The sequence below is a fragment of the Syngnathus leptorhynchus genome, chromosome 6 (assembly GCF_054491065.1).
Source record: "Syngnathus leptorhynchus isolate UIUO chromosome 6, UIUO_Slep, whole genome shotgun sequence".
Taxonomy (NCBI): domain Eukaryota; kingdom Metazoa; phylum Chordata; class Actinopteri; order Syngnathiformes; family Syngnathidae; genus Syngnathus; species Syngnathus leptorhynchus.
The window spans coordinates 14298953-14587310 of NC_141200.1; the positions used below are offsets into that span (position 1 = coordinate 14298953).

Below are 288358 nucleotides of genomic sequence, written 5' to 3' on the forward strand. Positions count from 1 at the left end.
TTTCCAAATAATTTTGCACATAGCGTATTGTTAATAATGGTTGTAAAGATTCAGTATTTTGTAACTGTAAACCAGTTGAAGTAATTCATTTCAGTTTAATAAAGTCGCTCAAACAACTTTAGGTTATTTGGAATTAGTTTCACAGTTGTTAAGTTTTTATATGAAGATACTGCTATATATGGTTTCTCCCTGATGGTCCAATGGTTAGGAGCGGGGCTTTCGCCACCACGGCCTGGGTTCAATTCCAGGTCGGAACCATATGCAGTCAGAGGAGGCGCATGTCAGTGTACTTGCCCCAAGCCCGGGTAAATGCAGCGGGTTGCGTCAGAAAGGGCATCCAAAGTAAAAACTGAGCCAAAATCTTCTAATGCGAATCATCTGGACAAAAATGGGTGTTCGCTTTGGCGACCCCTTCGAGAAAAAGCTGAAAGCCATCACTGTTTAAGGTTTCACCTGCGCTTAAAAAATACCCAAGCGCTACCCTAACAACAACAAAAAATTTCAACATACAACATTTTGCGCCAAAAGTTTGCAAAGCATCATGCTAGGGCATCCACGCAGACAGTTTCAGTCAACAACAACAAAAAAACAGTTAAACGGTATTCAAACTATTCATGATCATTAGTATCCTCTATTGGAAGGTAGTGGCTACTGCAGCCAAGTAGTGCATTCAGCTTTTTGCTGTCTACGATGATGTTTGCAGTTAACACGTTCATCATTCTTCATGTTTTCATTGAAAACAAGCTGGTATTGTCGCCGTACGGCATCGGTTTTCGCTTTCCACTATAAACGTGCGCAATCCTGCGGCAGGGGATACAGATTTTCACGAGTGTAACTACGGCACACAAGATAGGCGAATGCACCCCTACACCACCAGCGATCCACATGATTTGATAGCTATATCCGTATATTCTATTCTATTAATGACGTCTTCCAGCCACTCCCAGATAATGAATATGACTGTATATGTGACTATGACTGTCTTTTGCATAAAAACCAATGATGTATGATGATCACTCACTCTTTCAATTTCCATATGCACAGGACGTTCCCGGAAATGTTGTAATTTCCGAACATTTCCTGTAAACCGTGGGTTGATAACTGGAAATCACTTAATAATCTTTGACCTCGGTCAACCCAGGCAGGAATGTGATCATTAATACGGAATATATCACTATCAAAATAATTTGCATTACATTTGAAACACTGTTATGATGTTTTCTAATAGACGACCTTTTTCATCTCGCAAGTATCATTTGCGCATGCTCACAACACGTTGTGTTTTCGACTGGCCACGTAGGTACGCGAGCAAAAGTTAACCAATCAGAGGCAGCCACACTGTTTGGCAACAACATTCCATCTGGTCGCATTTCGACAGCATATTATGTACAGACGCCTGTTTAACAGTCCAGCGTTTGTATGCACAAGTTTGAATTTTGACAAAAAGCAAGAACCGTAATCTTTGGTGACCGTAAGACTGTTTTGTTCCGCACACACTGTGCTGCAAATTAACGCCGAAACGTGACACCAAACGTGAGAAGTGGAAAAATGGACGTGGAGGACTCTCAACCGAAGACGCGAAGTCTTATCGTAAAAACGCCCAGTCAGGCTGTGGAGGATCAAACAGTTGAAGGGGTCCATGTGAACTGGACTGTGAAAGACTTAAAGACACATCTGTCTGCAGTTTATCCAATAAAATTGGTGAGTGTTTTGAGGCGTTGGCTAACGTTAGCGGAACCAGCTAGCCTAGTGTTGGAATGTCAAGACGAGTTGGCTCGATCAGGCTGACTGACGCCTCTGCTCAGTTGTTGCTTTCATCGCTGTTGGCACTTGCCAAACCTTATGTAATCCAATTGTTTAATCTGTTATATTATAACGAGTTAATGTATATATAGTATAGACCGTTGTTTTCGTCCTACAAAATAAATGCGATTGTATGTGTTTGTCTATAAACACAAATATGTTTGGATATAGACTCAAAATCGAGCTTTTCTAAGGCAAAGCTTGTCATGGATCTCATTAAATAGAGCAAGTGGAACCTCTACCTGCATTAGGTCATAATTGGTACTTAAAAACCTAAAACCGACTTTGTCATTATTTTCTTCTCGTTTGTTCCCATCAGGCGGTTAGTGACCAGAGGCTCATCTATGCTGGCAAACTTCTACCCGACCATCTTTACATTCGAGATCTCTTCACACAGGTATGTTTGTGTTTGTCTGTTTGCTCATGTAAAATTCAATTAATAATATCATACAGAATGTATATAAAAGTGGATCATTTATTTAACTGACACTTATAAGAAATTACTTTATAATTGCATGTAAGCAAGTAATTGGTTCTCTGGAATACCTACCTATCAAGTGTAAATTTAAACAACGAAGTAAATCTTGGCAAAGCTGCAATTTTCGGAGAATCTGTCCATATTCCAGTGTTTCTGAGTTTTCAAGAGTTGAGGCATCAAAATTCAGTTAATTAATCTAATGCCACCTCCATGTTTGGTTTCTCTGTGCTTGCCTGCTCGACGTAATTCATAAAGTCCTGCCTCCGTAAGTGAGAAAAAAAAAGGCTATGTTCATCTGCAGGTTTGCTTTTCATTATCTTTGCTTTACATGAAGCCACCGATGATGAGATGTGATGCAGTTACCCCCCCCCTCCCATAAAAGTTACCCCCCTCCCAAAAAAATAAGAAAAACAGCAGCAAAGTGCCACGCTCTCCGGTTTGGTTTGGTTCAGGTACCACATTGTTGTGTGAAAACTTTGGTTCAAGTATCACATTGTTGTGTGTTACTGGATAAACATCTGACACAAACCAATATGTAACTCGGAAATTATTTCATCAGTTTGATACTTTTGCCTTCTCAGACGGATACCATTCCCACACTGCATCTAGTCTTCGCTGTAAAGATGCAACCCAAAGCACATCTGGGGGCAAGACCAAAGGTGAGCAGTGTTAAATAACTAAGCAAATGACTGCTGCAGTGCTGTGAAAATATATTAGCCCTCTTCTTAATGCAGCATACACTTTCATTAAGACAACCTTGAGACTACTCAGATAAATATAAAAAGCAGTTTCTAGATGGGGAAAAGAAATCTGAACTATTCTGACCACATGTGGAAAAAGTACCCTAATTTTTGGACTATAAATCGCGTTTTTTGTCATACTTTGGGTGGGGGGGTGGGGGGCGACTTATATGTGATTTTTTTTTCACAAATTTTCAAAATTCAAAAATCCGCGATGTAGTGAAACCGCAATAAACGAACCGCGATGTAGCAAGGGATTACTGTCATTTGAACTGCAAGTGACGTCACCCGTGCCGCACGGCGGTTGTTTACATAAAGGACAAAGGATTCGATCACGGGATGACGAAGGGCCCCACGTACTACCGGCATCATTAGCGGCTTTGTTTGTAATTGACACGGAGGACGAAGACATTCACCTCCGTGGATAGAAGTCGGGGGCCGGCGCTCGGCCGGGTGGCTGTCTGGGGACGGTGGATGGGGCTCGGACATGGCTATTACGCACGCCCGCTCCTATTCTATGGAGCTCTCTTCCACCTCCGTGGCTGGAAGTTCAGTAGTTGTTGGCTCGTTGAACTCTTGTTTTGTTAAATAAAGAGCCGTTTACCAAACCCACGTCTTTCCTGGTACTTTGTTAACGCAACAATATAATTATATACTAGATCTCTGCAGCGCACGCGCGGCGTTGTTGACATAAAGAACGAGGAATTTGAGCGATGGATTTAATGATTTGGAGTGACACAGATTCTGATTCTGATTCATATCTTTATTTCGAACATCCAAAACAAAAAGAAAATTAAGCAAAACAGATAGCACTTGAAGTGCCATATATAAGTCCATACAACAAACAAAAAATAAACCAACAAACAGAAAGAATAATTATTTTAAATAAAATAAATAATAATAATAATACATAAATAAATAGACCAATAAAGAATGCTCGAAAAGGAGTAGGAGGAAGCATAGCTTTTTAGATTCCTACCCCTTTTTCACTTTATCCATTAAACCAGTGATTCAACATATACTGTAATTCTACCACAGAACGCAAGTAGACACACTTGCCTACCCCTTTTTCACTTTATCCATTAAACCAGTGATTCAACATATACTGTAATTCTACCACAGAACGCAAGTAGACACACTTTCACACTTATTTTCTGTTTCATTTTTACTTGCATGTAGCCCTTTGGCACTTTTAGCCTTTGTACTCGCTAAACAACATATTTTTGTACATTCTTTTAAACTGGTGGATATTTGGACTTTGCTTGAGTTCCTCACTTAGATTGTTCCATAGTTCGACCCCGGTTATAGTGATACAAAAACGTTTTAAGGTTGTTCTTATGTTTAAGATTTTGAAATTGTGATGCCCCCTTAACTTATAACCTCCGTCCCGATTCCAAAATAAGTTTTGGATATTTTCTGGTAGTTGTTTTGCTTTTGCCCTATACATGATGATTGCTGTTTGATAAGATACTATGTCGGTGAATTTTAATAGTTTGGATTGTATGAAAAGTGGATTTGTGTGTTCTAAGTAGTTGACTTTATGAATAGTCCTTATTGCTCTTTTCTGCAGAATGATAAGTGGCTGTAGTGAAGTTTTATAAGTATTCCCCCAAACCTCAACACAGTAATGCAAATAGGGCAAGACAAGAGAACAGTAAAGTGTACGAAGTGAATGATAATCCAGTAATTCTTTTGCTTTGTATATAACTGCCATGCTTCTTGAAATTTTAGACTTTACGTGTTCGATGTGTGGCTTCCAACTCAGCCTGTCATCTATTATAACCCCAAGAAATTTGTTTTCCTGCACTCTTTCAATTTCAGTCCCATCTATTTGTCCCATCAGATGGTTTGATAATATTGTTGTAATATGATAGTTATTTGAAATATACTTTATATATCGTTATATGGAATAATAATTCTATGGAATAATTAGAAATGCAATTTACGAGTCCGACGTCAGCATATGCGGCGCATACGCGGCATTGTTTACATAAAGCAAGATCGATGTTTTTAATTAATTGGAGTGACACAGATAGTTTGATAAACGTGTTATTTATGTAATACTTACTTGAATAACTCTGAATGTTACGTAAGGCCCGTTCTCAGCTCCTCGTTTGTGTATATGTCATGTTAGCATACCGTATCGTTTAGCCTGTTGTTGCTGGTTCATGTCTGTTTTTGGTGTTGGATTTTGACAAATAAATTTGCCCCAAAAGTGCAACTTATACTTCGGTGCGACTTATATATGTTTTTTTTTCACTTTATTGTGCATTTTATGGCTGGTGCGACTTATACTCCGGAGCAACTTATAGTCCGAAAATTACGGTAATTGCCCTCTTACCTAAACTTAAGTTATAGGCCACATTTCCTCCAGAATTGATTAAAAAAAATCAACCATTGTAGCACCCCTGAAAAGGATGAAGTGAAAAAGAAATGTGATTTGAAAGTTGTCATTCAGGAAGTGGGTAAATATTTTGTCACTGCACTGCATGTTACAAAACCTCTCCAGTTTGATATCGGATGAATGTAGCTTTTTAAGAAAAGTAAGGGCTCTTGTTTGATTTGCTTAGGTTAAGGAAGCAGGTCAGCCCTATCTCTGTAGTCCAAGGCTCACACCATCCTCAGCTTCCTCCAGTAACACAGCAGAGCTGAGACAGAGGAGGCAGACATCTTCAACTTCAGATGCCACGCTGGCATCAGCCCCAGGCATTCCCGCGTGGCCTGGCGCCAACACGTAAGACAAAGTGCAAACACTCTTGTTAGTGTTATCTGAACACCATCAGGCGTTTGAATTGTTTCATATCGTTGAATTGGATTTAAAATTGTACCTTCATCAATTTAATTTTGTGTTGTTCAACTGCTCAATAGACTTGGATTGCACACAATAAGTACACAATTTGACAATAATGTGACTTGGAGTCTTTCTTCAGTCTTTTTGAAAGCAAGGGGCCGTATTTAGAAGCCACAAAGACAAACAGGTGTTGACATGCACGGCTGACCTGATTTGCATCCTGAAAAATGTTCCATTTTTATCTAATCACTCGAGCCTTATGTAACAGACATAAAGTGACTTGTTTTTAGACTTAACTATGCTCTCTTTTTGATGATGTGGTAAAAGCTTGCTGAAGTTAAAAACGTATATGGCAGTGTTGAGCATATAACAATGACTTAACAAGACAATTGACCTAATTTCTTCCTGCAGGACTGGAACGCCACAAATGGCTCAACCAGCATTTCCAGCTTACTCGCTGTATAGTCCCCAACAACTTCTGTGGCTCCAGCATGTTTATGCTCGACAGTATTACATGCAATTGTGAGTTTTTTTTCCCTCCCCAGCAAGTTATACATTCCCAACACTATAAGGCTATATCTGTAGGCTCAGTGGAGGAACTCTTATTAGGTGTGATGGGTAACTTTGGCTGATGTGTTCTACCAACAGTCAAGCAGCTATGGCAGCAGCTGCCACCGGCCCCTCCATAGCACCCGCAACTGTTGTCCATCACCCACCTGTACCCGCTCACCAGGTACCTGTGCCAGCGCCAATGGCTAATCAGAACCCCATCAACAATCTGCAACCAGCAAACCAGAACCAAGTGCAGGACGGTGCATTCATTGACCCTGGCGTGGCCAATCAGAATATGAGAATGAACGCCCAAGGGGGACCTGTCATGGAGGACGAGGACGACATAGAGCGCGACTGGTTGGACTGGTTGTACTCGGCGGCAAGGCTCGGTGTTCTGCTCATGATTGTGTACTTCAACTCCAACCTGAGTCGCTTCCTTCTGGTGATGGGCACCCTCTTCCTCATGTACCTGTGAGTCCACTCGGTTAACCTGACCTCTGTAGGAACACCCACATTCTGTTCTTATAATCCCAAATTGTATCAAGCAATAACATCTGGTAAATTTCAGAATTTCAGCAGTGACCAAACTTTGATCTCAAGCACATAGTTTGAGATCTATGTAAAATAAGCGTGCTATGCTGAACAACACCTTTTCAACCGTGCTTGAAAATGTATAGTGAGCCTGAGTGGGGGGCACGATGTCTTTAAACTAGTCAAACAATCCACACTTAACCTGTCAGGCATGTCCAAGCTTGGTATTGTAGTGCCTCGTGTGAGTGCATCTTAAAACTTGATCTCAATTCCTTTATTTTCAATAATTGTATAGATATTTACATTCCCAGATTGTCGCTGCCATGGTAAATGGCATTTCTGAAGCAGGGAAAAAGTCAATGTGGCCAGGTGTCTTTATCTTCCTGTGCCCGAGTTATCACTTTTGAGCAGCTTGATCACGTCCTGCAAATATTTGTTTTGTCTTATATAACCCAAGCCCACTCCTGTCTCTCTACTCACAGAAATTCTGAAGGCGGAATTATAATGAGGCATTTGGCTCTTACATATGTGGGGTTTTTGTTCTTCACATATACTGTTCTCAACAGGTCTTCATGTTAAGTAATTTCTCATGGTTTTTTTTTATTATATGTGCAGTCACACCACGGGCTGGTTCTCACTTCGAAGACGACAGCAGATCCAAGGACCCAACCGCCTGCAGCCCCCCGAAGTCCTGCACAACCAGGAGAATGAGGACAGAATCCCAAATCCTGTACATAAACAACAATTCATGATGACTTGAAGTTACATTTGCCTTTATTTTTATTGAAACCCTTTCATGACTTGTGTTCTTAGGGTGCAGAGCTTGCTGAAGAACAGAGAGAACTTTCTGCTGAAGGTGAAGAATCAGATGAACGTGAGCCCATGGCAGCTGTTTTGGTGCCTCCGCACCGGGTGTCAGTCATTTGGACAGCCTGGGTCTTTTTCAAAACCTTCTTCTCCTCACTCATACCTGAGGTTCCTCAAGGTGTGGCCAACTGACCTGCTCCGACAGACCATCCATCCCCAAGTTGCTTGAGGCATGGAAGTTTTTGTTATTCACAGTGGATGAAAAACTTCAACTTGACCAAAAACAGCAGCATTAAGTGCACAAGTGTGAGAGAGTGAGGCAGGATCAGGGACAGAAGCAGCCCAATAGCTCTTAAGAATGAACTCAGAAAAATTTAAAATTGAACTAATACCCTGCAGTACAAAATCCCATTTATTTACTTCGCCATATGAAAATGAGGTTGTGAACTGATTGTCCAACTTCACAAGTGCTTGTGATACTCCTGATAAAAGTGAGAGATCAAGCCTGTTTGGCCTCTTCATCCTGAAAAAAATAATTCTCAATCACAAATGTGCCAAAATTAGATGCTGTGGAAAACCAGGCTAAACCTTTTGATTTTCGTGTATTTTTGCTGCAAGTTAAAATAATCACATTATGCCATGTCATATGTGTAAAGCAAAAACAAAATATTTTTAGTGTGGTGAATTTAGTTTGTTATAACCCTGTTCAGCCGTATTACAAGCAATTTAAAGTGATAATTAAATTGACTGACTCGTTAATATACATAGTATACATAAATGTATTCTTCACGACAAGAAAAAAATACTGTAATGCAAATCATCAGTCCAGCATGATTCGCAGAAGACTGCTTCGTTTTGCCCACTATAAAATTTGTCGGCAAAATAAAAATATTGTATATACCTTTTAACGCACTTTAATACTGTATGCAAGCATCTTTACTTTATTAGGTGTTATCTGAACAATTATTTCTAATTTAAATAGTATGGATTGAGATTCGGCGTGAAGCAGTTCTATTGCAATCTATTTGAATGATAATGAATATGAGAAAAAAGGCAAATTATTTACTTTTCAAATGACTTGAACGCCCAATGTATCAAGTTTCAACTCTTTACAGCATTTTCTTTGTCATATCTGGTTGCTAGTCACTTGTGATCCTTGCTGACCGTGTTAGTGTGCTTTCGATGCTCCAAGTATTGAAGGTTCGCTTTTACCAGATGTTGATTTCAGTAGTCCTTGGATGAAATGTTTTTCACCCCCTGTAACTAAATAATTTGTATGTGGGACATACAATTATCCCCATTTGTTGGATTTATACCCTGGTGATGGAAATGTTGTGACATTAGTCACTATGTACAGTATAAATGAACATTTGGAAGTTTGCTCATTGAAGTTATATTGACTTGTATGTTGGGAATATTTGAATAAAAAAGCAATAAATATTCTTAACTTGAACATGTTTGCGTTTGTTGCAGTTGGGCCTCAGTGTGATAAGAGTATTGATTTCCCTGAAAGAGGACGCATTTATTTGACCCCAGGCTAAAATAAAAGAACTTCGCATGTCAACAAACCACGGAATGATAAATATTTAGGCCATGTGTGTACTCTCTAGTTTGACTTTCCAGAGACAACAGTGGATCGTTAACAAAAGTGTCGCAATGGCACCTGAAACAGTTACTAAAAATCACGGTCACTTCAAAAGTCACTAAGAAGTTTTGAATATTTTGAAAAATCAATGGGCTGTTACAGATATGAGGGCATTTTGTCTTTCCTATGAAATTTCAAATAAGCTATGCACGGAGTACAGAAACATGCACTTTTTGTCATAAATTATTTATAAATGATATTTTTAATACCAGCTAGCGCTTAAGCACCCTCAAAATGAAAGGTCGCCGTACAGACATAAAATTGCATAAAAAATGACTCTTGACTCTGGATGATCCACTACGTTTCAAAACAGGCTTGTTATGATTTATTTGCCATCTTTGCCATTATCAAAACTTTTATCACGACATTTATATTTCAAAGGTTGCAGGTTCCACCTCCGGCCCTCTCTGTGTGGAGTTTACATGTTCTCCCGAAGCCTGCATGGTTTTCCTCCCGGAATTCTGGGTTATTTTCCACATCCCAAAAACATGCTTGGTAGGTTGTTAATCCGAATGGTTGTTCGTTTCTGTGTGCCCTGCGATTGGCCGTCAACCGGTTCAGGGTCCACTCGCCCACTGCCCAATGACTGCTGGTATCGGCGAATTCTTAAGGACTAATTAATGACTACCCGTGAGATACACACTTTTGAAATGACACATTTGCTCAAATTACTTCTAATAATGTTATATTGTCATAAATAGCAGACAAAAGTCAAAATTATAGTTTGCATGGTTATATCCCTGCCTGGGGTAACCTCACCGTATGATGACTGTGATACACATACTCCCACTAGATGGTGCTATATTATAGGTTCCATAAATAGTACTTGGCTGTCAATCAGTTACCTCCAACAAGTACAAATGTCAGTAACTGGGTTCAAAGAGACATTGATGAATAGCTTTCTCATATTGGAATGGTCTCCTATATGTAGTCACACTCTTAATTGAATTATCCTTATTTTTGACTGGATACACGGTTTAACCTCTTAATAGGAAACGCAAGGACAGAAGACGTTTGACAGGGGAAGGTTTGTTCTCTTCATATTGATACGCAAATCTCCACACGGCATACTGTATTAACGTACTATGTGAGTGATGTTGGCTCATTTTAAACATTTTCTTATGGTTTTGGTATACCGGGTCATTTTAGTCTGCCACAATGTGTGCGTGTGTGTGCTTGCGTGCGTGCGTGCGTGTGTGCGCGCGTGCGTACTTGTGTGCGTGTGTGTGTGTGTGTGTGTGTGTGTGTGTGTGTGTGTGTGTGTGTGTGTGTGTGTGTGTGTGTGTGTGTGTGGGTGTGTGGGTGTGTGTGTGTGTGTGTGTGCGCGCGCGCGTGAATGCACGCGTGTGTGTGTGCGGGGGGTAGGGATGCAGTGAGAGATCGACAGGCAGCGTCTGCTGTGATGCGGACTCTGTACTCTGTCGTGGTTAAGGGGGGAGCTGAACCGAAAGGCAACGCTCTCGATTTGCCGTTGATTTACCTTCCTCCCCTGTCCTATGGTCGCAAGCTGAGCCCGGAACCTTAGAGATAGCGTGAGAAGCTCTGTCATCCAGAAGGGGCTCGGAGTCGAGCCGCTACTCCTCCATGTTGTGAGGAGCCAGATGAGGTGGCTCGGGCATCTCAAGAAGATTCAAGAAGAATTTATTCGCCATGTTTGAGCGTGCCAAACAAGGAATTTCACTTCGTTACATCACAGTCTCTGTTCAACATTTAGGTGACTAACAACACTCACACTGATTAGGATGCCTCCTGGATGTCTCCTTGGTGAGGTGTTCCGGGCATGTTCTGCCAGAAATAGGCCCCGGGTACGACCAGGACATGCGAGAGAGACTATGTCTCCAGGCTGACCTGGGAATGAGATCCCTCCGGTAGAGCTGGAAGAAGTTGCTGGGGCGGTACTTTAGGCTTCCCTGCTGAAACTGCTGCCTGCGTGACTAGATAAGCGGTAGAAGATGGATGGACGGATGGATTTGTGTAAACCTGCTATGTCCTATTACTAATTCATGTTTTACAAGTCACAATGACTGTTTCAAATGCTTCTGTAAAAGGACAAACTTAGCGATGGCCAAAAACCTTTGCAGAGTACCACTATCTATACATTTTGCATTTTCTGTCTTCCTTTCAGGGGAGAGTTCAATATCTGTAGGATTTTTTGAGTGATAACAAAGACAAGAAGACAAGAAACGTTGGAAACTGTAGCAGCTTCAGCACAAGTCACGAGCTACAGTGGCAAAAGAGACTAGCTGTGAAAGTGAGCCTGAACCTAAACTGTCCAACCAAAACTGACCCATTACAGAGTTCAAGAGTGTGTTGCAGTGTTGGCTTGCAAAATGACTCGTGGCATTTCTCCACTGTTACTCGTTCTACTCCTGTCATCAGCGAATGGATTATCTCATGGATGCTTGCAGGATACTGCCTCAGCTCACAGATTCACTGGAGCTGTGTGCCGTCTCACATACCCTGCCGCTGTTGTGTGTGAGTACCTAACTGCCTGTACAAGCGTTGCATGCTTTTTAATGTGAACACTTGTTTTCCTTGACTTAGTATGGATGACACGAGGAATTCTGCCTCACAAACATCATAATATTTTGGTTTGTCATTGTCAGAGGGAAGGTCAGCACCTCCACGTATTCGACCTTGGCTCTAGCCTTTCTGTGTGCAGTTTACATGCTCTTGTGTCACACGAGAAGCTAATGTTTTGTTAGATAGTTATTCATTGACTCCAATGATCAATTCATTTTTGAAGCAAAAATGAAATGGAAAGTGGAATTGAACCTAAATCCACCAATGCCTCAGTAATCGGAGAGTTGGCGATTCGATCCCAGCTCTGTCACAGTCACAAGTTGTTGTGTCCTTGGGCAAGACACTTCCCACACTTTGCCTCTAGGTCCATTGTAAATGAGAAAAGGTTCTCAATTGTCTTACCTGGTAAAACATTGAATTAAAAAAAAAATCAGATGGAACAATGTGGTCTCGTGTGATGTGATTCTGTTTGTGACGACACTTATCTAATTTTTAACAGTGAATGAGAAAACCACTAAAGTGATAGAGGCAGCATTCCAGCATGCAAGATATCCAGGTGTTAAAGGAGAAAAGATCTTGCCCCTCATGGGAAACGTCTCATACGGCCTTGAAAAGTGAGTAAATGCATTACAACTGTTGGAAAACAAAATGCCGTCAAATCGTGTAACGTTTCCACTTCTTCCTCCAGTATGGAGATTCACAACCTGACGATTGGTCAGAGCTCCTTTGAGCTTCTTCCAGGTGAAGGTATCACCATGAAGATCAGCAACGTATCTGCAGTCTTCATAGGGACCATCCATTACAGATATGACAGTTGGCTGTGAGTGCATCTGGGCAATTAAATTCCTCGTGTCTTAGACAGTCGGACTCAGGAGCAAGAGTGCTACAATTCGAGAGTTAGTATACTCCATTTAGTTTGAGGTATAGTGTAGTGTGTGTGTGTTGATTACTGTGCCTGGGTGTGAGTTTGAAGTCAACTCCAAAATTTTCTTGACAATAACCTGTTCTAAACATAGTATTCCAATATTGTGTTTGTTGAATATGAATCAAACAGTAAAATCCTCCCATTTTTATCCATCTCACGGGGCAGCAATTTTGCCACTTGCTGTCGACTGAAAATGACATCACAGTTGCCCAGGGCTCAGGTAATGACAAATCACAGCTCACTCTTTCTGAATTTGTCATATGACGTTCGTGAGCAGGGCCGTGATCAGGAGTTACCGAAGCCCTGAGCAACTGTGGTGTCATTTTCAGTCAAAAACAAGTGGCAAAATGTCCGCCCCCGGAAATGGATAAAAATGGGTGGACTCTGTTGTTTCATTCATATTCCACAAACACAATGCAAAAGAGAATGCTGTATTCAGACTAGTGGGGATACAAAGAACATATTATTGTAAAGAAAATTTTTAGGTTGACTTTCCCTTTAAGCCATTTCTGATTAAAACTTGCTGTAAACAAGGACTCAGCCTATAGTGCAACAACCCATTTTTAAAGTTTGTTTTGAACTTCGAAGCAATATAATGGTCTTGATTCACCATACAAACCATCTTTCTGATTTCTCAAAAAGGAATGAACAGACTACTTGCCATGATACTTTTATTTCTAAAAACAGATAAAATCTCTGCTTAACCTGCCTAGATTAGTGTCACCAGTGTGGCGTGTTTGATGTTTATTTTCGGTCTTGGAAGATTCTGTGAGCTCTTATAGTTTTTCTGTGGCAATAGTACATGAAAAGAGTAGAAATGTTATTAGGCCAAAATAAGCCTTAATGGCGCGATTAAAAAAATGAATAGCATTAAAAGGGGGTTGGATTAATCGTGTTAATAATGCGTTGAACTGACGCCACTATTTAAAATCTTGGGAAAATATTGAGAGCAAACATTCACAAATTGATGAGGCACTTACTTCCCGACTAAAATGATGAGTGGAAATGTAATAACATTGTTAAAAGAACAAAAAGAAATCCATTTGTTTTTCATTTCATCCAGAGTCAAGGTTGCTCAATCAATTAATTTTGAGATTGAGTCACAGATTGACCTCGGAATCAACCCCAAACTTTGTAAGTATTCATCTATTATAATTTATCTGTGTGAGTCAACTTTAATTCAAAAACAGTTGGATATGAGTGACTAAGCGCGATACAAATAAAGGTGTATTGCATTGCATTATACTGTATTATGTTATTTATTTCTATTCATATTATTTGACACCTCTCAGACTGTTTTAATGGGAAGGTAGCAGCAGACACATCATCTTGTTACTTGAACTTTGACAAGCTGCGTTTGCACCTTCAGGGAGAGAGAGAGTGGGTTACTCTTACTTTTTAAATAAACTAAATGCTGTCAGCTGAAGACACTTTTTCACATTGTGTGTGTGTGTGTGTGTGTGTGTGTGTGTGTGTGTGTGGGTGTGTGTGTGTGTGTGTGTGTGTGTGTGTGTGTGTGTGTGTGTGTGGGTGCGTGCGTGCGCGCACGTGCGTGCATGCGGGCATGCGCGCGTTGTCAGACCAAACTGGCTTAAGAAGCTCTTCACTGACTTTGTCACATTTACAGTCAAACTAGTCATCAAGGGACAGGTAAGTCATCTTTTATTGCTGCTATGATCATCAAAAACATGGCTGGATTATTGTTTTTATTTTTTTTAATGTAGATTTGTAAGGAGATCAACAAGGTAGCAAACATATTAGCCGACTTCATCCAGGAGAGGGCAGGTGGGTTCACTTATACAGTACCCCTTAAAGTAAATCCCATTGTACTATATACATCCATCCATTTTCTGAACCGCTTAGTCCCCACGGGGATCGCGGCTGTGCTGGAGCCTATCCCACCTGTCATCGGGCAATAGGCAGGGGACACCCTGAACCGGTTGCCGGCCAATCGCAGGGCACACAGAGACAAACAACCATTCGCACTCGCACCTAGGGACAATTTGAAGTGCTCAATCGGCCTACCAAGCACATTTTTTGGGTTGTGGGAGGAAACCAGAGTGCCCAGAATAACCCACGCGGGCCAGGGGAGAACATGCAAACTCCACACAGGGAGGGCAAGAGGTGGAATCGAACCTACACCCTCCTAACTGTGAGGCGGGCATGCTACCCAGTGCGCCACCAAGCCACCCAGTACTAGTATATACAATTTTCCCAAAATATTCTAAACTGCAATACAAATTTTCATGTCATGAAAGAGAGTGATATCCAATAAGGAATCTTGCTGTCTTATGTTGGTACCCAGCTAAAACTGTACATTTTATACACCACACATTTCCCAGCCTTAATTTAGCCTGATCATGCATCATTGTACTTTAGTTGCTTTGTTAACTTGTAACCACTAGATCAGTGTAGTGTCTTAATGTGTTTTCAGAGAAGGTCCTCAGTGACGGAGATATCACTGTAGATATTGGTGTGACCACTGCTCCCACCATTACTGCAAACTACATAGAATCATACCACAAGGTAAACACATATATATACATATATATATATATATATATATATATATATATATATATATATATATATATATATATATATATATATATATATATATATATAAAAACGTGTCCGAAAATTACGATATATATATCGTAATGCTCCGGAGTACAAGTCGCACCAGCCATAAAATGCACAATAAAGTGAAAAAAACATATATAAGTCGCACCGGAGTATAAGTCGCACTTTTGGGGCAAATTTATTTGTCAAAATCCAACACCAAAAACAGACATGAACCAGCAAACACAAACGATACGGTATGCTAACGTGACATATAGACAAACGAGGAGCTGAGAACGGGCCTGACGTAACATTCAGTTATTCAAGTAAGTATTACATAAATACTTGAATAACTCTGAATGTTACGTCAGGCCCGTTCTCAGCTCCTCGTTGATGAACCATCGATGGATTTAATGAATTGGAGTGACACAGATGGTTTGATAAACGTGTTAAGTATTACATAAATAACACGTTTATCAAACCATCTGTGTCACTCCAATTCATTAAATCCATCGATCGTGCTTTATGTAAACAATGCCATGTATGCGCCGCATATGCTGACGTCGTACCCGTTGTAAGTTGCATTTCTAATTATTCCACAGACCCATATAACGATATATAAAGTATATTTCAAATCACTATCATATTAAAACAATATTATCAAACCATCTGTGTCACCCCAAATCATTAAATCCTCGTTCTTTATGTCAACAACGGTGCGTGTGCGCTGCAGAGATCTAGTATATACGTAAATATATTGGAGCGTTAACAAAGTACCAGGAAAGATGTGGGTTTATATAACAATATTATCAAACCATCTGTGTCACTCCAAATCATTAAATCCATCGATCAAATTCCTCGTTCTTTATGTCAACAACGCCGCGCGTGCGCTGCAGAGATCTAGTATATAACTATATTGTAGCGTTAACAAAGTACCAGGAAACACGTGAGTTTGGTAAACGGCTCTTTATTTAACAAAACAAGAGTTCAACGAGCCAACAACTACTGAACCTCCAGCCACGGAGGTGGAAGAGAGCTCCATAGAATAGGAGCGGGCGTGCATAAAAGCCATGTCCGAGCATCATCCACCGTCCCCGGACAGCTACCCGGCCGAGCGCCGGCCCCCCGACTTCCATCCACGGAGGTGAAAGAGAGCTCTCGTTGAGAAGGACCGGGCGTGCGTAAAAGCCATAATAGTTTTTCAAACCTTCTGTGTCACTCCAAATCATTAAATCCTTCAAACTTTTCCTTCATCCGTGTCACTTACAAACAAAGCCGCTAATGATGCCGGTAGTACGTGGGGCCCTTCGTCATCTTCGTCATCTTCGTCATCCCGTGATCGAATCCTTTGCCCTTTATGTAAACAACCGCCGCGCGGCATGGGTGACGTCACTTGCAGTTCAAATGACAGTAATCCCTTGCTACATAGCGGTTCGTTTATCGCAATTTCACTACATCGCGGATTTTTTAATTTTGAAAATTTGTGAAAAAAGCTCTTGAGTATAAGTCACCCCCCCACCCAAACTATGACAAAAACCGCGACTTATAGTCCAAAAATTACGGTATATATATACACACACACGCACACACTCACACATTCATCGTTCAATAACTGATTTACTGTAAGAATGTTTTTGTTTGTTTTTTTATTTATTTTCAAGGGATTCACAAACTACAATACTTCTGCTGTCATTAGCAATTCAGCTTTCAAGCCCAGTCAGTTGACTGAAAATCGGATGCTCTACTTTTGGATCTCAGGTCAGCATTTTTACAATACTACAATGATACAATAAAATACTCTGTGCATATGGTTAAGAAATATGACAAAATATTTCACGACATATTTTAGCTGGTATTGCTGGATTATGTAAATGGCTATGTACTGTAAATCATCATCAACAGACTGTATCACTCAACATGTTATACACTCACTGCACTTCTTCCTTAATATTGTGTTTGATATTGTTTCGGCAAGTTTACTGCTAAAATGTCCTGTTACTCCTAGACCAGGTCTTGAACCCCATGTTAACTGCTGGCCACCAAGATGATCGCTTCCGGCTTAACATCACTGGAGCAGAGTTGATTGTAACACTTCAGAATAATACTCACATCCACCATGATGTTACTAAAACAATTCTTACCAGAAATATGGTGCGTCAAATAACGTTCAGAACTCGTATGATTTCAGGAACTTTTCAAGACAAGTCAAGTCTCTACAACCATGCCTGATTTTTTTAGAAAGGTAATATGGACAATACATTGTTGCATTGCGCATTGCTCATTCATATGAACATTTGTCTGTTTGTTTTTTATCTGGAGATATTTTCATATTGCATTGCCACGTGTTTGTGTGTTAAGTGTCTTGTAGAAACAAGTTACACAGAATTACGAGTGTGGAGTGCATCTGCACCCTTCGTAAACACCTCCACCTTCTTTGGAACATCTGTCTGGGCTGAGGCCTATGGTCAACTCTGGTGTGAAAGTCAAGAAATTCTCTCCTTTAAGACAGTAAGACTTTGCCAAAATTGGATTGAAACAATCCAAAGTAATGAGTACGCTAGAATCAGAATCACAAAGATGAGTGATTACACGTTTTTTCACCTACAGTATGCGCATAAACAATACTATAAAAGCATTTACCACATTTCTGATTATTTTTCGGATATACATCTTTAACTTTTCAGTGTCTCGACAGCTGCTTTGTATAGAGTTTGCTAGGGAGTTTACCCGATCATGTGGTACACTTTTAAAGAGAAGGTGAGATTTAAATAATGCCCAATATTTTAAGATACATTCGTATCTGCAGGCTGAGGGAGCACTTAATTCAGACAGGCGCAATCACAAAAAAAGGGTTTGTCTTTTTCCGTGACTCAGTGGCATTTCCAAACCAAGAGAGAAAACACAAAAAACTCATGAAAAATTAAACACTTTTATTAAAAGCAGTATAAATGGTTATTGACATTAAAAATAAACGAAAAAAGTTTATTCTCTGTTGTGGCTAGAGTGCAAAAGATCAGGCCATAAGTCCCATCTGAGGTATGTGTAGTTTCAACCTGACTAGTCTCCTCTGTCGTGAAAATTAGGGTGACGTAACTGTAACAATCAGAAAAGTCCCAAAATGGCCCATGATCTAACTCATCTGCAAAGTGAATGAAGTACATACCTGTTTTGCAAAGTGTGAATGCATGAAGTTGTGCTTTAAATAAAGGACATAAAACAGCTCAGAAAAATGGAATTCACTGGCAGCAGGAATTTTGGGATGCAAGGCGTTAAAAGAAGATAAAAACTCCACAGTGGCATAACTCTTTGTTTTCTCAAGGTGAGATTGCACAAGGTGCTTGCATGTCAAACTTGTATTGTGCACCCATCAAATGGTGGGTTTGGAATACAATTAACAAATGCTCTAGGCACTTAATGATCAGGCATTGGTTGTCACCCACCACATCAGTGACATGGCCATGGAGAGTGTCATGTGATTTTATTTTATTTTTATTCCCATGTTTGTCATGTTTCTGTTGTTTGGTTTTTGTGCAGTTCATCACCACTGATGTCACAACTTCTTACGTCAACAAACACGTCGTACTGCACAGCAAATCTTCACAGTAAGACCTTTCTCATCCATTTTAATTATTACCAGACTACTGTTTCATGCATTCTAATTGTATCACACTTGGATGCACTGGATTTCTAGTAATTTATTGGGTGTGACTACATATTCACTCTGTAATCCTAAAGAAGCTAACGGCAAACATTCTATTAGTCACTGTCTTGTTGCTGTGCATAAAAACAATTAGAAATTGTGTATTGTGTTTGGAATTGATCATGCATTTCTATTGTTTAAAGATGAACTCAGGTTGGCTTACTAAGTCTCTTAAGAACTTGACTTCGGAACCAAAGTTTTCATTTTTGGTGCCATTGACAATCGATTTCATCTTCCAGGGTTGAAGTACAACATGCTGATTTATACCAATATCCTCTGGTAAGTGTTTGCAGGAGTCTTATAAAAGGTCTCTGGCATTCTCGAGTCAAAGTAAACAAATAATAAAGCAAACTTACACCACATTCACTCCTAACAGTCTGGTTGAAACCAGCTGGTATTGGGGGCCAGTACTGGCTTGTGCAAATGATAATGGAAAATACGTTGATGTGGCCCTGCGATGAGGCAAACGTGCTTTTTCTCAAGCAGCCTAAAGAATGCAGAGAAAATGAAGTCCGCGAAAGCATTTTGTATTATCGGATTGTCATTCGTGGTGGAGGCATCACTTCATCATCAAGATGACAAAGTATACTCATAAATTAGTTAATCTGTCTATCTATGCTTGCAGTAGACACTTGGAGCACAAATGCACTCACCACTCATCGACTACTCGGTTGAACAACCATCCGCACTCACACTCACACCTAGGGGCAATTTGGAGTGCGTATTTAGGATAATTTATTTTTTGGGGCCATTTTTTATTACAGTATTCATTATATTCCATATTTCTGTGGTGTTATTTTATTATAATTTATATAATTTTTATTATAGTATTCTTTCCTAGCACCTCTTTTAATATTAGTCAGTTTGTTCTTATATTGTTTGTATTTATTCCATCTGTCCATCCATCCATCCATCCATCCATCCATCCATCTTCTTCCGCTTATCCGGGGTCGGGTCACGGGGGCAGCTGCTTTAGGAGGGACTCCCAAACTTCACTCTCCTCAGCCACTTCATCCAGCTCATCCCGGGGGATCCCAAGACGTTCCCAGGCCAGCTGAGAGACGTAGTCTCTCCAGCGCGGCCTGGGTCGTCCCCGGGGTTTCCTACCGGTGGGACATGCCCGGAAGACCTCCCCAGGGAGCCGTCCAGGAGGCCTCCTGATGAGATGCCCGAGCCACCTCATCTGGCTCCTCTCAACGTGGAGGAGCAGCGGCTCTACTCCGAGTCTCTCCCGGATGACCGAGCTTCTCACTCTATCTCTAAGGGAGAGCCCGGACACCCTGCGGAGGAGACTCATTTTGATCGCTTGTATCCCGGATCTCGTTCTTTCGGTCACGACCCATAGCTCGTGACCATAGGTGAGGGTAGGAGCATAGATCGACCGATAAATCAAGAGCTTTGCCTTTTGGCTCAGCTCTCTCTTCACCACGATGGACCGGTACAGAGTCCGGATTACTGCCGACGCTGCACCGATCCGCCTGTCGATCTCGCGCTCCCTCCTGCCCTCACTCATGAACAAGACACCAAGATACTTGAACTCCTCCGCTTGGGGAACTCTCTCATCCCTGATCCGGAGAGGGCATTCCACCCTATTGCGACCGAGGACCATGGACTCAGATTTGGAGGTCCCGACCGCTTCACACTTAGCTGCGAACCACTTCAGTGAGAGCTGGAGATCACGGCCTGAAGAAGCAAACAGCACCACGTCATCCGCAAAAAGCAGAGACGCGATGCTGAGGTCCTCAAACCGGACCCCCTCAACGCCTCGGCTGCGCTTAGAAAATCTGTCCATAAAAATTATGAACAGAATCGGTGACAAAGGACAGCCTTGGCAGAGTCCAACCCTCACTGGGAACATATCCGACTTACTGCCGGAAATGCAGACCAAACTCTGGCATTGGTGATACAGGGACCGAATCGTCCTTATCAGTTGGCTCGGCACCCCGTACTCATGAAGCGATCTCCAAGGGACACGGTCGAACGCCTTCTCCAAGTCCACAAAACACGTGTGGACTTGTTGGGCGAACTCCCATGCACCCTCGGGGATCCTGCCGAGGGTGTAGAGATGGTTCACTGTTCCACGGCCAGGACGAAGGCCACACTGCTCCTCCTGAAACCGAGGTTCGACCTCCCGACAGACCCTCCTCTCCAGCACCCCTGAATAGACCTTACCAAGGAGGCTGAGGAGTGTGATTCCCCTGTAATTGGAACACAACCTCCGGTCCCCCTTCTTAAAGAGGGGAACCACCACCCCAGTCTGCCAATCCAGAGGCACCGTCCCCGATGTCCATGCGATGCTGTAGAGGCGTGTCAGCCATGACAGCCCCACAACATCCAGAGCCTTGAGGATCTCCAGGCGGATCTCATCCACCCCCGGGGCCCTGCCACCGAGGAGTCTTTTAACTACCTCAGTGACTTCGACCCCAGAGATTGGAGAGTCCACCTCCGAGTCTCCAGGTCCTGCTTCCACAATGGAATTCGTGTCTGTGGAATTGAGGAGGTCCGAAGTATTCTCCCCACCGACTCACGACATCCCGAGTCGAGGTCAGCAGCACGCCATATCCACTGTAAACAGTGTTGACTGTGCACTGCTTCCCCCTCCTGTGACGCCGGATGGTGGACCAGAATTTCCTCAAAGCCGTCCGGAAGTCATTCTCCATGGCTTCGCCAAACTCCTCCCACGCCCGGGTTTTTGCCTCAGCAACCGCCGAAGCCGCGTTCCACTTGGCCATCCGGTACCTGTCAGCGGCCTCCGGAGTCCCGCAGGCCAAAACGGCCCGATAGGACTCATTCTTCAGTTTGTGTTTATTATCTGTCTTATAAATTCTCTGTAAAGTGTATTTTTCTTTTTACAGGCATTTTGTAAGCCCAGGGATGATCTACATAATTTAGTTTCCTATTACTTACTTTTACAGGACAGTATTTGTCATATCACCTTTTGAACATTTTTAAGAATTCCTCATATGCACAGTTAATATTATTTTCATTGTATATACCGTAGTTTTCGGAATATAAGTTCTGGTTTTTGTCATAGTTTGGGTGGGTGGGGCAATTTATACTCAGGAGCGACTTATGTGATTTTTTTCACAAATTTTCCAAATTAAAAATTCCGCGATGTAGTGAAACCGCGATAAACGAGCCACGATGTAGCAAGGGATTACTGTCATTTGAACTGGAAGTGACGTCACCCGTTCCGCGCGGCGGTTGTTTACATAAAGGGCAAAGGATTCGATCACGGGATGACGAAGATGACGAAGGGCCCCACGTGCTACCGGCATCATTAGCGGCTTTGTTTGTAAGTGACACGAAGGACGAAGAGTTTGAAGGATTTAATGATTTGGAGTGACACAGAAGGTTTGAAAAACTATTATGGCTTTTACGCACGGCCGGTCCTTCTCGACGGGAGCTCTCTTTCACCTCCGTGGGTGGAAGTCGGGGGCCGGCGCTCAGGGACGGTGGATGGGGCTCGGACATGGCTTTTACGCACGCCCGGTCCTATTTCATGGAGCTCTTTTCCACCTCCGTGGCTGGAAGTTCAGTAGTTGTTGGCTCGTTGAATTCTTATTTCGTTAAATAAAGAGCCGTTTACCAAACCCACGTCTTTCCTGGTACTTTGTTAACGCTACAATATAGTTATATACTAGATCTCTGCAGCGCACGCGGAGTGTTGTTGACATAAAGAATGAGGAATTTGATCGATGGATTTAATGATTTGGAGTGACACAGATGGTTTGATAATATTGTTGTAATATGATAGTTATTTGAAATATACTTTAAGTCAAAGTCAGCTTTATTGTCAATTTCTTCACATGATAAGACACACAAAGAGATTGAAATTACGTTTCCCACCGTCCCACGGTGACTAGACACACTACACATACAAGCAAATAGCACAAAGAGTAAAAACGATGAAGAGCGATGAATAAGTAATAAGCAAATAACCCAAATAAATAAATAATAAATAAATAGATAAATAAGAGGAGCAAAATGGAGCAAGCGTGCATACAGCAGACAGCCAGAATACAGTGCAAAAGAACAGGTCGTTGTGCAGCCGAGGGTGGAGGGGGGAGAGAATTCAGGATCCTGACAGCTTGGAGTATGAAGCTGTTGGCAAGTCTGGTGGTGCGGGAGCGCAGGCATCTGTACCTCTTACCAGAGGGCAGAAGATCAAACAAAGAGTGAGCGGGGTGACTCACATCACACACAATTGCGGTCGCCTTGCGGGTGAGACGGGAGGTGTAAATGTCCTTCAGGGAGGGGAGCGGAGCCACAATGATCTTACTAGCAGTGTTCAGAGCCTTCATGTTGTATTCAGTGCAGCCACCACCCCACACAGTGATGCAACTGGAGAGGACGCTCTCAATGGTGCCGCGGTAGAATGTGGTCATGATGGCAGGAGGAGCACTTGCTCGCCTGAGTTTCCGCAGAAAGAACAGGCGGCGCTGGTGATCCAGGAGAGGTCCTCACTGATGTGCACCCCCAGGAATCTGGTGCTGCTCACTCTCTCCACCACAGCACCGTCGATGGTCAGCGGCAGGTGTTGGGCATGACCCTTCCGGAAGTCAACAACAATCTCCTTGGTCTTGCCGACGTTCAGCAGGAGGTTGTTGTCCCTGCACCACGTGGCCAGAAGGTCGACCTCCGACCTGTATTGGGTCTCGTCGCCCCCGGTGATGAGACCCACCAGAGTCGTGACGTCGGCATATTTCAGCACGCGGTTGCTGCTGTAGGTTGCGGTGCAGTCATGCGTCAGCAGGGTGAAGAGCAGCGGACTGAGCACGCAGCCTTGAGGGGCCCCCGTGCTCAGCGTGATGCAGCCGGAGACATTGTCGTATGGGTCTGTGGAATAATTAGAAATGCAACTTACAACGGGTCCGACGTCAGCATATGCGGCATTGTTTACATAAAGCAAGATCGATGGATTTAATGAATTGGAGTGACACAGATGGTTTGATACACGTGTTATTTATGTAATACTTACTTGAATAACTCTTAATGTTACGTCAGGCCCGTTCTCAGCTCCTCGTTTGTGTATATGTCACATTAGCATACCGTATTGCTGGTTCGTGTCTGTTTTTGGTGTTGGATTTTGACAAATAAATTTGCCCCAAAAGTGTGATTTATACTCCGGTGCGACTTGTATGTTTTTTTCCACTTTATTGTGCATTTTATGGCTGGTGCGACTTATACGCCGGAGCGACTTATAGTCCGAAAATTACGGTAGTATCTCAGTTTTGTGACATTAAACCATTTTTAAATGTGTTTATTGTTTCTTCTATTTTAATTTTTATGTATTCCTGTTTTTTGGCCGGTTGAGTAATTATATAGTTCTCATCAAAAATCATGAAAACTGGCAAATGGTCACTGATGTCGCTGACTAATAACCCACTTATTGTGCTGTTTATAATGTCATTTGTGAATATATTATCAATAAGAGTGGTGCAGTGAGAAGTTATTCTGGTTCGTCTATTGATTTTTGGATACAAGTTCATGCTATATATTGTGTTAACAAACTCTTCAGTCCGTTTGTGCTTGTTTAGATTGAGTAAATCAATGTTGAAACTCTTCAGTCAGTTTGTGCTTGTTTGGATTGAGTAAATCAATGTTGAAACTCTTCAGTCAGTTTGTGCTTGTTTGGATTGAGTAAATCAATGTTGAAGTCTGCACAGATGAAAATTGTTTTGTAACTGATTTTTGAAAACACCTCCATCCATTCTGTGAACAGTTCAATACTAGAACCTGGTGTCCGATATATGCAGCTAATGATTCAATTTTTCTTTTTTTAATTGTTATGCATTCCAATATGTTGTTAACTACCATTGACATGGCCTTTACCACCCTGACGTTGAATGTGAAGTTGGCATACAGACTCCTCCTGTTAATATGTACAATGGACAGTTTCCTATCTTTAATGATTCTATTAAATTCTTCATCAGTATAGTAACTGCAGTTATTGTTGATTGAGTTGAAAAAGTTGTTATCCGGGTCTATATCATGTTCCATATCCAGTGAACTGTGGTCAGTATATTGAAATGAATGGAGTTCAAGTTTGTCGTGTTCACTAATTCTCTGAGTTATGTTACTATTGTCTTTAAGTGTAGATGTTTGACTTCTTTCGGTGTGTGTCATGGTTGTGAGTTGAGTTTAGCTTACAGTCCTGCATGATGATCATTGGTATCTGTCCAGCTCCTCTGTACTTCTTACCATCAGCACTTTTGCTTCCTCCGGTGTTCCATTGAGCTTGTTCAGGTGTGTTGAATTTTTTTCTGCTTCTTCAGGTAGTGTGCTTTATCAGCGTGATATCAGCTTGGTCAGGTGCTCATTGATGTAGACGTCAGTTCCTCTCAACTTTCTTTCTTGTTTTAATTGTGCAATCTTTTGTTTTCGGTTGACAAACCGCATGACGACAACGGATTTGTCCCCGGGGCTCCTCTTGGGGAAAGGGTGGCAAGCTTCGATGTTGTCACAGTCCAGCTGTATACACTTGGAGTGCAGGAAAGTAGCCACACCTGTTACTCCGTGGAGTTAACATCCAGTTCATCGGGCTCACATCCCTCGCCAGCGGCCAAAGCCCGGGTTTATGACCGGGCTTTGATGTTGACTCCGGAGATGATCACGTCGTTAATTCTGGTGTACTGCTCCAGGTTGGTAACCCTGCTTTCCAGGAAGGTGATTCTCTTATCCTTTTCCTCATTCTGGATGTGGAGAGCTTTAAACCTCGACCAGCTTAAGGATGCCTTTCTGCTCCAGCCTGACAGCACAGACTTCTTCACTGAGGAACTCCAACGCCGTTTTAATATCATCAACCTCCTTCACCGAAGAGAGGGGAGCTGCTGGTGCCTTCTTAGGACCCATGTTTAGGACGTGCTAGTTGTTTTTAGCAGTGTAGCAGTGTGTTGTAGCTTCGCGGCTAGCTCTTACTTGTGAATGTTGTAACTTGTCCTTTTCTCTTTACTTTGACCTCCACTTATTTCCAGGAGCATTGCCTGACTCTGGTCCATACAGGAGATGGAAGATGTGGTTCAGCAGCTCCTCCTGGTGAAAAGCCAGTGAGGCTACTTGAAAATGCAGTTCCTCTTCGAATCTTGTACTGTCAAAACATCATTTTCGGGCAATTTGTGTTCTTTTCTGTCTGTAAGTCACGTACACATTTGGTTTGACCAGGCATTAGCTTGAAAAAGAAATGGAAGAAAAGATAGTGGTCTAGTTTTATATGAACTCTGTAGTGCTTTGTGTAGTCAGGCAGTTGATGAACAAACACTTGATTTACTGATTCGTCTGTTCAGGTCAATAAAGAACAACTGGATTTCCTACAAGAAGCTGTGATGAAGATAGGCATCCCCAAAGTGGTATCCGGTAAGATCATAACTATAGAATAATATTGTCTTTTAGTATTGATAATATCAAGACAACATCAATTGTATCCTGCCACACATTCACTGAATCCATGTGTGATATACAGCATTACTTAGCTTTAGCAGTAGTACCGCAGCAACACGGAAGTGTGCACAAAAGTTATTTACAAAGAAAGATGGTTTCACAGAAAGCCTTTTTAAAGTTTTAATAACGTACCTTAACATTTCTTTCCAAACACTGCCTGTGACGCGGCAGTAATACCGCAGCAACACGGAAGTAACACAGCACAAATAGGGCTGGATTAAAAAAAATATACTGGTAAAAGTCACTGAGACACGACGGTAACACAGCAGCAACACGGTCGAACAGCACTAATTGGGCTGGTTAAAAAAACATACCAGTAAAAGTAAATAAAGAGCCGTCTTCATCTTCCTCCTGTGCACTGAAACCATCGAAGTCTTCCTCCTCAGTGTCCGATTGGAATAGCCTGAGATATCCTTCGCAGCAACACAAAAGTGTGCACGCGAGTTATTTACAAAGAAAGACGGTACACATCCATCCATCCATCCATCCATCCATCCATCCATCCATCCATCCATCCATCCATCCATCCATCCATCCATCCATCCATCCGCTTATCCAGGGTCGGGTCGCGGGGGCAGCAGCTTTAGGAGGGACTCCCAGACTTCCCTCTCCCCAGCCACTTCATCCAGCTCATCCCGGGGGATTCCAAAGCGTTCCCAGGCCAGCCGAGAGACATAGTCTCTCCAGCGCATCCTGGGTCGTCCCCGGGGTCTCCTACCCCTCCTAAAAAAAGAGCCATCTTCATCTTCCTCCTGTGCACTGAAACCATTGAAGTCTACTTCCTCAGTGTCCGATTGGAATAGCGTTAGATATCCTTCGCCACACACTTTCTCAATCTCTCTTTCGTCGTCACTTTTATGCATTTCTTCTAGTATTTTCCATGATGAGGGTCTGTTCATGCTAATTTTATTCATTCACAAAGCGCTAAGTTACATTAAACTAGCAAGCTACACGCATAGCTCCAGAGTAGACGTGACTGGGAAATAAAGAAAGAAAAGGGTGACGCAACGCAACGTCATCAACAATGGGCCAAATCAACTGCCTTTAACTTAAAAGCGGTATAATATGCATTTCTTATGTCCCCCATAATGACAGTTTGTGTTTTAACGCTTATTTTCAGTAATGTCCGTCTTGATCTCGTTCTGTCTCTTCTTTGTGTTTAATTAGAATTAAACTATTTTTTTCTTTTTAGAACAGATTTGTATGGCACTATTTGCTTGGCGGATGGACATGCGATCAACACACCACTTTTCTCCCCAGTGACTGTCACATATCACTCCGCCCAGCAAAGCGGTGCCGCACAACAGCGGTCCACAGCCTTTTTACGAGTGTATAAAAATGATCAAGTCATAACAAAAATCACGGAAAAAAATCATATATAAGCCGCATAGTTCAAAATTTGAGAAAAGAATTGCGGCTTATAGTCCGAAATTTACGGTACTTTTCTGTGGATGCGCTGCACCATCATTGTGTGAAAAAAGAAAATATTTCAAAATGACAGGATTAGAAAACGTAAATCCAAAACGTAAAGCGTATAAAAGAAATATGTTGTTCTTTAGGATTGATCTTTATTTCTGTTTGCTGTTCTAGTACTTGAAATGGAAATAACCAGACTGTTGGACAAACAGGGAGTATACTTGTTTGACATCTACAACCCGGAAGTGCTTCCTCGGGATGTAAGTGTGACTAACACATATTGTCATCTGCCCATTTCTTAAACTAAGTCGTATTCCCTTTTGCTCAGGGATTTGTGATTATACAGATGGACTTTGGTTTTCCTCATCATCTCCTCGTTGACTTCCTCAGCAGGACACTGCAGCAAACAGGCAGTCTTCAACAATAAAGGCTCCATTATGATGACAAAGGTCTCAATTTTCTGAAGTGATTATCCTCTTGGACTATATGTTTGGTGACTAGATTTGTCTCATTTGAATTAATAAATGAATAATCTGTAATAATATTAAATTAATTAAACATGCATGGAAGGAAGCCCACAAAACATGTATGTGGAGAACATAAAAAACGCCACATAGGACAGCCTGAGCTAGAATTAAAATCAAGAACATCTTGACCGTGAGGCTTGGCTTCTATTCACTATTACACTGTGATGCCTGTTCTATTAAAATATGATTAAGATATTCTTACAGTATAAATAATATATTTTACACATGATACTGTCCGATATGTTAATTTACACACACACAAAAAAAAACTAACGTTTTAGTCTTTCCATCAGATGTTCTTGTTGAGGGACATCAAAAGTTGATCAACTCCTAGGTGGCATAGTTGTGTTACTATTTCGGTACTGTTGCCCATGTCCGGGAACGTAACAGCAGTCTTACCTCAAATTGCCATCAGACAGTTACCCACCAGGTAGCGCTACTTTCTCACTTATAATACTCTGGAATTGTATTCGTAAACTGAACAATTATTAGGAGCGTGTTGTTTCATGGAATCATGTAGGTTCGCACTTAGCATGTCATCTACAATGACATTAACAACATCTGTCTGGAGCTGCCAATGTGGAGTAACAATATACGTATTATTTACAAACAAACTCGCAAATACGTTCGAACGTAGCAAATGTAGCATTTTGTTCATAGTGCCAACTTGCGTGTGTGTGAGTGAAAAAAAATCTACTTTGTTTTAAGCATTTGGCCTACTAGGTTTAAAAATTAAGTAAGTCAAGTTTTTTTTTAATAGTAATTTAATGCCCACTCCGGATCGGGGATGAGATCCTGCCCCAAGTGGAGGAGTTCAAGTATCTTGGGGTCTTGTTGACAAGTGAGGGCAGGATGGAGCGTGCGATAGATAGGCGGATTGGTGCAGCGTCGGCAGTAATATGGACTCTGTACCGGTGAAGAGAGCTGAGCCAAAAGGCAAAGCTCTCAATTTACCGATCAATCTACGCTCCTACCCTCGCCTATGGTCACAAGCTATGGGTCGTGACCGAAAGAACGAGATCCCGGATGCACTCGGCCGAAATGAGTTTCCTCCGCAGGGTGACCGGGCTGTCCCTTAGAGATTGGGTGAGAAACTCGGTCATCCGGGAGAGACTCGGAGTAGAGACGCTGCTCCTCCACGTTGAGAGGAGCCAGATGAGGTGGCTCGGGCATCTCATCAGGATGCCTCCTCGAAGCCTCCCTGGGGAGGTGTTCCGGGCATGTCCCACCGATAGAAGACCGCGTGGACGACCCAGGACGCGCTGGAGAGACTATGTCTCTCAGCTGGACTGGGAATGCCTTGGGATCCCCCGGGATAAGCTGGATGAAGTGGCTGGGGAGAGGGAAGTCTGGGAGTCCCTCCTAAAGCTGCTGCCCCCGCGACCCGAAACCAAATAAGCGGAAGAAGATGGATGGATGGATGGATGGATGGTTTTATTAGGGCTGCAGTGCACGATTTATGTTTAGCATTTTTTATCCAGTTCCATCATTTACATTTATTTGTATTAGTTTTTATTTCTGCTGTGTTTTTTTTTCCTGTCTGCAGCCAAGTTGGCAATGAAAATAAAAATTCTCAATTTCCTGACCTGGATTAATAACAATTTGGGTCATAAATAAAAACAGTAAATGTCAGCCTCACTGTTCTGGGGCTTGAATCTCTGCTCCGTGCTTTCCTGTGTTAGTTTGCATGGTCCACCTATATTCCAAAAATGTTCAAGTTAGATTTATTGACGACAACATTGTGCAACGTTTTAAAGGTTGATTATTGATATGTGTCCTGCAATTGACTTGCAACCAAAGTAAGCGAAAGGTTCCAGCTCACCCATGACTCAAACGGCGACAAGTGTTAAAGAAATACAGAGATGGAAGTTATTGCAAAAACTTTGAAGTGCTGTTATTTCCAATGAGTGCGTCTCTGTGACATCCTGTTCATCCAAGATCGCTGTCAGGGAGCGCAAATAGTAGTTCCAAGCAGTCTACTATTTAGCCTCGCAATCCTCTTTGTGATAACATTCCTCCATACTGCACTGTTGACACTGCGTGACACAAGGCAAACAATTCCTTGCTTCAAGGTCAAGCTGGCCAAGAGGCTGTGATATTTCAGATCAGTTATTCTGCTCCCTGTTTTCAAACAGCTGAGTGTGTGTGAAGAGCAAAAGGATTAGCTTGCCCCTATTTGGGCTTTTGAGAAGTTGTAATTAAACTTATGAAGTCTCTTGATTGATGTGTACATGACCCATTCACAAATTAAAGGTGAATATTAATGATGGACATTTTACGCCGAGCAAGTTATGTGTAAAAGACTGGACTAAGGTAGGTTGATGTCCAGGTGACTTCATATCCATCCATTTTCCGTACCGCTTGTCACAACGGGGGTTGCGGCTGTGCTGGAGCCTACGGCAGCAGTCATCGGGCAGTAGGCGAGGGACATCTTGAAGTGGTTGCCAGCCAATCACAGGGCACACAGACAAAAAACCGTCCTCTCTGGCACTCACACCTATGGGCAATTTGGAGTGCTCAATCGGCCTACCAAGCATGTTTTTGGGATGCGGGAGGAAATGGAGTGCCTGGAGAAAACCCACTCAGGCCCGGGGAGAACATACACACTCCAGACATGAAGGGCCGCAGGTGGAATTGAAACCACACCTTCTGAACAGTGAGGTGGACATTCCGCCTAACAGTAGCGATATATAAAATGAACGTCTGTCACTTTAAAAATACAGTATATTCCTTTAGCCACTACAGAGCAAATTTGGTGTCCATTTCTGCCACTGATGTCAAACCGAGACATGGTGTCTAATGTTTGTAATGTAAACGGGGCATCCCAGAGGTAATGCGTTATATATCAATTGCTCCAAAATGGATTGATATTAAAAATTCATTTTTTGTTGTTGTTGCAAAAACTACATAAAGTGAACATGTTTATTAAAAATTGACTATCTGGATGCTTAAAAATGGTCCATCTGGATGCAGCAAATCTTGATCCTTCCAAACAGACAATTATCACATCATTTGTACTAAGCAGACTTGAAATGCTGGTCTTTCACTTGACTGAACTTGTTTTATAGTAGCTCACAGTCAGCATTTTACATTTTAAAATGATCCTACTGGTCTATAATTGGTCGAATTAGGTCTTGAATACATTACAACAGTGCTAAGTATAAGTATGAACCGACTTGGGTTCTGAGGTCAGCAGACTTGGATCAATTAGTGGAGCCCCGAGTTCAAAGCAAAAATGGTGAATCAACATTTTTAGAGGTTGTACACAAATTGAATAGGCTGCCAACAGAACTAAAGTCAGCCTCAAGTATAAAAACTTTTCAATCCAGGTTACAAAGTTTTACATAATTTCAGAAAAGTACTTTTAATTTTGTTATTTTGTAAATGCCTTTTAATGTTGACTTTTCAGTTGTGTGAAGCAAATTGAGTTACTTTGGTAATGAAATGTGATTTAAATGGACTTGCTTTGCCTTTAAAAGCTTAATCAATTGCTACACTGATTTGGAATTGTTTTTTGGTAGGGGTGGGGCAAGAATGCACTTTTTGGGGGGTCAAGAACAGGCTATAATGGGGTATTATAAGCTACTACATATACTAATACCAAATATATTTTTCACCACACTGTGTCTCATTTTGTTCATACACAAAATACAGGCTCGCAAATAGATGAACTCTCCATCACATGAGGGTGAGCTGGCAAATTATGTGTCGCCATAGCAACAGGACAGCACATAACTCACTTTAATGCAGCGATCAATAATTGCTGTCATCATCTTAGATCCTTGTGTGGTGGTCAGTTCTACTATTGGCCTGGCGACATCTTGCCAAATGTACAGCTTTAGATAGACAGGGCAGAGGACTCACGGATGTAAACAAGCAATGTGTCTGGACAAATGCCCCAGCTGATCATTTCAACTATTTAACCTCACAGACCTCTTTGTCCGTGATAACATTCCTCTACGCTGCATTCTTGCCCCCTGTTTGTCTGTGTGTCAGCAGATGTTACATGCCAAACCATTCCTTGCTTAAGCTACATGTCAAGAAGGCCAAAAATGCCAATTCATATTTTGGGGTCACAGTTTGGCAGTAAACTCTGCTCGCCATACATGCAGATTGCCATATTTGTTGCGAATAATATAACCACAAAGATTTCTTTGTTTGCTTTGGCTGCACTTCAAGATGGTTAAAAGAATTGGGCCCTCTAAGTGCTGGTCGGTGGCCTTCATCCCTTCCCCCATCTTTAGTTTTCTCTGGCTTTTGCATTACTTTCAAGTTAAAACACAGTACTACTCAGTGGTGGAAGGTCGGGGCCAGTTAGGCCTTTTCTGCTGGCCTAAACAGCTTCAGCTACATTTAGAATCGAAATGCAATTTAATTTGCCAACATTCAAATTGTACCAATTTAATCCCAAGTTGTTTTTTTTTTTTGTGTTTCTCCTCCAGTATATGTGGTTGTTAGGATTTTTTGGGGGGGGCATATTAAATTTCTGCCTATGTCAATATAATCTGCCCAGGGTGTTCAGAATGATTGTTTCTTTAGCCAATCGGATTTCTTTCAAATTCGTTGTCAAAAAGCCAAAGTAGGCCCTCAATGACTTCATTTTTGTCCTCTGTTGGGTTGTGAGTTCAAAACATGTTGTAATAAACTTTGACCATGACACATATCTGTAGCAATCTGCACACAATAAGTTAATCAGTGGCACAATTGTTCTATTTTTGTTTTTTTTTGTTACTGACACACTTACATAGAGTGAATTAACCTAAGGTCCATGTACCCAACCCTTGACATGTGTCCACAATTAGGTAAACATGACCTTCACACTGTAACATGATCTCATACTTGCAAGTGAATGCTTTTACCAGGGCAAGCACATTGTTTGAAATGGATTATTTAGCTCACCCAAAGGACAACAACCAAAACAAATACTGCAACCACCATCATAGTTTTCGCATTTATTTTTATTTGTGCAAAGCAGGAATACAAGTGAGGTTCATGCTTGCCATAATGCAGTAGCTGAACTTCGTTTTTCAATTTTGTATTAAGGATTAATTACCGATAGTCTTGTACTGGATTTCATCAAATCCATAATGTGTATTAGAAGTTCAGTATATACACCAGAATAATAATCAGTTATTGAACATTGTAAGTGAACGTGTTACTTCGATTCTGTTTCTATTGGAGCAAGTTAGCCCAGAATGAACATGTATATGCAGCAATAACAGACTATTATTATCATTATTATTTTTTATATAACATAGAAATGTTTAGCATGATTGAAAAAAAAAAAGAGAGTCAAAGCTATATACGGTCTAAAATTAAAAACACACTGACAGGAACCAGTGAAGCAATTAAGACGTTTGCCTAGGGATGAACTTGTAAATTGTTTGGTGGGGTAGGCAACGATCTACCCTCAACTTAAGGTTTGGTCCAAACCAAAATTTTCAAATGGGAGTTACCTGGGACAAGGGTAAGAAATTTGGTCTCATTGTACTATGTCCAACTGAAGACTAATTGCATATTGTATTAGTTTGACTTAATAATGTTCAAGGTTTGTGGCACTTGTTAGTTTGCAGGACCTTGGGCAGATAAACTACCTGTCCAAAGTGAAGTGAAGGCACAGAGCTCTTTCTTACTATATATGAGGATGTATAAAGAAATGTGAAACAAACCAAAAACTAGCAGACATTCTGTTGAATGTAACAAAATAATAATACTTGACTCATACTTTCATGTGAAAACACCTAAAATGTTTTTTTAATCTTATGGACAATATTTTGATGCATCCCATTGCATCTCCAAATCACTGAACTACAAATATAATACATAAGTTAAACAAAATGAAGGATAATAGTCAAGTAAAATGAAAAAACAAACAACGCAAAACAAAACAACTCAAATGAGTCCCAGTTCAGCACTGAAGTACTTAAATTTTTTTTATCTCCAGGCCTTTAAGATCAAAAGTGCTACACTGGACATTCAAACACATTTCCATAGTTCCAGCATCGGACAACTGGCAGAACACAGTAGATGATGACGATGGGAATCATTTCCCTATGGTCTGTGTAACCCACATATACGTACATACTAAGAACCATGACTCTTAACATAAACAATATGAGGTAATACCAATGGTACACTTCACAGGGTCACATTTTTTTGGGTTTTCCAAAATCAAACTGAGTGGCCCACAAGACTGACACAACTGTGTCTAAATTTATTAGACCACCACCCAATGTAAGCTTAATTAATGCAGGGTTGCCAACTAAAACAGTCTGTCACTATACATACTTTGCGAGTCAAATGTTGCGAGAGTAGCTGCTCACGATTAAAGTAGTTTAAAATGATAGTTTTAATCCTATATATAAATACTACTTTCTTGAACTCCTGAACTGAAAATTGGTCTTAATGGTCGATTGCTATTCGACTTCTCTAAAGCGTTCAGTTTCCCATCTTAAAAGCACTTCATAATGTTGGATGGTGATCTAATGCATTTGCGAAGCGATTCTAAGTCCATCAACTTTTCAAAGTAATTGCACAGCTTTCAGTACAAATCTACATCAAATACAAAGCATTTTGACAGTGAATATAAAATATTAAGCCAGATGCCTACTGATGATGATGTAGTATGATGACCTTCAAAGATGTATTCTCCAAGATAAGCAGTACTTTTGTTTTGATTTCTTTGACGGCTCTCATGGGCATTGACAATTTTGCAATAAGTTGTTTTTTCATATCCAAAAACAAAACAAAAATGCACAGATATAAGGGCATAACATACAATTTGTCTTTTCTTCTTCACTCAACACTATACTGGCCTAGTATTGAAGATGAGAAAAAACATTTACAGGCATACATAATTCATTTATATCGCAACTGTAAATAGTGTGCAGTGTATCAAAACTATTTTTTTCTGAATTATATTGACATGCAACTGTCCACTGACCAGTTGAGAAGAAAGCAACGAGTTATCAGGGTCATAACGCATAAGATGGAATGTTGTTGTTTTGGTGAGCTGTCACTACTGGCTGGCACTGCTTATTTACTTATTAATTATTCACATTTAGACAAAGTGTGCCTCGTTGTGTGAGGAGCCGTGTCAGATTTTGTGTGCTGTTAGATACAATGTCGGATAATATAATACTGTACTGTATGAGATAAGACAGGGTTCACATTGATGATTTGAATCGGATCGTGTTCAAGTCAGAATAATTCATACATGTGAAAATTCAACACAATCCCCTTCCCTGGCCAAAAAAACTTGTCAAATACGTCAAGACAAGCTAAAATTGCATGTTTACCAACAGTATAATGTCAAGTCATTATCTCACTAGTAAGACAGTCCATTAGTAACAGAGAAGGCCAGGTTACTGGTACTTTTAAGTTTATATATAATATACATAGTTGGATGCTTAAGTAAGCAGAAATCTACCACAAGAAGTTCACATTTTGGCTCTTTCCCACAGAATGATCAATACATATACATTGATGCAATGTTAATATGTCCAGTCTAGCTTCAACTGAAATCCATTTTCAACCTGCTTCAGTCATAGCATACTGGATATTAGTTTATTCACTCAGCAATGCAGAAGCGGAGATAGGCCTGACAAGATTATTTGTCAGCAAGCAGATGAACTTTTGAGCTGCAGCAGAATTTGGGGTGCGAAGGAGCACCTAGACTTGTGATTCAATCGGGCACCGCCGGTACCAACAGCAGCCAGCATATACTCATGAGGCAGTCTAAGTAAAGCATGGAATCTGTATCACCTAGTATGACCTCCCTCAGCTCAGAAGGTTGTCCAACTTTCTTGCTCTATTAGACAGCCCACATTTTCTTCTGCTGGAAGTAGGCATCAAATCTCTCCTGGGCATACTCCTACAAGGAAGAACATTTTCAGGAAAATACAGATTAGACATTTTGGTATATAATTCACTTGGCATTTTCAATGTCAGTGTAGTAAATTCACATATTAAACAATTTGCATTATTTCAGTAAAGGCCTGGGTGATTCTGTGATGATTGCGATACATTTCAGGTCAGTTACAATGATCAGGTGTGTGTGTGTTTCTCAATCAAAAATGTGCCTCGTTTCGCACCCATAATCCAGTAATCGTCGCTAATGCAATGCTACAGACGCAAACAGCTATTATATTCAGAGAAGAAGAACCTGGTCACATGTGTGACAACAGCCAATCAGAGACGACCTTTTTACTTCCTTGCTTCTGTTGCAGCAGAAATTTGGGATATCGACTTGGGTCCAGGGCGGGTCGGTGGAACACCGGGTAGCACGTCCGCCTCACAGTTAGGAGGGTGTGGGTTCGATTCCACCTCCGGCCCTCCCTGTGTGGAGTTTGCATGTTATCCCCGAGCCCGCGTGGGTTTTCTCCGGGCACTCTGGTTTCCTCCCACATCCCAAAAACATGCTTGGTAGGCCGATTGAGCACCCCAAATTGCCCCTAGGTGTGAGTGCGAGTGCGGATGGTTGTTCGTCTCTTTGTGCCCTGCGATTGGCTGGCAACCAGTTCAGGGTGTCCCCCGCCTGCTGTCCGATGACGGCTGGGATAGGCTCCAGCACGCCCGCGACCCCCGTGGGGACAAAGCGGTTCAGAAAATGGATGGATGGATGGATGGATGGATGGATGGATGGATGGATGGATGAATGGATGGATGGATGAATGGATCGATCGATGGACTTGGGTCCACCGCCTTTCGGCCATTGTGACCAGAGACTGCAGCTGTTCACTCAGTGATTTGACAACTGAAAAATGTTAGACCTTGGGCAGAGGTCTATTGCGTTCATGAGTGCATGACACACAAATTAGAGAGCAATGCGCAGAAGTGCAAACACGCAGACATTTTGACATGATAGTTGACATGGCAGTCTGACCTGACCTAAACCAACCAGTTCTTAACAAAAATATTAACGGCCCCACTCATCTCGTCAATTGAGCTGACTGTTTTTTTTCTCTCATTAATTCATGTTTAATTACCTTTCTTAACCTAATAAAAATGTAAAAGTTAGGGTTAGATAGGGTTAAATTGCAACACTCACCAAATATCCAAACTTGATGGTGGATAGACGGGCCTGGATGATAGACCACAAACCCCAAAAGAAGTGCGATGCAAGGGAGAACCTGCGGTCCAAAGCAAAACACGCAGACCCTTGTTTTACATATTGCCTATCCAATGAGTCTCGGATGCGGTCACTTCACTAACCTGTTAACCTCCATGTAAAGGTCCTCCTTCATTTTCATTTGATCCTCTTGACTTAAGTTGTCAAATCCTTGGTCAGACGCACGCAGGTAATTTTCAATGAAATGGAGCTAAGCAGAGACGTCACAAGTTAAATCAGTATTTGATGCATAAACCACCCACGTGTTCAAGACAAAATATTCATGACAACATCCCACTCACCTGCTGAGCTTTGGAAGGATAAGCCTGAGCGTTCACTTTGAAGAAAGGAAACTCGTCGCAGTTGTAGTCATACATCCACTCACAGAAATGGTTGCCAATATCAAAGCCCCTGCAACAAATGAAAATAATAATAAGGCGACCGCTTTATATGATCCGCTCAAAGGGCTCACAGTGGATATATTACACTGCTCAAAATAATTAAAGGAACAGTTTTTTATCAGGGTATTGCATGAATTCAATTACACTTTTCTGATAAGGTTTTGGTCAGGCACGTAGCAGAGGGGGTTGTTAATCACTTTCAGCTGCATTGGTGTTCATGGAATTTACAACAGGTACACTAGAGGGGCAACAATGAGATGGTCCCCAAAACAGGACTGGTTTTGCAGGTGGAGGCAATTTCAAGCTCCTCCCTCTAGATCTTTTTTAACAGTTTTTCCACAAGTGTTGGCTTTAGCAAGTCATTATCACGACTGGAAGCATGAGGCGATTTCTTAACCCTCTTGAAGTTGCGCAGATTGTCCAACTCCTCCAGGATGACACATCCATGCGTGCTGTTGCAAGAAGATTTGATGTGTCTCCCAGTACAATCTCCAGAGCATGGAGGAGATTCCAGGAGACAGGCAGTTACTCTAGGAGAGCTGCACAGGGCCGTAGACGGTCCTCATCCCATCAGCAGGACCTATATCGGCTGCTTTGTGCAAGGAGGAACAGGTTGAGAACTGCCCGAGCCCTACAGAATGACCTTCAGCAGGCTACAGGTGTGAATGTTTTTGCCCAAACAGTCAGAAACAGACTTCACGAGGGTGGCCTCAGGGCACGACGTCCTGTAGTGTGCCCTATGCTCACTACTCTGCACCGTGGAGCTCGATTGGCATTTGCCATAGAACACCAGAATTGGCAAGTCCGCCACTGGCGCCCTGTGCTTTTCACAGATGAGAGCAGGTTTACCCTGAGCACCTGTGATAGACGTGAAAGGGTCTGGAGAAGCCAAGGAAAGCGCAATGCTGCCTGCAACATCATTCAGCATGACCGGTTCGGTGGTGGGTCAGTGATGGTCTGGGGAGGCATTTCCATGGAGGGACGAACAGACCTCTACAGGCTAGAGAACGGCAGTCTGACTGCCATTAAGTATCGGGATGAAATCCTTGCACCCATGGTCAGACCCTACGCTGGTGCAGAAGCTCCTGGGTTCCTCCTGATCCACGACATTCCCGGCCTCATGTGGCAAGAGTATGCAGACAGTATCTGGAGGATGAAGGACTCGACACAATTGAATGGCCCTCACGATCACCTGATCTAAACCCGATAGAACACATTTGGGACATAATGTTTCGGTCCATCAGATGCCGCCAGGTTGCTCGTTAGACTTTGCAGGCGCTCACTGATCCCCTTAGACAGATCTGGGATGACATCCCACAAGACACCATCCGTCGTCTCATTAGGAGCATGCCACGACGTTGTCAAGCATGCATATAAGCATGTGGGGGCTACACAAGATATTGAAGAGAGTTTTGAATTGCAGAAATTGAATTTAGGCAAAATGGACGAGCCTGCCACATCATTTTTTTACTTTGATTTTTGGGGTGCCTATATAGTGAGCCCTCTGTAGATTGAAAACTTTTATTTCCATCAAAAGAGCAAATGTCTCTTTTGTTCCTGAGACATTGAACTGTCCATATCAGAATAGATATCCAACTTTTTTTTTCACCATTGAAATCTGATGTGTTTTTCTGAGAATTTGTGACAGCAATATCCTGATAAATGCCCCATGATAATTTGCCAAATTTTCCACATAGAGTAGGGGGACCAGACATTACTTTGATTTTTATTTGTGTTTTTCCAGCAGTAATCTCTTGTAGCAAGGGTATTGACCCCTTCTAAAGATTAGCATGTTAGTGACCCCCACATACATAAGACTCCCCTGTCCAACTCGTGTGTGTTTTCCTGCACTTTCCTCCACTTGAGGAGAGCAGAAGATCATGTTTGTCCATCGAGGTTCACTTCTTTGTTGTTAGGCTCCCTGCACTGAAGCTCTGTGGCTTGGCGCTCTTCACATCAACAGAATCACAGCAGATGTAACACAGTTGGCTAATTTCAGAGAAGGTTCAACCAAACGGAAACAAGAAACTACCAAGTTGCCAACTAATTATGGACAGTCTGGATTGGAAATGTTATCATAATAATAATAATAATCATCATAATAATGAAATGCTTTTCCTTACATCGTGCAAAGCAAAAGCTGCTGCTGTATGCACCAGGGAATGTACCATTTGTACAAAGATTAGTTTTTTGGAGGCGTTTTACATTTTTGATTGTAATCCAAAGAAGTGTCCTGCACCTGTGACAGCAACCAAAGCTCCGAGAACATCAGCTACACTACGTGACTAAGGCAGACACGTTATTCTATTCACACAATTTGGTATAGTTTGCTATATTTAAACTGTGTTTACAGCTCAATTTTATGATATAAAATGACAAATCTTAATGAATGTGTTTCATCATCATTTCCTTCAATTGATGGGTCATGTTGTCGTGGTATTCAGTTTGTGTGCAGTACGTCACATGACCACAGCATATGAGGAGCCTCAAAGGGCATGTGCAAGAGTGGAGTGGGGGCAGCTGGGGAATGGGACAAAAGGACTGTGGGAGAAAATGCAAGCTTTGTCTGCTTTTCAGTCCGAGTCGAGACTAGTGTAAGCAATTTGGTTTAACCTTGGAATCCGTAAACAATGATACACAAGCGCTCAAGGACAAGGCTGCTGACTCTTCAAACACAGGACGGCAAGCATAATGCACCGTCATTGCATCAGGCTCTGGATACTGTCGCTCTATGCAGTCAAACTGCTCGCTCTCGCGAGCCTGTCAAGTTATGGTTACATAACAACTGCAGACACTATTTCAACATCGCAAGCACTTAGTGGCCATGAATTATGACTGCTGGGAGGATGTATTGATTCCATCCAGGCTTTGTGCCCGGTGGTGTTCTTTTTCCTCTTCTTTTCCCCATCAATTTAGACATTTCTGCTGAGTAGTTTTTTTTCTTCAACATTCTGTTTCTCTATCAGCACGCATATATACTTGTAGCTGCACAGCAAGTTAAATAAGAGTACAAACTTTAGAGAATGAGGGAAGTTAACAGTTGTCTTTCAATTCTGCAGACAGAATGAGTATCAGTATAATTTTATGCTAAAATGTACATAAATATTCAGGTTTTCAAACAATATTTGGAAAGGTGTTGACTTTTTTTTTAAAGGAACTGAGAGAATCAGCTATTTTAGAAATTGAGACTCCTGACTATACAGACTGATATGTACTTTCTGATACAGATTTTTGGCAGAAAAAATAAATACTGATGACTGATTAATTTGCAACTTAAATTAAAAAAAATTATTATGTATATTTTAGCATACAAGGTTATGAATTTGAATGGCTTCTATTTATTATTAGTGTGGAGAGTGAAAAGATACCTGTAATTATAGCTGCTGTACTCAAAGTCAATGAGCATCAGCTTCTGCTTGTCCGACTGATGGTGGCCTTTCAGTAGCAAGATGTTTCCTAAATCAAAAATGTTTTGTCACTGCAATGTAGATTTTACCTTATTTTGCACAAACGAGATCTATCTGCATATTTGTTACCTTCTTGACAATCATTGTGGCAAAACACCACAGGGGAGTGAGTGGACTCCAGCAGAGACCTGGAACAAAGAAAAAAATATGTCATGTAGTGCACTTAGCAAAACCTGTGTTATGCTTTAGCCACATTTTGTAAATTATATTATAGATTAGATATTTTTTTTTCTCATTTTGCTGACTGACAGCCAACAATCTGTGTTAGAAAGGTCATCTGTGAAGAGGAAAATATAACACCATCAAATGATGTCATCAAATTGATCGCCCATTCATGGACATAATCAACATAAATATTGCAAGCTCTCCAGTGGCTAATGTGCTGTTTTGTCATATTACACAGTGGATCATCCAGTATATCATCGCTTTCTTGATGTTTCTTTCCATTTTGCTAGCAGCAAGAGCACTACCTTTTCATACCTACTTAACACCAAACAACTTACTTGAGCGAATCCATCTCCTGTAGTAGGTTGTAGCCAAGCAAGCGGTTGAAGCGCCGCAAGTGAGATTCTCGAGTAAAGTTGAGCCTCATGACTTGGCTTAAATACCTGGTGACAAACGCAGACAAACACAAAGAAATATTCACTTCACGTGAATTATGTAAGTCAGCACACAGCATACTATAAAAGAGGGACCAGGAATCTCTCAATTCTTGCATGTTGATACACTGCAAGTGGATGTCACACACAAAGAGGTCAAAAAGTTACTAGGACATATTTTGAACTTTTGAGAATTAATGTACATGTCAGTGGTGACCTAATGAAAACAAAGCTTTTATGAAGGTAGTGCTGCAAAGTAAACCAACAAAATTATTCTTTATGTTGCAATTAAATCTATATGTTAATATTTAGTCATAACAAATAAAATTGAAATTTATTCATCTTTTAGTAATAAGACATAATATTTGCACTAATTGATCTAAAATGAAACAGAAATCATGCCGCAAGACGAGTAATATGGGTACTTCTCGCATGTCGTAAACCACTATTTTGGAATCTTCCATGCAGAAAAGTGGAACAGGACACTGGACTTTGTCACTACACAGTGACAAGCGTAATCTTTGTAAACACCTACTAGACATACTTTGAGTCAGTTTGAACGGAAGTAGAGCACGATATCAATGGAGTTATCGGAATCTAGGCATGTTATCTTTAAAAGTGGGGAATGTTGACTTTGGTTAGACATAAAAGTGGTGTAATCTTGTGAATTGTATCAACTGAGTTCGCAAAAACTGGTTTTACAAATAAAAAGGAGACAGGCGGTGTAATTAGAGGTTGAACTATTTTGACCAGCCTACTTGCTGAGTACTATTTCCATAACCACGCCATGTACGAAAAGTACAGGACAGCTAATATGTTATCGCCATGGCCTATGTTAAAGACGATATAAAGTATACATTCAGAATAGTTATAACTGTCATACTGGTACTAATCCTTTAATATATTGAAAAGCAAATTGTAGCAGCAGTAAGAGTGTAATTCTAAAGTTCATCACAAGTACTGTATAGCGTTAAAAAAAGTACCGTAATTTTCGGACTATAACTCGCGGTTTTTGTCATAGTTTGGGTGGGGTGGCGACTTATACTCAGGAGCGACGTATATGTGATTTTTTTCACAAATTTTCAAAATTCGAAAATCTGCGATGTAGTAAAACCGCGATAAACGAACCGCGATGTAGCTGGGATTACTGTCATTTGAACTGCAAGTGACGTCACCCGTGCCGCGCAGCGGTTGTTTACATAAAAGACAAAGGATTCGATCACAGGATGACGAAGATGACGAAGGGCCCCACGTACTACCGGCATCATTAGCGGCTTTGTTTGTAAGTGACACGGAGGACGAAGAGTTTGAAGGATTTAATGATTTGGAGTGACACAGAAAGTTTGAAAAGCTATTATGGCTTTTACGCACGCCCGGTCCTTCTCGACGGGAGCTCTCTTTCACCTCCGTGGATGGAAGTCGGGGGCCGGCGCTTGGCCGGGTGGCTGTCCGGGGACGATGGATGGGGCTCGGACATGGCTTTTACGCACGCCCGGACATACTCGATAGCGCTTTCTTTCACCTCCGTGGATGAAAGTCGGGGGCCGGCGCTCGGCCGGGTGGCTGTCCGGGGACGATGAATGGGGCTCGGACATGGCTTTTATGCACGCCCGGTCCTATTTATGGAGCGCTCTTCCACCTCCGTGGCTGGAAGTTCAGTAGTTGTTGGCTCGTTGAACTCTTGTTTTGTTAAATAAAGAGCCGTTTACCAAACCCACGTCTTTCCTGGTACTTTGTTAACGCTACAATATAGTTACATACTAGATATCTGCAGCGCACGCGCGGCCTTGTTGACATAAAGAACGGGGAATTTGATTGATGGATTTCATGATTTGGAGTGACACAGATGGTTTGATAATATTGTTGTTATATAAACCCATGTCTTTCCTGGTACTTTGTTAACGCAACAACATAGTTATATACTAGATCTCTGCAGCGGATGCGCGGCGTTGTTGACATAAAGAACGAGGAATTTAATCGATGGATTTTATGATTTAGAGTGACACAGATGGTTTGATAATATTGTTGTAATATGATAGTTATTTGAAATATACTTTATATATCGTTATATGGGCCTGTGGAATAATAAGAAATGCAACTTACAACGGGTCCGACGTCAGCATATGCGGCGCATACGCGGCATTGTTTACATAAAGCACGATCGATGGATTTAATGAATTGGAGTGACACAGGTGGTTTGATAAATGTGTTATTTATGTAATACTTACTTGAATAACTCTGAATGTTACGTCAGGCCCGTTCTCAGCTCCTTGTTTGTGTATATGTCACGTTAGCATACCGTATCATTTAGCCTGTTGTTGCTGGTTCATGTCTGTTTTTGGTGTTGGATTTTGATAAATAAATTTGCCCCAAAAGTGCGACTTATACTCCAGTGTGACATATATATATATATATATATATATATATATATATATATATATATATGTTTTTTTTCACTTTATTGTGCATTTTATGGCTGGTGCGACTTATACTCCGGAGCGACTTATAGTCCGAAAATTACGGTATGTTCTATGCACTCCCACTAATTTAAATATAGCATTGTGATTACTATCACGTTTGTGAAATATATATTGAGCGGCAAAATCTACTTGTTTTTTTTTCAGAAGGCAGCCATTTTGCAGCTTGCTGTTGACTGAAAATGACATGCTGCTTATTTCAAATTCCACAAACACAATAAAACCAAAAGCCCTGGATTTCGAATTAAAATATGACAATACTGAATAAATTTGAGTACCGTATTTTCCGGACTATAAGGCGCACCTAAAAACCTAAAATGTTCTCAAAAGCCGACAGTGCGCCTTATAGTCCGGTGCGCCTTATATATGGATCAATTTATGAATTTCTTGATCCATACTGGTTGTACACAGTGCTCTGCCAAAATTTTCAGTACATTTTAGTACGACTCGTAAATTACATGGTTGCATCGCTTGCCAGCATTACGGCAACCGTGGTCAGGGGGCGTCACTGAATAGCTGTTGTACCCGTGAGGCTATTTCATTTCAAAATAGGCTGCTTCGTTAATGTTTCGAGTAAATTTACGAATCGATATGAAAGGGAAACATAGGTAAGCAGTACCAAGGTGTTAGTTCGAACTTTAGTCAGTTCAGATCATTTTATAAGCCGTCGTTTGAGAAACACAATTGTTTACACTTTGCTGAGGCTCATGGGAGTTTGCGGGTGGCTAATGCTATAGTGATAGCTGCCGTACGCACGAGGCTATTTCATGTCAAAATAGGCTGCTCTGTTAATGTTTCGAGTAAATTTACGGATCGATATGGAAGGGAAACATAGGTAAGCAGTACCAAGGTGTTAGATCAAACTTTAGTCCGTTCCGATCATTTTATAAGCCGTCGTTTGAGAAACGCGATTGTTTACACTTTGCTGAGGCTCATGGGAGTCTGCGGGTGGCTAATGCTATAGTGATAGCTGCCGTACGCACGAGGCTATTTCATGTCAAAATAGGCTGCTATGTTAATGTTTTGAGTAAATATACGGATCGATATGGAAAGGAAACATAGGTAAGCAGTACCAAGGTGTTAGATCAAACTTTAGTCTGTTCCGATCATTTTATAAGCTGTCGTTTGAGAAACTTTGCTGAGGCTCATGGGAGTCTGCGGGTGGCTAATGCTATAGTGATAGCTGCCGTACGCACGAGGCTATTTCATGTCAAAATAGGCTGCTCTGTTAAATGTTTCGAGTAAATTTACGGATCGATATGGAAGGGAAACATAGGTAAGCAGTACCAAGGTGTTAGATCGGACTTTAATCAGTTCTGATCATTTTATAGGATAGTTTGAGTAACGCGATTGTTTACAGAGGGCTCATTGGTTATTGGCTAGTGGATGCATACCGCAACCCTAGTCAACCGCAGTTTGTTGCAGTATAGCTTCTATTTTATGTGCCTTATAATCCGGTGCGGCTTATATATGGACAAAGTTTTAAAATGTGCCGTTCATTGAAGGTGCGCATTATAATCCGGTGCGCCTTTTGGTCCGGGAAATATGGTACTTCAGAGAAAAAGTGATCGAGCCAGTGGTGACAGCATCAGGACAATGAATGACATCAGCTCTGTCTCAATTAGGGCCAGTAAAATCCACGAGTCAGTTTAGTAACTTACTTGTCCATGGTTCCAAACAACCATTTGGGCTCCTTGTTGAAAGGCATCCTCATTCCATGAAACTTGGCCATTTTCTCTGCAACCTCAGCCGAAATGCTTGGGTCACTCAACTCGCATGTTTCCAGCTTACGGCTCTGTCAATACATACAGTCATACGTTTTAATTAAAAGCAGGGGGTTATGTTCTGTAATATGCACAGACTGGCTACAAAACTAAAAGCAAATCGAATACAAGAGTAGCCTTTCTAAATGTGCTAACCAAATTTGAATTCTAGACAAAGTTCTCCACAAGATGAAGTGAGGTTGTAAAATGCTGCAAACTACAACCACTACAAAACCAAAATTATAAACACCACATATACTTCTCTGAAAGTGTGAATATAAATATTTTGCAAGACAAGATATTTGATTTAGTCCTGGGATCTCAGAGTGTGCAAGTGGTGATCAAGTTCTGGTTTCCATACAACCAAATTATTGAGTGAAATTCACATTTATTTCAGCTAATGAGAACAAAATATTACATGACTCATAAATACTTAGAATCCATGAGCTACAATGCTAGGTTTGACCTCAGAGTGCAAGGATAAAACATTTCCAAACTTTCCATTCAAATTAACGTAACGCGTTAGCAATAAGTGGTAACCTACAGGCATATATTGCTCCAGTCGTCCCTGAGGGAAAATACCATAGAGTTTCGGTCCCAATTCCCTCTCTGCCAGGATTGCAAACATCACACTCTCCAGGACCATGGCCTCTGCGCCCTGAAACAGACATGCAATAAACGTAAGTAACAGCTGCAGAAGTCTGACACTGCCTTGACAGACAGGCCAAACAACGTCCGCTGACAAAATTATCCATCACGAAGGAAAACAAAAACAGGACATTTAGAAAACTGGGAGGGTAAATAAAAAAAGATGTACTCTTTTGGCAAAACAAATCACACCAGTGATTAAAAGTGCCGATGGGACGAGCCGAAAGTCACGACTGTTGTTTCAACATTTAACTCACCATGTTTGAGTATACTCTTCACAAGTTCACGTAAATGCCATTAAGCAGATTTTACGAAACATTCTCATCTTAATACCTTAATTGTCTAATGTGCGTGTATCTTATTCAGTATAAATAATATTCTCTAGCAGAATTTAACTTCTTCCATCTCATGCAAGTTTCAGTTTACTTAATAATGTGACATTTATTTTGTCGTCTTCATTTTCTACAGCTATCTTTGTAGGGCATATCAAAACAAATTTGACATCATTACCCTGGCAGGTTCCACCCAATACCAAATGCTCAAGTAGTGTTCAAGAATATCATCAAAGTCAAAGTCCGCTTTATTGTCAATTTCTTCACGTTAAGACACACAAAGAGATCAAAATTATGTTTCCCACCGTCCCACGGTGACTAGACACAGTACACAACACTTAAAATCAAATAGCACAGAGTAAAAACGAACAGACAAGAGCAATGAATAAGTAATGAGCAAATAACCCAAATATAATAAATAAATAAATAAATAAATAAATAAATAAATAAATAAGAGCAGCAAAATGGAGCAAGCGTGCTAATAGCAGACAGCCAGACCGTAGCGCAAAAGAACAGGACGTTATGCAGGTGAGGGGGGAGGGAATTCAGGATCCTGACAGCTTGGAGTATGAAGCTGTTTTTGAGTCTGGTGGTGCGGGAGCGCAGGCTCCTGTACCTCTTCCCAGAGGGCAGAAGTTTAAACAAAGAGTGAGCGGGGTGACTCATATCACACACAATCGCGGTCGCCTTGCGGGTGAGACGGGAGGCATAAATGTCCTTCAGGGAGGGGAGTGGAGCCCCGATAATCTTACTAGCAGTGTTCACTATGCGCTGCAGGGCCTTCATGTTGTACTCAGAGCAGCCACCACCCCACGCAGCGATACAACTGGAGAGGACGCTCTCAACGGTGCCACGGTAGAATGTGGTCATGATGGCAGGAGGAGCACTTGGTCGCCTGAGCTTCCGCAGAAATTACAGGCGCCGCTGAGCTTTCTTCGCCAGCGACGCAGCGTTGGTGGTCCAGGAGAGGTCCTCACTGATGTGCACCCCCAGGAATCTGGTGCTGCTCACTCTCTCCACCACAGCACCGTCGACGGTCAGCGGTAGGTGGTGGGTGTGACCCTTCCGGAAGTCAATGACAATCTCCTTGGTCTTGTTGACGTTCAGCAGAAGGTTATTGTCCCTGCACCACGCGGCCAAAATGTCGACGTCCGATCTGTATTGAGTCTCGTCGCCACCGGTGATCAGACCCACCACAGTCGTGTCGTCGGCATATTTCAGCACGCGGTTGCTGCTGTAGGTCGCAGTGCAGTCATGCGTCAGCAGGGTGAAGAGCAGCGGACTGAGCACGCAGCCTTGAGGGGCCCCCGTGCTCAGCGTGATGCTGCCAGAGACATTGTCGCCCACACGTACTACTTGAGGCCTCTGACAGAGGAAGTCCAGTAGCCAGTTGCAAAGGGAGGTACTGAGGCCCAGCTTGTCGAGTTTGCAAATGAGACGCTGTGGAACAATGGTGTTGAATGCAGAACTGAAGTCCACAAACAGCAATCTCACATACGAGTCCCTGGTCTCCAGGTGGGTGAGGGCAGAGTGGAGGGCAGAGCAGATGGCATCCTCAGAGGACCGATTGGGTCGAAAGGCAAACTGGAAGGGGTCTACGGTGGGGGGGAAGAACAGATCTGACGTGCGCCAAGACAAGCCGCTCTAAGCACTTCATGACGATGGGGGTCATTGCCACAGGGCAGTATTCATTGAAGCAGGAAGGAGCAGGATTTTTCGGCACAGGTATGATGGTGGCAGCCTTGAAGCATGACGGGACGAAGGCCTGCTGCAGGGAAATGTTAAAGATGTCCGTGAAGACATCCATCAGCTCCTCAGCCCAGTCCTTCAGCGCCCGTCCCGGGATGTTGTCCGGGCCCGCCGCCTTAGGGGTGTTGATAGCAGCAAGCGTCCTCCTCACGCTAACGGCAGAGAGGCACAGGGGCTGCTCGTCCGGAGGGGGGGGGGTCTTCAGTGGGCAAGTGTCGTTCTGAGCATCGAAGCGAGCAAAGAAGCGGTTCAGTTTGTATACATGTTTTGTTATGTATTAGATATGCATATATGATCTATTAAGGTATATTCTGATACAGGCTGAAACAAAATGGAGGAGAAAGCTGGAGAATGAAGTCAAAGACAAATATTCTGTGCTTGCTGGCGAGTTGGATTTGCTCGTCAGAGTAGTGCGGGATGGAGATGGATTAAAACTTCCAAAAAGCCTTGGCCCACTGACAGCACCAATCACCATTGAAGCTTCTGAAGCAAAGTAGACAGCCTCGTCTTTCTTCCTTTATCTTGGTAACACACAAATCTCACACACCAACGTACTCAATGAACTCCACCAGAGACCACGGTTAACGGCAAAAAAAAGAAAAAAATGCATCTCTGTTCTCCTTGACAACTCTATTTCACATCTAATTTATATTTATTGATGAACTGCAATGTCTTGAGAGCTTTAGTTGTCGACAGAGCACACGTGAAAATAAACCCATTGCTCACTGAAAAGTTAATTGTAGCAATGTTAGTTTACTAATTAGTTAATGTGCAAAATGCTACCACTTTTAACTTTGACTTCAGAGAATACCCTTGAGATGAATGGCTGCAGAACATTAGGATGACTTGTACTGGGTTCTTTGGCCACCAGCCAGGGAATGTAGTAAACTGCCCAACAGGAAGATGTCCTGTCTGACAGGAAACAGCTCTGCCTTGTGAGCCCTTAAACCGGCACACCAAATCCTTTTACACTGGATCACTTGCAGCACCTGAACAATAATTGATAGATCTTGACATTTTGATTTTCTCACAAAAATACTCAACGTGGTTCACGTTTTTTTTTTTTTCCCCTCAACATATATATATGTATATATATATATATATATATATATATATATATATATATATATATATATATATATATATATATATATATATATATATAACAAAGACAATCGGAAAACTAGTGGACAATATCGCTTAACCAAACACGAACGATTCCACAAAGATATACTGGATTAAAAAGAAAATGTGCAGTTGCTAACATTTGTATGAATTGGCATTTGAACTGGAATACAATGGCAAGAAAATAGCCATAGATTAAAAAAAACAAAAATATATACCGTAATTTTCGGACTATAAATCGCTCCAGAGTATAAATCGCATCAGCCATAAAATGCACAATAAAGTGAAAAAAAACATGTATACCGTAATTTTCGGACTATAAGTCTCAACCGGCCAAAAAACAGGAATACAGGAAAAATTAAAATAGAAGAAACAATAAACACATTTAAAAATGGTTTAATGTCACAAAACTGGGATACTACCGTAATTTTCGGACTATAAGTCGCTCCGGAGTATAAATCGCACCAGCCATAAAATGCACAACCGAGTGAAAAAAACATATATAAGTCGCACCGGAGTATAGTCGCACTTTTGGGGCAAATTTATTTGTCAAAATCCAACAACAAAAACAGACATGAACCAGCAACAACAGGCTAAACGATACGGTATGCTAACGTGACATATACACAAACAAGGAGCTGAGAACGGGTCTGACGTAACATTCAGTTATTCAAGTATTACATAAATAACACGTTTATAAAACCATCTGTGTCACTCCAATTCATTAAATCCATCAATCTTGCTTTGTGTAAACAATGTCGCGTATGCGCCGCATATGCTGACGTCGGACCCGTTGTAAGTTGCATTTCTTATTATTCCACAGGCCCATATAACGATACATAAAGTATATTTCAAATAACTATCATATTACAAAAATATTATCAAACCATCTGTGTCACTCCAAATCATTAAATCCATCGATTAAATTCCTTGTTCTTTATATCAACAACGCCGCGCGTGCGCTGCAGAGATCTAGTAAATAACTATATTGTAGCGTTTACAGAGTACCAGGAAAGACGTGGGTTTGGTAAACGGCTCTTAACAAAACAAGAGTTCAACGAGCCAACAACTACTGAACTTCCAGCCACGGAGGTGGAAGAAAGCTCCATGGAATAAGAGCGGGCGTGCGTAAAAGCCATGTCCGAGCCCCATCCACCGTCCTCGGACAGCCACCCGGCCGAGCGCCGGCCCCCGACTTCCATCCACGGAGGTGAAAGAAAGCTCCGTAGAGTATGACCGGGCATGCGTAAAAGCCATGTCCGAGCCCCATCCACCGTCCCCGGACAGCCACCCGGCCGAGTGCCGGCCCAAGACTTCCATCCACAAAGGTGAAAGAGAGCTCCCGTCGAGAAGGACCAGGCGTGCGTAAAAGCCATAATAGTTTTCCAAACCTTCTGTGTCACTCCAAATCATTAAATCCTTCAAACTCTTCGTCCTCAGTGTCACTTACAAACAAAGCCGCTAATGATGCCGGTAGTACGTGGGGCCCTTCGTCATCTTCGTCATCCCGTGATCAAATCCTTTGTCCTTTATGTAAACAACCGCCGCGCGGCACGGGTGACATCACTTGCAGTTCAAATGACAGTAATCTCTTGCTACATCGCGGTTCGTTTCTTGTGGTTTCACTACATTGCGAATTTTTGAATTTTGAAAATTTGTGAAAAAAAATCACATATGTCGCTCCTGAGTATAAGTCGCCCCCCCCCCACACACCCAAACTATGACAAAAAACGCGACTTATAGTCTGAAAATTACGGTATATCCATTCCACAAATTGCTCGCAAATGACTAAACCAATGAAAATAAAAGTAATTGGGTCAAATGTAGAGTAATTTGTTCTGTTGCATGGGCTGCATTTATTGAATAAACATCATACACACCGCTTATTTCAGGACACTCATTGAAACAGCAGTAACAGTCATACAATTGAAACAGCATGAGTAAATATGCCTGGAGAGTAGGCTCCCCATTCTTATGTAATACTCTTAGGCAGAGCTGATCACGTGCGCTTTCAAATCTCCAGTGTACATGATCTAATATCTTATAATCATCTTACCATTATTTACGTAATTATATCACCTAACAGTTAGCCTGAGGATATGAAAATTTAAGTTGAGTTGTATGTTTATGCTGTTCTCTTTTCTAAGCTCTTACGTACGTGTTGCCCATTAAGCATAGTTGGTTAGCTCGTTTCTTCATCCATCATATATTAGTCTAGTTTCCTTGTTCTGATTAAATGGGCAAACAAACTTCCACCAAAGTAATAAAGCTTCACAAAAATATTTTCTGTTGTGTTTTTTTTTTTTTTTAAGACAGAACTATGCCAGTCAATTACCCACACGTCATACATACTAATTTTGACGCTTGAAGTTTTCTGAGGGATCAGAGCTGGTGTCGTATATCAATACTATGATATAACATGGCTAGCCTTGGAGTGTCCCAGCAGGTCCACTGTAAGCTAGTGTAAGCTGCTCCAGCAACCTCAATACTTATCTGTGTGTCAATAAGCCAGTAAAGGTAAAGATGATAACATTTTACCTTCCGCAGAAACCTGATCTGAAATAGACCCCAGGGACCTAAAAGTCAATGTGGGTCGGATCTGACAAGGCCTCAAATACGACCTCTGAGTTGGTGTTCTGAAACACTGGCCATGGTCTACATGTGTGCAAGTCTAGAGACAACCTAGCCAACAAAGTGGAAGCAGATACTGCACCAAACTGCACGGCAGTCGGCTATAACCCCATAACGATTAGTGCAATGTCATTCTGTCCAAGACAAATAGGATTTACTTGGACCAGACACTGCAGACGATCAAGGTTAATTTATCTCTAGAATGGAAAGGCCTCTGCAGCTCAGTCTTTGAAAGACTTTGCTTCAGAGACATAAGGGCTACAGCCCGCAATCTCACTGTGGGCCAACACAAGGATATTGACAGATGTTAGTTTGCTTCAAACTATTCAGGTGCCCTTGAACAAGGTAGTGAAACTGCCAAAAACTGGAGCGTGCTACAAAAATGACCTACCAACATGCTCTCTGGATCAATTTATACTGTATGTGTTTGTAATGCATGCTACCAGTGTGTGTTTGGCTAATGAATGGTAAACAAAAGAAAAAGGTTGATGCTGTTAGCATTCTATCCCAGAATCGAATGACTTCATTTCAATCACATGATGGAGCGGGTTGTGAGTCACCCTCACAATTGAGAGGTCAGAGTGACTAAGAGGTCATTGTGAGGCTTGCGGGTGCCTCAAGCTGCTATCTTTAACTGAACTCATTCATGGGCCTTCTTTGTAAAACAACTTGATTCGTCATCCACTGCCTATTGTGCCAAACACATCTAATTTCCTGAAAAGTATTGCAAATTATTCACTGCCTATTGTTCCAAACAGAATTCATTTCTTGAGAAGTATTACAAATCATTCCCTGAGGCTGGAGAGGTGTTGATTTAGAACATAAGCGCAACCACCACCAGGGTGACGAAGAAGGACATTGATTATTGAATGGGTTGTCAATAAACATAGGAACATGCTGTACATTGGGACCATTATCTGTTACTTACTTGAAAGTGATTCTCTTTGTTTGACAGTTGGGATTCCCCTTTATTACAGGACATCTATCAACAAAAGAAAGAGGAAGAACTATCCATGAATACATGAGAAACCATCCATGAGCATCCAAACTGAGCTATGCGTATGGCGCAGATAATACAATATGAATTCACACGCACAAACACATGCATACCTCCCCCACGCACATACACACACTCTCCCTTGGCTGTTCCGTACATAACTCAAGGGAACGATAAAGTACTATCACGGTGTGCTTTCCGACACAACCTTTCTGAAAGTATTTACTGAAGCTGAGCTAAAACTATCAACATCTATTTTATGAATTTACTCCTGGTACAATATTCCATTCACATACCTCCATTGCTGAGAAACGCCATCACCGGCGTAAGTAAAGTTTGTTTAATCATTAGTAGCTGCGCACGGTGGCAGTGAAATCAAACGCCTTTAATCGTGTTTGCTTATGATTAAACATCACTAAGTCCTAAAATGAGACACTGTTTTGCAGAAGATGGCTGCTGTTACCTTGGTGAAGGACACAGTCTCTACATCTCCAGCAATAAAAGCCAAGTTTAGATTAGAGTCATTATCACATCCATAGCCAGCGGTTATTGACTAGTTTGGGTCTCATTGATGCTGAATCTATTAGGCACAACCACAAAGAATGGCTTAATCACGCAACATGTTTAACTTAAATACTATGTCAAATGGGATGCCTTATTGTTTTCAGTCATTGTGGCAGTGCTTCTTCATAAAAGTATCAACACATTTTTGAACAAAGCAACACGTTGAAACCTTATGACTCAAGTGTAGGTAAGTATTACCATTTGAAATCTTAATTATTGCTAACCGCCTATTTCTCAAAATATGCTTTACTGTGGGTATGGCTTTCTTTGGAGCAGAAAGAGAAAAAAAGAAACAGAGAGAGAGAGAAAGGGGGGGGTCCTGTTAAAATGCAGCTCTGTGTGTGTGTGTGTGTGTGTGTGTGTGTGTGTGTGTGTGTGTGTGTGTGTGTGTGTGTGTGTGTTCGCGCGCGTGACAATTTGCACATAAACAATGGGAAAACAACAACCAGAGGCTGTGTCCAACTGTCCAAGCATTCCTCTTGTAGAGGTAACACAGGAATTAGCCCTGAAGTGCAAGTATCCCTGACTTCGGCCTTCAAGTAGTAACCCCCATACTTTTTTTGTATTCAAGGGAAGAAATATTCCAATGAGCATTGTGTATGTGGGATATTATGTATGTTTGTTTGTTTGTTTGTTTGTTTATTTGAACTTGTTCATTTATATATTGACAGTTTCATCTGCTGTCGTTTATTTATTTAATCACGGGTATCTATTGCATCTGTCCGATGTTTATATTGTTTATCTGTTTATGTATTTAATTATTCATTTATATTGCTGTCATCTGTCTGTCTGTCTGTCTGTCTGTCTGTCTTCATGGATGTTGTTGAAGGCCCCCCCCAAATAAAATTGTGTTCTGTTGAGTTTTTTTTTATTTTTATTCATCCTATGCCCCCGAGCTTTGAACATGTTTCAAATGTTGTTCCAGGTGACTTGCCAGAGTATAATCACTTGGATGTTTAGAAGAACATGGAAATTGACAGGAGAGGTGTTTAACACTTTGTTTTCTCACTGCACTGTAACTTATTAGTGTTGGCAGTCAGGGTTGTGCTGCACGAGTGTGTAATACGACTTTGTATTAGTCTGAGATTTTCAGAGATCTCATACTGTACCGTGATTTTTGGTGGGTTCAACAGGGAACAAGAGTGCCCAAGGAAGGCTCCTTTTGGAAGCCTACGGCAAAGAACACATGCATGTACAGCCATGGGGGTACATCACTATGTACGACAATGGCTAACACGTGCGTAAACACACAGACACAACAGGAGTGAAGGCATCACTGCTCATGCATGCATACACTATCATCAGCTTATGACCTTCAGACAAACACCCACGTGTGCACGCGCACACACAAACACACACACACAGTACCACAAAACCCTTCCACCTTTTCTCTCTGTCCCCCTAAACATTGCTACAGTGATCGTCTTTTGTTTGTTTGTTGTCTGGCAACCAAATACTGTTTGAGCAGATACAAGAGTAGTATCCCATCCTTGTGAAATGCTTATTTCATCTTAACTGTGTGTAGGAAAGAGAAAGCCGTGAGCTGTTAAACAAATTACATAATAAAGACACCCACCTGCAGGATGGCCCCATAAAGGCGCAGCAGAATGCTCCTTGGCTCATCCCCAATAGTGTCCACACTCTCTGGGAGGCTGCACAGGAAGAGCTTGTTACTCAGCCCACCCCTGAAAGACACATAAATGATACACAAATTACAAAGAACCAATAGCAATGCTGCATTATGGGGCTGGGAGCACATTGACAAACCAGATCCAGGACTCTGTGCTCTTTTTCTTTCTTTCTAGTTTGACTGAGTAAAAGTGATTAAATTGTTTTCTAGTTTAGGTCAGGTGACGATCGCAAGCTGAGCCGTGATTCATCATTACCTGAACCGTGAGCGTCTGATATCATTTTCAGTCGAGGGCAAGAGGATTTTAAAGTATTCATGGTACATGTAAAATAGTTAATTCATCAGATTAACTACAGAAAAAAAATATTTACCGTAATTTTTGGACTATAAATCGCTTCGGAGTATAAGTCGCACCAGCCATAAAATGCACAATAAAGTGAAAACAAACAAACACATATAAGTCGCACCGGAGTATAAGTCGCCCTTTTGGGGCAAATTTATTTGTCAAAATCCAACACCAAAAACAGACATGAACCAGCAACAACAGGCTAAACGATACGGTATGCTAACGTGACATATACACAAACGAGGAGCTGAGAACGGGCCTGACGTAACATTCAGAGTTATTCAAGTATGTATTACATAAATGACACGTTTATCAATCCACCTGTGTCACTCCAATTCATTAAATCCATCGATCGTCCGTTATCTAAACAATGCCGCGTATGCGCTGCATATGCTGACGTCGGACCTGTTGTAAGTTGCATTTCTAATTATTCCACAGACCCATAAAATGATATATAAAGTATATTTCAAATAACTATCATAAAACAACAATATTATCAAACAGTCTGTGTCATTCCAATTCATTAAATCCATTGATCAAATTCCTCATCCTTTTATGTCAACAATGCCGCGCGCGCCGCACAGATCTTGTATATAACTATATTGAAGCGTTGACAAAGTACCAGGAAGGACGTGGGTTTGGTAAACGGCTCTTTATTTAACAAAACAAGAGTTCAACGAGCCAACAACTACTGAACTGTAATGATAAAAACATAAAGGTTGCTACATGAAATAAAATATATCAAATAACTATAAGATAAATAAGTTTTTCAAACCTTGTGTCACTCCAAATCAATTAATCCTTCAAACGTGGGGCCATTCGGCATCTTCGTCATCCCGTGATCGAATCCTTTGTAAAAAACCACCGCGCGGTGCCGGTGACGTCACTTGCAGTTTAAATGACAGTAATCCCTTGCTACATCGCGGTTCGTTTATCGCGGATTTTCGAATTTTGAAAATTTGTGAAAAAAATCACATATAACACATATGTGTTACACATACTCAGGGTCGCTCTTGAATATAAGTCGCCCCCCCCCCACCCAAACTATGAAAAAAACCGCGACTTATAGTCAGAAAATTACGGTACTTGGTAATTGGTTTCCATATGATGTATTTTATGTGCCCTCTTTGCATCCATTGCAGCCTGGTGATCCTGAAAGGGGGATCCTTCCATCTGTGGTCCCTTCTCAAGGTTTCTCATTTTTCCCCTTGTAGGGGTTTTTTGAGTTTTTCCTTGCCCTTTTGGGAGCCTAAGATCAGGGGATGCTTTGAGAATTATTGTCAATTGATTGTCTATGTGAAGCCCTTTGAGACTGCTTGTGATTTAGGGCTATACAAATAAACTTGACTTGACTTGACTTGTACTTTTTACTGCTGAAAATGGCTAAATAAGTAAAATATCATTTTGACAGTCTATGCAAGAATTTGACCTACCAAATCATATAACATAAAATGAATAACAATTACATGACTATTACTACATTACTATCTGATTTCAAACTGAAATTATTGTTAAAGACAACACAAAATAATGATCAAATTCAGGGGCAATGACCAACTTAGACATCAAACAAAATAGATAAAACACGTTTTAAACCAGCTTTTTTTTCTGGCACAATTTTGTTGGTATGTTTTTCTTGTGAATGTATGTAGGTAAAATGTATCGTTTTATCCCAGATACATTTTAAATAGTAGAAAATATCCTTTGAATCTGTCTCAACATATACACAACACTATTACCAAAATGGTTTTCACAGACGGTTAAGTGTCTGCCCAAAGTCAAGTCAGCTGGGATATGCTCCATCATGCCTGCGACCCTCGTGAGGATAAGTGGTTCAGAAAATGGATGGAGAGAGGAAGAAGTAATTAGGGCATTTCTCTGACCATGTGTCGACCTGATGTTTGTCCTCACTTTATTTTTTGTAATGTTTTCAGCCAAAATAGTCTGTCATTTAATCCAACGGAACCATGTTACTCATTTTAAAATTATATGAGCGATGTTTGTTCGTGACCAGTCAGCGTTGCAGTCTAGCAAAAACAATTCTATTAGTATTTTCAACGCTGTTACCGCAAAGCAATGCACTGATTCAAATCACTGTGGAATTTAATACAATGAATAGTCATTTATTCTGCAATATTTTTGTGACTTTTTTTAGTTGACTAATATAGCCCTGGGCGGCTCGGTGGCGCACTGGGTAGCACAGTTAGGAGGGTGCAGGTTCGATTCCACCTCCGGCCCTCCCTGTGTGGAGTTTGCATGTTCTCCCCGTGTCCCCGTGGGTTTTCTCCGGGCACTCCGGTTTCCTCCCACATCCCAAAAACATGCTTGGTAGGCCAATTGAGCACTCCAAATTGTCCCTAGGTGTGAGTGCGAGTGCGAATGGTTGTTCGTCTCTGTGTGCCCTGCGATTGGCTGGCAACCAGTTCAAGGTGTCCCCCGCCTACTGCCCGATGACGGCTGGGATAGGCTCCAGCAAGCCCGCGACCCCCGTGGGGACAAAGCGGTTCAGAAAATGGATGGATGGATAATATAGCCCTGTTTAAAAAAAATAAAAGGCACTGATTGCTGAGCCAGAGGAATAGATTGCTGTTTTTCTTGAAAACAAAGAAAATGTAAAATAAATGGTCCATCTACTAAATGTGCCAAGATTGTCCCAATTCTGGAATGGCCTCTACCTCTGTACATTTATAGGATTATCAAAGTCATTAAGACCCCCCCGTGGGGAAATTGCAAATAAATATAGTACATGAGCTTGACGTCCCCGATAGTATAGCTTAATCGATAGGACATCACTGTTTCAATCAGATTACAATTTATGTGCACGGCACAGGAATTTCAATTTCATTTTAAATGCAGATTTGCTCCCACTGTGTCAGGGTGCACAATTCCAAAGATGCGCCTTTGTAATCGACAGAAAAAACAACGAGACGTACCTTATAATGGTGATCTCAAAGTCGTCCTCCGCAAGTGTTTTCCAGGGCCCATTGAGGAATTCCTTGCACCAGAGGTAAGCATTTAACCGTGTGTCCTGGTCTGGAGTCTCGGGTCGGACCAGCTCCTTGCAGTCCTCCTGAGCATCGGGCTGAACCTGCAGGGCATTCTCTGTTACCAGCAAACCCAGCGACATGGAGGGGGAAGAGGAAACCCCGTTGATAAATTTTGTCTTCATTTTAGCTTTTTAAATAAAATACTCAAAAATAAAAATAAAATAAGAGCCTACGTCGAATTATATCCCTTCACTAAGTATTCACTCTCAAAAGGGAAGGATTCGTTGACTCGTTATCGAATTTATTTTCAACCAGTAGACTATCGTTTTTCTCAATTGTAACTTGAAAAATTGCGACAAAGAGCAATGTGACGTTCAGGCTTTGTAAACGAGAAAGCAGCCGCAGACGTAGAAATCCTGTTTGGGAATGAGTGAGACGCAATCGTCCGGTGGATTTACACCGAAGATGGAAGGGCAGGGTTGTGTAGGGTGTGGTCACATGACTCACGTACGCCAATTTCCTCTCTTGATTGGTTGGCCAAGATGCGGGATGGTCATTGTGGGCTGGACCAAAACAAACCGGACTTCCGTCGTGACCGTCCACTTCAACATGCGTCACGTAACGCACGCAACATGCTCGTCGACATGACAACGTTGTTTCTGTGAATCCAATATTATCAAGAAAAAAATATTGCTTGTCTGCTGACATACACATTACACACGTTTGTGTGTCAAATACGTCCTATACGTGAAATGTATGAAGGTATAAAAACGAATGTTGAGGGTAGCTGACTAAAACGAGTAAATATATTCATCAAATGTCAAAATAGATGACAATTAGGAGTTAACACTATTAAATCACTGACACACTAATAAACTAATAAATGGTTGAATCTATTCTTATCTGCCGAAATTGTGGTTAGATTAGTAGAATACAGGAGTGTGGTGACCCCAAGACGAGACATTCACCAGTTCCCTGCAGCTTTTAAATAACTGAGTTGTCATGTCTCTGGGTTTGAAGGAATTCTAGTAGAGTAGCTTGCTACTTGCTCAGTAAACAGTGAAGCTAGCTCTTAATGCTCAATTGATTTTTTGGGTAAAATCCAGTTTTTGTGTATGTGCGCGCGCGCGTGTAATCGTTCACATTACATATTAAATGGGATCTCGGTCTACCTGGTGTGTGGGCCGAATGAGTCCCAATAGTGTTCCCACGTGAGCAGAAAAAGCAACGTCACACAACATGTTTACAAAATCAAATATGTTCCAGTGTTAGGGTAGTGTCATCATTTTAGAATTTCATATCTACAGTGGAGTGATGCGGAAGGAGGTACAAATATTTGGGGGGAATGAAGCCAAGGCTTTTTCATGTCCTTTCATGGAGAAACCTACTAAAGATAATGTCACATCATGGGCACACGTACTTAAGTGTACCTGCGGAGCACAGAAGGAAACATACTACCGTAATTTTAGGACTATAAATCGCTCCGGAGTATAAGTCGCACCAGCCATAAAATGCACAATAAAGTGAAAAAAGACATATATAAGTCACACTGGAGTATAAGTCGCACTTTGGGGGCAAATTTATTTATCAAAATCCAACACCAAAAACAGACATGAACCAGCAACAACAGGCTAAAGGATACGGTATGCTAACGTGACATATACACAAACGAGGAGCTGAGAACGGGCCTGACGTAACATTCAGAGTTATTCAAGTATTACATAAATAACACGTTTATCAAACCATCTGTGTCACTCCAATTCATCAAATCCATCAATCGTGCTTTATGTAAACAATGCCGCGTATGCGCTGCATATGCTCACGTTGGACCCGTTGTAAGTTGCATTTCCAATTATTCCACAGACCCATGTAACGATATTATAAAGTACATTTCAAATAACTATCATATTAAAACAATATTATCAAACCATCTGTGTCACTTCAAATCATTAAATCCATTGATCAAATTCCTCGTTCTTTATGTCAACAACGCCGCGTGCGCTGCAGAGATCTAGTATATGACTATATTGTAGCGTTAACAAAGTACCAGGAAAGACGTGGCTTTATATAACAACAATATTATCAAACAGTCTGTCACTCCAAATCATTAAATCCATTTCTAATTATTCCACAGACCCATATAACGATATATAAAGTATATTTCAAATAACTATCATATAACAACAGTATTGTCAAACCATCTGTGTCCCTCCTAATCCTTAAATTCATAGATCAAATTCCTCGTCCTTTATGTCAACAATGCCGCGCGCGCCACACAGATATAGTATATAACTATATTGTAGCCTTAAAAAAGTACCAGGAAAGACGTGGGTTTGGTAAACAGCTCTTTATTTAACAAAACAAGAGTTCAACGAGCTAACAACTACTGAACTGTAACAATAAAAACATAAAAGTTGCAACACGAAATAAAATATATCAAATATCTATAACATAAATAAGTTTTTCAAACTTTGTGTCACTCCAAATCAATAAATCCTTCAAACGTGGGGCCTTTCGGCATCTTCGTCATCCCGTGATCGAATCCTTTATGTAAAGAACCGCCGCGCAACACGGGTGACGCCACTTGCAGTTCAAATGACAGTAATCCCTTGCTACATCGCGGTTCGTTTATCGCGGTTTCACTTCATCGCGGATTTTTGAATTTTTAAAATTTGTGAAAAAAAACATATATAAATCGCTCCTGAGTATAAGTCGCCCCCCCCCCACCCAAACTATGACAAAAAACGCGATTTATAGTCTGAAAATTACGGTACATATATGTGGTTATTCTATATCTAAACGTGTTTTTTTTACACTGGTTATTTTAAAGCAAGGTTTTAGTAGCTTGCCTGACCTGTTTGCTGAGACACCCTGGATTCAGAAAAAATAGCCTGCAAAAATAGGAACTGAATGGGAGCCATGATGCAGGGGTATTGACAGGCTTGACTCAGCTGCCTCCTTAATCCTTGTTGGTCAGATTCTGACAAATCTGAGTCCGTCTTGGACAGCCGTCTTGGTGCAGCTACCTCCTCAAAGCAGAATTTTGTTGGTCGGATTCTGACAAATCGGAGTCATTTTTGGACAGCCGTCTTGGCTCAGCTGCCTGCTTAAAGCAGAATTTTGTTCAACAGACTCCGACAAAGCCATGATGCAGGGGCATTGACAGTCTTGGCTCAGCTGTCTCCTTAATGCAGAATTTTGTTGGTCAGATTCTGACAAATCTGAGTCAGTCTTGGACAGCCGTCTTGGTGCAGTTTCCTCCTCAAAGCAGAATTTTGTTGGTCGGATTCTCTCAAATCAGAGTCATTTTTGGACCTCCATCTGCTTAAAGCAGAATTTTGTTGATCAGACTCTGACAAAGTCATTCATGAAATTTTCCATCGCCAATACGTACTGATGGAAGGTAAATAAATAAATATAACCGACATCTTAACGTTGAATAAGGAACCAGGCTTGGTGATGTGCTCGCGCTGGGCTTGCACCCTTTTTTTCACCTCCGCTGTGGTGGTTAGTTAGGGTCACCTTGTGATTAGACACCCCCCCCAAACAAAAGACAGAATTCCATCCATAGGCAAGCGATGTGGTGTATTACGCAAAAGCAAGTCGTGGGTGCAAGGCATGACCCAGTCAAGGTCTTGACCTCACATCCATTCCCAACATGGCGCTGTGCACAACTAAAACCAGAGGAATTAATTTGTCAAATACAAGACGAGACACAAAAATGGGAACACCAGATAGTTATCAAACTTTACAATATTGCTCCCGTTTACTCATCAAGAACTCAAAGTTAGAGCTCCGGAGGTACACTTTGAATGAATCGTCTGCATGGCTGAATTACTCCTATCGCCACAAAAGTCAATACAATTCAAACAACTTCCCAGATTCTCAGACAATTGTTAATTTTCTTCCTAAGCACTGACCCTTGCCCACATGGAGTGCATATTGGGCTTTTGATCATGTGTAGCTCAGATATATGCGACATTGTCTTTCAAACTGAGATCAAATCAGAATCAGAATCAGCTTTATTGGCCAAGTTTGTGCATGCCAAACAAGGAATTTGACGCCGGTTGATCTCAGTCTCTGTACAACATTTAAGTGACTAACAACATTCTGGTTACTAACAACATTTAATTGGCAAGAACAGGATATTATTGCCCAGTGATGCCTCTGAGACTCTATGAGTGGTGTGGGTTTATCAGAGCGACAGCTTGGGGAAGGAAGCTGTGTCTGCTGGTTTTGGCGTACAGCGCTCTGTAACGCCGTCCGGAGGGGAATAGTTCGAACAAACTGTGACCTGGGTGAGAAGGGTCTATAGAGATGTTACTTGCACGTTTCCTGGTCCTAGACAGGTACAAGTCGTGGATAGATGGGATGTTGGTCCCGATTGTCTTTTCCGCAGTCCTGATTGTCCGTTGCAGTCTGTGCTTGTCTTGTTTGGTGGCCGATCCAAATTAGACAGTGATGGAGGTTTAGAGGATAGACTGGATTATGGCAGTGTAGAAGGTCCTCAGCAGCTCCTGTGGCAGGTTGAACTTCCTGAGCTGTCTCAGAAAGTACAGCCTCTGCTGGGCCTTCTTCCGGACAGAGTCTACGTGTCCGGTCCATATCAGGTCTCGAGAGATTGTGGATCCCAGGAACTGAGGGGTGGAAATGTTGAAGGGTCTCTCCTGAAGTCCACTGTCATCTCCACGGTCTTGAGCGGGTTCAGCTCCAGGTGGTTTTGGCTCCACAAGTGGACCAGCCGCTCTACCTCCTGTCTGTACACAGTCTCGTCACCGTCCTGGATCAGTCCGATGAGATGGCAAAAAAACCCTAAAAAAACCCAGATGCTATCCACTCTGGGACCACATATGAAAGTGACCCAGGTTTGATTTGATTTTTTTTTAAATATTAACATAATTAAACAATATTTGCGGCGGCTCGGTGACGCACTGGGTAGCACGTCCGCCTCACAGTTAGGAAGGTGCGGGTTCGATTCCACTTCACGCCCTCCCTGTGCGGAGTTTGCATGTTCTCTCCATGTCTGCGTGGGTTTTCTCAGGGCACTCTGTTTTCTCCCACATCCCAAAAACATGCTTGGTAGGCCGATTGAAGACTCAAAATTATCCCTAGGTATGAGTGCGAGTGCGGATAGTTGTTTGTCTCTGTGTGCCCTGCGATTGGCTGGCAACCAGTTCAGGGTGTCCCCCGCCTACTGCCTGATGACGGCTGGGATAGGCTCCAGCACGCCCGCGACCCCCGTGGGGACAAAGTGGTTCAGAAAATGGATGGAAAAAATATTTGCCTGCATTTTGCCTGCAGTTTGAAATTTTGAATACATATAGCCTTAGTTTTGTTGAGGAGACTAAAGACACAACTTGGATTCATCCTCCACGTCTCATCATTTCCCACATCCTTATGTGGCAGATGTAAAGCTGAGTGCTGAGACTATCTTTTTGTACATTTCTTCCATAACTTTGTTTGCCTTGCTGCCTGTCCCCTTTGGCATGTTTAGAAAGATTCTCTTCAAATATGTGAGGAAATACACTTGCTTTCGGGTGCTTTCTTGTTTTATAAGCTTTTCCAATATATTTTAGGTGAGAGGCAATGAATAATGTATGAATAATACTAAGAGTATCTATTAATGCAGGTATCCTCATGAGTCACCTGAACATAACTTAGGCCTATGTCATTTTCAAAGGTACCAGTAACGAATGGCACGTTTGTTTGGTAGTTGGTCTTCTACATTTCATTTGATTGGTTTTCTTTTTCTGTCTGTATTTGATTTGACATGTCTTTGTTTCAAACATATTTATGCTCATGAGTCACCTGGACATAACTTAGGCCTATGTCATTTTCAAAGGTACTAGTAACGAATGGCACGTTTGCTAAACAAACATAATACGCTGCTCTTGTGTTTGCTTGTTTGTTTGGTTGTATGAAAAGGCAGCTGTTTTTTGAAAACAATATAAATTTTGTAGATGTTTTCAAAAAGTCCCACCTTTAATGGTTTTGATCATTTTAGCATGACTTGACGTTAAAAAAACTTATTTGCTCTATTTATTTGTTTGGTAGTTGGTCTTCTACATTTCACTTGATTGGTTTTCTTTTTCTGTCTGTATTTGATTTGACATGTATCTGTTTCAAACATATTTAAAACATAAAAGGAGGAAAAAAAAAATACAATAGAATAAATAACACTTTATAGTGCCACATTTAAGTCACAAAAAAAGAATGCTCAAAAAGGAGTAGGAAGAAGCAGAGCTTTTTAGATTCCTTTCTCACTGAATCCATTAAACTAATAAATCAACATATATTTCAATAAAACAGAATACAAGTGGTAGCAATTCCAAACTTATTTTCTGTTTCCTTTTTACCTGTGTGTAGTCAGTTTGGCTATTTTTCTTTTTTCTCACACATGTTAAGAAACCAGTTTTTATACACTTGTTTAAACAGTTTTATGTTTGTGCTATTTTTGTGCTCATTTTCTAGACCATGAAGGTTATATCTTGCTCTGTACATAATTTCAGCTGTCCAAGTTTGTGTTTTTATAAATAATGTGTTCGTATGCTCCCGATATCCTTTGTTATTGATTATTCTTATTGCTCTTTTTTGTAACATGCACAATGGCTTTAGGTTGGACTTGTAGGTGTTACCTCATAATTCCCCACATTAACTCAGATATGGCAATATGAGTGCATTATCGAGAATATTTTGAGATTTGGAATCCAGAAGGTTTCTTACTTTCCTCAAAATTGCAAGTCTTTGGCATTTTTGTTTTTACATGATTAATGTGTGGTTTTCAGCAGATTTTATTGACAACAATCACACCCAGGAATTTTATTTCAGAAACTCTTTCTATAATAACGTTGACAGTTTTCACTTCGAAATGAGGGTTTGACTTATATTTTCCAAATACTATGAGTTTTGTTTAACTCAAATTCTGTGACAACTTTCAATTGTATTGGCCATGATATAGCCATAGGTGCTGAACTGGCAAAAAAAATGAAATGAAAATTTGGTTGGTTGTCAGATAATTATGCATAATTCATCACAAGGGAGTCGATTTTAAGCATGTAATATACTGTGGATGAAACACGTGGCAGACGAGCAGCGCTGTGTTAAATACTTTCTCGTGAAGAATTGTATTTCTTGCACTACGACATATTTTCCCATCTCGGATGCTTTAACAAAGCAGTAGTTTTAACCCACTCAAGACCGTGGAGATGGCAGTGGACTTCAGGAGAGGCCCTTCATCATTTTCACCCCTCACTATCCTCAGTAATGCTATTCCCTCCACAGACAACTTCAAGTTCCTGGGATCCACAATCTCTCGGGACCTGAAATGGACCAGCCACATAGACTCTGTTCGGAAGAAGGCCCACCAGAGGCTGTAGTTTCTGAGAAAGCTCAGGAGGTTTGACCTACCATAGAAGCTGCTGAGGACCTTCTACACTGCCATCATCCAGTCGATCCTCTGCACCTCCATCACTGTCTGGTTTGGATCGGCCACCAAACAAGACAAGTACAGACTGCAACGGACAATCGGGACTGCGGAAAATATAATCGGGACCAACCTCCCATCTATCCAAGACCAGGAAAGGTGCAAATAACATCTCGACAAACCCTTCTCACCCAGGTCACAGTCTGTTCGAACTACTCCCCGACGGACGGCGTTCCAGAGCGCTGTACGCCCAAACCAGCAGACACAGACGCAGCTTCTTTCCCTTGGCTGTCGCTCTGATGAACTCACACCACTCATAGAGTCTCAGAGACATCACTGGGCAATAATATCCTGTTCTTGCCACTTAAATGTTGTTAGTCACCTAAATGTTGTTAGTCATGACTAAGTCCACTTAAATGCAGAGGCTGAGATCAACCGGAGTCAAATTCCTTGTTTGGCATGGACAAAATCGGCCAATAAAGCTGATTCAGATGGAATATTGAGCGGAGCGCGCCCTCTAGGCCTCGACTTTACATAGTACAAATACAACCGGCGGCTAGTGATGGGAATTCCAGTTCTTTTAGGTGAACGGAATCTTGAGAATCAGTTCATTCAAAGATTGCTTCAAACGAATCGTTCAACAAATTGTCCCCCTCCCCCCCCCACTGATCCAATTTCTCTCTTTTTTTTTTTATACATCCCGTGGTAACAACCCATACACATCAAACACTACAACTACACAACCGCCCCCCCCACACACACACACACACACACACCAAATTATTATATATAATAATAATTGGCTCGGGTAATTAACACATTTCTTTCTATAATACAACACCTACACACTGATCCGTTCTCGCGATGAACCGGAAATGCAAATCACTCACTGATTCGTTCGTTGGTGAACGGGAAATGCAATCCACGACACGGTCGTGAACGGGAAGTGAAGAGGGAGCAACAGCAATATGGACATGTTCTATCAGGGTGGACAATCTCTGTACAATATGATGCTCATGTATGTACAATTCTTTTATCATTTTATGCAAACATAACTCCTCAATCAGAACACGAATACAACACACATAGGCAAACACACACGCACACACTGGGGGGTGCCGCCCCCCACACTCAGGTACGAAATGGTCATGTGACAAGTTCCCGCCTCAGGGACGAAATGGTCATGTGACAAGTTCCCGCCTGTCCGGACAGTATAAAACAAGCTGACCTGGAGACAGAAGTTGTTGTTTCATCTGCTGCCGTGCCTTGTGTATTGACCGCCATTAAACAACCCAAGATCTTGCCAATAAAGAACCAGCTCCAAACTCCACACCTTTGCTTTCCTGGCTCAACAACGGACATCCCGCACAACACGCAACAGAAGTTACGTCATTTTCTTCTCCGTTTTGTTTTGTTTTACGGCGAGGTGGCACCAGCTTCAATGCGCATTACTGTCACCTACTGGTTGAAGTCATATGAACTGAAAAAAGAACGAATCACTTTCGGAAGTGATTTGTTCACTCTCGTTCACTGAAAGATTCGTTCTTTTGAACGAATCGTTCACTCAGGAGCCAACACTCATAGGGAGTGATCACTATCCAATTATGTGTAAAATGGACGTTGGTGTGGCGTTGAACGTAGAAGATAGGAGTGGAAGGTGGGTGTTCAGTAAGGCCGACTGGGAAACCTTTGGGGTACTGAGTGATGCATTTCTCAGTGCAGGGCGAGAACCTAGTGATGTGGAGGAATATGAATTAGAGGTGCGGCAGTTTATTCTTCTCGCGGCGGGGACTACAATACCCAAAAGTACAGGCAGGAATAAGAGGAAAGCAGTCCCATGGTGGAATGATAAGTGTGGAGAGGTAGTTAAGAACAGAAATAGAGCTTTAAGAGTGCTGAAGAGGACTCATAATTGCCAACATCTGATTGAGTATAAGAGGATGCAGGCAGTGGTCAGGAGGACTATCAGAGAAACAAAAAGGGCCTATTGGAAGGAGTACTGTAGTTCTATTGGGAGGACGTCTACAATAGGTGAAGTGTGGGGGATGATTAGGAAAATGGGAGGTAATAGGAGGGAGTGGGGTTATCCAATCCTCTTGGATGAGGGGCAGTTAGCTATAACAAATGTGGAAAAGGCAGAAATGATGGTGTACACTCTGAGCAAAGTACGTAGTCCCAATAACCTGGCAGAGGAAGAGAGTAGGAGCAGAGAGGAAACTAAAGGTGTGTATGCAGAGGCTATTCACAAGAAAGGTTTATTGGAAGATAAGTATAATGTCCCATTTACAGTAGGGGAATTGAGGAGGGCGCTGGCTAAATGTAAGAACCCGGCTCCAGGTAAAGATGGGGTTTGTTATATCATGTTAAGACATTTAAGGGATGTGGGATTGCGGAAGTTGTTGAACTTGTATAATAAAGTCTGGGAGGAGGGGAAGATCCCATCAGGGTGGAAAGAAGCGGTTATTATACCCATTAGAAAGCCAGGGAAAGATGCAAGCAATCCGGCAAATTATAGGCCTATAGCCTTAACATCGCATATGGGTAAATTAATGGAGAGACTGGTGAACGGGAGACTGATGCATTTTATGGAGGAAAGAGGACTGATGGCCAGCTGTCAGAGTGGATTTAGAAAAGGGAGAAATACTACTGATTCACTGGTATGCTTGGAGCATGAAATCAGGACAGCTCAGGTAAGGAAAGAGACGGTTGCGGCAGTGTTTTTAGATGTTGGGTTGGAATTGGGGGGTTAGATCACCAAAATGATTCCCGAGCGCGGCGCCGCTGCTGCTCACTGCTCCCCTCTCCCCCAGGGGATGGATCAAAATCACATGGGGATGGGTTAAATGCAGAGGACAGAGCCCTTTGAGACTGCTTGTGATTTAGGGCTATATAAACTTGACTTGATTGATTGATTGATGTAGAGAAAGCGTATGATATGCTGTGGGTGGACGGACTTTTGATAAAGTTGCACTTACTGGGGGTAGGTGGAAGTATGTTTAATTGGGTAATTGAGTTTTTAAGTAACAGAAGTATTCAGGTTAAGATAGGCCTAGAAATCTCCAGGAGGTGCTTTGTTAAAAATGGGATCCCGCAAGGAAGTGTGATAAGCCCGTTATTGTTTAATGTAATGATTAATGATGTTTTTACAGACCTGCACCCAGGAGTAGGCAAGTCATTGTTTGCAGATGATGTGGGTTTGTGGAAGAGGGGGAAAAATATGAAACATATTGTGAAGAAGGTGCAGGAAGCTGTAACGCAGGTAGAGAATTGGGGAAGGAAATGGGGTTTTAGTTTCTCTGTAGATAAGACTAAGTGTATGTTTTTTACTAGAAAGGTTGAGGAGAGTATGCAGGTGCAGCTGTATGGAAAGAGCTTGGAGAAAGTAAAGTGTTTTAAGTTTCTGGGAGTATTTTTTGATGTAAGGATCACGTGGAGGGACCACATTACATACGTGATTTCTAAGTCTAAGAAGGTTTTAAATGTTATGAGATGTCTGGCTGGAACAGAGTGGGGAGCAAGTAAGTCGTCTTTGAGGCAGATATATGTGTCCTTGATAAGATCCAGAATGGAGTATGGAAGCGCGGTTTATGGGTCTGCGTCAAAGTCCCAGTTAGCTAGGCTGGATGTAGTTCAAGCGGCAGCATTGAGGGTGTGCACAGGGGCTGTGAGGTCTTCTCCAGTGTGCTCATTGCAAGTGGAGGTAGGAGAAATGCCACTCAGTTTTAGAAGGAAGCAGCTCCAGGCTAATTACTGGGTTAGCCTGAGGTGCCAAGGGGATGACCACCCAGTTAAATCGGCAATTCAGGCGAGCTGGGAGAGAGGGGCAGGGAGGGGGGAAAGCTTTGGGTGGACTGGGGAGACAGTGGCGCAAGAGGTTTACGGCATGAATTTCTGCCCAGTGGTATTGTGGCCAGTGACTCCTCTGTGCCAGCTGAGAGCCCCAGAGGTTGATCTAAAGCTGCTTGACGTCAAATTAAGGGACAAAGAGTCAAATCCGGTGCGTGAGCTTCAATGCAGGGTGGTGGAGAACTACTCTGACCATATACTAGCCTTTACGGATGGTTCAAAGGACCAGGAAACTGGGGCTACAGGGGCAGCATTTTACATAAGTAAATTGAATGTACAGTCATGTAGGAGAACATCAGACAATCTAAGTGTGTTTACTGTGGAATTGGCTGCTATCCTGATGGCAGTGCAATGGGCGGAGCAACTTGTAAATTGTAATTTCTTGGTGTGTAGTGACTCTGTGTCTGCGGTTAAAAGTATTGGGAGGGGCAGTTCTCAGAGCCGACAGGATCTTATTCAGGAAATTCTTTTGGCTGTTAGGGATGTCGCAGCGAGGGGGGTTAATAGCACTGATGTGGGTTCCAGCACATGTGGGTATCCTGGCAAATGAGAGGGCTGACAACCTGGCAAAAGAGGCAGTGAAAAAAGAGCGTGTGGAGACCAACATAGCACTGTCTAAGTCTGAGGGTAAAAGTATTGTTAGAGGGAAGTGATGCTGCAGTGGCAACAGCAGTGGGAGCAGGAGAGCAAAGGGAGGCACCTGTTTTCAGTGTGTAGTAGAGTGGCTGAGTCAGTTCATGAGTGTGGGAGGGGAGGGTGGAAAAGGAAGGATGAAGTGATTATTGCCAGACTGAGGATGGGACACACCTTTCTTAACAGCACTCTCCACCTTCTGGGGAAACATCAGGATGGGCTGTGCTCTGTCAGGAGGAGGAGACGGTGCGACATGCTCTGCTTTCCTGTAGAAAATATTTCGGGCAAAGGGTTGAGTTGGTGGAGAAGCTGCAGACAGAAGGGCTTGAGGGAATATCTGTGAAAACCATTCTGGAAGTAGGGTCAAGTGGGAGGGGAAAGCGCTGGTTTTTTGAGTTTTTAAAAAGCACAGGTCTGGTGAAGAGAATTTAGTGTTGTGATGTGAAAAAAAAAAAGTAGGGGCGGCAGTGCAACTAATAGGATGCAAGCTGCCGTTAAACCTCAACGAAGAAGAAGAAGAAGAAGAAGGAGCCAACACTACCGGCGGCTTTTGATGACATCATGGGCAGTGTACCCCTCTACATTAGCGCACAAACGCAACAGAATTTGCCAATTACCGCTTCATTTAAAATAGTTTTGTCCCCTCCGTGCTACCAATACCAACACCCGAGGGGTCTCTATTCAATTTACGGTACAACGAGGAAATAAATAGTTTTGATCGGAAACGCCTTTGTTTTCTTTTGCATTAGCTAGCAGCTAGCAGGCTAGCTTCCAAACTGCATTGAGGGTGCCGAACCTGTTCTACCAAAAGGTAAATACACGGAGTAAACATATTAGTAATGAAAGTATGTAAACTGCTAGGGAAGCTACATATTGACTTAAGTTATTAGCAGTAAATGTGTCAACTTAAATTCGTGTAGACCAGACATGCAGTATTTAAAATGTTGATCAATACATTGTCTTGGTAAACTATAGCCCGTGTATGTGGTTGATGTTTGTACCAATTTGAGGAGAAAGGTCTCTCAATTCGAAGGACACATGCTTTATTGAATGCATTTGTGTGGTTAACTAGTATATACAGTACGTATCCTATATTTGAGAACAAATCGAGTTGATTATCCCGTAGAATTGCACAGATGTGTGTATGTGCAATACATTATCACTAAAGAATAGCACAGAAAACTACTAAAACATTTGATTCATCATAGTCTGTGTGATCAATATTGATTTGACTGCAAACGCATATAGAGAAGCTTCCTATAAGATTATTCTTTTCATCCCTTTGTAAAACATACATAGGCCTTTCAAAAGAATAGTGATTTTGTTTTTTCCCAATAACCAAACAAATGAAATTCCTATCTGACATGATTTGCTTTTCACCTAATTAAGCTGATGAGACAGATTTATGGCAAAGCCACACCACAAGACTTTCCGGTGGAGATTCTGACTTCCACCATTGGCTACTGTTCTGTGCTATCAACATGTCCCCGCGGAAAAGACCCTTGGCTCCTGTAAACAACCGCCGCAAAGCGGGGGATGACTACTTCCCTTTCAACTTCCTGCCAGTGGAGTGCCAGCTACATGTGTTGTCTTTCCTGAATGAGGTGGATAAATGTAGCTGTGCTCTGGTTTGCTTGAGCTGGAGTTGCCTTGTTCGTTCATGGAAGCTATGGCGGGTTGCTGACTATTCCCGTCGAGGCGTCTTCCACCTGGGGCAAGAAGGGGTTCTCGTGTCCAATCGAGAGTTTGAGAGGTGGAAATCCTGGGTTCACCTCTACACGCACCATCTCATCTCGCGCCGGGCCAGTCTTCTCACACTGAAGGCCAGCTTTGATTTGGGGGATTGTGGTAATAAGTGGGGTGACCTGCTAAGCCACTTGTTGGATAATGTCCACTGCAGGGACCTTGGTCAGCTAGACCTCAACTGGACATTTACACTTCTTCAACCTCTGGATCTCAGGATGCACTCCAGCTCCAGTTCTCACCAGGACAGCATCACTAAGATGGACCAGGTAACACTTCATATAGAATGTATTTATTGGTTCCACATGAAACAGACAGGTAGTCAGCCATTTACAGACAGTCAGGGGCTGCTTAAATGTTGATATTTGATGATCATATTGATGAAAGATAAAACTAAAAAGTACATTTTTAGAAACATTAAACTACCAGTTAACAAATTATGTTTTAGTGAATTTTCCAGTTATGGAGGTGGAGTTATGGAGCTGTTTTGGATTTATTTTTGTTGCAAATTTAGGGGTGTGCTTCAAGGAAGGTACATATCTCAAGAAATGGGGTTCCACAAGGACAGTTCGATTTTACAGGTGAATAATTAGATATAGTTCGATTTATGGGATTATAGTTTGATTCAGTATGGTCCTGCTCAATTCAAGAGAGCATGCATAATGCAACGAGTTTCATATATAATTTTACAAACATCTGAATCAATTTGTCAGTACTGTGAATGGATTCATTTAAAGACCCAAATGCGAGGTCATTTACGATAATGCGAAATGCAATCTAGTTATGTCACAAGTAAAGTAACTAAACGTTATACAGCAAATAAAGCATAAAAAATAATTTCAATTTTAGTTATTTGACTAAATAGTCATTTTTGTGCAAGTGTACCACCTTTTCAGTGGTAAACTTATGTTCACCCTCCGCGCGTCGCATGACAGACAACCATTTGTGAAATTTAGTTTTCTCCACATTCCTATTAATACGCAAAGCCGATCAATATAACACTGCTGCTTGAGTGCTTGGACTCATTCCTTATGTGTCTAGAAAGTTGATCATGTCATTAATGCATGATGCCCTGCTGCGAGGTTGGCGTGAAGCTTTGAAACGCGACCATGTCAAGTTGGTTCCGAGGAGCCAGTTAACATGGGAGGGTATACACAAGGACTCAGGTCAACCAGGTCAACGTGTACCCTCGCCGGGTAATTTAGTTTGGCCATATGGAAAGTTATCTACTTTGTTTGCTATGTGTCACGATAGCACAGCGGTTAAGGCGGTGCTCAGTACGCTATACGCTATTTATTTGTGTCACGGGTTTTAATCCCGTTTATGACTTTTATTTTATATATTTTTTTAGTGTTTGCTGTATGTTGCAGCCAGTAGGAAATGCCCACGAGACGTCTCGTTCAGCGTTTTTATTGAGAATTTGAACAGTTTTGCAGTCAGGCAAGTTCCAAGTCGCTTGGAAAGTCAAATAAACAACAATTTGTTCGGAATAATTTGCCTCTTGTATATTTGGTTGTCAAGTGCCCTGCCATAACAGATAACCTTGGGTGTAGCGATAAGAGCGTGAAGTTTATTTGTCGCCACGTAGTAGTAACACAACACAAATTCCAGAAGTGCTGGTCATCACACCTACCTTTTTATAGTATAGACTGGACATTAAGTTATACATTTTAGGTGTCATTGTTCCCCATTTTACCAAGATGAAACTGGCTTTTTGAGAAGAAGCATACAGTGCTCCCTCCCAGCTACAACAACTACATATGGCATCAACATTCTGTTTTGCAACACCTGCTGTAGATGTTTTAAATAATAGGAAAAAGTGTTGAATTGCGGCTGTTTTTCAATTTTCAACAACCTCTTGGTTGTGTAAACATTTCAGATCTACCATTTTACCTTAAAGTCAGGCCATTGCTCGACCCCCCCCCCCCCACAGTTGTTTTGTTTGTTTGCTAATTCCTTCTTATTTTCCTGAACCAATGTCATTTGTTTTGACAGGTGACCAATTTCCAGGAGCTGCTGACCAAACTCACTCAGAGCTGTCCCCGTATCAGCAAGATGAGGTTACACTTTGACTGGTCAGATTTGTCAGTGTCTCTCCTCACCCAATTCCAGCAGCTCAAAGTGCTTGAGCTGAAGTTCTTCTGGGTCTTCAAAGGAGTGACTCCATCAACACTGCAGACTCTAACGACATCCCTTCCTAACCTCAAATCTCTGACCTTACACATCCTGGTGCCGCTTTGGAATCTTGGTATTTCCTACACTCTAGAGTCGCTGTCTTTGGAGTTCTTGGACGTGTCGCCCAGCAGAGGCCTGGTCTTCTCTTGTCTAAAGCTGCCTGCTCTGCGTGAGCTCAGAGCCAAGAAGATTGTTCGAGGCATTACATTGGACAGACGTACGAGGCTGAGGATCCAGAGTCGATGGCCCTGCTTGTACCATGTCCTTCGGGAAGGGACGCCAAGACTGCAGGCCCTCAACAACGAGAGACTTCTTCCGACTTGGAGAGAGAGGAGCTACGAGGAACTGTCGGCCATCCTGGAAGGCTCCTGTTACTGTGTCCAGCATCTCGACAGCTGGCTTTGGTAGCCAACCAACTCTGTAAATGTTATTTTATTCCTCAATTATTGTTTTACATTACTCAGTTTACCAAGTGGGACACAAATAAGTCACATCAGCGACTGTTAACTTTAGAGCATCACCAGCCACAATGGCTCTTGTTCAGAAAAGTTAATTGAGAGCACTGGCTAACCACGTAACAAAAACGCAAGGTGCAAGACTTCCATGGCAACAGTCACAAATGTACACAAGTTTGCTTTCAAATATGTCAGTGTTGTCTGGCCTATGAAGATTGAAACAGAAAATGTATTACTAAACTAGGTCATATATGAAAAAAATTAACTCAGAGCAGTACCGATAATGCAAATATGTAAAGGTGTGCATTTTTTATTTTGTATATTATTTATTTGTATCTCTGTATTCATTAATAAAGACCACAAAAACGCCTTTTCCAGGACTACCACCTTCTATAAAATCTTCAAATTGCAACTGGCTTCTGAATATTTTTTTGAAGAAATGCATTAAGATCTTGTGATTCTGATTCAATCTTGTTAAGAATGTAGATCAGCTCAGTCTGGGTTTAAGACCAACCTTTAATCAAAAGATGTGTTTATGTACTGGATGTGTTTATTCTGATTTTCCATTGCTCTCGTAGATGTGTATTCCTATACTTCAGTGAGTGAGCAATAATGTTTGCAAATTTTCAGATGAGGTTTAGATTATGCACTGTGGATGTAAATTATTTTATCCTCAACTGGATTTTATTTTGTCCTGAACAGGACCTTCAACTGTTTGACTCCTCCAGCTGAGAAACCCAAGCAATGCTCGCTTACACATGCTGTTCACTAAAGACCCTCATTGTCAATGATTTGCCTGTGAACACTTTTGGAGCGCTTTTTGCACAATTCTAGACTAACATTGTTGTCAGAACTAGTGGATTGTGATGATATCATAGGTTGATGTCAATATATTTAAAATATTCTCTACTGACCAATTATACTTTGATTGCTTTCTTTCATTTCCCCTTAAAACTGGTTTAAGTTAATTTTTCTGAGTTTACAGTTCAGCATATGTGATTAAACCAAGTCATTGCAAAATAACTTTGCAAACACTTATGGACTCCATGTACAATTTACTAAACAATGATGTGTTTTGTGTTGAGTTGGAGGCCCCAAGATTAAGACTAATGTCATAACAGTAGTTTAGGGAATATAAATGGGTTCAATTGTACTTGATTTTGTAAGCAATAAACATTTTTCTCTTGCGGCCTTTAAATCATTCAGTCCATGTTGTTGTGCCACCAACCTGAGAGTGAAACTGTTTCGGCCAGAATCAGGCAATTTAAATGATGGAGGGGCCCACCATTTTTTCAAAATCGCAACTGGGCAGCCCCAAACGACAGCACACTTCCTAACTAGATGTTTGACAAAAATTACATTTTAAATAAACCCACACTATGTGCATATGTATCTTTTTTTTTACTTGAACCAATGTACAGAAGACTATTGTAATGTTTCAAAGCTGAAATGCGTTTATAAAAGATCCACCTCTCACCAAAAAAATAACCACATACTGTGTGTGATTTGTTTACACTCTGTACAAAGGGCTCTCTTGCATAGAAGTACCAAGTCTGGCACAAAACTGCCAACACCAAACTAACAGGAAGTGCAAGATCTCATTTTGTGCATGTTTTAACATAAATCTACCTCCTAGAATAGTTTAATTTTATTTCGGATTCAGAGGAATTATAAATACATGACATGTTTCTGATGACTCGCATTTCACATAAGTGAACATGATGTGATTAATTAATTCTGAACACAGCCCCACTGCACTCTTGTGCTACCATATTATCTCAGTTGTTTGCTTTCACTTCACCACAAAAATATGTACTTTTTAAAAATATTTTGGGGGGGTGGTACCCAGGTTGTAGGCAACATTAATGGTTGAAAAGTTTGGAAATTAACTTTTGAATTAACTCACATTTTTTACATCGCAAACTCCTGGCATTTGAACAGGTGTGTGTAGACTTTTCATAGCCATCGTAAGTTATAATGATCCAGCTGAGAAATGGGCGGTGGGTGATGAAGTGAGGCAAAGAAATGGGCTGCGCTAAGCTTCTTGAGAGTTTGTGTCTGGACCACAGTAACCACCTTCAGATGTTTGAGCACGATCTATGACGGCTCATTTACAACCTGCCAGACTGAATCACTTACTCTTTGCTCCCTATGCAATGTCCAGGTTAATGCTTAATCCAAACACAGACTTGGGATAGTGGGGCCAAGCCCTATTTATGGGACGGTGGTTACTTGGATGCAGATAAGGTTTTGCAGATCAGAGCTAAACAAGTACACAGATCTGTCAGAATAAGCTCAACAAAGCAAGGGAACAGAACCTCCGATCAAGCAGCCACCATGTCGAAGCCCTCAACGTCCAAGGCCTACGCCGCTGCTTTTGGGATCCTGACTGTGTCTATCATTGGCAGCATTGTCGCTATGGTTGTTTTATACACAGAGCAGATCAGACGAATGAACCCGACACCACGGCCGAGCATCCCAACCACCACTATGGAACCACCACCTGTCATGCGGTTGCCGACAAATCTTGTGCCTGACAACTACAAAATATTTCTTCATCTTCAGCTCTACTCCAGAATCATCGAGAAAGTTAATGTCACCACTCCCAACCAGACGATGCAGTTCACCGGTGACTCAACTGTATATTTTCATTGTGTGAATTCTACATGGAGCATTTACCTCCATAGCCGAGACCTGAGGGTTTATGATCCATTTGTGAAGAATGAAAAGACAAAAAAGAAGATCGAGATAGTTCGTATGAAGCATCATACAAATGAAAGTGATTTCTTGGAGATCCAGTTAAAGGAGTCACTGATGGCTGGAATGAACTACAGCTTATCTCTGTCATTCCAGGGAGAGATATCACAAAATCTTCAAGCTTTATATCTAAGCACATACAATGAAGATGTTCCACATTCTGAAAATAACACAAATAGAAAGAGGTAAGTGTGAAAAAGATTTTGATTTATACATCTGTTTAAATATAGTTCTTTAAATGTTTTTTTTCCTTTTAACTGATATAAATGGTCAAGGATAATTTACACGTTGTTGACATAACGCAGTCTAAATGTGTCCGCTCTACCGTATAACTCAGAGAAAACCAGTCATGGCTGGAAATACAATAAATGTGACTGATGTCATTATAATCTGAATCTATTTGGAAGGCAAATTAATTTGTTCTAGTTCAGGAGTCAGCCATCTTTTTGAAAGTGAGTGTTGGTTCTTGGCAACTGCCAATTGGCGAATAAAGTTTGATGCACACTTCTGAAATGTATTTTTGCTCAAATTACCTTTATTCGTATGATTTTTATTTATGTAAATAAACAAATCTTTGATTTCTCACGAGCATTACGAAACATCAGTAACAAAATTCAACATTTCCTACAAAGTCAAAATGTCCGATCACTAGTGACATCATTTATATAACAGGCTAGCAGGCTACTCATGTGGTGCTAAGTAACTGTTAACTAGCTGCAGCAAAATTTCATGTGAATGTTAGTAAAAATCAGATGTGGGCACTGTTGTCTGTCCTCTGTCCTTCTTCTGGGCACCCTTCCATCATCGTTCGTCCGTCCTTATTCATGATATAATCGTCCGTCCCTGTCCATCCTCGTCATTGAAAAGGAAGTCACAGTCCAACAGATGAGAGACCCAATTTGATTAAAAAGGTGGAGTGCATACATCAGAGTAGCTACAACATATGGTGGCTGCCAAAGAGTTTCACAAAGCCTCACATTCACTCATTTTAAAATGCCAAAACGTTTGACATTTAAAATGGCTTACTTTAACCAGGATCCAGTTGTGCATTGTAGACAAATGTAGAATCAAATCCAAGTCGGTTATTGCAGTGTTGTATACAAAATATTATCTGGTGGTCATCCTAAAGCTGAGCAGACCTTCTCTCTGGGGCAAAAGGCTTCTAATTTTTGCCATGTGTGATGGCGTGAATGAGAGGTTAATGGCAGAGGTTTCATAATACACAACAATAAACATTTAAAGCTCATTAGCTGGCTAATTTACTACGTGACATCCACTGAATTAACGGACACTCACTTCCGAGTTCACGTTTACATTTGTTTTTCGGTTTTCTTTTGTTTTGTTTTTTTCTGAATGAAAATTTGGCTGAGGTGACACAAAAAGATCACCAGATGATAATAGATGACAAGATTTGGCTGACGTATAATTTAAAATTAATCTATTGTATTTCTGTCAATATTATCTCTCATACATAGGCTGATAGAAAAATCACTTCATTTCACTTAAGTCTTCCTTTGCCCCCAAACTTTTTTGTTCTTTTTGACATTCACATTCGTGAATGAACTTATAGACTACACACGTGAGACAAGGAGGAAACAAAAAATCGTATCTTTGACAGACTTCCATGTTCGTGTGCCGAAACGGTACGTTGGACGGAGCGATCGGCTGTGTCCAAACTTAAACACTTCACACTCCGAAGGTTGCATTGTCTGCTTCATTTATCGGACGCGTTTCTTTTTGGGTTTTTTTGCTATATGATGTCAGTTCCAACGCATTCGCCCACATGTGGTTTCCATTTTTGGAAAGACGTTTTGGAAAGAAGTCTTCAAAGACTCGTCCTCATGTAGCTTCCGTGGACAGTGGCTAATTTGGACACGCTTAATATCTATGAACACAAGTGAAGCGCCAGAACTGACACCACGCGGACGAAAATGCGGCCTTCAGAGAACCCAGTCTGTCAATTTGCTCAAAGAGTGATAGTTTAGTCGGCACAATAGCGATGATTACATGGACGGGAGGAAATCCACTTCCGTCCGTATCCAGTCTGTCCTTGTTTGAACTTTCTCATCCCTCGTTTTTCATATGGAAAATGAGCGTCCACCTTTGGTAATAAATAATATGCATTCTGAAATTTTTTGGGGTACTCAATCATTTTTAGACTGATAAATGTATCGTACGTTTTGTGTCATGATCAGGGAAGAATCCATTATCTCAACAATATATGTTGTGACTGAGCAAAATATTATGACTTGACTTAGAACATACTCGAAACCAGAAACGATGACTCAACTTGCTTGAAATTTGGTAGTGACTACTAGAGTTGCCTGATTTATTTCCACACTAGCTTGGGACTTGCTTCAACATTGAAGGTTACGATTTGAGACTTGCTTGTGTACACATGTGACTTGTTGGTGAATATTAACCTTTTTTATGCATAGATTTCTTGCCAGTACACTTCTGCAGCCAACAGATGCCAGAAAAGTGTTTCCTTGTTTTGATGAGCCGGAAATGAAGGCTGTGTTTGATGTGACAATCAAACATAGAAAAGAAATGACGGCACTAGGGAATGAAGCTATGAAAGGTGAATAAATAAGATTTACAACCAGGTAAATGTAAACAAAGCAAAATATCTACTTTTACACAATATACTTTGCCCCCTCCAACCCTTTTCTTTTAGGCTCTGAACTTGCAGAAGACTGGGAAGTCACACAATTTTATCCGACACCGAAAATGTCCACCTACTTGTTGGCATTCACAGTTTCAGAGTTCACACCCATCAGATCAGCGCACGAACGCGTGACAATCCAGGTAAGTTTGCTTTGACTTGAAGACACATTGAGTTGTTTTGCTGTGTTGACTGGCAGTATGTTTTATTTCCTTTTACTCAACCATTAGTTTAGCGATTCATGTGGTCAAAATTTTTACGACCTTTCTGTTATGGAAATAAAAACACAGGTGCCATTTTGGCACAACACTCAATGAGCAGCTACAGAAAATCCGTTAATCAATTATAAATCAAAATTACTCTGTTGGACCACAAAAATAAAAGTCTGCTTTTAATTTTTTAATTCTCAACAAATTAAGATAATTATTTGTTATTGATGAATTTGCTGTCTTTAATAGAAAGGCACCAACAATTTTGTGCATGTGTGTAAATGTTTCAGTTGAGGATAAAAACGAAACAAGACCTCATGTGCCCTTTATGATTCTTTTCATGCAGATATATGCTCGGCAAGAGGCTACTGATGCTGGGCACACTCGATATGCAGCAAATGTTACCGGAAAGATTCTCAAGTTCTATGAAAACCACTTTGGAATCAATTACATTCTGAAAAAGCTTGGTAAGAATTCACGTGATGTCTCGATGGATCAAATTCAGTGTGTGTCTACGGTTAATTGTAGGCATATATACATTAATATATATAACGTTTGGCACAATGCCAATCAAATGTTTTTATGAAATATGACTTATTTTATTTTGGTGGCTGTTTTTCTAATTTTGAAGTAAGACTAAAAGTTCAGTCCCCACTTCTACTGTACTTACACATCCATCCCTAGACTTGAAGTGCGTTCATTGGCCAATCACAAAGTAGGACATTTCTGAATTACATGGAAAAGACTCTTTTAATGCACCAAACAGCGATGACTAATACTTGAGCACATTGCCGCGTGTTTGTCAAAACATGTTATAATTTATTTAATGCACCAAAATCATAACAGCTGTATGTAAACTCAACTGCTCTGAGATACTCGCTGTGTTTAGTCTGCTTGGGGCGGTGTGCGGGTGACTCCTCATTTTGTGACATCACAAAGTGAGTACCTGGTCGTTCTATTGGCTCGGGTGGGGCTGGTGATTAAAGAGGCGGAATGAGCAGGAATGCCCCAAGGGGAGTAAATGGAGGGGAAAAAAGCACCAGTTGGGGGATGTTTTGAGCAAGGAATTAGCGTTTTAACATGGCTAAAAGGTCAAAAAGTTAATGTAGCATGATATTGCTCTTTTAATGAGGTATGAAACAGCAAAAATATCTACATGTAACACTTTCATTTTAATAATCTCTGCAAGTGTTTACATTTTCAAATGGCAATGAACAACAGTTCTGGGATATCACGATGTTTGATCATTGGTAAACATTTTAAAACAGGCTTGCGGGCTTACTCATGTAGTCCTTGCAGACGAACTGAGGTTTTGTAGCTAATTTGTCCAGTTGTGTAGAATGCAGTTGAAACATGGGTCTCATGTTCGCAGCTTCACCATTGTTTTCCCCCAACGAATGTGCCTTGACGACAAGATTTCTGGAAACAAAACACTTTGCAGATATTTATTATGACTAATCATTCCCTCAGATCAAATTGCACTGCCAGATTTATCTGCTGGAGGAGTGGAAAACTGGGGACTGATCACATATCAAGAAGGAGTCTTGCTGTATGAAGAAGGTGTGGCATCCCAGTTGCACAAAGAAAAAATCTCTCATCTCATTGCACGTGAACTGGCACACCAAGTGAGTAAAAAAAACGAGTTAATGAAATATTTTAGCTTCCCTTCCCTACCCCACTAACCAAAACTGGTTTCCACACCAAATCTAACAAATTTACATGGTTCATGCTGGACAGCCCTACCTCATAGCAGAATATTTTGGCTTTGAACCTCACCTTGAGTCTTTCTATGATTTGCCTTCTTAATTTGTGTGGGTGGGTTCATAAAAGACATTTTTACTATGTTGTACTGCTTGTTTATACTATTGACACTTTGGCAGTAGATCCTATGAAGTATTGGGTCATCTGGGTTTTAAGCAGATACATTGACTCAAACGAACTACTGCTTGTTCTTCATGACGTGTCATGAGTCGTATTTGCTTCATAGAAGACATACATTTATGAAGCCTCAGAACACAATGAATCAAACTCTTCAATATTTTACAAATTGATACAGTGTTCTACTGTATGCTCTACTCTCACCAGTCTCCCCTGAATTAAAATGTAAAGAGTAATTTTACCGTGGTCACATGCCACACCACAAGTAAATAAGAAATGCCTCATTCACTTTTATGTCAGTGTCCCATTTTGATGTATGTGTTCAATGCTGCAGTACTCTAAATTGCACCTGTTATGATTCTGTCCCCTTTTGCTTGCAGTGGTTTGGAAATCTTGTCACAATGAAATGGTGGAGTGAAGTTTGGCTAAATGAAGGCTTTGCCACCTACATGTCAATCTTGGCATTGGACAATGTTGAACCTACTTTTCAAGTTGTAAGTTCAGATTTCTATACATTCATTCATTCAATTTCTGAACTGCTTAGTCCCCACGGGGGTCGCGGGCGTGCTGGAGCATATCCCAGCCGTCATCGGGCAGTAGGCGGGGGACACCCTGAACTGGTTGCCAACCAATCGCAGGGCACACAGAGACGAACAACCATTCGCACTCGCACTCACACCTAAGGACAATTTGGAGTGGTCAATCGGCCTATCAAGCATGTTTTTGGGATGTGGGAGGAAACCGGAGTGCCCGGAGAATAAATAAAAATAAAATAAAATAAAAGATTTGTTTGAGAATGGTTAGGTGAAAGAATAAAGATGAACTTGGGTGCGTCTGTATGGGGTTTTATAGATATGTTGCCAATTTTATTGTCTGTTTTGATCACTTTCAACACTGTATCGCATTTCTGATTTACAAAACGTGCCATCGAAATAAAATTTGGTTTGAGTCTTTCATTGAGGCAGTATTATTTGATGTGTTGTCTGTCTCCACCAGAGAGAAATATACATCATGAGTGAACTTCATGCAGCACTTGAGCAGGATGCATTGACTTCTTCACATCCTCTTAGTGTCCCACCTAACAACGTCCAGTCCACTTCGCAGATCATTCAGATGTTTGATGATATATCCTACTACAAGGTATGCTCAAATGAGTAGAAAACAAATACAGAGAGATGTCATCTATTTTAAGGATGAAAACAAACTGTAGTACTTTTGATATTATCATTCATATAACTTTTTATTCTTGCTGTAGGGAGCAATTGTGCTGAGAATGCTGGCAGACGCCGTGGAGCCAAGAGTTTTCAACAAGGGGATTAAAGTAAGTGTTGACATACCCTCGTTTGATTCAGGAGTAGTTGTATCCTAATTGTTGTATGTCTGTGGCATGACCCATTTGGCTGTCAAAAATACATTTCTATTCTCTCACACTTGAAAGAAAAGATGACCTGCTGGGACTCAAACACTTTTTTTTATGTGTAGCAGTAGTCGACTATTCAGTTCTGATTTCAAAACAAATTTGAAAAATTGGTCCAGTTCACTTGATGTAACCTGAGCACACCGGCACCTTTGCAAAGAATTCAACCTTCATTTCACACCTTCATCTTCAACTAAAGACCATTCATACCATAAATAAAACATTATTTCTGTAAATAATGTCTGAGAGGAAAGCAAAACAAACCTCATGGTAGAGCATGACAAAAAACACTTCTGCTCTTGCTCGCATAATTTTTATGTATGTATGTATGTATGTATGTATGTATGTATGTATGTATGTATGTATGTATGTATGTATGTATGTATGTATGTATGTATGTATGTATGTATGTATGTATGTATGTATGTATGTATGTATGGATGGATGGATGGATGGATGGATGGATGGATGGAAACAAAACACCCTGGATGAGAACACTGGTGGAAACCTAACCCATTTTTTTTCTCTCCCTTTCATCGTTCCAGATGTACCTCAGTAGCTTTAAATATGGAAATACTGACCAAGATGCCCTTTGGAAATGTATACAAAAGGCAAGTTAACAAAATCACCGCCCTCCCCTCTCAAAAGGTTTTTAAACTATCACGTTACAAAACCTACCCTAAGAAAAAGCATCTTTTAGAATGTCGTTTTACATGCGTTCAGGCTGTTGTTGAGGACGGGGGTCACATTGATGTTGCCAAGACGATGGGCACATGGACCAATCAAAATGGATATCCTGTTATTACCATCAACACTACAAATGGCGAAATCAACCAGAAGCACTTCTTCTTCAGCAGTTCTTTGAACTCCAGGTATGTCATGTTTTACGTTTCCTAGCAAAACAGATAATTACTTCACAAGTACCGTATTTTCTGCACTATTAGGCGCACTTAAAAACTTAAAATTTACTCGAAAAACCCCAGTGCGCCTTATAATGCAGAGCGTCACAAAACAACATTTACTCAGAGAATTAAAGAGACGTCTGTGGTTAGCAACAGTAGAAGAAAGGCATGAGTACTACTAAACATGAACAGAGGAAAATTTACCTAAAGCTTGCTTGAGATTCTCACCTTAGCCACATTTTACTTTCTCTTTCATCTCTGACATTTCTCATGTGCTTCTAAATTTCTGAAATACTGTAAGAAGGACTCAAACTTGAATAAATGCATTTAATGGCACCTTTATTTATTTTTCTGATCAAACACCATAAACCTGATAATAATGAGCACTGCTCTGACTAATGCACAGTCAACGCACTCTGAATGGAAATGACGAAATGAAGTGGCGCATCGAGACAGCGATAGTTTCAGTTACCACCAGACCTCTGATCATGTGGTCCACATTTGAAGTAAACATAAAGAAAATTTCACCATCTGTCTGTAGGTAGTTTGAGTAATGTGATTACTGTGCCCATCTGTTTCAACCCCCCTGACAAATTCCTGACTGGAAGTGTGAGATATTTGACGCAAGTCATGATATTAAGCCTCCCTGCTTCTTTATTATTTCATTACTTGTGCGAGTGAGTGCATCTGGCATGATATGTTATGGTTAATTTGACTACCCACAATATGGTTGGTGAGAACCAATGTAAGCTATGCTCACTTTGCATTGATTGAGTCTGCGATTACTGCAAGAGTGATCTCTTAATGATCCACATTATTCATTTTGTAACATGTTAGTAGTGTGGATCACCCTGAGTAATTTTGGTAAAGACCTTAACTGTAACTATTACCTAATATTGCTTTGCTTGATCTGCAAATTATGTCAGGACTGCCTCCAGTTTAGCTGGCTCATTTTACTAACCAGGAGTGACTTCTCATTACTATCTGTTATTTTGACTGTTCAGTCATTTGTGGCATATTCCAATCCGAGTGATGTCAAATACATCAGGAAGTACTTTCATCTGGCTGAACACCAGAAGCGCAGGTAAGAGAACAGCAAATATTTCTTTTCTTTTTTTCCCCCCCACCTCAAATCAAACTCAATAATCAGAATGGAACAATTACAAATTTGGACTTGAGTGTACCTTATTTATCAGTCTGTTGTAGAACTTGAAGAATCTTATCTTCTCCCCTCCCAGTTAAAGACCCATTCCTTTCTAAGCATGGAGAGTGGATCCTTGTAAATGTCAACTGTACAGGATATTATCGGGTTAATTACAACCAAGAGAATTGGGAAAAACTCCTCAATCAGCTGGAATCAAACCCAAATGTGAGTACTAAGCCAACGTGGCAAATAATAATAGAACTACATCGTAAGCATTGTAGCCTGTCTGTTTTATATTTGGATTTGAAAATTACAAGTGAGAATGAGTATGTAATAGTACCATTAGTACGTATTTAGCTTCAGATATTTGTTAAACAGAAAATGATGACTGGGTGGACTGTCAGTTGAAATACTCTTGAACAAGGCACCAGACCAACGTAGGTATAGCTTTTGTAGCCCCCAATGCAGGGTTGCAGGTTCAATAGCTGTTCCTCGTGGCTCCCTTTGAATTGTTCAATTGTTCCAAAAATCTTTTACGCAGCGATAATACACACTGTACATCATACACAGTTGTTTTCAACATGCGTTTCATCTTGTTTTTTGCTTTCTAGCACATTCCAGTGATGAACAGAGGGCAGCTCATTGATGATGCATTTCATTTGGCAAGGTACTATTGCTGGTATTTTTTTTTTTTTTAATCTGACTATTGACGCATTTGGTCAACGCAATCACATTGTTCCTTCACTTTGCTAAACTTCTCTTCTAGGGCCAAAATTGTCGATGTGACTCTGGCTCTAAATACAACGTGGTTCCTTCGCAATGAGAAAGCTTACATACCCTGGGAGTCCGCAGTTCGCAATCTTGAGTACTTTGTCCTCATGTTTGACCGCTCCGAGGTGTATGGACCCATGCAGGCATGTTTCATTATGTTCCATTATGAGCAGTTAAATTACTTATAAAGCATACATAACATCACTATTTGCCACATTTTTGAGGGTCTGTTGTCTTCATAACTGATATGTTTACCAGTGACATAAAAATGTTTGTTGGCTATAAAATCAAACTACGGGTAAATGTAGAAAATTGTGCTTGAGAAACATGCCAAGGTTGGAAACATGCACTCTGTTTCAGGCCTATCTTCGGGCGCAAGTTAAAAACTTGTACAGTTACTACAGAAACTTCACAGACAACTCTGAAATTCCAATGAGCCACTCCTTACAGTAAGGAAATGTTTCCCTTCCACTAATGTTCTGTTTGTATTTTTATCAGTTTGATGTTCTGTATGTAGTTTAGCAAGCATATTAGTTTTCATCATATACATATTAAATGTCATGCACATTTTCATATCTTATTGAAAAAAAAACAAGAATAATAATAAAATTTGAATTATTGGTAATTGATGTATATATTGCCGTTAGATCATTTTTCTGTCGTAGCCCATGGTATTGTTATTTAGCCTATCCCAGATGATTTAGGGCAAAAGGTGGGGTACAGACTGGTTGGTTGTCAATGTACACTGTACGCAATAATTAACTGAAAATACATAACTACAATCATATAAATAAATGCACTAGTCAGCACTTCAAACAAAGCATAATCAAAGCAAATCAGTGCTTGTAGCACCTGTAGTGGACACGTACGTCACCAAATGCAAACGCCTAGCGCCCCCAATATCTTGGCAACCACTCCGAGCAGTCACTTATGGGCTGGTTATTCATCAGTTCCATAAATTGTCCTCTTTAATATTTAGTTGTAAGGCACCACAATATGACGAGTGGTTAGCATGTCTGCCTAGTCAGCATCTTCTTTTTCCACTGGCACCCACAGTCCCAAAACGTGATCCTAAATTGTCCATAGGTGTTGATGTGATTGTGAATGGTTGTTGTCTACACTGTGATTGACTGCTAACCAGTACAGGGCAGGGTGAAGCCCACCTCTTGCGTCAGCTGGGATAGGCTCCAGTTAATCTGTGATCTTAATGAGCATCAATGGTATTGGAAAAGGATGGAGGCTTTTGTTGCAAATTCTTTGTCTACTGGCCTGCTGAGTGAGAAGCCAGGTCCTGAGGTCCGCCACACAATTACCTCTGCTGAGTATCGTAAAAAGATCCCTCTCATCTGAAAGTTTTAACCTTGCCATCATTTTGTTAAAGGTTCATTACCCATAAAAGTCGGTAGGTCGGCAGGGAGGGAGGTTGTGAAGGTGCCTGGAAGACATGCTGTCCTTCTGATGGTTTGAGAAATAAAGTATAATAGGACAACAATGGGAAAAAAACCACCCGTTATGCTGTTGATATTTGCCAAGCAAGCTAACAGAGAATGTCCCCCGCCTGCTGCCCGATGACGGCTGGGATAGGCTCCAGCACGCCCGCGACCCCCGTGGGGACAAACCGGTTCAGAAAATGGATGGATGGATGAAGCTAACAGAGAATGTTAACTGATCACTTTCCCAAAGAAATAATTCCGGGTTTCATTTCAAGGCACAACCAGATCACAGCCATTCACATGGCTTGTTCCAATGGACTCCAAGAATGCATTGAAATGGCCACGTTGATGTTTGACAACTGGATGAATAGCAATGATACCAACACCAACAGGTATGAACACACCTGGCTAATAAATAATTGAATATGGTGGTGATCTTAATTGTGTAGATTGTTATTGTGTGATTTTAGTCTCCAGCGATCGTTTAACAAAGAAAATTATAAATTTTAGGCCGGTGACTAATTGTCAAAAAGATCTTTTGTTTTTGACATATCCGCACCTATCGGAGGCAGAGCAAAACCTAACGTTTTTCCTCATCTATAAAACCTGTCATATACAAAATGGTTTAAAATGCTGAGAATAATTTATTGGAAACTTCTCAAACCTACAAAAAAAACCATGAATACATATTGGTCATATGAATGTGTGTCCTGATCAAGGCAGGGTGACCAAATGCAGTGTCCTAGAACCAAAGTTGCATGCGTGTGTCATTTTATTGAAAGGATTATCAAATCCAAAGTTCAATAATACTGTCAACTTGTCTTCTGTGTGTGCTATTACCAAGCCATAAACCTCAGTTAGACACATGATTATATTTTCGTTTTAATCTTTGTTTCCATGGTAACTGTATAATATCATGTGTCAGATGAAAGTCTAATCTATTAACTGTATTTAACCAAAAACCACTTGCTGAGGTTGATCTTACACTAAATTGGTCAAGAATATGTATGTGTACTAAATGGATGTACAGTATGTGTACAAATGTACCATGTTCTGAAAGGCGTTAGTAATTATTATTTTGTGTAATATACATCCCAGACTTTTAGGAACATAAAATTAAGTTGGTAACAACAGACTTCTAAACTTTGAATTGTATGAGAACTCAGTTTAGAATGACTGGAACAATTTGTGTCTTAATGCAAATAAGTTCCTTTTTCAGCTTTATCTTACAGATTTATCGAAGGTCCATAGAAATATATCAGAAAACAAGGCATCCCAAAAATTGCAATAATGTTTCATGTGTGTTTGTGTGACTCAGCATTCACCCCAACTTGCGGTCAGTCATCTACTGCCAAGCTCTGGCCGGTGGGGGGGGAAAAGAGTGGGAGTTTGCTTGGAATATGTTCCTGACCACGAGTAAAACCTCAGAGAAAGACCAGCTTCGTAAAGCGCTGTCGTGCACCAAGAAGATCTGGCTTCTAAACAGGTGACGCCAACAGTGCCATTCAAACTTGATGATGTTTCACATTAAATATGATAAAAGCTTTAATAACATAATCTTATTTTATTACAGCCGCACCTTTTGATAAGTTAAATTCCACACTAAAGGGAGTCTTGGTTATCTTGCAGATACCTGAACTACACTTTGGACCCTAAGAAGATACGACTGATGGATGTTGCGTCTACTATTAATTACATTGCCTCAAATGTGGCTGGACATGGATTGGCCTGGAATTTCATTCGAGCAAAATGGGACTACGTTAGTCAGGGGTTGGTTCTTCTTTTACTCTTCAATAATCTGTGTTGTCATGATGTGTCACAACATAAAATGGAAGCTGACCACTTGCTTGTTGCCCATTTACATCGGCCACTGAAGTGAGCAGTTCCTTGAACAAACAGGTGCCATAAAGTTTACAATCCACAGTGGCTTGTTGTCATCTCGCGCAAAGGTCATCAATTGTAATCAGTCCTTATCTTGACTTCTTTCTCATGAACCCCACAAGAAACATTTCATTTCAAACGCTGTGATATTAATGACATTATCCAGCGTTCCAATTTTCAGTACACATATTTTCAGCATTGCAATTACATTTTGTTATTGTATGTCACCAGTGATGGAGCCAAGCTGATTGAGGGAGTGACCAGGAGGTTCTCGACAGAGTTCGAACTGGAGGAGGTAATTTACTATGACACCTAAACAAACATCTCATAACACACAACTCTTCAGATGAGTCTCTCGACTGGCTGTCATTACTATCGGGTTTTATTGATGTGCGCTTGCGCTATGACGTAAAATGCAATTTTCTTTTTCATCAACAAAGCTGGTTGGTGTGACATAGTATTGAACAAACATGCTAATTTCCTTTGTCTCACCAACAAGGCATGTACAATAGGAGCTTAAGGGTTGCCCTGGGTTTCTTTTTTAATTGTTCCTGGTTACTATATGCCCATTGCTTGGTTTGAGCCTTAGGACAAATTTTAGCTGATGACTTCAAAGATATCACATTTTTACATTTTAAAAAAATGTCCATCCCTCTGAACCTCTGCAGTTGGAGCGTTTTGCCACAAAGAATGATCTTTCTGCTGTTTCTGGAGCTGTGGAGCTGGCAATTGAGCAGGTCAAAGTCAACATTCAGTGGGTCAGCGAGAACAAGGATACCGTACTAGAATGGTTTCGAAGCAGAACCGATTACGACATTTAGCATTTGTTCGGACCGTTAGATGGTGGGGGCATCTTAGAAAGGCCTTCCTCTGCTACTAAATTCAGAATGTAAAAACCCTGAAGACAGGTCCAACAAAATGGATCAATGATCTGACTGATGCATTTTTCTAAAACCCAATTCCAGAGATGATTACAGAAATTACTGTGAAAAATTAAATATACTCCTTTATGCTAAACACAGCAATCAATATTTTTTATTAATCTAAAATACATCATTCAAATGCAAGTGGAAGAAATGAATACTGCTAATGTCCAAGTCCATCAGAGCCAAAGAACACTGGGTTATAGAACACAGATAACTTGTTTTAGATAACAAAGATTTTTGTTATAATAATGTGACCAAATAATTTGTGTACAAAGCAGAAATTGAGTCCTTCTGTTCAATAGAGTGCCATTAGAACTTATTGGAATATTGTAGTTAGTGGTATCTCCTACTGTACAAGTTCAAGCTACGTATTCATCAATTCCATATAGCATGTGGTGAGCAAAAACATCCCATTGAGTTGAAAAGTACAAAGGAATGTAAAGAATGATGACAGTATGTGCTATTTGTTTATTGTTTACATTATTACATTGTTTTAGTAAAAAAAAAAGCTACAGATATTTTGTACATTTAAAGGCAAGAATTGGATACATTTGTGTTTAGTGTTTACATTACCTGTATGTATGTTTGTAGTCATAGATGACAAGAAAAGTGGGGACTACTCACCGACAAGTGATGTATACTAAATAAAGAGTTGAAGAAAGATAAAATGACAGTAAATGAAAAGAATGAGCACCGCATGTCCATCCGTCCGTCCGTCCATCCATGCATCCATTTTCTGTATCGCTTTGTCCCTATGGGGGTCGCGGGCGTGCTGGAGCCTATCCCAGCCGTCATCGGGCAGTAGGCGGGGGGACACCTCAAACTGGTTGCCAGCCAATCGCATGAGTACCGCATGTCAATTTATTTTACATTTTGCCCCTTTACAACAATGAATCACGAACTAAGCTGACAAAGTCATATTCAAGTTAGTGTTCTGAAAATGAGTTAGTTCATAAGTACATACCAAACACATCATCTGCAATTACGTTGTTTGTTTTTCCCCATTTTCACTGTGGGAAGCGCTTTGCAGCTGTTGTAAAATGTGCTATATTTATAAAGTTGTATTTTATTGTACAGTGGAGCCTCGGTTTTTGAACGTCCTGGTTCTCGAACAAATCGGTATTCGAACAAAACATTCAAGATTTTTTTGCTTCGGATGTCGGACGAAACCGGTTGTGGAACCTCGCGAGATGAGCCGAGAGGACCCGTATGCCAACTGACTCTGTTCGTTATTACATTCTCGTTACTCTGAGAATTGCATCAACTCTAATCATGCCTCCAAAGGAAGCAAATGGGAGCAGTAAAGCCATTCTAAAACACAAAGACACTCCTAAAGCAATGCGACAGTGAGCATCCGGCGCGCTGCGGTTGCGGGATCGGACCAAATTAAGCTCCCTGCGCACTGAGGTCCAATTAAATTTTGGAAAGTACATCAAGACTTTAAAAATATTTTCTAAATTTTAGCGACCGCTCTGTAACAATAATGCGACCAGCGCAGTGTAGTTGCGCGGTCGGCGACGCGCTATGGTTGCCCGTTCGGCGGTGTGCTGCAGTTGTGCGATCGGACAAAATTAAGCTCCCTGCGGAATGAAGTCCACTTAAATTTTGGAAAGTACATCAGGACTTTAAAAATATTTTCTAGATTTCAGCGACAGCGGTGTCACAATAATGCGACCAGCGTGGTGCAGTTGCGCGGTCGGCGGAGCGCCACGATTGCGCGTTCGGCGGTGCTCTGCAGTTGCGCGATAGGACAAAAATGCGCAAATGAAAAAATGCTTAAAAAAAGTTTTTTTTTTTTTTTTTTGCTTGGAACGGATTATTTTTTTGCCATTATTTGTAATGAGAAAACATGATTAAGAATTCGAATTATTAACTTCTCGAACAGCCTTCTGGAACGGATTGTGGTCGAAAACCGAGGCTTCACTGTATTTGTAAGGGATTTAAAGAGTGTAGTTTCACATATGCAACTGAGGAGACAAAGCTGACGTGAGAATATTTTGCTCTTAATGTTTACCCTCACTGCTTATCACTTATAACTTTCTGTTATACAGTAAATCAGGCACATGTGGTCAATGGAGCCATGGGGTAAAAATATGAATAATTAATGATAAACAAATAACATTCTTTTCTATTTCAGTTATCGGTCATATGAAGAGCAAGGCCAGAATTTAAACATCTGCCTTAAACATTAGGAAAATAAACATATAAACTACTTTCCTGAATGGATTGCGCGCACTGATGGCGGATAAGATGATGGGCACTATCTTATTTAACACTTTTGTGCCATTGATGCTGCCAACGGTTTTGGCCGTGGAAGATTTGAAGTCATGTATGTATTTGGAAGTGTTAATAGAAGAGGAAAACGATGCACAATTCAATCTTAGGTAGTATGGTGGAATTTAAGCTTACTTTCTTACGCAACATGACCAAATATGCACAAAAGAAGCAGAGCAAGTCAAATAACAAGAGCTTGTGTAGGTGACCAAATCAAAACCAGAACAGAACTCTTGTCGGTTTTACTCAAAGAGAGAGAAAAATTCAGTCTCACTTTGTAAGGTCAAAGGAACGATTCAAGCCAAGGCCACAAGTGCAACAAGTTTGGTTTCTGGTGGGGGAACCGAAGCAATCTGATCCAAGACATCGAGCTGAAGTTCAATCTGGAAATGGGCCAACAGCTCGAGGCTACTGATATCTTCTCTTTAGTCTTCCTAAGGATCAAAATGGTGAGCTTTTTAAAACCTTTGATACCATTTGCATTCTATCTGATTTTCACTGTTCCAAAACCATGACTCATGCTATAAAAACGATTTTGCTCTTTCCACTGTTCTTGCAGTAAATAATGTACGTACGTCTGAATTAGGTTTAGTTTCAAATTGTGCCCTCACCCATTCATCTTCCTGCGAGCCCTCTCCTTCACCTCCAGGGCTCTGGGCGTAATCTGCTACGGCCTTGTTGGCCATAATCTTGTCTGTCCACGATGCTCCGGTCTTCTCATCTCCAGCAAAGTTACATTTGGACACTGTGCCACCCTCTACTTTAGCTAGGGAGACTAAAAATAGCAAGAAAAGGTGTGAAGTGAAGAAAAGAGAATTGGTTTTAATTGGTAGTAACTCGTCCACATTAAAGTTCTAAAAATAAATAATTATATTTACTTAGACCATGACTAAACAAAGACAAAATCAATTTCAGAGGGTTAAATGATTCTACTAATGAACCCGTTTTACACTGATCTGTATACATTTGCAAAGGGTATATAATACTTAATTGGTCTAATAAATTCTTATTAACTGGTTGAATCCTAAACTTAAAAGTGTTTCTCAAAATATGGCAAAATATGAAAGCTGTAAATCAGAGCTCGTCTCACCCAACCCTCATACCTCCCCTTTTCATTTTTGTTTAGATTCTTGTCACTCAAAATTTCCATGAGCAGTTTAGGTAAAACTCTGAGTTGTTTGACTTTGGAACATATTGGATACAGCTCCAAACATCGACATAAAGGCTTATTTATTTGTTAAATAATTTAACATTTCAATTTCAGTAAAGAAATCAGATCATTCATAGCCAACCTGTGAACAAACATGCTTTAACCTCACCTTTCAACCTTCTCTCAACTGATAACCCCCCCCCCCCAAATATATTTACACTTCAATCAAAGACAATTAATGTTCATTTCTTTCTTTTTTTACACTATTACAGTGAAGCATAAAATGGTTTAAAGAGTCAGGTGAAGGTCATGAAGTTTGCTGAGTGGGGCTGAGAAGTTAACATTCCTTCTATGGTAACATTTTATGATGTCATCATTAATCAACCATGTGAATGGTATTGTTTCAGTACAATCCTTCAAGGAAAATAAACACAAAATCATGCACCCTGTTTTACATCAGTGAATGCGTCATCATGCTAAAAAAAAAAGTCTGAACTGTCCATGTTATGATCCCGTCCTGGTTTTTTTTTTTTTTTTTTTTTTTTTTTTTTTTTTTGCAATGTAAGTGTTTTTTTTCATGCATCTCTGAATGCCAAAGTGAATGTATAGCATGCAGGCCATGAAATATGACAAAATATAAATTTGTTTTGTTTGCTTTTTACCGAGTTTTGGCACCAGTATAACATGCATGTTACATAATTGTCACCATTTTCCTCATCAATGACTTGAATATTGTAGGTACTCACATATAAAGGGGCTGTTTCCTCTCGTCTTCAGTCGAATCTCTGTTTCAGTCTCCAGCTCTGTTTTGTCCATTTCACATTCAGGGTACCAGAAGGCCCATGTGCCGTCAGGTCTGTACTTGTCAGTTATTTTCACCAGCTCGGCTTTATGTACCAGTGCTGACAGCTGCTCCTCTGACAGTATGTCTGACTCCCCTTTAGCTTCCACTTCTACATACAAATAAATGGAGACACAGAAACACACATGGACACATGGGTGAAAGTCTTTTTTTAATTTTATTTAACGAGTTCGAGTCTTAGGCTCCAGCACACCTGCGACCACCGTGGGGACTAAGCGGTTCAGAAAATGGATGGATGGATGGATGGATGGATGGATGGATGGATGGATGGATGGATGGATAGTTCGAGTCTCGGGAGTTTACTCCATTTCCATTCTTGTTACCATCCATCCATCTAATTTCTGAGCCACTTTATGTTCATGAGGGTTGTGGGCGTGCAGGAGCCTATCCCAGCAGACTTCGGGCAGTAGGCGGGGGACACCCTGAAGTGGTTTCCAGCAGATCGCAGGACACGTATAGATGAACCTCCAGTCACACTCACAATCACACCTATACATGTACAATCTACCTACCCAGTGTCTCTGCAGATTGAAGGAAGCCTTTAAAATCTCTGTTTGAGGTGCACTGAAATAATTTATTTAAGGCGTCACAAATGAGATGCCCACTACAGTCGCCCGATTTTTTGTTATTGTTCTAAAAAGTAGATCCATTTACCAGTGAGCTGTGTCTAATCTTTTTTTGACGATATTCCTTTTAAATCACACCTGCACGGGTGTAATAATAATAATAATAATATTCAAAAACAGTGCAGGTCAAAGGTCAGCACTATAGCAAATGACCACTTCATAGCCTTCATAGAGATAAGCAAGCGAGAGAAACGACGAGGGGATGATTTACCTCCAAATAATTCTGGGCAACTTTGTTACATCAGTGCCTATTAAACTGAGAGTGCGTCACAATAATCAGTACCAAAGAAGTTTCAAAAAACTTGGTTACTGCTGACTTGCATCATTTTAAGACCTCACATTTACTAAATATGTTGTCATATTCTGCTTATTTGTCATGGAGGCAACAGTGGGCGCAACAGTTTAAGCAGAGAAGCCCTGACGTCAATTTTTCCAACCACTGTGTCAGCGGGATCCCCACACGTTCCCAGGCCAACAGACATTTTTAAATGCAGAGTATAATTTTAAGGATAAGGTCTTAAAATGTTTCTTTGTTGCTTTTGGTGTTGTTGTTGTGCCATTTATATAATTGTCAATATTTAGCTTTCATAATAGTACTAATAAACTACGACTACTTCTATTGTTAATCAATAATAACAACAATAATATTAAAAATAAGAGTGATCACACTAAAACGAGTCCGATTCTATGGTGTTTTGAGAGTTGCTGCAACCCAATTCTGCCTCATGAAAGTGCCTGGGAAGCCCCGCCCTAAGTTTTCCAAGTTGGCAGATTGATTAAACATTCCATTTGGGGAAATACTGAATGATGAACGTGACAAAATTAATGAAAATGGAAATATTAATCATGTTAGTATCTTTTGGTCTTTACTTACTGTAGGAGGACATGAGGAAGCCTGTGTTGACCTTTCTGGTGTCACTGAAGTTTGGTTCAATCTCCTTCCCACTTGAGTCATACTTCCTGCGATGGACGCGTTTAGGTTTGATATACAGTACGTGGTAACGAACCTGCCAAAAGAAAAAATATATACAGTACATAGTAATGTACCTGCCAAATAAAAAAAATAGATTTCTGTTGAACTGTACAGATTGATTCAACTTCTATGACTTTTGCAATAAGTTTGATTGGAAGAGAAAATGCAAAACACGCATGGGTCTGTAAATATGTAGTTAAGTTTTTAAAAATTTCTTGGGATAAATTTCTTAATGACAATTTGACAATGGCGTTGCTAATTTCCCAAGATAGATTTCAAAGTCAAAAGTCAAAGTCTGCTTCATTGTCAATTTCTTCACATGTTAAGACGCACAAAGAGATCGAAATTACGTTTCCCATCGTCCCACGGTGACGAGACACATTACACAACACATACAAGCAAATAGCACAAAGAGTAAAAACAACAGATAAGAGCGATGAATACGTAATAAGCAAATAACCTAAGTACATAAACAATAAATGAATAAATAGACAAATAAGAGGAGGAAAATGGAGCAAGCGTGCATACAGCAGACAGCCAGAACATAGTGCAAAAGTACAGGACGTTATGCAGCCGAGGGTGGAGGAGGGAGAGAGTTCAGGATCCTGACAGCTTGGAGTATAAAGCTTTTGGTGAGTCTGGTGGTGCGGGAGCGCAGGCTCCTGTACCTCTTCCCAGAGGGCAGAAGATCAAACAAAGAGTGAGCGGGGTGACTCACATCACACACAATCGCGGTTGCCTTGCGGGCGAGATGGGAGGTATAAATGTCCTTCAGGGAGGGGAGTGAAGCACCAATGATCTTACTAGCCATGTTCACTATGTGCTGCAGGGCCGTCATGTTGTATTCAGTGCAGCTACCACCCCACACAGCGATACAACTGGAGAGGACGCTCTCAATGGTGCCACTGTAGAATGTGGTCATGATGGCAGGAGGAGCACACGCTCGCCTGAGTTTCCGCAGAAAGTACAGGCGGCGCTGAGCTTTTATCGCCACCGACGCAGTGTTGGTGGTCCAGGAGAAGTCCTCACTGATGTGCACCCCCAGGAATCTGGTGCTGCTCACTCTCTCCACCACAGCACCGTCGATAGTCAGCGGCAGGTGTCGGGTGTGACCCTTCCGGAAGTCAACAACAATCTCCTTGGTCTTGCTGACGTACAGCAGGAGGTTGTTGTCCCTGCACCACGGGGCCAGAAGGTCGACCTCCAACCTGTAATGAGTCTCGTCGCCCCCGGTGATGAGACCCACCAGAGTCGTGACGTCGGCATATTTCAGCACGCGGTTGCTGCTGTAGTTTGCAGTGCTGTCATGCGTCAGCAGGGTGAAGAGCAGCGGACTGAGCACCCAGCCTTGGGGTGCCCCCGTGCTCAGTGTGACGCTGCCGGAGATATTGTCGCCAACACGTACTACCTGAGGCCTCTGACAGAGGAAGTCCAGTAGCCAGTTGCAAAGGTAGGTACTGAGGCCCAGCTTGTCGAGTTTGCAGATGAGACGCTGTGGAACAATGGTGTTGAATGCAGAAGTAAAGTCCACAAACAGCAATCTCACATACGAGTCTCTGTTCTCCAGGTGGGTGAGAGCAGAGTGGAGGGCAGAGCAGATGGCATCCTCAGAGGACCGTTTGGCTTGGTACGCAAACTGGAAGGGGTCTATGGTGGGGGGGGGGGAGAACGGACCTGACGTGCGCCATGACAAGCCGCTCAAAGCACTTCATGATGATGGGTGTCTTTTTTGGAACAGGTATGATGGTGGCAGCCTTGAAACATGACGGGACGATGGCCTGCTGCAGGGAAATGTTAAAAATGTCCGTGAAGACATCCATCAGCTACTCAGCGCAGTCCTTCAGCACTCGACCGTCGCCTCTCGGGCGTTGAAAGCGGCAAGCGTCCTCCTCACGCTAACGGCAGAGAGGCACAGGGGCTGCTCGTTCAGAGGGCGAGGGGTCTTCAGCGGGCAAGTGCTGTTCTGGCCGTTGAAGCGAGCAAAGAAGCGGTTCAGTTCGTTGAGCGGAGGGACGTCGTCCTCACAGCTCTGCGGCGCGGGCTTGTAGTCCATGATGGTCTGAATACCTTGCCACAGGCTCCGTGGGTCCCTGCTGTCTTTGAAGTGGGCGGTAATCTTGAAAGAGAACGCCTTTTTTGCTTCCTTGATGCCCCGGGACAGGTTCGCCCTAGCTGATCTCACGCCCGCTTCATCCCCAGCCCTGTAGGCTTTGTCTCTGGGCCTCAGCAGCCCGAGGACAGCCCCTGTCAGCCATGGCTTCCAGTTAGCCCGAGTGACGATGTATTTTGTGAGGGTCACATCATCAATGCATTTCGCGATGTAAGAGGTCACAGAGTGAGACTACTCCTCAATGTCCGTCTGATTGTTGCAAGTGGCTGCCTGCTTAAACATTTCCCAGTCTGTAGTGCCAAAGCAGTCTCGAAGAGCATCAGAGGCCCCCTAAGGCCACACTCTTACCCGCTTGCGAACCGGCCTGGAAGCTCTCACTCTTTGTCTGTACACGGGCATAAGCATAACAGTGATATGGTCAAAAGTCCAATGTGGGGGAGGGTGTGGCCTTGAAATATTTCAAAATTACGTTTCTATATTAGCCTTGCATACACATGCATTGTCATCCGTAAGTATCCAACCAATACCTTCTGATTGTTGACATCAGTCAGCACATGTCTTGAAACATCAACAAGGATTCCTTCAAGAATTACTCCAGGACCACTGTAAAACAAAACAGTAGCTATACATATAATCACAATACAAACAGTATTCAAATAATTTGTGGCATTTAATCTAACAATCTCCCTGAAGGCGCTGTCTCTGGGGGTACTTCCAAGCATTCTCGTTCAGCTGTCACTCATGATTCCCCACCTTGCTCAACTAGTACCACGCCCCCACGCCAGATTCGGGTCAAAACTGTTGAACTCGAAAAAAAAGAGTTGAACCTGGGAAAAAAGGGATGTGAATCTGAAATATAAAACATGCAACTGAAAAAAAACCCTCTGAAAATCTTGAAAAATAAATGGAGGTGAAACCTAAAAATAATAACCTAAAAAAATCCATCCATCCATCCATCCATCATCTGTACCGCTTGTCCCCACGGGGGTTGCGGGTGTGCTGGAGACTATCCCAGCAGTCATCGGGCACTAGGCGGGGGACACCCTGAACTGGTTGCCAGCCAATCGCAGGGCACACAGAGACGAACAACCATTCGCACTCGCACTCACACGTAGGGACTATTTGGAGTGCTCAATCGGCCTATCAAGCATGTTTTTGGGATGTGGGAGGAAACCGGAGTGCCCGGAGAAAACCCACGCGGACACGGGGAGAACATGCAAACTCCACACAAGGAGGGCCGGAGGTGGAATCGAACCCGCACCCTCCTAACTGTGAGGCGGACGTGCTACCCACTGCGTCACCGAGCCGCCCTGAAAATAAAGTTTATTTAAAAAAATTAACAAAAGAATTTATTCCAAAAATTTACCAAAGCAAAGCAAAATTATTTTCAATTTAAAAAAGTTCATATAAGTATTTGTATTGTGAATATATTGTTTTCATTTTAATTTTACAAGTTACTTAGTTTCAAGTTTTGTTTTTTTCAAGTACAAAACATTTGACCCCAATCTACCCCAATACATTTGTATTTGTCATCTTACATCTTTAGACGCTAGGTTCTTTTTCTTTTGTTTTCCTTTAACGAAATTCTCACTCGCATTGTGCGCGAGGTACATTCAATGACCACTCACACAGTTGGAAAAAGCAATAATTGCACCAAAAGCAAAGACAAGTATGTGAGCACATTGCAAGTAGTACGTGGAAGCATAAAATAATCCATTAGTCTGGCTTTTTGTGTGTTTTCTTAGGGGTATTTTTAGCATGTGTCAAAAATTAGAACAGGTTCCCTGTCCCCAAGCAAAGTTAGGAGGTCAAGAATAGAGTGACATTTATTTTTCGTTATAAAGGTTTGAAAAAGCACAAATAAAACAGTTGTTTTGGTTTTCTTTGTGTTTTACACAAAGTAATAGGGCAAAAAGTGTGACTTTTGAGATAGTCCGGCACGCACTATTTGCTTTTACATGTATTCTTCCAGAAAACGTTGTTTCTACTTTCAAAGTTTCAATTTACAAACTCCATCACGGAACCATTTCATAAAATTGAAACTGGTCTCGACATGCGCCACCTTGTGTTCCAGTGTAGCAGGCGTGTTTTCACTGTATTTTTTATTAGATTATGAAAATTTAACGAAAAGCAATTACAATTCCGCATTAACGTAATTGGGCAACCCGCCGCTCAAGCGATCAGATCATGTGACCGCTCTCAGCCAATCAGCGTCCGTAGCAACGGGAAGCCGCACGTTCTTAAATCGGTGCTGTACTGTACTATACACGCATGCCCCCTAGTGGATGCCAACACTCAAAGCCATAAGGACACTCCAGAAATGCTTTTCCTGGATTTCCTGTCCGATGATACACACGAATTAATTATATTTCTTTAACAAGATCCGAACATTTTCTCCCTTGGTTGCGTCGTTACAACGGGAAGAACACTTAATGTGGATTTGCTAAATTGCATACAAGTCACCTACCTTTCATGAGAGCCGGGTGACCACACATTGTCATATTTCTCATTGTGCACTGGTTTGTTTTTTAAAGATGTGTTATGATAAATACGGCTCATTTTCCACAGATTATTCAATACAGTTCAGTATGTAGTCCAAAAATTCCCGTCAGTGTTTTCCTGAAACTGACATTTCCGGTTCCTCCCACATGCATGTGCGCTTGTTTTTAAACATTGTACGTGCCGTAGGTCTTGTATGGTGTACAATTTGGAACCAAACATTTTTGCTATTTTGTAAATTGAGAGAGTAAGGGGGAACCCTATCTATGCAAGCATTAACGCGAAGATCCAAAACTCATACAGAAGGAGATGAACCCAGGTTCAAATACAAGACCTCTCAAATGTGTACAGGGGAACTCCTCCACTTCCCTAAGGCCTCCATGAAATCTAAAAGTAGAAAATAAATTATTAAAAGTCACAGAATGTGTAAAGACTAGTTTGCATGTGGTTAAAATGAATGTTAATTTTTTTAAGACTACCATACCAATATTGTTGTTTTTCCAGGTTTCCAAACACTTCCTAAAAACGTGTGCGTGTGTTGGGGGGGATGTATCCTCCAAATGTTCTGTTATATTTTACATAAAACAAATATTACACTTTATTACTCACACGGAAATATTTAAGTTTGTCAGTTCTTGCTCATTTCAGGACCAGTAAACCAAAATAGGAATGAACCCTTATACCAACTACTGTTGTGTGCAGCTGTTGATCCAGTCTTGCTGCCAAGCCATGAGTTGATGAAACGTTGTAGGGCACTAATCAAGCTGACATTTTTGAAAATACTATAGTTAGCCCACTAAAGAATTCCTTGGTAGTGTATTTTTTTTTGGGGGGGGGGGGGGGCAGACATTAGTTGATACCCAACTATTTTACAATCGAATCAATGTATATTTTCTATGCCCCTTTAAAACAATGATGAAAAGATAGTGAATAGTATTTCAACAGGATTGATAAACCTCAGGTACTACACAGCTGACTACAGTCTTATGGCATTGAATTGTTCACAACTGGACTGCTGTTTCATCAGTTCATGCATGAATGAAAGCTTCTGGATGAAGTAGAATATCCACGAGCACAATGACCAAAATAAAATGAGTCTCTTAATATTTATTTATGGCTGTGTAATCTTAACATGACAAAAATAAAATGAGTCTCTCAATATTTATTTATGGCTGTGTAACCTTAACATGCAATAAGTGAAATATTTTTCACATTTGTGATCCTTCTGCATGAAACTCAACAAAGTCGCATGGCCGTGTTTTGAGCTACAGCCCAAAAATCACTATGTAAAAATAATAGCTTTTTTGATATGCGATTCAAAACTAACGTGTGCAAAGTGAGAACATCATATCTGATGACAACAGAAAGCTTTGATATCTCTGCAGGTCAGCATTGAATTAAAAATGTGTGAACCAACAAAGTGTGGTGTAAAGAAAACATCCTTGTTGCAAAGCTAATATTGAAAGGCTGCTTCTGATTACTCTAAATTAAACTGTGCATGCCCTGTGTGGAAAAGCAAGCAACACTTACAAACAAAATAGATCTTGAAATAATAATAATAATATACTGCAATATATGTTTACAATATAATAAAACAATGTTTATATGTTACAATACATAATTTCTCAAAATGATTTGAAATAATTAAAAAAAATCCTTTACAAAAACTAGGGAATATAAAGGTTGTGTTAGAGGAAATAAGTGTTGTTAATTCAATTTTTTCTTTGGTAAGCACTAGTATGTAGGACAGTGGTTCTTAACCTTGTTGGAGGTACCGAACCCCACCAGTTTCATATGCGAATTCACTGAACTCCTCTTTAGTGAAAAATCAAATGATTATTTTCAAATTCAAGACATAGATGTTTTTTACTGGTGCACAAAATGAGCCGTGCATGAACATCACTTTGTTCAAAGAACAAAACCAACACAATGCATGAACTCACAAAAAATGGCATACCTGCAAATCAGTGTGACTTCTGCTGTTGCCTTTGCGAGACCAGTTCAGATCTCCGTCATCACGAATTTACACGATAAATCAGGTGTGTTCGGACCTTCACAGTGGAGGCTCTGACAAACCCCTGAGACCGACTTACCGAACCCCTAGGGTTTGATCGAACCCAGGTTAAGAACCACTGATGTAGGAGGAGTACATTTCACCAGCTTTGATAGCAATTTCTTCTCAATTTTTACACCCAACTAATCTGTTTTGTGCTGCGTGTTCTCTGCTCCTCAGCTCGGTGTGACCTGACTCCTGAAGGAAGAACTAACATGGGCTGGCAACCTATCCGGAGAGTGCCCCGCTCAAGCTCATCCGTGTCAGCAAAACGGATAGATGCAAGAAACCGTAAATCGAACAGTTATGATAGCAAAAACAAAGGAACTTCTATCAACTTGTAGAAGATACAAGATCTATGGTCCCAGTCTTGGATCAAATGAGGTTTCCTACTCAGCCAACTTGTTCTCCACTGTGCACATAGCGGGATAGTTGGATGTTGAGCCAGATGTTTCGCCGTTGAGTCCATGCACCCGGAGCCTCGACTTCATACAGACGGTCTCTGTGATCTTCATTCAGCTGCAAAAATTGCCTACACACTTAAAACAGAGGTATTTTGTTATAAAATGCATGAAATTATTGCCTTTTTTCTAAAAAAAAAAAAATACAACACATACTTTTTAATGACTGATGCAATACGTAACAACTTATTACAAAATGCAGCAGTTCAAGAATTTCATGAGAAAATGTGGATTTATTACATCATGGAAGTGAACATATATTACAATACTTTATATATTGTACCATTATTTCATAAAGTTGCGCATGTGACCTATTCATATGCATGAGCCATAATTTGCATTTGTTTATAATCATTTAACTTGCGTGTTTGTATAATAATAGATATTTACTACACATATTTATTTCTAAAATAGTGCCTTGGTTGGAGAGCTACATGTTTTATTCTGGGTGTAGAAATTTAATAGAACATGTACGTATACAAATCACATATTTTTGAAATACATTCTAATGTATCCTTATGTATGTGACTTGCCTAATACTGTCTCAAGATGGATTAGACTGTGGTTGTTGGCAGATACTGGATCTGTTGTTTGTTTAAATCAGAAGAGGATGAAGCCAGACAAGACAATCTTACTGGGTTGAGAAACAATTGAAGGCAGATAGAGCATAGTTATATTAAGTGAAGACAGAGGAGAGTGATTTACACGGGTGTCAAAGAAACGCTCAGAGGAGCATTCTTTGAACATGCAGTGTAAGTTGTTTTTATCGTATGATTGTTGTTCCTCCTTAGAGAAATAGTAAATCATAGATACTGCTTAAGAAATTTGAAATCTAATAAGAATCATGTATAGTTTAGTCCATATCATTTTGTACAATGCCACTGGAAGTTTTTCTTTAAAAGGCCAACTCGATAGGTTGCAGTTTTCGTTGATTATGGCGGCGCCTGAGGTTAACCACATTTCCCATGAGTGCCAGCGCGCACTAAAATCCTGATCTCTCGCTCGTGTGCAATTGGACTGAATTACTTTTCTGTTGTCATGAGTAGCTGTGAGCCGTACCATTGAACTGAATTACTTTTCTGTTGTCATGAGTAGCTGTGAGCCGTACCATTGAACTAGTTGTAAGTCAATGTTTCATCAGAAGAGTTATGAAAACATTTGATGAAAATCCAAATGTTGTCTAGTATAAATGCCAATGAGCTTCTCACTGGAGTTAACCTTCAAAATGAATTACCGTAATTTTTGGACTAAAAGTCACGGTTTTTTTCATAGTTTGGGTGGAGGAGGCGACCTATACTCAAGAGCGACTGATGTGATGTTTTTCAAAATTCAAAAATCCGCGATGGAGTGAAACTGCGATAAACGAACCGCGATGTAGCAAGGGATCACTGTCATTTGAACTGCAAGTGACGTCAGCAGCGCGTCGGTTGTTTACATAAGGACAAAGGATTCGATCACGGGATGACGAAGATGACGAAGAGCCCCACGTTTGAAGGATTTATTGATATGGAGTGACACAAGGTTTGAAAAACTTATTTATGTTATAGTTATTTGATATATTTTATTTCGTGTAGCAACTTGTATATGTTTTTATCGTTACAGTTCAGTAGTTGTTGGCTCGTTGAACTCTTGTTTTGTTAAATAAAGAGCCGTTTACCAAACCCACGTCTTTCCTGGTACTTTGTTAACGCTACAATATAGTTATATACTAGATCTGTGCGGCACGCGTGCGGCGTTGTTGACATAAAGGACGAGGAATTTGATCTATGGATTTAAGGATTAGGAGGGACACAGATGGTTTGACAATATTGTTGTTATATGATAGTTATTTGAAATATACTTTATATATCGTTATATGGGTCTGTGGAATAATTAGAAATGCAACTTACAACGGGTCCGACGTCAGCGGCGCATATGCGGCGCATGCGTGGCATTGTTTAAAGGACGATCAATGGATTTAATGAATTGGAGTGACACAGATGGTTTGATAAACGTGTTATTTATGTACCGTATTTTCCGGACCAAAAGGTGCACCAGATTATAAGGCGCACCTTCAACGAACGGCCCATTTTAAAACTTTGTCCATATATAAGGCGCACCGGATTATAAGGCGCATAAAATAGAAGCTATACTGCAACAAACTGCGGTTGACAAGGGTTGCGATATGCATCCACGAGCCAATAACCAATGGGCCCTCTGTAAACAATTGCGTTTCTCAAACTATCCTATGAAATGAGAGACATTACCAGAGCAGCCTATTTTGACATGAAATAGCCTCGTGCGTATAGCAGCTATCACCATAGCATTAGCCATCCGCAAACTCCCATGAGCCTCAGCAAAGTGTAAACAATCGCGTTTCTCAAACGAGGGCTTAAAAAAATGATCCGAACTAACTAAAGTTCGATCTAACACCTTGGTACTGCTTACCTATGTTACCCTTCCGTATCGATCCGTAAATGTACTCGAAACATTAACAGAGCAGCCTATTTTGACATGAAATAGCATCGTGCGTATAGCAGCTATCACAATAGCATTAGCCACTGGCAAACTCCCATGACCCTCAGCTCGCAGACTCCCATGAGCCTCAGCAAAGTGTAAACAATCGCATTTCTCAAATGAGGGCTTAAAAAATGATCGGAACTGACTAAAGTTCGATCTAACACCTTGGTACTGCTTACCTATGTTTCCCTTCCATATCGATCCGTAAATTTACTCGAAACATTACCAGAGCAGCCTATTTTGACATAAAATAGCTTCACGGGTACAACAGCTATTCAGTGACGCCCCCTGACCACGGTTGCCGCAATGCTGGTAAGCGATGCGACCTTGTAATTTACTAGTTGTACTAAAACGTACTGAAGATTTTAGCAGAGCACTGTGTACAACCAGTATGATCAACAAATTCATAAATTGATGCACATATAAGGTGCACCGGACTATAAGGCGCACTGTCGGCTTTTGAGAAAATTTTAGGTTTTTAGGTGCGCCTTATAGTCCGGGAAATACGGTAATACTTGTTTGAATAACTCTGAATAATACGTCAGGCCCGTTCTCAGCTCCTCGTTTGTCTATATGTCACGTTAGCATACCGTATCGTTTAGCCTGTTTTTGCTGTTTCATGTCTGTTCTTGGTGTTGGATTTTGACAAATAAATTTGCCCCAAAAGTGCGACTTATACTCCGGTGCGACTTGTAAATGTTTTTTTTCACTTTATTGTGCATTTTATGGCTGGTGCGATTTATACTCCGGAGCGATTTATAGTCCGAAAATTACGGTAGTTAAAAGAACTATCCTTAATCTTTTTCGGCTTATATGCAACCCCCGTGGGGATAAAGCTGTTCAGAGAATGGATGCATGGATGCTGCTGCCCTTAAATGGGAAGTTTTAAATTGTGTTATTCTGGGGGTTACACTAGAAAATGCTCTAACCTGCAACCATGCTGGCTGAAAGTGGCACACTGATTCCCAGCACCTCCTCGCTGGGGAACGAGGAGCAGAAGTCACTCAGCATCTTAAGGCCCAGTCCTCTCCTCCGCCAGCTCGTTCTCACCAGTATAGTGTCTAGAACAGGCAGCAGGTAGCAGCGACTACTCCAGCTGTCGCAGAGACTGCCTGAAAAACCACACAGATTGGAATTACTCAGGTGTGTACAGCATTAAGGCTATGTTCAGACTGCAGGAAAATGTGAAACAAGTCAAAATATTTTTTGCCTATATGTAGTCTGAAAGACTCAATCCTAATTTTTTTTTCAAATCCAACCTGGGTCACTTACATATGTGGTCCTATATCGGACACTGTTTATTCCGATATGCAAGCTCAATCTGAACAGACAGTTCGCATGTAGTGTATGTCTAAAATACGGAAATACGTCAGCAAAGACGTGCAGGCGGGTGAGATAGACTGCTTAAGAAGGAGACTGACAACTAATGTGAATCTGCAAGGTTGTTATGAGGAGCAGTATTGACTTTAGTTTTTCGCCAGTACCGATGTTTGTGCATAATTTGGTTCATATTTAGTTCCTCAAAAATGCAAGAGAAATATAATTAGTAAAGTCCACCCATGCGCTCAGCATAAAAATAGTGCCCACATGCAGGAACTCATATGCAACGTTTTAGTATGATACCCTTGTGTTTGACAGTGTAGAAGCCGACTGCTTGGCCATCTCTCCACAGCAATTTGGCGCTCTCCGTGCGGGGGTGCAGGGAGAAGAGTGCTTCTTTCTGTGACGGCCTCTCCACGACCTGACTCAGCAGGAATATAATGAGCCTCTCCATAAGTGATTGCACCTAAAGAAAACAGGTCACCCAATGGTAAAACACTACTTTGTGGTTCTTTGTTGGTCTGAAAGCATTTTTGACTTTTGAAGATCTTTTGAAGATCTTGAAAACTACTGTGCTGTCACCGTTACCTGATTCAACAAGATTGGTGGTGGACCACCTTTTGAGACATGAATATTTTCTATGGTGGATGTACTGTGGCAGCTGCTTTGATACAAATTCAAACATAATTACTGCAACTCTCTAACTTTAAAATTAAGCCTATTCAAAATGAATTGTGTCACGTTGCAGAAAGTTTCTTGAGAAACATGAACCAAAATCACCACATTATTCTTTCTAGCAAAGCTCCAATTGGAAAAATTTGAATCCTCAAATTCTAAAACAGTGATTTTTTTTTCATGTTCAAGTCATTCCTTTTGAGATTTAGAAATTCAGTGTATCATCTGTATGTAAAATATATAAATATGTTTGGGGGACTTTATGCAATTCCTCACTCTTAGGTTTTTCTCTTTCCAACAATTGAATAAAAATTACAACATAAATAAATGTGTCTAGGTTTTCCAGACTGTTCATGACCAGGATCAAGGTTTAAGTTTCAGTTTCCACACAATGGGTCCCTCAATATAAGCATATGCATTCAATACTGTGGTAGAGGCACAGATATAAATGTATCAAATATGAAAGTGGGATTACTGGCAGCAAATCAGTTCTTGTTTTGCAGGATGTCCGTAAAACATCATTCACACGCCACCAACTTCCATGCAAGTATAAGGCCACCACTAGAAGGCAAATGGAAAGCAGGGAGCGTCAAAGAGTGTGTGTATGCATGTTCTTTTTTTTGCATGTTTGTAAAATGTCTGTGTGAGAATGTGTGATCACACCTTGAGCTAGATCATCGGGTGGATGAAGTGCCAATAATGAACATCTAGCTTGGTCATCTTCAAACAGCAGCAACCATTTTATGTTATTTGCTGTTATTTGCAACTATTTGGAAAGACAAAGTATAGGTCCCTTGAAAACATTGAAACAACACAGCCATTCTAATATAAAAACAACATAATTTTGCTTGAGGTAAAATGCCTATCATACAATACAAGACAATATGTGGGGTTTCAAATAGACCTTAAATGTGCTGGATGACTGAAACCATTCATGACCTTCAGGTCTGGATTCAAGCGACAAAAGATATTGTTCAGATGCTGACGTCAGGTCAGTTTCATCCACAGGTGGAATGTCTACAGGGAACATCTTCCTGCACAGAACATTAACGTTGACGTGGAGTCCACATTGTGGACAATAAAAATAACAAGCATTCAATTAATACAACAAACGAACCTCAAACCCACCTCCCTTCAATGATCATTTGAGCCACCATAATAATTAATATAAACCACACAGATACCATTTTTAAATTCATAATTACCTCTTCAGTCAAATGAGCGCTTAAAGTGATACATTCATACGTCAGTCAGTGAACTTTGTTTTGGTAACGTAAAACAGAAAGCAGATTTCATGCGAAACCAATTCTTTGAAACAATCACTCAGCCGAGGCAAGCTAACCCACTTTACGACAGACTTAGCTGTGACAAAAAACGAAGGACCGTCATGGTATTTTTAACAAAGACCTTGCAACCAAGTATCTACTATACTGTACTACTTCCTTGACACCGGCACTACCGTCAAGCGGGGAAATTATCTTGAGAAAAAGCTAAAAAGTCCAGACTTGAACAGGAAAAACCCGGAAATGAAATGTTTTCAAAGTAAAAGAGCTAAAGCCACTGAAGAAGGGAAGTGTTTTAATTGCCACTTATTCAGAATCTTTAGACGGAAAAGCTTAGCGCATTGATAAGAATGGACTAAAATGGTGGTATGGTACAGTAAAGGTAAAACAATGTTGCTTGTGCTGGCAGCAAGTCAGCGACTTCTTTGTCAGCGTCGCAGCTTTGCTACGATCAACATCGCCAGGGTAAGTTAGTATTCATATAAGTATACGCTAGTTTTTTGTTGTTGTTTAAATAGGTCGAGGTCACGTGGGCTATGTAAAATGTCAATGTACTGTGGGTAATATAATTCCAGTATAACACATTTATTGCACAAAGTAGGTCCGTTTATGTTATTGTGCAAAAAATGCATTTTTATATAACGAATGATACTTATTTGGTGCCATATATCTATTTCATTATACTGAATAGCAATAATATTTGACTGATTGATTGTATGTGTTGCCAATGGACTAGTTGGAGTGCAAGGGTAAAGGTCCAGATGAATTTGATAATGCATCAAAGACGGCTAGTTATGTTTTACCCGTCGTTCAGTCAGTCACAGATTGTGCAAGTTTTCCCAACTAAAATTAGAGTAATTTTCATCATAGACACATCAACTGTGAGACGCAAAATACGAAGAAAAATGATGAAAAATCATATTTTTGATTTTTTTTTGAAGATTTGTAAATTATAATGGAAAACAAGTATTTGGTCAATAACATACATTCATGATTTTCTCCTAATCCTCTTCTGAATTATCCATACACTCTGACAAACTTCAGATGGGCCTGGACATGAAATTGCTTCAGTGGGGAGACACGTCTGGCTGGCACTGTAGTAATTACGTGTTGGCATAGTGTGTTAATGATGGGAATCTTTGTTACTTTCCTCCCAGCAGGTCATTCACCAGTTCTGGGATTTTCGTTCACCGTTCCCATGATCATTTTGATCCCACTGTCACATAAGCATGTGATTGAGGGTTAAGGTCAGATAAAAAATAATTAATTTAAATGAAACAAAAAGGCACTAATAGACAGGGGAAACAAGTTCAACATAAAGTGCTGTAAAGGTGAGAATTCTTGATATAAACAAAAGATGACTGTGAAAAGAAGTAACAACAAAAGGCATTCTAACTGTGAGCTCTGGTAACAAGGCAAGGCAGGGAAAGGAAAGGCAGGGCAAGGGTTCAAGGACTATGGACACTTTGGTGATCACAAGCAAAAATTAAAGAAACAGGAAGTCAAAACTACAGGCAACAAAGTATCAAAATAACTAGCAAAACAAATATAGACCTGTCTTGGACCGGGCAGCATAAAGCACAGCATAACACACAACACGTAGGACAGATAACAATGACCCAAGAAACACTGAACAGAAAAGAGGCAAATAAATACTGACAAATTGACGGGATAACAAAAAACACATGGACAAGACACAAGTAGCTGAGGGGAGGGTTCACTAAAACAAGCGGAAACAATAAATTGAAGAGACATAGAATTAGATGAACACAAGTAAAACGTGACAATGAACAAAAAAAAAACACAAACTAAAGTCTAAATGAAAACCAACCAAATAAAGAACATGAAACCCACAGGGGATGTTTTCTTGCATGGAGCCGCAAACCAGCCCTTGTGTGTCTGTGGATGACCAAATAATAATATTCCACCATCATAAATGTTAGAGATGTTCCCACTCTTGCTTATTTTGCAAGAACCAAACGGTAGACAGTATGCCCTTTAAACACTTGCAAGTGGAGAGCCTGTTTGTTACTGTAGGTACAGCAATGTTCGAACAAACTCTGACTTTCGATCCATGCAAGAGAGTATTTATTGAGAGAAATGGGTGGGGGTGAGAGTGGCCAAGGTGGGGGTGAACCCCTGGCCTCTCAGGGGGTCACAGCAGGGGGTGTTTTACAATGTTGTGTAAACAGAACACCTCTAATTGCTTCCTCTGCAGTTGGTCAATCAGTTCAACGATCTTTGTTCTAGTATTTTGTTAAGACAGGACAAGCTATGTTAATTATTACAGGTTACATTCCCACATAAGCATAGGATCAAACTAATCTATCAACCCTAACAATAGATCAATAATTTCTCTAAAAGTCCTAAAATGTAATTTTCAGGTATTTCACATGTTGATTTTTATCTCTTTTTGTTGAAGTATATCTATGGTTAAAATTACCTCATAGTTTAATTGAATTTTGTAAGAAATTGCACAAATACTTTTTGCCCTACTGTATATAAGGGCCTGGACTCACTTTTATAATCCCCATTTGTCACTCCTGGCAACGTCTGCCTGCAAACAATTTTCGAATGGATTTGTCGGGAAGATACATATTTCCTGGACAATAAATACAAATTGCCCTGGATAGTAATTGCAGTAGATTTATATTGCACTTTAGCTACAGCATACGTTGCTATGCTTGTTGCTGAGACTATAGTTATACAACAGCTTGACTTTATATTCTACTCCGTTCACTTACATCACAGTATTTATAAACAATAACCATCCTTTTTTTCACATTGATTCGATTTTGGGATATTATTTCTTCTACCACGGGTAAGTACTTTTTGTGTTTAAATGGTGGTATTTTGTCATGTTTAATGTAATTCTAGCTCAAGTGCCGCAAATGGACTGTGTTAGCCAAGCTTTTGCAGTACTGTATTTTCGTTGTTTTTTGTGGTTTTAAGTATTTTTGCTTCAGAACTCGACGGCTTCGCTTCTCAGCGCCCTTCGCTTCTCGGCGCCATGTCAGGAGCGAGTCAGCACTTTTCTTTCTTTCTTTCTTTCTTTCTTTCTTTCTTTCTTTCTTTCTTTCTTTCTTTCTTTCTTTCTTTCTTTCTTTCTTTCTTTCTTTCTGTCTGTCTGTCTGTCTGTCTGTCTGTCTGTCTGTCTGTCTGTATTTATTTATTTATTTATTTATTTATTTATTATACTAATATAATGAATTTAATATATATTTTATTTATCTAATATATGCCTGTTGTGTGTCTGCACAGAGTGCTGCTTTGGACAGTACACTTTCTACATTCAGGTCAATATGTGGCGAGGATGGGGTGTCGCTGGGAACTACTGTCAGAGAGCAACATGGCAAAGATGAATCTGTACACAGGTCAAAGCTATACTAATGTATTTGGAATTTTTGTTGAGAAATGTAAGCATGCCAACATTAACAACATCTATAGACAGTCAGTTCAGCAAATAATCATGATTGTATTGCTGATATTAACTTGACTGGTCCCTGGACAAATTACCGTAATTTTTGGACTATAAGTCGCGTTTTTTGTCATAGTTGGGTGGGGGTGCAACTTATACTCAGGAGTGACTTATATGTGATTTCAAAATTCAAAAATCCGCGCTGTAGTGAAACCGCGATAAACGAACCGCGATGTAGCAAGGGATTACTGTCAATTGAACTGCAAGTGACGTCACCCGTGCCGCGCGGCGGTTGTTTACATAAAGGGCAAAGGATTCGATCACGGGATGACGAAGATGACGAAGGGCCCCACGTACTACCGGCATCGTTAGCGGCTTTGTTTGTAAGTGACACGGAGGACGAAGAGTTTGAAGGATTTAATTATTGGGAGTGACACAGAAAGTTTGAAAAACTATTATGGCTTTTACGCACGCCCGATCCTTCTCGACGGGAGCTCTCTTCCACTTCCGTGGATGGAAGTCGGGGGCCGGCGCTCGGCCGAGTGGCTGTCCGGGGACGGTGGATGGGGCTCGGACATGGCTTTTACGCACGCACGCTCCTATTCAATGGAGCTCTCTTCCACCTCTGTGGATGGAAGTCGGGGGCCGGCGCTCGGCCGGATGACTGTCCGGGGACGGTGGATGTGGCTCGGACATGGCTTTTACGCACGCCTGCTCCTATTCTATGGAGCTCTCTTCCACCTCCGTGGCTCGAAGTTCAGTAGCTGTTGGCTCGTTGAACTTTTGTTTTGTTAAATAAAGAGCCGTTTACCAGACCCATCTCTTTCCTGGTACTTTGTTAACGTTACAATGTAGTTATATACTAGATCTCTGCAGCGCACACGCGGCGTTGTTGACATAAAGAACGAAGAATTTGATCAATGGATTTCATGATTTGGAGCAACACAGATGGTTTAATAATATTGTTGTAATATGATAGTCATTTGAAATATACTTTATATATTGTTATATGGGTCTATGGAATAATTAGAAATGCAACTTACAACGGGTCCGACGTCAGCATATGCGGCGCATACGCGGCATTGTTTACATAAAGCAAGATCGATGGATTTAATGAATTGGAGTGACACAGATGGTTTTATAAACGTGTTATTTATGTAATACTTACTTGAATAACTCTGAATGTTACGTCAGGCCCGTTCTCAGCTCCTCGTTTGTGTATCTGTCACGTTAGCATACCGTATCGTTTAGCCTGTTGTTGCTGGTTCATGTCTGTTTTTAGTGTTGGATTTTGACAAATACATTTGCCCCAAAAGTGCGACTTATACTCCGGTGTGACTTATAAATGTTTTTTTTCACTTTATTGTGCATTTTATGGTTGGTGCGACTTATACTCCGGAGCGACTTGCAGTCCGAAAATTACGGTAGTTTCTTATGTGCCATTCCTTCACCTTGCAATGCCATTTCCTGACTGTTGTAAAGCGATACACTATTTTGTAGCTTCAAATTCAGATCCAGAAAGGTGCTACAACAAAGCCACAAGGTAAATGAGCTCCTAGGAGCTAGCTTATTTACCAGTCTGTTAATTAGGATGATTTGGCTAAAGCCCGTGGCAGGGTTTCTATTTTCTGGACCTTGGTTTGAAACCTAGGCTTTTGACATGGGCTAAACTGCAGTTTCATACAATAACTTCCTTCAGTCTAGGAATGTCCTATGTTAATGTCTGTCTAGATGTCGTCCACCAGATGTGGTGGTTTTTCCACATTGTGTGGAGGAGGTCAGTGCTCTGGTGAAAGTCTGCCATGAAAAGCGCCTGCCCATGATCCCGTTTGGTACTGGAACTGGCCTGGAAGGAGGGGTTGGAGCAGTCAAGGTGGGGGAGAATACAGTCTCATTATCAATAATATCAATAATAACACTTTTGTGTAGTTGCTATCACCACCACGGGAGATGATCTGCACTGTAAAAACACAAATTGTCATCGAAGGAATGGGGCTGGGCGACCAAATGCAGCTTGGACCAGGGTTTATTGGAGAACTCAAAAGACAGACTATAGAAGCTCGACTAGGGACGAGAATAACTGAACAGAAAGACAAGACAATAACAGACGAGACTACAGACAAGAGGTGAGAACAATCCAACGGGGAGTGACACGCAGACAGGACTTAAATACAAGACAGGTAACGAGAAGAACAGAAGAAAAGGGGCGACGCGAACAGAAACCATGGCAACATTAAAACAAGGAAACGAACGGAGACGGCTCGTGACACAAATAGTGTCTTTAATTCAAATGCTTCCATACAATTAAGCATTTTCTGAAAGGCCACACTTATGTGAAGTTCTTTGAAAAGGCCAAATAATAGCTTAAGTAAAGGCATGTTGATGCTGGAAAAATCATACAAAGAAAAACAGGGTTATAAATAACGTTTTAACTTAAATACGAAAAATAAACAAATATATTTGACCTTATCTGGAAAAAAATAGTACAAACCTTACAAATTATACACAGAAAACAACCAAAACTTGTTTTAAATAATACACTAAATGAACCAAGTAATCAGAGATAGCAAACCTAAGTGCAGATGAACAAACATTCAAGTAACTACAGTATCAACGTGTGCCTTAGGAGTGCACTAGTATCTGCAACTCTGCTGCTGCTCAGATACTACAAAAAGCATGTAATTAATGAGTTAGTAGGTTGGCAACTTTAGTTTCTAAAATCATTAGTTCATTGTTAATTTAGGGGGAGTGGGTGGAGGGGTTGAACATGTAATGCTATCTCCCAACTTTAGACACGGGAAAGAGAACTGCGATGCAAAAGGGGTGTTCTAAGACATAATATGGTTGATTTCCTTGAATTAAAAACATTTATACAACTTAATTAAGTTGTAGACTATAAGTTCAGTTCAGCTGCCCCAAGAGTAGAACACGAAGTGAAGCTATAAAAATTGTATTCTTTATGTACTTGCCAAAATAAACAAATCAAAAAAAATATATACATATGGCCCGTCCCTCACTGGCGTGGCCCTCCGGGAAAATTCCCAGCTCTCCGGATTATCCAGCACACCATTGACCTCTGCTGCCTCAGAACTGGTTGCAATCAACATCCCCTCAGAACCACCACAAGGGAACGCACTTGTAGTACAATACTGAATGTATCATCCCTTTTACTTTAGGGCGGTGTGTGCTTCAGCCTCAGGAATATGGACCACATTTTGGATTTCCACCAGGAAGATTTTGATGTGACCGTAGAGCCTGGTGTGACTCGAAAAGCCCTCAATGCCTATCTGCGAGACACTGGACTGTGGTTCCCTGTTGGTCAGTCAAATACAAACCCAATGTTAACATATGTCTCTCTTTAGTCCAGAATCTCAAATGATACAGTGACAAAAATGTGCAATAAATGACCCTGATATATATCTCACTGGACAGTTTTTGTCGGGCATTCCAATCCACCATTGTATGAAAGCTCATTTCAGCCTTCTAAGCCATGCATGCTAGTCAACATCCCAACAGAACCTGAGTGCATTATTTATACATATCTTTGGAATGCTGCATGAATCGTAGGTTAACAAACTGCATCACTTATTAGCCGTTATGGAAATCTGCATATTTGGATTTAAAAAAGGGCCCTCTGATTTTAGGTTAGCATTCTTTGTATTGTTAATAAAAACATCATCCACATGAAAACACATTTGTTGGCTCTCATTTTGGCCATCAAGCGGCTCGCTCTTACCCTCCCTGTCTCTCTCTGTCTCTCTGTCTCTCGCTCTCTGTCTCTCTGCAGATGATTTTGCTACAATAATTTGAAAAAATGATACTGACATCCATTTCCTCTTAGATCCTGGAGCTGATGCTTCACTTTGTGGGATGGCAGCTTGTAGTGCATCTGGTACCAATGCAGTGCGATATGGAACCATGAGAGAAAATGTTATCAACCTGGAAGTGGTACTTGCCAATGGTACTATTATTCACACTGCTGGAGAGGGCCGACGTCCCAGGTAGGACAAAAGACAGAGTTCATATTCAATCATCTTTTCAGGTGCTGTGAGGGTAAACAGTTCAAATAATGGATGGATGCCCAAGCGAACATTTGCTCTTCGGAGCAACAGTAATGATACATTTCTGTGCTTATGTAAGTTTCTATCCGCCCTTTTTTATCAATAAATTATAGGAAGACTTCAGCTGGGTACAACTTGACAAACCTTTTTGTTGGATCAGAGGGCACTCTGGGAATTATCACTAAGGCAACTCTACGCCTCTATGGTATTCCAGAAGCCATGGTTTCAGCAGTCTGCTCATTTCCCTCAGTACAGGCTGCTGTGGATAGCACTGTGCAGATTCTACAAGCTGGGGTAGCCATCGCTCGCATTGGTGAGCACAGGTTGCATGCGCTAATAGCACTCAACACCACAAACGTTAGTCTTGCCAGTAAGACTGCCTGAAAAATACTCCCCTCTTACACAAGATCATTTCGGATCATGAATCGCATGTTGTAAATGCTAAGAACATTTTTGTTTATTTTTGTGTTAAAGAATTTCTAGATGATGTGATGATCAATGCATGCAACAAGTTCAGCTCTTTGTCGTATCCCGTTTCTCCAACCCTATTCCTGGAGTTCCATGGTTCTGAACAGAGCCTTGCAGAACAAGTCAACACAACTGGTGAGTTGTCAAATAATAGTCAATATATTTAGCGATCAACTTTAGTTTAAGGAAACTTATGTTAGCTCTAGAATAGTAATGCGGTATAATGTATGATTCTACCACGAACACTCTGCCTCTTGCCTATATGACCACAGATTCAATTAGCTGGATTCAAATTGTGCTGTAGTTGTGAAATGCACGTAATGCAGGTATTTTGAACTTGCTATTTAAGAATAACTACCAAGCATTCTTCATAATGCACCCAATTCACAAGTAGAAGACAAAATACAGGTTAAAGTACATGATTATTATATATATGTTCTGGATTGGGCAAACAGGTCCTAGGTGAAAAACAGGACAGAAAAGGTGTCAATAGAATTGCACCGCCTGAGCAAGGTTGGAGGGTGTTGGAGTAGGTTTAGTGGGCGGCTGCAAAGCTTGCACCGCCGGAGCAATGTTGGAGGGAGGCCACTAGACTTGCACCACCTGAGGTAGACCAGAGTTGGCCACAGGTATTGTGCCACCTGAAGAAGGTTGGAGGCCATTCGCAAGACTTGTACCACAGGAGCAGGTTCAGAGGTGTCGCAAGTCTGGGGAAGGTTGAAGGGCCGCTGCAAGGGTTTCGATGTCAGAGAAAAATTGGAGGGCAGCCGCGGGACATGCACTGCCAGAGAAAAGTCGGTGCTTGGCTGCTGTAGTTACCAAGACACTGGAACAGGAGCATAGCGTGACCGAGGAGCCAGAACGGGGCCTTGACTCAGCCTGCCGCCCTTGATGTTGGGGAACACAAGACATGTGAGATATGGAGTGTGCAGGAACTAGGGACAGTGAAGGATGGAGAAGAATGGAGGGGTTATAGGGTAGAATTCGGGGTGGTGGTGGCTCCTTCCGACTTTTCCCCTAAGTGGTCGGTGGATGATAAAAAACAATGTGACAAAAATTGACAAGGGCTTGAATAAACACTGGGGAAGGGACTGGGAAATGGATCAAAGCTACTTCATAACAACTGATACATCAAAAACGATGAGTCAATGACCGCTCACAACAGTTCTCTTCAAACTAAGAGTGTAATGCTGGCCATAGCGTGACCCGTGAAACGGTAATAATTCTCTTCAGTTTAATATATGGTATTCACTCCAATAGAAGACAACAAATTACATACTGTATTTTCAAACTGTATGGGATTGTGTTATGTCTGCACAATTATGTAACTTTTGCTTAAAAAAAAATCATGCTTGGTCTTTGTCATGTATCCACAGAGGAAATCACACAGACTAATCATGGCTCTGATTTTCAATGGGCAAGAGATGCAGAAACACGAAACCGATTGTGGAAAGCTCGTCATGACGCCTGGTATGCTGCTCAGGCACTAAGACCTGGTTGCAAGGTAAGACATTTTAGCTCTGTGCTGCTTTGTGGAATGAAGATGTTAAGTGCAAATTCTACAACAGAACAGAACTGAAAAGAATATCGCACCCTATTTGTTTGGTTGACTACCATATTGTTGCAAGCAGCAAGTTCTGTAAGCAGCAGTATGCATTCAATCAAGAACATAGCTGTACATGAAAATACAGAGGTTTTATTAAGCAGCCACATAAAAATCAAAAGACCAACAACCTTCAGTATGTCTTTCTAATAGCCAACTCCCGGTGCAACATATAGAAACAAAGAATACTTATAACGAAAACAAGATAAACAAACCTTTTTTATGTGAATTCTTCCTACACGATGACAATAAAAATTTGCTGATTTGTTCTGGAAAGGTTGAAAAAAAAAGCTGTTTTGTAACAGGGAAAAAGTGTTTTGTCTTTCATCCTTTACATTTTTTAATACAAATTCTTGCCCACCAATCTTTTTGGTGCCGCGTTGTAATTTGTCTAAATAATAAAACGAAATAATCGCTTATCCTCATGAGGGTCGCGGGCGTGCTGGAGCCTATCCCAGGAGTCTTTGGGGGGAAAGGTGGGGTACACCCTGAACCTGTCACTAGCCAATTGCAGGGCACATATACCGTAATTTTCGGACTATAAATCGCGTTTTTTTTCTTAGTTTGGGGGTGGGGCGACTTATACTGAGGAGCGACTTATATGGGAATTTGTTTCACAAATTTTCAAAATTCGAAAAAAAAAAGGGAACCTGCGATAAACAAACCGCGATGTAGCAAGGAATTGCTGTAATTTGAATTTCAAGTGACGTCAGTGGCGAGGCAGTTGTTTACATAAAGGACAAAGATTTTTTGTTTGTGTCTATGCACCGAACGGCAGCTCAGAGTACCCACCATTCTTAGAGTCCCTGGAGGAAGTGCTGGAGAGCGCTCCTTCTGGGGACTCCATCGTTCTACTGGGTGACTTCAATGCTCACGTGGGCAATGACAGTGAGACCTGGAAGGGCGTGATTGGGAGGAACGCCCCCCCCCCCCCCCCATCTGAACCCGAGCGGTGTTCTATTATTGGACTTCTGTGCTCGACACGGATTTTCTATAATGAACACCATGTTCAAGCATAAGGGTGTCCATGTGTGCACTTGGCACCAGGACACCCTAGGCCGCAGTTCGTTGATCGACCTTTTAGTCGTGTCATCGGATTTGCGGCTGCATGTTTTGGACACTCGGGTAAAGAGAGGACCGGAGCTGTCAACTGATCACCACCTGGTGGTGGGTTGGCTCCGATGGTGGGGGAAGATGCCGGTCCGACCTGGCAGACCCAAACGCTCTGTGAGGGTCTGCTGGGAACGTCTGGCAGAATCCCCTGTCAGGAAGAGCTACAACTCCCACCTCCGGCAGAGCTTTTCCCACGTCCCGGGGGAGGCGGGGGACATTGAGTCCGAGTGGACCTTGTTCCGCGCCTCTATTGTTGAGGCAGCCGACCGGAGCTGTGGCCGTAAGGTTGTTGGTGCCTGTCGTGGCGGCAATCCCCGAACCCGCTGGTGGACACCGGCGGTAAGGGATGCCGTCAAGCTGAAGAAGGAGTCCTATAGGGCCTTTTTGGGCTGCGGGACTCCGGAGGCATTTGACAGGTACTGGATGGCCAAGCGGAACGCGGTTTCGGCGGTTGCTGAGGCCAAAACACGGGCGTGGGAGGAGTTTGGCGAGGCCATGGACAATGACTTCCGGACGGCTTCGAGGAAATTCTGGTCCACCATCCGGCGTCTCAGGAGGGGGAAGCAGTGCACGGTCAGCACTGTTTACAATGGAGATGGTGTGCTGCTGACCTCGACTCGGGATGTCGTGAGTCGGTGGGGGGAATACTTCGAAGACCTCCTCAATTCCACCAACACGCCTTCCTTTGTGGAAGCAGGGCCTGAGGACTCTGAGGCGGACTCTCCAATCTCGGAGGTCGAAGTCACTGAGGTAATTAAAAAACTCCTTGGTGGCAAGGCCCCGGGGGTGGATGAGATCCGCCCGGAGTTCTTAAAGGCTCTGGATGTTGTGGGGCTGTCTTGGCTGACACGCCTCTACAGCATTGCGTGGACATCGGGGACGGTGCCTCTGGATTGGCAGACTTTAAGAAGGGGGACCGGAGGGTGTGTTCCAATTACAGGGGAATCACACTCCTCAGCCTCCCTGGTAAGGTCTATTCAGGGGTGCTGGAGAGGAGGATCCGTCGGGAGGTCGAACCTCGGATTCAGGAGGAGCAGTGTGGCTTTCGTCCTGGCCGTGGAACAGTGGACCAGCTCTACACCCTCGGCAGGATCCTCGAGGGTGCATGGGAGTTCGCCCAACCAGTCCACATGTGCTTTGTGGATTTGGAGAAGGCGTTCGACCGTGTCCCTCGGGAGGTTCTCTGGAGGGTGCTTCGGGAGTACGGGGTGCCGAGCCAACTGATAAGGGCGGTTCGGTCCCTGTATCACCGATGCCAGAGTTTGGTCCGCATTTCCGGCAGTAAGTCGGATTCGTTCCCAGTGAGGGTTGGACTCCACCAAGGCTGCCCTTTGTCACCGATTCTGTTCAGAATTTTTATGGACAGAATTTCTAGGCGCAGCCGAGGCGTTGAGGGGGTCCGGTTTGGGGACCTCAGCATCGCGTCACTGCTTTTTGCAGATGACATGGTGCTGTTGGCTTTTTCAGTCCGTGATCTCCAGCTCTCACTGGAGAGGTTCGCAGCCGAGTGTGAAGCGGTCGGGATGAGGGTCAGCACCTCCAAATCCGAGTCCATGGTCCTCGGTCGGAAAAGGGTGGAATGCCCTCTCCGGATCGGGGATGAGATCCTGCCCCAAGTGGAGGAGTTCAAGTATCTTGGGGTCTTGTTCACGAGTGAGGGCAGGATGGAGCGTGAGATCGACAGGCGGATCGGTGCAGCGTCGGCAGTAATGCGGACTCTGTACCGTTCCGTCGTGGTGAAGAGAGAGCTGAGCCAAGTGGCAAAGCTCTCGATTTACCGGTCGATCTACGCTCCTACCCTCACCTATGGTCACGAGCTATGGGTCGTGACCGAAAGAACGAGGTCCAGGATACAAGCGGCTGAAATGAGTTTCCTCCGCAGGATGTCCGGGCTCTCCCTTAGAGATTGGGTGAGAAGCTCGGTCATCCGGAAGAGACTCGGAGTAGAGCCGCTTCTCCTCCACGTTGAGAGGAGCCAGATGAGGTGGCTCGGGCATCTCATCAGGATGCCTCTTGGACGCCTCCCCGGGGAGGTGTTCCGGGCATGTCCCACCGGTAGGAGACTCCGGGGACAACCCAGGACGCGCTGGAGAGACTACGTCTCTTGGCTGGCCTGGGAACGCCTTGGGATCCCCCGGGATGAGCTGAAGGAAGTGGCTGGGGAGAGGGAGGTCTGGGAGTCCCTCCTAAAGCTGCTGCCCCTGCGACCCGACCCCGGATAAGCGGAAGAAGATGATGATGAAGGTGAAGATTTGATCACGGGATGACGAAGATGACGAAGGGCCCCCCGTACTAGCGGCATCATTAGCGACTATGTTTGTAAGTGACACGAAGGACGAAAAGTTTGAAAGATTTAATGATTTGGAGTGACACAGAAAGTTTGAAAAACTATTATGGCTTTTACGCACGCCCGGTCCTTCTCGACGGGAGCTCTCTTTCACCTCCGTGGATGGAAGTCGGGGGCCGGCGCTCGGCCGGGTGGCTGTCCGGGGACGGTGGATGGGGCTCGGACATGGCTTTTACGCACGCCTGGTCATACTCTACGGAGCTTTCTTTCACCTCCGTAGATGGAAGTCGGGGGCCGGCGCTCGGCCGGGTGGCTGTCCGGGGACGGTGGATGGGGCTCGGACATGGCTTTTACGCACGCCCGCTCCTATTTTATGGCCACCTCTGTGGCTGGAAGTTCAGTAGTTGTTGCCTCGTTGAACTCTTGTTTTGTTAAATAAAGAGCCATTTACCAAACCCAAGTCTTTGCTTGTACTGTGTTAACACTACAATATAGTTATATACTAGATCTGTGGAATAACGACGAGGCTGACGTCAGGGTGCACGTGCGAAGTTTGTTGACAAAGGACGAGGAATTTGATCGATGGATTTAATGATTTGGAGTGACACAGATGGTTTGTTAATATTGTTGTAATGTGATAGTTATTTGAAATATACTTTATATATCGTTATATGGGTCTGTGGAATAATTAGAAATGCAAATCACGACGAGTCCGACGACGCGTACGCGGCCTTGTTTAATGAATTGGAGTGACACAGATGGTTTTATAAACGTGTTATTTATGTAATAGTTATTCGAATAACTCTCAATGTTATGTCAGGCCCGTTTGTGTTTATGTCACGTTACCATACCTATCGTTTAGCCTGTTGTTGCTCGTTCGTGTCTGTTCTTGGTGTTGGATTTTGACAAATAAATATGCCCCAAAAGTGCGATTTATACTCCGGAGCGACTTATATATGTTTTTTTTTTCACTTTATTGTGCATTTTATGGCTGGTGCGACTTATACTCCGGAGCAACTTATAGTCCGAAAATTACGGGAAATGAAAATCCATTCACTCTTGCACCGGACAATTTGGAGAGGTTGATTGGCCCTACCATGAATGCTTTTTGGAGTGTGGGAGGAAACGGGAGTCCCCGAAGGAGTCCCGAAGTAAACATGCAAACTTCACACAGGAAGGCCAAAACTGGAATTGAACCCTGCACCTCTAAACTATTAGACGTACTAACCAGTGTTTCACCACGACAGTATAACATAATGAATTTGGCATCCTGTAATTGTGAAAATTTAAAAGACTTTTGTCAACCTAGCATTAAAGCACTGTGGTTTATATCCGGCCCTTTAATACAATTGTTGTTTTCCTACAAAAACCTATTAAATGTGGTCCAAAGTGGTTGACAAATTTCCTGTTTTGTGTTGTAGGCCTATTGTACAGATGTCTGTGTTCCTATTTCCCAACTGCCTCATATCATTGTAGAGACAAAGGCTGACCTGATTCAGAACAAACTTACAGGTGAGCACAGTGCAATTCCGAAGGTTCTTTTCTTCATACCATCACTGCTACACAACATAAAGTTGTTTAAAATAAAACATTACAATAAATTATAACTAGAAAATGCAATTTCTGGAGAAATTGCATGTGAAGGCGAAGAAGCTGAATAAATTCTTGGGGAATGCTGCAGATTGATGTTGGAACGAGTTAAATTACTTGAGAAATGTAGAAATGAGAAGTGAAATTATGGAGAATTTGGTGTGAATTTCAAAATTTAAAATTTGAATTTTTAGTAAGTGGGAAGTTGTGGAACAAGTTGGCAAATGATGAACAGTTGAAAGTTGAAATGGGTTGAAAAACAGAAGTGAGAGCAAATGTTAAATGCCCCATAGAGAATGAATGGGAATTAAAAAAAAAAAAAAAAAAATTGCGGCAACAGAATTTGGAACAAAACCAATATTACAGGTTTAAAAGATTCACTTTGGAATTCTAAAGTTGTAACGGGTTGAATCGGACAAAAATTTTAAAAATTAGATCAAATGTTGAATACACACACATTCCCACCATCACTCACACACGTGGGAATCGAACTCACGGTGACAGCACACAAGACAAGCAAGTGTACCCCTTAACCATCAGCCACTCCCTCAATAACTTTTCATGATCGCCATGTTTCTATGAAACGGCAAAACTCATGGGAAAAAAGTTTCAGGGGCGATTTTATCTATAAAAATTCTGCTCACGGCCATATTACCCTGAGAACGCCAGATTTTGTCTGATCTCTGAAGTTAAGCAGGGTTGAGCCTGGTTAGTACTAGCATGAGAGACTACCTGGGAATACCAGAAGCCGTAAGCTTTTTTTTTTTTTTTTGCACTTTAATAGTTAAAGCACATTTTTACTATACCCATCACGTATGGCATTCGGAAACTGCAAGCCTAGTTTTAACTTCGACATTGAAACTATTACCCGAGTTTGAAAGCTATATTGTGTTGTGTCATCCAATCCATTGTAGTTCCGTCTTTTACCGCGAGAGGGCTGACTACGTACAGTGAATAAAGTGGCTGGCTCCCTGTGAACTCAAAGCGGCAGTCATTATTTGTAAAAGAACCCAACACAACACATTGCACTTCCATGTAGGGTTTTTCCCCTTTTCATGACATTTAGTTTGATACAGCAAAATGCAGGGAGATCGCAATGGCAAATGCGTGCAACCACATAAAAAGCTGTGACTGCGCTGTTGCTGAAACTTTGAAAATATTCCAAAATTTGAGTGGAACTCCGTGCGCGGGGGGCTGATGTTTTGTCATCTTGTCTGACCGCGCAACTGCGGCGTGCTGGACGCATTATTGTAACAGCGCCGTCGCTGACATAAATAGAAAATATTCCAAAATTGGAGCTGGCATCCAGGCTGGAGAGGCTTATTTTTCGTCATTTCCGTCCGACCGCGAAACCGCAGCACGCCGTACGCATTATTGTGACTGTGCCGTCGCTGAAACTTTGAAAATATTCCAAAATTGGAGCTGACATCCAGGCTGGAGAGGCTTATATTTTGGCATTTCCATCCAACCGCGCAACCCCAGCGCGCCGGACGCATTATTGTGACAGCGCCGTCATTGAAACTTAGCAAATATTCCAAAAGTCAGAATGTACTTTTCAAAATTTGAGTGAACTTCCGTGCACAGGATTTTTATTTTTTTTGGTCATTTCGGTCCGATTGTGAAACTACAGCGTGCCGTACGCATTGTTGTAACAGTGCCGTTGCTGACCCAAATGGCATAGATTCCAAAATTGGAGATGACATCCAGGCTGGAGAGGCTTATTTTTTGACATTTCCGTCCGACCGCGCAACTGCAGCGTGCTGGACGCATTATTGTGACTACGCCATCGCTGAAACATCGAAAATATTCCAAAATTGGAGCTGACATCCAGGCTGGAGAGGCTTATTTTTTGGCATTTCCATCCGACCGCGCAACCGCAGCGTGCCAGACGCATTATTGTGACTGCGCCGTCGCTGAAACTTGGAAAATACTCCAAAGGTCCAGATGTACTTTCTAAAATTTGAGGGGACCTCTGCGCAGGAGGTTTATTTTTTGTCATTTCGCGCAGCGCGCCGGACGCATTAGTGTAACAGCGCAGTTGCTGAAACCTATAAAATATTCCAAAATTTGAGTGGGACTCCGTGCACGGGGATGTTGAGTTATTTGTACTCTCATTATATTATCATCATATACCGGATTTTTCGGACTAAAAGTCGATCCGGAATATAGGTCGCATTAGCCATAAAATGCACAATAACTTGAAAAAAAACATATATAAGTCGCTCCGGAGTATAGGTCGCATTTTGGGGGAAATTTATTTGACAAAATGACAGACATGAACGAGCAACAACAGGCTAAACGATAGGTATGCTAACGTGACATAAACACAAACAAAGAGCGGAGAACGGGCCTGACGTAACAGTCAGAGTTATTCTAATGACTATTACATAAATAACAACATTTATTAAACCATCTGTGTCACTCCAATTCATTAAATCCATCGAACGTCCTTTATGTAAATATTGTCGCGTATGCGCAGCATATGCGCCGCGCTGCTGACGTCGGACTCGTAAGTTGCATTTCTAATTATTCCACAGACCCATATAACGATATATAAAGTATATTTTAAATAACTATCATATTACAACAATATTATCAAACCATCTGTGTCACTCCAAATCATTAAATCCATCGATCAAATTCCTCGTCCTTTGTCAACAACGCCGCGCGTGCACCCTGACGTCAGCCTCGTCGTTATTCCACAGATCTAGTATATAACTATATTGTAGCATTAACAAAGTACAAGCAAAGACGTGGGTTTGGTAAACGGCTCTTTATTTAACAAAACAAGAGTTCAATGAGGCAAAAACTACTGAACTTCCAGCCATGAAGGTGGAAGAGAGATCCATAAAATAGGACCGGGCATGCGTAAAAGCCATGTCTGAGCCCCATCCACCGTCCCCGGACAGCCACCTGGCCGAGCGCCGGCCCCCGACTTCCATCCATGGAGGTGAAAGAGAGCTCTGTAGAGTAGGACCAGGCATGCGTAAAAGCCATGTCCGAGCCTCATCCACCGTCCCCGGACAGCCACCCCGCCAAGCGCCGGCCCCCGACTTCCATCCACGGAGGTGAAAGAGAGCTCCATTAAGTAGGACCGGGCGTGCGTAAAAGCCATAATAGTTATTCAAACCTTCTGTGTCACTCCAAATCATTAAATTCTTCAAACTCTTCGTCCTCCGCGTCACTTACAAACAAAGCCACTAATGATGCCGGTAGTACGTAGGGTCCTTGGTCATTTTCGTCATCCCGTGATCGATTCTTTGTCCTTTATGTAAACAACCGCCGTGCCGCTGACGTCACTTGAAACTACAGCATCGCGGTTCGTTTATCGCGGTTTCCCTTTTTTTTTTTTTTTTTTTTTAATTTTGAAAATTTGTGAAAAAAGTCACGAGTCGCTCCTCAGTATAAGTCGAAACTGCAAACCTAACAAATAGAAAACATTTCAAATTTGGACCAGACCTCCAGGCTGGATAGGCTCATTTTTCGTCATTTCCGTCCGACCGCGTAACCGCAGCGCACCAGACCTATTATTGTAACAGCGCCGTCGGTGACACAAATAGAAAACATTTCAAATTTGGACCAGACCTCCAGGCTGGATAGGCTAATTTTTCGTCATTTCCGTCCGACCGCGTAACCGCAGTGCGCTGGACAAATTATTGTGACCCACAAAGCCAAGTGCACGGTACAGGAGAAATGAAGATATCAACATAACATGTTTCAAAGTCAAAGTCTGCTTTATTGTCAATTTCTTCACATGCCAAGACACACAAAGAGATCAAAATTGCGTTTCCCACTATCCCACGGTGACAAAACATATTACAAACAGTATATTACAAAAAGTAAAAACAAGAAGGCAAAAAGTAAAAACAAGAAGGCACATACAATGAATAAACAAGAGCATTGAATAAATAATAAATAAATACATACATACATACATACATACATACATACATACATACATACATACATACATACATACATACATACATACATAAATAAATAAGAGGAGCAAAAATGGAGCAAGTGTGCATACAGCAGACAGTCAGAATATAGCGCGAGAGTAGTCCAAGGCAGCCAACGTTGCCCAAAAGGTCAGGACGTTATGCAGCCGTGGGTGGAGGAGGGAGAGAGTTCAGGATCCTAACAGCCTGGAGTATGAAGCTGTTGGTGAGTCTGGTGCAGGCTGGTGCAGACTTCTGTACCTCTTCCCAGAGGGCAGCAGATCAAACAAAGTGTGTGTTCAAGTATGGCATGAAGGGTCACTGGGCAAAAGCATGTCGACGAAAGACTTGGTGTGGCCATTGCAAGAAAGACACCCACGACGCCACGTAGACGTAAGGAAAAGCAAAATGGTGCAAGGAAAGTCGCAGATGAGAGCGGCAATCAATCTATGCCTTTAGGATCAAGGACGCGGACATTGAGAAAGACCAGCACCCACGCCGCATCATCACGAAGAAAGGGATGATGGTCGACACTGGAGCTACCTCCCATATTGTCACAGATATATCCAAATTTAAAAGTTTTGATGACTCATTCAAGCCGGATACGCACTGTGTTGAGCTGGCAGGTGGAACCTTGTGCAGAGGTGTTGTTCAGCGTGAGGGGATTGCAGAGATGATCCTGGTGGACAACACAGGACGACCGTGTAGGGCAACGCTGAGGGATGCGTTGTTTATACCCTCCTACCCGCAAGAAATTTTTTCGGTCAAGTCAGCCACTGCCTGTGGAGCAACAGTCATTTTCAAGCAAGGACAGAGCGTGCTGATATATAAAGACGGTACAAAATTCAGGATCTATGTATACGCCAAGTTGTATTATCGACACATTGAGAGCGATGCTGTTGACCTATGTAATACTTGTCATGACATGCAGACATGGCACGAAATATTAGGCCACTGCAACTACGAGGATGTGCTCAGACTACAGAATGTGGTGAATGGTATGAAAATTAAGGGAGATACTGTAAAGCCGAATCGAGAGTGTAAAGTATGTATCCAGGGAAAGTTTGCACAAACCCGAAATAGAAACCCTGATACAATAGCAGAGGCTCCTTTACAAATGGTGCATACAGACCTAGCAGGACCAATTGCTAATGATTCTATTGATGGTTACAAATATGTGCAGTCATTCAGAGATGACTATTCAAACGCAATGTTTGTATACTTTCTTAGAGCAAAAAATCATACTGTGTAGGCGACTGAAAAGTTCTTAGCAGATACAGCACCTTATGGAAAAGTAAAGTGTATCAGGTCAGACAATGGTACAGAATTCATGTGCAGAGAGTTTCAAACTCTGTTGAGGAAGAACTGTATCAGACATGAGACATCAGCGCCATACTCACCCCACCAAAACGGGACTGCTGAAAGGAGCTGGCGTACACTTTTTGAGATAGGCAGATGCATGCTAGTTGAACGTAATCTACCTAAATGTCTATGGAACTATGTAGTTCAAACAGCAGCCATAGTGAGAAACAGGTGTTTTAACAAGTGTACAGGGAAAACCCCTTTACGAGATGTTAACAGGTAAAATACCAGACTTCAAGATTCAAGAAGAATTTATTCGCCATGTTTGAGCGTGCCAAACAAGGAACAGTCTCTGTTCAACATTTAGGTGACTAACAACACTCAGGACATGTGAAAAAGACAAATGACAATATTCTCAGCCATCCCCTGATCTTAAACTCCCACGAGGGCAAGGAAATACTCAAATCTCCGACTAGGGGAAGTGAGAAACCTTGAGAAGAGACCACAGATGGGAGGGTCCCTCTTCCAGGATGACCAGGCTGCAATGGATGCAGAGAAGACACATAGTACAAACAGTGTAGACAATCCAAAAAGGTGTGGAGAGCAGGATGTTATTGCACAGCAATGACTCTGAGACTCTAAGAGTGGTGTGAGTTCATCAGAGCAACAGCCTGGGGGAAGAAGCTGTCTCTGTGTCTGCTGGTTTTGGCGTACAGAGCTCTATAACGCCGTCCGGAGAGGAGTAGTTCAAACAGACTGTAACCTGGGTGAGAAGGGTCTGTAGAGATGTTGCTTGCATGTTTCCTGGTCCTGGACAGGTACAAGTCTTGGATAGATGGGAGGTTGATTCAAATGATCTTTTCTGCAGTTCTGATTGTCCGTTGCAGTCTGTGCTTGTCTTGTTTGGAGGCCGATCCAAACCAGACAGTGATGGAGGTGCAGAGGACAGACTGGATGATGGCAGTGTAGAAGGTCTTCAGCAGCTCCCGCGGCAGGTTGAACTTCTTGAGCAGTCTCAGGAAGTACAGCCTCTGCTGGGCCTTCTTCCAGTCTATGTGGCCGGTCCATTTCAGGTCCCGTGAGACTGTGGTACCCAGGAACTTGAAGGTGTCTGAGGAGAGTAGACACTCTCTATTGCTGCGGATAGTGAGGGGTGAAAGTGGTGAAGGATCTCGCCTGAAATCCACTGTCATCTCCACGGTCTTGAGCAGGTTCAGCTCCAGGTGATTTTGGCTGCACCAGTGGACCAGCCGCTCCACCTCCTGTCTGTACGCAGTCTCATCACCGTTCCGGATCAATCCGATGAGAGTCGTGTCGTCTGCGTACTTCAGGAGCTTCACAGGAGAGTCACCTGAGGAGAAATCGTTGGTGTAGAGAGAGAAGAGCAGTGGGGAGAGGACGCACCCCTGAGGGGCGCCAGTACTGGTGGTCCTGGTACCAGATGTGATGCTCCCCAGCCTCAAACGCTGTCTCCTGTTGGTCAGGAAGCTGGTGATCCACTGACAGGTGGAGGCAGGCACCGCGAGCGGGATGAGCTTCTGTTGGAGGATGTCAGGAGCGATGGTGTTGAACGCCGAGCTAAAATCCACAAACAGGATCCTGGCGTACGTTCCTGGGGTGTCCAGGTGGTGCAGGATGTAGTGCAGTCCCATGTTGACCGCATCATACACCGACCTCTTTGCCCGGTCGGCAAACTGGAGGGGGTCAAGCAGGGGACCCGTGACATGCTTCAGGTGGTTCAGCACCAACCTCTCGAAAGATTTCATGACCACAGATGCCAGAGCGACAGGTCTGTAGTCATTCAATCCTGTGATGGTGGGCTTCTTAGCCACTGGAACAATGGTGGAGCTTTTGAGGCACAAGGGCACCTCACACAGCTCCAGGGAGCGGTTGAAGATCCGTGCAAAGGTGGGTGCCAGCTGCTCAGCACAGACTTTCAAGCAGGATGGTGACACGCCATCTTGGCTTGTCCAAAATGCAAATATTTTGGTCTGAGAGTTACACATACAAACAAAACAAGGGCAAACTCGACTCAAGGTGTGACATAGGTCTTTTTGTAGGCTATGACAAAAACAGCCCTGCATACTTGGTTTACCACCCAGACACTGAGAAGGTTCAGAAACACAGACTTGTCAAATTTATGTACAAAGAAAATGTGGAGAATCAGACACCGACGGTTACCATAGAACTAAACAATGAGGGCAAATGGAGACACCCATGAGAGGACAGAAGTACACAAGAGACGAACGAGAACAGGGAGAAGTCTCAGGAGTCAAGTGTAAAAGACAAAAATCCACAAGGTGGTACATCTGTTGTATATGATCAAAAAGAGACAAGTAGTGAACCTGTCAGTGGGAGATATCCTGAAAGAGAGAGAAACCAGTCATTTAGAATATTTTGTAACAGACAGCGATGATAGTGATGAGGTTAATCTCACAATTGATTACTGCTACAGAGCAATATGTGGTATCCCAAACACATACGCAAAAGCAATGAGATGAGGTAACTCAAAACAATGGGTTAAAGCTATGGATGAAGAAATACAGTCATTAAAAGAAAACAACGCATTTACTCTAACTACTCTGCCGAAGGGCACAAAAACAGTGGGGGGAAAATGGGTCTATGCTGTAAAGACTGACACGGAAGGTAAAGACAAATTCAAAGCAAGTTTTGTGGCAAAAGGTTACAGTCAAAAGATGGGGATATATTATGGTGAAACATTCTCCCCAACAGCAAATTTAACCATTATGAGAGTAATGATACAGAAAGCAGTCCAGGAGGATATGCTAATCCATCAAATAGATTTAAAAATGGCTTACTTGCACACCCCAATTGATTACGAGATCTACACAGATCAACCAGAAGGCTATAAAGAAGGGGAAGGTATTGTGTGTAAGATGGGAAAATCTTTGTACGGTCTGAAGCAATCTGGCCGTAACTGGAATATTATTCTACATGAATGCCTAACGGAAATTTGTTTCACACAAAACCCAGCAGACAACTGTGTCTATGCAAAGGAGACCGGACAAGAAAAGGTGATTTTGATTATCTGGGTAGATGATTTGATCATTTCAGCCTGTAATGAGAAAATAATGAAGGATGTCAAAATGATGCTTTCAGGAAATTTCAAGATGAAAGATCTAGGTCAGTGGAAGCATTTTCTGGGTATTGATTTCAAAATATTTGATGGTTGTGTGAAAATGTCACCGGAAACATATGTACCGTAATTTTTGGACTGTAAGTCGCGTTTTTTTTTTCTTAGTTTGGGTGGGGGGGGGGGGGGGCGACATACTGAGGAGCGACTTATATGTGAATTTTTTTCACAAATGTTCAAAATTAAAAAAAAAAAAAAAAAAAAACGGAACCCGCGAGAAACGAACCGCGATGCAGCAAGGAATTGCTGTAATTTGAATTTCAAGTGACGTCAGTGGCGCGGCAGTTTACATAAAGGACAAAGATTCGATCACGGAATGACGAAGATGACGAAGGGCCCCACGTACTACCGGCATCATTAGCGGCTTTGTTTGTAAGACACACGGAGAACGAAGAGTTTGAAGGATTTAATGATTTGGAGTGACACAGAAAGTTTGAAAAACTATTATGGCTTTTACGCACGCCCGTTCCTTCTCGACGGGAGCTCTCTTTCACCTCCGTGGATGGAAGTCGGGGGCCGGCGCTCGGCCGGGTGGCTGTCCGGGGACGGTGGATGGGGCTCGGACATGGCTTTTACGCACGCCCGGTCATACTCTACGGAGCTTTCTTTCACCTCCGTAGATGGAAGTCGGGGGCCGGCGCTCGGCCGGGTAGCTGTCCGGGGACGGTGGATGGGGCTCGGACATGGCTTTTACGCACGCCCGCTCCTATTCTATGGCCACCTCTGTGGCTGGAAGTTCAGTAGTTGTTGCCTCGTTGAACTCTTGTTTTGTTAAATAAAGAGCCGTTTACCAAACCCAAGTCTTTGCTTGTACTGTGTTAAAACTACAATATAATTATATACTAGATCTCTGGAATAACGACGAGGCTGACGTCAGGGCGCACGCGTGTGTTTGGTAGATGGGGCTCGGACATGGCTTTTATGCACGCCCGGTCATACTCTACGGAGCTTTCTTTCACCTCCGGGGATGGAAGTCGGGGGCCAGCGCTCGGTCGGGTGGCTGTCCGGGGACGGTGGATGGGGGTCGGACATGGCTTTTACACACGCCCGCTCCTATTCTATGGAGCTCTCTCCCACCTCCGTGGCTGGAATTTCAGTAGTTGTTGCCTTGTTGAACTCTTGTTTTGTTAAATAAAGAGTCGTTTACCATACCCACGTCTTTGCTTGTACTTTGTTAACCCTACAATATAGTTATATACTAGATCCGTGGAATAACGACAAGGTTGACGTCAGGGCACACGCGCGGCTTTGTTGACAAAGGACGAGGAATTTGATCGATGGATTTAATGATTTGGAGTGACACAGATGGTTTGATAATATTGTTATATAGTATGTAATATGATAGTTATTTGAAATATACTTTATATATCGTTATATGGGTCTGTGGAATAATTAGAAATGCAAATCATGACGAGTCCGACGGCGCGTGTACGTGGCATTGTTTACATAAAGGACGATCGATTGATTTAATGAATTGGAGTGACACAGATGGTTTTATAAACGTGTTATTTATGTAATAGTTATTCGAATAACTCTGAATGTTACGTCAGACCCGTTCTCAGCTCTTCGTTTGTGTTTATGTCACGTTAGCATACCTATCGTTTAGCCTGTTGTTGCTCGTTCATGTCTGTTCTTGGTGTTGGATTTTGACAAATAAATATGCCCCAAAAGTGCGACTTATACTCCGGTGCGACTTGCATGTTTTTTTTTTCACTTTATTGTGCATTTTATGGCTGGTGCGACTTATACTCCGGAGCGACTTATAGTCTGAAAATTATGGTACACAGGATTTGGGGGAAATTCAAAATGGAAAACTGCAAGCCAAGGAAAACTCCTTGTGACCAAAAATTCAGTTTTACTGAAGATGCTGTTAAAATGGATGATGCCAAAATGTATAGTCCTTTTCACCCTGTACACTTCGGACTTTACTCACGACACCACATACTGCCACATCCAGGAGTTCTCTGATGACACGGTCATTGTTGGATATGTTTCGGAGGAGAACAATCTGGAATACAGGACGGTCATCAAGGACTTTGTCAGCTGATGTGAGCTCAACCAGCTTCAGATGAACACCAGCAAGACGAAGGAGATGATTGTAAGCTTCGGGAGGACAACACCACACTTCACTCCGGTGAACATCCAGGGATTGGACATTGAGGTAGTGGAGAACTACAAATACCTGGGTGTTTGCCTTAACCTCCTCGGTTTTCCCTTCCCCTCAGGCAAAGAGTCTGGGTGTCGTCCTTGATTGCACCCTATCATTCAGCACCCACATAAACAACACTATCCGTTCTGCCTATTTTCACCTCCGTGACATTAATCGCCTCCGTTCATCACTCACCCCATCCAGCGCTGCTATCCTAGTCCACTCTCTTGTCACCTCTCGCTTAGATTATTGCAACTCCATCCTTTTTGGTCTCCCTCACAAACTCCTCTATAAATTGCAACTGGTCCAGAATGCTACTGCTCGCATTGTCACCGGAACCCATCTACCATCATATCAATCCCGTTCTACACCAACTTCACTGGCTCCCCATAAAACAGCGCATTGATGAAGTGGAGTTCTCCTCCACACATTCAAGGCTATCCATAACCTTTCTCCTCCATACCTGTCAGACCTCCTTCATGTACACATTCCTACCCGGTCTCTCAGGTCTGCCTCCGGTATCACCCTCACTGTGCACAGTAGGCGCGGGACAGCCAGCCAATCGCGGGCCACACAGAGACGAACAACCATCCACACTCGCACTCATACCTAGGGACAATTTAGAGTCTCCAATCAGCCTACCAAGTCTGTTTTTGGGATATGGGAGGAAGCCGGTGCTACCCAGTGTGCCACCGAACCGCCCTAACAATAAACCAACAAATTGAACCCCCCCCCATAAATAGATAAATCAATAATGCTTGAAAAGGAGTAGGAGGAAGCATAGCTTTTTAGATTCCTACCCCTTTCTCACTTTATCCATTAAACTAATGATGCAACATATAAATCTATAACAGAACATAAGTAGATATACTTTCAAACTTATTTTTGTGTTTCATTTTTGCTTTTGTGTTGCCAACAAAGTGTACGAAGTGAATGAGAATCCAGTAGTCGGCCGTGTTTGAAGTGTGGCTTCCAACTCAGCCTGTCATCTATTATAACCCCAAGAATGCCATACGCGATGGGAGTTGTACAAATTTGCTTTAACAATTGAGGTGCAAAAAAAAAAAAAGGTTACAGCACCTGGTATTCCCAGGCGGTCTCACATCCAAGTACTAACCAGGCCCGATCTTGTTTAGCTTCCAAGATCAGACGAGATTGGGCGTTCTCAGGGTAGTATGGCCCTAAGCGGTGGTTGATGTCAAAATTTTACATTTTACGGATAAAACCGCCCCTGAAACGCAGTTTATTTGGGGCACTTTTTTCTTAGTCACTTCCGGTTTAGTGAGTTCACTTCCAGTTTGTTTGTGGTCAGTCCCGGTTAAAAAAGGTCAATTCCGGTTTATTTTGTATGTGTATTAAAATGTATGTGTCAAAAGCATTGCCTGTATTGGTAACCAGTATCGGTGCCTACTAAATAATCAATACTGTCTGAAAAGAAGTTGTATCAAACATCCCTAGTGACATTGGGGTGCCTTGGCAGAATCTGAACTTCACCAACACACGACCACCTCTACCCCTTTCTTCACCTGAGTTTAACACCACGACAAAGTCGATATATAACTGTAGCCTAGGGTGTCCTATTACTAAATGCGCATGTGAACACCCTTTATGGTTGAACATTGTGCTTGACAATTTGTTACTAGCACAGAAGTCTAGTAACCGAACACTTAACAGCTTCTAATTACAGGGGACATGTCCGACTAATCACACTATTCCAGTCTCAGTGGAGCATTTAAGACTTCCAACAATGTGGACATCATCGAGCGCTACCATGGATGAATCTGATTTCTTCCAGAATTTCTCATTCTCATGTTTATCACAAAACAACTGAATGACAGTGTTATTGTTTTGCAAGTAAAAGGGATCCCCGCCCCCTTCCAATGTTCTGCCCTTTGTAACGCTCATGCAGGTCCCATCGCAGGTCATGTGGGTGATGGGAACTTTCACTGTCTGATGTTAGTTGATCCCAATGACCCAGAAGAACTGCATAGGGTCCATCTGTTCAGTGAAAGGTTGGCAAGGTAATAACGTTCTGCATCTTTGTATTGTTTGTTTTTATATGTACCGCTTTAAACTGAGACTCAAGAACTAACTTTACAGTATGATCACATCCTTTTCTTTTACTCTATAATGCCCTTGTCAGTCTCACACTTTGATGTTTGAGTCTCTAAGGCCACTTTCCCAATTAACAACAAACAATTGCAAATGTTTTTGAAGCGTTCACGTCAGAGTTCATCAGGGTTCAGTCACGATTGCAAAGGTTTGCTACATGGTCGCCAGACGTTTGTCAACAGTTTTCTTGTCACAAGGAAATTTTGATCATGCTCGAAATTCCCTTGCCAACAACTGCCAAAGGTCTGGCAACCGTTTGTTGAACATTTACAACCTTGAACAAACCCTGACGACAACGCAACACTCGCAATTGTTCGCTGCCCAGTGGGATAGGGGCTTAAAGCCTGTACTATTTGTGCAAGCAGCGAACGTCGGTATTATGTTTGGTTTCTAAAAGTTGCAAACAGTTGCAAACGGTTGCAAAGGTCATTAACTTTACAATTTTGAACATGTAAAAACTTTTATTTTTTTACTGTTCGCAATTACTAAAACTGTTGGTGATTGTCCGTCGAACGTCTTTGCAACCGTTTGCAACTTTGAATGAACCTTGACATAAAAAAAAAAAAAAATCAACATTCGGGCCATACGCAAAACCCTCAGTGAGATACAGGCATAAGCATTCATCTCACTAATCACTCTATCGCCTTGCTATCAATCTGAAAATCTAAGATTCTCGCCGCCATGATAATTGCTGTTTTAGGAATCCTGTTATATACCTCAATAGCAGTAGAGTGAACAAAACGTTAAGGAGAGCCAATCATTTCAAGATTCAAGAAGAATTTATTCGCCATGTTTGAGCGTGCCAAACAAGGAATTTGACTTCGTTACATCACAGTCTCTGTTCAACATTTAGGTGACTAACAACACTCAGGACATGTGAAAATGACAAATGACAATATTCTCAGCCATCCCCTGATCTTAAACTCCCATGAGGGCAAGGAAAAATTCAAATATCCGACTAGGGGAAGTGAGAAACCTTGAGAAGAGACCACAGATGGGAGGGTCCCTCTTCCAGGATGACCAGGCTGCAATGGATGCAGAGAAGACACATAGTGCAAACAGTGTAGACAATCCAAAAAGGTGTGGAGAGCAGGATGTTATTGCACAGCAATGACTCTGAGACTCTAAGAGTGGTGTGAGTTCATCAGAGCAACAGCCTGGGGGAAGAAGCTGTCTCTGTGTCTGCTGGTTTTGGCGTACAGAGCTCTATAACGCCGTCCGGAGGGGAGTAGTTCAAACAGACTGTAACCTGGGTGAGAAGGGTCTGTAGAGATGTTGCTTGCATGTTTCCTGGTCCTGGACAGGTACAAGTCTTGGATAGATGGGAGGTTGATTCAAATGATCTTTTCTGCAGTTCTGATTGTCCGTTGCAGTCTGTGCTTGTCTTGTTTGGAGGCCGATCCAAACCAGACAGTGATGGAGGTGCAGAGGACAGACTGGATGATGGCAGTGTAGAAGGTCTTCAGCAGCTCCCGCGGCAGGTTGAACTTCTTGAGCAGTCTCAGGAAGTACAGCCTCTGCTGGGCCTTCTTCCGAACAGTCTATGTGGCCGGTCCATTTCAGGTCCCGTGAGATTGTGGTACCCAGGAACTTGAAGGTGTCTGAGGAGAGTTTAGTATTACTGCGGATAGTGAGGGGTTAAAGTGGTGAAGGATCTCGCCTGAAATCCAGTGTCATCTCCACGGTCTTGAGCGGGTTAAGCTCCAGGTGATTTTGGCTGCACCAGTGGACCAGCCGCTCCACCTCCTGTCTGTACACAGTCTCATCACCGTCCCGGATCAGTCCGATGAGAGTCGTGTCGTCTGCATACTTCAGGAGCTTCACAGGAGAGTCACCTGAGGAGAAGTCGTTGGTCTAGAGCAGGGGTGGGCAATTTTTCCATGGGGCCACATGAGAAACTGAAAATATTGTGGAGGGCTGGCCAAAAGGCTGACCTCAATTCTTCATATTATTAATTGCATTTCTTTATAAAAAGCAGTAAATAACATTATTTTTGACAAGCTGGTAAGAGTATATATCATAATTAAGTAATGAAAAAGTGAGTTTTCCTTGCAAAAAATGTCATTTATTCAATCAAATTTTCCCAAAACAATGGTAAACAAAATGTGAACGTTTTTTGTGACATTTATCCAATAAACTTAGATGCAGGCAATCAGGTAATCAATATCTCTGAAGAAAAGCATGTAATTAAATAATTAAATCACTAAAACAACATAATAAAAACACACTAAACATGCAAATAAAAATAACCACACTACAATCAAAATCGTCTTTAAACACGGCGATCTGCTCCCCGCAAACTAAACACACGGCTTTACCTCCGACTTCAGTAAATAAATACTTAGCAGTCCAGTTTTTGTTGAAAACCCTGCATTCGGCATCTACCTTTTTTTAGCAGCGGGCATTTCTGAGGGCTTAAGTCTTGTCTTGCTAGCGACAAGGATCCAATCATGCGCACGTCTCGCACGCCTTGTTATACGTATTGCGTCATCATGTATGTGAATAAAAAACAACTTCAAAATAAAAGCAACGCAGCTTCAGTCCATGCATCAAGTAAAATAAGAAACTATGTTTATTTTGTAATTTCCAATGAACCTTACACGGGCCAGTCAAAGTCAACCAAAGGGCCGTATGTGGCCCGCGGGCCGTACAATGCCCAGGTCTGGAGTAGAGAGAGAAAAGCAGTGGGGAGAGGACGCACCCCTGAGGGGCGCCAGTACTGGTGGTCCTGGTACCAGATGAGATGCTCCCCAGCCTCACACGCTGTCTCCTGTTGGTCAGGAAGCTTATGATCCACTGACATGTGGAGGCAGGCACCGCGAGCTGGATGAGTTTCTGTTGGAGGATGTCAGGAGCGATGGTGTTGAACGCCGAGCTGAAATCCACAAACAGGATCCTGGCGTACGTTCCTGGGGTGTCCAGGTGGTGCAGGATGTAGTGCAGTCCCATGTTGACCGCATCATCCACCAACCTGTTTGCCCGGTAGGCAAATTGGAGGGGGTCAAGCAGGGGGCCCGTGACATGCGTCAGGTGGTTCAGCACCAACCTCTCGAAAGATTTCATGACCACAGATGGCAGAGTTACAGGTCTGTAGTCATTCAATCCTGTGATGGCGGGCTTCTTGGCCACTGGAACGATGGTGGAGCTTTTGAAGCACGAGGGCACCTCACACAGCTCCAGGGAGCGGTTGAAGATCCGTGCAAAGGTGGGTGCCAGCTGCTCAGCACAGAATTTCAAGCAGCAGGGTGACACGCCGTCTGGGCCCTGTGCCTTCCTGATCTTTTGTCTCCGGAACACCTGGCGCACTTCCTCCTCACGGATCTGGAGTGCGGGCACGGCCTCTGCAAGAGAGAGATTATGTGACAGCGGTGACGGAGGTGTGGACAGAGCGGTTGTGAGGGGAAGGGAGTATGCTGTGCTGCAGGAGGTCCTGTTGTGTGGGAGGACCGATCAAACCTGCAGTAGAACCTCTTTCCGCTGGTTAACAAGCCTTGGGCTCTCCACAGGACGGGGGTTCGTTTCTTGAAGCCCGTGATGCTCTGCAGACCTTTCCACACTGTTGAGGGATCAGGATTGGCAGAGAGGTGTCTCTCCAGGCTCTCCCCGTAACACCTCCTGGCTTTCCTGACCTCTCGGTTCAGTGTGTTTCTGGTCTGCTTGAACAGGTCCCGGTCACCGCTCCTGTAGGCCTCCTCCTTGGCTTTGCACAGCCTCCAGTTTGCTTGTTTGGTTGTTCATCTGTTACTTGGCTTCTTCCTAATTCATGGAGGATAAACAGATGGGTGGTGTTGTGAATCTGGGGGTGAGACCATCCAAGTTCTGTTAATTGACTCAAAACATCTTTTGAAAAGGCACAGTGTACATGAATTATATTTAATAAATGTACTGTAATTTACGGACTATAAGCCTCACCTGATTATGACACACCAGCTAAAATTAGGGGAAATTGTTGTTTTGTTCATATATAAACCGCAGCGGACTATAAACTGCAGCAGACTATAAACCGCAGCAGACTATAAACCGCAGCGGACTATAAAACGCAGCGGACTATAAACTGCACCGGACTATAAGCTGCAGCGGACTACAAAGCGCAGCGGACCATAAACCGCAGCGGACTATAAAACGCAGCGGACTATAAAACGCAGGCTTTCTAATGTTTAATCACCATTTGTAAGAGAATATACACAAAGAATATTGTCAGGAAAGAGATGGTTCTATGGGTACGCATACCTTTTATTAATATAAGCGTTATTGACAAAGATGAAGGAGCTCTGCAAACATATGTATAAATCTCAGCGACGACCGTAATAAACTTAATGTGCAGGGAACACTAGCAACCCACAACTAATAATATGTAAATAAAATGGGACCACTTACAGGGGTAAAGTTGGCAATATGATACGAGCTACACGTATAGCTCCAGAGTAGACGTGACCGGGAAATAAAGAAAGAAAAGGGTGACGCAACAAGATGTCATCAACAATAGCACAGTGCCCTCAAGTGACCGGAGGAAACCTCTACAGTGCATGAGCAGCTCTACTTCCTTCGTTCAGAGCCAAGTTGACTCCCTTTAACTTAAAAGTGGCATCATATGCATTTCTTCTTTTATACCATAATGAGGGTTTGTGCATAAAAGCTTCTTTTCTTCAGTAATGTCCGTCTTGATCTTGTTCTGTCTCTTCTATGTGTCAATTATAAGCCACTATTTGCCTGCTTGTGCAAAAAGTAGCGACTTATAGTCTGGGAATTATGGTAAATGCACCCACATTAACTGAAAGTTTAGTTATCCTCGGTGGAACTTTGGCCTGAAGTTAATAAAAATTCTAGAATAAATAAAAACAAACTCAAAACAAATATATGTACAACTTTACATTCTTGGTAAAAGCATTCATTATGCTTAAGCACATTTTAAGACAAAATACACTATTATGTTAGATATAACTCTCAGTAATGTGTTGAAGATAAAGTCCTGTATCCATTCTTTTATCCAGATCCTCAGCAATATTTAACAGATTCTTTGGTCTATTGACCACCTCTGCAAAGTCATAATCAGTTTAGTATATTTTTACACAACCCCTCCTTAACCCCTGTTCTGACAAAGGGACTGTCATTAAAAGCTAGATAAAACAACAAAGTTAGGACTGTTTTTATCCAAATCCAAATGTTGTAAACCAGTTGACCCAGCGGGAGGTTAGAAAGACCCAATCTCAATACAATTGTACTAACCCCAATCACTTAATGTGAGATTGCTTAAATGTAACTCAAAATTATATACTTTTGAAACGTACATTTTCTGGCAAAACTGTCTCGCTTTCTACATAGGCGTAAATACACATACAAGAAACAATATGTGAGCTTTTTGGAATTACCTGGATTTCTGCATAAATTGTTCAAAAAATGTGATCCAATCCAAGTCACACAGATAAACAGGCTGTTTAAACTAATACAACACAAACAATGTTATGCTTTTTATTAGACACAACATGTAAGCACAAATGGAAACATGCAAGCCGGCTGGCCAATGACATCTCCAAGAGCTCAGCTAATCTGAGTCAAGAGCCAGCCAACCTCAAATCCAATCAATGTGATGATGTGATTTCATGTACTGTTTTCACTTGACTTGTCAACAAAAAGGAAACAGGTTGAAGCAATTGTGCTATCTCGCCCCGCCCCAATTCCAACCAAGGATTTACATAGCCTGACACAATAACTACACTTCCATGATGTTGTTTATGATACCACAGAACCAAAAGTAAAGGAACAAAGTAATTTTATTGTTTACTTCACATGTTATTGCAACACTGTTACTGATGATGTAATCTGCTCGATTAGAAAGAATCCCAGAAGTACCATATTTTCAGCTACTTATAATTTTGATTCTTACATGCAAACGCTCTCGGAGGGGCGCATTGCAATCAGCAATGAAAAAATAGATTACTAAGTTTACCAAAATGTTTTGCAGGAAAACTTCAGACCATCTGTCTGCTAATTGAAGCTCATAATACAAGTGATGCAGAAGGGACAATTACCCAAATCAACAAGTAAATGGTTTCTGGTTAGAGACTTGCCCTCAACCTGATGCACAGTAAATGCTGTGGCATGACTCTTACCCCAGACATTGATTATTCATTAACAAAAATAAATGCAAATCACATCCCATTTAGTGACCAACATATGCAGAAATCTTGGCAATGCCAATGTTCTCACACTTTTCCTTGACTTTTTTTCTTTGTATGTTTGGCCTGAAAACAACATTGCTTTGTTTTCTTCTAGACGGGCCTTGGCTATGAATGGTACATGCACAGGGGAGCATGGAGTGGGTTTGGGCAAGCGAGCACTGCTCCATGAAGAGATGGGATCCCTGACGATGCAGGTCATGCAGAGCATCAAGGATGATCTTGACCCAAACAACTTAATGAATCCGGGCAAGGTTTTGCTGCCAAGAGAGCCTTGAAGTATACAGTGAACCAAGTAACAAAATTGTGTGCAAAACTTTGAGTATGGTGAATATAAGTGTGTCTAAGTGTGGTAAATTCTTCTATTTTTCTGCTTATTATTCTGCTGAGAGTATGACATCAAAAAATGAATATATGCAAGGGATCAACGTTTCTGATTTTATTTCAAGGTATTTACATCTGGATCATAACTTAATTAGGAACTTTTGTTTTAACGCGCTTATTTTTTTATGTCATGTAATTGAAGTAATGGGTTGAATGATTGATTTTCCAATACATACGAGCATCAATACACAATCACGACACTTTCACTCTGATCTTTACGTTGACATGTTTGCTGTATTTATTGACTGTATTTCAACATTTTAAACTTAGATTAAAATACAAATAATACAAGTCAACTGGTATAGGTGCCAGTGCGCCTGTGCGCCCGCCACCCTCGTGAGGGCAAGCGGTTCAAACTATGGGTGTATGGATGGAACTTGCAATAGAAAGAAACAAAAATAGTAGTAATGAAATGCAAGATCCAGCAGGTGGGTGTATTGAGCAGCAGAGAGACACCTTACCGACTCCGTGCCAGCACAATATCAATACAGTTTTCATGAGGCATGAACCACCCATCACTACTCTTGTCAAGCTCCTTGCCTAATGTAGACTAGCTCATCCCAGCCTTGTGCAGGTCTAAAGTTTTGTCCCTAATGTCCATAGAAAACTCTTTTGTCATGATGAGTAAACAGCGTTTGATGGCTTGTGTGGGTGGACAGTAGGGCTGCCACAAGCGATGATTTTACTAATCACCAACACTAGTGGTGCTAAGTCGACTCATTGGCTCGAATGTAAATCGCTGCATATTGCACCAACAAGCTGCTGCTCTCATGTGAGCATTAGTAGCTTACTGGTTGGAATTACCTAATGTATGTACAAATGAATAATAAAGACGATTAAGATGGTCGTACATTCAACTTATATTAAATGTTGTTTATAAATGATGGAGCAAATGAAATTGAAGATACCATGGCCTTAAAAATCTTTAGCTGGAAATGTTTAGTGCATTCTGAAATGGAACCAAAAACTGTACACTCACTTGCACTAATACTATGGAAACCATGTGAAATGATATGAGTAAAATTACAGAAATGCATTTGGCTAAAGAAATCAAAATAAACATCCATCCATCCATTTTCTGAACCGCTTTGTCTCCACGGGGGTCGCGGGCGTGCTGGAGCCTGTGCTGGACACAGAGACGAACAACCATCCGCACTCGCACTCATACCTAGAGACAATTTAGAGTCTTCAATCGGCCTACCAAGCATGTTTTTGGGATGTGGGAGGAAACCAGAGTGCCCGGAGAAAACCCACGCGGGCTCGGGGAGAACATGCAAACTCCACACAGGGAGGGCCGGAGGTGGAATCGAACCCGCACCTAACTGTGAGGCGGACGTGCTACCCACTTTCCCACCGAGCCGCCTTCGCAGATTTTTTTTTTTCCAAATTAAAAAAAAAAATCAAAATAAAACGGGAATTATGGCACGAAAGTTGCCAGCACGCCAGCAGAAGGCAGGGAGTGCCCACACAATTGCAGTGCGTACACTTGTACCTTTTTTCTTATAAAGAAATTGTTACAATAAAAAGAGTTCTAAAAACATATTGACATTGTTTAAGAGTTCTATAAACATATTTACAGTATGTACACTTGTACCTTGTTCTAAAGATATATAATAATAAAAGCTGTTCTAAAAACACATTTACAGTACGTGTTAAGAATTCTCCATGTTATGTTATTCAGTCATGCTTTGATTTGAGGTAGGTGCTTTCTTTTGAAGGCCGTTTTCAGGCGATACCACTTCCTGTTTCACGTTCGTGTACAGAGTCATTGACGATGTAAGTGGGTCTCCTAACAAGAGAAGTGAACGATCACATATGTCTAACCTTTAGGACAATGTAGTGATGCTCCAGATGTTGGTTTACATTCCTTTAGAGGTCCGTTTTTGCGTATTAGCATGATCGTGAATTAGGATCTTTCTGCTAACTCGTTAGTCTGCCCAGTACTTCTTGTTAACATGTTACACGCACACACGTATAACATTTATATTTTAAATATTTATACAAAATGTTCGCCACTATTAATGGATTATTTACATGTTTGAAGCAATTATTTAATGTTCTAATAATAAAACATGCACTTAAATGGTTTCATATACATTTACTGACACAAAAAATGTACAAATAACCGGGTGACCCTACTTCGCGGATTTCTATATCTATCTATCTATCTATCTATCTATCTATCTATCTATCTATCTATCTATCTATCTATCTATCTATCTATCTATCTATCTATCTATCTATCTATCTATCTATCTATCTATGACGTCGGACCCGTTGTAAGTTGCATTTCTAATTATTCCACAGACCCATATAACAATATATAAAGTATATTTCAAATAACTATCATATTAAAACAATATTATCAAACCATCTGTGTCACTCCAAATCATTAAATCCATTGATCAAATTCCTCGTTCTTTATGTCAACAACGCCGCGCGTGTGCTGCAGAGATCTAGTATATAACGATATTGTAGCGTTAACAAAGTACCAGGAAAGACGTGAGTTTGGTAAAAGGCTCTTTATTTAACAAAACAAGAGTTCAACGAGCCAACAACTACTGAACTTCCAGCCACGGAGGTGGAAGAGAGCTCCATGAATAGGACCGGGCGTGCGTAAAAGCCATGTCCGAGCCCCATCCATCGTCCCCGGACAGCCACCCGGTCGAGCGCCGGCCCCCGACTTCCATCCACGGAGGTGAAAGAGAGGTCCGTAGAGTATGTCCGGGCGTGCGTAAAAGCCATGTCCGAGCCCCATCTATCGTCCCCGGACAGCCACCCGGCCGAGCGCCGGCCCCCGACTTCCATCCACGGAGGTGAAAGAGAGCTCTCGTCGAGAAGGACCGGGCGTGCGTAAGAGCCATTATAGTTTTTCAAACCTTCTGGGTCACTCCAAATCATTAAATCCTTCAAACTTTTCATCCTCCGTGTCACTTACAAACAAAGCCGCTAATGATGCCGGTAGTACGTGGGGCCCTTCGTCATCTTCGTCATCCCGCGATCGAATCCTTTGTCTATTATGTAAACAACCGCCGGGCGGCACGGGTGACGTCACTTGCAGTTCAAATGACAGTAATCGCGGTTCGTTTATCGCAGTTTCACTACATCGCGGATTTTTGAATTTTGAAAATTTGTGAAAAAAATTACATATAAGTCGCTCCTGAGTATAAATCGCCCCCCCCCCCCCCCCAAACTATGACAAAAACCGCAATTTATAGTCCGAAAATTACGGTACTAGCTAGTGTTTTGTATTCCCCTGTAACAACAACAAAACAATATATATACCTTTAAATGAGCTTCACCTTCATTGAGATACATACAATATATCTAAACAGAACTATTTGGCTTCTGAGTGCCAGCCCATAATTGTAGTAAGTGATGCAGACCCGCTGTTGCTTCAATGCATCACATACAATTAGGTGGATTACAGGTGTCTTGGTTTTCGTACATTGCTGTAGTTGTGGAATGCACACACCACACACTTTACTTTATATAGAAAATAGGAACAGAAAACGAACACTCGGTGTTAGTAATTTAAAAAAAATCTGCCATATTATTGTTGTATACCTGCCAACAAAGGCATTCTATTCTATTGTATATTTATGAAAAAAATCATTATGACTTGACAGTGGTGGCTCCTTTCAGCTTTTCCCTTCAGGAGTCGCCACAGTAATCCATCTGTTTTTTCCAGATAGTTCGCATGAGAGGTTTTTGGCACAGTTTTTATGCCGGATGCCCTTTCTGATGCAACGCTCTGCATTTACCCAGACTCGGGACTGGCACAGGGGAGACACTGGTATGTGTCGCCCTATGGCTGCATCTGGTTCCCTGACCGGGAATCAAACTCAGACCACAGTGGTGAAAGTGCCGTAGGCTAACCACTAGACCATATTATGACTTGACAGCAGTACGTGATAAATAATAAAAAAATATCTACTGCTTCTGGCCCCATCTTCCCTCTAATTTGATACACAAAATAATACTGCACTCCTAAAAAATACATTGAAGTGACAGAATATGCAATTTAGAAGGTATCAATCATATGTCACACGAACACCGCTCCAGTCTCTTCAAACTTAGTGTGTTAAAGTAACACTTCTTTGCAAATAAGTTACTTTGTGGTGTAACAATTTCACAGGGTGAGGTTGCAGGCTTGTTATGACTATGCCCTCTGCAACAAATAATCACCTTGCGTATCCGATTGGTTGTTTTTTTTCTCTGGCGTAGTGGGTCTTCTATCAAATTTGAGGCACAAGATGGGGTTAGAGACAGGTGACTTTGTGGCAGATCACGTTAATGCACAACTGGTAAGTCATTGACTGATTTAACAAAATGAAGCAGTGATCTCTTTTAAAATTTCAAATTCTCCCTTGAACAATTTATTATACTGGAAATGTGACTCACCACAGCTGTTTCCTGCAGCAGCCAGATCATGCTATTGCACCACTTCTGCCACAATGTACCTAATTATACTTTACTCAGTTCAATATGTACTTACTTTCATTAACTCATTTACTCATAACTAATTTGCTGTCTTCATACTTTCTTCTTGTGTCTTTTCATTCAATTCCCTGCATTGACTCAACATTTAATGTGTGAATATAAAGAGTGTCCAGGCCTGTGTATTGAAGATAATACATTGGAATATCTGTTGTTATGACAACAGCATAGATTAGCATCTATTGCATGAAGTAGAGGACCATGGTTTATTTTATTACGGTTGCAACGCAAACACACATATACCCACATGCTCCTAGACAAAATAATTTGTAACGCAACATTTGACCAAGTAATTTAGCATATGGTGGGGAATTTGCCAACATAGAAATGGCAGAAAAATGGGATGCGATAAGAACCATTCCCATCAATTAAGAAATAAATTATTTGGTTTTTGTGCACCTTGGCAGTACATAGACCCTTCATGTTGTCCAAAATATCAATGCATTATTCTCCAAGGTACAATAACAAAGGCACCCAGTGGCATGTCGCATACTCCTCCACAAAGTTCAATGGTATGTTTATTGTGCTATATATATCCGATACATATATTCTGATCACCGGTGGTTTAAAACATTGTAAATTGAAGTGATGGCTTTTTGCATCTAGGACAGTCGTCCTATCTATATTTATATAGATATCGGAGTTTGCGTACTGAGCCGCCTCTTTGCATTGTCTGGCGGGTCGCGGCGGCGGAAGGTACATGAGGGCGGGGCAAGCGATCCCAAGTGCGACTGCTTGGTTGGATGCTGGCAGATCGAAGAGAAAAACACCATCGCGGACATATTGCCGTGTCACGGCTGCCAGACAGACAGCAACAGTTGTCACGATGTCTGAGCCGAGATGAGACAGGTGCTGCGTAGCGAATATTACGGCGCTGCTGCTGCCCCTCTGCCGTGTCGTGTCCCGCCTGCTGAGACGCAACCTCGTTTATCACCTGGGACGGTCAGAGGGAGTGTTGTATGCGTGTCAGTGTGCGTGAGCGTGTCATCCTGGACTATCTGCGTCACTTAACGTGTCAGCATCCTCCCGGTGCTGTCGGGGGTTGTCTGGGAGAGCTGAATCCAGACAACCGGACTGGCCAATGATCCGCTCAGCGGGGAAACGAGCTGTTGCGTCTGTACCGAGTCACAGCTGACGAGCCTGCGGAGTCGGACACACAAGAGCGCCAGGACAGACAGGCAGACAGACAGCCAGGCCGCGAGACAGACAGGAGCGAGAGGAGGGGGGCGGACAGCCTGTTACGGCTCTCTCGACCCTTTGCGGATCGAGCAGAGCCCCCTCCCGTTTCGACCAACAACCCCCCGTTTGTTGGATGGGGGGAAAGCAGAGCACGGCGGGGCGGTCCCGGGGTGCTTTTCCCGGTGTTTCTACGGATGACAGCGCGGTACCACCATCGGCCCATTTCGGCCACTACCGGTCAAGCGGCACCATGGGCCTGCGGAGCCGCTCGGTGAGCTCCGTGGCCGCAATGGACATTGAGCAATCTCCCACTGTGCCCTTCGGCTTTTACACCCCCAGAGGTACGGACTCGGATCGAGCTGGAGGGGGGTCAGGGGGCACACCCGCAGTCTCTCACGGAACCGGCTACCAGGACGGTGGCGGTGGACGGCATCACACAGACGGAGTGCTCTTTCTGGGATCCCGGGGGTCGTTGGCTGACACCTTGCCCCTGCACATCGCTCCCCGCTGGTTCAGTGCGCACAGCGGTAAGAGTGATCCACACACCTTCGCACATGAAAGCCGTCATTTACGCGCGTAGCACTCCCTCACGCCCCTCACAGCCAGTAACGTGCAGGGCAGGCAGCCTGCAGCCAAACCTTTAATGCGATTTAAGGTTAGTCTTGTTCACTGTTTGTGTAAGACCCCAAATGCAGACTGAACTGAAAATGACTGGTAACTTCAGTGGCGCAATACATTTTCCTTTTAGCTTTTGCATTTTATTATGTTAATGTCGTGTGGTAAATTGGTATTATTATACATAGAAAATATTCCAAATGTTTCAGCCGTGATGGATACTGTCAGAATCATTTATTCTGCTATGTTTATTAGTATAGAGAATTGCATTGCATTTTAGGGTTGTCTAATCCTTCTATTTGGTTTAAGGTAACCACTATAGTGACAATTTTCAGTAGAATGTACAACCTCCATGATAAACACACATTCCAATTGTTAAGCTGTTTGAGCATTATTATATAAAAGCAGAATTCTTGATACAGCTCTTTATCAGATCTACTTACAAGTGATCATAGTGTTGGGGCTGGTCAGTGAATGAATGTGTTGTGTTGAGCTTAACATTGGAAGTAGGTTGTGTGTCAAAAGCCTTGTGGCGCTGTCTGTATACAGTAGGTCAGTCCTTGTTGTGTGAAATGACATGAATAAGCCTGTTGCTAAATCTGGCTGAGTCAATTAGCTCAACGATTAAAGTCCAAGGAGGGAGGGAGCAGAAACCAGATAAGATGGAAAATAGTGTGAGGTGTGGGAAATAGAGTGAGGCGTGGAAGCATGGTATGAAAGGGAGGGAACAGGTTGAGGAGGATTTGTGCTTATCTGCAGCTTGCATGATTCACTATAAAATATTTTGATGTGAGACTTGACATTTCAATTTCAGTTATAAACACAAATTCCTAACCACATGATCATAGCTCCTTAAATGCATGTACAATAGATGTGCGGAAATCCAGGAGGGAGGTGCACACCAACATCCACAGCAGACAGAATCAGGCCCCTAGGCTCTCATTACTGAAGCCCCAGCCAGCTCACAGCAGGAGAATAACAACTTGGATATCCGTCAGCAGCTCAGTTGTTTTGCCTTTCCTTGGCCACTAATCTTTACATATCTGTGAGGAGAACAAAGTGTTGGATGAAAGGAAGTCGAGAATAGGTTTGAAAATACCAGGATTTCCTTGGATGATGATCCATCCATCCGTCCGTCCGTCCATCCATCCGTCCGTCCGTCCATCCATCCATCCATCCATCCATCCATCCATCCATCCATCCTCATGTGTCCAAGTTTTCCTATGGGAACTCTAGGTTTCTTCCCCCCCCCCCAAAAAAAATACATTAACAATGTCAATGTGAGGACAGTAGCTGTAATTTAAGACTAGAAATTGGCCTTCGCTGTAAATGTGAACAAATCTAAACGTGAAAGGCATGTCTATAGGTACCCTGAGATTGGTTTGCCGAAAGCCAACTGGGATAGGCTCCAGTGCCAGAGGAAATGGATGAATGGATGTCCCCTTCATTTTTACTGCATCATAAAGCAACGGCATCCTTATGTGGATTTTTCTGGTCAATTTAATCAGTTAAAGTGCCCATGTTTGGTAAAATGTGAAGGCATTTGTGATGAGGTTTGTGGTTTTCAAATATTTTGGCTGCATTCCTTCATTGGGATTTCCCCCTCCAGAAGGCCCATACTAGTCATGTCTAAAGCGATGCAATAGAAGACTTCAGTTACACGTAGCCTGTATGTCTTTATTAACATTAAAGCAGTAGATTCTCTTTCCTCAAAATAAATTAAAACTTACTTAGCTTATAATAAAAATGTAGAGAAAATGATCAAAGTAGATAATCAATGATCAAAATTGGGCATTTTTTCAACAGTTCAACAGAAGTATTAAAAAAGAGGAAACTAATTAAACGCCTTGACATGCTTGAGATATTGTCTGTATTAAAGGAGAAATCAAGTCAATCAGTTTCTATATTCTATGCGCCCCCACAAATCCAAACACAGTGTTTTGCCTAATATTGCGTATGTAGAATATGAATTAAGTAGAAAAAGCTCTGTTTATCTGATTAGAGACCACTGGGACAGGCTACAACACATCCGCAACCCTCGTGAGAATAAGCAGTTGCCTTGCCGGGGTCTCCAAACCTTTTGAAAAAGAGGGCCATATTTGGTGAGGTAAAAGTGTGTACACCAGGGGTGTCCAAACCTTTTGCAAGGAGGGCCAGATTTGATAAAGTGAAGGGGTCCGGAGGTCAATAGTTTTTTCGTATATTTTTTAACTACAAAAATCTCATGCGAATACACACTGTTATAAAACAAATTTCATTGTCCCATCCATCCATCCATCCATCCATCCATCCATCCATCCATCCATCCATCCATCCATCCATCCATCCATCCATCCATCCATCCATCCATCCATCCATCCATCCATCCATCCATCCATCAATCCATCTTCTTCTGCTTATCCAAGGTCGGGTCGCGGAGGCAGCAGCTTTAGGAGGGACTCCCAGACTTCCCTCCCCCCAGCCACGTTCCCAGGCCAGCCGAGAGACATAGTCTCTCCAGCGCGTCCTGGGTCGTCCCCGGGGTCTCCTACCGGTGGGACATGCCTGGAACACCTCCCCAGGGAGACGTCCAGGAGCCATCCTGATGAGATGCTCGAGCCACCTCATCTGGCTCCTCTCAACGTGGAGGAGCAGCGGCTCTACTCCGAGTCTTTCCCGAATGACCAAGCTTCTCACCCTATCTCTAAGGGAGAGCCCGGACACTCTGCGGAGGAAACTCATTTCGGCCACTTGTATTCTGGATCTCATTCTTTCGGTCACGACCCATAGCTCGTGACCATAGGTGAGGGTAGGAGCGTAGATCGACCGGTAAATCGAGAGCTTTGCCGTTTGGCTCAGCTCTCTCTTCACCACGATGGACCGGTACAGAGTCCGCATTACTGCCGACGCTGCACCGATCCGCCTGTCAATCTCGCGCTCCATCCTGCCCTCACTCGTGAACAAGACCCCAAGATACTTGATCTCCTCCACTTGGGGCAGGATCTCATCCCCGATCCGGAGAGGGCATTCCACCCTTTTCCGACCGAGGACCATGGACTCTGATTTGGAGGTGCTGACCCTCATCCCGACCGTTTCACACTCGGCTGCGAACCGCTACAGTGAGAGCTGGAGATCACGGCCTGAAGAAGCCAACAGCACCACGTCATCTGCAAAAAGCAGAGACGCGATGCTGAGGTCCCCAAACCGGACCCCCTCAACGTCTCGGCTGCGCCTAGAAATTCTGTCCATAAAAATTATGAGCAGAATCGGTGACACAGGGCAGCCTTGGCGGAGTCCAACCCTCACTGGGAACGAATCCGACTTACTGCCGGAAATTCGGACCAAACTCTGGCATTGGTGATACAGGGACCGAACCGCCCTTATCAGTTGGCTCGGCACCCCATACTCCCGAAGCACCCTCCACAGAACCTCCCGAGGGACACGGGCGAACGCCTTCTCCAAGTCCACAAAACACATGTGGACTGGTTGGGCGAACTCCCATGAACCCTCGAGGATCCTGCCGAGGGTGTAGAACTGGTCCACTGTTCCACGGCCAGGACGAAAGCCACACTGCTCCTCCTGAATCCGAGGCTCGACCTCCCGACGGATCCTCCTCTCCAGCACCCCTGAATAGACCTTACCAGGGAGGCTGAGGAGTGTGATTCTCCTGTAATTGGAACACACTCTCCGGTCCCCCTTCTTAAAGAGGGGAACCACCACCCCAGTTTGCCAATCCAGAGGCACCGTCCCCGATGTCCACGCAATGCTGTAGAGGCGTGTCAGCCTTGACAGCCCCACAACATCCAGAGCCTTTAAGGACTCCAGGCGGACCTCATCCACCCCCGGGGCCTTGCCACCAAGGAGTTTTTTAACTACCTCAGTGACTTCGACCGCAGAGATCGGAGAGTCCGCCTCAGAGTCTCCAGGCCCTGCTTCCACAATGGTGGAATTGAGGAGGTCTTCGACGTATTCTCCCCACCGACTCACGACGTCCCGAGTCGAGGTCAGCACCACGCCATCTCCACTGTAAACAGTGTTGACTGTGCACTGCTACCTCCTCCTGAGACACTGGATGGTGGACCAGAATACCCTCGAAGCCGTCCGGAAGTCATTCTCCATGGCCTCACCAAACTCCTCCCACGCCCGGGTTTTTGCCTCAGCAACCGCCGTAGCCGCGTTCCGCTTGGCCATCCGGTACCTGTCAGCTGCCTCCGGAGTCCCGCAGGCAAAAACGGCCTGATAGGACTCCTTCTTCATCTTGACGGCATCCCTTACCGCCGGTGTCCACCAGCAGGTCCGTGGATTGCCACCACGACAGGCACCAACGACCTTACGGCCACAGCTCCGGTCGACTGCCTCAACAATGGAGGCGCGGAACATGGTCCACTCGGACTCAATGTCCCCCGCCTCCCCCTGGACGTGGGAGGTGGGAGTTGAAGCTCTTCCTGACAGGGGATTCTGCCAGACGTTCCCAGCAGACCCTCACAGAGCGTTTGGGTCTGCCAGGTCGGACCGGCATCTTCCCCCACCATCGGAGCCAACCCACCACCAGGTGGTGATCAGTTGACAGGTCCAAGGTCCCCGTCTTTGGCCGCCGCCCAGCTCACTTTGCACCCGACCCCTTTGGCCCCTCCTACAGGTGGTGAGCCCATGGGAATGGGGACCCACGTTTTCTTTACGGGCTATACCCGGCCGGGCCCCATGGGTGAAGGCCCGGCCACCAGGCGCTCGCCTTCGAGCCCCACCTCCAGGCCTGGCTCCAGAGGGGGGCCCCGGTGACCCGCGTCCGGGCGAGGGAAAACGAAGTCCATTCTTGTTTGTCATCATAAGGGGCTTTGGTGAGCCGTGCTTTGTCCGGCCCCTCACCTAGGACCCTTTAGTCATGGGTGACCCTACCAGGGGCATGAAGCCCCAGACAACATGGCTCCTAGGATCATAGGGGCACGCAAACCCCTCCACCACGATAAGGTGACGACTCATTGTCCCAATTGTCTTTATTTTTTAAATGACAAACTAACCAAATATAAGCCACTCAGGCAGACGTGAACAACTCTAAAAACACAAATTCTGCCTTTCATTCATATCCGAAGAGTTAGATAACATTGAACAAGCTGTATGTAATACCTTACATTTTCATGAGTTTAAAATTATTTTTGCCTCATGAACATTTTAAACAGGAGTTATAAGTAATGCAAAGTTGTCTGTTATTATTAAAACTTAAAACAAGTGAATTTTGCTCGTCATTTACAATATCCTTCAGAAAGTAATAGTTTGTGTCATGTCTGCAGGTTCATAACATCAACAGTATTAACATGGCCACTTTGTAATATTTAATATTAAGTAATAAATACTTTTGATTTAATTTTCACTCAGCCCCACGTGAAGAATCGCTGTTGTGATGCCAGTTCAGCTTGGACCTGCTTCACTTTATCAGCGCGGTCACTCCCTGTTAGCTTGTCGTATGTGTGAGCGTGTTTCGTCTGATAGTGTCTCTTTAGGTTGAAATCCTTAAATAAGGCAACCGTCGCTTTAGAAATTAGACAATTGCCTTGATTTTCAGTGAAGAAGTAATGTAATTCCCATCTCTCTTGAAAGCGACGCCCCTCAATATCAACTTTCCTCGTCGTCTTTGCAGTCGCCATGGCAGAAATGAGCGGAGACGAGTGGTGCTTTCACCTTTTGATAATAGGAGAAATTACAGTGTCAAGTTTCATGATTTTTATTTTTATTCAGTTTGACAGTGCGGGCGGGCTATAAATAATACATTATAAGACCGAAGCAGCGGGCTGTATGAAATCTGACTGGGGGCCGGATTTGGCCCACGGGACAGACTTTGGACATGCCTGGTGTACACTCAAATCTTTATATCAGTCAGAGGAAATAAGTTGGATTTGAATAATTGAGAAAAAGTTTTTTGAAAATAAAATTAAGCTATCAACTCCGGCAGTAAAATTGTATTTTCCTTTTCATTATGTTCCTACCCCCTCCTCTTGTTTTTTATTGGGTTGCAGATCATTTAGAAGTAGACTATGCAAAGTTTGACTCAGATATTTTGCTATTATTGTCGAGGAAAGGCAGCATGCTTTGCAAGAGTTAGGTTTTGGTAAAAGATTACATCATCCAAGCCTCCCAACTATCTTCAGTCAACAGAATGATATATTCAGTATAAGGTTCACTGTTCCAATTTGACGTGTTTTGTAATTTCATTGATCGATCCATAACTAATTTTAGCAAAATAAAGCTTGTCTCTAAAATGAATCAACAAACCTTATTGCAGTTAAAGCTGTGTGGTTCAAAGCAAGGCGGAAAAGGAGCAGATTTTCATCCAGAGAACATGGTAAAACAGTTGTTCCCTGTGTCTAGGTGCTTGTCCATTGAGTGTTTGGCTAGGTTAGAGGCATTTCCACCTGTAGCCAGGGACATTTTCAAACATTGTTTAATATTTGTGCATCAGCATTAATTTGCCTCACCTTGCTCATTTATGTTTAAGTCAAAATAAGTCCATATGGCGTTTTGCGTAAAAGTGTTCAGACCAGACTTTGTAAGCGTTTGAATAACTGGAAACATCTCTATTGCAAAAAAAAAAAAAATACATTTTTGATTGCTCATGATTTTAAAGTCGTAAACTGACAATCTTTAACTTTTTTTCGTCAGAATTATTAAAACAATGTTTGTCAAATTTCATTCATTCATTCATTCATTCATTTTCTGAACCGCTTAGTCCCCACGGGGGTCGCGGGCGTGCTGGAGCCTATCCCAGCCGTCATCGGGCAGCAGGCGGGGGACACCCTGAAGTGGTCGCCAGCCAATCGCAGGGCACACAGAGACGAACAACCATCCGCACTCGCACTCATACCCAGGGACAATTTAGAGTCTTCAATCGGCCTACCAAGCATGTTTTTGGGATGTGGGAGGAAACCGGAGTGCCCGGAGAAAACCCATGTGGGCTCGGGGAGAACATGCAAACTCCACACAGGGAGGGCCGGAGGGGGAATCAAACCCGCACCCTCCTAACATGTGCAATTAATATATATATATATATATATATATATATATATATATATATATATATATATATACAATTTTCTTTTCAGTGAACCGTTTAAAGTACATAGCACCCGAGGGACAAGTTAAATCAGATCTATTGTAGGACAGGCTAGTGTGTTAGCAAGCCCTTGGACTATGAATGGTATGTCACAATTACACCAAAATGTAATGTCTGGCGCCCATATTTCTTTCGGACAAACAATCGAGCAGTACAGGCAGTATTGTCTCGGTCCGCTCCAGTCGACACAATGCCATCTGATCACTTGCTGGCTGTATGGTGGTTGTCAGCTTGTACTGTGAGAGATCGTACAGTACAGCCAAATGCAAAGTGAAGCAGTCTTTTTTGTGGAGGGAGAGGGGAATGTTGAAGGGCTGAAGCTGCGAATGCGCGAGGCTGCGCTCGTCGGGGGTGGATAGCCGGACGGCAAGCTAGGGGAAGGAGCTGATGGCTAGACTTCGCACTGGCGAGGACTGGACGTGGCGGACGGGTGATCTCCAAGGAGAGCAACTGTGGACTGACAAGGCAGCACTGGACAGACAGGAGCAGCACCGAGTCATAAAGAAACGGGGAGTCAAATTTACAAGGACCGGTGTGCACGGAGACATCACGAAACAAGCTGACAAGCATTGTCGCGGTGGCCACGCTAATATAGCTCTCCCAATGAGCCCGCGACAGGTGACAAGTGACAAGTGATGATGGTGAAAAGGGGGCGTGGTTGGATGACACCGGTGTGTGTGACAGAACTAGTGTACGTACTGCAATTGTGTCCTCTCCCTGCCTTCTGCTGGCGTGTGGGCAACTTCCGTGCCATAATTCCTCAATTTAGAATGTTTACTTTGAATTTGTGACTTTTTGGGGGAGGGGAATAATCCACGATGTACGGAAGCTGCGAAAATCAAACCACGATGTAGCAAGGGATTACTGTTGTGAGAAATCCGAGTTTAAATCTGAATGAAACAAACTGTCGTCGCTACCACACACCATTTTAAATGCTATGAAGATGGATTTCCGCCACTAAAAAGTGACATTTGCTCAGGTAGAGGACGTCACAACAAATAAGCAAATTTGACGGTTGAGGGTGCTATCCAGACATCCTTTCGTGCAGAAAGAAAGTGGATTTAGGTTGCCAGGCTAGCAATAGCTTGTCAGGCCATTGTCACAATCAACATTTTTATTTTTTAGTTGAATGTTGTTGTGAATGTGTTTTTTTATTTTTTTATTGACTAACTGATAATGTATTCACGAGAAGGTGTTTTGTGTCTTTGAGGTTGACAAGAATGAATCATGAACATGGGTTCAGCACAGATTTTGGATAGAATTTTCAAAGCATTTGGCAAAAAATGGAATTACCGTTTAAATGTATGACGGGTAACCAAGGGCTCAAGGCCGTGTGCCGGGCTGTAGTTTGCCCATGTCTGTCACAAAGCGCAAAAGACAAAATTCGCCCTGCTCACCCGTCCGAGGTGGTCTATCTGTGATGAACGGCCAGTACAGCCACATGCAGAGCAACCAAATTTTATTGTAAAAGAGGAAGGTGGCTATGGAGGACTGGAGCGGACAAGGAACGTGGCTCCGATCGTCGGGCGTGAGTGGCCGGATAACGAGCCAGGGGAAGGAGCACTCAACTGGGCTTCTCGTGAGCAAGGCTGCCGTCAGGAGGCTTCTGGATGGAATGATAGCTGCTGTATGAGTGACACAGGACTGACTGAACAAGGACTGATTGAACAAGGACTGATTGAACAAGGACTGATTGAACAAGGACCGAATCACAAGGAATCGGGGAGTCAAGCTTTCAGGTACCAGCGTGCCAAGGACATGACAAGACAAGCTGACAACTGGAGTTGTGCTGGAAGCGCTAATATAGCGCTCCTGATGAGCCAGCGCCAGGTGACAGTGATCACGGTGATAGAGGGGCGTGCCAGAGCGGCCGGTGGTGTCCACTTGTGACACTATCAGCTTTTGTATCATAATAATTTCTCACCAATACTTGTCTGTTTATGCTGTTATGGTTATTGAAGTACCGTATTTTCCGGACTATAAGGCGCACCTTCAATGAATGGCCCATTTTAAAATGTTGTCTTTATATAAGGCGCACCGGACGATAAGGCGCACCATTAATGCATCATGTCAGATTTTTAATCCAAATCAAATCATTCTCCATTTTATCTTTTTTATTTCAACTTCAGATGCAACAAATTACTTTAGAGGACGTCCTGCCAATCAAAATAATGATCCATAGTCTTTTTGATTCATGATTCATAGTCTTCAGCGGGCCACTTATGATTGATTTCATGACACAAGAGAACACTCTGAACACTGAATTTGCCACCAGCTTATCGCATGGTGCATATAGATAAACAACTATTCACACTCCGATGCCTTGTATAACACAAAATGTAGGTAGTAGTTTGCCGAACTGCAGGAGAGAATAGAACAAGCAGCGTTCGCTTTCAACACCGTACTAACATGCGCTTACTTCCCGATTCTAGTCACGTTACCTACTCTATCGTAATAATGATCACAGACTACAAAGACATGAAAGACATGATACCGAGTGTCCCATGTATACATAGTTAGTTATACTTAGAATTATACTTAGTTTTGCTGTGATGATAAATTGATTTAATTTACTAAATGGATTCCCTCAAAGAAAATCCACCTGTGTACATTTTGTATTGTACATCACACGAGAACCAGATTAAAAAGATGCAGGCATGCAGAGAGAGATCAGAGTGAAAGCAATGTGTACACAGTGCTACATCAAAAGTCAGCTATAAAATCAACTCAGAAATACTTTGTCACACATATTTCCCAAAACACTCCAGTACCACACACCAAGAAATGGCAATGGCACTAATATATGTATATGGGACATGGAGACAGTGTTGCGTTGCGTTGCATTGTGTTCATCCGGACCAATTTTGTGGCTGGACCCCACATTGGAAGGTTTCAGGAAGATAAAGGAAACATTTTTGGTTCTTTACAGTCTGGGTGTGAGATCCATTACAATGTTTTTTTCCTGCTTGTCTCATAAACATGGTGCATCTGCATACTCACGATGCCTCCCTGTCTTCTTTGTGCTACCACTGATATTCTGATGCATTATACATGTCTTTGAGTATTTGATTGAGCAAACAGGAACTACAAAAACTCTGGTGGGGCAGAAATAGCAGCACTGGGTGTCACACCTCCCACTCCTGTGGGAACAAGAAGCCAGGCTTCATGAGATAATTGGTTGTAAATCAGTGCCAGCCCCTTCTTTCCATGGAGAGCTGCCTATTCTAAAAATTACATGTTGTGTGATTTCATTATTATTCAGCGGCATCAGTTTTATCGGAACAGCTAGTCAGTTTGAGTATGTGTGTGCATGCGTTTGTGTGTGTTCTAATGCATAGTGAAAGCTCCAGTATAATAATATATGTATCTATACATTCATTCAGCCATCAATTTTCTATCCCGCTTATCTTCATTAGCTGAATTTGGGCAAGAGACAGGGCACCAGAGATGGGACCAAGTCATACATGCAAGTCTCAAGTAAGTCTCAAGTCTTAAACTTAGTCTCAAGTAAGTCCCAAGTCTTTTTTTTTCTTGGGCAAGTCAAGTCAAGTCACAGATTATGTCAAGTCAAGTCCTTAAATAGGTCAAGTCCAAGTCAAGTCACCTTATTATTGCAATTTTACCCGCAGAATCTGATCTTAGTAACGTGAAAAGACAAGATATAAGTAACTTTAAGTAATCATCATTGGTAACACAAGAAACCAATGCGTCTAACCTGTTTAAAAAGTATGAGAATAGTTTGGATTTGCACTGTAATTACTGATATTCAGTAAAATACACCATGGAATCAAACAAAAAAGAAATTACCTCATACAATGATTTATTGACAGCTCAATCTAAACAAATTAACGTCTGCCGACAGTGTTTGACACTTTTATGTTGCAAATATGAAAAAAGAATCTGAAAAAAATCTGAAAGAAGAAACACATTAAAGAGCATTAGAAACATTTTATGTTTCATCTGTAACACCTGGAGACCCCAAAGCTCTATAAACTTCAAACAAAAAAAGTTTGAAGTTGTCGTCTGGCTGTCTGAAATGTTTCTGTTGCATATCTTGCACTGTGCAAGATATGCAACAGAAACTGTCTTTTGTCGCCATGAAGGTAATTACGATAGCTGATAGCGCATTGATGACTCGTGGTACCGCTCCCGCTGACATCTTTGTGCATCTCTGATATAAAGGGCCTGATTCTCCAATAAACATGTTAGGTACGTAGAGAGGGGACGACTGATTGATTGACAGGGTAGTGATCTAATCATGACAACGCCATTCTCAGCCTGCGCTCCTACCGTGTTATTGATATTATTGTTTTAAATGTATTATTAATTTTATATTCAAACTAAAAACATAAACTAAATAACACTGAAGTCATTCAAGTCATCGTGTCTCAAGTCAAGTCCAGAGTCTTTAGCTTCCAAGTCCAAGTCGAGTCTCAATTTATTTTTTATTTTTTGTCAAGTCACAAGTCATCAAAACAGCAACTCGAGTCAACTCGAGTCCAAGTCACAGTGACTCAAGTCCCCATCTCTGCAGGGCACACTCTTGATTGGCTGGCCGCCAGACAATCATGGGTATGATTTGCAATTTTTTCCAAACGCATTACAAATTGAAAGGTTGGAGTTTGAGCATGCTGAAATGGATTTTTAAGGTCTTAGCAGGTTCCACTCTGTTGCACTCATCATCCTGTAATAATAACAACTTACAATAGGTAGCAGTGAGTCTCATTTTCATGGTTTTGATACGTAGTGATTGAATAACAGATTGCTATTGTGACTGATCAGGTGATGCAGTACAAATTTGGTCACAAAAAACTCTGGAATGATGATACAAATTGTTTATAAGTCAGGTTATGAACTTTTTATTACTGTTTCCAGTATTCAGGTTATGATTTTGACTTAGCCTTGCTCCATTTTCAACAGGAGTGATGTCAATCAGCCACAAAGCAAATAACCAATAAAAAATCAGAGTACTCCTATCCTATTTAGCATCAGCACATTTATATTCATGTATGTGCCCTCCAAAAACATGAAGCTATGCTCTGTGAAGAGAAGTAGTACTTACTGTACAGTTGGTACACAAGTGGAGCAGCGTTGATTTAAAATTATAAAGTCAGACTTTTAAATGGGGGCGGCTCGGTGGAGCAGTGGGTAGCACGTCTGCCTCACAGTTAGGAGGGTGTGGGTTCGATTCCACCTCTGGCCCTCCCTGTGTGGAGTTTGCATGTTCTCCCCGTGTCCGCGTGGGTTTTCTCCGGGCACTCCGGTTTCCTCCCACATCCCAAAAAACATGCTTGATAGGCCAATTGGGCACTCCAAATTGTCCCTCGGTGTGAGTGCGAGTGCAAATCACTCAGGTTCAGGTTCCACTGCATCGATTTTGTTACAACCTTGATCAATTTATAAAATGTCAAATTCAATGTTATGGATTTGAGAAGTAGTACATACTACCAGTCAGAAAGATGAATTTGGGAGGATCACATTGGAGTCGCCTACGCCGTCTTCTTGCAAACATGGATGAAGTAGCACGGCGCCTGACTTTGACCCGGGACGTACAACCCGGACGACTTGTTCGTCTCTGTGTGCCCTGCGATTGGTTGGGTAGAGGGAGAGAGAACAAACTCTAGCCGAATCGGTTAATTAAAGGCCTTAAATGTGTCTTTGAATGTGTGTTAAATGTTTCTGCTGATGTAGCAGTTCTAATATCCATTGGTAGGGCATTCCAAAGCTCTGGAACCCGAATAGAAAATGCTCTCGAAAATGCTCCTGCAGACATTTTCTTGGCCCTCAGTGTCACTAAAAGACTCGCGTTTTGCGAACAAAGGTTATGAGACGGAACATAGGGAACAACTAGGTTGACGAGATATGAAGGCGTTAAGCCAGACAATGATTTATAGGCTAATAGAAGAACCTTTAAGTCACATCTTAAATGGACCGGGAGCCAATGTAAGTTGGCTAATATTGGGGTAATGTGATCAAATTATCTTGTCCGTGAGAGCAGCTTTGCAGCAGCATTTTGTACTAACTGTAGACTTTTGATGGTGGACTTAAGAAGACCAGAGAATAATGCATTACAGTAGTCCAGGCGTGACGTGATAAACGCATGTTTAATAGTTTGCGCATCACCGGTCGAGTTGATCGGACGAATCTTAGCAATATTATGAAGGTGAAAAAACGCAATTCTGGTTATATTCTTAATGTGCTTTTGAAAGGAGAGCGTTTGGTCAAATATTACCCCAAGATTAGTTACAGTGATAGTACGGTTATGAGTGATAGTACGGTTATCTATAGTTATAGTGGTTTCCTTAAATAAGTGTTGATAACGAGCTGGACCAATTTTCAACATCTCAGTTTTATCTGGGTTAAGACGAAGGAAGTAGAGAGACATCGATTGCTTGATCTCCGCAAGGCACACCTCAAGATTACAACAGTCCCGCGGATCTGTCAACGATAACGGCATATATAATTGGGTGTCATCCGCGTAACATTGAAAACTAATTGTATTATGTCCCCAAGCGGAATCATATAAATATTAAATAGAATTAGTCCAAGTACCAATCCCTGTGGGACACCACACCTAACATTATAGAGCTCAGAGGACGTATTGCCATGGACCACTCAGTGCGTCCTGTCTGATAGATAGGAATAGAACCAGCCTAGTGCTGACCCTGAAATAGCAACACAACTTTTAAGACGCTCTAATAAAATATCAAAGTCTACAGTGTCGAAGGCAGCACTAAGATCGAGTAGTAACAATACCGATGAAGTGTTTGAATCCATAGCTATGAGGAAATCATTAGTTACTTTAGCAAGTGCTGTCTCTGTGGAATGATTAGCTCTAAAACCAGACTGAAAAGATTCATATCGATTATTGGCGACCATGTAATCAATAGGTTGCTGCGCTACTACTTTTTCCAAGAAGTTTTGCTATTAATGGGAAGTTTGAAACTGGCCTATAATTACTGAGACAGTCCTGGTCAAGATTTGGTCGCTTAAGTAGCGGTTTAATGATAGTGGTTTTAAAGGCTGTTGGCACTATCCCAGAGGAGACAGACAGATTATTTATATTTAAGACGGACGGTCCTAAAATTTGAAATAATTCTTTAAATAGTTTGGCTGGAAGCGGGGCGAGTAAACATGTCTGTTTAGCCGCACTAACCAATTGTGTAAGCCTTTCAAGGGACACGCTTTTGAAATGTGAGAGTGAAAAATTTCATGAACTCGTCAGCGGAAGGAGCTATCGGGGGTCAGCTGGCGTAGTGTTAGCTTTGCCACTGTATCAAATAGGTATTTATGATTGTTTTTATTGAGATTAATGACTTCAAAGTCAAAATCCGCTTTATTGTCAATTTCTTCACGTCAAGGCACACAAAGAAATCGAAATTACGTTTCCCACCGTCCCACGGTGACTAGACACAGTACACAACACTCACACAAATAGCACCAAGAGTAAAAACGAACAGACAAGACCAACGAATAAGTAATAAGCAAATAACCCAAATAAATAAACAATAAATAAATAAATTGACAGATAAGAGCAGCAAAATGGAGCAAGTGCGCTAATAGCAGACAGCCAGATCATAGCGCAAAAGAACAGGACGTCATGTAGCAGAGGGTGGAGGGGGGAGGGAATTCAGGATCCGGACAGCTTGGAGCACGAAGCTGTCTCTGAGTCTGGTGGTGCGGGAGCGCAGGCATCTGTACCTCTGCCTTGCGAAAGATAACAAGTTTTTGCTAAGATAAGTGCATCTTTATATTTCAGGAGGCTATCACGCCATGCCTGATGGAAACCGCAAGTTTGGTTCAACGCCATTTGCGCTCATGCTTTCCACATAATTGCTTAAGCGTACGTGTTCCATCTGTGAACCACGGAGTAGGCAATCTACGGCAAGTTTTCAGACGTAGCGACGCCACAGAGTCGATGGCATTTAACAATGTCGCATTGAATTAATTTGTAAGATTATCAATAGAGCCGATATACGCGGGAAAATATGGCAGTTGCCGGCGACAGTAACTCAGATAGCGCAGTTGCAGTCATGGAGTTAATATTACGGCTGCTATAGTTCTGATTGCTCAATTGTCTTTGACAAAGAACTAAAATTTCAAATTGTATTTAGTAATGATCAGACAAAACAGCAGTGTATGGCAATACTGTTATATTTGAGGTTGAAAGTCCTCGGGATAATACCAGATCTAAGGTATTTCCATTCTTATGCGTTGCTGCCTGTACGGCTTGCGTAAAACCAAATGTATCAGTTAAAGTCTGAAACGCTGAAGTAAGTGGCTCTGACGGTAAATTCATGTGGATATTGAAATCGCCCATGATTATTATTATCATTTGTCACTTGATCAGCCACGAATTGTGAAAATTCATCCAGGAAGCCAGAATAGCCCCGGGTGGACGGTAAATAACAGCAAGATAAAGCGGTAAAGCGGTGGATCGGATAGTGAGAACTTCAAATGTTTTAAATACGTTAATCGAACGAGGCCTAAATCTAAGATCGGAATTTGAGATGAGGGCGACACCCCCACCCTTTTTTTCGAGGATATGCGACATCCGAGCTCACAAAATTTGGAGGCGTGGCCTCATTAAGCGGCAGCAGTTAATTAGGTTTTAACCAGGTCTCGCAAAGACTAAAAACGTTTGCATTATGTTCTGTGATGAGGTCATTAACGAGAACTGCTTTCGTATGTGCTGTCTGTGCAGAACATGGATGGCTGGATGTTGAAAGAAATTCTCAAAGGTGAGTCATGGAGAGGCTAATTCTTGTGAGGTTAAACTGCGCAGATGTCCACATAAATGTAAAGGTGTCGATTGATCGCCGTTTTGGGACATTTATACACTGCTCCAAAAAATTAAAGGGACACTTTGAAAACACATCAGATTTCATTGGTGAAAAAAAAAAGTTGGATATCTATACTGATATGGACAGTTTAATGTCTCGGGAACAAAAGGAAGCCACATCTTTTGATAGAAATAAAGGTTTTCAGCCTACAGATGTGGCAGGCTTGTCCATTTTGCCTAAATTCAATTTCTACAATTCAAAACTCTTTTCAATATCTTGTGTAGCCCCCACATGCTTGTATGCATGCTTGACAACGTCGCGGCATGCTCCTAATGAGACGACGGATGGTGTCTTGTGGGATGTCCTCCCAGATCTGTCTAAAGGCATCAGTGAGCTCCTGCAAAGTCTAACGAGCAAGCTGGCGGCGTCTTATGGACCGAAACATTATGTCCCAAAGGTGTTCTATCGGGTTTAGATCAGATGATCGTGAGGGCCATTCAATTGTGTCAATTCCTTCATCCTCCAGATACTGTCTGCATACTCTTGCCACATGAGGCCGGGAATGTCGTGGATCAGGAGGAACCCAGGACCTACTGCACCAGCGTAGGGTCTGGCCATGGATGCAAGGATTTCATCCCGATACCTAATGGGAGTCAGACTGCCGTTCTCTAGCCTGTAGAGGTCTGTTCGTCCCTCCATGGAAATGCCTCCTCAGACCATCACTGACCCACCACCAAACCAGTCATGCTGAATGATGTTGCAGGCAGCATAGCGCTCTCCTTGGCTTCTCCAGACCCTTTCACGTCTATCACAGGTGCTCAGGGTAAACCTGCTCTCATCTGTGAAAAGCACAGGGCACCAGTGGCGGACTTGCCAATTCTGGTGTTCTATGGCAAATGCCAATCGAGCTCCACAGTGCTGAGTAGTGAGCATAGGGCACACTACAGGACTCTCATCTGTGAAAAGCACAGGGCGCCAGTGGCAGACTTGCCAATTCTGGTGTTCTATGGCAAATGCCAATCGAGCTCCACAGTGCTGAGTAGTGAGCATAGGGCACACTACAGGACGTCGTGCCCTGAGGCCACCCTCGTGAAGTCTGTTTCTGACTGTTTGGGCAAAAACATTTACACCAGTAGCCTGCTGTAGGTCATTCTGTAGGGCTCAGGCAGCGCTCAACCTGTTCCTCCTTGCACAAAGCAGCAGATATCGGTCCTGCTGATGGGATGAGGACCGTTTACAGCCCTGTGCAGCTCTCCTAGAGTAACTGCCTGTCTCCTGGAATCTCCTCCATGCTCTGGAGATTGTACTGGGAGACACATCAAATCTTCTTGCAACAGCACGCATGGATGTGTCATCCTGGAGGGGTTGGACAATCTGCGCAACTTCAGGAGGGTTAAGAAATCGCCTCATGCTTCCAGTCGTGATAATGACTCTTGCTAAAGCCAACACTTGTGGAAAAACAGTTAAAAAAGATCAAGAGGGAGGAGCTTGAAATGGCCTCCACCTGCAAAACCAGTCCTGTTTTGGGGACCATCTCGTTGTTGCCCCTCTAGTGTACCTGTTGTTAATTCCATCAACACCAATGCAGCTGAAAGTGATTAACAACCCCCTCTGCCACGTGCCTGACCAAAACCTTATCAGAAAAGTGTAATTGAATTCATGCCGTACCCTGATAAAAAACTGTTACTTTAATTTATTTGAGCAGTGTAGCAACGGACTTCCACCAAGACACCAAGAGGGGTGTCCATATTGCTGAGCAGAAAGAGCCTTTTTGAGAGTCGATATTTATTGATTTCTCCAAAACAACCAAATGCTAATATGATTGTGCTGATCAAAACATTTTTGAGGAAAATCTTCAGTGAAAAACAGGCCATTCTGGTTTGATTGTACCTTCAGTTTGATTGATTGCAGCATTGAATAACCTATTCCTTGTTTGTTAAGCTAACTCAGTACGCTGAAAAGATTTGTTTCCAGACCTGGTTGGACACATTGTAACACCTCAGTTTTAACTGGTGATTGTCAGGGGACCCGCACAGCAAATGTGTGCGAAGCTACACTTGTGTCGCTTTGCCTGAGTAGTGTTGTTTACTGCGTGCGCTGTGCTCTTTGGAGAGTGACTGTGTGACGTTGATTGGCCATACTCTTTTGAAGAGCGCTTTTCCAAGACAATTTAAATCAATTTTATATATATATATATATATATATATATATATATATATATATATATATATATATATATATATATATATATATATATATATATATATATATATATCACATCCAATGGGAGGAGCCATTTTAGGTATTTTACTCTCACACCAGTGCGATCATAATAGTGTCGTGCATACTCACCAACTTTACTGCGTGCGCTGTGCTCTTTGGAGAGTGACTGTGTGACGTTGATTGGCCATACTCTTTTGAAGAGCGCTTTTCCAAGACAATTTAAATCTATTTTTGTTATTTAAATAAATAAATAAATAAATAAATAAATAATGAAAGAAAGGAATGAATGAATGAATTCATTCATTGATGAGTTTTATAGTCTTGATGGCATGTCACTTTACCTACGTTTATTAACACCACTGCCTCTCGTTATTATGCTGATACTTTAAATGAGAACTCAAACCAAAATGTTTAAATGTTCTGTTTCCCTCTAATGTGCATACCTAGTCATATATATATATATATATATATATATATATATATATATATATATATATATATATATATATATATATATATATATATATATATATATATATATCACATCCAATGGGAGGAGCCATTTTAGGTATTTTACTCTCACACCAGTGCGATCATAATAGTGTCGTGCATACTCACCAACTTTATTTATCAAGAAAACCATACGATTATTCATAAAATAAATATTGAGCAGCAACAACCCTCCTATGTTTTTTTGTTACACATACAAAAGGTGATAATCACCAGTTTGTGAATCGATGTACATTTCTCTTTGTGGCTCTCTTCCACATGAAGAAGTTTGTCACGGTCCGTCTCCATTCGTTTCCTTGTTTTAATATTGCCATTGTTTCTGTTCGCGCAGCCCCTCCTGTGTCTGCTCACAATCTATGTAATCGCCGTCACCTGCCTCTCGTTACCTGTCATGTAATTAAGTCCTGCCTGCGTGTCACTCCCCGTCGGATTGTTCTCGTCTCTTGTCTCGTCTCTTGTAAACCCTGGTCCAAGTTGCATTTGGTCGCCCAGCTCTATTCACTCCATGACCGAACAATCCGACCAATTCAGCGACCAGCACTTGTACCGACGGTTACTGGCTCCCGCAGTTGCGGCATGGTCACCACAGAGCTGACTCCAGCGACGCAAGACGCACGGCCGCCCCAGTTTCGATGGCGTGGATGCTGCGGCCGCCACCAGTTCCGGCGGCGCGGATTCCAGCAGCCGTCACCCAGTCAACCTACGGCGGCGTTTGACATGCAGCTGCCACCTGACCCAGTTCCAGCGGCGCATTATGCTTGGCCGCCCCCCGACCCAGTTCCGACAGCGCGGATGCTGCGGCCGCCACAAGTTCCGGCGGCATGGATCCAGCAGCCGTCACCCAGTCGGCCTTCGGCGGCGTGTGACGTGCGGCCACCACCCCATTCCCTCCCGCCCCTTGTGGGACGTTTTTGGATTTTTTTCTTTTTTGGGACGTTTGGAACCGTCCCTTGAAGGGGGCGGGATACTGTCACGCTCCGTCTCCGTTCGTTTCCTTGTTTTGATATTGCCATGGTTTCTGTTCACCCCCTCCCCTCCTGTGTCTGCTCACAATCTATGTAATCGCCGTCACCTGCCTCTCGTTACCTGTCATGTATTTAAGTCCTGTCTGCGTGTCACTCCCCGTCGGATTGTTCTCGTCGCTTGTCTGTAATCTCGTCTGTTGTCGTCTTTGTCTTGTCTTTCTGTTAAATTATTCTCGTCCCTAGTCCAGCTTCTATAGTCTGTATTTTGAGTTCCGTCAATAAACCCTGGTCCAAGCTACATTTGGTCGCCCAGCTCCATTCACTCCATGACAAAGTTGCTGTGCAACACTTTTACACTTCATCTGATGGCCAATGCATGTTTTCCATTTCTGCCATGCTGCACACAGGATAGAAGAGTTAAATCCGTCACACTTCAAAATGCTGACAAAGTTTAATAGCATGCCATTTTCACAGGCAAGGTGCTACTTGCTCTTTAATACCACTTCTAGTCTGCAGCTATTTCCCCGAATATAGAGGCAAAAAACACTAATACTTCGTTACAAAGGCACTATTTATCAGAGGAGTGTGTTTTGATTAGTGATGACACAAACAATGAATCCTTGCAAAAATATTTTGGGATTTGGTTCCCTTTTAAGAATGGTGCCTATAAACTGATGGAAATGTGTATTAATGTGTACTGATACACATTAAAAGGTTTAATTTCCATGTCCTTGTTAAAAATGATAAATTATTTCTCATTTGTCTTTCTCAGTTTCTTCTTCCCTCACTTTATACTGTCACTCTTAGCCCTTTCTTCAACATTGCCATGATTCAGCCTTTATATAGTCTTTCTTTTCTGGATGGCTCCTTAGTGTACTCATCTCATCAGTTGCATCCTATGTTACAGTCTATGCCTTTAGTTGGTTTTCTCTGCTTAACTGTTATAATATATGCTGTATTTCCCAGTGCCCACATCCTCCTAACCTTTGCAGCATAAAGTTGATGAATCATCCCCCTCCCACTGCCCCCTTGTGATCCTTGTATTTTTCAGCACAGCTCAGATTCCCCCTTGCTCCCACGTCTACCTGTCCTCTTCAGTGTTTGAAAATGATCTGTTACATTTACTTTTAAAATAGGTGAGAGCTTTGTCTGAGAACAAACGTAAACATTGTCTGCTTGGTAATTATTGTTCTGCATATACTTTATGCAATGTTTAATTACAGTCAAGCCTTTACAATGCTCTTGATCATGACCATGGAGAGTTGTTTGTGTATCAAGTAACTGTTTTACCGTTCTGTACTCTTCTAAACTAGGAGTTATCTGTGCTAAAGCCATGATGTTTATTTTTCATAATCAAGACCCAAAGTGAAGGACAAGTGTGATTTTTTATTTTTTACATCATATCGTCATCGAATGAGAAAAAAGATGAATTTATGTATTTGTTTCATGTTTACAAGAATTTTATTCAATTTATTTTCAGAAATATTCTATCATAAAAAATGTAATCTACATGATTTAGCTTAATGATTGATAAATGCAATATTGTATTCATTAATTTAGAGAAGTTATACTGGCAGAAGTGCGAGAGAATCCAGTCAGAGAATCAGGAGACTGGAATATGTTGAAGCCTTTATTGTCAGCAGATGGAGTCACATGCAATTGAGCATACATGTGTTGCATGTGTAGGTTTAGTTTATTTGTGTGAGTGTCTGTGTGTGTGTTTTCTCTTTCACATAATTGTTTTTGAAGATGACACATCTAAAGGGTAGAACAAGGTCATGATTAAATGTGCGTGAGTGAGTGAGTGAGTGAGTGAGTGAGAGAGAGAGAGAGAGAGAGAGAGAGAGAGAGAGAGAGAGAGAGAGAGAGAGAGAGAGAGAGAGAGAGAGACAGACAGTTACTTTTAACTGTTACTGCTGTAACTGGTGACAAATATAGTATTACAATTTGCAATTAAATTTGCAAAACTATAACTGTGGGGAATATAGACTTACTAAGAAAAAGATTTAGAATTCTGCTGCACACTAATCAAATTTGCATTAACAGATCTATTGTGAGGCGGCTCGGTGGCGCACTGGGTAGCATGTCTGCCTCACAGTTAGGAGGGTGCGGCTTCGATTCCACCTCCGGCCCTCTCTGTGTGGAGTTTGCATGTTCTCCTCGAGCCCGCGTGGGTTTTCTCCGGGCACTTTGGTTTCCTCCCACATCCCAAAAACATGCTTGGTAGGCCGATTGAGCATTCCAAATTGCCCCTAGATGTGAGTGCGAGTGCGGATGGTTGTTTGTCTCTGTGTGCACTGCGATTGGCTGGCAACCAGTTTAGGGTGTCCCCCGCCTGCTGCCCGATGACGGCTGGGATAGGCTCCAGCATGCCCGCGACCCCCGTGGGGACAAAGCGGTTCAGAAAATGGATGGATGGAAATCTATTGTGAGAAATACGTGATATATGGATATGTGTTACTAGAGTACTGTCAAAAGGTGTGACGTAAGAGATATACGTATAATACTGCCTAAAACATGATTATGGCTTATCTACGAAGACACAACAAATTGACCAAGAGCAAATACAACTGACACAATTTCTCTTGAATATGTGTGTCATGATGTGTGATTTTTATTCCTGGACTTATTCTGTGGTGTTCTTTTAGGATTCAAGTGTCCTGTGTGCTCCAAATCTGTGGCATCCACTGAAATGGAAGTTCACTTCATCATGTGTCTGAGCAAGCCTCGACTCTCATACAATGGTGAGCATCATCTCAGAATCTTTGTTTTTCTCTTATTTTTTTAATGACTAATTTACTCTTGAACAAACCATGGAGTCAGGTTCCCTTTCTTGGCTGCTGCGCTGACATTTAGATGGAGGGACAAGATAAATGTAGGCTGAAGGGATGCTTGAAAGAGGCATTTATATTTCCCCACCCAATATAGGCATGTTTGTAAGACACCAATATTACACATTACAATTACAAATTACAAATATGCCAGTGACATACAATTTTAAGCCTTAAAGCACCTGGAAAAACACGCCTATAAAACCTAAGAGTGACTTTTAAAGGACTCCTGAAACCTGGTTTTACTGGAAATTCAACAATACTGTCAACGCCTACGAAATAATTTCAGCCCCTGTAGCAGATAGAAACATAATTCCCCAAAACATTTGAGAGCTTATATTTGTCGCTATAAAATAAATTTAAGCTTATTTCTTTCAACATCCAATCGAATTTTTACAAATTCTACTTTCATCTCTGGGGACTGGTGCGTTTGAAACAGCCTTGATTAAAATTAGTCCTCCATCCGGACTCAAAGCCTTCAAAATCTTTTTCTTCTTCCCTGTTGTCTGCAAACCTAATTTTAGCCACAAATCCAGATCTAATGGTTCCTCTGGTTTGAAGTCCTCAAGTGCTTGGTCACTTATTTTGGAATTCCTACGTCTACCATGCTAAAAAAAAAATACCCCGAAATTCTATGAACCAACAACGCTATCATGTGTTTCATTTTATTGGCTACGGGTTTTAAAGGTAGAAATGTGTAACAGCACTCCTGGCTGAGTGGTTGAAACGTAGTAATACGCTCCCGACTTGAATGGGTTAATAGAGAATAGAGCAAAAATTACAACACACTAAGAATCCAGCCTCGATTGTGAGGCTGGCAACCATTTCATGGTGTACCCCACCTACCAGCCAAAGACTCCTGGGACAGGCTCCAGCACACCCGCGACCCTCGTGAGGATCAGTGGTTCAGAAGATGAACTGATAAATTAATAATTATACCTTCTATATACAGTATATACACTAAGATGGGTGCTTTTGGTTCATCATTCGTTCTTAGTACTTGAATTGGGCAAACTTATGTCATCGTTAGTCTGTCTTTTTTTATAATGTAATGGTCTGTTTGTCCCCATAATTTTAAAAGCGCTACAGTCATCACTTCCATTCGTCAATCATCATCCCCTCCCCCCAACCCAAACAAAAATCTTCAAACACGGGGAATCGTATGCAGGTCTTGCGTTTTGTTAAAGCAGGGGGCTAACCATTGTACCTAACGACTTTGGACAAAGTCCAGCTCAATAGCCAAGTAGTTCTTCAAGTCGCGGTCGTTCAAGAGTCGCATAATTCACAAGCAGCTGTGTGCTCGAGGGATAACAAGAATAAAGTAGCTGTGGTTGTTATGTCTTTCATTGTTGCTTGAGGAAATAAAAAAAGTGTTTATTTTTCCCTCACTTAAACAAGTAATGCCCCACTTCTTCTCTGGTACATGTGGTAGGAGTGACACTGCACAAGTAAGTGAACACCTGCGAACAAATTGACCTGAAGTACACCATGAAAGAATTCATTGACAGACTACGAAGTCGGTCGGCAATTGATTCCGGTAGGGACAATTACACAGACTGACGAAAACCCACTTCTGTCCCTCCACAGTCCGTCCTTTTTTTAACTTTCTCATGTCAGTATAATTTAGGCTTTAGCGCTGGCAATGTTATTAAAACAAAGCATGTCTTGTTTTTCAAACATACAATGTGAGGAGTCATTAAAATCCTTAAAGCATGAGCAGGAAGAGCATCACATGGTTGCTGCGCAAGTACAATATGATGCATTTGCGAACACTTTCAGAACATCGGTAACTTACAAACAGCACACCGCTTGGTGCATTAATAGTTTTTCTGATTCTTTTTTTATATTTTGTTTAAGATTGAGAGAAGCCAAAATTGAAATCATGATTAAATTTTGATCAAAAATCAGCTAGACATGACAATGCTGTCTACTCTCTCGTTTGCTGTTTGAATCCAGTTCCTTTTTAAATTGGGTGATGGACTTCCTCCTCTCCTGCTGGAAGGCATGCGATTGACAGCTGCCATGTTAATTCTTTGTCCCAAGCAACTGGGATTGACAGTGACATGGTTGGCTCAAGACTGTGCACATTTACCCTGATATGAATCAGGAGTCACCTTGTCAATACCAGTGTACGTGGGTGTGTGCCATACATCCAGTAAACGAGCTAATGTGGTATTTCTCTCAATAATTGTGATGATGTAACGACACAGACTAACTCGTAAAGGGGTGGGGGCCAATTTCCAGCTCCACAAATAGCACCTTGCTAGGCCCATGAGACCAATGCTGTAAAAAAGTGATGCAAGTTTAAGGCCTGCAGCGTAATTTGGGTTTAGGCAAAAAAAGAAGATTGAGTGACATAGACAGAGTGAGCAGAATAAAACTGTCTTTAAGAAGATGGGATCCGCAGTGATGGAGTGCCCTGATGGCTGATAATGAATAAGACCAGCGAGGGTAAAATTATAATATTAATAATAATAATAAATTATATTTATAGTGCACCTTACATTTTTTCGAAAAAATCTCAAAGTGCTACAGAAAATGCCTTTTTAAAAAGAAACGTCTTAAGACTGTTTTTAAAAGTGTCAACCGACTGCGGTGCTCTCAAGTGGACTGGTAGGGCATTCCACAATGTGGGTAAGACAGCAGAAAGCCCGGTCTCCCATGGAACGGAGATTAGTTTTGGGGGTTTTGAGGAGGTAGGTATTAGATGAGCTGAGATTCTGTGTGGAAGACTGGAGAGTGATTAGTTCCTTAAGGTAAGTGGGTGCGTTGCTATGGATGCATTGATGGGTCAGCAGAGAGATTTTATATTCAGTCCGAGAGGAAATGGGAAGCCAGTGTAGTGATTGGAGGATAGGTGTGATGTGGTCGTGTTTGCGCACTCTCATCAGAATTCTGGCAGCGCTGTTTTGGATATATTGGAGCTTTTGAAGGCTCTTCTCAGGGATCCCGATGAGAAGTGCATTGCAGTCGTCAAGCCTGGAGGAGACAAAGGCGTGGATGAGTTTTTCCACATCCCGCAGTTACAGGGTGGGGCAGAGTTTGGCTATATTTCTAAGGTGGAAGAAGGATGTTTTACAGATGTGTTTGATGTAGGCCTCGTAATTGAGCTGGGGGTCCATTTGCACACCAAGATTGGTGACGACGGATGACAGCGGAATGTCCTGACCAGAAAAAGTGATGGTTGTTATTGGGGAGGATGTGACCTGGTGTGGAGTCCCGATGAGGATGGCTTCCGTTTTGCATCTGTTTTATTGCAGGAAGTTTTCTCTCATCCACGCCTCTATCTCCTCCAGGGAGATGGTGAGTGTAGTGGAGATTGAATTAGGTGTTTTGTCCAGTTTTATGTAGAGCTGTGTGTCATCAGCATAGCAATGGTAAGAAAAAACATGCTTGCTGATGACACAGCCAAGGGGTAACATGCACACAGTGAAGAGGATGGGGCCAAGTACAGATCCTTGGGGGACTCCACAGGTGACAGACTGGGTTCGGGACTTTACACCTCCCGAGGAAACACACACGGTTCGTCTGGAGAGGTAGACAGACAGTAGGGAGAGGATAATTTGGTGATCAGGGGGCTTATGGCTTGAATGTTCATCTTAACAAGGATTGTGGGAAGAGGGTCCAGAGCACAGGTGGAAGGTTTCATGTGATTGACAATTTTCTCAACTTCATGCTGTGTAGTTGGTGAGAAGCAATACAGAGATTGGGGCGGCCCAGACTGTAGGTTGACGGTCAGAACGGATTGAGTGTTGGTGGCAGAGAGGGAAGAGCGAATATTATCCACTTTCGTTCTGAAAATGAAAGGAAGTTGTTGCATCGTTCAGTTGTTTGTGTGAGTTTGTGGTTTCAGGAAGTGGTTTATTTTTTTAAAAAGCTGCTTTGAGTTGCCAGGACTGTTTTTGATGATGTTTGAATAAAATCTTGCTTGTGTCTCCCTGAGGGACTTGGAGAAGGCCTTTTGGTGGTCTCTATAGGCCATCTTGTGAACTGTAAGTCCCGAGGCAATGAACCGCCGCTCCAGGACTCGCCCAGCTGCCTTCATTTTTCGAAGCTCGCTGGTGAACCAGGGAGCTGATCGAGAGAAGGTTGGTGCCTGATGTACATTGAGTTCATCTTTGTAGAAGCTGTTGGCGACACGCAAAGAGGCCACGGATGATGAAACATGGACCGCAATGGCTTTAAAATTAAAACGGGCTCCAGCGCTGAGTAGCAAAGGGGGCTATCAAAACCCCACAAGAGAGTGATGTTTATCTTGTGGTGTTTCACCGAACTGGTTGCTTTGTTTGATATGTCTTACATAAAATATGTATATATTTATATTGTAACGTAGTAGTTTTGTTCTATTAGTCCCCATTTTTAATACTGCATGTATAGTTTTACATTTTTAAACATATGATTTAAAAACAGGGCGCCTCAATGGCGCACTGGGTAGCACATCTGTCTCACAGTTAGGAGGGTGCGGATTCGATTCCACCTCCGGCCCTCCCTGTGTGGAGTTTGCTTGTTATGATTTGGAGTGACACAGATGGTTTGATAATATTGTTGTAATATGATAGTTATTTGAAATATACTTTATATATCGTCATATGGGTCTGTGGAATAATTAGAAATGCAATTTACAATGGGTCCGACGTCAGCATATGCGGCGCATAAGCGGCATTGTTTACATAAAGCACTATCGATGGATTTAATGACACGGATGGTTTGATAAACGTATTGTTTATGTAATACTTACTTGAATAACTCTGAATGTTACGTCAGGCCCGTTCTCAGCTCCTCGTTTGTGTATATGTCACGTTAGCCTGTTGTTGCTGGTTCATGTCTGTTTTTGGTGTTGGATTTGGACACATAGATAGATAGATAGATAGATAGATAGATAGATAGATAGATAGATAGATAGATAGATAGATAGATAGATAGATAGATAGATAGATAGATAGATAGATAGATAGATAGATAGATAGATAGATAGATAGATAGATAGATAGATAGATAGATAGATAGATAGATAGATAGATAGATAGATAGATAGAGATAGCACGTGATGTGACCGCCGGATCTTTTTTGGGCCATAACTTTCCATGATGACATTTTAAGGCCTCTCCTCTAAATGTAACCACTCAAATGGACAGGGATGGGTGGCCAGGATTCTCATTTGAGTAAACTATAGAAATCGGGCAAGGAGAGGAAAGAAAGAATTTCATGTGCGGCCTTGGTCAGATAAGGGCCTGTTTATTGGAGGAGAGGGTTAGGGTTAGTGCTAGAAAACACAAGGTGGGGTGTCTTTAAGTAAAATTGATGCAAAAGTGTGATGCCAGCCTAAAAGTCATAAGGAGAACAGGTGCGGGTGAGCAGGCAGCAGAGGACTGAGACATATTGAGTTCCTACATGTTCACTTTCACATATCTCAAAATAAAGTAGCCAGTCTTGTGACTTCAGCAAAAGTACTATAACCTTGCTCTGTACACAGAGAAATAGAGATGATAGAAAGTGATGGAATGTGATGGAAAGTGAGCATGATTGTGTTATGTTCACAGCGCTATTGTTGACCAGTAGAATTTAAAGTGCTGGTCTTCTAGACATCTGCCTTTATTCAGCTGAATTGACAGTCTAACCTAAAGTAATGATCGTGACATGTTATCATTTTATAATTGAAATATATACGATATTTGTCGCAAGACAACAAAATAAACATCTATATTTAGTGTGTTCTGACAAAACGTATCTGGACAGGAAAATTTAAATGATAATTTATGGGGAGTCCGGGTATCCAAATATGTAAAGATTCTGGTGTTGGTCAGCACATTGATGATGATGTTATCTTATCTGCCTCACAGTAGAGACATAATTTTTTTTAAATCTCTCCTTTCATGGGTATGAATGTTCTCCGTTTTCTCCAGGTACTCAAGCTTTTTCTCACTTGAGCTAGACTTTTACAGTTATTCGTGTCTTTGCAGCTTCAGTAGGAGACATTTTAAGTTTTGCTGATGGCATGTTTTCATCATGGTGAAAACCCCTGAAATCATAATTGATTTTAGGAAACTGACCTCTATTCCAACACCTACTGTTATGAAAGGTTCTGATGTTATATTTTAGAAGTACAAATATCGGGGTGTTTTCCTTGACAATAAACTATTTCAAACCTCATTTCAAGGTCACCTCAACAATTGTACTTTGTACATAAAATGAAAACCTTCTAAATTCCATCTCAGATAATGATTTGTTTCAGAATTTTTCAAAAATCCGTTTTATCCTTTTCTTTATTACTATAGTACTTTTGCATGGTTCAGAAACCTGAACTTGTCTTGTAAGAATCTCCTTTGTAGTCTTGTCAAAACTGCTGGGAAAAAAAGTCAAGACTTCAGCATGCAAGGCTTCATGTATATCTGTAATAAACAAGTTTTGAAGAAGGCAAATGATATTCTGAATTATCCTGATCATTGGTGAACGTCAAGGTGCTATGTTGCTGACACTAAACAGAAGATAACATGATGGACTTTTTATTTTGGCATTATGGGGCTTCTGTTATGCAAAATGGTATTCTGAATTGTCCAGATCCAAAACAAATTTGAGCTCTTGTCATCAGGCCATCAGTTAATGGCTTCTTGGATCAAATCGGACAAAAATGTTTCCATTGATATTTATTTACGTAATAGCAACTACCTTAGGTTACTGCTGTTCTCATGTCCCATTGCTTATTTGCACATCTAAATGTTGCACTTATCACTACTACCGTATTTTCTGCACCACAAGGCACACTTAAAAGCCTTTAATTTTCTCAAAAAAGGTGCGCCTTTTATGTGAACCAAATTCCAAAATCTGTAAAGTTGTTTTGTGTGGCTTCCATATTATACAGACCCGATGAACCAATCAGAGGACATTACGTTTTACGTAGATCGGTGTTGAATACGTACCTCTGCCGCCATTGATAAATGATTACTATCATTTGTGCAAAGAAAACAGCATTGTGACCCTCTAAAATGGCATAGACAAAGACAAAGTGGTTTTGTGTGGCTTCCGCCACACAGAGACGTAATATACAGGCATAATATGTAGACCCGATGAACCAATCCGAGGACATTACGTTTTACGTAGATCGGGGCGGTAAACCAATCAGAGGACTTCAGGTAACATGAAGAGTACATACCAACGCTGCCATTGATTGATTGATAGAACTTTATTTATACCACAGTGGGGAAATTGTCTTGTCAGAGCAGCATACAAGAGTGGAAGAATACAAGAAACAAGTGGCTAATGTAAAAATGGATAAACAACAGACAATCAAGGACAAAGACAAGTGCCACAAGTAGCGGTAGAGACAAAATTGATAAATAAATACAATCGTATGTGCAAAGAAAACAGCATTAGGACCCTCTAAAATGGCATAGACAACAAAACATGCTTATGAGGCACAATTAGAGCTTTCTGGAATGCCAGGATCATTGCAGAAGAGCAACGTGACAATGACGAGAAGGAATGTGGCCTGTTTAATGGTGAAATTGCCCAACTGTTTAATTTGGACACAGAAGATGCGGACTTGCGTATAAATATTGATTAACAATAATGTGAGTACAGTAAAGTACATGGTTAAACAGTAGAATAAAGTTCAACCGAACTCACTGTGTCGTGAGTCGTCACCTTATCGTGGTGGAGGGGTTTGCGTGCCCCTATGATCCTTGGAGCCATGTTTTCTGGGGCTTCAAGCCCCTGGTAGGGTCACCCATGGCAAAAAGGTCCTAGGTGAGGGGCAGACTCGGGAGCCGTGGCTCAGAAGACCCCTCATGATGAAAAAGACAAATGGACCTAGTTTTCCCTCGCCTGGACGCGGGTCACCGAAGGCGGGCGCCTGGTGGTCGGGCCTTCGCCCATGGGGCCCGGCCGGGCATAGCCTGAATAGAAAACGTGGGTCCCCCTTCCCATGGGCTCACCACCTGTAGGAGGGTCGCATTGTTTGGAAGAAAAGTTAAGGTATGTTATTAAAACTTTAAAAACTCTTTTTGGGTACCATCTTTCTTTGTAAATAACTCGCTGGCACATGCAAATTTTAGTACGGTGCGACTTATGTATGAAAAGAAACAAGATTTTTCCCTAGTTATTGCTGTGAGGCTTATATTCAGCCAAGGTTTATAGTCCAGATATTACGGTATATCTTAAATCTGTGAGGGTTATCACATGATTGTCAGCCTTATTTAAATGAACTCCCGTAATTACAGGTCTTGACTGGATGTTTGGTTACTGTGATCTCAATCCCTAATGCAATGAATCGTTTGAGCAAAAAAATTCATGAAATCGGCGGCTGAGTGCAGGGACCTATTAGAGATGTCGCGTTAGTTTCGCGTATCAAACAATATTTAGGATTGTTTTTATTGAGACCGACAATTCAAGAGAAATAGGGTTGTTATCAAGCTCATACAGAGCTTCCTGATGAGGTGATTATTTTAATCAGGTGTGCTGCAGCCGGGGGAACTGCAAAAGAGGCAAGACAGCGACTCCCCAGGAATGGATTACCACTGATTTAAAGGTAAATCCCAAAAGAGACTGTTGAGAGAGCTGAACATTGGCACTTGTATAATAGGTCTATATGTAAAAATGATGTGGCACTAAAATTCAAGCCACTAAATGAATCTGTCGTGATTTAAGGGCTTTGTCGGAATGAGATTTAGGACAAATTGGCTTGGTCACTTTTGGAGCTCAGCTTCCTGTTTTTTCCCGCAATCTCAGCCTGTCGTCATGACAGAAGGCAGGCAGGCGAGCAGTGTAATGCGTATTGTTATAATGGGTTTCGTCCGAGACGGTCAGACAGACCATTCAGTCCTTGGGACAGAATGCCCACTTTTGGTGTACTGCTACTCGGTTTTCCCAAATAAATAAAGCCATAATGACAAAAAAAATTGCAAATACAGTGGAGCCTCGGTTTTCGAACACAATCCATTCCAGAAGGCTGTTCGAGAAGTGAATCATTCGAATTCCGAAACATGTTTTCCCATTACAAATAATGGAAAAAAAAAAAACGTTCCAAGCAAAAACATTTTTTCATTTGCGCATTTTTGTCTGATCGCGCAACTGCAGTGCACCGCCGAATGCGCAACTGCACCGCGCTGGTCGCATTATTATGACAGAGCGGTCGCTGAAATTGAGAAAATAATTTAAAAGTCCTGATGTACTTTCCAAAATTTAAGTGGACCTCAGTGCGCAGGGAGCTTAATTTAGTCCGATCGCGCAACCGCAGTGCGCCGGGCGCTCACTGTCGCATTGCTTTAGGAACTTCTTTGTGTTTTAGGATGGCTTTACTGCTCCCATTTGCTTCATTTGGAGGCATGATTACAGTTTATGCAATCCTCAGAGTAGAGAGAATGTAATAACGAACGGAGTCAGTTGGCATGCGGATCCTCTCGGCTCATCTCGCGAGGTTCGACAACCAAATTTCGTCCGACATCTGAAACAAAAAAATCTCGAATTTTTTGTTAGAATACCGAATTGTTCGAGAACCGGGACGTTCGAAAACCGAGGCTCCACTGTAATAATAAATAAATTTGAAATAGAATCAAATTTGTTTTACACAATTGCTGTGTACCCCTCCGTGAGTCGTCACCTTATCGTGGTGGAGGGGTTTGCGTGCCCTTATGATCCTAGGAGCCATGTTGTCTGGGGCTTCATGCCCCTGGTAGGGTCACCCATGGCAAAAGGGTCCTAGGTGAGGGGCCAGACAAAGCACGGCTCAGAAGATCCCTTATGATGAAAAAGATATATGGATTTCGTTTTCCCTCGCCCAGACGCGGATCACCGGGGCCCCTCTCTGGAGCCAGGCCTGGAGGTGGGGCTCGAAGGCGAGCGCCTGGTGGCCGGGCCTTCGCTCATGGGGTCCGGTCGGGCATAGCCCGAAAAGAAGACGTGGGTCCCCCTTCCAATGGGCTCACCACCTATAGGAGGGGCCAAAGGGGTCGGGTGCAAAGTAAGCTGGGCGGCGGCCGAAGGCCGGGACCTTGGCGGTCCAATCCCCAGCTGCAGAGGCTGGCTCTAGGGACATGGAATGTCACCTCTCTGGCTGGAAAGGAGCCCGCTGGTGTGTGAAGCAGAAAAGTTCCGACTAGACATAGTCGGACTTGCCTCCACACATAGTTTGGGCTCTGGTACAAGCCCTCGCGAGAGGGGCTGGACTCTCTTCCACTCTGTAGTTGCCCACGGTGAGAGGCGTCGAGCAGGTGTTGGCATACTTATTGCCCCCCGGCTGGGCGCCTGTACATTGGGGTTCACCCCGGTGAACGAGAGGGCAGCTTCCCTCCGCCTTCGGGTGGGGGGACGGGTCCTGACTGTTGTTTGCGTCTATGCACCGAACGGCAGCTCAGAGTACCCACCCTTCTTGGAGTCCCTGGAGGAAGTGCTGGAGAGCGCTCCTTCTGGGGACTCCATCGTTCTACTGGGTGACTTCAATGCTCACGTGGGCAATGACAGTGAGACCTGGAAGGGCGTGATTGGGAGGAACGGCCCTCCCGATCTGAACCCGAGCGGTGTTCTATTATTGGACTTCTGTGCTCGACACGGATTTTCTATAATGAACACCATGTTCAAGCATAAGGGTGTCCATGTGTGCACTTGGCACCAGGACACCCTAGGCCGCAGTTCGTTGATCGACCTTGTAGTCGTGTCATCGGATTTGCGGCCGCATGTTTTGGACACTCGGGTAAAGAGAGGGGCGGAGCTGTCAACTGATCACCACCTGGTGGTGGGTTGGCTCCGATGGTGAGGGAAGATATCGGTCCGACCGGGCAGACCCAAACGCTCTGTGAGGGTCTGCTGGGAACGTCTGGCAGAATCCCCTGTCAGGAAGAGCTTCAACTCCCACCTCCGGCAGAGCTTTTCCCACGTCCCGGGGGAGGCGGGGGACATTGAGTCCGAGTGGACCTTGTTCTGCGCCTCTATTGTTGAGGCAGCCGACCGGAGCTGTGGCCGTAAGGTTGTTGGTGCCTGTCGTGGCGGCAATCCCCGAACCCGCTGGTGGACACCGGCGGTAAGGGATGCCGTCAAGCTGAAGAAGGAGTCCTATGGGGCTTTTTTGGCCTGCGGGACTCCGGAGGCAGCTGACAGGTACCGGATGGCCAAGCGGAATGCGGCTTCGGCGGTTGCTGAGGCAAAAACCCGGGCGTGGGAGGAGTTTGGCGAGGCCATGGAGAATGACTTCCGGACGGCTTCGAGGAAATTCTGGTCCACCATCCGGCGTCTCAGGAGGGGGAAGCAGTGCACGGTCAACACTGTTTACAGTGGAGATGGTGTGCTGCTGACCTCGACTCGGGATGTCGTGAGTTGGTGGGGGGAATACTTCGAAGACCTCCTCAATTCGCACGCCTTCCTTTGTTGAAGCAGGGCCTGGGGACTCTGAGGCGGACTCTCCAATCTCGGAGGTCGAAGTCACTGAGGTAGTTAAAAAACTCCTTGGTGGCAAGGCCCCGGGGGTGGATGAGATCCGCCCGGAGTTCTTAAAGGCTCTGGATGTTGTGGGGCTGTCTTGGCTGACATGCCTCTACAGCATTGCGTGGACATCGGGGACAGTGCCTCTGGATTGGCAGACTGGGGTGGTGGTTCCCCTCTTTAAGAAGGGGGACCGGAGGGTGTGTTCCAATTACAGGGGAATCACACTCCTCAGCCTCCCTGGTAAGGTCTATTCAGGGGTGCTGGAGAGGAGGATCCGTCGGGAGGTCGAACCTCGGATTCAGGAGGAGCAGTGTGGCTTTCGTCCTGGCCGTGGAACAGTGGACCAGCTCTACACCCTCGGCAGGATCCTCGAGGGTGCATGGGAGTTTGCCCAACCAGTCCACATGTGCTTTGTGGATTTGGAGAAGGCGTTCGACCGTGTCCCTCGGGAGGTTCTCTGGAGGGTACTTCGGGAGTACGGGGTGCCGAGCCAACTGATAAGGGTGGTTCGGTCCCTGTATCACCGATGCCAGAGTTTGGTCCGCATTTCCGGCAGTAAGTCGGATTCGTTCCCAGTGAGGGTTGGACTCTGCCAAGGCTGCCCTTTGTCACCGATTCTGTTCATAATTTTTATGGACAGAATTTCTAGGCGCAGCCGAGGCGTTGAGGGGGTCCGGTTTGGGGACCTCAGCATCGCGTCACTGCTTTTTGCAGATGACGTGGTGCTGTTGGCTTCTTTAGTCTGTGATCTCCAGCTCTCACTGGAGCGGTTCGCAGCCGAGTGTGAAGCGGTCGGGATGAGGGTCAGCACCTCCAAATCCGAGTCCATGGTCCTCGGTCGGAAAAGGGTGGAATGCCCTCTCCGGATCGGGGATGAGATCCTGCCCCAAGTGGAGGAGTTCAAGTATCTTGCGGTCTTGTTCACGAGTGAGGGCAGGATGGAGCGTGAGATCGACAGGCGGATCGGTGCAGCGTCGGCAGTAATGTGGACTCTGTACCAGTCCGTCGTGGTGAAGAGAGAGCTGAGCCAAATGGCAAAGGTCTCGATTTACCGGTCGATCTACGCTCCTACCCTCACGAGCTATGGGTCGTGACCGAAAGAACGAGGTCCAGGATACAAGCGGCTGAAATGAGTTTCCTCCGCAGGATGTCCGGGCTCTCCCTTAGAGATAGGGTGAGAAGCTCGGTCATCCGGGAGAGACTCGGAGTAGAGCCGCTGCTCCTCTACGTTGAGAGGAGCCAGATGAGGTGGCTCGGGCATCTCATCAGGATGCCTCCTGGACGCCTCCCCGGGGAGGTGTTCCGGGCATGTCCCACCTTTAGGAGACCCCGGGGACGACCCAGGACGCGCTGGAGAGACTACGTCTCTCGGCTGGCATGGGAACGCCTTGGGATCCCCCGGGATGAGCTGGAGGAAGTGGCTGGGGAGAGGGAGGTCTGGGAGTCCCTCCTAAAGCTGCTGCCCCCGCGACCCGACCCCGGATAAGAAGATGAAGATGAAGACAATTGCTGTGTACATTTAGGACAAATATCATTGAGTAACAAAACAAAACAAAAACACCACAATACATGACCTTCAACATCGGACTATCATGTAATCCTCAATTAGGATTTACACATTTAACCTTTTTTTTTTTCAATTTTGCAAATGTATTTTTTTTTCTGTCTGGAAAAGTAGGACTGCTTGCAGAATATTACCCTCTGTATTATTGGACTGCAATGACCCAGTTTTGAAAGTGGGAAGGATATTTTCAGCTCACGTGATTACAAGAGGGGTTAACAGATTAATGCAAGATACATACATAAAATACATTATAAATTAATCATCACATCTTGGACACTCAAAAATCCTTGGTTTCATTTGATGTTAAATTAAGGCAATGCACACTTTCTGATTTAGTTAAAGAAGGATTTAGGGCACACAAAATGATGTGTATTTTTTGCTGAGCTTTTCAATTTACCTGAATCAATGGGAAGATTTTCTTTCATGTAAGAATAAAAAGCTTGAAGTAGCATCCTAAATTGAATGTTAAATCTCAGGTCAGTCCATCAGTAGTGTTTAGGGAGTTGATTAATCTCCGGTTCCTATTTGGATTTGCACACTAGAGAAATGTAAACAGGAGAAAGGGCCTGCTGCATAGACGTGAGCTTGCTGCATTGACGTGCCCTGCAATTTCATTGAGGTGTTATCAGAGGGATGAGAGACGCTGAGAGAGAGCAACCAATAGAACAATAGAAAATGGTAAGAGAGGAGAGCAGGTTGATAGAAGCTTGTTTGAGCAGCTAAGCTGATTTGCAGTCAGAGCATATGTCTCCTGTCTCTTTCCCCCGTGTCCTTATCTGCCCCACATTCTGCCTGGAATACTGCAAAACACTGTATGCTGCTCTAGAAACCTCTAATTAAAAATGGATATGCTATAATATGGTATGATGTATATGATGGGGATTTTTTTATGGACAATGCTATTGTTATGCATGTAACAAACTAAAACTCTTTAGTGTCTCTAGCTTGCATATCAGATACAAAATTGCACTTTGTCACTGTGACAGACATATTAGGCTGATTCATTCATCACCAGACTAAATTTGACCAGGTGCAAATCTTATTGAGAGAAAAGGGGAAGTGGAAAGCTGGAGCTTTGGTGGAGCAATGAGGCATCAGCTGTACAGTTGACAACAGGTGCCGGAACAAGGGTGGTTGCTTGCGGGATGGCAACAAGCAGGCTGGCAGGCTGGCAGACCGATGGGACAGTGTACTGGAATCATAACAGCGTGAGTTGTCGATGCAGACAGGAGCAAGGTGAGCTCGTGGCCGGGCCCAGGCAGAAGGTCGGGCCAGACAGAAGTCGGAGCAGATTGGGCAAACAGGAAGACAAAACGTGAGATAGAGACGTGGTCAGGAACAGGCTGGTATGTCAGTCCCGGGTGGCTTTCAGGAATGGTCGGGCAAACAGGCACGCAAGGGGAGTCAGTCAGAGACCAAACAGTGAGCGGAGGGATTGCATCACGGGCAAACTGACAATGAAGTGTTTGGCTGGAGATTTACGCTTAAATTGTGTAGATAACGACGAATAGGTGGGAGACAATGAGCGCTGATTATGTAGGGCCTGGCTGTGAACGGTGTGCATCACAGCAAACATGAGTGAAGAAAGTGAGTGGAGGGAAAGCGCTGACCAGGGTGCTGAAGCAGCGGGCATGTGACAGTCACAAGTCTATAATTTTGTATTTTCTTCCATCCATCTATAATCTGTACCATTTATCCCCATGGGGGTCACAGGTGTGCTGGAGCCTATCCCAGCAGTCATTGGGTAGTAGGCGGGAGACACCCTGAACGGGTGGCCTACCAATCGCAGGGCACACACAGACGAACAACCATTCACACTTGCACTCACACTTATGGACAATTTGGAGTGCTCAATTGGCCTACCAGGCATGTTTTTGGGATGTAGTGCCGGGAGAACACCCACACAGGCACAGGGAGAACATAAAAACTACACACAGGGATGGCCGGAGGTGTAATCGAACCCGCACCCTCTGAACTGTGAGGCGGACGTGCGAACCAGCCCCCGTATTTTCATTCAGCCTGCCATCCATTTTCTGTACCGCTTGTCCCCACGGGGGTCGCGGCAATGCTGGAGCCTATCCCAGCAGTCATCGGGCAGTAGGTGGGGGACACCCTGAACCAGTTGCCAGATGATCGCAGGGCACACAGAGAAGAACAACCATCCGCACTCACACACTCAATTGGCCTACCAAGCATGTTTTTGGGATGTGGGAGGAAACCGGAGTACCCGGAGAAAACTCACGCGGGCACGGGAAGAACATGCAAACTCCACACAAGGAGGGTCGGAGGTGGAATCGAACCGGCCCCCTCCTAATTGTGAGGCGGACGTGCTAACCAGTGCTTCACCGAGCCGCTATTTCTGTTCAAATATTTCTAAATTAGAAGTTGGGTTAGAAGTCAAATCAAAGGTCAATTTTCATGCAAACCTCATCATGTCTTTTTCAGTCGAGATGTAATGAAGCTAAAGGGTTCATATGTATCATTTACAGTGTTGGGACTAACGGTGTTACTAACACCATTATAGATATCCAGTAATGGATCATTTACTTAATTTCTATGTTTATTATTATAAGGTCATTACTGTTACTCACGGTGAAATGTGGCACATTGCTTATGCTGGTTGTGACACAAAACACGCTCCTGCCTTTCTGCAGACTGACTTTTGACTTGCTACGCCTCGCGTCACGTGACGTTCTGTGGGACAAAAACAAAAGAATGATCATCGTCGCCATCCATACTCATCTCGAGATGTACAATACTTACAATACTTCTTTGGACCTATACCCAGGGTCCAAATAATGTTAGCTAGGCAGCCGCCAAAGGGGGCAAAATCTAGGGGGCGGCAAAATCATCAGGTGAAAAATTTCACCTCTGCATTTTTTGCCGCCCTCTCCAGCGCTCTCATTTGTATGTGAAAAATTCTGCCCCCGGTGCTCTCACTTCCCCATCAAAGTGATTATGTGAAGCTCACTGATCATGTAAAATTGATGCAATTGTATGTCAATAATAGCCTCAATAAAAATAGAAACAATAAAGTTTTGGTTGTGCTAGTACCGTATTTATTTTACCGTATTCGCTCCGGAATATACGTCGCATTAGCCATAAAATGCACAATAAAGTGAAGAAAACATATATGTTGCACCGGAGTATAAGTCACATTTTGGGAAATTTATTCGACAAAATCCAACATTAAGAACAGACATGAACGAGCAACAACAGGCTAAACGATACGGTATGCTAACGTGACATAAACACAAACGAAGAGCTGAGAACGGGCCTGACGTAACATTGACAGTTATCCAAATAACTATAACATAAATAACACCTTTATCAAACCATCTAGGTCACTCCAAATCATTCAATCCATCGATCGTCCTTTATGTCAACAATGCCGGGTTTGGCCACGCCGCTGATGTCGGTTGCAGTTCCACAGGCCCATATAACGATATATAAATTATATATCAAATAACTCTTGTATAAGCAACAATATTATCAAACCATCTGTGTCACTCCAAATCATTAAGTCCTTCGATCGTCCTTGATGTCAATAATGCCGGGTGTGCGCCGCTGATGTCGGTTGCAGTTCAAATTATTCCACAGGACCATACAATTATAAACAACAATTTTATCAAACAATCTCTGTCACTCCAAGTCATTAAATCCCGTGATCAAATCCTCCATCCATCTTCTTCCGCTTATCCGGGGTCGGGTCACGGGGGCAGCAGCTTTAGGAGAGACTCCCAGACTTCCCTCTCCCCAGCCACTTCATCCAGCTCATCCCGGGGATCCCAAGGCGTTCCCAGGCCAGCTGAGAGACATAGTCTCTCCAGCGCGTCCTGGGTCGTCTCCGGGGTCTCCTACCGGTGGGTCATGCCCAGAACACCTCCCCAGGGAGGCGTCCAGGAGGCATCCTGGTGAGATGCCCGAGCCACTTCATCTGGCTCCTCTCAACATGGAGGAGCAGCGGCTCTACTCCGAGTCTCTCCCGGATGACCAAGCTTCTCACCCTATCTCTAAGGGAGAGCCCGGACACCCTGCGGAGGAAACTCATTTCGGCCACTTGTATCCTGGATCTCGTTCTTTCCCGAGGGACACAGTCGAATGCTTTCTGCGACTCCATAAAACACATGTGGACTGGTTGGGGGAACTCCCATGCACCCTCAAGGATCCTGCCGAGGGTGTAGAGCTGGTCACCTGTTCCACGGCCAGGACGAAAGCCACACTGCTCCTCCTGAATCCGAGGCTCGACCTCCCGACAGATCCTTCTCTCCAGCACCCCTGAATAGACCTTACCAGGGAGGCTGAGGAGTTTGATTCCCCTGTATTTGGAACACACCCTCCGCGGAGTCTTAAAGAGGGGAACCACCACCCCAGTCTGCCAATCCAGAGGCACCGTCCCCGATGTCCACGCAATGCTGTAGAGGCGTGTCAGCCATGACAGCCCCACAACATCCAGAGCCTTTAAGAACGGGCGGATCTCATCCACCCCCAGGGCCCTGCCACCAAGGAGTTTTTTTAACTACCTCAGTGACTTCGACCCCAGAGATTGGAGAGTCCGCCTCAGAGTCTCCAGGCCCTGCTTCCACAATGGAAGACGTGCCGGTGGAAATGAGGAGATCTTTGAAGTATTCTCCCCACCGACTCACGACGTCCCGAGTCGAGGTCAGCAGCACACCATCTCCACTGTAAACAGTGTTGACTGTGCACTGCTTCCCCCTCCTGAGACGCCGGATGGTGGACCAGAATTTCCTCAAAGCCGTCCGGAAATCATTCTCCATGGCCTCGCCAAACTCCTCCCACACCCGGGTTTTTGCCTCAGCAACCGCCAAAGCCGTGTTCCGCTTGGCCATCCGGTACCTGTCAGCTGCCTCTGGAGTCCTGCAGGCCAAAACGGCCCAATAGGACTCCTTCAGCTTGACGGCATCCCTGTCCAAAACATTGGGCCGCAAATCCGATGACACAACTACAAAGTCGATCATCGAACTGCGAGCTTCGGAGGTCCTGGTGCCAAGTGCCTCAGAGTCTCCAGGCCCTGCTTCCTCAATAGAAGGCGGGTCAGTGGAATCGTTCCCAGAAGACCCTCACATAGCGTTTGGGTCTGCCAGGTCGGACTGGCATCTTCCCCCACCATCGGAGCCAACCCAGGTGGTGATCAGTTGACAGCTCCGCCCCTCTCTTCACCCGAGTGTCCGAAACATGCGGCCGCAAATCCGATGACACGACTACAAAGTCGATTATCGAACCGCGGCCTAGGGTGTCCTGGTGCCAAGTGCACACATGGACACCCTTATGCTTGAAATGATGTTCATTATAGAAAATCCGTGTCGAGCACAGAAGTCCAACAATGGAACACCGCTCGGGTTCAGATTGGGGGGGGCTGCGTTCCTCCCAATCACGCCCCTACAGGTCTCACTGTCATTGCCCATGTGAGCATTGAGGTCACCCAGTAGAACGATGGAGTCCCCAGAAGGAGCGCTCTCCAGCACTTCCTCCAGGGACTTCAAGAAGGGTGGGTACTCTGAGCTGCCGTTCGGTGCATAGACACAAACAACAGTCAGGACCCGTCCCCCCACCCGAAGGCGGAGGGAGGCTGTCCTCTCGTTCACCGGGGTGAACCCCAATGTACAGGCGCCCAGCCGGGGGGCAATAAGTATGCCAACACCTGCTCGACGCCTCTCACCGTGGGCAACTACAGAGTGGAAGAGAGTCCAGCCCCTCTCGCGAGGGCTTGTACCAGAGCCCAAACTATGTGTGGAGGCAAGTCTGACTATGTCTAGTCGGAACTTTTCTGCTTCACACACCAGCGGGCTCCTTTCCAGCCAGAGAGGTGACATTCCATGTCCCTAGAGCCAGCCTCTGCAGCTGGGGATTGGACCGCCAAGGTCCCCGCCTTCGGCCGCCGCCCAGCTCACTTTGCACCCGACCCCTTCTATAGGTGGTGAGCCCATGGGAAGGGGGACCCACGTTTTCTTTTCGGGCTATGCCCAGCCGGGCCCCATGGGCGAAGGCCCGTCCACCAGGCGCTCGCCTTCGAGCCCCACCTCCAGGCTCCAGAGGGGGGCCCCGGTGACCTGCATCCAGGCGAGGGAAAACTAAGTCCATTTTCATTTGTCGTCATAAGCGGCTTTGGTGAGCCGTGCTTTGTCTGGCCCCTCACCTAGGACCCTTTTGCCATGGGTGACCCTACCAGGGGCATGAAGCCCCAGGCAACATTATTCCTAGGATCATAGGGGCACGCAAACCCCTCTACCACGATAAGGTGACGACTCATGGAGGGGCAAGTCTTTTGTTGTTTATGTAAACACCACCGCGTGTGCGCTGCGCCGCTGATGTCAGTTCAAGATTCAAGAGTTTTTATTCGCCACGTTTGAGCGTGCCAAACAAGGAATTTGACTTTGGTACATCACAGCTTCTGTTCAACATTGCAGTTCAAATGACAGTAATCCCTTGCTACATCGCGATTTGTTTATCGCGGTTTCACTACATAGCGGATTTTTGAATTTTGAAAATTAGTAAAAAAAAAATCACATAAAAGTCATTCCTGAGTATAAGTCGCCCCCCCCACCCAAACTATGAAAAAAAAACGCGACTTATAGTTCGAAAAATACGGTAGTTCAAAAATATCTTGGAAATTGGTGGGGGCGGGTGCGCCGTTTTTCAAAGTTGCCTCGGGCGACAAATACCCCTGCCTTTACCGGGATAAAACAAAAGCTTGGGGGACTTCGAGTCAGGAACTTGGCATACCTGGTAAGTTTTTACTTTTTTTTCTTAATTCCTTTTTCAGCTGTTTGACTATCCCAAGACGCAACATTGTTTACATTACCGTATAGCAAATTTTCGGCGACTCTGTGCTGGAACTTTTCTTTTCTCTCCTCAGAGCAAAGTGTGCAGTGTGCACGTCCAGCTGATGTGAACAGTTGTCTGGAAGTTGGGTGACAGTTTATTATTTATTTTACGCTTTATTTACATTGTTGTTCAATAAATATAAAGTTAAATGAAGTACTGGTCTATGCTGTTCTACTCTACGCAATTGTATTGACACATGCTAAAAAATCTGAAATCTTTTGCAACATCGAACGTTTTTGAAAAAGTCATGCACAATTTACTATCCCTAGTAACGAGTTACATTTACAAAGGAGGAACTAAATTACTAATTCAATTACATTTTGGGAAAGGTAACTAGAATTCTAACTAATTACATCTTGGAAGTAATTTGCCCAACACTGATCGTTTATAAAAATATACCTAACAATTTATTAACAAATAGTGGCCACACAAACAAAACAAGATGGTATGCTAATCTTGGGTGCAGTTATTCAGCAGAAAAATGGAACAGATTAATGGGCTCAGCACAAACAAAACTCCTGTCCTTTAAACAAAGACAGATTTTATATTTATCACAGAACATATTTTACACTGTATAGACTGAGTAAAATAAAAAATAGACATGTTTTTGTTAGGACCCGCCTCTCTAAGCCTCCTTCCAGGACCAGAGGTGCTTCATCTCGCACCTGAGGTCAAAAAGAAATCCACAGAAAGTCAGGAATTACCACAGGTGAGAGGAGGCTTGTGATCCAAATCAAGAAGGAATCCAGCAGCAGCAGCTAGAGAGAGATCCTCACACTGGAGCTGACAACACGAACCTGCCACTGGTGACTGGGAAAAGATCCTCACCCTGGAGCTGACTACACGAACCTGCCACTGGTGACTGGGAAGAGATCCTCACCCTGGAGCTGACAACACGAACCTGCAACTGGTGACTGGGAAGCAGGCAGCTATATACCAGCCCTGCTGAGCTGATGAGCTGCAGGTGGTTAATTGCTGATTGGCCTCAGGTGCGAGGTGAAGCACCTCTGGTCCTGGAAGGAGGCTTAGAGAGGCGGGTCCTAACAGTTTTGGGGTTGCATTCTTTGGCAGACTTGCTGGACTCATATAATTGCAATTTCTCAGGTTTTTGATCAGGCTCTTTGATGATGATGATACGACGACCTGGTTGTTCGGAAATGTAACTGTACTGAAGCTGAACTCCAGTGTGCGTGTCCGTGTGTGTGTGCATGTGCGTGTACTTCAAAACGGGAAAGTATTGATCGCTCAATCAAAAACATTGGTTTAATGAACTTCTGTCATATTGTACACCAGAGAAAATTCTATATTCAAGCCAAGGACAGTTCAAACTGATTTGGAACACTTTTTTGAATATTGTGGCGCATCTTGAGACGATCTCAGACTAAATTCATGCCTTGTTTATTGGGATTTTGTTTCTATTTTACCAATACTATAACTCACGTGTCTGCGCAATCAGCACCTAGGATAGTTCTGTATCTCTGGTCCTGCCCATTCCGTCTTGTGACTGACTGCTTTCAGCCAGGCCCTGCAAGTAATCACCACTAATTGCCCAACACCTGTTCATCACCACACCTGCTCCCGGCTCGTTAACTCCCCTTACTCCTGGACGATTCGTCTAGGTTGCTACCTGTCTGTTTGTTACCTTTTTCTGCTCTGACTATTACCAACTCTGACACTTGTTGCCGACCGAGCTTGCCTGTTTTCCCGATCATTCCTGAACGCTGCACGGCCTGACACTCTGCCTGTCCCTGACCATGTCTCTGCTCTATATCCTGTATGCCAGTTTACTCACTCTGCTTCGTTCACTGCCTGACTTAACCTGCTGCTCCTTCCAGGCTCCCACTTCCCTTTTCCTTAAATGAATATATTTGTGTTCCCTGCTTCATCCGTAACAGAATAAAGTAACATAATTTCCAAACTATAAGCCGCTACTTTTTGCGCAATCTTTTAACCTTGCAACTTATGTGCCGCTTTTCCATGGCTTTTATGTTATTATAAAATGATTTGGTTTGGTATTACAGAGAATAGAAATAAGGACATCTAATTTAAAACTCCTGCAGTTTATAGCCCAGTGCGTCTCATATGTGAATAAAACAGGATCTTTCCCTAATCTTGGCTGGTGCAACTTGTATACAGGTGTGGTTTATAGTCCGTAAATTACGGTAATTCCTGTATTGTGGAAAAAGGCTTTTTACCGTAATTTTCGGACTATAAGTCACAGTTTTTTTTCTTAGTTTGGGGGGGGGGGCGACTTATACTGAGGAGCGACTTTGTTAAGGTTTGTCGTCGACCCCAAACGCACGACACAACGGAAGTGAGACTTAGCCTTCAAAGGCGCGTTTATTTCTCAGAGTACAAGACAAGTCAGTCTAGGAGAACTCAGGAAATAAAGGCAACAAAGGTAATTCTCTTTAGTCTCTTGAAAAATCCACACAGGAAAAACTCGGGGGGAAAAAAACTAGACTTGTAATTCACAAAAAGAAATCCACAGAAAGTCAGGATTTACCACAGGTGAGAGGAGGCTTGTAATCCAAATCGAGAAGGAATCCAGCAGCAGCAGCTAGAGAGAGATCCTCACACTGGAGCTGACAACACGAACCTGACACTGGTGACTGGGAAGCAGGCAGCTATATACCAGCCCTGCTGAGCTGAAGGTGGTGGATTGCTGATTGGCCTCAGGTGCGAGATGAAGCACCTCTGGTCCTGGAAGGAGGCTTAGAGAGGCGGGTCCTAACAGTACCCCCCGTTCCATGGGAGCCACCTGGCGACTTGCCAGGTTTGTTGGGATGGGACCACACGTCACACGCCGCCGAAGGTCGACTGGGTGACGGCCGCTGGATCCACGCCGCCGGAACTGGTGGCGGCCGCAGCATCCGCGCCGTCGGAACTGTGTCGGGGGGCGGCCGTGTGTCTTGCGCCGATGAAAACCGACTGGGTGACGGCCGCTGGATCCGCGCCGCCGGAACTGGTGGCGACCGCAGCATCTGCGCCGTCGGAACTGTGTCGGGGGGCGGCTGTGTGTCTTGCGCCGATGAAAACCGACTGGGTGACGGCCGCTGGATCCGCGCCGCCGGAACTGGTGGCGGCCGCAGCATCCGCGCCGTCGGAACTGGGGGCAGGTTCGTACTGTTAAGGTTTGTCTTCGACCCCAAACGCACGACACAACGGAAGTGAGACTTAGCCTTCAAAGGCGTGTTTATTTCTCAGAGTACAAGACAAGTCAGTCTAGGAAAACTCAGAAAATAAAGGCAACAAAGGTAATTCTCTTTAGTCTCTTGAAAAATCCACACAGGAAAAACTCGGGGGGGGGGGGAAAACTAGACTTGTAATTCACAAAAAGAAACCCACAGAAAGTCAGGAATTACCACAAGTGAGAGGAGGCTTGTAATCCAAATCGAGAAGGAATCCAGCAGCAGCAGCTAGAGAGCGATCCTCACACTGGAGCTGACAACACGAACCTGCAACTGGTGACTGGGAAGCAAGCAGCTATATACCAGCCCTGCTGAGCTGCAGGTGGTGGATTGCTGATTGGCCTCAGGTGCGAGATGAAGCACCTCTAGTTCTGGAAGGAGGCTTAGAGAGGCGGGTCCTAACAGACTTATAAGAGAATTTTTTCAAAAAATTTCAAAATTCAAAAAAAAAAAAAAAAAAAAAAAAAGGGGAAACCTCAATAAACAAACCGCGATGTAGCAAGGGATTGCTGTAATTTGAATTTCAAGTGACGTCAGCAGCACGGCAGTTGTTTAGATAAAGTACAAAGATTAGATCACGGGATGACGAAGATGACGAAGGGCCCCACGTACTACCGGCATCATTAGCAGCTTTGTTTTTAAGTGACACGGAGGATGAAGAGTTTGAAGGATTTAACGATTTGGAGGGACACAGAAGGTTTGAAAAACTATTATGGCTTTTGCGCACGCCCGTTCCTACTCGACGAGAGCTCTCTCACCTCCGTGGATGGAAGTCGGGAGCTGGCGCTCGGCCGGGTGGCTGTCCGGCGACGGTGAATGGGGCTCGGACATGGCTTTTAAGCACGCCCGTTCATACTCTACGTAGCTTTCTTTCACCTCCGTGGATGGAAGTCGGGGGCTGGCGCTCGGCTGGGTGGCTGTCCGGGGACGGTGGATTGGGCTCGGACATGGCTTTTACACACGCCCGGTCCTATTCTATGGAGCATTCTTCCACCTCCGTGGCTGGAAGTTCAGTAGTTGTTTCCTCGTTGAACTCTTGTTTTGTTAAATAAAGAGCTGTTTACCAAACCCACGTCTTTGCTTGTACTTTGTTAACGCTACAATATAGTTATATACTATACTATCTATGGCACCTGGCTGCCGGTTCTCGCTGCTCCGACTTCGACTGATTTTTTTTTTCTTTTTTCCTCGATCTCAAACTGGATCACCCGTCGAATTACCGAGGATACAGTTACAAACATCTTGGCGCGATCTGTGTCTGCTGTGTGCTGGCTGGGCTTGTTGGTGCCGTGAGGCTTGGCGTGAGAGCCATTGACGCGACCTGGAGGTGGTGGGCTCCTTGGCGGCCCTGCATCGCCGGTCGGTGCTGCCGCGGCTTCCTGCCCCCAGGGCTTTGCCCGGCGCGCCGCCGTCGAGGACGATGCAGTTGCTCGCGCGTCTCACCATCTGGCTTTCAGCTGCGGCTAATGCCTCCGCTCGTCCCCAGAATCCGCCATTTCTCCACGTCCGACATGGTACTCCACTACACGCCCGCCGAGCTTCGCCGACTCGTTCCCGCGCTTCCTCCTTCCGGGGAGTGGGTTAGCGCACTCCGAGACCTTGCCCTTCTGCGCCGACCCCCCTACATCCACCGCGGATCTTGCCGAAAATTCATTTACACTTCAATTTTTGGAAACTGTATCCCAACAATTTGGACTGACCGCAGCTCACACAACGGCTTCCACACCTCCTCCTTATGTCATCGCACCAACCCACGTCATCAGAACCCATCCTCTGCGAACCTTTTCAACCTCCTGTCAATTCCAACCCCCCCAACGGCTTTAAAACAAAAGCCCCTGAAAATCGCCCTTTTCAACAATAAAAGCCTTATCCTCAACAAATTCATCACAGACAACAAACTTGATCTGCTCTGCCTAAATGAAACTTGGCAAAAACCCTTGGAGTATTTCTTACTAAATCAAACCACCCCTTCAGGTTACTCTTACTTGGACAGCCCGCGCATTGAGGGCAGAGGAGGTGGAATTGCTGCCAATTTTAATCAAAACCTCAAACCCTACACCTTGTCCCTTCCCTCTGCCCCATCATTCGAACATCTGGCTTTGAAACTTCCAGGACCTAAACCCCTCATCACTTTTATTATTTACCGCCCCCCCCCAAACCAAACCCATCTTTCCTATCTGACCTCTCAGAATTCATCACTGCACTTTTCTCTGTTTCATCATCCCTCCTGCTTCTTCGTGATTTTAACCTGCACATTGATTCCCCTGACTGTAAACATTCTATGGACTTCCTGGATTTCCTCAACTGCTCTGGCTTCACTCAACACATTACCTTCCCTACCCACAAGCATGGACACACCCTAGACCTAGTCTGCAGCACTGGCCTCCATATCCATAACATTTCTAGCTCTGACCTTACCATATCTGATCACGTAGCCATCTTATTTGACATCGATACCCCCACCCTTGATCCAAAACAAAACCACACAATTATCTTATGTAACCTAAAGTCCATCTGCTTAGACACTCTCTCCACCTGCATATCAACAACCCTTTCCGAACCCCCCCCCCCCCCCCCCCCCGGAAAACCCAACGCCCACGGCCCTTGTCAACACCTACAACAACATTGTGTTGACTTCCTTCAACACAGTGGCTCATCTGAAAACCAAAACGGTCACCTTTACTCACTCCGCACCCTGGTTCAACCCGGAACTCCATAAACTTAAGAAACAACTTCGACAGCTAGAACGACTATGCAAGAAAACCAGTCTCACAGTCCATGCCCTCGCCTACAAAGACTTTATGCAGCACTACAAATCAGCCTTAATAAAGCTCGCTTATCTTACTACTCTGGTATCATCCACTCTGGTTCTTCAACCCCACGTTCCCTGTTTTCGACCATAAACAAACTCCTCATAACCCCACGACAATACTTCATCATCATTCACCCCAGAGAAATGCGACACTCTTTTGACATTTTTCAACTCAAAAATTGGAAACATCTACCACCAGCTCTTATCCTCCCCCTCTAGTACCCCACAACCTGAACCCACATTCTTTTCATCATCCGTCACCCGGCTATAAATTTTTCCACCCATAACTTCTGCTGACCTCTCCCAAATACTCTCCACCATGAAATCCATCTCAACTAGTTAAAGACTGCCTCATCCCCATTGCTTCTCTCATCATAGACATCATCAACTCCTCCCTCACCTCTGGCACAGTCCCCTCACCTCTTAAGCTTGCTGCCATCATTCTTCTCCTCAAAAAACACAGCCCTGACCCTGAGGACCCCAACAACTACAGACCCATCTCTAATCTTACATTTCTATCAAAACTACTGGAAAGAGCCATAACATCTCAACTCAAGACCCACCTCCTTTCAAATAACCTGTATGAACCACTCCAATCTGGTTTCCGTACACACCACAGCACTGAAACGGCCCTACTTAAAGTCACTAACGATCTCTTGCTTTCCTCTGACTCTGGTTCTTCTCCTCCTTGACCTCAGTGTTGCCTTCGATACAGTAAACCATTCCATCCTTCTCAACCGCCTAGAATCCATTGGCATCACCAACACCGCCCTCTCCTGGTTCAAATCCTATCTGACAGATTTCACGACATCACCATTAACCAACATAAATCCCGCACCACGCTTGTTGCACACGGAGTCCCTCAAGGATCAGTTCTGGGCCCCATTCCTTTCACTCTGTACATACTTCTCATTGGTCACATCATCCGCTGCCATGGTTTCAATTTCCACTGCTATGCTGATGATATTCAACTCTACATCTCCACCAAAACCATCTCCCCTGCCATTCTTTCCACCCTCACTCGCTGCCTCACAGACATTAAAGACTGGATGACCCAAAACTTTCTCAAACTAAACAGTAACAAAACGAAATGCACTATCTTCGGTCCTAAATCCAGCCTACCCATCTACCACAGCTTCACACTCTGCATTGACGGTCACTCTGTCACTCCCTCCCTTTAATACCGGACCATTGGAGATAGAGCCTTTGCTGTTGCTGCCCCCACTCTCTGGAACTTTCTCGCCCTGACGATCCGTAATGCTGACTCCCTGCACTCCTTCAAACACCATCTCAAGACTCACCTCTTCAACTCTGCGTATAACCCCTAACTCGTTGTGTGTGTGTGTTTTTTCTTTGTAAAGCAGCTTTGGGTGTTTTGAAAAGCGCTATATAAAACCGATCAATTATTATTATTATTATGACTAGATCTGTGGAATAACGACGAGGCTGACGTCAGGGCGTACGCGCGGCTTTGTTGACAAAGGACGAGGAATTTGATCGATGGATGGATCGAATGATTTGGAGTGACACAGATGGTTTGATAATATTGTTGTAATATGATAGTTATTTGAAATATACTTTATATATCGTTATATGGGTCTGTGGAATAATTAGAAATGCAAATCACGACGAGTCCGACGGCGCGCGTACGCGGCATTGTTTACATAAAGGACGATCGATTGATTTAATGAATTGGAGTGACACAGATGGTTTTATAAACGTGTTATTTATGTAATAGTTATTAGAATAACTCTGAATGTTACGTCAGGCCCGTTCTCAGCCCTTCGTTTGTGTTTATGTCACGTTAGCATACCTATCGTTTAGCCTGTTGTTGCTTGTTCACGTCTGTTCTTGGTGTTGGATTTTGACAAATATGCCCCAAAAGTGCGATTTATACTCCGGTGCGACTTATATATGGGGTTTTTTTTTCACTTTATTGTGCATTTTATGGCTGGTGCGACTTATACTCCGGAGCGACTTATAGTCCGAAAATTACGATAATTGTGTGTTTTTGGAAAAATTTAAAACGCAAAATAAACTATAGAAATAAAACAATCATGGCTAATAGAAGTTGACCTTCAATTTATTTCTATCAATCTCAATAACGTGCAACTGTGTACTTACCAACCTTGTCTCCAAATGACTCACTGTTTTTTCATGTTTAAAATGGCTGCATTCAGGACGCATATATTTAGCGACTTTAATCTGTTTATGTATGCTTGCCACCTTAGATGATGTGTTGGTGAAGGATGCTGGCGAGTGTGTGATCTGTCTTGAGGAACTGCAGCAAGGAGACACCATAGCCAGACTGCCGTGCCTCTGTATCTACCACAAAAGGTGATGCAAAGACGAAAAAAAACGCCTATTGTTATTTATTTTTATTACGCTTTGATTTTACATCAATTTAGGCTGTGGTCTCAAAACTAGAATGAGACTGACATCCCTGGTATGCATTGTTGGGTGATATAACATGATTTAGACTATGCAAGTATACAGAACAGTTTTGCTGTTTTAAAACAATATGTTTTTGCGTCTTCTCTTTTTCACCCAATCATCTTTGTGTTTTATGCGTCTGTGTTGAATTACATTTTCTGAGAGATGTAGACACTGGTATTTACTTTACTCATATCTTTCAGCACATTAATTGTGCATGATTCCTCCACTTTTGCAGCTGTATAGACACGTGGTTTGAGATTAATCGGTCCTGCCCAGAACACCCATCTGACTGACTGACCATGGGCCCACTGACAATATTGTTCAAGGTGAGGGACACATGCATACTGCAAACAAAAGAGTGTGTAACAAATACAGCTGTTACTGCTACTTCAACCATGTATTGAAGGTACTAATCTGAACCAAGGGTGTAACTGCCTACTTTTTGAGGTGTATGCAAACACATAACAGTGAAAATATCAAATTAGGAGATCCGAACAACAGTTTGTACTCTATTAACAATGTTAGCAATATAATATTATTTGTCATGCCTTGGCACTCGCCCATTTGTCAAGAATGGCATCAAATGAAAAATACCTTACCACACTGTTTTCAATAGCGATAACTGCTAACTGGGTCAAACTATTTTTGCTCTTACTCTAATGAAGGAATGTTTTTCAAGGGGTTAAGATGACTCAAGGATCTCTCTGCAGATGCAACCACCAGAGACATGGTCAGGGATACAATAAAGGCTACTGTCAAATTTGGGAGCATCCGGTCAAGAATCTCTCGTATGAGGAAACTACACAGCTTGTCAATGCATTTTTTAAATACAATAATTACAACTGAATCAATTGGTATCCAATTACTGTTCCCACACTTCCACCTACTATTAGATCAACCTGTCAGCTTTCCCTGACATCCGTGTCTCTCTCTGCCTGTCTTGGTCTCTGTGCCTCTGGCTATGTCTCTCTGTCTTTCTCTCTCACTGTCTCTCACTCACTCACTCACTCACTCACTCACTCACTCACTCACTCACTCACTCACTCACTCACTCACTCACTCACTCACTCACTCACTCACTCACTCACTCACTCACTCACTCACTCACTCACTCACTCACTCACTCACTCACTCACTCACTCACACACACGCACACACACTGTCTCCCTTCTCTCTCTCAATGTCTCTGCCTCTCTCACTGTCTCTCTCTCACTGTCTCTCTCTCTCACTGTCTCTCTCTCTCTCTCTCTCTCTCTCTCTCACACACACACACACACACACACACACACTCTGTGCGTCTCTCTCTTGCTCTCTGTCTCTCTCTGACTGTCTCTCTCTCATTGTCTCTCTCACTGTCTGTCTCTCACTCTCTCTCTGTCTCTCACTCGTTCTCTCTCTCTCTTTCTCACTGTCTTTCTCTCTCACTGTCTTTCTCTCACACTGTCTCTCACACTGTCTCTTTCACTGATTCTCTCACAGTCTCTCTCTCGCTGTCTCTCACTGTCTCTCTCTCAGTCTCTCTCTATCACTCTCTCTGTCTCTCTCTCGCTCTCTCGCTCTGTCTCTGTCTGTCTCTGTCTCTCACTGTCTCTCTCATCCTTCTGTTTTTCTCTCTCCCCCTTCTGTCTCTGGATCCTTTATGACGTACACCTTATATGGTTTATAAATAAATCTTGTTGATTGGACATTGTATCTGGTATGACTGATCAGTCACAGCGATAGAAAAAGGTTTTGGGACACTATTAACCCTGTATGCAATCCAAAATATATTATCCGGACGTAGTCGTGGGTATTTTTGTTCCTAAAGAATTTTTAAATGTGCTGGTTTGTAAGAGACAAAAATCATAGACGCAGTGAGTGACTTGATGTTACCCCAGTTACAACAATTCTGAGTCTATTTTGTTTCTATGACAACTACTGCGGTTAACAATAATCACGCCGCCATAAGTGGTAGGGTATGTTTTTGTATCGTCAACATGAAATGCCACACACATTGCACCCCCACCTGTCAGCTCGTGCTGAAATAGCAAAAATAAAAAGAAATTGGTGGTAATTTTTAATGTTTTAGAATTCATCATCTAGTTAAGGGCTGTTCAATTAATAATTACAATTAAATTACAATTACGATCATTACACTGTGCGATTACAAAATTGGCATAATCGTAAAAAAACAATTTTTAAAATGCATTAATATCCAATGCACTATTTTTGTTTGTACAAGGAAAATATACTTGATTTTATACATTGGCACCATCCATCCATCCATCCATCCATCCATCCATCCATCCATCCATCCATCCATCCATTTTCTGTACCACTTGTTCCCACGGTGGAGCTTATCCGAGCAGTCATCAGCGGCAGACACTGAACCGGTTGCCAGCCGATTGCAGGGCACACGGAGACAAACAACCATCTGCACTAGCACTTACACTTACGGGCAATTTGGAGTGCAGGGAGAACATGCAAACTTCACCCAAGAAGGCAAGAGAACATTGAGGTCTTGATGGGGAAAAGGAGAAATATTGTTAAGTTTGATAAATATCTGGACACACAACAGCGATTCTTTATGCGGGGCTGTGAGTCAAAAGTAAATCAAAGGTGAATATTATTGAATATTAAATAGTTCGAAGTGGCCATGGTACGATTGATGTTATGAACCTTTAGACGTGACACAAACTATTACAGTGGAGCCTCGGTTTTCGACCACAATCCTTTCCAGAAGGCTGTTCCAGAAATGAATCGTTAGATTCAATCATGTTTTCCCATTACAAATAATGGAAAGAAAATAATCCGTTCCAAGCAAGAAAAAAAAAACGCCTTTTTAAGCATTTTATCATTTGCGCATTTTTGTCCGATCGCGCAACTGCAGCGCACCGCTGAACGCGCAACCGTAGCGCGTCGCTGACTGCCCAACTGCACCACGCTGGTCGCATTATTGTGACAGAGCGCTCGCTGAAATTTTGAAAATATTTTTAAAGTTCTGATGTACTTTCCAAAATTTAAGTGGACCTCAGTGCGCAGGGAGCTTAATTTTGCCCGATCGCACAACTGCAGCACACCGCACACCACCAAACGCGCAACTGCACCGCGCTGGTCGCATTATTGTGACAGCGGTCGCTAAAATTTAGAAAATAATTTTAAAGTCCTGATGTACTTTCCAAAATGTAAGTGGACCTCAGTGCGCAGGGAGCTTAATTTGGACCGATCACGCAACCGCAGCGCGCCGGGCGCTCACTGTCTCATTGCTTTAGGAGCATCTTTGTATTTTAGGATGGCTTTACTGCTCCCACTTGCTTCCTTTGGAGTCAGTTGGCATGCAGGTCATCTCGGCTCATCTCCCGAGGTTCGACAACCAAAATTCATCGAACACTCGAAGAAAAAATATCACATTTTTTTTTGGAATACCGATTTGTTTGAGAACCAGGACGTTCGAAAACCGAGGCTCTACTGTACATTCGGAAAGATATTGTAAATGACGAGCAAAATTCACTAGTTTTAATAATAACAGACAACTTTGCATTGCTAATAACTCCTGTTTAAAATGTTCATGAGGCAAAAATAATTTTAAACTCATGTAAATTTAAAGTATTTCATAGTTTGTTCAATGGTATCTGACTCTTCAGATATGAATGAAATGTAGAATTTGTGTTTTTAGAGTCCACATATGCCCGAGTGGCTTATATTTGGTTATTTTGGTATTTAAAAAATAAAGAAAATTGGGACAACGAAATCTGTTTTATAACAGTGTTTAATTGCATGAATGTTTTTGTAGTTAAAAAATGTCCCAAAAAACTATTGGCCCTCGGGCCCCTTCACTTTATCAAATCTGGCCCTCCTTGCAAAAAGTTTGGACACCCCTATACAGTCCTCAGGCTCCCCAACAATCGCGGTAGCAGTTTGCATTATTTTATTGCAATTTTTTTCCTTCTTCAGATTTGTTTCAAGACTACAGTTACAGTTAGACTTCACTTTGATGGTTAACGCAGTTATTGCAATTTGGTTGTTTTATCACAGTAGATTGGTTTATATACATTTTAAAAACCAGAAGCCATTCATTTACAAATGTGATTGCACTTTAGTTTACATATTTAAATGTTCAGATATTAAGATGTGATAAACAGTTTTTGCATGATTTGAACGAGGCAAAATAACATGGTTTTTCTCTCAAATATATTGTCATAATGATTTGTTCCAGATGTACTTGATTATTTTTTGTATAAAAATTTAATTTGGTGTTGAAAAAGTCTTTTTTCAAACTTGGGTCTTGAAAAAGAGGCATTGTCTCATAATCAGGATCGTTTTATATTCAGGCCAATACGGTATTTGCCAAAATAAAGTCCCTGGTTCATTTTAATGCATGGCACTTTGCTGGGAACTTCATTGTCAGGGCCATCCCTTTCACCCATCACTTGCTATTAGTGACACGCATATGAATGGATTTTTTTTTTAAATCACGACATAACCTGAATAGGACGCCATACGAGGATGGAAAAAAGCCGAGTGTCCGCCAGGCAGACAACACGAGCTTGTTGCGCCACCTGCTTTTTATTTGAAAGATGTCCATGAGATCCACCAAGCATTAGACAACGCTTACTTGTAACAAATCTGAGTCATTCTCGCAATTTTGCAGCATCAATACCGACAGAAGGTTCATCAATCTGTCATTGAAAAGCCACCATGCGGGAATAAAAACCCTCATCACTGCCAATGTACTAGAAATAGGTTGTTTCAGCAACTCATTGGACAAATCATCAAATCGAATTGCCTTCTTCATTTATCAAGTTTATCCACAGCCTTTTCTGCTTTTTTTTTTTTACTTCAAATTCAGTTTCTTTTTCACTTTTTCATCACCACTTCTTCATCAAAACGATGACAGTAAACCCTTGCTACATAGGGGTTCGTTTATCTCAGCTTCAGTACATCGCAGATTTTTTTTTCAAATGAAAAAAATCAAATATTCACAAATTAAAAATAAACTTTCTAGATTGAGGAATTATGGCACGAAAATTGGCCACACGCCACCAGTAGAGTGTCCACAAAATTGCAGTACGTACACTTGTACCTTTTTATAAAAAAAAGTTGTAATAATAATAATCCATCCATCTATTTTCTGTACCGCTTTATCCCCATGGGGGTCGTGGCCATGCTGGAGCCTATCACAGCTGTCATCGGGCAGTAGGCGGGGGACACCCTGAATTGGTTCCCAGCCAATTGCAGGGCACGCATAGTCGCACTCACACCTAGGGGCAATTTGGAGTGCTCAATCGGCCTACCAAGCATGTTTTTGGGGATATGGGAGGAAACCGGAGTGCCCGTCGAAAACCCACGCGGGCCCGGGGAGAACATGCAAACTCCAATACTCTGTCGAAGCATCTGAATCAGCATCCGATGCCAAAGCAGCAGACGCGGGCGCAGGAGGCGGTGAGGCGGGGGCGCGGTGCAGCGACGGACCCTCCCCAACCCTAACCCACGCGGACACGGGGAGAACATACATACATCTAAAAATATATTTACAGTGTTGTACGCGGATGACACCCAATTATATATGCCATTATCAATGACAGATCCGCGGGACTGTTGTAATCTTGAGGCATGCCTTGCGGAGATCAAGCATTGGATATCTCTCAACTTCCTTCGTCTGAACCCAGATAAAACTGAGATGTTGATAATTGGTCCAGCTCGTTATCAACATTTATTTAAGGAAACCGCTATAACTGATACTGTAACTAATCTCGGGGTAATATTTGACCAAAATGCTCTCCTTTCAAAAGCACATTAAGAATATAACCAGAATAGCATTTTTTCACCTTCGTAATATTGCTAATATTCGCCCAATCCTCTCGACCGGTGATGCGGAAATTATTATACATGCATTTATCACGTCGCGCCTGGACTACTGTAATGCATTATTCTCTGGTCTTCCCAAGTCCAGCATCAAAAGTCTACAGTTAGTACAGAATGCTGCTGCAAGGCTGCTCTCACGGACAAGAAAATTTGATCACATTACCCCAATATTAGCCAATTTACACTGGCTCCCGGTCCATTTAAGATGTGACTTCAAGGTTCTTCTATTAACCTATAAATCATTGCATGGCTTAGCGCCTTCATATCTCGTCGACTTAGTTGTTCCTTATGTTCCGTCTCGTAACCTTCGTTCGCAAAACGCTAGTCTTTTAGTGACACCGAGGGCCAAGAAAATGTCTGCAGGGGCTAGAGCATTTTCTATTCGGGCTCCAGAGCTCTGGAATGCCCTACCAATGGATATTAGAACTGCTACCTCAGTAGAAACATTTAAGACACGTTTAAAGACGTATTTCTATGATATGGCCTTTAATTAACCTGTAGTAGCCGATTTGGCTGGAGTTTGTTTTTGCTCCCTCTCCCCGACCCCACTCCCCCCACCCCTCCCCGGCTGGGGAGGTGGTTAGGTGACACCCAAGCTGACGACGGCTATCTAGATTCTCGTGGACCAATTCAGCATGAGGGAACTGCTGCGGAATACCCTCCTAGAGGACACTGCCAGGACAATCAAAGGCACTTCCGACAGCTCTTCGCTTTGGCCTGGACATCCACTTTTTGATTTCCATATTATGTATTTTATGTGCCCTCTTTGCATCCATTGCAGCCTGGTGATCCTGAAAGGGGGATCCTTCCATCTGTGGTCCCTTCTCAAGGTTTCTCATTTTTCCCCTGGTAGGGGTTTTTGAGTTTTTCCTTCCCCTTTTGGGAGCCCAAGATCAGGGGATGCTTTGAGAATAATTGTCAATTGATTGTCTATGTGAAGCCCTTTGAGACTGCTTGTGATTTAGGGCTATACAAATAAACTTGACTTGACTTGACTTGACTTTTGTAATGGACGGACAGTACAGCCAAGTGTGGTGGCGACATAGTTAATTGTCAAGGGGAAGGGGATCGGTAGAGGGCTGGATGGCGGACCAGGAACCTGAGTGATCGGTGGGGCTTCTCACTGGCGAGAGCGAATCGCAGACAGGAGTCCTCTTGGGAGGATAGCGGCTGACTGCGGAGCAGGCTGGACAAGACAAACAGGTCAATAATCGAATCGGAGTCAAGCTTACTTGGACCAGTGCGCACATGGACATCACAAGACAAGTTGACGGGGAGTGATAGTGCTGGCTGCGCTGATATAGCGCTCTCAATGAGCCCATGCCAGGTGACGGTGATTTCGGCGACAAGCGAGGGCGTGGTCGGGTGGCCGGTGGCGCCTGTGTGTGACAACTTTGTTATAAAAAAATTATAATACTAGTGTTCTAAAAAACATATTCACAGTATGTTCACTTGTATCTTTGTTATAAAAAGTTGTTATAATAACAAGAGTTCTAAAAACATATTTATAGTACGTATACTTTAATTACATATACATTTGTCTCACACACACACACACACACACACGCACACACACACACACACACACACACACACACACACACACACACACACACACATCATATTTATATTATCTATACATTTTCTGTCATTTATACTATGTATTAGTATAGTATGTACATGTTTGAAGCTATGATTTAATATTCTAAGGATAACATAATGCCCTTCTATGGTTTAATATACCGTAATTTTCGGAGTATAAGTCGCTCCGGAGTATAAGTCGCACCAGCCATAAAATGCACAATAAAGTTAAAAAAAAAAACCATATATAAGTCGCACCGGAGTATAAGTCGCACTTTTGGGGCATATTTGTCAAAATCCAACACCAAGAACAGACGTGAACAAGCAACAACAGGCTAAACGATAGGTATGCTAACGTGACATAAACACAAACGAAGGGCTGAGAACGGGCCTGACGTAACATTCAGAGTTATTCTAATAACTATCACATAAATAACACGTTTATAAAACCATCTGTGTCACTCCAATTCATTAAATCAATCGATCGTCCTTTATGTAAACAATGCCGCGTACGCGCGCCGTCGGACTCGTCGTGATTTGCATTTCTAATTATTCCACAGACCCATATAACGATATATAAAGTATATTTCAAATAACTATCATATTACAACAATATTATCAAACCATTTGTGTCACTCCAAATTATTCGATCCATCCATCGATCAAATTCCTCGTCCTTTGTCAACAAAGCCGCGCGTACGCCCTGACGTCAGCCTCGTCGTTATTCCACAGATCTAGTCATAATAATAATAATAATTGATCGGTTTTATATAGCGCTTTTCAAAACACCCAAAGCTGCTTTACAAAGAAAAAACACACACACACAACGAGTTAGGGGTTATACGCAGAGTTGAAGAGGTGAGTCTTGAGATGGTGTTTGAAGGAGTGCAGGGAGTCAGCATTACAGATCGTCAGGGGAAGAAAGTTCCAGAGAGTCGGGGCAGCAACAGCAAAGGCTCTATCTCCAATGGTCCGGTATTAAAGGGAGGGAGTGACAGAGTGACCGTCAATGCAGAGTGTGAAGCTGTGGTAGATGGGTAGGCTGGATTTAGGACCGAAGATAGTGCATTTTGTTTTGTTACTGTTTAGTTTGAGAAAGTTTTGGGTCATCCAGTCTTTAATGTCTGTGAGGCAGCGAGTGAGGGTGGAAAGAATGGCAGGGGAGATGGTTTTGGTGGAGATGTAGAGTTGAATATCATCAGCATAGCAGTGGAAATTGAAACCATGGCGGTGGATGATGTGACCAATGAGAAGTATGTACAGAGTGAAAGGAATGGGGCCCAGAACTGATCCTTGAGGGACTCCGTGTGCAACAAGCGTGGTGCGGGATTTATGTTGGTTAATGGTGATGTCGTGAAATCTTTCAGATAGGATTTGAACCACGAGAGGGCGGTGTTGGTGATGCCGATGGATTCTAGGCGGGAAACACCCAAAGCTGCTTTACAAAGAAAAAACACACACACACAACGAGTTAGGGGTTATACGCAGAGTTGAAGAGGTGAGTCTTGAGATGATGTTTGAAGGAGTGCAGGGAGTCAGCATTACGGATCGTCAGGGGAAATAAGTTCCAGAGAGTGGGGGCAGCAACAGCAAAGGCTCTATCTCCAATGGTCCGGTATTAAAGGGAGGGAGTGACAGAGTGACCGTCAATGCAGAGTGTGAAGCTGTGGTAGATGGGTAGGCTGGATTTAGGACCGAAGATAGTGCATTTAGTTTTGTTACTGTTTAGTTTGAGAAAGTTTTGGGTCATCCAGTCTTTAATGTCTGTGAGGCAGCGAGTGAGGGTGGAAAGAATGGCAGGGGAGATGGTTTTGGTGGAGATGTAGAGTTGAATATCATCAGCATAGCAGTGGAAATTGAAACCATGGCAGCGGATGATGTGACCAATGAGAAGTATGTACAGAGTGAAAGGAATGGGGCCCAGAACTGATCCTTGAGGGACTCCGTGTGCAACAAGCGTGGTGCGGGATTTATGTTGGTTAATGGTGATGTCGTGAAATCTTTCAGATAGGATTTGAACCACGAGAGGGCGGTGTTGGTGATGCCGATGGATTCTAGGCGGGAAACACCCAAAGCTGCTTTACAAAGAAAAAACACACACACAACGAGTTAGGGGTTATACGCAGAGTTGAAGAGGTGAGTCTTGAGATGATGTTTGAAGGAGTGCAGGGAGTCAGCATTACGGATCGTCAGGGGAAATAAGTTCCAGAGAGTGGGGGCAGCAACAGCAAAGGCTCTATCTCCAATGGTCCGGTATTAAAGGGAGGGAGTGACAGAGTGACCGTCAATGCAGAGTGTGAAGCTGTGGTTGATGGGTAGGCTGGATTTAGGACCGAAGATAGTGCATTTCGTTTTGTTACTGTTTAGTTTGAGAAAGTTTTGGGTCATCCAGTCTTTAATGTCTGTGAGGCAGCGAGTGAGGGTGGAAAGAATGGCAGGGGAGATGGTTTTGGTGGAGATGTAGAGTTAAATATCATCAGCATAGCAGTGGAAATTGAAACCATGGCAGCGGATGATGTGACCAATGAGAAGTATGTACAGAGTGAAAGGAATGGGGCCCAGAACTGATCCTTGAGGGACTCCGTGTGCAACAAGCGTGGTGCGGGATTTATGTTGGTTAATGGTGATGTCGTGAAATCTTTCAGATAGGATTTGAACCACGAGAGGTCGGTGTTGGTGATGCCGATGGATTCTAGGCGGTTGAGAAGGATGGAATGGTTTACTGTATCGAAGGCAACACTGAGGTCAAGGAGGAGAAGAACCAGAGTCAGAGGAAAGCAAGAGATCGTTAGTGACTTTAAGTAGGGCCGTTTCAGTGCTGTGGTGTGTACGGAAACCAAATTGGAGTGGTTCATACAGGTTTTTTGAAAGGAGGTGGGTCTTGAGTTGAGATGTTATGGCTCTTTCCAGTAGTTTTGATAGAAATGTAAGATTAGAGATGGGTCTGTAGTTGTTGGGGTCCTCAGGGTCATGGCTGTGTTTTTTGAGGAGAGGAATGATGGCAGCAAGCTTAAGAGGTGAGGGGACTGTGCCAGAGGTGAGGGAGTAGTTGATGATGTCTATGATCAGAGAAGCAATGGGGGTGAGGCAGTCTTTAACTAGTTGAGATGGCATGGGGTCCAGGGGGGAGTTAGAGGATTTCATGGTGGAGAGTATTTGGGAGAGGTCCGCAGAAGTTATGGGGGGAAAAGTTGATAGCCGGGTGACGGATGATGAAAAGAATGTGGGTTCAGGTTGTGGGGTACTAGAGGGGGAGGATAAGAGCTGGTGGTAGATGTTTTCCAATTTTTGAGTTGAAAAATGTCTAAAGAGTGTCGCATTTCTCTGGGGTGAATGATGATGAAGTATTGTCGTGGGGTATGAGAAGTTTGTTTATGGTCGAAAACGGGGAACGTGGGGTTGAAGAACCAGAGTGGATGATACCAGAGTAGTAAGATGAGCGAGCTTTATTAAGGGCTGATTTGTAGTGCTGCATAAAGTCTTTGTAGGCGAGGGCAATGGACTGTGAGACTGGTTTTCTTGCATAGTCGTTCTAGCTGTCGAAGTTGTTTCTTAAGTTTATGGAGTTCCGGGTTGAACCAGGGTGCGGAGTGAGTAAAGGTGACCGTTTTGGTTTTCAGATGAGCCACTGTGTTGAAGGAAGTCAACACAATGTTGTTGTAGGTGTTGACAAGGCCCGTGGGTGTTGGGTTTTACGGGGGGGGTCAGAAAGGGTTGTTGATATGCAGGTGGAGAGAGTGTCTAAGCAGATGGACTTTAGGTTACATAAGATAATTGTGCGGTTTTGTTTTGGATCAAGGGTGGGGGTATCGATGTCAAATAAGATGGCTAGGTGATCAGATATGGTAAGGTCAGAGCTAGAAATGTTATGGATATGGAGGCCAGTGCTGCAGACTAGGTCTAGGGTGTGTCCATGCTTGTGGGTAGGGAAGGTAATGTGTTGAGTGAAGCCAGAGCAGTTGAGGAAATCCAGGAAGTCCATAGAATGTTTACAGTCAGGGGAATCAATGTGCAGGTTAAAATCACGAAGAAGCAGGAGGGATGATGAAACAGAGAAAAGTGCAGTGATGAATTCTGAGAGGTCAGATAGGAAAGATGGTTTGGAGGGGGGGGCGGTAAATAATAAAAGTGATGAGGGGTTTAGGTCCTGGAAGTTTCAAAGCCAGATGTTCGAATGATGGGGCAGAGGGAAGCCGTGTGAGCTGCGGTCAGTCCAAATTGTTGGGATACAGTTTCCAAAAATTGAAGTGTAAATGAATTTTCGGCAAGATCCGCGGTGGATGTAGGGGGGTCGGCGCAGAAGGGCAAGGTCTCGGAGTGCGCTAACCCACTCCCCGGAAGGAGGAAGCGCGGGAATGAGTCGGCGAAGCTCGGCGGGCGTGTAGTGGAGTACCATGACGGACGTGGAGAAATGGCGGATCCTGGAGACGAGCGGAGGCATTAGCCGCAGCCGAAAGCCAGATGGTGAGACGCGCGAGCAACTGCGTCGTCCTCGACGGCGGCGCGCCGGGCAAAGCCCTGGGGGCAGGAAGCCGCGGCAGCACCGACTGCCGATGCAGGGCCGCCAAGGACCCCACCACCTCCAGGTCGCGTCAATGGCTCTCACGCCAAGCCTCACGGCACCAACAAGCCCAGCCAGCACACAGCAGACACAGATCACGCCAAGATGTTTGAAACTGTATCTTCGGTAATTCTACGGGTGATCCAGTTTGAGATCGAGGAAAAAAGAAAAAAAAAATCAGTCGGAGCAGCCAGGTGCCATAGATAGTATATTATATAACTATATTGTAGCGTTAACAAAGTACAAGCAACGACGTGGGTTTGGTAAACAGCTCTTTATTTAACAAAACAAGAGTTCAACGAGGAAACAACTACTGAACTTCCAGCCACGGAGGTGGAAGAATGCTCCATAGAATAGGACCGGGCGTGTGTAAAAGCCATGTCCGAGCCCAATCCACCGTCCCCGGACAGCCACCCGGCCGAGCGCCGGCCCCCGACTTCCATCCACGAAGGTGAAAGAAAGCTACGTAGAGTATGAACGGGCGTGCGTAAAAGCCATGTCCGAGCCCCATCCACCGTCGCCGGACAACCACCCGGCCGAGCGCCAGCTCCCGACTTCCATCCACGGAGGTGAGAGAGCTCTCGTCGAGTACGAACGGGCGTGCGCAAAAGCCATAATAGTTTTTCAAACCTTCTGTGTCCCTCCAAATCGTTAAATCCTTCAGTCTCTTCATCCTCCGTGTCACTTAAAAACAAAGCCGCTAATGATGCCGGTAGTACGTGGGGCCCTTCGTCATCCCGTGATCTAATCTTTGTACTTTATCTAAACAACCGTGCTGCTGACGTCACTTGAAATTCAAATTACAGCAATCCCTTGCTACATCGCGGTTTGTTTATTGCGGTTTCCCTTTTTTTTTTTTTTTTTTTTATTTTGAAATTTTTTGAAAATATTCACTTATAAGTCGCTCCTCAGTATAAGTCGCCCCCCCCCCTAGACTTAGAAAAAAAACTGCGACTTATAGTCCGAAAATTACGGTACACTTATTGATACACAAAAAATATATGTGTGTTAAAAATGAGAAAAAATGTATGTATGTTAAAAATGAGAGAGTGACACTACCTTGCGGATTTTCACATATCGCGGGTGGTCCTGGAACCAATTATCCACGATAAACAGATTAGTGTATTCATCCTCCAGGGTTACCGCTCGAGGAATATTTTCAACTTTACTTGGACAAAATTTATTTAGCAAACTCCAGAACAGTTGAGGCCTATACATTTTATTTTATAAAATTTTCAAAGCTAGATCTCTGATGTCCAAATTTGATATGAAAGAACCTCCCAAATTTATTTCAAATTGGTCTTGCACAAATTGGATTTTACGTTCTTTCATGTCACTGTGACAGACCATCCAGTCTGGATGGGCTAAAAATCTTATTTTGGTTGCTCGTCTGAGCAAAGTTTTGGTAGAAAAGTGTTTTGCATCCTTTACTATGTTGCTCAATCTGCCTTGTGAAAATATTTGCTGACCTCCACACCTTTTTTTCTCTTTCTGTCACTAGGGTGGCTCACAGTCGTGCCATGGATATCTGGACACAGGTTCAACCAAATCAGAAGAAACAAACAAGTATGAATATTCCACCCAAGGAAGAGAACTACTAAAAATGAACCAACCAAAATATTTGCCACGAAAAAGTGGCTCATGATGAGAACTTCGGTTTTTTGAAAGAAACCTTATGCAGTATCTGCTGAATAGAGTGAAGAAGACCCAGTCCGTCAAAGGACTTCACCTGCCTCATCTTGCTCCCCATACTTGTGTGTGGCCACTTGCCTCTGTCCACTGTTCAGATCCTCCTTCTTGTCAAGATAAGGATCTGCCAGTACTTTGTCTTCAGCGCTCCCCATGGCCTTAACTGGGAAACAGAAAGGAAGCAGACTTGAGTATGAACAGAGAGGGGTATCAAATGACACCAGGAAAAGAGAATAGGAGCACAAGAAAAACATATTTTAATGAACAAGATGGAAGCATCTTGTACAATATTCAGTGGGTCGCTCAGTTGTCAACTCCTCAATGACGTCATAACATACTGAACATACTGGGCCCCATTGCTCAGCGGTTCTGCGCTCTTCCTTGCCAGTTTGACAAAGAATAATCTGAATGTTCCTTAAATAGTGAGGAAAACTGATCTGATTTGAAGGAGTGCCAACCGCGTAGATTGAGGCAGGATGGAGTGGAGGTCTGCTAAGAAACAGTCTAAGCATGCTATCTCCCACTTGAGAGAAGTCAAGAAAGACCAGTAATGTCTGGCAACAATGTCTCTCTGGCTGTGTAACAAATTTGGGATCCTGCGATGTCGGGCTTTCATGCATGTTTGTCTGAGTGAAAGGTTGGAGGCTGACTGGGACAGTGCTCTGTGTGCCTGTGTGTTGGTATTCACATGTTTACAGCTAGACGTCGATGTCTCCTGTGTCTGACTGGCAGTCCTCCCTTTACTTTGCTGATGTTTACAGCTACTGCGAAGCTACATATGTGACATATTGTACACATTACACATGTACCTCTTGGTTTGACTTTTTTCTTTTAGATGAGCCTGATTTTTCATATGCTGTTACCTTGTGAGAACCTCAAAAGTATGAGCGTCTCAATGTATTCCACTTTTTGATCTATGCTACTCTTCCTCCTAGCGTAGATAAGACTGCTTGAAGCCGAACCGGAAATGTGCCAATTGGTCCCAAAATAGACTGCGGTCCCATTGTAGATCAATCAAAGGGGCTCATTTGCTTTTTTTATTCATATTTAACAATATTTGTTCAACATTACAATCATGCGAGATGCTACTCACACTTTAGAATGCCAAGAGCTGATTTACGAAGACTGCTACAAAAGGATAATGTGCATAAACAAAGCTACTGTAAACAAATAGTGGAATAAATTGTGCTCGATGACATTCTGCTTCGATGTACATGCACTTCATTTTTTATTAAATGTTTTAATAATGTAAATGCTGAAATATTTAAAAGTACATGAAATACATAAAATGCTGCAATATGAGCAGAAAATTGACAATAGTTGACCTAAGTAGGGTGAATGAGAGAGGATTTCTGAAGACACTTGGCCTGACATCAAGGTCTTTTAACAATAGTCATGCACAAGCATAAGAATAGTTTGTTTAAAAAGTTGACTAGAGAGGTGAAAACTTTAACACATGTTCAAATAATTAGGCTGTTCAGTTCCAATGATCTCCAATGCTTTAAAATGGGGGTAGCAACACATAAGAAAACAACCCAAAAAATTAATATCTGTTTCTGAAGCAAATTCAAGAAATGTGAATGAATTGTGGAATGTTGTCAAAGTGTAATAAATAACAGCTGAAAGGTGCCTCCATGCCTCAGAGATGTGGATACATCCAATACATAATAACTAAATAAGATGAAGACATCACTACAAGTAATCATTTAGTCACAAAATTTTACTTTCATAAAACATTGTTTTGGGGCAATAAAAGTACAACAAATGCAGTATATCCTAATTCACAAAAGTTACCATTTACAGTCAAAATTCAAATTATTCAACTGTAACAGGAAAAACCCAAGTCAACTACAAGTACCATTTAGTCACAACATTTTACTATCAGAAAACATTGTTTTGGGACAAAAAGAAGTACAACAAATGGAGTACATCCTAATTCACAAAAGTAACCATTTACAGTGAAAATTCAAATTATTCAATTGTAGCAGGAAAAACCCGAGTCTGCCAGTGCTGTTTTTCATTTCTTTCTTCTGTCTTTACCCGAGAATGGACTCATTTAGATGATGGATGCACCCCTTCCTCCAGGACCGATGACATTGATGGGGTGCCATCAAAGTCCTGATCTTTCTCTCTTGGCTTTAAGTGGGCCATCATATAAGTTGCAGTGTCCACTCTATTCTCCACATAATGGGGCTTTGCAGGGCTGGTTGGGTGAAAATACAGTACAACAAAAGCTTAGAGCACAGCCTTACGCAGTCTGTATGCGGCGCTTGACACATCAAACATTTAAAAGACAAATAATGAGCTTGAAATAAATGAAATATAGATGTTTTGGAAGCCTGTTTTAGTCTCATCTTTGTCACAACCTGTCATTTTAGTTTGTATTTGTTTTAGTCACATACCCATGGTCATACTCTTTTTAGTCTAGTTAGGTTTTAGTCCACTAAAGGTCTGAGTAAGATAACCGAAGACATTTGAGAAACGATGGTTAGTTGAGGTCCTCAAAGCGCATGCTGCCACATGTATTTTATTTGGTTTTCGGTACTACCTGAGTTCTACAAATTTGCCCGATTTTGGCGGTAGACTGCCACATTTCAACTCTGTCTTCCGCCTAGCATTAGACAGCAAATGCTAAGAAAATTATACTAAACTCAATTTTTATTGCTCTGCTCTCTCCGTGCTGGGCGGCTGACACGCCCTTGTGCTGGTCTGCTGAACACTTTTTAAACATTTTAAAGTTAAACTGACTTTTAGAAACATTCTTTAGCTTCACTAAAACTCAAACTCACCAAAAAAACTACCATAAACGTGCCACCGTTCTGCTCTGCCCTTGCCGTGCTAGCCGGCTGACGCTGACGCGCCCTTGGGCTAGTCTGCCGGGACGCGCGTTTCCAATTCGGAACTGCGCGCGTGCACTAATCAATGCTGATCGCTGCCAGCTGTGCCCTTCTTACTGGCTGATTAGAGTGTGTATTTAAACCCCGCAAGCCCGTCAATCTGCGATGGTTGGTCTGCCTTGATACATGTACGCCTTCCAACTGTGTCTTCTATGCCAGGGGTCCCCACCCCCCACCCCCGGCCTGCACCCCGGACCGGTCCGTCGTGCACTTGGTACCAAGCCGCAGAGGAAAAATAAATAGATTTTATACCTACCTACCTACCTACCTACCTACCTACCTACCTACCTACCTACCTACCTACCTACCTACCTACCTACCTACCTACCTACCTACCTACCTACCTACCTACCTACCTACCTACCTACCTACCTACCTACCTACACTGCTCAAAAAAATTAAAGGAAGTTTTTTTATCAGGGTATGGCATGAATTCAATTACACTTTTCTGATAAGGTTTTGGCTACTACAGGCTAATTAAAGGCCATATCATAGAAATACGTCTTTAAACGTGTCTTAAATGTTTCTACTGAGGTAGCAGTTCTAATATCCATTGGTAGGGCATTCCAGAGCTCTGGAGCCCGAATAGAAAATGCTCTAGCCCCTGCAGACAGAAGAGATTCCAGGAGACAGACTCAAGGAGAGCTGCACAGGGCCGTAGGCGGTTCTCATCCCATCAGCAGGACCGATATCCGCTGCTTTGTGCAAGGAGGAACAGGTTGAGCGCTGCCCGAGCCCTACAGAATGACCTTCAGCATGCTACTGGTGTGAATGTTTTTGCCCAAACAGTCAGAAACAAACTTCACGAGGGTGGCCTCAGGGCACCACGTCCTGTAGTGTACCCTATGCTCACTACTCAGCACCGTGGAGCTCGATTGGCATTTGCCATAGAACACCAGAATTGGCAAGTCTGCCACTGGCGCCCTGTGATTTTCACAGATGAGAGCAGGTTTACCCTGAACACCTGTGATAGACGTGAAAGGGTCTGGAGAAGCCAAGGAGAGTGCTATGCTGCCTGCAACATCATTCAGCATGGGTCAGTGATGGTCTGGGGAGGCATTTCCATGGAGGGACAAACAGACCTCTTCAGGCTAGAGAATGGCAGTCTGACTGCCATTAGGTATCGGGATGAAATCCTTGCACCCATGGTCAGACCCTACGCCGGTGCAGTAGGTCCTGGGTTCCTCCTGATCCACGACACTCATGTGGCAAGAGTATGCAGACAGTATCTGGAGGATGAAGGAATTGACACAATTGAATGGCCCTCACGATCACCTGATCTAAACCCGATAGAACACCTTTGGGACATAATGTTTCGGTCCATCAGACGCCACCAGCTTGCTCGTTAGACTTTGCAGGAGCTCACTGATGCCTTCAGACAGATCTGGGAGGACATCCCACAAGACACCATCCGTCGTCTCATTAGGAGCATGCCGCGACATTGTCAAGCATGCATACAAGCATGTGGGCGCTACACAAGATATTGAAGAGTTTTGAATTGCAGAAATTGAATTTAGGCAAAATGGATTTTTGGGGTGTCTATATACTGAGCCCTCTGTAGGCTGAAAACTTTTATTTCCATTAAAAGATGTGGCATCCTTTTGTTCCTGAGACATTAAACTGTCCATATCAGTATAGATATCCAACTTTTTTTTTTCACCATTGAAATCTGATGTGTTTTCAAAGTGTTCCTTTAATTTTTTTGAGCAGTATATATATAAGGGGGCGGCTCGGTGGCACGCTGGGTAGCACGTCCGCCTCACAGTTAGGAGGGTGTGGGTTCGATTCCACCTCCGGGCCTCCCTGTGTGGAGTTTGCATGTTCTCCCCGTGTCCGCATGGGTTTTCTCCGGGCACTCTGGTTTCCTCCCACATCCCAAAAACATGCTTGGTAGGCCAATTGAAGACTCTAAATTGTCCCTAGGTATGATTGTGAGTGCGGATGGTTGTTCGTCTCTGTGTGCCCTGTGATTGGCTGGCAACCGGTTCAGGGTGTCCACCACCTACTGCCCGATGACGGCTGGGATAGGCTCCAGCATGCCCACAACCCCCGTAGGGACGAAGCGGTTCAGAAATGGATGGATATATATATATATAAGGGCGGCTCGGTGGGGCACTTGGTTGCACGTCCGCCCCACAGTTAGGAGGGTGTGGGTTCGATTCCACCTCCGGCCCTCCCTGTGTGGAGTTTGCATGTTCTCCCCGGGCCCGGGTGGGTTTTCTCCGGGCACTCCGGTTTCCTCCCACATCCGATTGAGCACTCCAAATTGTCCGTAGGTGTGAGTGTGAGTGCAAATGCTTGTTTTTCTCTGTGTGCCCTGCGATTGGCTTGCATCCGGTTCAAGGTGTTCCCCGCCTACTGCTCGATGACGGCTGGGATAGGCTCCAGCACGCCCACGACCCTCGTGGGGACTAGGCAGTTCAGAAAATGGATGGACGGATGGGCGGATGTATGTATGTATGTATGTATGTATATATATATCTATATATATCTATATCTATATATATATATATATATATATATATATATATATATATATATATATATATATATATATATACCAGTATAGTGTATGATGTTAAGTGATCTTTTGTACCAGTTCAGCCCGTGGGTCCCATGCCAGCTTGATCACGTCCCAGTTTTTTCCATGATGTCATACATTGTCCTCAGATGACCCAAATGCTTCTAGAATAGACTGCACCTGCATCTTTGCCGATATCAACCGGATGAGGTGACCAGGGATGCTTCATCCTGTTTCCTACTTCCAAATTTTCCAATGCTCAATTTAGCATGCGATGTCCGTCAACTTGTGTCAACGTGACATTTGCAATCGGTCCTTTCTCTTACTTGTGTTCCATCAAACAGCATTTTGTTGTGGGCCTTAACTGGATGAACGTGACCTCGGGTCACGCTCATGTGTGGGATCTCAGTCTTCCACCACGTAGTATCACCATTAACTCTTGCCGCCTCCTTGTCTTCGCTGACATTTATACGTTCATGTGTAAATGGAACATCAATATTACATACATGTTTGATATTGATTAGACATCTTGACAATAATAACACATATTAATTAATGTCCAAGATGGCGCCGCGTACGGCAGCCTCCGTGTGTCGCTCTCTGCTTCTTTGTCTTATTTTGTGTATTTTCTGTGTTCTCTGCTGTCCATCCCGGATCACTTTTACCAGAGAACGGCTGTTAAACATCGGACAGTCTTCTTCTGGTATTTTCTCTCCTGTCCTCTCAGATTCAAACTGTTTGCCGGACATTTTAGCTGGAGCGGCGATGCTATACAAGCTTGCACGTCAACGACAACGCGGAAAATGAGCCGGAGCCCTCATTAAGCTAAGGCAGAAAGGGGTCCGCTCTGCCCTACCATCAATTCATCTGGCGAATGTTCGCTCCCTGGCGAACAAGATGGACGAACTGCTGCTCCTCACTTCGAGGAACACTGATTTCAGCAGATCCCCCGCGCTGTGTTTCGTTGAAACGTGGCTTACCAAACGCACCCCCCACCACGCCGTGGAGTTAGCTGGGTTTCGGCTAATGCGGGCAGATCGCAGCGCGGAGATCACCGGAAAATCAAAGGGAGGTGGACTCTGTTTCTACATTAATGAATGTTGGTGTAGTGACGTCACGGTGTTAAAAGAGTCTTGCAGCCCTCTCCTAGAAACACTCTTCATGAACTGCCGGCCGTTCTATTCACCACGGGAGTTCTCCTCGATCGTCATGGCGGCTGTTTACATTCTACCACATGCGCGTGCGAGTGAAGCCACGCAGATGCTGGCCAACCAGGTGACAGACATGGAGAAACTTCTACCAAATTCACTAATCATTGTTTTGGGTGATCTCAACAGGGCGAACCTTGCACACGAACTCCCCAGATACAGACAGCACATTACGTGTCCCACCAGAGGGGCACAGACACTGGACCACTGCTACACCGTAATTAAGAATGCATACCACTCTGTGGCTCATGCAGCTTTAGGACTCTCGGACCACTGTCTAGTTCATCTGGTCCCGGCCTACAGGCAGAAACTAAAAACATCTAAGCCTGTAGTGAGTACTGTGAGGAAGTGGACAGTGGAGTCAAAGCAGGACCTCTAAGCCTGCTCTGACTGCACAGTTTTTGAAGCTGCAACTTCAGACCTGCATGAACTCACTGACATATCATACATCTGTTTCTGTGAGGATCTGTGGGTGCAGACTAAGACTTTCTGCACGTACAACAATGACAAACCTTGGTTTACACCAAACCTCAGGAGGCTGCGCAAAGCCAAGGAGGAGGCCTACAGGAGCGGCGACCGGGACCTGTTCAAGCAGACCAGAAACACACTGAACCGAGAGGTCAGGAAAGCCAGGAGGTGTTACGGGAGAGCCTGGAGAGACACCTCTCTGCCAATCCTGATCCCTCAACAGTGTGGAAAGGTCTGCAGAGCATCACGGGCTTCAAGAAACGAACCCCCCGTCCCGTGGAGAGCCCAAGGCTTGCTAACCAGCTGAACAGGTTCTACTGCAGGTATGATCGGTCCTCCCACACAACAGGACCTCCTGCAGCGCAATCTAGGTGCCCTCATGCTTCAAAAGCTCCACCATCGTTCCAGTGGCCAAGAAGCCCGCCATCACAGGATTGAATGACTACAGACCTGTCGCTTTGACATCTGTGGTCATGAAATCTTTCGAGACGTTGGTGCTGAACCACCTGAAGCATGTCACGGGCCCCCTGCTTGATCCCCTCCAGTTTTCCTACCGGGCAAACAGGTCGGTGGATGATGCGGTCAACATGGGACTGCACTACATCCTGCACCACCTGGACACCCCAGGAACGTACGGCAGGATCCTGTTTGTGGATTTCAGCTCGGCGTTCAACACCATCGCTCCTGACATCCTCCAACAGAAGCTCATCCAGCTCGCGGTGCCTGCCTCCACCTGTCAGTGGATCACCAGCTTCCTGACCAACAGGAGACAGCGTGTGAGGCTGGGGAGCATCACATCTGGTACCAGGACCACCAGTACTGGCGCCCCTCAGGGGTGCGTCCTCTCCCCACTGCTCTTCTCTCTCTACACCAACGATTTCTCCTCAGGTGACTCCCCTGTGAAGCTCCTGAAGTAAGCAGATGATACGACTCTCATCGGACTGATCCGGGACGGTGATGAGACAGCGTACAGACAGGAGGTGGAGCGGCTGGTCCACTGGTGCAGCCAAAATCACCTGGAGCCGAACCCGCTCAAGACCGTGGAGATGACAGTGGATTTCAGGCGAGATCCTTCACCACTTTCACCCCTCACTATCCACAGTAATACTATACTCTCCTCAGACACCTTCAAGTTCCTGGGTACCACAGTCTCACGGGACCTGAAATGGACCGGCCACATAGACTCTGTCTGGAAGAAGGCCCAGCAGAGGCTGTACTTCCTGAGACTGCTCAAGAAGTTCAACCTGCCGCGGGAGCTGCTGAAGACCTTCTACACTGCCATCATCCAGTCTGTCCTCTGCACCTCCATCACTGTCTGGTTTGTATCGGCCTCCAAACAAGACAAGCACAGACTGCAACGAACAATCAGAACTGCAGAAAAGATCATTGGAATCAACCTCCCATCTATCCAAGACTTGTACCTGTCCAGGACCAGGAAACGTGCAAGCAACATCTCTACAGACCCTTCTCACCCAGGTTACAGTGTGTTTGAACTACTCCCCTCCGGACGGCGTTATAGAGCTCTGTACGCCAAAACCAGCAGACACAGACAGCTTCTTCCCCCAGGTTGTTGCTCTGATGAACTCACACCACTCTTAGAGTCTCAGAGTCATTGCTGTGCAATAACATCCTGCTCTCCACACCTGTTTTGGATTGTCTATGGAAGGCTGTGATGTACCGAAGTAAAATCCCTAGTTTGGTACGCTCAAACATGGCGAATAAAAACTCTTGAATCTTGAATCTTTAAGAGACTGGTCCGACACATCCAATATGGCGGATACCGTGACGCAAGCACCAGCTAGCCAGTTACCGAGCTGGGCGCCAAAAGAGCAGGAAACGCAAGTTGTCAACACAAGTTATTTGCTCTTCTGTTCCACGGCTTTTCAAAAGTTTCGGCGTCAGTCTGTTTTCGAAGAATGGAAACACGGTCTTATTTTCCCGTCCAACCAGGCATATGCATGGAAGAAAATGTATTTTCTTTGGACGATATTTTGCTTTCGCACGAGCGACTTCCTATCCGCACTGAAGTTACTTTTCCTCGGCTTGGATTCCTCGAGAAGTCAAGCGACTCGCCGGATATTCCGAAGGTAGGTAACCATCAGAAGGGAGTCCTTGAATAAAATGGGTACGTAAGTCAATCATTTCAAAAACAAGTTTGGACTTCTCGCAAATTAGGAAACAAGTTATATGTTGTATAGGGTGACCAGATTTGGGTTTCTGAAAAGGAGGACACCTTTTTTAAGGGGGGGGGGTCATCGGTGTATGTAATGACACAAATGACATGGCGTCTGTATAGCAATTGCATTTATTGGCCCAAATAACATAAAAGAACATACAAACACATTCACACTAACAAAAACATATGTACACTGACATTCTTTCGATTAATAGTGGTACAATAAGTATTCATGTCTGCTTGCTGGTCTTTGGCACCTTTATTTGCCGCTGACACGTCAGTGCCTGCCTGACATGACTCAGCTTCATAAGGATCACGACCCTGGCCAAAGTACGGGAATTTTTTATTTAACTCCCCCGTGAACGTGCATTTTCGTTTCGGCATTGCTTGTAAACACTCGGTGTAGACTGGCTAGCCGACCCGACTTCACTCACACTCACGCACACACACGCGCAGACACGAACACACACGCACACAAACGTGGAATTGAGTGAAATGGAACGGAGTGGCAATTCTATTGACGATGTATTGTACATGTATTAGAGGCAGTCGAATAAAATCCCGAACAATTTTGAAATGCCCACCGGAAATGATTTAGGTCTCAGATGTAGGACATGTCTGGGAAAAAGAGGTCGTCTAGTCACCCTAACGTTGTATTATGGCACCATGGACATATGACACATTGATCGTTTCTTGTTAATTTTGTGATTGGCAGTGCCATCATAAAATTAAGATTCATTGAGTGAAATAAACCGTACAAAGTAGACTTTAATTTAAATCACAACTTTTGCATGCTGTGTGAATTCTAGATAATGTGTTTTGACATGTTCTTACTCTACTAATGTCTCCTTCACAGGGCACAAAAATGGAATTGCCTTTGTGGCTGTGCAAAGGTTTGTATGAGCAGAACAAAAGGATGCTGTCAATCGAGCTCCCTAAAGTTTATAGAGAAGGCTGGAGGACAGTGTTCAATGCAGACCCCAATGTGGTGGATCTACATAAGTTGGGGCCTTACTATTATGGCCTGGGATCTCAGATACTGCGCTTTGACAGTTCAGACAACCCAGAAATAGCACAGACGTTGCTTCAGGTAATGCCCCAATTGCATTCACCAATACACCCTTCTAATCAATCAAAGTCCGCTTTATTGTCAATTTCTTCACATGTTAAGGCACACAAAGAGATCGAAATTACGTTTCCCACCGTCCCACGGTGACTAGACACAGTGCACAACTCACAATCAAATAGCACAGAGTAAAAACGAACAGACAAGAGCAACGAATAATTAATAAGCAAATAACCCAAATAAATAAACAATAAATAAATAAATAGACAAATAAGAGCAGAAAAATGGAGCAAGCGCGCTAATAGCAGACAGCCAGATCAAAGCGCAAAAGAACAGGATGTCATGCAGTAGAGGTTGGAGGGGGGAGGGAATTCAGGATCCGGACAGACCCGGTGACCCGCGTCCGGGCGAGGGAAAACAACATCCATATATCTTTTTCATCATAAGAGGTCCTGTCAATAATCTGTTGACATAATATATTTGCTGAACCAGGCTTCTTCAGACTCAAACCATTCAACCAAACGTTTTACCTATCTCAAAGTCAAAGTCCGCTTTATTGTCAATTTCTTCACGTTAAGACACGCAAAGAGATCAAAATTACAATTCCCACCGTCCCACGGTGACGAGACACAGTACCCAACACATACAAGCAAACAGCACAAAGAGTAAGCAAAATGGAGCAAGCATGCATACAGCAGACAGCCAGACTATAGTACAAAAGAACAGGACGTTATGCAGCCGAGGGTGGAATTCAGGATCCTGACAGCTTGGAGTCTGAAGCTGTCTCTGAGTCTGGTGGTGCGGGAGCGCAGGCATCTGTACCTCTTCCTAGAGGGCAGACGTACAAACAAAGAGTGAGCTGGGTGACTCACATCACACACAATCGTGGCCGCTTTGCGGGTGAGACGGGAGGCGTAAACTTCCTTGAGTGGAGCCCCGATGATTTTACTTGCAGTGTTCACTATGCGCTGCAGGACCTTCATGTTGTACTCAGAGCAGCCACCACCCCACACAGCGATACAACTGGAGAGGACGCTCTCAATGGTGCCACGGTAGAATGTGGTCATGACGGCGGGAGGAGCACTAGCTCGCCTGAGTTTCCGCAGAAAGTACAGGCGGCGCTGAGCTTTCTTCGCCAGCGACGCAGCGTTGGTGGTCCAGGAGAGGTCCTCACTGATGTGCACCCCCAGGAATCTGGTGCTGCTCACTCTCTCCACCACAGCACCGTCGACGGTCAGCGGCAGGTGGTGGGTGTGACCCTTCCGGAAGTCAATGATAATCTCCTTGGTCTTGTTGACGTTCAGCAGAAGGTTGTTGTCCCTGCACCATGCGGCCAAAAGGTCGACCTCCGATCTGTAGTGAGTCTCGTCGCCACCGGTGATCAGACCCACCACAGTCGTGTCGTCGGCATATTTCAGCACGCGGTTGCTGCTGTAGGTCGCCGCGCAGTCATGCGTCAGCAGGGTGAAGAGCAAAGATCCAGCCAACAAGGTTTTCCTATCCAGTTACTAAATCATTATAAGACTGCAGGCTCTTTATGGCATTGAAGTCCTTGCACGTGTCAAGTCATTTTTGATGTTGTGAAAGCTCACTTTGGGTAACAAACTGGCTTTCTTTGACCAGTCTGATTATGAAAGTGGTAGTAGAGGCGTTCCCTGTCATCTCTCCCTCCAACCAACTTGAATTTTTCTACATAGTCTTTGAACGACACCTTGAAATGTGTCATTGTAATGGACAAGTGTTTTAACAGGAACCTTTTCACAAAAATAGACATATGTAAACCGATGATAACCGAAACAATGAATAACGCTTCTCTTTTTGTTATTGCTTGCATGACTTTTACTATGGTAGGGGAAACTAAGCATCGTAGATAAAATGACATCATTGAGAAGGGTCTATTTGCCAGCCAATCGCTGGGCACACAGAGACGAACAACCATCCGCACTCGCACTCACACCTAGGGGCAATTTGGAGTGCTAAATCAGCCTACCAAGCATGATTTTTAGGAACGTGGGAGGAAACCGGAGTGCCCGGAGAAAACCCACGCAGACACGGGGAGAACATGCAAACTCCACACAGGGAGGGCCGGAGGTGGAATCGAACCATCCATCCATCCATCCATCTTCTTCCGCTTATCCGGGGTCGGGTCGCGGGGGCAGCAGCTTTAGAAGGGACTCCCAGACCTCCCTCTCCCCAGCCACTTCATCCAGCTCATCCCAGGGGATCCCAAGGCGTTCCCAGGCCAGCCAAAAGACATAGTCTCTCTCTCTCTGGGTCGTCCTGAGGGTCTCCTACCGGTGGGACATGCCCGGAACACCTCCCCAGGGAGGCCTCCAGGAGGCATCCTGATGAGATGCCCGAGCCACCTCATCTGGTTCCTCTCAACGTGGAGGAGCAGCGCTCTACACCGAGTATCTCCCGGATGACCGAACTTCTCACCCTATCTCTAAGGGAGAGCCCGGACACCCTGCGGAGGAAACTCATTTCGGCCGCTTGTATCCTGGATCTCGTTCTTTCGGTCACGACCCATAGCTCGTGACCATAGGTGAGGGTAGGAGTGTAGATCGACCGATAAATCGAGAGCTTTGCCATTTGGCTCAGCTTACTCTTCACCACGACGGACCGGTGCAGAGTCCGCATTACTGCCGACGCTGCACTGATCCGCCTGTCGATCTCACGCTCCATCCTGCCCTCACTTGTGAACAAGACCCCAAGATACTTGAACTCCTGCACTTGGGGCAGGATCTCATTCCCGATCCGGGGAGGGCATTCCACCCTTTTCCGACCGAAGACCATGGACTCGGATTTGGAGGTGCTGACCCTCATCCCGACCGCTTCACACTCGGCTGCGAACCGCTCCATGAGAGCTGGAGATCACGGACTGAAGAAGCCAACAGCACCACGTTATCTGCAAAAAGCAGTGACGCGATGCTGAGGTGCCCAAACCAGACCCCCTCAACGCCTCGGCTGCGCCTAGAAATTCTGTCCATAAAAATTATGAACGGAATCGGTGACAAAGGGCAGCCTTGGCGGAGTCCAACCCTCACCGGGAACGAATCCGACTTACTGCCGTAAATGCGGACCAAACTCTGGCATCGGTGATACAGGGACCGAACCGCCCTTATCAGTTGGCTCGGCACCCCGTACTCCCGAAGCACCCTCCAGAGAACCTCCCGAGGGACACGGTTGAAAGCCTTCTCCAAATCCACAAAAAACACATGTGGACTGGTTGGGCGAACTCCCATAATAATAATAATAATAATAATAATAAATTATATTTATAACGCACTTTATATTCTGAGGAATCTCAAAGTGCTACATGGCAAGTAAAAACAAGAATAAAAAGCAAGGACAAGTATAAAACAACTGGACGACAACCAGGATATAAAAACAGGAATTACAGAAATGCCAAAGTAAAGAGGTGAGTTTTAAGTCCGGTTTTGAAAGAGTCAGTAGATTGGGGTGCTCTTAGGTGGTCGGGGAGGGAGTTCCACAGTGTGGGGGCTGCATGGCAGAAGGCCCGGTCGCCCATGGTACGCAGCTTGGTGTTGGGGACATGGAGAAGGTGAGAATTGGATGAGCGGAGGTTTCGGGTGGCAGATTTGGGGGCAAGTTCTTTGAGGTATGGGGGAGCATGTCCGAGGATGCACTGGTGAGTGAGGAGGGCGATCTTATAATTTATTCGAAATTTGATGGGGAGCCAGTGCAGAGAACGGAGGATGGGTGTGATGTGGTCGCTTTTCCGCACCCTCATCAGGATCCTAGCAGCGCAGTTTTGAATGTACTGGAGCCTCTGGAGGCTCTTGCTAGGGATCCCGATGAGGAGTGCGTTACAGTAGTCTAGCCTGGAGGAGACAAAGGCGTGGATAAGTTTCTCAGCATCTGTCAGGGTAAGTGTGGGGCGGAGTTTGGAATGTTCCTGAGGTGGAAGGAGGTTTTGCAGATGTGTTTTATGTGTGACTCTAGGTTGAGTTGAGAGTCCAGTATCACACCCAGGTCGGTGACAGTGGCTGAGAGGGGGATTGTGTGACCGGCGAATGAGATGCTTGTGATTGGGCAGGTATGGATCTGATGGGAAGTGCCAAATAACATGGCTTGGGTTTTATCGCTGTTGACTTGTAGGAAGCTGAGATTCATCCACGCCTTTATCTCCTCCAGACACAGTGAGAGGATGGATGAGGGAGATGGATGAGGCTGGGTTGCAGAGGGTGGGGGGTTGAGTTTGAGGTATAGCTGGGTGTCGTCCGCGTAACAGTGATATGAGATGCCGAACTTCCTGATTATATTGCCAAGGGGTAGCATGTAGAAAATGAAGAGGGTAGGACCGAGTACAGATCCCTGGGGGACACCGGAGGTGACTGTGTGTGTGTCAGATTTTTTTCCCTCCCAGGGAAACGTACTCGGTTCGGTTCGAGAGGTAGGACTGAAGCCAGGTTAGAGCAGTGCCAGAGAATCCAGTGGAGTGAAGAAGTGGTGGACAGTGTCAAATGCAGCGGGCAGATCCAACAAAATGAGGAGTGACGAGGAGCCTGCATCGGCAGCCATGAGAAGGTCGTTGGTGACCCTAACAAGGGCTGTTTCGGTGCTGTGGCCAGAGCGAAAACCGGATTGAAATTTCTCAGCGATGTTATTGCGGGTGAGATGGGCGTGAAGTTGGGCTGCTACCACTTTTTCCAGAACCTTGGAGAGAAATGGGAGGTTTGATATTGGCCTGTAGTTGGCAAGGTTGTCCGGGTCAAGCGAGGGTTTTTTGAGCAGGGGGGTAATAATGGCTGTCTTCAATGCAGGGGGTACAGAGCCAGACTGGAGTGAGAGGTTGATGACATTGGTTATTAGGGGACTGATAGCTGAGATTTGATGTTTAATGAGGGCTGTGGGGAAAGGGTCCAGGGCACATGTGGAGGGTTTCATCTTTTTGATGATGTCCTCTACCTCCGACTGCAAAATAGGGGAGAAACAGCGGAGAGGCTGGACTGACCCAGGTGGAAGGAAGGGGAGTGGAGGTGAAGTGGAGGGGCCAGAAGAGGAGAGGAGCTGGGTGCGAATGTTGTCAACCTTAGCGGTAAAGAAGGTCATGAAGTTATTGCACACTACCTCTGAGGATTCCGTTGGAGTGGTGGGTTGGGGTTTGAGAAAGTGGTTGATGGTTGAAAATAGCTGTTTTGAGTTTCCAGGGGTATTGTTTATGATGTTGGAGTAGAACTGGGCACGTGCAATCCCAAGGGCTTTTGAGTAGGCCTTCTGATGTTCTTTATAGGCCTGTTTTTGCACGGTCAGACCTGAGGCATTGAGACGACGCTCCAGGATGCGTCCAGTTGACTTCATCAGCCGCAGCTCACTGGTGTACCAGGGGGCTGAGCGTGAAAAAGTGACTGTTTTGTTTTTTATGGGGGCGTGGATACCTAGAAGTTTGGCCAAAGAGTTATTGTAATGATCCACTGCCTTGCTGACTGATGGAAAGGTCGCGGAGGAGGAGGAGAGAAGCAGGAGGTCCTGTGCTAAAGTGTCTTGGTTGATGTATTTGAAATTTCTGAAAGAGATTTGCCGCTTGGGTTTGGAGAGGGGGCGTGGGAAAGGCAGTTCCATTTGAATAAGTTTGTGGTCAGACACACCAACCTCGTGAACTTGTAGGTTGCTTATGGCCGATGAGGAAATGACTAGGTCAAGTGTATGCCCTTTGTCATGGGTGGGGACATTTACATGTTGAGTGAGGTGTAAACAGTCCAATAGTTGCAACAGGTCAGAGGCAGGGGGGCGGGAGGGGGTGTCGACATGGATGTTAACATCACCTAATATGATTAAATTAGAGGAAGTGGAGGTACAGAGGGTAGTGAGTAGATCGTATAGTTCTGGAATGAAAGCGGAGTTTGGTTTAGGAGGGCGGTAAATAAGTAAAACTGTGACAGGATATGGAGGTTTACATTTGAATGCAAGGGATTCGAATGAGGAGTGATCAGGTAGAGGGAGGGGGGACAGCTTTAGATCAAGACGATGGAATACAGCAAGGCCACCGCCACGGCCAGTGCTGCGGGGTTTAGTTATGTATTTATAACCAGAGGGACAGGCTTCGTTGAGGAATTGATAGACATCCGGTGGTTGCCAGGTCTCAGTCAGGCACATTATGTCTAAGCCTTTGTCCAGGATGAGGTTGTGAATAAATGATGATTTATGGGTGAGTGCTTGGATGTTGAGGAGATCCATTTTGATTGTGGATGTGGGGCTGCGTTTAGGTAGGGGGCGAAGAAGAGAGAAATCCACTCCACGTCTTCTGTTCCACATGAAGTGCAGTCCACTGTGTGTTGGAGTGAAATTCAGTTCGTTTTGTCCTGGCCACCCCGGGGCTGCTCCGTGTTGAAATCCGTTCCGTGCCAGAGAGATATCCATTCCGTGTTTTCCCGGCAACCCGTTGAGTCGGAGCCCGCTCCGTGTAAGAGTGGACTCCACACCATGTTTTTCAGGCCACCTGGAGTACTGCAGCCCCGCTTGGTTGCTACAATAAGATCCAAGTGTGCCGGGTCTCTGATGACGTGTTGGACATGCGACGGGATATCGGGCGGTGGAGGAGCAGATGGATGGAATAGCGTTATGGGCAGGTTGGGAGAAAACAAAGTTACGATGGGTACTTCTGTGGATGTAACGAGGTCTGCGGAGAAGTCCGAGTTCTTTGATGACTGAGACACACCCTGGAATGGTGTGATTACTCAGCTCCAGCAAGCGGGGAATGGAGTAAGTTAATATAGTGCCGGTTGGAGAAAGCTGAACTTGCGTGTTAGCCATTTGCTAGGCTAATGGCTAAAAAATAAATAAATAAAACACTAAAAATAAGCTAATTCTGGTGGAGAATTAAATAAAACACTAAAAAAACACTAAAAATAAACTAATTCTGGTGGAGAAGCGGCGAACAATCAGCGCCAGCGTCCTCTCCTCAGATTGCTCACCAATCATCATGTACCTTTGAGGATCCTGCCGAGCGTGTAGAGCTGGTCCACTGTTCCACGGCCAGGACGAAAGCCACACTGCTCCTCCTGAATCCGAGGCTCGACGTCCCGACGGATCCGCCTCTCCAGCACCCCTGAATAGACCTCACCAGGGAGGCTGAGGAGTGTGATTCCCCTGTAATTGGAACACACCCTCCGGTCCCCCTTCTTAAAGAGAGGAAGCACCACCCCAGTCTACCAATCCAGAGGCACCATCCCCGATGTACACGCAATGCTGTAGAGGCGTGTCAGCCATGACAACCCCACAACATCCAGAGCCTTTAAGAACTCCGGGCGGATCTCATCCACCCCCGGGGCCTTGCCACCAAGGAGTTTTTTAACTACCTCAGTGACTTCGACCTCCGAGATTGGAGAGTCTGCCTCAGAGTCCTCAGGCCCTGCTTCCACAATGGAAGGCGTGTCGGTGGAATTGAAGAGGTCTTCGAAATATTCCCCCCACCGACTCACGACATCCCGAGTCGAGGTCAGCAGCACACCATCTCCACTGTAAACAATGTTGACCGTGCACTGCTTCCCCCTCCTGAGACGCCGGATGGTGGACCAGAATTTCCTCGAAGCCGTCCGGAAGTCATTCTCCATGACCTCGCCAAACTCCTCCCACGCCCGGGTTTTTGCCTCAGCAACCGCCAAAGCCGCATTCCGCTTGGCCATCCGGTACCTGTCAGCTCCCTCCGGAGTCCCGCAGGCCAAAACGGCCCTATGTCCACCAGCGGGTTCGGGGATTGCCGCCACGACAGGCCCCAACAACCTTACGGCCACAGCTCCGGTCGGCTGCCTCAACAATGGAGGCGTGGAACATGGTCCACTCGGACTCAATGTCCGCCGCCCCCCCCGGGACGTGGGAAAAGCTCTGCCGGAAGTGGGAGTTGAAGCTCTTCCTGACAGGGGATTCTGCCAGACGTTCCCAGCAGACCCTCACAGAGCGTTTGGGTCTGCCAGGTCGGACCGGCATCTTCCCCCACCATCAGAGCCAACCCACCACCAGGTGGTGATCAGTTGACAGCTCCGCCCCTCTCTTCACCCGAGTGTCCAAAACATGCGGCCGCAAATCCGATGACACGATTACAAGGTCGATCAACAAACTGCGGCCTAGGGTGTCCTGGTGCCAAGTGCACACATGGAGACCCTTATGCTTGAACATGGTGTTCATTATAGAAAATCCGTGTCGAGCACAGAAGTCCAATAATAGAACACCGCTCGGGTTCAGATCGGAGGGGCCGTTCCTCCCAATTACGCCCTTCCAGGTCTCACTGTCATTGCCCACGTGAGCATTGAAGTCACCCAGTAGAACGATGGAGTCCCCAGAAGGAGCGCTCTCCAGCACTTCCTCCGGGGACTCTAAGAAGGGTGGGTACTCTGAGCTGCCATTCGGTGCATAGACACAAACAACAGTCAGGACCCGTCCCCCCACCCGAAGGTGGAGGGAGGCTACCTTCTCGCTCACCGGGGTGAACCCCAATGTGCAGGCGCCCAGCCGGTGGGGCAATAAGTATGCCAACACCTGCTCGACGCCTCTCACCGTGGGCAACTCCAGAGTGGAAGAGAGTCCAGCCCCTCTCGAGAGGGCTTGTACCAGAACCCAAACTGGGCTATGTCTAGTCGGAACCTTTCTGCCTCACACACCAGCTCGGGCTCCTTTCCAGCCAGAGAGGTGACATTCCATGTCCCCAGAGCCAGCCTCTGCAGCCAAGGATCGGACTGCCAAGTTCCCCGCCTTTGGCCGCCGCCCAGCTCACTATGCACCCGACCCCTTTAGCCCCTCCTATAGAAGGTGAGCCCATTGGAAGGGGGACCCACATTTTCTTTTCGGGCTATGCCCAGCCGGGCCCCATGGGCAAAGGCCCGGCCACCAGGCGCTCGCCTTCGAGCCCCACCTCCAGGCCTGGCTCCAGAGGGGGACCCGGTGACCCGCGTCCGGGCAAGGAAAAACTACGTCCATATATTTTATTCATCATAAGGGGTCTTCTGAGCCGTGCTTTGTCTGGCCCCTCACCTAGGACCCTTCTGCCATGGGTGACCCTACCAGGGGCATGAAGCCCCAGACAACATGGCTCCTAGGATCATAGGGGCACGCAAACCCCTCCACCATGATAAGGTGACTACTCACGGAGGGGGGACTCAAACCCGCACCCTCCTAACTGTGAGGCGCCACAGAGCCGCCCTTGCAGTAAATCTGATATGTAAAAATATTGAATGTCTACTACCTAAATGCAATCACTGAGCACTGAACGAAAGAAAACATGCCAATCATGTTAGGGTGCGTTTTAAACCTTCAAACAAGTCGCGCAGAGCGGCCCATCTGGTTGTACGTATATCAATCTTGGTGTATGACAACTATTAATGAGGACACTGGAAACAATCGCACGTCTGTATTTAAATGTGAAGCGCCCAGACATGCAAAAACCCGGGGTGGTGTTCCTTACAACCGTAGCAACAATTTAAAGGTATCAGATTGAGTCGTAACAAACGAAGACTGGTAAGAATGTGCTTATGACTTAATCAAACAATACAAACTAGGAGTATGTTATTGCATATTTTTGTGTGTTTTTCTTCTTTATTTAAATTACTGTTTATTTTTACTGTGCAATGTATTGAAATAATTAGGAGAACCTTAACAAAGCTACATTTATTATCAAAACAAAGAATGTCATTATAAGACTTATCATTGAGTAGATATAGCTAGTCAGCAATAGTTTTGATAGATATATGATCACATTGTCTGCAGTGGCGATTCAAATAAAAACATCGATGAATTGTTCAGTGCTAGCATTTAGTTGGTAAAATACAATACCAGTTTTAGCTCATTCGCTGCTTCAAAGACAAGACCACTAAAAACAGAAGTGGCAGTTTAAAATTACATTAAAAATACAGGCAAATAAAACTTGGGGTTGCGCATGGCAAGTAACTCTGATTATTGTTCTTCATTTAGACATTCATTGGGCGTTTCAGACGAACTATGGACTCTTCCCAGAATGCCTACAATGAGGACACCTCAGCGCTGGTGGAGCGTCTGGATTGTCTCGAGAAATCACTTTTCATGTCAGGGCAATGTGGCCTCAACAGCTTCCAGGACTGGGAAAAAGGACAAGCCTCTCAGCTCTCTGCCTCAACCATGGTGCTCAACTACCGCAAGAGGAAGATAACCGACGTGCAACCGTGACCTTGTCTACCTGCTGCACGAAACCACTTGTGTAAACGTCAGCAATAACCTCTTCATATTGTTTCCTGGTCTTGCAGAGACTGTACTTCTCTGGGGTTTTTTTTTTTAACAACACAACACAATAACGTGTTAGGTTTATTGAAGACTCAAAGTTGCTATTAGTTGTCAAGTCAGTCTGAATGTGCCTTGTGATTGGCTGGTGACAAATCCAAGTTGTACCTGGCATAGATAGACTCAGTCTCACCTGTGACCTTAGTGAGAAGTGGTGTGGAAATTGTATGCACTAGAGCATGTATGTTTACTTACAAATTGTTCTTGTAACATTTTTTAAATAAAATTGAGAATATAAAGGGTCCCTTGTACTTTACCTTTATTGGAGTGATAACATACATCTGTGACTGCAAATATGTGATGCTTATCTTTTGATCAATTTGTCATTTATTTGTCTGCTTTTTTAAAATCCTATTACTAATGCCCCATTAGCAAAATGACGAACTGGGGTGGCTGCATTCATTCATTCATTCATTCATTCATTCATTCATTCATTCATTCATAATAATTAAGTGTGAGCCTTTGTTTGCAGAGGATGAATATTGATTAAATTATACTCTTGGGGTTCTTTTATGTACTCATTACCTCCCTCTGAATGCTTTCTATTTAATACCAAACATGTAAATATTTCTGTCGGAGAAATTATACAACATTGATGACAACATTGTTACAACCTAATTTTAAAGGACAAAATAAAGGAAGACGGACTGCATTAGCTTTAAAGTCAATACAACTACTATAGTTGTTAGAACAAACAATTCAATTCAGACAAACTAGCATGTTAATTTAGGTACTACATACACATGTGAATTGAAATAATCTCTAGTTAATGGAAGAATTACAAACCTTATAAAGGAACATAAGAGTTTGAGCTTAAAGTAGTTCATTAGACATCCTGTGTATGAGAGTGTGAAACTGTAAAGTGCTGAGCGTGTGACGGGGGGAACAAAACAAGATGTGTGGTGCAAGGACCTGCTGGTGGCAACAGAGGCGTACAGAGCTGTATTGAGAGGGACCCGAGACCCAGGTGCTTGTATTAGATCTGTGTTTTAGGAATAAATCCACTCGTGTGTGAAAATGCCGGCTTCCTGATACCTTTCTATTGCAGAACGAGCGTGCATATTGTTGGATGAGTGGCAGTTGGGTAAGGTCACAAATTGGAGTCAGATTAGTAACTTTAGTTTATGTTGATTTAGAAATAAATTCTAACAATTTAGTTGAAAAGCAATTTATTCTTCAATCAGGTTAAAAAAAAAGTGCAATTTACAATCCATCCATCCCATTATCTGTAATGCTTGTCCCCAGGGGGGTTGCGGGCGTGCTCCAGCATATCCCAGCCATGAACTGGTTGTGAGGCAACTAGTGATGGTAATTTCAGTTCTTTTAGGTGAACTGAATCTTTAGAACCAGTTCAGTCAAAACATTCGTTAAAACGAATCGTCTCTTGACTGATCCAATTTCTCTTTCTCTTTTTTTTATACATCCCATGGAAACAACTCATACACATCAAACAATACAACTACACAACGCCCCCCCACCCCACCAAACTTCACCTTCATCTTCTTCACCTTCATCTTCTTCCGCTTATCCGGGGTCGGGTCGCGGGGGCAGCAGCTTTAGGAGGGACTCCCAGACCTCCCTCTCCCCAGCCACTTCCTCCAGCTCATCCCGGGGGATCCCAAGGCGTTCCCAGGCCAGCCGAGAGACGTAGTCTCTCCAGCCCGTCCTGGGTCGGTCCCCGGGGTCTCCTACTGGTGGGACATGCCCGGAACACCTCCCCGGGGAGGCGTCCAGGAGGCATCCTGATAAGATGCCCGAGCCACCTCATCTGGCTCCTCTCAACGTGGAGGAGCAGCGGCTCTACTCCGAGTCTCTCCCGGATGACCGAGCTTCTCACCCTATCTCTAAGGGAGAGCCCGGACATCCTGCGGAGGAAACACCAAACTATTATATATAATAGTTGGCTCAGGTAATTAACACATTTCTTTATATAATACACCTTTTCCATATTATGTATTTTATGTGCCCTCTTTACATACCTGCGTGAAGCTGGCCCCCCACCCCACGCAAAATTTAAGGAAAATAGTCTGTTTCGTTTGTGCTGGTTTGTGCAGCAAAAATTTTCGTTTGTGCAGCAATGATTTTTGAATTATAAAAGATTATTTTATAGGTCATCCAGAGTTGACCCAGCCCCCCATCTGCTCAAAATGAACCCAAAATTGTACCGTTCGTTTGTGCTTCGTTTGTGCTTGTTGCGTGTTGTGCGGGATGTCCGTTGTTGAGCCAAGAAAGCAAAGGTGTGGAGTTTGGAGTTGGTTCTTTATTGGCAAGATCTTGGGTTGTTTTAATGGCGGCCAATACACATGGCACGGCAGCAGATGAAACAACAGCTTCTGTCTCCAGGTCAGCTTCATTTATACTGCCCGGAAAGGCGGGAACTTGTCACATGACCATTTCGTACCTGAGTGTGGGGACGTCACCCCCCTGTGTGTGCATGTGTGTGTTTACCTATGTGTGTGTGTTCATACAGTTATGTGTGTTGTATTCGTGTTCTGATTGAGCAGTTGTGTGCATAAAATAATAAAAGAATTGTACATATATGAGCATCATATTGTACAGATTGTCCACCCTAATAGAACATGTACACATTGCTGTTGCTCCCTCTTCAATCCCCCTTTTGACCTCGAAAGAGGTCACCAAAAACAGAGCACAAAAAAACAACACTAAAAGTAAATGATAGGGGACATGTAGGGGATCGTGAAGGGTGATACATGATAAAAAACAGCAAACAATGACAGCAATAATTCTCAGTGAAGAGGAGGTTTTGCCTCAATATTCCAGTTCAATTTTAGTGTGTGAGTGAAAAACCTGCGGCAAGATGTTACAATTCAGGAAACGTCTCGCACGGTCCCTCTGCCTTAGGCGATCAGAATGTTATCAATACCATCAGTTTAAGACAAAAAATTGCTCGTGATTGTTCAGCCGTTGGGGGCTTGGCACGCCCACTGGTGGAGGGTGAGCACAATTTTCACCCCCCTTTGCAGCTCTACTCCGTCCGGGGAGAACTTGAAAATGTCTGCTGTGCGGTCGTTGTCTTCAGTGGGTCAGGGTAGACTACCTGGCCACCAAGGGTGAAGAGGATTATTCTGCCTCTTATTTGAACTGGGGGCGGGGACGCTGTCGATGGTGGATCTGGTTCCTTGCAGGAACCCCTCACTGGGGCGCACTGGGACAGACGACATCACATATCTCCTCCGCCGGCCAGCCGGACAGCACGCAAGGTGCGCTCCACCACTCCATAAGGACCAGTCCACCCCGGCTCCGTCCACTCCCGTCTCAGGACCTTCAGCCAGACCGATGGAGTTATTTGGATCTCGGCCGTCCCTTCTGGGTCCGCTGTCGTCTGTTCTGCAAACCTGGAACCAAAGAGCTGGACAATAGGTTGGAGATGTGTGTGATAGTGCTTACCGCCCTCCGAATCTGCAACCGGAAGGGTAGACGCAGCTCCCGGAAAACAGCGTCCGTTCTTATTGGGTCTAGTCAACGCAGGCTCCGTCCCCCTCCTTCTTGGGACCTTCTGCCAGAACGTTGGAGTGATCTGGACCTCGGTCTTTGCTTCCGTAGCCGCAGTAGTTTGCTGAGCAAATCTTTTCTGCAACCTTTGCAGTCTTTTGAGATGTTTCTTCTGCTCCTCTCATCACTGTGTGTTGAATTCTTACATGTCCTGTTAAGACTCCAAAAACAATTACATTTGACAAAACATTGAATCTTCCATTAGGCTAAATTATTCTACTTCCCTCCTTTTGACACATTCACGTAATGTGTCAATAGAGTTGTTGGGTAGCAAACGGGACCAGCAAGGTGTCCCGGAAACATTATCATACCCATCCCGGCTGGACCAGATGGTCCTGTCTTGTCCAACCACAGGAAACGGGCCTTCTCCATCGAACCATTTGTAGTCAATGGTGCCCCTGAGTAATCATCAAATCCTAGGCCATTCATATGCGCGGACACACGTACAAACTAACAGACAAAAGGCGCCCATTCTTTCACCATCACAACTCAGCCCCTGTCCCACAACATGTAACTTCATGCTGGCCGTGAGCAGGTAGACATTGAAGTCCACCGGGCCTCAGTTACGGTCGTGCACATCCCAATGTCGTACATGCATTCCCTGCTTGTCCTCATTCATCCTCCCATCATCCTGTCTTAATCTCACTTGCTACCATGCCCTCAGCACACACGTGGAGCGGGTACGACTCCACTCCGCGCGCAGCCACAACAAGGGGCGCAAGAGGGGGGCCCGGCATTTCCATACTGATTCATTCCAGCCTGGCCAGTACTGGAACGATCAATGCCGTTGTCCCCCACCCGCGCCAACCCAGCAAATGGCTACCCGCAGAGCCCAGATCCCCGCACCTCCATCAGTCTTCCCCACAATAAAATTAAAATATTAATCACCCCACCCACATTCCAACATCCGTGTAGACAATGGAACAGAAAGGCACAGGTGACACTCGGGGAGCAAGCTCCAGCAGTCCTTTCACAAGCAAATTATAACGATCACGCACTTGACTCACATTCAAAATCGCAGGGGGAAACTCTGCGGCTAACTAATCACACATACACATTCAAAAATTGGTGGGAGAAAATGCTGCGTCCAAACAATCACACAAACACATTCAAAAATTGGCGGGATAAACTGCCGCAGCCAAACGATCACACAAGCACATTCAAAAATTGGCGGGAGAAGATGCCGCAGCCAAACGATCCCACAAACGAGGAATCACGTTTCCCAAAAGCTCAACCCAAACACCGTTCCACAAGGCGTAAATCTCTAAATGAATCGAGACCGCATAAACGCACCGCCGAGGAACCCGTTTGTCAAGTTTCTCTCAAATAACCCAAACGCCGAACCCAAGAAAGAGAATATACAATTTTGAAGCCTAGCACCCGGACCCACATCACAAATGAACAAATCTGGAAAACAGTCAAAATTCCTATCCATTGGTCTCAAATAATTATATTGAAATCAGGATTCTGCAAGGAGTGTCATGGCCTCCTCAACATTAATTGTGGCGGAGAGTCAGACATTAACAAACCGATAATATTGAACTGTTTCATTAAGAACAGTGATGACTCCCTACACACTGGTAGCTCAAAGCGATTTCTATCTGGACAGTTGCATGTGCAGGTAGCCAAGGAACTTTGTGAGGGCAGCATGGAACCACATGTATGGCGAGCATCACAGGCAAATAAACTGATGGACTTCGGAGACTCTGAGCCAAGCCACCAGCCAAATTTGGCCACCCTGCGCAAGGCAAAGCAAGAGAAAAATTATTTGGCATTAGGTGACAAAAATCCCATTTTCTCACTGCAGATGTTGAAATACAGTGCACCTCACAGTGACAGCATCAAAGACATTGGACTTGACAAGTTTTTCTGTCACTATTCGTTTTCGTGGATTTTGTGAGCTCTGTTGGATCAGTCTGAGGGCAAAAGTTTGAAGATATGATGTCCGGGGTGTGTTAAGTCTGTGGCAATGGTAGTCGCTCTGCTGACATCACGGGAGTTGGCGATGTCTCCCAGGGAGGGGAAAAGGTGACCAGGGATTTCTGTACTTCCACCAGCTGGCTGGTGCAGGCTCAGGACCAAACAAATTTTTGTGTTTTTGTGAACTTACTGTGAAAAGTCATCTTCCATGTCAAGTTAGCATGAAGATGCTGGGGACAGATCGCAGAGCATCATACAGGGACCACAGAGCCTCATACATGCAGCTTACGACTACCGAGCTACACCCCCATCTAGTTGGGCGAGGCAGGGTTAGGCTTCAGATCGTTAAAGCTCAAAATGAAGATGTTGGGAATTGATCCCAGGACCTCATGCTTGCAAAGCATGTACATCCCCCAATCAGAGAGGAGGTGGGTGCTAAAAAATGTAATTCTCAGGATAGCTGCAGGCCCCAACGGAATAAGAGGAAATGTACTCAACGGATGGGTGTGGTGACATTTGTCCTCTGCATTTGACCCATCCCCATGTGATTTTGATCCATCCCCATGGGGGAGAGGAGCAGTGAGCAGCAGCGATGCCGCGCTCGGGAACCATTTGGTGATCTAACCCCCCAATTTCACCCCTTAATGCTGAGTGCCAAGCAGGGAGGCAATGGGTCCCATTTTTATAGTCTTTGGTATGACCCGGCCGAATACCTTCATTGTCATTGTGCAACAGGTATATAACAAAATATGGACCCGTGATTTTCTGTACTCGCATCAGCTGGCTGGTGCATCCTTTGAGTACAATTCCTGGTATTCTGTCGGGGCCTGCATCTATCCCAGGGTTCGGCAACCCAAAATGTTCAAAGAGCCATATTGGCCCCAAAAATAAAAAAAACCACATACCTGTCTGGAGCCGCAAAATTCTAAAAGCCTTTTATAAGTCAAAATAGATGGTCAATACATAAGTTGTATACCTCCTATTAAAATAATTTTAAAAAATATAGTGGTATCAATTTGATCATTTCTTCTTGCGGCCCATCAGAGTTCACGTACCTGAATAGCAGAGCTGTCTGTTCAATATCGGTCACTTCACACGACTCATCCATCACAGGCAATTGAGAAAGCTGGAGCTGAATTGATGTCCTTGATCTGCTGATCGGTGATATTGTTTGTGCGGAGAGGCATGTCTTGAATTTTCAGAATGATCTCGGTTTTGGTTTTGAAGTCCGAAAATAGGCACTGATATTTTAATGAATGAATCCTTCATGTCCTCGCCATCGGCGAATGGTTTTCCGAGCTTTTGTATCTCCCGGGCTGCAACTAAACTTGGAGCAGTAGAGTTTGGAGATGCAATCCACTTCTTGAAACAGTTTTTACGGTCCTCAAATTTCTCCACCAGCACTGTAATTGCACCTTTCCTCTCAGTTGCAACTGGGTGATCGGCAGCAAATTTAGCATGCTTTAGCTGAAAATGTCGCTCCAAATTCCTCTTCTTGTTATTTGACAACTTCTCATTGCAAATTAAACATGCAGGCAATGCAGTAGCAATCCATGTCCCATCACTCACACACCTGTTTGTTTACAACTCACCTGTGCTGTGTCGTAGGCTATGACGCAATTTTGCTATTTGGCGTCATTCTTAAATTCGGTATTTTTAATATATTTACAACTACATACATTTTTACAGCATGACAATGGTTGTGTTATGATTACCATATAAAAAAAAACAACAATAACAAAAACATATTTTTCCATTTTCACGCATTTTTGCAAAAACTCCAGGGAGCCGCGGGTTGCCGACCACTGAGCTATCCTGAGTTAGCACCCACCTCATCTCAGATTGGGGATGTAGCTCAGTGGTAGAGCGTGTGCTTTGCATGCATGAAGTCCTGGGACCGTTACCCAGCATCTCCTTGAAATCTTGGTTGAGTGGATTTTGGGTTAATCTTACATGCAAACTGAATTCTCACACTTTTGGTGAATTCACAAAAACACAAGATTAAATCTTGTCCAGACCTCGCTGATTTTCCCCGAGCCGTAGGGAAGACCAATGCATGTTGTCATAATTTTTACACTCTTATATATTTCTTGGAATCAATATATCACACATACTAAAATTGATATGTACCAGATGAAAGAAAAAATGTCTTTGTATATATGTTATGTCATGTTCATATCTTGTCTCAGTGCAGAGTGATGTATAAGAAATCAAATAGAGGTTGTGAACATGTGACAAGTTGCCCCGCCAACGGGTAAATTGGCAAACTATGCTGGGTAAGATGTTAAACTTTATTTTAAGAGGGGTTGCAGCCACAGGATAAGTAGTGGCTATAATCCCATGGATGTCATGGATGCTTAGTGTTTTACCTGGGTTGTTCCTCTTCCAGGAATCTAAAACAGTGTTCACATGCTTTTTAAGCGGCCCATAAAAACCTCTGTCCAAAGACAGTGGGAGCAGTGGGCTGGGAAGGGTAACAAGATTATGCCATTTTCTTTGGCAAAATTCAGCCCATCAATGGGGGGATGTGAGCAGTGGTTGTCGAGGAGAAGCAAGCAGGGCTTCTCCTTTGAACACTTTGCGTGCTCCACAATATGATGGAGGAAACCGACAAAGTGTTGCTCTTTCATCCACCCTGTGGGATTTGCTGTGAGAATACAAGGCAGGGAGGGATATTATTGTGGCTGAGACTGCGCAGGTAAGGGTCACCTCTCTTCAGATGTCAGTGACCCCACCTGCTTGAACCCGGGCTACTGGCTACTAATCGGTCTGATTTCTGTACCATTGTCCTGCAAGTTTTATCCATGTGCCAGATATCTCCTGGTCCCAGGAAATCTCTGGTTAACACTTTCCCCAGATTGTCCAAAAAATACTTAACATTCTCCTTGTTAAAGGCATTTGCTCTGGCAAGGCTTGTCTCTTCTGGTTTTCTGAGAGACAGTGAAGGGTGCCGATTTAGGAAGCCATTCAGCGCTGGCTTTTTCTTTGTTAGACCAACAAGTTGGCCCAAAACTACCATGTTTGCTGATGCTAGCTCAAGCTCAAAGATACATATATTAACACAGAGCAATGACTGAGGTATAATAGGATAGCTAAATCTTTTCTCTTTCAAGTCCACATGCTAAGAAGCCACACTGCTGGATTATCTGACCAATTACAAAACAATGTGGGAGGTGAATATTTGGCTGCAACAAAAGCAAGAACCACAACTGATCTTGTATGGGACACGGGGCGCAGAAATTCTGGCATTCTTCTGGCCACCGCCAGCTCTCACACAAGGTATTCCGGCGGGGCCTGCAGCTTTCCTGAGGTTTTCACTTGTTAGCACCCACTGCAAGTCAGATTGGGGGATGTAGCTCAGTGGTAGTTCTGGGATCGATCCCCAGCATCTCCATGAAATTCTGTTGGAATGTTGTTGGGTTAGATCAGTGGTAGTGTGCGTGTTTCGCAAGCATGAGGTCTTGGGATTGATCCCCAGCATTTCAATGAATTACTAGCTAAATGGGAGTGCACTATCAGTTGAATTTGAGTTAATCTTACATGGAAGCTGAATTCTGGTGGCGTAGGTGAGTTCATAAAAACACAACATTCGACCTTGTCCTGTTATTTTCTCCGAGCCACACTGCTGGATTACCTAACCAATTGCAAAACAATGTGGAAGATGAATATGTCGCTGTAACAAAAGCAAGAGCACGGCACGGAGCACAGAAATTCATATATCCTTCTGCCCAACGTAAGACCTCATGAATGGGGATATAGCTCAGTGGTAGAGGGCATGTATGAGGTCCTCCAGTATCTCCATATTGTGATTTGTCAATCTGAAGTGCTTTCAATGTTTTGTGTTCACCTTGCATAAAAAAATGAAAGGCAATATATAAATATATACAAATATTTTTAACAGCAATTTTTTAAAGGTACGTAGTTTCATGGCAGTTAAGGCATATCCATTCCCAACATTGTCCTAATTTTCCAAAACTTTTCCAGCAAGTTGTATGGGAAACACAGGGCAGAAAAATCTGCATGTGGGTATGTAGCTCAGTGGTAGAGCGCATACTTAGCATGCATGCGGTCCTGGGATCAATTCCCAGCATCTCCAATTTGTGCTTGAATATTACATTGCACATGTGAATAAAATGTCATGTCATATTGTATATACGCACATTTCAAGTAGTCCGCTTCTATTATAGTGTCGTGGCTCATTGCACATTGAGTGGAGTGCAGAATAGGATGGTGAAAAAAGTGCGTTGTGTTAGGCTACGGATTTTAGCTATTGATCTGACTCCAAATTGCGATCAACACTTAACACAAGTTGCTATGTCCCAATCCACACACTGGCGCACCTAACAATTTTGCGAGTTCGTTCTGTCAAAGAGAAGACCAGTAGATCAATCAGACCAAATTTACCAATTGTTTATTCCTGACACAGCGCACTAATACAGGCTTGGGTCCCGGGTCCCTCACACTAAAAGTCGTGCGTTTTTGTGACCACCAAAAGACGACACATTCTTCCGGGTTGCCCAGTTTTAAAGATACACAATATGAATATTAAAACATGCAAAACTGTGTGATGATTGGTCGATGGCCATCTCCTCCCCATCGAGGTGTCATCACTGTGGTCAGGGGGCTGGGTTTTTTCCTCTCGAAGCCCGACCACCTGGACGTGGTGTTGTTCTTTGTTCTCGTTCCTCACCGACCTTGAGGGGTTATCGTCCGGTACTCCCTTCGTCCCGTACTCCCTACGTCCGGTACTCCCTTCGTCCGGTACTTCCTTCGTCCGGTACTCCCTGTCTGGGTCTGTTCCACAACACTTTGAATAAGACAAGTTCATGCAGTGTGGCTGAACATTCCTCACCCCCCACCAATCCACACGAGCACTCCAATACCAGATATTATATTGATATGATTATAAGTTTAACACAACCTTGAAAAATATGTTTGCAAACTGCTGAAAGCACATTTTCCTTTAGTTGGCAATGGTTATATTCAGTTTATTAGTTTTTTGTCTCTTGTTCAGAGCCTTAATGGTTTAAGCGGATTTTGTGAGCTCAGTTGCATCAATCTGAGGGCAATAGTTTGAAGATATGATGTCTGGGGCGTGTTGAGTCTGTGGCAATGTTAGTCGCGCTGCTGAGGTAGTGGGAGTTGGTGATGTCACCCAGGGAGGGGAAAGAGTAACCAGTGATTTCTGTACTCCCATCAGCTGGCTGGTGCATCCTTTGAGTACATTTCCTGGTGTGGTCCGGGCCTCCAGCTATCCTGAAGTTTACACATATTACCCACCTCATCTCAGATTGGGGCATGTAGCTCAGTGGTCGAGCGCATGCTTCGCAAGCATGAGGTCATGGGATCGGTTCCGAGCATCTTCATTTTGTGCTTTCTCTCACTTATTTTGCATAACGATGGGACTCCTTTTAACATACACTGGAATTAAGTATTCCTTGGACTCTCAGAGCAAAGTCAAAGACGACCAGCCTTTGATACACCAAGACATAAAGATGGTTCAGTTTTAAAATTGTGAATTTAGTTGGTAGGTGGAATAAAATGTAAGCACATGTCTGCAGGCATATCTATTACAAACAATTGTTGTGGTGCAGGACCTTCTCTGCCAAGGATCGGCTTAAAGCAAAGGGCAGACAAAGGGCTAGAATCCAAGAATGTGACAGACATTACTGCTGCCTCTGGCTACTTTCTACTTTAAGGACGTCTGATGTTTGGTATTTTCTGTGAAACATTTGGTGCACACAATAAAAAGCTGAATAGACCCCAGAGGCTTTTTCTTTGTTCCTGTCTGCCTTCCTTGTCCTTTCATTGTACACTTGAATGGCTACATTCTCATGACAGTTTTTGGGTTAATGTTGCTGATGGTGCTAGGTTGTTGACTGTCCCTTCGCAGGGGATCAAACACGTGACATTTCGTTAAACTAATGTCAAAGGCTTTAATATTTGCGGAATACAAAATATCCCCTACCAATATTTACCATTTTATTTTAATACAGTAAAAATCTATATCTATATTCATTAATGTAATATTTCATTATACTACGCAGTGGTAGCAGCGATTTAAAAACTATTTTAAATAAGTTGTTCTTATTAGAGGTTTTGAGATTTATTCAGAGCTATGACGATGACGACAGATATCGCTTTTTCATTGGCTGCAACAGAGACATTTAGTGATATTTAGTAGTGCTGGTCAGGTAGCCTCACGCGGAAGCAGATGTCCATGTTGGTGCTGACACTGACAACGTATCTGAGTTCACCTGTGGCAAAACATAACCGCTCTAGTTAGCACATCAGCCTTGCTGTTTGGCGGGTGATTCCACCTCTCTGTGTGAAGTTTGCATGTTCGCCGCGTGCCTGCATGGATTTTCTCTGGGTCCTCAGGTTTCCTCCCACATTCCATAAACATGCTTGGAAGGCCGAATAAGCACTCCAAATTGCCCATAGGTGTAAGTGAGAGTGTGGATGGTTGTTCATCTCTGTGTGTCCTGCGATTGGCTGGCCACCAGTTCAGTGTGTCCTCCCCCTACTGCCTGATGACAGCTGGGATAGGCTCCAGCATGCCCATGACCCCCGTAAGAACAAGCGGTACAGATAATGGATGGATGGATGGATGGTTGTGGGGGTGGGGGATAGTAAGTTGTCATGTCCCTATCAAAGCTTAGATCAAACCCTTAATAGGGACGATCCTAAAGATGGAGCAAATAGGCAAGAGGAGAATAGGGAGGCCAAAGAAGGAAGTTTATAAATGTGGTTGGTGTGACAGAGGAAGATACAGAGAATAGAGTGAGATGAATACGATTGATCTGCTGTGGCAACTCCTAACAGGAGCTGCCTAAAGAAGAAGAAAATAAATCAAGGCAACATGTGCTTTTTAGTTTGCACTGCAGTGTATACTACAAAAAATATTTAACCATAGTGTGAATGCTTGATTCTGTCATCCCTCACACATTTATTGAAAGATAGTCAGTTGTCATTGTCCTAATTCCCACTGTCACGTCAGTAAATGAGTTGCATAATATTGGTGCAGAGGCACACAAACATAAGCATAAGCCCAAATTTGCTTTGAAAACGATCTATAAAAAATGGACAAAGTTTTTTTTAAAGATATCTGCACATACTTAATGTTTGGTTACCAATGGCAATACACAGTGTTTTCCTTATGCTTCACATACTAATGCTAGAGTAGTTTATGGCGTGACATAGTGATGAGTGATAATAATAACAACAGAAGCTGTTAACACCCAGAGGTCCGCCTATCTGTCGGTGTTCTGGCTGAATGTGAGTTCCTTTGGCATTACTGCACACAGTGTGCTTTTAAGACAGAGTCAATAAAAATGGATTTGGAGGCCAACCCATACCACAGTGGAGTTTGACCCAGTTTGTAATCTTTGCATGTTTGTTTTAATTGAGTCTGTTTCATAATGCATTACTGCACACGAAAAGATTTTAAAAGTATTAGAAATGTGTATCAATGAGAGGTTGGGCTGACATACATATGTAGATAGATGGCGCCGCGTGCACACGCAGCGGCCACTCTCTGTCCCAACCGATCGGTGTTTCGTTCATTTAATAAGTGTTTGTCCGGCAGTTTTACGTGTTCGTCTGATCTTACCACGTCATGCTACAAGTACAGCAGGCAGGTTCTGCTCGACATCGGCAAAAGCGAGTTTTGCGGGGTTCTGAACTTTGATATGGAGACATTAAAAGCACTGGGACAACTCCGGCCTGAATCAACGCCGGACTCGTCTGCTACTCCTTCCCGGATAGACAGCGTCGGAAGCGGTGTGCGAGGAGGCAGAAGAGGGGAAAGTGCGGAGGCGTCCGGGCCAGGCTAGCGGCGAATTCAGCGTGCTGAAATATGCCGACGACACGACTGTGGTGGGTCTCATCACCGGGGGCGATGAGACTCATTACAGGTCGGACGTCGACCTTCTGGCCACGTGGTGCAGGGACAACAACCTTCTGCTGAACGTCAACAAGACCAAGGAGATTGTTGTTGACTTCCGGAAGGGTCACACCCACCACCTGCCGGTGACCATTGACGGTGCTGTGGTGGAGAGAGTGAACAGCAGCAGATTCCTGGGGGTGCACATCAGTGAGGACCTCTCCTGGACCACCAACGCTGCATTGGTGGCGAAGAAAGCTCAGCGCCGCCTGTACTTTCTGCGGAAGCTCAGGCGAGCAAGTGCTCCTCCTGCCATCATGACCACATTCTACCGTGGCACCATTGAGAGCGTCCTCTCCAGTTGTATCGCTGTGTGGGGTGGTGGCTGCTCTGAATAGAACATGAAAGCCCTCCAGCGCATAGTGAACACTGCTAGTAAGATCATTGGGGCTTCACTCCCCTCCCTGAAGGACATTTACACCTCCCGTCTCACCCGCAAGGCAACCGCGATTGTGTGTGATGTGAGTCACCCCGCCCACTCTTTGTTTGATCTTCTGCCCTCTGGGAAGAGGTACAGATGCCTGCGCTCCCGCACCACGAGACTCACCAACAGCTTCAGACTCCAAGCTGTCAGGATCCTGAATTCCCTCCCCCCTCCACCCTCGGCTGCATAACGTCCTGTTCTTTTGTACTATAGTCTGGCTGTCTGCTGTATGCATGCTTGCTCCATTTTGCTTACTCTTTGTGCTGTTTGCTTGTATGTGTTGGGTACTGTGTCTCGTCACCGTGGGACGGTGGGAATTGTAATTTTGATCTCCTTGCGTGTCTTAACGTGAATAAATTGACAATAAAGCGGACTTTGACTTTGAGATAGGTAAAACGTTTGGTTGAATGGTTTGAGTCTGAAGAAGCCTGGTTTAGCAAATATATTATGTCAACAGATTATTGACAGGACCTCTTATGATGAAAAAGGTATATGGATGTCGTTTTCCCTCGCCCGGACGCGGGTCACCGGGGCCCCCTTCTGGAGCCAGGCCTGGAGGTGGGGCTCCTAAGGCGAGCACCTGGTGGCCTGGCCTTCGCCCACAGAAAACGTGGGTCCCCCTTCCCATGGGCTCACCACCTGTGGGAGGGGCCAAAGGGGTCGGGTGCATAATGAGCTGGGCAGCGGCCAAAGGCGGGGACATTGGCGGTCCGATCCCCGGCTGCAGAGGCTGGCTCTAGGGACATGGAATGTCACCTCTCTGGCTGGAAAGGAGCCCGAGCTGGAAGTGTGAGGCAGAAAGGTTCCGACTAGACATAGTCGGACTTGCCTCCTCACATAGTTTGGGCTCTGGTACAAGCCCTCTTGAGAGGGGCTGGACTCTCTTCCACTCTGGAGTTGCCCACGGTGAGAGGCGTCGAGCAGGTGTTGGCATACTTATTGCCCCCCGGCTGGGCGCCTGCACATTGGGGTTCACCCCGGTGAGCGAGAGGGTAGCCTCCCTCCGCCTTTGGGTGGGGGGACGGGTCCTGACTGTTGTTTGTGTCTATGCACCGAACGGCAGCTCAGAGTACCCACCCTTCTTAGAGTCCCTGGAGGAAGTGCTGGTGAGCGCTCCTTCTGGGTGACTTCAATGCTCACGTGGGCAATGACAGTGAGACCTGGAAGGGCGTGATTGGGAGGAACGCTAACCCCTAACCCCCTTCTCTGAACCCGAGCGGTGTTCTATTATTGGACTTCTGTGCTCGACACGGATTTTCTATAATGAACACCATGTTCAAGCATAAGGGTGTCCATGTGTGCACTTGGCACCAGGACACCCTAGGCCGCAGTTCGTTGATCGACCTTGTAGTCGTGTCATCGGATTTGCGGCCGCATGTTTTGGACACTCAGGTGAAGAGAGGGGCGGAGCTGTCAACTGATCATCACCTGGTGGTGGGTTGGCTCCGATGGTGGGGGAAGATGCCGGTCCGACCTGGCAGACCCAAACGCTTTGTGAGGGTCTGCTGGGAACGTCTGGCAGAATCCCCTGTCAGGAAGAGCTTCAACTCCCACCTCCGGCAGAGCTTTTCCCACGTCCCAGTGGAGGCGGGGACATTCAGTCCGAGTGGACCTTGTTCCACGCCTCCATTGTTGAGGCAGCCGACCTGAGCTGTGGCCGTAAGGTTGTTGGTGCCTGTCGTGGCGGCAATCCCCGAACCCGCTGAAAAAGGAGTCCTATAGGGCCGTTTTGGCCTGCGGGACTCCGGAGGCAGCTGACAGGTACCGGATGGCCAAGCGGAACGCGGCTTCGGCGGTTGCTGAGGCAAAAACTCGGGCGTGGGAGGAGTTTGGCGAGGCCATGGAGAATGACTTCCGGACGGCTTCGAGGAAATTCTGGTCCACCATCCGGCGTCTCAGGAGGGGGAAGCAGTGCACGGTCAACACTGTCTACAGTGGAGATGGTGTGCTGCTGACCTCGACTCGGGATGTCGTGAGTCGGTGGGGGGAATACTTCGAAGACCTCAATTCCACTGACACGCCTTCCATTGTGGAAGCAGGGCCTGAGGACTCTGAGAAGGACTCTCCAATCTCGGAGGTCGAAGTCACGGAGGTAGTTAAAAAACTCCTTGGTGGCAAGGCCCCGGGGGTGGATGAGATCCGCCCGGAGTTCTTAAAGGCTCTGGATGTTGTGGGGCTGTCATGGCTGACACGCCTCTACAGCATTGCGTGTACATCGGGGATGGTGCCTCTGGATTGGTAGACTGGGGTGGTGCTTCCTCTCTTTAAGAAGGGGGACCGGAGGGTGTGTTCCAATTACAGGGGAATCACACTCCTCAGCCTCCCTGGTAAGGTCTATTCAGGGGTGCTGGAGAGGAGGATCCGTCGGGAGGTCGAACCTTGGATTCAGGAGGAGCAGTGTTGCTTTCGTCCTGGCCGTGGAACAGTGGACCAGCTCTACACGCTCGGCAGGATCCTCGAGGGTGCATGGGAGTTCGCCCAACCAGTCCACATGCACTTTGTGGACTTGGAGAAGGCGTTCGACCGTGTCCCTCGGGAGGTTCTCTGGAGGGTGCTTTGGGAGTACGGGGTGCCGAGCCAACTGATAAGGCCGGTTCGGTCCCTGTATCACCGATGCCAGAGTTTGGTCCGCATTTCCGGCAGTAAGTTGGATTCGTTCCCAGTGAGAACTTCAGAATTTTTATGGACAGAATTTTTAGGCACAGCTGAGGCGTTGAGGGGGTCCGGTTTGGGGACCTCAGCATCGCGTCACTGCTTTTTGCAGATGACGTGGTGCTGTTGGCTTCTTCGGTCCGTGATCTCCAGCTCTCACTGGAGCAGTTCGCAGCCGAGTGTGACGCGTCGGGATGAGGGTCAGCACCTCCAAATCCAAGTCCATGGTCCTTGGTCGGAAAAGGGTGGAATGCCCTCTCCGGATCGGGGATGAGATCCTGCCCCAAGTGGAGGAGTTCAAGTATCTTGGGGTCTTGTTCACGAGTGAGGGCAGGATGGAGCGAGAGATCGACAGGCGGATCGATGCAGCGTCGGCAGTAATGCGGACTCTGTACCGGTCAGTCGTGGTGAAGAGAGAGCTGAGCCAAATGGCAAAGCTCTCGATTTACCGGTCGATCTACGCTCCTACCCTCACCTATGGTCACAAGCTATGGGTTGTGACCGAAAGAACGAGGTCCAGGATACAAGCGGCTGAAATGAGTTTCCTCCGCAGGGTGTCCGGGCTCTCCCTTAGAGATAGGGTGAGAAGTTCGGTCATCCGGGAGAGACTCGGAGTAGAGCCGCTGCTCCTCCACGTTGAGAGGAGCCAGATGAGGTGGCTCGGGCATCTCATCAGGATGCCTCCTGGACGCCTCCCTGGGGAGGTGTTCCGGGCATGTCCCACCGGTAGGAGACCCCGGGGACGACCCAGGACGCGCTGGAGAGACTACGTCTCTCGGCTGGCCTGGGAACGCCTTGGGATCCCCCGGGATGAGCTGGAGGAAGTGGCTGGGGAGAGGGAGGTCTGGGAGTCCCTCCTAAAGCTGCTGCCCCCCCGACCCGACCTCGGATAAGTGGAAGAAGATGAAGGATGAAGATGAAGGATGAAGATTATTGACAGGTTATGTTGATTTCTTTTAAAATGGGCATGGACCTATCATCGACCCGGTTAATTTCACCACACCCAGATGTGTGTGTGACGATGATCATTGGGACTTTATTGCCATGGATTGGCATCTGCTTTTTTCAAAATTCAGAGAGCTTACAGATTTTTGAATTTTGATCAATTCTATTTACTTTAGAAAAAAAATAATATATATATATATATATATATATATATATATATATATATATATATATATATATATATATATATATATATATATATATATATTAAGACATGCTTATGACCTTAGAGTGCCCTGAACCATCCATACCATTTTCTATTCCACTTGTCGCCAGCGTGCTGGAGCTTATCCCAGCAGTCATTGGGCAGTAGGCGGGGGACATCCTGAACCGGTTGCCAGCCAATTGCAGGGCACACATAGACGAACAACCATCTGCACTCGCAGTCATACAAGGGGCAATTTGGAGTGCTCAATCGGCCTACCAAGCATTTTTTTGGGTTGTGGGAAGAATCCGGAGTGTCCCTGCAAAAACCTACGCGGGAACGGAGAGAACACCCAAACTCCACAGAGGGAGGGCCGGAGATGGAATAGAACCCGCACCCTCCTAACTGTGAGGCGGACGTGCTACCCAATGCGCCACCGAGCCGCCTGCCCTGAAACTTTTATTTGAATTTTAAAACAATTGTGTCTAATGTCTAAGAAAAAAAATGTTCACCAAATTTTCAGGTGCGTCGGGGGTGAGGCTGCTTTGTGCGCCAGCATGGCCAGATGATACACTTGATGATACTCCGTGAAGCTACCGAGCACACAGCGAGTCAAAATTACTGTTCACAGGTTATGTAAACACCTCGATAGTGCCAGGATGTCATTATGAAATTATGCATGGAAGATAGATGCTCCTTGGTGTACTGATGCTGTTGTTCTTGCGATAATTTTCCTATGCATGCTAATATTTAATGACACAGTTAGCCAGTTGTGGTCAGCTCCTTTAAAGGCAGCTTCGACCAAACAAAAAAAGCTCAAGTGGGTGCCTGCAGGCTGTTGCATGTTAGTGTGTCTGTGTGGGTGTGAGTATGTTTGTGAGCTGATACTCAGTAACACCATGTGAGAATTGGATCTGCAGAACAATTCATTGTGCCTCTTATTTGAAAGAATACCGTCGTATTTTGATAGGGTGCTTTAAATGGTAAAAGCAATTTTGGAGCTTGCGTACATCCGTCACCTTATAGCTGCAGTGTCCCTCTTTTGAGAACGAGATTAACACACAAATGTGTCACCGGGCAAATCAATCATTCAAACTGCATTTCCTCAGCCTCAGCTCCATCGCTGTTTTCATCTCTTCATCTCTTTTGGTTCCATTTCTCCCTTCACTTGTGCTCTGGTATTCATTGTGCTGCATTACTGGTGGAGCCACGTGTTCTCTGTTTATCATCAAAAAGAGGAAGAAGAGCAAGACAGACAGCGCTCTCTCTCTCTCGCTCTCTCTTTCTCTCTCCGAGTCCATCTAGTCCACATACCCACACACCCTTAGTTACATACACGCTTCCAATCCTCAGCAGCCTCAGGGAGATACATTCGTCAAGAACAAAATCTCAGAATCTAGCAATCAGAGAATTTCCTAGCAACACTGCAGGTACAATGAATTTTTATTTCTTCGCTCAATGAATTTCTCTTCAATTAGATTCCCATTCATGAGTATGATATTTGAAATTATATATCCAGAAATGTGACCATAAAAATGCGGTGCTCTTGCATGTTCAACAGGAGGGTGTAAAAATGAGGACAGTATTTCTTTTTGACAGTATATTTTTTCATCCAATGTGTGAAGATCGCTGCAGCTTTAATCTATTTATTTTTTTATCCCAGACTGCTGCCATAGCACCACATAAACACCTCTCAATGCCAGACTGCATTGGCATGAATCGGGTGTTGATAATGAATTATTTGAACTATAAAGCATCATACAGTGGACCATCTACAGCATATCATAGCTGCCATTAAACATTACAACAAAGATGCTAATCTGTAACAATCTAAAATTGCTTAATCTAATTACTATGTCATCAGTTAAAGTATGTTGCAAGGAAATGCCACACTAATTCTATTGGCATATATGATTAAAATGGTTTTAATTTAAATGAAATGATTGACTGCATTTGAGTCTATCCTGTGTTTGCATAAGATGCCCTCTGCAACTGCATGCAGTTTCATCTTCAGTTAACCAAACACTGTGTTTAGTATTTGAAAGAGCATTGACATGAGAGAGCCATGGTTTTTCTCCATGCACACACAGAATCTTTTACTGTGACATGGCTGTAAAAGAAAGAAAGAAAGAAAGAAAGAAAGAAAGAAAGAAAGAAAGACAGAAAGACAGAAAGAAAGAAAGAAAGAAAGAAAGAAAGAAAGAAAGAAAGAAAGAAAGAAAGAAAGAAAGAAAGAAAGAAAGAACTGGAAAATAGACAGCAGTGCTCTGGAAAAGTCTTGAGACCACCAGTGATCGTTCTTGACCATATATGATCGCCAGAATGTCACTTGGAACAGGATGGAGGTGTTTATTTTTCCTATATCTTTACTATGGGATTTAGTTAAGCATGCCTGGCTTGTAGAATGACAAACCGAAAGGTTAGGCTCAGGCTCAGTTCGTTTGATACCCTGTTGGTTTCTGGAGCTAAATTCCTGATAACTGTAGCTGTAACTGTCAGTCATGATTAAAAATTTACTGCATAATCTTTTCAATTCCAGTTAACCTATATTTTTCCATTTTAGGCAAAAAAGGGTGCAATGTGATCTACTAAATACACAAACACACTAAAGTGGACTTTCCCCAAGCTCGAAAATAAAAATGCGTCTGTTTTTACTCCGAGTGCAATTTACAAAGCACTGTCTGACCCCAAATGATCAGGATCATACAGTGAGGCTCCCTACCAAAATAGGCCCCCATATTACTCTGCATATGTTAATGTAGAAATCGTTTGAAGGTTAAGAATTACCGTAGCATCAATGCTAATTTCCGTGAAGCTGTCTGACATTTAGTATTTAGTGTTAACATTAAGCTAGCAGGAAGTTACATGTTTTCTCTTTATATTTTGCTTTTTAAATTCACAATGCTTTGTTCTCTTTTGTCACATGCTATTTGTATGTGTTGCTGCTTTGTATGTGTTTTAAAGTGACATTTGTTTGAAGGTTTATAGTAAATACCGTAACATCTCAGCCAATATCTGTTAGCCCATCTATGGCATTTTGATTTATATGTTTAGCGTGAGATAACGAAAGATTAAATTATATTGGTTGAAAACACTACTCAACTGGTGGGTCAGAATGAAAAAGTGGGTTGTGAAAACCATTTTGGGTGGGTCATAGTCAACTAGTGAATAATAACGTATTTATATTCAGATTTTTTCCAGAACTTTACTGAGGGGTAACAAGTTCCCACAAATAACAGATATTTGGAAAAGCACGTTTTCTCGTCACTAACTACTCTGTAAACGAAAATCTTTGCCTAGTGCACGTCATTGTGCTTATCCTCATTTCAAACCATACATGTATTTTCAGAGGTTATTTTTATGTAAAAAAAAAAAAAAACTTTAAATTTTACTTTAAATTTATAAAAACTTTATAAACTTTAATTGCGATTATGCTTACATAGTGGTTCTGCACACCGTCTTTGACTGTTTGATCAAAGATTTTTTTCCATTCTTTTGTGGTGTTTTATTTTGTACAAAGTGTTAGAATTACTCTTACCGAATTAATCACTGAAAGGTAGTTCACAAGGGTTATTTTTTTTCCCTCAGTCTTTTCATGTTTTGGTTTCCTACTTTAACAAGATTGTGTTCTAAGGCCAGCACAGCCATGCACTTTGAGTGGCATTTTGGAGTTTGCAAAGAAAAGTTTCTTTCGTTCCTCAGTGATGTGAGGACAGTGTAAGTCTAAGTGTCAATATTTATTTAGTAAGACTGTATTTACATGTACACAGTGGTTTTGAACCTTTGCAAGCCTGCTCATTATTAGTTCTGTTTGGAAACAACTTGTGTTGCTACTTGAAGCCCACTTTCAGCTCCCACCCCTACTTCACTGCATGGCATTTGAAACAGCTGAACAATGGAGGGTGACAGCTAGTGAGCTGCTTGGAAAAGCATTGTCATTAACGTATTTAACATGCTGATAAAGGCCCTCCATGCTCGATCCAATTTACACACATTATCCACTCACCACTAACTACTTTTACAGCATGATATGCCTTGTTATATCATATTTATAAGGCACTAGTGAAGCAGCTTGAGTCTAGAGTATAATTTAGGAATCTAACTACATTATTATTGATCATACCGATGTTTTTAGCATTGAAATAAGACTGAAGAAGTGGGGGTCGTCTTATATTCGGAGTCCAGACATTATACCATTTTCACTTATGGGCAGCGGTAAGTTAAAGGTTGCTGGTATCGACTGAGTATGTTGCTGTGATCGTGTGCGTCTTTGACATTAAGTGAGTATATACATTTCATTGTTACTAATGTCCAGTGTTGTGCCGTTTGTCCGATCGCGGTTTGCTTCGTGAGCGCGCAGTTTGATTGACAGCTCTGGCGCGCTCATAATTGACTGAGTATGTTGCTGTGAGCGTGTGCGTCTTTGACACAAAGTGAGTACCGTAATTTTCGGACTATAAGTTGCTCCGGAGTATAAGTCACACCAGCCATAAAATGCACAATAAAGTGAAAAAAAAACATATATAAGTCGCACCGGAGTATAAGTCGCACTTTTGGAGAAAATTTATTTGTCAAATATCAACACCAAGAACAGACATGAACCAGCAACAACAGGCTAAACGATATGGTATGCTAACGTGACATATACAGAAACGAGGAGCTGAGAACGGGCCTGACGTAACATCCAGAGTTATTCAAATAAGTATTACTTAAATAACACGTTTATCAAACCATCTGTGTCACTCCAATTCATTAAATCCATCAATCAGGCTTTATGTAAACAATACCGCGTATGCAACGCATATGCTGACGTCGGACCTGTTGTAAGTTGCATTTCTAATTATTCCACAGACCCATATAACGATATATAAAGTATATTTCAAATAACTATCATATTACAACAATATTATCAAACCATCTGTCACTCCAAATCATTAAATCCATCGATCAAATTCCTCGTTCTTTATGTCAACAACGCCGCGCGGGCGCTGCAGAGATCTAGTATATAAATAACTATGTTGTAGCGTTAACAAAGTACCAGGAAAGACGTGGGTTTATATAACAACAATATCATCAAACCATCTGTGTCACTCCAAATCATTAAATTCATGGATCAAATTCCTTGTTCTTTATTTTAACAACGATCGTCCTTTATGTAAACAATGCCGCGAATGCGCCGCATATGCGCCGCTGACATCGGACTCGTTGTAAGTTGCATTTCTAATTATTCCACAGACCCATATAACGATATATAAAGTATATTTCAAATAACTATCATATAACAACAATATTATCAAACCATCTGTGTCACTCCTAATCATTAAATCCATCGAACAACAAGAGTTCAACGAGCCAACAACTACTGAACTGTAATGATAAAAACATAAAGTTGCTACACGAAATAAAATATATCAAATAACTATAACATAAGTTTTTCCAACCTTGTGTCACTCCAAATCAGTAAATCCTTCAAACGTGGGGCCCTTCGTCATCTTCGTCATCCAGTGATCAAATCCTTTGTCCTTTAAACAACCGCCGCGCGGCACCGGTGACGTCACTTGCAGTTTAAATGACAGTAATCCCTTGCTACATCGCGGTTCCTTTATCGCGGTTTCACTACATCGTGGATTTTTGAATTTTAAAAATTTGTGAAAAAAATCACATATAAGTCGCCCCCCACCCCCCACCCAAGCTATGATAAAAAAAGGTCCAATAAAAAAAGTCCGAAAATGACGGTATATACATTTCATTGTTACTGCTGTCCACTGTTGTGCCGATGACATACTAGTATATCCAAAGGACATACAGCAGCATAATGAGAGGTTACACAAGGTCCTGAAGACATTGCAGGCGGAAGGTCTAACACTAAACAGTGAAAAGTGAGAGTTTGCAAAAACCAGCATCATGTTCCTAGGCCACTGCATCACAGCAGACGGAGTGGCCCCGGATCCAGCTAAGGTCAGAGCAATCTTGGAGATGCCCGTGCCAACCAATGTTGACGGGGCGAGAAGACTGATGGGAATGGTCCAATACGTAGGAAAGTTCTTGCCTCATCTGGCTTCATACACTCGCCCAATCAAAGATCTGTTGTGCAGAAAAAATTAATGGATTTGGCAAACTCCACAAAAAGAGGCTTTTGATAGACTGAAAAAGGAGCTTATTTCCCCCGCGGGTGTTAGCCCCGTACTCATCTACAGTAGAGACGTGCGTTTCCGCTGATGCCTCGTTCTAACGGTATTGGAGAGGTAATGACACAGCAACAGAAAGATGGAACATGGAAACCAGTCGTTTTCATCTCTAGAGGTCTGTCAAGCTCCGAGAAAAATTATGCACAGATCGAGAAGGAAGCGTTGGCAGCCACATGGGCATGTGAGAGGCTGTCATCCTACGTCCTCGGGCTCAAGTTCATACTAGAGACTGATCATAAGCCACTGGTGCCGTTACTGAGTAGCAAAGCACTGGATGAGCTCCCACCCCGAGTCCTAAGGTTTCGGCTGAGACTAATGAGATTCACGTATGAGATCGTACACGTGCCTGGTAAGAGCTTGATAATGGCAGACACATTGTCCAGAGCGCCTGTCGAACACACATTACCTCAAGAAGACATTGACAGAGAAACAGAAGTCAAAGTGTTTGTGGATTAATTGATGAATTAATGACTGTTTAATGGCAAAAAAAGGTGAAAGGTGAGAAGTGAATTGCATATGTTCTATGTTCATTACAGGAAAATAAATAAATAAATAAATACATAAATAAATACATAAATAAAAAGATTCTGAGTTAAGATTTATGTTTAAAGATGTTGAATATTCTGAAACTGTTGGATATCATATTTGGGGTAATTCTTTGAAATCGGATGCCTTGTTATTGGGGATGTTTCTTACTAAAAGGGGAAGATGTTCTGTAATGGTACTGAATGTACGGCCGCTGTTGCTACACAGACCTGTTGGTATGTTGCACACTAAATGAAGGCTAACTGAAAAGTAAACACAGTCGACTTAAACACGCGCTCTCCGTCTCGTTATTCTTATCATAAGCGAACTTTAAGAGTACACAGTTTACGCAACAGTGTGTTGCCAAGAGTATTTCATTTATGTTTTTTTTTTTGGGGGGCAATAATTCAGTAAAGCAATGAAAACTGAACCACGTCTTCCTTCCTGTGTTCTGACCGACACCCGGGGGCAAAAGAGCATAACCATTCAAGCCAACCCCCTATACAGTCCTCAGGCTCCTCAACAATAGCAGTAGCAGTTTGCATTATTTTATTGCAATGTTTTTCTTTATTCAGATTTGTCTAAAGACTAGTTAGACTTCACGTTGATGGTTAAAGCAGTTATTTCAATTTTGTTGTTTTATCACAGTAGATTGGTTTATTTACATTTCAAAAACCAGAAGCCATTCATGTGATTGCACTTTAGTTTACATATTTAAATGTTCAGATATTAAGATGTGATAGACAGTTTTGCATGATTTGAATGAGGCAAAGTAACATGCTTTTTCTCTCGAATATATTGTTATAATCATTTATTTCAGATGTAATTATTTTCTGTATGAAAATTAAACTTACCACTGCGCACAAGTGAAAATGGGTATGATGTCTAGACCCCAAATATAAGACGACCCCCCCCCCCTTTTTCAGTCTTATTTCAATGCAAAAAACATCGCCTTATACTCGGGCCAAAATGGTAAAAAGAAATAATCAAGAAGCAAGACCAAATTTTGCAGAAAAAGGCAGCATAGCTAATGGGTGAATGTTCTCCTCACTCCTGGTTTGGATGGTATTTTCTGACTGACTTCTCTGGTCAGAATCAGTTGATGGATTTTTCAACAATCACCCCCACCCCCCGGCATACGCCAATCACATAGAGGGCGCATAGAGTATTGACATTATCCGACACAATGTGAAAGAACCTGTACAACACAATTCCATTTACTATCACAAATGTTGTGGTTGCTGGAACCTGGGTGTTTGCAACAATATTGCAGAAGCAGACTGAGTGGAGAAATGGTTAAGTGTTATCTAAGTAAAAAGTACTGTCTTCCTTTTTATGGCATCGAGTCCTTTTCCCTGGTCATGAAATCATCATTATCTGTGGTGCTGTAGAACGACTGATTTCTATTTCAACCAATTATGTTATGTGATATGATGTCAACAGTGACAGTCGAGTCAGACCATGGGACTTAAAAAGAATCCCAGTGGGCATGTCTGATGAAAAGCCAGTCAGCCATGTCACTAGCTTGTGTGGATGTTCACTGAGGACTATTGCTTCCTCTTCCACAGACACGAGTAAAACCAAGAAGCAAAACAGGTTTACTCAGGAATCAATTCATCCTATCATTGTGCTTCACTGAGCAGTGACAACTTGACATCTGGTTGTATGTTCGGTTCAGGAAGGAGTCCAACATTCACTATCTACGGGTAGCTACCGACTGTGACTGTCTGCCCTGCTGGCATACACCCTGCATTCCTGTCAGTGGACCATAGACACAACCCCAAGACTCAGAGCTTTCATGCGGTCAAAACATTCTCACTGACCATGTTAACAAGCACAAACTGAAATTCTGTCCATGTTTCACACTTTCCAATTAACTCCATTAACAGTAAAATATTACTTGCAATATTTGATCCTTGCCCAAAACATACAAAACATACAGAATACAGCAGAAAATAACTTATAAAGTGCCAAACATTGTATTAAACCAGTGGTTCTTAACCTGGGTTTGATGGAACCCTCGGGGTTCGGTGAGTCGGTCTCAGGTGTTCGGCAGAGTCTTCACTGCGGAGGGCCGAACACACCTGATTTATTGTGTAAATTCGTGACGGCGCATATCTGAACTGGTCTCACAAAGGCAACAGCAGCGGTCACACTGATTTGCAGGTATGTATCGTAATTTTCGTACGATAAGTCGCTCCAGAGTATAAGTCGCACAAGCCATAAAATGCACAATAAAGTGAAAAAAAACATATCTAAGTTGCACCGGAGTATAAGTCGCACTTTTAGGGCAAATTTATTTGTCAAAATCCAACACCAAAAACAGACATGAACCAGCAACAACAGGCTAAACGATACGGTATGCTAACGTGACATATAAACAAACGAGGAGCTGAGAACGGGCCTGACGTAACATTCAGAGTTATTCAAGTAAGTATTACATAAATAACACGTGTATCAAACCATCTGTGTCACTCCAATTCATTAAATCCATCGATCGTGCTTTATGTAAACAATGCCGCGTATGCGCAGCATATGCTGACGTCGGACCGGTTGTAAGTCGCATTTCTAATTATTCCACAGACCCATATAACGATATATAAAGTATATTTCAAATAACTATCATATTACAACAATATTATTAAACCATCTGTGTCACTCCAAATCATTAAATCCATCGAGCAAATTCCTCATTCTTTATGTCAACAACGCCGCGCGTGCACTGCAGAGATCTAGTATATAAATAACTATGTTGTAGTGTTAACAAAGAACCAGGAAAGACGTGGGTTTATATAACAACAATATTATCAAACCATTTGTGTCACTCCAAATCATTAAATCCATCGATCAAATTCCTCGTTCTTTATGTCAACAACGCCGCGCGTGCGCTGCAGAGATCTAGTATAACTATGTTGTAGCGTTAACAAAGTACCAGGAAAGACGTGGGTTTATATAACAACATCATCAAACCATCTGTGTCACTCCAAATCATTAAATCCATCGATCAAATTCCTCGTTCTTTATGTTAACAACGCCGCGCGTGCACTGCAGAGATCTAGCATATAACTATATTGTAGCGTTAACAAAGTAACAGGAAAGACGTGGGTTTATATAACAATATTATCAAACCATCTGTGTCACTCCAAATCATTAAATGCATCGATCAAATTCCTCATTCTTTGTCAACAACGCCGCGCGTGCGCTGCAGAGATCTAGTATATAATGATATTGTAGCGTTAACAAAGTACCAGGAAAGACGTGGGTTTATATAACAATATTATCAAACCATCTGTGTCACTCCAAATCATTAAATGCATCGATCAAATTCCTCATTCTTTATGTCAACAATGCTGCGCGTGCGCTGCAGAGATCTAGTATATAATGATATTGTAGCGTTAACAAAGTACCAGGAAAGACGTGGGTTTGGTAAGCGGCTCTTTATTTAACAAAACAAGAGTTCAACGAGCCAACAACTATTGAACTTCCAGCTACGGAGGTGGAAGAGAGCTCCATAAATAGGACCGGGCGTGCGTAAAAGCCCTGTCCGAGCCCCATCCACCGTCCCCGGACACCCACCCGGCCGAGCGCCGGCCCCCGACTTCCATCCACGAAGGTGAAAGAGAGGTCTCGTCGAGAAGGACCGGGCGTGCGTAAAAGCCATAATAGTTTTTCAAACCTTCTGTGTCACTCCAAATCCTTAAATCCTTCAAACTCTTCGTCCTCCGTGTCACTTACAAACAAAGCCGCTAATGATGCTTGTAGTGCATCGTGCCCCTCGTCATCTTCGTCATCCCGTGATCGAATCCTTTGCCTTTTATGTAAACAAACGCCGCGCGGCACGCGTGACGTCACTTGCAGTTCAAATGAGGCTAATCGTCAGTTAGCTTCTTCTAGTTAGTTTCTTAATTTGATTTTTAACCTCTACAAATGACTGATGGACACAGAGCCTGGTTTGTGCGTGTGACAACATCAAAAGTTGCAGCACGGTAAAGGACTGTGTTGTTCCTCCAGCATCATTTACTTCTCCTATTAACACTTTCTTCTTTGTCTGCAAAAACAACGAACCTAAGCCCTCTATTGTTCATTAACATTTTGTAAATTTTTCAATCCAAAACATAAATCATCACACAAAAAATATATCATTTCTTATAACCATAAAATGCAATTATTGCAAATAAGTGCTAATATTTGTAAAAAAAAAAAAATATCACAATAGAATGTAACTGATAGTTACAGTTGTCCATTTGGCATTCCTTTTGTTCAGATTTACAAGCCTGACAAACCATACCCACTAAGAAAGTGGGCCCAGAGAATACACCCTTCAATGAGGCTGAGCCTCGGTTGAAAGTGAACCATCCAATCAAATTCGTTGATTTGCTGTGACATATTCTTCCTGAGCAACGTCACTCATCGATGGTGGAAAGGGTACACAGGAGAGGCGATTTGTTTAAATCATTCAGCATTAAATCCGTTTTACTAAATAAGAAATACATAGAGTTATTAAAACTCAGTAGATGACAGGACAGAAAGCATTCATATCAATAGAAGAGACATCCGGTCTTCACTGATTTGGTCATTTTGCTGTTTATTGAGGTTTACCCTGCCTCGAAAATGCGTTTGATGAGCGTACCCAATCGCTATTACAGTGATTAGTTGGGACTTACAAGCTAAGGATTTGCACCCATCATAGATGGAAGTTAAAACAATTGAAATGGTGTTCATGTGTTCTATGAGGACTCACATCTACGCAACAACAGGGTGTGTGCAGTAACAGTGATGAAGGGGATGATGTCAGTATGTCAGTCAAGATAATTGCTTCTGCTCCACTTCACTGGAAAAATCATTTCCGGTAATCACATTTTGTGTTTCTTTCCCTTCCCATCCACGTGTTGTGTTGGGAAAATGAGAGTAAATTGTCAAGATGATCAGCCTTCACACATAGCTGCAAAAAAATGAAAGCCATTATTGATGCTCACGCTCACTGTCCTCCCCGATTTACCTGAAAGTGAAGAGTAAAAAAAAAAAAAAATGCTGAATGTATCTTTAGTCTCTCTCTCTCTTGGCAGCCCATCGATTTCAATGATGACGTTGCTCCAGATTAAAAGTGTGGATAGTTATTGGGGTGTATTGCGGCGGTGCATAGCCATGTGGCTGTGCAGGCCGATGCGTGATCCGCAGGTCTTGCCATATGAGGGACAGGGGTATATGGTACTGGAGGGCGTTGGCCCTGCAGCACGCTGATGCCTCTGTGCACGGCGTTGTATCCTCCTCTCTGTGGCCTGCTCCTGAAGGTGATTAATATCCTGGTGGCAGGTGGAACTCCATACTCCATATCTTGGCCAACATTGGCCAACCGCCTTGTTTGGCATTCTGGTGCACCGAGCTGGTGTGCCCCTGGTACATTTGACAATTTTGTGACAGAAAATATTTGGCTTTAAAATGAATCTACTTCTTTCGTGACATTTTTGTGAATTTGGTACACTGCTCTTGATAGGCATTGCAGCGTATTCGAATGAATGCTCCCAGTGCATCTGGCAATTTGGTGACCAGACGTAGGCTAGATCAATTCTAGATTTTTGTGTTATGCAATTTTGAGGAAGCGCAGAAGTAGACTAGATCAATTCTAGATTTTTTGTGTTATGCGATTTTGAGGAGTTTTGAGCCAGCATATTCAGCATATTATGCGTGGCCAGCTTTCCATCATCCATAAGTAAAGTTCTTGCAGCTCCATTTACAGTGAATGCAGTCCTTCCGCCATGTACATTGCACACCTCTCTCTGTGTTGAATTTAAAAGGAATGAGCTGGGACCCTCTGTGATTGGCCGACAGTCTATTTCCTCCCACAACGGGGCATAAATGTAACAACACCCTCTTCTATCTGAGATGGTCAAGCAAAATACCGAATGAAAGAAAATTTCACCCATGCGCATAGTTAGACTGGGCTTTGTGGTAGACTTGTGCTGGGCACATAGGCCCCTAAATATGACAATATCTCAAGATAGATTATTAATATTCTGTATATTCCATATATGCATCCATTTTCTGAACCGCTTTGTCCCCACAGGGGTCGCGAGCGTGCTGGAGCCTATCCCAGCCGTCATCGGGCATTGGCGGGGGACACCCTGAACCGGTTGCCAGCCAATTGCAGTGCACACATAGTCGCACACACTTAGGGGCAATTTGGAGTGCTCAATCGGCCTACCAAGCATGTTTTGGGGGATATGGGAGGAAACTCTGGTTTGCGAATGGTTGTTCGTCTTTGTGTGGCCTGCAATTGACTGGCAATCGGTTCAGGGTGTCCACCGCCTACTGCCCGATGACTGCTGGGATAGTCTCCAGTACGCCCGCGACCCCCGTGGAGACAAAGCGGTATAGAAAATGGATCGATGGAAGGACTACAAATAATCCCTCAGTCTGGGCTAGTAGATTGAGCAGCATGCCTACAAAGCAATCATGTGGCATTTGTTTAATTTACAAAAAGAGGTGAGAGTTGTGGCACAAGTTATGTTTGCTTGATTATGACAATGCACTGAGCATCTGACAGTTACTGGCCAAGAAAACCATCGGCATACTCTTGCAACCTTGCTACTCAGCTGGCGTAGCATTATGTGATTTTTCTTTTCCTTCTTTTCGAAGTTTAAGGCGTCATTAACAGAGCCGTACTAAAGATCACATCAAGGTGGTCATAACAACAGCGCTGCGGAAGATCACTGAAGAATGCATGAAGGCCTGGCAAAAAAGGCTTGGAAAGTTTATTAGATACCAGGGGGAGTACTTGCAAAGGGGTACTTGGGTGTGGAAAATAAAGTTTGGTACATAGATTTTCTAACCCACCTCACATGTTAATGTGTACATAACATGAGAATGCAGAAGAGAGACGATATGAGAGCGCTTTTAGGTGATAGTGAGAAAAAACAAAAAGCAGCAAAGACTTGAGCCCCGCAGTATAGGATCATGCTGGGTTGTCATAACAACTCTCTTTGCATAAAGTTACAAGCCAGAAGTCAGGAGAAGAAGAAAAGGCAAGATCAGAACGGAAAGCAGATTTTGTCTAAATGACCACTTAGTTTGCAAATGTACTGAGCGGAAAATTCTGTTGTGTAGTAAACAATTTCTCACCCATTTAGAGTCAGGAAAAAACAATGTTCTGCTATAATTTCACACTATTTACATCATTATGTCAGTTCATTCGGTCATGATGTGCTTTGCTGATCATCAGGTACACACTCGTAGTTGAAGCGTTTATCAAAATGAGGGGTAGTTTATTTACACCCTGTAGAAAAAACGAAGCATCGCGTCTGTTGAGAATGGAACTCTTGCTCTCTTTCTCACTCACTCACTCACTCACTCACTCACTCACTCACTCACTCACTCACTCACTCACTCACTCACTCACTCACTCACTCACTCACTCACTCACTCACTCACTCACTCACTCACTCACTCACTCACTCACTCACTCACTCACTCACTCACTCACTCACTCGGTCTCTCTGTATGGTAGCAGTCATAATGACATCGATCTGCTTGGTCTTGGTTTGGATTTTCCTGTTTACGTCACACATTTTCCAAGCGACCTGTTGCCATGCGATGCTATAGGTCAGCTGAAAATGTCACATGCCATTGACCGTCACTAGGCTCTTTATAAGGTAAAGAAGGAAGTGGGACAAAGGCAATTCATGAAAAAAAGAAATAACAAATACATTGATAGATATGAGAGACACATTAGCTTTTATAACTAAATGAGCACTTTCTATTCCTCAGGCTGGTTTGATCAAGAGCAATCATTACTTAAGAAGGTTGTTTCACATCTAAGCAAGTGTAGTACGGCAATACAGACCGATCTTTCCGCTGATTAAAGCTATAAAATAACCCAATGCTCTGCAAAAGGAATGAAGACACGTGAAGAAATGAAGAAAACAAGCCCATCTTTGCCAAATAAAGGATTGTCATGATTTTATTTGTTTCAACAAATTTTCTCTCAGTCACTGTTTTTTCAAAATCACACTTAATGTACAAGACAGGGACAAGAGTGGGCTTAATTTGTTTTTCTGTACATCATTTTACTGTGAACTACTGTTAGGTCAGAGGAGTGACTGATCTACCAAATATAATAAGAAAATGTTATTATTTAAAAAAAAAATCACATTTAACTCCCCTTACTAAAAAATATACAACCATAACATTTCTAATCAAAGTAAAGCGAGTGGCAAGGAATGTCACAGTTTGCCATGATTGTTCCCCCCCCCATCAGTTAGATTGTTTACATATTCGATTATGTAATTGGTCAGCCTAAAATAGCCCAATACTAAAAGGGTAACAGGGGACACGTCAATCATGTTGGCGGTGATATACACAAGTCTGTACTTAACAATTCAAGTAGTTGAATTTAATTATTTAATTGAGCCACTGCTGTAAGGACTTTGTACATACTTTATATGGGTCTTCTTTATATGGGTCTTCTTCTAAGTCCAAGGCATCATTTGTACTCTAGTCTCTCTTTGGAATTCATCCAGCAGAATCTGTGTTTTTAACACAAGGGCTAACACAACAAAGCCCAGATGTCACTTCCAGTTACTCCCAGCAGCTGATGAAGTGTGTGACCCTGGGATGTCAGTGCCAATATTTAGAATGGAAAGTACACAACATTCCAGGACTGTTTTATGTGTTCAAGCACTTTAAATACATAATTGACAAATACAAAATGTCAAGTCAAGTATAATTCAACTTAATAAAAATTAGTCAACTTAAACAACCCGGAAAGACAATGTGACAAAACAAAACTAATAGTTCTTGAATTTAGGTTTGTGATTAAAATGATCATAAAAAAAAGAAACAGAAACAAAAATTGAAGTATTTTCCATTGCTGCATTATTTCCTGAGGAGCTACATTTGCAAATATCAGAAATTTTCAAACACAAGTGCAAACATAACAAGAGTAGCAATACTATAATTAACAAACAGGAACAAAAATTTGAGTATTTTCAATTGCTGCATTATTTTCTGATGAACTACATTTGCAAATATTTAACATTTTCAAACACAAGTGTAAATATAACAACAGCAGCAATACTATAATTCTTTATGATAATGACATAGTATACCGGCTTAGTATGTTTGTCTGATTCACCCCAGATTTTGGTTTACACCTAAAAGAAATATGATTTCATAATTTATTGTAAATTATTTCGCGAACCACCAAGCCATGGCTCTCGGACCCCCGGGATCATAGTTTTAGAACCACTGTCTTCGAGCATCATCCACACCGACATTGTGGTATTCGTATGGGTGAAGCCGAAACTTGTGCAAATTGACTTTGAGTGAGAGGAGAAATCTTTGATTCATAAATTCACATCTATGGACAATTAAGAGTCTTCAATTAACCTAACATGATGTGGAAGCAAGTCTTGATGAGAATGTGTTGCAGGATACCAGGCAGAGGCCTTGCTTGAACTAATTTGATCAGCAGCCTAGTTTTGGTCAGATCTCTTCAGCTGTCTCCTCACCACCTCGCTTTCATTGGTAGTGGTGCCCAATAATCCATAGGTGGGTGGAAACTGGGTACATCCCCAGAGTAAGGTAGCTCAGGAAAGTGTAATATTGATGGAAGCTCAGAAGCTGTTAAGGCGAAGAATGGAAGGACGACAGGCTGTATTGACCTGGAGAGCACCGCTGTGCACCCTGCTGCTGTTGAACTCCTCTGTTGAAATGTGTGATCTGGCTTATTCCTTACAACCACTGTTTGATCTCTCTGCTGGAGATTAATTTCCCACTTGCAATAAGAGTCTCATTCAGAATACAATTACTCAAAAAAAAAAAACTTTTGTGTATGGACAACATTCAAGATAACTTGTTTCAGAGCCATAGCATAAGCGCAAATCTCTGGTGTCTTGAAGACAGGACTCAAAACACAATATTGTCACATAGTACATAGTAGTGATAGTACTAGTACACTAGACTTAAGGGTTTCAAAAATATGCATTGGGCAGTAACACTAATTTCATAACATCAATGTCAGATTTTGGGAGACAAAAATGCGCAAATTGAAATTGATTAAGATACTCTGATGTACAATGTGTGCCTAACAGACTGACATGATTTCACAGGCCAATAATTTTCAAAATCTTTATCTTTAACTTGTTTAGTTGATTATTTTAGATCTTTGATCATTTAAATCTTGTTGGAAATAACCTCACACTTGAGAATGTGTTAAATAGATTGATTTTTTTTAAAATGTTTTATTTGAACTGGTTTCTGTCACCCCTTTTCCTGCTTGCATTGATGAACTCAGGCAGAGCATCACTTTCACACGAGTTAATGTTGTGTATTTTGGGTCAACAAAAAACAGACATTTGCACGTAGTCTGTCCATACGCAGAATAGCATTTTTGTTATACATCTGATTAAGAAGTGCGTGATCATATGCATATCCCCCGGTGTTGATGATATAAAGGGGACCACTTCATTATTCAAGTTGTCCATCCCTCCTATATGGTAATAGAAGGACCTCCACACGTTAAATTTGGACAACCTATCAAGCCTATTGGAATAGAACAAGCTAACCCTCGGGGAAGTCTTGTTTTATTTGTGTTCTTCTTTGTTCTAGTGTTGGTTGCACATCCTTTTTGCAGTGTAATTGTAATGACAGTATCTGAACCCACTCTGTGAGGTTATATGGAACTCTATGTTAATGTCCTTGCCTATGACAGTATGTGTGTTATGTCTGTATGTTATTCCATTAGCCTCAGAGGCCTTATTATATGAACACTGGACTGCATTTCCACAAACCTCAGATTACATCATAATCTTAGGTCACTAAGCATGGTCAAGAACAAATTTTAAAATTATACTCCATTTTCTATTTTTAAGTATTTTTGTTTCATGACACTAAAATGTCTCCATTTTTTTTTTGTTATTCTGTACAGATTATCATTGTACAATCGTTCAACATATTTGCATCATTTAATAAAATTGACTGAATTTACTTATTTACTGTATTTACGTACTTTTCCTTGAAGCCTATATCTATTTTGTGTGCGTGCGTGCGTGCGTGCGTGCGTGCGTGCGTGCGTGAGATGATTTTCAGGTTACTGCTCAGGATGGCGGGAATAAAGGAACAGCAGTTCCCTGAGGAAAAGCCCTTGCTCCCAGAAAAGAGAGGAACCGATTCAGACATGGTCAGTTAGCGTACTTGAAAATACTATTCTGAATGTATTTCATATCATGTTTATTTGAGTAGGGACAGATGCCACAGCATAGAAGAATGAAAAACAATCTCCAATGCACAACATTATGGCATTAATAGCTATTGCTAATGTGTTTCCAATGCCTGTCACAAGAAGGGCTTTTATACAAAGATAAAAAAAAATAAAGTTGCGTAACTCAAATAAATAGAATAATCTAAAAACTAATAATTAAGGTCATTGACAGCCTAATTGATTCAGTGCATTGTGAGTGCCTGACCCATTTCATTGTTAAGCGGAACAGAAGCTGACACAAATAAAGTCGACATATACTATCGCAGCATCAGTCTAATGTTTTCTTTTGTAAACTCTCCTTTAGCAACAACTTTCTCTTCATTGATAAACATTCGGCGCACTCATCTTTCATGGAACTCTTTCATGTAATTTTCCTGCTTTATAAAAGGCAATTGTATATGATGCAAAAGTGGATGCAAAAGTGGATGTTTTGTTTTTCATGTTGTTTCACAACACAGCAGGAAAAGGCGTCAGGAAGGCAGCCAAGCCCTTCGAGCCCTAAGCCCTTCAATAACCCCCCTCCTCACAGTCGTCCCACTCATCGTTGGCATGTCATCGCAAGACATTGGCTCCGCCAGACCCGCCGTCGGACCAGCGGAACCCTTCCGGTAAAAAGCCAAAACACAAATTTGTTGATTTCAGAAAACATATATAACAGAGAAGTGATATTGTCTCTTGATCCAAATACATATGGTGCAAATGAAATCCATATATTTTTTTGCTTCAAATCTGAAGTTTACGATTTATCAGTGACTTTATGCTGCAAATTAGACCAAATGTGAAAAAAAACCAAATTAGACCAAATATGAAAAAAATGTTTAACAGAGCTGTAACGGATAAATTAATGCAACAGCCTATGACTTTTTTTCATGTCAACATAAGCATACAGTTTCATACAGTACAATATGGCTTAGTTGGTAGGATTGAAGAAAACATTCATGGACAAATAGTGTATATATATGAGGGCAACAGATCATGATTATATTTATTATTTACCATGGTAATCAATCACTTGGATAGTATGCAAATTGCAGTTTACAATATTTTTAATGGTACATTCCTGTTAAGGATAGAAGAAAACCCCTATTGTCACTTAAATGAATTGAAACTGACAAAAATACAAAGTAATATTAAATAGTTTGGTGGTCCAACACAATAATTTTAAAAACAAACTGGCCTGCACAAAATTCATGGTGCACTGTTATCATACTGTGCTGGACAAAATTTATGGTACATTGTTACCAAACACATTAATAAATGGCAAGGGAGCGAAACTAAAATCTGTCCAGCCATCTATTATCAACATCGTTTGTGGTTCTTGGGGCTGAACCATAAGCCAGCTGAGGGTGAGTTTGACATTTCTTCGCTCTCGTAATGTCTATAACATAGGTGCCCAAATCTGTTCCATTTTTCTGCCTGTTTTAAATGTTTCCCACCTAATTCAATTGATCAGGATCCTAGTCAGGCTTCTGCTGAGCTTGCTGACGACCTGATCTTTTGAATCAAGTTTGTTGGCGGGAAACATCCAAAACATGCAGGATAGTGGCCGTCGATGACCAGAGTTGGACATCGCTGCTCCATGTGATCACTGATTAAAATAACTGAAGTGCTGATAGAACACGAGTTTGGGTGTAATAAATATGATGGAAAATGAAATAAAAGTACTTTTCGCTGATAAGATTGTTATTTGTAAGCACACTAGAATCGGGACGCAACAGACCAATGATGAAAAGCCCATTTTTCATCAAGTTAATATATATATTGTGTTCATATTTTGGAGACTTTTAAATGTTGGCCATTTGTATTGTATTTTGAAGACAGTTTACCCTTAATTTGTGCCTCTGGATATTTAATTGTAGTAGTAGAAGGACAACCGGTGCATTGTTACCAAATGACTATACTATGTTTTTTTACTCCACATGTTAAAATCCACCACAACTTCACTTAACAGTTGCATGTTCAATGTTACAACTTATAATGCTGTACATTCAGACACATTCATACCTGTAAACAACATTTTGTGAAGTACACACTGAATATTGAAGCCAGACTGGGTGTTTGCTGTCCATACAATGTAAACAAAACTAACAAATAAACCATCCATGAAAACTCCAAACATAATAGTGATCAAGTGGTGATGAAGAGCGCACTGTTTGTGATGAGTTACAATGGTTTTGAGTACGGATTAAATCTCAATTTCAAAAATTAAAGCATGTTTCACAATGAATTTGTGTCCCCCGCCCCCTCACCCACCCTTGTCTGTCTCTCCCGGCAGGAGAACTGTGAACAGCTGATGCCAGTAGGTGATTGGAAGGTATGCTGCTATTGTTGACTTGATCTCTTAATCTTTTTGTGGCGCTGCCATCTGTAAAGGTCCAAAAATATACTGTATTTTGACATTTCAATCATTACAGCGTCCATTGCAATTTCAGTATGGGTTGTACGAACACAAACTAGACAGAATCGTAGAGGTTCCAATTATTGCCTTAAATGTGCAATTTAATGCATTTTTTTGATTTTCCCTTTGAAACAAGATTTTCATAATCTTCTGATTTTTCTTTTGAAAAAAGGTATGAATGATGTATAAAATGGATAAAAATATCCATATTAGTATTTACTCTACTGGAAAGTCTTCATTTTTTTAAGTGAGCCACAAACAAGATGAATGTGTGTGTTGTGTGTGTGTTGTGTGTGTGCGTATGTCAAAATATCAACCAGCCTCAAAATGTATGTGGTCTATTACAGGGGTCCCCAACCACCGTGGGTCATTTTGTACCGGGTTGCCAAGCCGCACAGAAACAAATTCTATTTTTTTTTTAATCGATGAGCAATTAATTCAGGTCAAGACGCTCGTCCCGGTCATGTGACATGTTTCCCCAGTCGAGCCCGGAAAGCTAGCAAAAATGAGTAAGAATTTATTTTTAAAAGCATTTTAAAAATTGGCGATTCTCCCGCAATTACATCCGTCGGTTAAGGTCAAGACGCTTGTCTCGGTCACCTCAGTCGAGCCCGCAAAGTGGGCAGAAATGAGCAAGAAACAGAGATGTTTGGAAAGCTTCTTCGAAAAGGGAAAAAAGCCCAATGAGTAGACGGAAGCTAAAGACGCTATGAAGAATCGGAAAGCTGCATTTAAAAGAACATTTCTAGAGTCCTACTTAAAATATGGATTTATCGCCACAGGTGACTGATGTGGCAAGTCCACTCTGCTAATATGTGGCGACAGGCTAGCTAACGAGGCAATGAAGCCTTCAAAACTGATTCGGCACATGGAGATCAAGCATCCTGCATTAAAAGACAAACATTAACCACTTCGGGTGTCATTGTCTCCGATTACGCCTAGATGGGACCGGCTCGTTTCTGAGAAACAAGCTCAGTGCTCCCACTAATTCAACCTACCTTCAGTTTTATTTTTTATGTCGTTTATACTTGTTTTTATGCCAGTCGTATCATTTTATTTCATCATATTTATATATTTATAATAAATGTATTATTTATTTAGATAAATGTTTTATATTGTTTAAATAAAGGCCGGTCCACAAAAATATTTCTGACACGTAACTGGTCTGTGGCGCAAAAAAAGGTTGGGGACCACTGGTCTATTAGACCCACTTCAACCTCTGAAAACCTCATAAAACATTTTCTCTTTCCATGGCTGAGTTGAAAGAGGATGAAATGAGCAGCCTTACTGCAGCTTAAGTGCCGTTTCTGTCACATCTGTCTGTTTTCTTTCATATGTCAACAAGATACGCAACCACGATGTATTCTGAGAGGCTCTATGTATATCATTATATATTCAATTGAAAGTAAGGGTTCATTTCACTTATTTTTCCCCTGAAGTCCACATATGGGATACCCCATCCATCGCCTATCCGAAAAGCAGGTGCTTTAAACAGCCACACTCAGCTGAAGGGCCGGCCTCCTCACTGGAAGTAAGGTGCTGCCGATATTTTCAACAAGCTGACCTCCAGGGCTTGCCTTGTTTTTATTATTTATCCGAAGTTGACGTACATAGGCTGGAGGACACATAATATTTTGCACAACACCACAATAACAAATTTGGATTTGATACTATGCTTGGCTAAAATGCGGAATGGTAATAGAAAGGCTTTACCTGACGTGCACTTTCATGAAGAACAGGAGTTGTCCCATGATGCCACAACAGACACGGACGGCACTGGTTTACCTTCGGCTCTTTGTTTCCCTTGATATGTTGGGAAATATTATTGAGCATACCAATCAACTTGGTTCTCAAAAGCACAGAAAATGTCTAAACCCTTCACTAAAGAAGACAGAATAAGTTCATGAAATATATCTCAGAATGGGATTGGACTGGGAAAGTGAAGTTCAAAGTCAAAAGTCAAAGTCCGCTTTATTGTCAATTTCTTCACGTCAAGGCACACAAAGAGATCGAAATTACGTTTCCCACCGTCCCACTGTGACTAGACACAATATACAACACTCACATCAAATAGCACAAAGAGTAAAAACGAACAGACAAGAGCAACGAATAAGTAATAAGCAAATAACCCAAATAAATAAACAATAAATAAATAAATAGACAAATAAGAGCAGCAAAATGGAGCAAGCGCGCTAATAGCAGACAGCCAGATCATAGCGCAAAAGAACAGGACGTCATGTAGCAGAGGGTGGAGGGGGGAAGGAATTCAGGATCCGGACAGCTTGGAGCACGAAGCTGTCTATGAGTCTGGTGGTGCGGGAGCGCAGGCATCTGTACCTCTTCCTAGAGGGCAGAAGTACAAAGAGTGAGCGGGGTGACTCACATCATACACAATCGCGGCCGGTTTGCGGGTGAGACGGGAGGCGTAAACTTCCTTCAGGGAGGGGAGTGGAGCCCCGATGATTTTACTCGCAGTGGTCACTATGCGCTGCAGGGCCTTCATGTTGTACTCAGAGCAGCCACCACCCCACACAGCGATACAACTGGAGAGGACGCTCTCAATGGTACCACGGTCGAATGTGGTCATGACGGCGGGAGGAGCACTAGCTCGCCTGAGTTTCCGCAGAAAGTACAGGCGGCTCTGAGCTTTCTTCGCCAGCAACGCAGCGTTGGTGGTCCAGGAGAGGTCCTCACTGATGTGCACCCCCAGGAATCTGGTGCTGCTCACTCTCTCCACCACACACCGTCGACGGTCAGCGGCAGGTGGTGGGTGTGACCCTTCAGGAAGTCAATGATAATCTCCTTGGTCTTGTTGACATTCAGCAGAAGGTTGTTGTCCCTGCACCATGCAGCCAAAAGGTCAACCTCCAATCTGTAGTGAGTCTCGTCGCCACCGGTGATCAGACCCACCAGAGTCGTGTCGTCGGCATATTTCAGCACGCGGTTGCTGCTGTAGGTCGCAGTGCAGTCATGCGTCAGCAGGGTGAAAAGCAGCGGACTGAGCACGCAGCCTTGAGGGGCCACCATGCTCAGCGTGATGCTGCCGAAGACATTGTTGCCCACACGCACTACTTGAGGCCTCTGACAGAGGAAGTCCAGTAGCCAGTTGCAAAGGAAGGTACTGAGGCCCAGCTTGTCGAGTTTGCAAATGAGATGCCGTGGAACAATAGTGTTGAATGCAGAACTGAAGTCCACAAACAGCAATCTCACCTACGAGTCCCTGTTCTCCAGGTGGGTGAGGGCAGAGCAGATGGCATCCTCAGAGGACCGATTGGGTCGGAAGGCAAACTGGAAGGGGTCCACGGTGGGGGGAAGAGCAGATCTGACGTGCGCCAAGACAAGCCTCTCAAAGCACTTCATGACGATGGGGGTCAGTGCCACAGAGCGGTAGTCATTGAAGCAGGAAGGAGCGGGATTTTTCGGCACAGGTATGATGGTGGCAGCCTTGAAGCACGACGGGACGACGGCCTGCTGCAGGGAAATGTTAAAGATGTCCGTGAAGACATCCATCAGCTCCTCAGCGCAGTCCTTCAGCGCCCGTCCCGGGATGTTGTCCGGTCCCGCCGCCTTACGGGTGTTGAAAGCAGCAAGCGTCCTCCTCACGCTAACGGCAGAGAGGCACAAGGGCTGCTCGTCCGGATGGGGAGGGGTCTTCAGCGGGCAAGTGTCGTTCTGTGCGTCGAAGCGTGCAAAGAAGCGGTTCAGTTCGTTGAGCAGAGGGACGTCACCCTCACATCTCTGCGGCGCGGGCTTGTAGTCCGTGATGGTCTGAATGCCTCGCCACAGGCCCTGAGCATCCCCGCTGTCCTTGAAGTGGGAATGCACGAAGAATGGAAGGCACGGCGAGTTGGGTTCGCCGCTAGCCTGGCCCGGACGCCTCCGCGCTTTCCCCTCTTCTGCCTCCTCGCACACCGCTTCCGACGCTGCTTGTCCGGGGAAGGAGTAGCAGACGAGTCCGGCGTTGATTCAGGCCGGAGTAGTCCCAGTGACTTTAATGTCCCCGTATCAAAGTCCAAAACGCTGCAAAACTCGCTTTCGCCGATGTCGAGCAGAACCTGCCTGCTGTACTTGTAGCACAACGTTCATTCATTGAATGATGGTTCATTCTGGGTCAGTGGCAGACATAATGAGTCTCAATCAATTCCACCTGCTACTCTGTCATTCACCTTGTAGACAACAAAACGTCCAATCAAGAATTAAAAAAGGATCGACTGGAAACTGAGACCGTTTTTGGAGACAATGTCTGACTATAGCTCTTCGTCAAAAACAATCCATTAATGAGATGATGGTGCTGTACCAAAGTAAATTTGGTGGCATAAGACAGTACAACCCCTCCATGAGTCGTCACCTTATTGTGGTGGAGGGGTTTGCGTGCCCCTATGATCCTAGGAGCCATGTTGTCTGGGGCTTCATGCCCCTGGTAGGGTCACCCATGGAAAAAGGGTCCTAGGTGAGGGGCCAGACAAACCACGGCTCACCAAAGCCCCTTATGATGACAAACGAAAATTGACTTAGTTTTCCCTCACCTGGATGCGGGTCACCGGGGCCCCCCTCTGGAGCCAGGCCTGGAGGTGGGGCTCGAAGGCGAGCGCCTGGTGGCCGGGCCTTCTCCCATGGGGCCCGGCTCGGCATAGCCCGAAAAGAAAATGTGGGTCCCCCTCCCCGTGGGCTCACCACCTGTAGGAGGGGCCAAATGGGTCAGGTGCAAAGTGAGTGAGCCCAAAGGCGGGGACATTGGCGGTCCGATCCCCGGCTGCAGAGGCTGGCTCTAGGGACATGGAATGTCACCTCTCTGGCTGGAAAGGAGCCCGAGCTGATGTGTGAGGCAGAAAAGTTCCGACTAGACATAGTCGGACTTGCCTTCACACATAGTTTGCGCTCTGGTACAAGCCCTCTCGAGAGCCGCCGCCTGTACTTCCTGCGGAAACTCAGGCGAGCAAGGGCTCCACCAGCCATCATGACCACATTCTACCGTGGCACTATTGAGAGTGTCCTCTCCAGTTCTATCGCCATGTGGGGTGGTAGCTGCACTGAATACAACATGAAGGCCCTGCAGCGCATAGTGATGACAGCTGGTAGGATTATTGGTGCTTCGCTCCCCTCCCTGAAGGACATTTACATCTTCTATCTCACCCGCAAGGCGACCATGATTGTGTGTGATGTGAGTGACCCCACTCACACTTTGTTTGATCTACTGCCATCTGGGAAGAGGTACAGAAGCCTGCGCTCTCGCACCACCAGAGTCACCAACAGCTTCATACTCCAGCTGCATCTTGTTTTTACTTTTTGTGTTGTTTACTTGAATGTTTTGTTTGTCCGTGGACCAATATAATATAATATAATATAATTATCTATCTATCTATCTATCTATCTATCTATCTATCTATCTATCTATCTATCTATCTATCTATCTATCTATCTATCTATCTATCTATCTATCTATCTATCTATCTATCTATCTATCTATCTATCTATCTATCTATCTATCTATCTATCTATCTATCTATCTATCTATCTATCTATCTATCCATCCATCCATCCATCCATCCATCCATCCATCCATCCATCCATCATTCCCACCCACCCACCCACCCTATCTATCTATCTATCTATCTATCTATCTATCTATCTATCTATCTATCTATCTATCTATCTATCTATCTATCTATCTATCTATCGATCGATCGATCGATCGATCGATCGATCGATCGATCGATCGATCGATCGATCGATCGATCGATCGATCGATCGATCGATCGATCGATCGATCGATCGATCGATCGATCTATCGATCTATCTATCTATCTATCTATCTATCTATCTATCTATCTATCTATCTATCTATCTATCTATCTATCTATCTATCTATCTATCTATCTATCTATCTATCTATCTATCTATCTATCTATCTATCTATCTATCTATCTATCTATCTATCTATCTATCTATCTATCTATCTATCTATCTATCTATCTATCTATCTATCTATCCAGCTATATATACTCAAAAAAATTAAAGGAACAGTTTTTTATCAGGGTATGGCATGAATTCAATTACACTTTTCTGATGAGGTTTTGGTCAGGCACGTGGCAGAGGGGGTTGTTAATCACTTTCAGCTGCATTGATGTTGATGGAATTAACAGCAGGTACACTAGAGGGGCAACAACCAGATGGTCCCCAAAACAGGACTGGTTTTGCAAGTGGAAGCCATTTCAAGCTCCTCCCTCTTGATCTTTTTTAACTGTTTTTCCACAAGTGTTGGCTTTAGCAAAAGTCATTATCACGACTGGAAGCATGAGGCGATTTCTTAACCCTCCTGAAGTTGCACAGATTGTCCAACTCCTCCAGGATGACACATCCATGCGTGCTGTTGCAAGAAGATTTGATGTGTCTCCCAGTACAATCTCCAGAGCATGGAGGAGATTCCAGGAGACAGGCAGTTACTCTAGGAGAAAGGCCTGAAGAGCTTTATATATATATATGTATATATATATATATATATACATATATATATATATGTATATATATATATATATATACTCTGCTCGAAAAAAATTAAAGGAACACTTTGAAAACACGTCAGATTTCAATGGTGAAAAAAAAAAAAAGGTTGGATATCTATACTGATATGGACAGTTTAATGTCTCAGGAACAAAAGGATGTCACATCTTTTGATGGAAATAAAAGTTTTCAGCCTACAGAGGGCTCAGTATATAGACAACCCAAAAATCAAAGTGAAAAAATGATGTGGCAGGCTCGTCCATTTTGCCTAAATTCAATTTCTGCAATTCAAAACTCTTTTCAATATCTTGTGTAGCCCCCATATGCTTGTATGGATGCTTGACAATGTCGCGGCATGCTCCTAATGAGACGAATGATGGTGTCTTGTGGGATGTCCTCCCAGATCTGTCTAAGGGCATCAGTGAGCTCCTGCAAAGTCTAACGAGCAACCTGGCGGCCTCTGGTGTATGTATATATATATATATGTATATAATATGTGATACATATATAACATGTGATATGTCACCGTGGGATAGTAGGAAACAAAATTTCGATCTCTTGACATGTGAACAAATTGACAATAAAGTAGACTTTGACATCAGAGTGAAGCTACATCCGTGGGGATTCAAAGTGTTGTTGCCTCCTGCATGAGTTTGACATGAGATAAATGGTGATGGCAATGAAGAAAAGGTGAATAGTCAGTTTGGCGTCATTCGACGTGGTGAAGCGCTGCAAAATGTTTACAGAGAAAGCAAATTTCCTGGTTGTTACTGACATTTTCTTCACTTCCATGCCCCTCATTGAGCAAGTTTTGACAAAGTGAATCTACTGCACAGGAACTGTGAGAGAAAAAAAGTACGTCCGTCAAAGGGCAACCTGATGATGTCCAAGAAAAGCCGTGGATCCTACTATTATCGAATTGAGTGCAATACCATCCCCATTTGTTTGAAATGGTAAGACACAAAAGTAGTCAGCTTTAGGTCAACATATAAGCTGGACCACAGCTCAGTGCTGGAACAAATCTAATGAGTACCGTAATTTTTGGACTATACGTCGCGCTTTTTGTCATAGTCTGGGTGGGGGGGTGGGGGGTCGACTTATACGCAGGAGCGACTTGTATGTGATTTTTTTTCACACATTTTCAAAATTCAAAAATCCGCAATGTAGTGAAACCGCGATAAACGAACCGAGATGTAGCAAGGGATTACTGTCATTTGAACTGCAAGTGACGTCACCCGTGCCGCGCGGCGGTTGTTTACATAAAAGGCAAAGGATCCGATCACAGGATGACGAAGATGACGAAGGGCCCCACGTACTCGTAAGATAAGATGGCAGTGCGTGCGCACACAGTGGCCTCTCTTCGTCCCATCCGATCGGTGTTTTGTTCAAGTGTTTGTCAGACAGTTTTGTGTGTTTATCTGATCCTACCATGTCGTGCTACATGTATAGCAGGCAGGTTCTGCTCGACATCGGCGAGAGCGAGTTTTGCGGCGTTTTGAACTTTGATACGGGGACATTAAAGGCACTGGGACTACTCCGCCTGAATCAATCGCGTGTAAGAGGTATCTGTATCTACATCCGCAACGAATGGTGCCGGGACTCTGTAGTTGTATGCAGACACTGCTCGCCACTGGCGGAGTTTGTGATCATTAAGTGCCGTCCTTTTTACCTACCAAGGGAGTTTACTGCGATTCTGCTTGTCACGGTCTACATCCCACCTTCCAACGTTGGAGGTGACAGGATCACGGCCCTTAGTGAACTGTATCAGGCTGTCAGTGATCCGCAGACGGCGCACCCTGATGGTTTCATCATCTTCGCTGGTGATTTTAATCATGCTGACCTGAAGTCTGTCTTTCCAAAGCTTCACCAGCATGTTACTTTTCCAACGCGTGGTGGCAGCTTCCTAGACTTGGTCTACACTGCACTTAAAGGAGCTTTCAAGGCCATCCCCCTCCCCCACATCGGACTTTCTGACCACGTCACCGTTCTGCTTACGCCCGCGTACAGACAGAGAGTGAGAACTTCCAGGCCGGTTCGCAAACGGGTTAGAGTGTGGGCTAAGGGGGCCTCTGATGCTCTTCGAGACTGCTTTGGCACTACAGACTGGGAAGTGTTTAAGCGGGCAGCCACTTGCAACAATCAGACGGACATTGAGGAGTATGCTGACTCTGTGACCTCTTACATCGCTAAGTGCATTGATGATGTGACCCTCACGAAGTACGTCGTCACTCGGGCTAACTGGAAGCCATGGCTCACAGGGGCTGTCCTCGGGCTGCTGAGGACCAGAGACAAAGCCTACAGGGCTGGGGATGAAGCGGGCGTGAGATCAGCAATGGCGAAACTGTCCCGGGGCATCAAAGATGCGAAAAAGGCGTTCTGTTCCAAGATTACTGCCCACTTCAAAGACAGCAGGGATGCTCGGGCCTGTGGCGAGGCATACAGACCATCACGGACTACAAGCCCGCTCCGCAGAGCTGTGAGGGCGGCGTCCCTCTGCTCAACGAACTGAACCGCTTCTTTGCTCGCTTCGACGCTCAGAACGACACTTGCCCGCTGAAGAGTCCTCCCCCTCCGGACGAGCAGCCCCTGTGCCTCTCTGCCGTTAGCGTGAGGGTGGACGCTTGCTGCTGTCAACACCCGTAAGGCGGCGGGCCCAGACAACATCCCGGGACGGGCGCTGAAGGACTGCGCCGAGGAGCTGATGGATGTCTTCACGGACATCTTTAACATTTCCCTGCGGCAGGCCGTCGTCCCGTCATGCTTCAAGGCTGCCACCATCATACCTGTGCCGAAAAATCCTGCTCCTTCCTGCTTCACTGACTACCGCCCTGTGGCACTGACCCCCATCGTCATGTAGTGCTTTGAGCGGCTTGTCTTGGCGCACGTCAGGTCTGTTCTTCCCCCCTAGACCCCTTCCAGTTTGCCTTCCGACCCAATCGGTCCTCTGAGGATGCGATCTGCTCTGCCCTCCACTCTGCCCTCACCCACCTGGAGAACAGGGACTCGTAGGTGAGATTGCTATTTGTGGACTTCGGTTCTGCATTCAACACGATTGTTCCACAGCGTCTCATTTGCAAACTCGACAAGCTGGGCCTCAGTACCTCCCTTTGCAACTCGCTACTGGACTTCCTCTGTCAGAGGCCTCAAGTAGTACGTGTGGGCGACAATGTCTCCGGCAGCATCACGCTGAGCACGGGGGCCCCTCAAGGCTGCGTGTTCAGTCCGCTGCTCTTCACCCTGCTGACGCATGACAGCACTGCGACCTACAGTAGCAACCGCGTGCTGAAATATGCCGACAACACGACTGTGGCGGGTCTGATCACCGGTGGTGACGAGACTCACTACAGGTCGACCTTTTGGCCGCGTGGTGCAGGGACAACAACCTTCTGCTGAACGTCAACAAGACCAAGGAGATTGTCATTGACTTCCGGAAGGGTCACGAGGCGACCGCGATTGTGTGTGATGTGAGTCACCCCGCTCACTCTTTGTTTGAACTTCTGCCCTCTTGGAAGAGGTACAGATGCCTGCGCTCCCGCACCACCAGACTCAAAAACAGCTTCATACTCCAAGCTATGATCTGGCTGTCTGCTATTAGCGCGCTTGCTCCATTTTGCTGCTCTTATTTGTCTATTTATTCATTTATTGTTTATTTATTTGGGTTATTTGCTTATTACTTATTCATTGATCTTGTCTGTTCGTTTTTACTCTTTGTGCTCTTTGATTGTAAGTGTTGTCTACTGTGTCTAGTCACCGCGGGACGGTGGGAAACGTAATTTCGGTCTCTTTGTGTGTTTTAACGTGAAGAAAGTGACAATAAAGCGGACTTTGACTTTGACTACCGGCATCATTAGCGGCTTTGTTTGTAAGTGACACGGAGGACGAAGAGTTTGAAGGATTTAATGATTTGGAGTGACACAGAAGGTTTGAAAAACTATTATGGCTTTTACGCACGCCCGGTCCTTCTCGAAGGGAGCTCTCTTTCACCTCCGTGGATGGTAGTCGAGGGCCGGCGCTCGTCCGGGTGGGTCTCCGGGGACGGTGGATGGGGCTCGGACATGGCTTTTACGCACGCCCGGTCCTATTTATGGAGCTCTCTCCACCTCCGTGGCTGGAAGTTCAGTAGTTGTTGTCTCGTTGAACTCTTGTTAAATAAAGAGCCGCTTACCAAACCCATGTCTTTCCTGGTACTTTGTTAACGCTACAATATCGTTATATACTAGATCTCTGCAGCGCACGCGCGGCGTTGTTGACATAAAGAACGAGGTATTTGATTGATGCATTTAATGATTTGGAGTGACACAGATGGTTTGATAATATTGTTGTTATATAAACCCACGTCTTTCCTGGTACTTTGTTAACGCTACATATAGTTATATACTAGATCTCTGCAGCACATGCGTGGCGTAGTTGACATAAAGAACGAGGAATTTGATCGATGGATTTAATGATTTGGAGTGACACAGATGGTTTGATAATATTGTTTTAATATGACAGTTATTTGAAATATACTTTATATATCGTAATATGGGTCTGTGGAATAATTAGAAATGCAACTTACAACGGGTCCGACGTCAGCATATGCGGCGCATACGCGGCATTGTTTACATAAAGCACGATCGATGGATTTAATGAATTGAAGGACACAGATGGTTTGCTAAACGTGTTATTTATGTAATACTTACTTGAATAACTCTGAATGTTACGTCAGGCCCGTTCTCAGCTCCTCGTTTGTTTATATGTCACGTTAGCATACCGTATCGTTTAGCCTGTTGTTGCTGGTTCATGTCTGTTTTTGGTGTTGGATTTTGACAAATAAATTTGCCCCAAAAGTGCGACTTATACTCCGGTGCGACTTATATATGTTGTTGTTTTTTTCACTTTATTGTGCATTTTATGGCTGGTGAGACTTATACTCCGGAGCGACTTATAGTCCGAAGATTATGGTACATCTAAGAGGTGTCCGACATGCTGGATGCGCCGTGAATTTCCCGTTGCTTTTCTGGCATTTCTTGTCTGTTGCTGTGATCTTTTTTTTTGTACCAGCGTGACTGTCAGGCACAGTGAATCACTGGATCCAAAGTACTCAAACTTTGTAAGTCTCAGGGTTTGGTTCCTCAAGATTTGTTTGAAGATTGAACTGCAACAAAGCAGGGTAGGCTATCAACTCCTAGCCCCTCCTCCGCCTCCTCACCACCACCATCAAGATTTGTTCGCATTTATGAGAGTGCCTATGTTTGTTTGGACCAAATTCCTCATTGGACTGTCAAAGAGAAAAATCGGTGTTGATGTGCTGTGTGCCAGAGCCTAAAAACTGAAATGTAATGTGAAAAATGTGCAGTTCCTCTCTGCATCCAAAGACTACCCCAATGACTAGTGTGAGATCCTCTCGCTTGTAAAACTGATTTTTGGATAGGAAAACTTCATGGTGTTTCATTTTCAGCTTTGATTTTTGGGCCTGTGGTCATGGTACCAATGGCCAAAGTGTATGTGTAAATTTGAAATTCAGTTCTAACTTGCAACCAATACAGCAAAAAAAAAAAAAAGAAAAAAAAAAAGATAAATGTAACTGTTAGGCTCATTAAATATTTTCCTAAATTCAAAATAGTTTGCATTTATTGTGATTCTTCAAATTGATACATGTAAGTCCCAATGGGTCAAATTTTGCCCAAATCCTAAATTAGGGACTAAAGGGTTCAAATTCAGAAAAATAATTATTTGGGTGTTCATTGAACTTAGAGAATTCATTTAATGCATGATTCATAGTTTCCAAAGAAGAAAATGGTACTTGGGTTCTCTGGGGTTAAACTTAAAACCTTTTGGCATTGTCACGGGTACTGAGGCAGCTTGTGTGTGACTGGTGCAGAGTGCACATGCGCTTGAAGAAGTGTTCTGGAAGAGGAAGGTGATAGTGAAAGTATTTGCTGTTGAGAACAAGGATATTGAGTCGAGTGTAAGAAGCAAGAGGAAAAAGTCTCAAATAAGCTAGGACTGCAGTGTGACCCCTGTCCCTGTAGTGTATGTGTGCTGATGGGCAGCTTGCCTTCCTCTTTTGGTGACGTGCGACCTTGTAGGCAAAGCCGATCAAGGAGAAACCTTTATGGTTAGGCGGCAAGCAGGAACGGCTCACGTGAGTGAATAAGAGGCTTTGTAAAACTCTTGGACAGCCACCGTAATGATACTCTAATGTATGCACTGCACCAGTGTAATCAAATTGGGGTTTTAAATCTGTTGGACTATAAATTATATGACGATAGACGAAAGCTGGACTGGTGAAGCAAAGGCTTTTGGGGCACCACAAAGGTCGAAACGATGACGATAGACGGATATACAGAGAGCTGGGAGATTATATTATGAATAAGGATAGATGGACGAGGCGAAAGGGTGCCTAAATCGCGGACGGAGGGCAAAGGAGGGATTGCAAAAATAGGGTGGTGCCTACCTCTGCCATTTGGTCTTTTGAAGGAAAATGACACTTGAAGTCAGTCAGCATTTGAACCTGTAATTGAACTATATTCTTGGAAAACGACCCTTGAATACAACAATGACGCATTAATACAACAATGTCAGCCAATGACAAATACAATCAATTCAAGTCAAACTGTAATACGCTTCGATGAAAGTAGAACCTAGCGGTCAACTAGAGCAAGTACTGCCAGGGCGCTCACTGTCTCATTGTTTTAGGAGCGTCTTTGTGTTTATAGGATGGTTTTACTGCTCCCACTTGCTTCATTTGGAGGCATGATTAGAGCTGATCCAATCCTCAGAGTAACGAGAATGTAATAGCGAACGGAGTCAGTTGGCATGCGGGTCCTCTTGGCTCATCTCGCGAGGTTCGACAACCGAATTTCATCCGACATCCGAAGCAAAAAAATCTCGAAGTTTTTGTTCGAATACCGAATTGTTCGAGAACCGGGACGTTCAAAAACCGAGGCTCCACTGTATTCATTTAATGCAGCTGCGGCACATGTGCATCGTTCACTTCTATTTTTAGATTCTCTCTGCTGTCTGGCTTATTGAGCGAATCCAAGGATTGTTTCAGTAATAATTTTCTATTTCCTGCTGCAGTTGATTAGTCTAGATGTGACTGCATTCTATCATCATGACTACCACGTATGGTAGATTCACAATCTGAATGTACTAAACACTGGCACATAGGGTTGAAGCTGATATGTAGCAGTGGTGCTGATGAGAAAGGATGCATAAAAGACTGCCAATATAAGGTACCCAATCGTATGATGGCGAGGCAGTATTCTGAGCCAATCCTCGCCTCCCTACTCCACCCCCATGGTATTGTTGCCCATGGAATGTGAGATGAACGCGAGCCGAGGGGGGGGGGGCTTCTAAATTCTGGGTGCGGAAAGCTCCCAAGCAGACAAAGGCACTGCAGCAGTGTGCACCATCTATCATTCAGCTCCACTCTTCTTTTTTCAGCGGGGTGTTGATCAGCAATAGTCCTTTCAAACAGGAGGCCTGGCTTCTCAACTGTCTGTCTGTATCTTCCTATTTTTTTTTCGCCATTGAGAGAACATTTACTGTGGAATCATGCCTGAATGCTGGGACGGGGTGAGTGGAGTGAATTTAGGGCATATGGTACACCGTGGCGAGTGATGCATCTGAGTGACGTAGGTTGTCATATGACGCATTTGTGAATTTGGTGGTGAATTTGGAATTGATCCTTGTAAATAATTTGTAGTTGATGACAATAAATTGAACATTACAATGTTTAATATTTTTCCACGGAACAGACAAAAAAGAAACGCAAATGCTGATTTCCACTTTGTTTTCATGCAAAGCAGAAACTGCAGTGTCAGAGGAATTAATGGGTCATTCTGTTCCTTTAGCCTACTGACACACTTAAGAATGCCACCACAGATGCTCTTTTCCTCTGCGGATGAACATGCATCCATGTGCCTACGTGTACTTGCGCGTGGGTGCGTGTTCTTGCTTGTTTAAAGAAAGCATTAAAGATCTTTGCAGCCATGTTAACCTTGAAATGAATTATGTGCAAAAATTGCCTTGTGGTATTCTGAATGAAGTGAAACTAATATTTAATGTCTCTATAATTTTGTTTAATCTCTTTTGCACATTGAGTGTAAAATAGATAATTTCTTCCATCTCAAAAGCTGAAGGTCATCATGTTGGCAACCCTTAATGCTGTATTCACTATTTGTAATCCAATCGTTATCTCCTAACAAGTCTGATGCAGTGACTGTCTGAGAGAACAGTAAGTTTATTTTATCCAAATCTGAAGTCATAAATTAATTAGCTGAATTAGGTCCTATCACATGGCTGTACAACTGCATAACTGCAATAGTATCTGTGGCCAAGGTAGAGAGGGTTATGCATTTTAGTTTTATCATTGAGCTTCAAGTATAGTGAATCATTTGGAAATTACGTAAAATAAATTACTCCATAGTGAATGTATAGTGTTGTGTTGACATTGTGGGCATGCAGCATTTGAGATGCTAGATTAAGGTGTCAATCAATAATAGGTGTTTGGAGAGATTCACAATCAACTGTTCAACTGGTGGAGTGGGACATACCGATCATCATCATAGCTTGTCACGCCAAACAGCCAACCATTCCAG

The 288358-nt window shown here is 43.4% G+C and overlaps 11 protein-coding genes, 1 non-coding gene and 2 pseudogenes across 26 annotated transcripts in view; 10 read left to right on the forward strand and 4 right to left on the reverse strand.

Annotated features, from left to right (window-relative positions):
- Positions 1-1041: 1041 nt before the first annotated feature.
- On the forward strand, positions 1042-9155 carry herpud1 (homocysteine-inducible, endoplasmic reticulum stress-inducible, ubiquitin-like domain member 1). Its single transcript, XM_085913438.1, has 8 exons — positions 1042-1701; positions 2123-2200; positions 2863-2940; positions 5592-5755; positions 6224-6334; positions 6461-6835; positions 7511-7625; positions 7709-9155. The coding sequence occupies exons 1-8, from the start codon at positions 1549-1551 to the stop codon at positions 7892-7894; spliced, it is 1260 nt and encodes a 419-aa protein (XP_085769564.1). The 5' UTR covers positions 1042-1548; the 3' UTR covers positions 7895-9155.
- Positions 9156-10226: 1071 nt separating this feature from the next.
- cetp (cholesteryl ester transfer protein, plasma) lies at positions 10227-28569 on the forward strand. Of its 3 annotated transcripts, XM_085914185.1 has the most exons (19): positions 10227-10374; positions 11473-11822; positions 12370-12484; positions 12559-12690; positions 13859-13929; positions 14088-14175; positions 14376-14445; positions 14520-14580; positions 15230-15321; positions 17019-17115; positions 17363-17442; positions 17546-17599; positions 17716-17865; positions 18892-18959; positions 19297-19336; positions 26035-26106; positions 26344-26413; positions 28088-28173; positions 28242-28569. In XM_085914185.1, the coding sequence occupies exons 2-19, from the start codon at positions 11678-11680 to the stop codon at positions 28338-28340; spliced, it is 1590 nt and encodes a 529-aa protein (XP_085770311.1). In that variant the 5' UTR covers positions 10227-10374; positions 11473-11677; the 3' UTR covers positions 28341-28569. The 3 variants fall into 3 exon arrangements, 2 of the variants coding, with proteins under 2 accessions (XP_085770311.1, XP_085770312.1); XR_015066401.1 differs by lacking the exon at positions 28242-28569 and having other exon boundaries at positions 26035-26191; positions 28088-28162; XM_085914186.1 differs by lacking the exon at positions 26035-26106.
- A 4811-nt stretch (positions 28570-33380) lies between these two features.
- Positions 33381-68093, reverse strand: chka (choline kinase alpha). Of its 4 annotated transcripts, XM_085914764.1 has the most exons (14): positions 59499-59736; positions 59212-59366; positions 55879-55987; positions 55412-55472; positions 53670-53723; positions 46801-46914; positions 46155-46288; positions 41921-42025; positions 41487-41545; positions 41319-41406; positions 37852-37960; positions 37654-37760; positions 37490-37571; positions 33381-36313 (listed from the first exon to the last, which is right to left on the reverse strand). In XM_085914764.1, the coding sequence occupies exons 3-14, from the start codon at positions 55923-55925 to the stop codon at positions 36254-36256; spliced, it is 1020 nt and encodes a 339-aa protein (XP_085770890.1). In that variant the 5' UTR covers positions 55926-55987; positions 59212-59366; positions 59499-59736; the 3' UTR covers positions 33381-36253. The 4 variants fall into 4 exon arrangements, with proteins under 4 accessions (XP_085770890.1, XP_085770888.1, XP_085770887.1 ...); XM_085914762.1 differs by lacking the exons at positions 55412-55472; positions 59499-59736 and adding an exon at positions 67917-68093 and having other exon boundaries at positions 59212-59380; XM_085914761.1 differs by lacking the exon at positions 55412-55472 and having other exon boundaries at positions 59212-59736.
- Positions 68094-68272: 179 nt separating this feature from the next.
- Positions 68273-77004, forward strand: LOC147056123 (uncharacterized). Its single transcript, XM_085915186.1, has 4 exons — positions 68273-68345; positions 71917-71978; positions 72557-73179; positions 74906-77004. The coding sequence occupies exons 3-4, from the start codon at positions 72649-72651 to the stop codon at positions 75491-75493; spliced, it is 1119 nt and encodes a 372-aa protein (XP_085771312.1). The 5' UTR covers positions 68273-68345; positions 71917-71978; positions 72557-72648; the 3' UTR covers positions 75494-77004.
- A 770-nt stretch (positions 77005-77774) lies between these two features.
- On the forward strand, positions 77775-92500 carry anpeplb (alanyl (membrane) aminopeptidase-like b). The gene is made up of 20 exons (XM_085914417.1): positions 77775-78482; positions 80736-80878; positions 80975-81105; positions 81518-81638; positions 82642-82796; positions 83430-83543; positions 84046-84189; positions 84305-84370; positions 85012-85077; positions 85190-85338; positions 86373-86452; positions 86607-86737; positions 87124-87179; positions 87279-87426; positions 87644-87732; positions 88992-89108; positions 90035-90202; positions 90346-90486; positions 90829-90892; positions 91266-92500. The coding sequence occupies exons 1-20, from the start codon at positions 77878-77880 to the stop codon at positions 91416-91418; spliced, it is 2841 nt and encodes a 946-aa protein (XP_085770543.1). The 5' UTR covers positions 77775-77877; the 3' UTR covers positions 91419-92500.
- On the reverse strand, positions 91443-102155 carry arpin (actin related protein 2/3 complex inhibitor). The gene is made up of 6 exons (XM_085914418.1): positions 101986-102155; positions 100046-100121; positions 97310-97442; positions 95694-95900; positions 94409-94572; positions 91443-94231 (listed from the first exon to the last, which is right to left on the reverse strand). The coding sequence occupies exons 1-6, from the start codon at positions 102075-102077 to the stop codon at positions 94223-94225; spliced, it is 681 nt and encodes a 226-aa protein (XP_085770544.1). The 5' UTR covers positions 102078-102155; the 3' UTR covers positions 91443-94222.
- Positions 102156-103123: 968 nt separating this feature from the next.
- On the reverse strand, positions 103124-110561 carry fam169b (family with sequence similarity 169 member B). The gene is made up of 7 exons (XM_085914010.1): positions 110231-110561; positions 109930-110059; positions 109689-109791; positions 109501-109586; positions 108654-108816; positions 107960-108142; positions 103124-104609 (listed from the first exon to the last, which is right to left on the reverse strand). The coding sequence occupies exons 2-7, from the start codon at positions 110053-110055 to the stop codon at positions 104464-104466; spliced, it is 807 nt and encodes a 268-aa protein (XP_085770136.1). The 5' UTR covers positions 110056-110059; positions 110231-110561; the 3' UTR covers positions 103124-104463.
- Positions 110554-146317, forward strand: ldhd (lactate dehydrogenase D). 4 transcript variants are annotated; one of them, XR_015066384.1, is made up of 12 exons: positions 110554-110773; positions 113570-113682; positions 115458-115599; positions 116903-117044; positions 117568-117727; positions 117901-118100; positions 118262-118390; positions 119632-119759; positions 124680-124770; positions 135203-135406; positions 137304-137415; positions 143780-143797. XR_015066384.1 is itself a non-coding variant. In XM_085914006.1 (11 exons), the coding sequence occupies exons 1-11, from the start codon at positions 110669-110671 to the stop codon at positions 143958-143960; spliced, it is 1503 nt and encodes a 500-aa protein (XP_085770132.1). In that variant the 5' UTR covers positions 110559-110668; the 3' UTR covers positions 143961-146317. The 4 variants fall into 4 exon arrangements, 3 of the variants coding, with proteins under 3 accessions (XP_085770135.1, XP_085770132.1, XP_085770133.1); XM_085914006.1 differs by lacking the exon at positions 135203-135406 and having other exon boundaries at positions 110559-110773; positions 143780-146317; XM_085914009.1 differs by lacking the exons at positions 135203-135406; positions 137304-137415 and having other exon boundaries at positions 143780-143944.
- On the forward strand, positions 125487-125605 carry LOC147056128 (5S ribosomal RNA; annotated as a pseudogene).
- Positions 136463-136581, reverse strand: LOC147056129 (5S ribosomal RNA; annotated as a pseudogene).
- A 3246-nt stretch (positions 146318-149563) lies between the features above and the next one.
- On the forward strand, positions 149564-216896 carry znrf1 (zinc and ring finger 1). 4 transcript variants are annotated; one of them, XM_085913987.1, is made up of 5 exons: positions 149564-150272; positions 172574-172669; positions 200813-200918; positions 201253-201343; positions 214505-216896. In XM_085913987.1, the coding sequence occupies exons 1-4, from the start codon at positions 149879-149881 to the stop codon at positions 201308-201310; spliced, it is 654 nt and encodes a 217-aa protein (XP_085770113.1). In that variant the 5' UTR covers positions 149564-149878; the 3' UTR covers positions 201311-201343; positions 214505-216896. The 4 variants fall into 4 exon arrangements, with proteins under 4 accessions (XP_085770113.1, XP_085770115.1, XP_085770114.1 ...); XM_085913989.1 differs by lacking the exon at positions 214505-216896 and adding an exon at positions 201697-203128; XM_085913988.1 differs by lacking the exon at positions 214505-216896 and adding an exon at positions 201728-203128.
- A 6689-nt stretch (positions 216897-223585) lies between these two features.
- Positions 223586-235673, forward strand: gins3 (GINS complex subunit 3). Its single transcript, XM_085914407.1, has 3 exons — positions 223586-223873; positions 224819-225052; positions 234956-235673. Exons 1-3 carry the CDS (start codon positions 223703-223705, stop codon positions 235184-235186), a joined length of 636 nt encoding a protein of 211 aa, XP_085770533.1. The 5' UTR covers positions 223586-223702; the 3' UTR covers positions 235187-235673.
- A 9081-nt stretch (positions 235674-244754) lies between these two features.
- Positions 244755-244826, forward strand: trnaa-agc (transfer RNA alanine (anticodon AGC)). Its single transcript has one exon. It is a non-coding gene; the product is annotated as a tRNA-Ala (tRNA).
- A 25862-nt stretch (positions 244827-270688) lies between these two features.
- ndrg4 (NDRG family member 4) overlaps positions 270689-288358 on the forward strand; it is a 34644-nt gene continuing 16974 nt past the window's right edge. Inside the window, exons 1-3 of one of the 4 annotated variants that reach the window (XM_085914615.1) lie at positions 270689-270790; positions 271330-271479; positions 273147-273185. In XM_085914615.1, coding sequence (XP_085770741.1) covers positions 270689-270790; positions 271330-271479; positions 273147-273185 — 291 coding nt within the window. Of the gene's footprint in view, positions 270791-271329; positions 271480-272178; positions 272218-273146; positions 273186-285828; positions 285898-287173; positions 287334-288358 lie in introns of those variants that run through there. The other 3 variants (XM_085914619.1, XM_085914616.1, XM_085914617.1) reach the window with 3 other exon arrangements.

Excerpts from the sequence above, each read along its gene's own strand:
- herpud1 (XM_085913438.1), top strand. The coding sequence starts at position 1,549 with ATGGACGTGGAGGACTCTCAACCGAAGACGCGAAGTCTTATCGTAAAA. Across the intron at positions 2,941-5,591 it reads ATCTGGGGGCAAGACCAAAG|GTTAAGGAAGCAGGTCAGCC; the intron begins GTGAGCAGTGTT and ends TGATTTGCTTAG. Across the intron at positions 6,836-7,510 it reads ACCCTCTTCCTCATGTACCT|TCACACCACGGGCTGGTTCT; the intron begins GTGAGTCCACTC and ends TTATATGTGCAG.
- cetp (XM_085914185.1), top strand. The coding sequence starts at position 11,678 with ATGACTCGTGGCATTTCTCCACTGTTACTCGTTCTACTCCTGTCATCA. Across the intron at positions 19,337-26,034 it reads ATTTATACCAATATCCTCTG|GAGCATTGCCTGACTCTGGT; the intron begins GTAAGTGTTTGC and ends ACTTATTTCCAG. Across the intron at positions 26,107-26,343 it reads CTCCTCCTGGTGAAAAGCCA|GTCAATAAAGAACAACTGGA; the intron begins GTGAGGCTACTT and ends TCGTCTGTTCAG.
- chka (XM_085914761.1), bottom strand. The coding sequence starts at position 59,447 with ATGAAGACAAAATTTATCAACGGGGTTTCCTCTTCCCCCTCCATGTCG. Across the intron at positions 55,988-59,211 it reads TTTGAGATCACCATTATAAG|GGGTGGGCTGAGTAACAAGC; the intron begins GTACGTCTCGTT and ends TGTGTCTTTCAG. Across the intron at positions 46,289-46,800 it reads GACTGGAGCAATATATGCCT|AGCCGTAAGCTGGAAACATG; the intron begins GTAGGTTACCAC and ends ATGTATTGACAG.
- LOC147056123 (XM_085915186.1), top strand. The coding sequence starts at position 72,649 with ATGTCCCCGCGGAAAAGACCCTTGGCTCCTGTAAACAACCGCCGCAAA. Across the intron at positions 73,180-74,905 it reads GCATCACTAAGATGGACCAG|GTGACCAATTTCCAGGAGCT; the intron begins GTAACACTTCAT and ends TTGTTTTGACAG.
- anpeplb (XM_085914417.1), top strand. The coding sequence starts at position 77,878 with ATGTCGAAGCCCTCAACGTCCAAGGCCTACGCCGCTGCTTTTGGGATC. Across the intron at positions 86,453-86,606 it reads GCTGAACACCAGAAGCGCAG|TTAAAGACCCATTCCTTTCT; the intron begins GTAAGAGAACAG and ends CTCCCCTCCCAG. Across the intron at positions 90,893-91,265 it reads CAGAGTTCGAACTGGAGGAG|TTGGAGCGTTTTGCCACAAA; the intron begins GTAATTTACTAT and ends GAACCTCTGCAG.
- arpin (XM_085914418.1), bottom strand. The coding sequence starts at position 102,077 with ATGAGCCGTATTTATCATAACACATCTTTAAAAAACAAACCAGTGCAC. Across the intron at positions 100,122-101,985 it reads TCACCCGGCTCTCATGAAAG|TGGTCCTGGAGTAATTCTTG; the intron begins GTAGGTGACTTG and ends TTTGTTTTACAG. Across the intron at positions 97,443-100,045 it reads CTGATGTCAACAATCAGAAG|GTTCGTTACCACGTACTGTA; the intron begins GTATTGGTTGGA and ends TTCTTTTGGCAG.
- fam169b (XM_085914010.1), bottom strand. The coding sequence starts at position 110,055 with ATGTTCCCTGTAGACATTCCACCTGTGGATGAAACTGACCTGACGTCA. Across the intron at positions 109,587-109,688 it reads ACCCGATGATCTAGCTCAAG|TGGTGGCCTTATACTTGCAT; the intron begins GTGTGATCACAC and ends TTTGCCTTCTAG. Across the intron at positions 108,817-109,500 it reads CAAGAACTGATTTGCTGCCA|GTGCAATCACTTATGGAGAG; the intron begins GTAATCCCACTT and ends TGTTTTCTTTAG.
- ldhd (XM_085914006.1), top strand. The coding sequence starts at position 110,669 with ATGGTGGTATGGTACAGTAAAGGTAAAACAATGTTGCTTGTGCTGGCA. Across the intron at positions 117,045-117,567 it reads TGGACTGTGGTTCCCTGTTG|ATCCTGGAGCTGATGCTTCA; the intron begins GTCAGTCAAATA and ends ATTTCCTCTTAG. Across the intron at positions 118,101-118,261 it reads GGTAGCCATCGCTCGCATTG|AATTTCTAGATGATGTGATG; the intron begins GTGAGCACAGGT and ends TTTGTGTTAAAG.
- znrf1 (XM_085913987.1), top strand. The coding sequence starts at position 149,879 with ATGGGGGGAAAGCAGAGCACGGCGGGGCGGTCCCGGGGTGCTTTTCCC. Across the intron at positions 150,273-172,573 it reads CTGGTTCAGTGCGCACAGCG|GATTCAAGTGTCCTGTGTGC; the intron begins GTAAGAGTGATC and ends GTGTTCTTTTAG. Across the intron at positions 172,670-200,812 it reads GCCTCGACTCTCATACAATG|ATGATGTGTTGGTGAAGGAT; the intron begins GTGAGCATCATC and ends TTGCCACCTTAG.
- gins3 (XM_085914407.1), top strand. The coding sequence starts at position 223,703 with ATGGAAACACGGTCTTATTTTCCCGTCCAACCAGGCATATGCATGGAA. Across the intron at positions 223,874-224,818 it reads ACTCGCCGGATATTCCGAAG|GGCACAAAAATGGAATTGCC; the intron begins GTAGGTAACCAT and ends TCTCCTTCACAG. Across the intron at positions 225,053-234,955 it reads TAGCACAGACGTTGCTTCAG|ACATTCATTGGGCGTTTCAG; the intron begins GTAATGCCCCAA and ends TTCTTCATTTAG.